The sequence below is a fragment of the Hydra vulgaris genome, chromosome 12 (assembly GCF_038396675.1).
Source record: "Hydra vulgaris chromosome 12, alternate assembly HydraT2T_AEP".
NCBI lineage: Eukaryota > Metazoa > Cnidaria > Hydrozoa > Anthoathecata > Hydridae > Hydra > Hydra vulgaris.
The window spans coordinates 67,808,066-68,096,423 of record NC_088931.1 but is presented as its reverse complement, the minus strand read 5'-3'; the positions used below and the strand labels follow the sequence as shown (position 1 = coordinate 68,096,423).

At 27.0% G+C, this 288,358-nt stretch overlaps 4 protein-coding genes and 2 long non-coding RNA genes across 8 annotated transcripts in view; 4 read left to right on the top strand and 2 right to left on the bottom strand.

The window, feature by feature from the left end:
- The window catches only part of LOC136088950 (uncharacterized), a 110,091-nt gene extending 54,370 nt beyond the window's left edge, over nt 1–55,721 (bottom strand). Inside the window, exons 1-9 of the mRNA XM_065814234.1 lie at nt 55,651–55,721; nt 53,407–53,474; nt 45,977–46,146; nt 42,103–42,234; nt 35,425–35,569; nt 23,519–23,808; nt 14,202–14,352; nt 6,227–6,483; nt 1,717–1,864 (exon numbers count right to left, since the gene is read on the bottom strand). Coding sequence (XP_065670306.1) covers nt 1,717–1,864; nt 6,227–6,483; nt 14,202–14,352; nt 23,519–23,808; nt 35,425–35,569; nt 42,103–42,234; nt 45,977–46,146; nt 53,407–53,470 — 1,357 coding nt within the window. The 5' untranslated portion in view covers nt 53,471–53,474; nt 55,651–55,721. The remainder of the gene's footprint in view (nt 1–1,716; nt 1,865–6,226; nt 6,484–14,201; nt 14,353–23,518; nt 23,809–35,424; nt 35,570–42,102; nt 42,235–45,976; nt 46,147–53,406; nt 53,475–55,650) is intronic.
- Nucleotides 55,722–56,104: 383 nt separating this feature from the next.
- LOC136088948 (uncharacterized) lies at nt 56,105–63,975 on the top strand. Its single transcript, XR_010642662.1, has 4 exons — nt 56,105–56,520; nt 60,517–60,686; nt 63,338–63,510; nt 63,592–63,975. It is a non-coding gene; the product is annotated as an uncharacterized LOC136088948 (long non-coding RNA).
- Nucleotides 63,976–64,414: 439 nt separating this feature from the next.
- Nucleotides 64,415–64,978, top strand: LOC136088290 (uncharacterized). Its single transcript, XM_065811980.1, has one exon. The coding sequence runs from the start codon at nt 64,415–64,417 to the stop codon at nt 64,976–64,978; it is 564 nt and encodes a 187-aa protein (XP_065668052.1).
- Nucleotides 64,979–103,394: 38,416 nt separating this feature from the next.
- On the top strand, nt 103,395–106,676 carry LOC136088467 (uncharacterized). Its single transcript, XR_010642190.1, has 3 exons — nt 103,395–103,548; nt 103,689–103,818; nt 106,455–106,676. It is a non-coding gene; the product is annotated as an uncharacterized LOC136088467 (long non-coding RNA).
- Nucleotides 106,677–115,132: 8,456 nt separating this feature from the next.
- On the top strand, nt 115,133–280,617 carry LOC136088947 (receptor-type tyrosine-protein phosphatase alpha-like). Of its 3 annotated transcripts, none has more exons than XM_065814232.1 (25): nt 115,133–115,208; nt 118,164–118,231; nt 140,214–140,383; nt 144,142–144,273; nt 162,914–163,058; nt 187,614–187,903; nt 208,660–208,810; nt 216,850–217,106; nt 220,909–221,056; nt 230,963–231,063; nt 231,188–231,377; nt 231,489–231,591; nt 231,771–232,020; nt 232,193–232,247; nt 232,349–232,436; nt 232,507–232,673; nt 239,379–239,491; nt 254,050–254,089; nt 261,748–261,865; nt 263,900–263,985; nt 264,200–265,288; nt 270,721–271,031; nt 279,044–279,186; nt 280,235–280,370; nt 280,476–280,617. In XM_065814232.1, exons 2-25 carry the CDS (start codon nt 118,168–118,170, stop codon nt 280,548–280,550), a joined length of 4,422 nt encoding a protein of 1,473 aa, XP_065670304.1. In that variant the 5' UTR covers nt 115,133–115,208; nt 118,164–118,167; the 3' UTR covers nt 280,551–280,617. The 3 variants fall into 3 exon arrangements, with proteins under 3 accessions (XP_065670304.1, XP_065670303.1, XP_065670305.1); XM_065814231.1 differs by having other exon boundaries at nt 115,171–115,265; XM_065814233.1 differs by lacking the exons at nt 115,133–115,208; nt 118,164–118,231; nt 140,214–140,383; nt 144,142–144,273; nt 162,914–163,058 and adding an exon at nt 181,390–181,529.
- A 2,645-nt stretch (nt 280,618–283,262) lies between these two features.
- LOC136088464 (uncharacterized) lies at nt 283,263–284,752 on the bottom strand. The gene is made up of 2 exons (XM_065812207.1): nt 283,719–284,752; nt 283,263–283,637 (listed from the first exon to the last, which is right to left on the bottom strand). Exons 1-2 carry the CDS (start codon nt 284,158–284,160, stop codon nt 283,303–283,305), a joined length of 777 nt encoding a protein of 258 aa, XP_065668279.1. The 5' UTR covers nt 284,161–284,752; the 3' UTR covers nt 283,263–283,302.
- Between the last annotated feature and the right edge of the window lie 3,606 nt (nt 284,753–288,358).

Below are 288,358 nucleotides of genomic sequence, written 5' to 3'. Positions count from 1 at the left end.
ATCACCTAAACTTTTATACAACTTGTGGTATGGACAAGAGTCATGTCATGGTTTTGAGAGAAATTCTTTATAATAAGCAACATAAGAGATCTTTATGTTGCGTATCTTGGAAAAGTACCAAATTATTCCTTTTCAAATTGCAGTATTAAAAAACTCATTTTAAATCTTACCTTTCAAGTTTCTTTTTTAAATTTTTTGTTATTAGTTTAAAAAAAAAATTGGTGTTTTTTACAAAAACTTTTTATTTTTTTAATTTACTATTTTTACTTTTACATATTTTTTTTTTTTTAATTAAGATTTTTAACTTATTACCTTTGAAGAGATGTACACAATTTTACCCTTAGTAATGCCTTTAACAACAAAGTTCTTTGGTTGTTTTTTATTTTTTAATTAGAACGATTCTATTCAATTTGTTTTATTTTAAACTTATTTTATGTTATCAACATTGAAAACTGTATAAAACAGCGCCCCGAAGTTGTTTTAGATTAACAAAACTTGTGTTAATCTAAACAATTTAAAAAGCTTGAAAAAAAACTCTATCTAGATCTATTTTTACTTTATTATTACTTACTATTTTTACTTTATTATTACTTACTATTTTTACTTTATTATTACTTACTATTTTTACTTTATTACTTTGGGCCAAAATTTTTATTGAAAAAAAAACAAAAAAACAACAACTGGCAATGTTTAACTTATCAAGACGGTGCTAGGGAATTATTGATAAAAAAAAAAACTGCAAAGGAGTAGAAAGTTGTTCTAAATGACTATTTTAAAAATATTTTTATTGTTTATAATTTTTCAAACTTAAAACACACATGATTCAGTATCTATTAATAATTTTTGAATGAAATTTTCAGGAATCCAATAAGTAATTTAAGTATTTAAGAAAGTATGGGATGATTTTGTATAACTTTTATCACTTAAATTTTCTAAATGTGCGGAGCTGTCGTTGTGAATCTAAAAATAGTTTCAAGTTTTTACAAGTTCAGATACTAATTTTATATATATCTTGTATGTATACCAAAGTTAATCTGAAACAAATGTACAAATAACTCAAGCACTTTGTTTTAAAAAAGCGATGTTTTAAGCATATGTTTGCTGATTCAGCAATAAAAATGTTGTTTTTTCAATATAAATATAATTTTTTTATGTAACCGATGCAACAATTTATTTGTCTATTTGCTCTATTTGTTGTTTATACTATTATGTATTTATGCCCTAATAAAAAGTTGCCATTTTTTATCAATTAGATTTTTTATCAATTAGAATTATTTTTTATCAATTTTTAACAATTACCACATTGTGTGGTAATCATGCAATTATGCATGACTTGAAAAAACCATTAAAAACACATTCTTGTAACAAGTTCACATTGAGGTTGTTTTTCTTGCTACCTTAAAGTTTTAGAAGTAGTTTATTCATTTACATCATAAAGATTTTAACTAATATATTTTTTTGGAATTTAAGCTCGGTAAGCAATAAAAAAAAAAAAAATACTTATTCACTATTTCTTATCTTATTTAGTTTGTTATTTATCTTAAATTTATAATAACTTCATTTTAGTCATTTTAAAGTAAGACTGACTTGGTAATAGTGAGTACTTGTTTCATTATCACTCAATACTTTTAAAAAAACTCACAATTATTGTTGTTAAATTTCAGTGTTGATAAATACTTTTCTTTACACATGCATACTCAAAGAAACATAACTTACATTTTGTGCATCCTCTAACATGAATACGCATACAACAATTGTTGTTGCAAGATTTAGGCATTACTTTTATATACTTTGCTAGGTACAAATTTGGAAACCAGTTCATAGTATAAGGAAATATGCGCCCTTTACTTCCAATATATAAATTCTAGAAAAAAAATTAATTAATATTAAGTAATTAAATTTTTCTGACCATTTTCACAAAATAAAGCACATTAACTCTTAAACTATTATCAAAAAAATTTAAATTTAGAAATGCAGCAGGTTTTAACCTGGAATCATGTTCACTTTCAATATCAATTACTTGCATTACAGAATAATTTAACATATTTAGAAACATTAGAATCAACAAGTATGCTAATATTGATTTTAATATATATTAATTTAATTATAAAATTTAAATATATATTTTAAATTATTGTATAAAAACATAAATAAAAAATTTAAATTATTGTATAAAAACTAAAAAACTTGAAAAAAGAAATTAAATTGCAAATGATGCAAAAGCAGGTTCAAATAAACTTGTAAACAAATGAATTCAAAATTTGATTATCAAATAGTAAAAGCAAGATATTGAAATAATAGAAATTAAAGTTATTATATTGTTATTAAATTAATTATTAAGGGTAATAAGATATTAATAAAGATAATAATAATAAGATAATAATTATTAAAGTATTAGGAACTTTTTGAAAAATTAAATTTTCACTTAGCAATAACAGACCCAATTTTTTACAAAACTTGTAATTCATCTGGTAACGAAAATATCTAAAAATCTAAGTGTGCTACAAACATGGCACAACATATTTTATAATTAATCATGTCTAAACATCTCTAGAAAAAATTGAGTTTTTATATCTATTGCATCTCCTTGCACTAAACTTTTTCAAATTTCAAACAAAAAAAATCAAATGCAATTTTTTAACCACAAAAAATGCAGATTATAATACAAAGTAATCACACTGTCATAAAAACCTACACTTGTTATGTTATTATTGATTGAATCACACAAGTCAAACTGTTTTTTTAAATATACTTTTATACATGTTTTCATATATATGTGTGTGTGTGTGTGTATATATATACCTTTTTTTTGTCTCTGTTAATTTTAATTTTTCAGACCAGTTAATAACAAATTAAAAAATGTTTTTTTTAGAAATAAAAAATTAAAAAACTGTAAAAATTCTTTTAGTATACTAAATTACAAAAACATATGAAAGCAAAGAAAGTGATAGAAAAGAAAGCTTTTTAAATGGTAACTTTTCCACAACATATATATGATATGTGGTAATTAATTATGGTAATAATGGTAATAATAATTAATATTAATGGAAATAATTGTAGAGCCCCCGAATTGTTGAAGAGAAGTTCTGAGTTCAAGATGTTCTTAGTAGTGCTGTATTTTTTTGAAGAAAAAAACAATTTGTGTTTTAATTCAGAGAAAAAATAACCAGTGTTTTGTATTTCAACTTTATAAATTTCAGTTTCAACTTTATAAACTTCGTGAACATTCCATGAGAACATTTACAGCAACTACTTAATGATTGGCATTTAAATCAGATATTTCATATTTGAAAATTAATAGTTTCTTGTGAACTAAAAAATAATTCTTTAATCTATAAGTATTAGCACAGTTATGTTTGATGGACATAAAAATCACCGATCTTTATTTAGGAGTTTAAATTGTATTTTGTGATATATGCACATTGTCAAACAATCAATATATGGGTGTTGAAAGAATTAAAAATGGTTTTGTAATCAACCACAACATTATTACTAAAATTAAAATTTAAAAATAAATCAGTTCAATAGTTAAGTTCAATAAGTTTTAACAATACTTAAGGAGAAATAATACATTTATGGTAGCTTATATTAAGTAAAGAAGAAAGTGGTTTGGGTAACTTTTATAAGTCAACTTTAAAAGGCAACAATAAAATCATTCGAAGAAAATATTTTCCTTGAATAGCAAACTTTTAAAGTAATTAAGTTCTTTGTTTTTCCAAAAAATGATTTGAATATTTTGCAGCCAAGTTTTTTTTTCGCTGTTCTTTAAAAGTAATGAAGTGAAGTCTGCAAAACAGCTGCTTGACTCACTGTGCACCTTCACTTACAAACTAAATTCCATCTAAATTTCTGAGTAAAAATCTAGGTTTTGATATTTTTGAGCATAATTAACATCAAATCCTAATCTCCCATGTGCTGTATAGAAAGTTTACACCAAAAAAGAAGTTTATTCTTGTCTATGAATAAGAGATTGTTGAGCATATGGAGTTGCCAATATCAATCAATAGCAAAATGATCAAAACGGAAAAGAGCATTGATATTGCAGATTTTATTAATAATATGAATTAACAAGCTATGGATTTTGAGGCTCTATGGTTCAAGAACAAGGCTCTCAATAACTTGAAAACCAAACGTTTGGGATAATTTTGTTCATCAGCTTCTAACATTGTGATTGTTTGTAAAACAATCTCATTTGACATAGGTATGAACATGCTTAAGTTAGGAGTTTTTAATAAAGGTAAAATTTGTTTTTTCGAAAACTTTTTATCAATTATACAAATTTAATGAAATTTTTGCCAAATCATTTTAATTTCATAAAGATTCAAGCTAAGTATCATCTTTCAGACCCTCTACAAAAATGAAAATTTGGTTGAAGTTCAGGTTAACTGTAAAAAAAATGCAAATCTTTTTAGATTTTTCTTATCTTTCTTAAAGTTTAAAAAGATGGAGGAATTTTTTAATGAGTTTTAAACCCATTTAAATTAAAAAAATTAAATCTTTAACTTATTATTATGATTAATATCAAACTATAATGATGAGAAATGGTGATATAAATACCGTTTATAGTAGTTGTACTGACAATAAAGTTGTACCGTTTTAACAGTTTACTGGTATATTTTGTTTTCTGGTTAGAGACTTTGGTTGCTTTGTGCTGTGGTCAAATTTTTATTCAATTGAACTTGAATAAAAGTTTATTTTATTTACTCCATACTTAATTTTGAATTGTTGTACTTGGTTTCTTCTTACTTGTCTTCTAGTGTTGTCAGATCAAGGCAGAGGATCCTTTCCTTGTATGTTTGTATGTTACAACTCACTTCTCATACTAATTTAGTTGGCCTTTTCTAGACTGCCTCAAATGCTATGATATTTTTTATTCTATTTGGATTCCATATGGATGCACAATACTCCAGATATGGTCTCACTTTTACAATGACGTGAACAGCATTGTAAAAGTGGTAATGATTAGGTATTAAAATGAGTTTTTAGGCTAACCCAATATGCGATTCGACATTTGCTGTTACAAAGTTGATTTGCCGGTCTTATTTTAAGTCAGAGCTAAAAATCACTAACAAGTCTTTGTCAAATTCTATTTTTGATAATCACTACCAAGTCCATGGTTGCCACATAAAATTTTTATAAGAAAAAGAGGATATTAGAGGATTTTAGAGGAGATTTTGCATTTAATTTAGAGGATTTTTTTGTAAAACTACAAAATTTTGAATAATACTAGAGGATCTTTGAGTGTTTTTTTTAATTAACATCCATGTTTCCACATAACTGGGGTTTGGACAAGGGCCAACAATGTCATTTTTTGTTAGATGACATGGATTTGCTTAATTTATTTTTTACAAGCCAATCCTCATTTCAGGCATTAACTAGTTTTGCAGACCATGAATTTTGAACATTATACTATAATCAAGTAATAAAAATAAAAAAAAGGAGTTAAAGAGATTTGATCATATTTTAAACTTTTTAAAGCATAATATAGGATTTTAGAGGAGGTTTTTGAAAAAAAAAGGATTTTAAAGGAGCTGTGGTCACCCTTAAGTCTTCGTCAAGTTCTACTTTCGATAATTGATGCCCATTTAAACGTTAAAGTTAAACTTAATTTTATTTAACAATGTGAATTACTTTAGATTTGCTCTCACTTAAAGATATTTACCATGTTTCACACCATTTTGATATAAAGTTGATATCATTTTGTAAATTGATCATACCATTTTTGTCTTTGATGATTCCAATCATTTTTTGTATCATCTGCAAAAAGTTTTGGATTATATTTGATTTGTGTTGCCAAGTCGTTCATAAAAATTACAAACAGTAATGGCCTGTGAACCAAGACCTGAGGAACCCCACTAAGCACGTGAAGGCAGTCTGATTGGTGTCTTCTAGTAAAACATGCTGTTTTCAACATTTTTAGTGGCTTATTATACAGTTGAGGATCTTATTTACTATTCTGTATGCTATTAATTTTCTTAAACAAAGTACACTGTGTACTTGATTAATGCTTTGCAATGAATCAAGTACAAACAGGACTTTGTTTAAGAAAATCATTAAAATTGTGTAGTAGCATTCTTATAAAACAGTATAGTAGCAAGTCTTTAAAATTAAATTTACTGGAATTTTTATCAAAATTGTTAACATATAAATTTATAAATGTTAAAAAATGAAATAAAAAATAAAATAACTTTATTAAGGTAAAAAAATGAAAAATAAATGAACAAACCGTATCATTTTTCATTTTATACTTGACTATGCCATATGAAATTTGATATTCTGTTACCCATGAATCACTGTTAGAATCGCCTTGCACATTAATACCTGATACTGCAAAAACTTGATTCAACTCAATTATTATATATGGTTTACTATCATTAAATAAGGCACACCATGTAAATGGGCTATCAATATATGCATCCATTATTGTAAAGTTAACTTTTGAAGACATTTCAGCTAAAGCTGGGATAAATGCATCACCACAACCTTAAAAAAAGACTAAATTTATAAATACATATAATTAATAATTAATTTAGTATAATAGTTACAGTTAGTTAAAGTTTTTATTAAAAAAAAAAAAAAAAAAAAAAAACATTCATTACACCGTGTCATATGTTGACAATAAAGTTGTAATTCATTCAAAAAAAAAACCTAAAAATCTATCACTTAGATACTTGTTTAAAAATTAAAAACTAAAAATTTATAAAGTTCTAGGATGCATTTTTAGAAAAGGGAAAGGGGGTAAAAATCAGGCAGTACAAATTTTAACTAAGTATAAGTTTTTATTATGCTTTGTTTGTATAGGTTTTTTTTAAAACAACTTTTGGTATTTAATGCTTTAAAATTTAAATGTTTTTTAACTTAATATTGAACTAAAATACTAATAACATCTCATTGAAGTCCAAGATAGCATTAAAAATTGGTACAGACATATGCATACTCTGGGTACATAAAAGAAATTGAAGCATATCCTTTTTTAATATGTGGAAATTGCAAAACCTATATGAACATGCTTAAAGCCTTTTAGGAGAGGCATGCGGTTGCATGCCTTATATGACACAAATAATTTTTTTTGACAACTTAGTCATGGTTTATATTGCATATTGTTTCAGTTTATGGTTTGTTTATTTTAATTTTACATTAGTTTATTCAACACATTTTTAAAACGCTCTAATTATCAAAACTTGCAAAGAGCCATGGCCAAGTTCTCAAAAAAAAAAATTAAATGTGTGGTCATGCGACTGCAAAGCTTTCCTAAGAAGGCTTGATTCTTACAAAAAGAAAAAAAAATAACCAGATGTAGACAGAAGATAGAAAAGTTTAGTTGAAAGTTAAATACACCTGTTAGAATATAACATTAAAACATCTGCTAAAATATAAAGATGTATATCAAATGTCAATTCTGTATAATTAATGCTTAGATTGATTGGAGTTGGACCAATCAGCACAAGTCTGATTTTAATATAAATGAGATTGATCAGAGCTCTTTTATCTTTTAAGAAAACTTGATAATAGGTAATATAAACAGTTGTGTTGTTACGACTATTGAATAATTAGACTGTCGACTAAATTAACTAATATATTTTCTAAAGCCAACTAAAATTGACTATTACATTTTTAAAATATGAACTAAAAGTTGATTTAGTCGAAGTATAGGAACAATTTTTTCTTTAAAATAAATTGTAATAAAAATAATAAACTAATTTATACCATATCATTTAAATAATAACGGAGCAAAACAATATGAGAAAAGGGCTGCTCCAACAATGGGCCAATCAATCTGAAAGTCAAATAAAAAGAAATGATTTTGAAATATTTACTCAACTAAATCGACTTTTAGTTGAATAGTAGGAAGTCCCTTGTCGATTAAATTGACTATTCGATTGATCAAAGTGGACTCTGATGATAAGAGTTTATCGTCTTGAAAACAACGGAGAAAAAGAAAAAATCCAGTAAATCTCTTTTAAAACATTCAAGCAACTTCTAATATATCTTGGCCTTTCAGACAGAGTATCTAAAAAACTGGATACACTGTAACAGATACTGTATAAACTTTGAGACCAAGTGGTTCAAAATGATTGTTGACAGTTAATATCTTAAATGTTTTAAGGATTTATAGTTTATTAATAGAGTTTACAAAAGTTTATAACTACACCTTACCCATAACATGGAAGGTCCACATCACATTAGCCCACATTGTTTCCTTTAGAGAAAAAAATTAATGGGGCGGAGCCAGATTTGCAGAACGAACTGGATAAGTCATTTACTCTAAGTTTAGACAAATTTGGGTGAGATATAAAAGAGATGTATATCACATGGACCATGAAGAGAGAGAACTTGCATAAGGCAATTTCAGACTCAAGAAAAAGAGAACTGTATCTTGAAAACAATACTAATTAACTTTACAAATATTATGTAATAATGATAGCATAATTTAGTTTAAATATAGAACCGTAAAAATATTTAGCTTTATAGAATTTGTCATAAAATTTTAGATATTCTAAAAATAATTACTGCCAAAAAATGCAGCCTTAAATTTCGAGAAGATCAAATTTTAAATTTGGAAATATCGATATAATGGCATTTTATTTTAGTTGGTTAAATTATGACTTGTGGATTGATTTATGAGTAATTAAAATGTGATTTGTTGTACAATGGTTTTCATAAGTCAAATCTAGGTCATTTAGGTTGAAAAGTTGATTACTTCGAAAATCTTATGACAAAATGTTTAGGTATAATATACAAACAAAATTATAAAAAGAACAAACTATTTGGTGTACATAACTATGAGAAAATCATTTAAAAACGGGCTGTATTGTATTGTATCATAAAATAAAACAGAATCTGTAACATTGTATAAAACAACATCATTTGTAGATATATAGATATATGTATATAATAGTATTATTATATATACCATAATAATACTATATAATATAATCTGTAATACTAAATGGTATAATATAATGTACAAGGCAATGATTAAATTATAGTAAATTATATGTATAAATTATAAGCAAAGAACATCAAAACTTGATGACTTAAGTACTTCACTTTTCTGAGAAATTTTCTGTTGTTAAATCAGAACTCGGAAGTTTTTTTTTTTTTTTTTAAACATATTCGCTTCCAATAAGGCTGCAAGCAACCACTAATTAGAGTTGAAAGTTACTGGATGAAAAAAGATAAAAATTAAAGAGCAAGGTAACGATTGACAGACGACTTAAAGGATTGCAAATTATATGAATCAGGAAAACAAGATGAAGGAAGCGAATTCCAAAGAACTGATGTTTGAGGAAAAAAACTAGACAAATAAGAGTTTTTGGAGCACTTAGGAAAAGTCACAGAAAAAGGATGAGACTTAATTGAATAACGAGTAACTCGAGAATGAATTTTAGTAGATGGCACAAGAGATGCTAGCTCTTTAGAGCAGTGCCCATTATAGTATTTGTAGGTAAGAGAAAGAGAAGCAACACTGCGACAATGTGATAATCGTTGGAGGTTGGCTGCAAGAGCAGGTCCAACTATGTTTACAATGTATTTTTGCACCTTGTCTAAAAGTGAAAGGGCATGATTAGAATATCCACCCTAGATATGGCAACAGTATTCCATACAAAGCCGGATTTGAGATTTATAGACTTAGAGAATAGAATCCGAAGTAAGAAAGTGACGAGCTCGATAAAAAGATGCAACCTTAGCAGATGCTAATTTTGCAATCGATATGATATATGGTTTCCATCGGAAACCATATATCATATCGATCGGAAGTAATCCTAGAAGGTGAAGGGGCGATGACTCATGGAGTACATTACCGTTCATAAATATAGGAAAATCTAAATTAGTGCGATAACGATTGGCTGAATAAAAATTGAGTTTTATCTGAATTAAAGTTCACCAGCCACTGTGAGCCCCATGCTTTAGTAGAAGTGAGATCCTTTTCAAGCTTAAATGCCCCCTCCAAGCAATCAGAGAGTGTTGGCTTCTTATCATGACAAGAATAAATGGTAGTACCATCAGCAAACAATGCCACATTAGATGTGAGAATAACTGGAAGATCGTTAATAGAGTATAGGGCCGAGAATTGAACCTTGAGGAACCTCTGAAGTTACAGAATAAGAAAAAGAGTGCTGTCCATCGAGGACAAATTTTATACTACATTTGGAAAGGAAAGATTTAATATTCTTAAAGATGTTACCAGCTTAGAGTTTTCAGCATATTATTATAAATGGATTCAGAACATTGCTCAGAAAATACTTTAAATGGTGGTTTTGTTCTATTTAAGAACATGACAAGATGATGTTCAATTATATGACCTTTCCATCCAATAGAAATATTGTGATTTAATACTGTCTTCATATAATTTTGAGTTTCCTAAATTAAATTTAAAATCCAACACTTGACATACACAAAGACTATAACGTTATTTTAAATATAAGCATTGTTTCTGTATTTGCTTAACTGATACTTTTAACTTCCTTGTTGCTAAAGCATCAGCATAATCTTTATGGAGTCTCATTCCTAAGCACTTGTTTACTACTAAATGTGAATTTAGTGATATTTGTTTGAAATTATTTTAAGTTTCATAAATATTTCATTTTAATTATACTTAAATAGTTAGTAAAAAATATAAATATAACTTATTTACACTGCGACCATTTTCTATAGGCGCATGTGGATTTTGTCTTAAAAACATACTTAACTTTATTTTTATAGTGTATTTCAATAAATTATAAATAAAGTATCAAAAAATAATGAAAGTTATCAAAAAATAATATCAAATTTGAAAAGAGGTCAATCATAAATGATTTAAGTTCAAAAGATAGCTGACTATTTTCTATAGACGCAGTTCACATTTTTTAACAAAACTATCCAAAAAAAATGTTTTTATCACATTTTTAGTACTCGATTTGCCCTCCTTTGCGCTCAATTACTTGATAAACTCGTTTTGGCATACTTTCCACCAAGTTTTCCAGCACTTTTGGCTCCATATCCTCCCAGCATTCTGATACCGCTACTTTTAGCTCTGCCACAGAGTTATATTGCTTCTGGTTAGCATAGATACATCTTACAATGATTCCCCAAATGTTTTCAACAGGATTCAAATCTGGACTGCAAGCAGGCCACCACATTTGCTCGATTTTTTTAGCTTCAAACCAAGCTTTAATCTCGTTACTAGTGTGAATGCTGGCGTTGTCTTGTTGAAAAACAAACTTTTTGCATCGATTTTTGTTTTTAAATGGAATCAAACATAATTTTTGGAAATCAATGTATTCAGAACTTTTCATTTTGCAAGATATAAATCCTAAATTTAACTATCCTGTTGCACAAAGCCCAAGCCAAGCCATCAAAGATCCACCACCGAAATTCCTTGTCAAAAAATATTTGGGTTCTTTCCTCAAATCATGCCAGTAGCCACTAAAACCATCAGGCCCATCAAGATTAAACTTTTTCTTGTCCAAAAAAATCACCTGGTATTGAAAACAAAAATATTCAGCTATTTAGACATCTTACATATTCATGAGAATTTAATCTAAAATTTCTTACTTCCCAATACGTGTCATATTTTTGTGGGCGAATTCCATCCATTTCTGTTTGTAAACGAGCTTCAAATTTGATGCATTATTCATTTTTGATCATACAATGTGTGGGATGTCTTTAAGAACTTTCCTTATTGTCTCTTTGCAAACATTTAAACCCAAATCTGACTTAATTGTTTTCAAACTTTTTGATGAATTTGATGCGAGTCAAACAATTCTGCGTTTTTCACGGTCTGAAACCCTAGATTTCTTTGGTTTCCTCTTGATTGTTGCATAATCTGTTGGATTTTTCAAGAAATTACGGATAACGTGATCAGATCTCTTCAATCTTCTAGCAATTTCTTGATTTGGAACATTTTCTCAATGATAAGCCAATATTTGACCTTTTTCAATATCGGTAAGGACCTTTCCTTTTGGCATTTGGTTAAGTTCAACTTAATTTCGACTCACAAAATAAAAAATACTACAGAATATAAGAAATTTGCGAAAACTCGTAAAAACTTTAGTGCGTCTATAGAAAATTGCCACACGAATACTAAAAATTTAATTATTTTAATACAATCAAGACAATTAATAAACAGATGCATAATGGATCATTGTTTTCTTACAGACACTTATTCAAAAGTACCATTAGAACAATTTTATTACCACTGTAACACTGTAAATCCGTTAAATTCTACATGCGTCTATAGAAAATGGTCGCAGTGTACCTGCAGAAAATGATTTTAACAGCTCATCAATTAGATGAAAAACAAGAAAAACTATCCAATATAAAATCCTCCAAATTAGGTAGCAGCTTCAGAATTATGTTAGCATTTCTGTCATTTAGTCTACCTCCATTATACCTATGCTAAATAATTCCATATTTTTCTTAGCCAAACAGCAATATCAGGCTCTTTATACAAAAATCTCTGTTATAATCTTTATTAATAAAGTTATTAGTAAAAAGTTCTAAAAGATTAACTACATCAAGTGCATACATTTTACCAATCTCAACCAGAATACATAAATGTATAATATTCTTGTAAAGTTACATGGAATATTTTTTGGAAACATTTTAAGCAAGGTTTTTATACAAGTTTAATATATATTAAAGCTTCTCAGTTCTTCAAGATTATCTTTTTATCATAATTGCAAAATAAACAGGAATATTTTACCCCATCTCCTGAAAAACCTACAATTATGTTAAGTAATTTAAAATTTGTTACAAGATAGAACTTTAAACCATTGATTTTTGTTTTCTTTATTAAAATTTGAAGATTGTTTTGGTTTTAGCTAACATTTTTGGCAAAAACTGATATCAGAACTTTGTTAACAGCAGTATTCTCTGTGTTTAATTGTCAAAATTGGCCACTATCTATTCTCACACAGATAATAACTTTATCAATTTTTGTTGCCTATTAGTGCAAACATGATCAACTAGATATTTAAAATATACTTGATCTTTAATTATAGTTTAAATAGTTTTATTTGTTCTAACTTTTTTCTTTGACTACTTTTTCTACTATATAGTTGTTATCTAGAGCTTGTGACAAAATCTTACTTTTCCGAAAGAACTAGATTCCACTCCTAATCTATCCTAATGTTTTATACATTTCATTGCTACATTCCAACAGTACAATGTTGGAATGTAGCAATGTCATGCTTACTTTTAATATTATAGAATATCTCGCTTATAACAGTTTTCAGGATTGACTGTTTTCCAAAATGTTTTCTAATCTGTATACTCAAAGAAGTGAAAAAAAAATTAAGGGACAAGGGATATAGCAAAACCTGCCCCAAACCATTAAAAAATCAATTTTTTCATTGGAACTTACACTTAATATTGGGTTCTTTTTAAAATTTTGTTTGTATGTTAGCCCGAAACATTTCGTCATTAAAAATTTTTAAGTAATCAACTTTTTTTGTATACAACCTAAACAATCTAGATTTGACTAGTGTCTGAATATCAAACTGCTATTTTATAAATAATAGTGGACCTTTTAAAAAAAATCTTTATACAAATTTATAAGAACAAACTTATGTTATTTTTATTTTTAATTTGCATATTAAAAACTCATTTACAGCCAAAGATACACAAAATATCTTTTAGATCTAAGATATTAATCGATATATTACTAACTGCTGTTATCAAAAATTATAAATAAAAATAAAAAATCAAACAAAGAAAAACATAAAAATGTCTAAATCTGCTCATTAAATCTAAAAAATCTATTCTATTTGTCAACAAATTAAAAAAAAAAATTATTAATAATATATTCTTTATATTCTGAATAATATATTCAGCACCCTTTAATCATTAATTACTCAAAAATTGCTTAACAAATTTTTAAATTTTTCTACACACGAAAACTTATGCTTTGTTGTTTGGTAATAAATATTGGTAACAAAAAAAGATAATAAATATTGGTTATCATTGTTATCAGATTAAATGAGTAAACAAATATTTATTCAAAAAGTACTTAAAAGATTTAATTATTTTTCTCTAGGGTAAATATTACAAATTTACAAATTGCAATAAAAAAGCTTTATCAGTTTTTTATTTTTTTTTAAAAAATTTAATTTACTTTAAATTATTTAAAACACAAATCAAATTCAAATTAAAGGACTAACAATTTCTTTTAATAAAAAAAATAAAAAAATATTGATTAAATAATGACAAATTGTTACTTGAACGCTTTCCATAAACTTCAACAGCCATATAGCTAGTATCAGTATTAGATTTAGCTTTTCTAACAATTTTAATCCGACTGCCAACTTTTGTAGTATTTAGAAACGATAATACAGGAGAGTGGCCTAACTCATAGCTACCAGGATACTCCTAAAAAATAAATTATTAAAACATAACTAGTTTACAAAAACAAAACTTCCACATTTGTACAAGATAAAATATTTTGCTAAGTAATAATAAAATATCCACTAATCTACATAAAAAGTGTATTCAACAAACACTGAAATTAAAAGTATGGTTATTGTCACATTAGTTCTCTTTTCTCAGAGAAATAACTCTTTATAGATGAAACAAAGTGTAATATATTATTTATTATATAAATATCTATTATATATATATATATATATATATATATATATATATATATATATATATATATATATATATATATATATATATATATATATATATATATATATATACATATATAAACTTGGACAGAAATGGCGCGCAATCAAATGCTAGTTCTGACCACGCTAATGATTTATTTTTTTGACAACTTGACCACAACTTTTGAGATATTTTGTTGATTTAAACATTTCAGAAATGTGCTGAAAAAAGAAACACTATGGTAAACTTAAACTAGGAAGAAAATTAAAAAAAAAAACTAAAGAAAAAAGAAAACAAAATCTATCAAAATAGAATATTAATAAGCACTAAAATCAAATTCAAAAAACCCAAAGTCAAAGCAAAACATACTTTTTTTTATTAAACTTTTAATTGCGTTTAAAATAAATTACTTTGAAACTTATCTTTTTAAATGTTTTATTAAAGTTATGGCAAATGCTTTTACATTAAGCAACAAATAACTTCTAATGATTGTTTACGAAATGAACAAATTTAATTTAAATTATTAAAAAGTGTTATATACAATATTTTTAAATTGTATGAACACTTATCTTTTCTAAAAAGTTTTTCAAAAAATAATTGTTTAAAAAAATAACGTAGCCATTTAAAAATAGAAATGAAATTAATTAAAAAATAATTAAAATAGTTGTAAGTTATTCATGTCATAATAAGAAGTAAAAAAAAAATTTTTTAAAGATTTTTTTTTACTTTTTATTATGACATGAATAAGTTGTAAGAAAATTTAATAAAAGTTAAATAAAAAAACACATGTTTAAAAGATTTAAAGAAATTATAGATAAAGCACTAGCAACCACTGTTAGAGTTGGAAGTTACTGGATTAGAAAAGATGAAGTTTATAGAGCAAGATAACAATTGACAGACGACTTAAAATATTGCAAATTATATGAATAAGGAAAGTAAGATAAAGGAAGCCAATTCCAAAGAACTGATACTTGAGGAGAAAAACTGGTCAAATGAGAATTTTTAGAACACTTAGGAACAGTCACAGTAAAAGGATAAGACTTAATTAAATGATGAGTAACATAAGAATGATCTTTAGTAGATAGCATAAGAGGTGCTAGCTCTTTAGAGCAGCACCCATTAACATACTTTTAATTAAAGAGAAAGAGAAGAGAAAGAGAAGAGAAAGAGAAGAGAAAGAGAAGAGAAAGAGAAGAGAAAGAGAAGAGAAAGAGAAGAGAAAGAGAAGAGAAAGAGAAGAGAAAGAGAAGAGAAAGAGAAGAGAAAGAGAAGAGAAAGAGAAGAGAAAGAGAAGAGAAAGAGAAGAGAAAGAGAAGAGAAAGAGAAGAGAAAGAGAAGAGAAAGAGAAGAGAAAGAGAAGAGAAAGAGAAGAGAAAGAGAAGAGAAAGAGAAGAGAAAGAGAAGAGAAAGAGAAGAGAAAGAGAAGAGAAAGAGAAGAGAAAGAGAAGAGAAAGAGAAGAGAAAGAGGAGCAACATTACAATGATGTGATAATGGTTGGAGGTTGGCTGCAAGAACAGGTCCAACTATGTTTACAATGTGTTTTTGCACCTTGTTTAAAAGAGAAAGTGCAACATTCGAAGATTAGCTCCAGGTATGGCAACAGTATTCCATACAAGGACAGATTTGAGATTTATAGAGATAAAGAATAAAATCAAGGTAAGAAAGTGGCGATCATGATAAAGAGATGCACCCTTAGCAGATACTAATTCTGCAATCAATTTGATATATGGTTTTCAAGAAAGATCGAAATTAAGAGTTATCAAGACAAAAATAAATGGTAGTAACATCAGCAAACAATGTCACCTTAGATATGAGAAATTCTGGGAGATCGTTAATGTTATTTTAAAAAGTATAAGGCCAAGAATAAAACCTTGAGGAACCTCTAAAGTTACAGATTATGAAAAAAAGTGCTGTCCATCAAAGACAACTTTAGTACTACAATTGGTAAGGAATGATTCAATAATCTCTTAACGAAGTTATCTTATTCACTGTAAGAGGAGCACTTTTGAAGAAGACCAGTATGCCAAACTTTATAAAAGGCTTTAGAAATGTTGAGAGCAATTACCTTAGCCTCCACATCTATCTGATGCACAATAAAACCAATCAGTTATTACCGTTAACAACCCAGCAGTAGAGCGAGAAGATTGAAATCCATATTGATGATCAGAAAGTAAGGTATTAGAATCATCATGAGAGTGAATAAAAATTAAAAACTCAAAAACCTAGCTAATGATAGTTGGAAGATTAATGGGATAGTAGTTAGACAAGTCAGATTGCACTCCAGAATTTTTGAAAAAAAAAGGATAATAGATGCCGTCTTCCAGCAGGCTGGAAAAACAGCTCAGCCTTGTCTTTAGGTGCGGTGACAAAATCTGAACCATACAAGAGGTTGAATAACAGATTTGCCCTTATTATTGATACTGTTAAAGATTCTCTGCTATTCTCAGATTGACCTGAGAATAGCAGGCTTTGGCATTAGACAAAACTTTTTTACAAGAATAAAGAGAAAGGGCTTGGTCAATTTGATCTGAAATAACTTCAAAAGAGTGCAGTCTTAAGATAAAGGAGAGTGATATACAACAAAGGGAATAGCAATAGAGTGAAGTAGTGCTAAACAAAATCACATAAAAGAATAGTCTGGATTCAGACCAAGTTTCACAATAAATGGGTAAATTCTTACAGATGTAAATGCCCAGGTCAAGAAATTAACCATCAACACTATGATCACAAAATAAGATAGCTGAACTCAAATTAATCTCAGAAAGAGCAAATAGGTCTGGTGAAGTTTGCAATAGATGAGACTTAACAGAAGAAAAATTACTTTGAAGACCACAAATATTAGTGAATTATAGGTTTAGAGAACTAGGTGATGATGGTTTTTTGTGTTTTATAGTTTTTGATAGTTCAGTCATTTCTTAAATTGGGTAAAGAACTTGACTCAAAGAACAGATAGCACAATATTTAATTGTCTAGGCATTCATTACTATTATTAAACCCTAAGCTGTAACACAGGGCTCTAAATGTGGCCTTAACAATGCTTAGTAGTTAGTACTCTGATATTTTGCAGTTGTTGATGGAATCAGCCTCTCTGAGAGCTAACACAGAGTTCGGGAAACCTGACTACCAGTTGGCCACAGAACCATAAAAATGAGTTTTATGGTTCTGAGCTGTACCCTCATTAGGAAGTAATAGAATGAGATACCTTGTCATAAAAACAGAGACCCAAGCAAAAATCGTGCAATAAGTTCAAAAAATAATTCTTTAAAAGATTATTAAAAAGACATGGAAAAATATTTACAAATGTTTAAATTTATCATAAAAAATACATTCCCTCATAAAAAAATTGTATACATAACTTTATTTTTTGATTTACACAAAATGTGTTTATTTTGAACAATCATTATAATTAATTTTTTACCTTATTTAAAGCCTTTGCCTAAAATAAAATCTTTAAAAAAGATCAATGATTAAAAGTTATTCATAATGCATATACACGAAATAAATGTAAACACATCATTTTTTTTCATTAATATATTTTTAATTGTGTTTGTATTTTGTTGGCAAGATATAAAATTTTAAAAAACTGTTTTAGCTTTCCCATTTAACTTGAAATAAGTTTTAAAAATAACAAAGAAGACGTTAGAAAAAATATCTTGCACAAATATTTGAAAAATCTTATAAGAAGCTACAATTCGATAGCAGAAAAGTTGCAAATAATTTTATTGTTTTTCCTAAACAAAATCGATTAAATGTAAATCTGGTAATGGTGGAAAAGAGATTTTTCAAGAATAATCCAAGCCTCTCACTAAGGGAACGCGCAAAATGATAAGAATTTTCTCATAGTTTGGTTGTAAAAGTTCAAAATAAACATGTTTTTCAAGCTTTTAAATCACAAAAGTGCCTAACCGTTCTGAAATTCAAAATAAAAGTGCAAGAACCTGCTGAAGAAAGTTTTATGACAAGTATATTGGTAAAAATTTCTAAATTATTCAATATGATATAACTAATATGAAGTACAATCATCAAGAAATTTCTGGTGCTATCTATTATAATGTAAAAATATAGGGGAAAGCAGATAAGTTAAATACACAAAACATGATAAGTTTTGTGTATTTAACTTATCTGCTTATCTATAACTAAAATTGCTTTGATTTGGCAAGCTATTTGCAGATATGACAAAAAATCAACACCTTGCATTTCTGAATATACATTTTGTGGTAAAATACACATTAAAGAGTGTTTACAAAAACGACTTTTACCTCTTACTAAATCATATAATAGTGGATATGTGCTCTCACCTTATTTTATAAAAAAGCTATGCAGAAACATTAAAGATTTAAAAATGCCATTTAAAAAGTATCAAATATTTTTTATTGTTCTTCTGTGCGCAGGAAACAACAATCAAAAATATGGTACCACCAAAATAAAATTTCAGAAATTTATTAGACGCCCACTGAAACAAACTAATTTCTTTGAAATATTTTGTCTGCTTTCATTATTCTATTAAAATTAATACTTAGTTCTAAATGAAAGTTGACGAGTACATCGATTTAGTTGTTTTTCTACTTTCACACTCATTTCGTGTACATGCTTTAGCGTAACAATTATTTTATTGCATTTAAATTGTTTAAACATCAAAACAGCCTTGTCAAATGGTAAAGAAAAAAAACTATAAGCATGGTCAGTAACAGAGTGCGATCACACATTATTCCTGTCCAAGACAAGAAATTTAAAAATCTTTTAGTTTTGTCTATGGAAAAATATTTAATTTGAATGTTCAAATTGAGTGAATTTTTGAATTCTTAGTGCGCCAGTAAAGACACCTGTAGAACCATTCTATATATACATTCCTTAAATATTCTTTGTATAATGGGCCGGGTGAATAAAAAAAAGCAATTGCTTTTACTCAGCATTTATGGAGTAATTGCTCAGCTTTACATTAACAAAAATTTGAGCAAAATCGCTCAAATTTTAATTCAGGTAAAGCTGAGCAATTTACTCCAAAAACGCAGAGTAATTGTTCAGCTTTATGTTAATTAAAATTTGAGCAAAATTGCTCAAATTTTTATTTATGTAAAGCTGAACAATTACTGAGTAAAAGAAATTGCTTATTTTTATTCATCTAGTCTTATATGTCTTTTACCATAGCTGGTGAATAGAAGTGTTTTTAATATAAAATACAAGTAGCACAATAAATTATTGTAAATACAAAATGAAAGATGTTAAAAAATTTAAATATCTAGTCTTCTTTTTCTTTCTAGTTTTTTCGCTTACATAAAAGTCAATATAGCTGTTTATTCTGTTTATATTGACATCAAACCTAATGTTGTCGATAATTGTATATCCTATAATTGAGTTGATGGTGTTCAGTAAAAATAGGTTACTAAATTCTTTTGGTGCTAATTTGATTTTGTTATTGCAATGCTTATTAATTATATTGCTAAAAAAAGACTTAAATAACTGTTCATCATGTTTGTTGGACACTTTGAAGCTTAAAAAGTTTCTATTTCTAGTATTGTACTTAATGTTATCAAGGTTAATAAAATCAAATTGTTTGAATGAGTTCATTGGTTTATTGTAAAAAATTATTTTATTGTATAGTTTTTGTGCTCAGCATAAAAATCGACAATGAAAACTTTGTAGGTTGTATATTTTAAGTTGTTGATTGATTTGAAATATATCTTTGTTTTGATTATTAATTTTGAGTAGTAAAAATATAATCGTATAGTATGCATTGCAAAGGCTTTGTATTTCTTTTTACTTTTTGTGTAGTAAATTAAAAGACTTTAGCAGTAATAAAAGTTAGGTAGAATGAATGTTTTGAAGAACTCTAAACGAACTTTGAAGGCTTTGAAGACCATTATATTTGAAGGCTTTGAAGACCATTATATTAGTTATTGAGAAGAATTTTTTATATGCTTTTGCTTTTATCTTTTTTAGATGTTAGGTAAAATGTAATTTACTGTTTATAAAGCACCAAGCAAAGAAAATTTATGAACTATTTAAATTTTGAACTTATCATTTAATATGATTGTCAGCAATATTATTTTAGATGTATGCTTATTTGTTAAAATCATTGCTTTAGTTTCCAATTGATGTCAAGTTTATTAGCATAGCACCACTCAATATAATTATTAAATGCTGACTGAGTCTTTGTTAATAGATGGTCTATATTGGTATCACTTGTCATAAGTGTTGTGTATTCTGCAAATAATGTTGATTTGAATAATGTCAGATATTCAAGTAGATCATTGATGATCAAATCAAAAAAAAAAAGAGGTCCTAAAATGGAACTCTATCGTACAAAGATATTAACTTGTACTTTATCAAATTTTTCTAATATAAAAATAATTGCTTATTAAGTTCAAAGCATCAGTTAAAATACCATAATGTTTTAGCTTCAAAATTACTAGTTTGGAATCTACTAAGTCAAAAGCTTTTCTGAAATCGATAAGTATTAATAATGTAAAGAGTTTTTTAGAGTTACTTAGCTTTACTTTAGAGCTAAGAACACGTTGTTTCACATGAATGATTGCATCTAAAACCGTGTTGGTCATCGTTGTATAAATCATTTTGTTCAAAGTATGCAGTTACTCTTTTAGCAATTATTCTTCCAAACACTTTTGTTATTGGAGATATTATAGCAATACTTTGATAAGTATTGATGTCATGAATTTCCCCTATTTGTTTTTAAAGTGGCATAATACTATCTATAGAAAATTCATTTGGAATACTACCTGTTTCTAAACATTTGTTGAATACAGTCATTAATGGGTCAGTAACTGAATCATACAACTTTTTAATAACTTTTGTTGGAATATCTAAGTAAACACAGCTGCTTTTTTCTTTTAAGTTTTTAATCTCATCAACAATTTTATACTTATTAATAGAAAGAAATGAGAACTTAAATTTTTTCTAATCTTATTAGATTATTATTGAAAAAATTGTTAACAAAGTTATAAGAATCATGAGGTACAAAATCGGAATTAGATTTGAATGTACAAAAGAATTTGCTGAAAACTAATGACTTTTCAAAGTTTGAGTAAGCCTTCTTGTTGTAAAGTATATAATCAGGAAAGGAACTATCTTCAAAGTTTGATTTAATTTTGATGAAAAATGAGCAGAAAATGAGTCTTTTGAGTTATTAAAATTTTTCGGTTCTTTTTTTTTTAAAATAACTTGTTAATTTTTTGTTTCTTAATTTAATAAAACCTCTTCTTGTTTTTTTAAAAATTTGAGAAATTGATAAATTGTTTATTTTTAGGAAATCAAAATGATAATAGTTGTGCAAATTTTTCAACTCTTGACCAAACCATTTGTTGTTGTCATTCTTGATGTGTATTTTTGTCATCTTTTTTAGTGAAATGGCATTTTAGATACTTATAATGTTGAGTTTGAAGTAATTCCACATGATGGTTGAGTTTTCATTTATTTTGAACTGTATGTTAGTGTTATTGACTGCGTTGGATATGATTGTTGTCTTTTTATTACTTAGTTGTCTGCTTTTGATTGTTTTTGAATAATTGACTACTTTAGTGATACCATCAATCGCTGCAAAAACTGCACAGTGATCACTAAACAAAGTTTCTAAGATAAATGTTTTTTTTTTAAATTGTTTTTTTGTTAATTCACCTCCCCAAGGCCGATAAGGCCACTACAGATGAGGCTACTGTGGTTTTAACCCTCTCTCAACTCTATAATTCCGAAACACGCGGTACTACCAGGGATGTGGTGGGGATCGAACTCGGAACCTCTCGCTTATAAAACGAGCACTCTACCATGACACCACTACCACATTTTTGCTGAACTTATACTTAATAAAACATCAATCATAGTTTTAGATGCTTTGTATTTATTGCCTTTATATATTTATTGAAAAATGTTGTATACTGTTGGAAATGCAACTCTCGCCTGTTTTAAAAGTGATCAATATATATACATATTTTTAAATCAAACTATATTAAAATAATTTGAATGAAAACATACAATTTTATAATAGAACTTAAGTTAAACTTAAAACCATAATAAAAAATACAAGTTAAGCCTTGCAATGGATCTGACGTCAAATATATGTGATCCGATATTTGCTAATTGCTGGAATCAAAGTAAAATAATTCAAAGTAAAAAAAAATTTCTATGCAGTTATTAATCAGAAACCAATTAACTTTTTTATTAAGTAGTGATCCACTATTAAAAGTCATAATAAAATATTTTTCAGGAATAATAAATATAATTAAAAGTATGAAATACTTTTAATTATATTTATTATTGAATATAAAACAAAGAATATTAAAAATGTTAGGTTCATATATGAATAGGTCGCTGAATAAGCAAAAAGTTTAAGTTTACTTTTATTTGTATTACCCCAAGCAAGGTTAAACTATTTTTAAAGGTTAATTAAAGGTTACTATCTTTTGTAGATGGGTTATAAGATTGGCATCTTTTATTTATGTTCCACTTAATTATAGACAAGTCTATAATTAGCCTATATATATATATATATATATATATATATATATATATATATATATATATATATATATATATATATATATATATATATATATATATATATATATATATATATATATATATATATATATATATATATATATATATGTACACACTTTAATATAACCTATTTTTTTTTAATTTTAAAAGTTAAAATTTTAAAAATTTTAAGCCATTTAAATGTATTTGTAAATATAGATTTTTATATATACATTTTTATACAGGTCATATTTAATCAAAATAAACAAAACCATTTTGTAAAGAATCAATTTTCACTTTTTTATAAAAATGTAGTTTTATAGTTCTAGTTTTCAAATGTTAAAAACGTTTTAATAAAGAATTGCTCAAACACCAGATTGTGACATAACATTATGACATTAAAAAATCAATGTGTTTAAAAAATAAACAACTTACACCAACGAATTCTTTATCTAAATTATCTTGTGTACCAAGAAAAACCAAATAACTTAAAACAACATTTTTACTATTCTTCCTTGTATCAGAACCTTTTATTGCCACACCACTAATACTCATCACATGTTTCATGTCAATTTGTATATACAGTTCTTTGTCACGATAGGCATAAAAATCACCAGACCCACTATACATGCGTGTTTGTGATACACCACCATCTGAATTCGCACTTAAAAAAATCTGCGAGTCTAAAATTATTTGACTTTCCATACCAATTTCTTCTAAAGGATCTGCATAAAATATAATACAAAAAACTTAAGAAACACGCTTATATTATTAAAACAAAAAAGCAATAAGTTAATAAAAAAAAACTATAAATAAAATTAGAACCTATTATAATAATCTATAATAGAGTCAAATATATCTCTAGCCCATTTTTTTAACTATGTACTTAAAGAACATCTTGTGTAAAAAAGTATAACTGTTAATACCATTTAATATTTAATAATAGTTTGGCTTCTTCTAGCTCCACTCATGAAACTATTATTTTATAAATTACAATTTTAAATTTTACATATGGCAAATAAATAAAATAATCATGTCTCAATAATATTAAGAGGCTGCTTGAGTCTGTTGCTAAACCACAGGGACTTAAAAAAAAAAAAACCATGATACCTAAAATCAAATCTTGATAAAGTCTACAAAAAAAAAGGAAAAACATTTCAGTTTGCAATTTCTTTTACCCAGACTATAAATACAAAGATCATATCTAATGAACAATTTTATAATTGTTGTTTACATTAATTTTGAGACAGGTGCCCAGTGAGTCAAAATCGAAAAAAAAAAGTGGCATTACAAAATAATTGCAAACAGCTAACAAATCAAATTATAACGTAACTAATAATAAAAGACAAATATTGTTTTTTGATTAACTTTTAAAGATTAACCAATTTTTGTACCTTATTATTCTTAAAGTCTTAAATTAAAAAAAGACCTTTTACTTTCTTCTTTTTTATTAGAAATATTACGCACAAAATGGTTGCTTTAGTGTCACACTTTGAAAGTTGATTTAAGGTTAAATCAACTTTCAAAGTTTGTGTCACAATTGTGTCATAACTGGGCTACAAAATAAATTTGTAGCCCAAATATGACACAAATAAAAATAAAAAAATTTTTAATATCAAATGTAAAATTTTTTACTAATTGTTTTTATAAATTTTTTGCACTACATTAACTATATGAAGGTAATTTGTCCTAACTCAAACACAAATATTCAAAACATCATGCTTAAAGCAATCATGCTAATTATCAAACCGAAATAATCAAAACACAGCCTACTGTCTAAATTAAACACTTATAACTAAATGTTGCATACAAAACTATGAAAAACTTACATCATCATGAAATGAATACATTTAGTTTTTATAATTTAAGAGTTAGGAACCATGATAACATTTTTGAGACTCTTTTACCTGAGTTTAATAGATTAGAGGTTTATCTATCAATATTAAAATGTAAATTAAAATCTAAAAAACTTTTAGATTTTAATTTACATTTAGGTACATTTTTTTTCATTTTTAATGAAACATTTAGGGACTTTTTTAAGACTTCTGGAACATGAGCAAACTTGATTGGATGAAGAAATAACAGCTTACTGAAAAAATCTTGCTGCAGGTTTAAGTAGAAAGAACAAGGACAGTGAAGATCTAAGTAAGAGAAGCAGAAGCAAAAGATTTAAGCTAGTTCTAAATTATTTGAGTTCAAACCAAACCAAATTTTACTTAAATAATAAATATTATCTTGTTTAAGGTTACCAAGATATGTGGTAGTTACTACTAATAGCCGTACTAATAGCTCTAATAATTTGTTTCTAAGGTCGGCTATTAGTATAGATAGGTGGTAAGTTATGATACCAAAAATAGTTTAAGGTGGTAAATAAATTGTCAAACACGAGAAATTGAATGCTAAGACTTAATGAGAACATTCACTGAAAGCAGAAAAAAGTTTGAAGATGTACTTAACTTCAAAGTTTGATAGTGCCTCTAGTCAAAGTGCAATTAAACAAAATATACTGATACAAATATGGGCAAGACCCAAATATTAAATTTATTCCTGCTCTGAGAAGTCACAAGAAGCTCTAAATAAAGAAAAAAATCTAGATTAACCTAAAATAAAATTTTTTTCTTTGTTTGGTTTGGGTATAGAATAGTTAGAAAAGAAAATACGGTATTTTGTTTTTTGAATCAAAACTTTTTAATTTAATTAGTATATGTGCATGTTTAGGTTTCAGGAACACAATTTTTTAATTTAAATTAGTTTTGTAAAATATGTAAAGTTTTGTTATTGTAAATATTAAAATATGTAAAGTTAGTCTATGTAAAATCTTCCAACATGCATGCACATGTGTAGAAGGTGGTATTACACAAAAAGATTATAAAAAAAATCCTTTAACTCTTTTAAAGCATCAAATTTATATCAAAAAATGGCATTATGAAAACTTGTCTAAACCTGTGACAACACCGACATTAAAATAATTAAAAAACAAAACACTTAAATTTTAAAAACATATAACAAGGCTGTAAATAAGCAATATTTAAATTGGGAATTACTAGAAAGTAGAGAATAGAATGTGCAAAAAAACATTCAAAGAAGAAGTGCAAGAAAATGGTTGGCAGATTATTTATTTATTCTTTATAAAATTCTAAAAAAAATAACTACATATTAAAATACATTTATAATTTTGCTATATACTTATATACTGTTGATTTATTTATTATAACCTCTTATAAAAAATAAATTACTTTAATTTTCCATTACAATAACACATTACTTAGACATTATACTAGTATATAAAAAGTGAACATATATGCAAAATATTTATTAAAAAAATCTAAAATTGTAAATTAAAAATTCAATTCATAAATACAAAAGTATTAAGAAGACTCAAAAAACTTGCTTATTGCCAATAAAATGTAAAGACAGGAAAGAATTTTCAAGCATTAATGTTTACATAAAAAGACAAACAAACAGTTTTTTGAGCATGAAGAAGCAAATACAGTAAAAAGATTTAGCAATAAAAAATTAGCAAATTTGCTAAGCTACAAAATTACATTGAGAAAAAAATTATAATTAAAAAAATCTTCTTAAATTCCCTTTTTTTAGTTTTGAGTTAAAAAAAAATTTTTTCACTAAAATCTAAAATAATAATAATGTTTGAATAAGGTGATACAGATTTTAGAACAAACCAGGGAAAAGTGGGGGTTTTGTTTACTTTTTAAGACCAAACAAAGCTGGATAGGGCGGTTGCGTTTTAGTATATTTTGTTTTTGAGGGAGGATTTGTGGCTGTTTTGGATACAGACAATTTTTTCATCTATTCAAACACCTAGCCCTATTGTTTATTGACATTTAACATGTACCCTCTTCCTGGGTTTGTGTTAGGATTGTGTTGTGTTTCAAAGTAACTTTTCTATTGATAAGTCTTAACTCTTACAAAGTTTACAAGTTCAACTTGCTTTTTGTGAGACTTATTTAAGTTCAGCAGCTTCATCTTTTGATCTTAGCGTTCATGGCTATCTTACTTTATTTTTAAAAAACAGCAATAATCACATGCTTACCCCAGTTTCTCCACATTCACCTATAGGTGCTTCTGATCACAGTTTGATCTCCATCAGAATCCCCCTATTCATTTCTCAGCAGGAAGAATAAGACTTCTTATGTAATTTCTTGGATTCAGGCTTGCAGGAAATCTTTTGTTCCCTCTTGAAAATTCTGATTCAACCCTCACTCTTCTCCATGGTTTTTCTCTCATTGTGCTGCTGCAATTTCCAATCGTAACCATTACTTTCATATGTACCACCAAAACAATTCTCTAAAAACTAATTGACTGCATGGTTCAGATTTTGTTACCTCACCTAAAGACAAAGCTGAATTGTTTGCTAAGAATTTTTTATCAATATCATCTTTCGATTCCATTAAACACATCCTACCTGACATAGTCAACAAACAGGTTGATCCATTGCTTGATATAACTCCAACTTCAGTATCTGAAGTGATTTCCTGTTTAAACTCTTATACAGCTTGTGGTCTGGACAATATACCTGTTATAGTCTTGCAGAGGTGTTGTCTATACTTTCAAAACAATTTAACAAGTGCTTATCAGAGTATCGTTTTCCAGCCTGCTGGAAAGCAGCATCTATTATCCCTATTTTCAAAAACACTGGAGAGCAATCTGACTTATCTAACTACCATCCCATTAGCCTTTTTCCTATCATAAGCAAGGTTTTTGAGTCTTTAATTAACAAACATTAAAACTCTCTTCTTAAATCCAATAACTTACTTTTTGGTCATCAATATGGATTTCGATCTTCTCATTCTACAGCTGATGTGCTAACAGTAATAACTGATAGGTTTTATCAGGCATTAGATAGATGTGGAGAGGTTAAGGCCATCACTCTCTACATTTCTAAAGCTTTTTATAAAGTTTGGCATGCTGGTCTTCTCAATAAACCTTCTTATTATGGTGTATAAGGTAACATCTTTAGGATTATTGAATCCTTCCTTACCATTTGTACTATAAAAGTTGTCATCGGTGGACAGCACTCTTCTTCATTTCCTGTAACTTCAGTGATTCCTAAATGTTCTATTCTTGACACTTTTATATTCTCTTTTACTTTTTTTAATTTACATTAATACTCTCCCAGAAATTACTCACATCACATAGGTTGTATGGTTTGCTGATGATACTACTATTTAATCTTGTTTTAATAAGAAGCCAACTTTCTCTAATTGCTTGGAGGGGGCATTTGAGCTTGAAAAAGATCTCACTTCTGCTACAGCACAATGCTCTCAGTGGCTGGTGAAGTTTAACTCAGATAAAACTCAATTTTTTTCAGCTAATTGTTATCGCAATAATGCAGGCATTATTGCGATAACAATCTTCTGCTTCTTATGAAGGCTAATGTACTTGGCAAGTCATCCACACTTTGTCTTCTATAATTTTTTAATTTTCATTAACAATCTTCCAGAAATTCTCACACCTAAGGTGGCATTGTTCGCTGATGATACTACCAATTACTCTTGTCTTGATAAGAAGCCAACACTCTCTGATTGCTTGGAGGGGGCATTTGAGCTTGAAAAGGATCTTACTTCTGTTACAGCACAGGGCTCTCAGTGGCTGGTGAAGTATAACTCAGATAAAATTCAATTTTTTTCAGCTAATTGTTATCAAAATAGTGTTGATCTTCCTTTATTTATAAATGGTAATATATTTGACGAGTCATCTAATCTTTGTCTTCTATACTTTTATTAATTTACATTAACGACCTAGGATTTTTATAGGATATTTAAGATAATTAACAATTCTAGGATTAACTCTTACTTCCAATCTTTCTAGGGAACCATATATCAAATCCATTGCAAAATTAGCACCTACTTAGGTTGCATCTCTTTATCGTGCATGTTACTTTTTTACTCTGAATTCGATACCAGGGCTCGAAATAAGTGCCTGGACAAAGAAATATGTTTCATGAATACCATCTGCTGCAGCAAGATGGTATTCCTGAAACATTTGATTCAATATATCAAGCTCAATCTGTGGCAGATTTTATTTAAGCTTTGATTTGGCCACTCTACAAATTATACACTGGCAAGCACCAGAATATCATGTAGATGGCTTAATGATAATCAAATTGAAATTGTACAAGTCTTGTATCTGTCCAATAATACTAACAGTATCAAATCGTTGTAGTTTGCTTCTACATGAACTGCAAATGCTAGTTGAAATTTTCTCATTATTGAAATTAATACTACACTTAAAAATCCTGACTCTTTCAATCAAAAAATCAGTTAATATGCCATCACTTTTCTTCAAACACAAAAAGCAAACAGATTTTCAGCTATCACCATGAGTTTTTGCTAAATTAGGCATTTTTTGACAAAGAAAAATTAATTTTTAACCTAAGGGTCAATTTATTTGTTTGCATTATTTCAGCGGCAAAAATTTGGCGCCAACATATTTCAATTTTATTGCCTTTTAGTTAAAGAACATATTTCAATTTTATTGCCTTTTAGTTAAATTTTTATTAAAGAAGGAAAAAAAAGTTGAACAATAGGTTAATACACTGTTGTTTAAAGATATTTGCAACATTTAAGATAAACTTGAATGCATTTTTCTCCTGCAGACATAACTAAAAGATTTTAATTTTTGTTTTAAAGTGATTACCATGACCTATAGAATCAACCCTCCAAGGGATTTTTTGAGTCATTTCTGAAAAGGTTAAGACCCCCTTTTAAATAACTGTGCCCCATGATCATATGACACATATAAACTGTAACTTCTAATTCTACAACTTGCCTAATGATTTTAGTTACTCATTTTAAAATATTATTTATAAATGTTTTTTATTTAACAATTTCAAAAAAAAAAAAAAACAGAAATGAAATTTTTTCAATTTGTTATTGTAATTAAAATTTTCTACTTATTTAGATATATAGTTAAAAAAATGATTTTTAAATTACTATGATTTCCATAACTACATGAAAATTATGTAAAAAAAATTCAAACTATTAAATAATGATAACGATAATTTTTTTGAAACAGGAAGCCAAAAAATATTATAATTGTATTTTTTTTTTTAATATTAAATTCACCTCCTTAAATTCAAGCTTCAAGTTCATTGCATTTTATTCACAATGTGGTTTATTAAATTTTATGACTAGGTTCCAACTACTTCCTCTCCTATTAAACCAAATAGAATTGATAAAATGTGCTCAGACTATGTAAAAAAATTGAATAATTTTCTAACCAAGGCTCAAGTCATTAAAGCCATGTTGATATTATAAAGGGTATGCCCATAAAGGATCAAAACAAAAAAGTTTTCTTCTTTATTCAATATATATCTTTATTTACATTTTACATTTTTTTTTTTAATTAAAAAAAACATCTTTATTTCCAACAAGGCTGCAAGCAACCATTATTAGTGTTGATAGTTACTGAAACAGAAAAGATAAAGTTTATAAAGGAAGATAACGATTAACAAATGGCCTTAAAGATTCCAAATTATACGAATCAGGAAAACAAGAATTCTAAAAGACTGATGTTTTCCATTTTCAACGAATTCCAAAGGACTGATGTTTGAGGAAAATAACTAGACAAAAAGAATTTTTGGAGCACTTAGGAACAGTCACAGTAAAAGTATTAGACTTAATTGAATGATGAGTGACACGAAAATGAATTTTAGTAGATAATGGCACTAGCTCTTTAGAGCAGTGCCCATTATAATACTTATAGAAAAGAAGAAGAGAATCAATATTATAACGATGTGACAATGGTTGAAGTTTAGCTGCAAAAGCAGGTCTAACTATGTTAATAATGCCTTTTTGCACCTTTACTAAAAGTAAAAAAGCATGGTTCCAAGATCCACTGCAAATATGGCAACAGTATAGCAGGGCTCGAAATAACGAACTTTGTTCTGGGCAATTTGCCCGATAAATACTCAAGTTTGACGGACATATCCAATAAAAATTAAAGAAATGCGATCGAATGCCATTCCTGACCACACATAAAAAATTTTGTTTTTACAACTTGACCATGCAATTTGTTTTGACAACTCTAGGCATTTCAAAATGCGCTGAAAATAAAAAGAAAATTTGAAAGATAAATTATCTAACAAAGAAAATCTTAAAGAAAAATAAAAAATCTAAGCTCAAAAAACTAAAATTTGAAAGGGAAAATATATTTATATTATGTTTTTTAAAAATTACTATACTATGCAAAATACTTTGTAAATTATTAAATACATAAATCATTATGTAAATATATTAAATAAATAAATTATGTAATTATTAAATACATAATTAAATATATAATAAGAACGTTTAATAAAAATACAAAAGTATTAAATTCATAAATTACTACGTAAATATATTAAATACATATATTGTTAAGTTTATTTATTGCTTTATTAAATAAAGTAACAAATTAATTATGTTTACAATAAACCCATTTTATTTAAATTATTAAAAAATGTGTAATTAAAACCCCTTTTAAAATTTTATAAAATAAATTTAAAAGTGGCTTTAAAAGCTAAAATATTTGTTTGAAATTTATAAAAAGCATTTTGGAACAACTAAAATGATTAATAAATCCCATAAAATATGACCAATAAATGTTGCTTTTTATCTTTCAAGAGCCAGACAATGTTCATTGTCCAGGCACTTATTTCGAGCCCTGGTATCGAATTCAGAGTAAAAAAGTAACATGCACGATAAAGAGATGCAACCTAAGTAGGTGCTAATTTTGCAATGGATTTGATATATGGTTCCCAAGAAAGATTGGAAGTAAGAGTTAATCCTAGAATTATTAATTATCTTAAATATCCTATAAAAATCCTAGGTCGTTAATGTAAATTAAAAAAACTCTCAGGAGAAAAACCTCAGTCAGAGTATATTTTCATGTGTGTAATTACTTATTTTTGTCAGAAGATCTGCAGTCTTGATATAAAAAAAAATATCTACAGTCTCAAATTTGTATTGGTTTAAGCTACTTTATAAATCAGTGATTATATATTTAGAAATATATGCACATCTTTTTGATTTTTTATCCTACTAAAAAATATTGTATATTGATATGCTAGTATTGGAATGTATATACAAATATTCTTTATTAAAACCTAATTTTGAATCTTAGGAATATTAGTGTAAAATTTAATATTTTTGTAAAATTTAAAGCAAAAAAAAGTGTTTTTTTGAACTTTTGGCTGTGCAAACACTTTTTGAAAATAAAGGTGTATTTAGGTATATTTAGGCAGACACTTTAAATTCAATTTTCTCCTGCAGACCTAATCAGAAGATTTTAATTCTTTCTTAAAAGCTATCCCTTTTACCTATAAAATCAACTCTCCAAGGGATTTTTCAGGTCATTTCTGATGAGGTAAGGACCTGTTTTTGGATAACTGTGGGGGTGGAAACTATTTAAAGCAAAGAATTTTTTTATTATTAATTTTTTTCTCAAATAATTGTAACTACCAAGATATTTGATAAAGCCATTTATTTTGCAAAAACTACATATTTCCATAACAGACAAGCAACCTAGAGTTGTAAATAGAATTGTTTTGATGTAATGATTAGTTGGCACAGAGAATTATGAACTAGTAGGAATCCGCATAAACAACAAACAATTTTCCACAAATTTCCACAATAATTACAAAAACACTATATAGAGCTATACTATGATGACAGTTTGTTAATAAAATTGTTAGTGAAATAGGTAGCTAATTTTATCAATTTCATTTATGTCAGCATTTGGCATTAGGCAACTGTAAGTCAATGGGCTTTAAAAAATGATAGTTACAGTGAAGTTGTGAACACTTACTCAGATTAAGATGTCTAAAAAAGAGCTGCCACAATTGTTAAAAGATATCTTTAATATCTGTCTGAAACAAATATGGGATGGGCTTTTGGATGAATCTAGTAAAGAATAAAATAAAGTAATTATTATTCAAAACTTGGAAACTAATCCTGCGAGAAAAAAGAAAATGAATTGATTAGAGAATTAGAAAAGTATAGACTTAAAAGATATTAGATATTTTGTTGTCAAACAAACAAAAACACTTATTGAATTGCTTGTGCTTCGTAACATAACAGAATACCTCAGTGATTGTCTAAAAATTATTGTGAATGCTCTTAAGGAGGTCAATTATACTAATTTAAAAAATCGGTCAATAAAAACAATTCTTGCTGAGGGTAGTCAAATGATTCAGAAGCACTAATAAACAAACATTCTCTAGGTTAAGGAAGCAGATTTGAAAAGTTTGGTTTTTAGTATGTTTTAAAATGATTCTAATGATGATGAATTACATTTTTAACAATGATGAATCATCATTAAATACATGATTTAAATTAAGTATATTTACCAAGATTGTTCCAAGTCCGCAGTGTAGTTTTACTAAAAAATTTATGCTAAGTGATGTTGCTTGATGAGATGAGAGTTGGCAACTGTCTGTCATGCTTATATTAAGATGCAAGGTTTGAATTTGAAATAGATTAAATAGATATGCAGGAGATTTAGTGAATCATGATGTATATTATGTAAATTGCTCTTTGACGTATCACCAACCAGTGGTGTGATTGAAGCAAATTTTTCGTTTATGAAAGAGAGAGACATACAATATGAGCTAAATTATTTTGAATACCTCGGAGTTTGTTAAGATTTTTCTGAGAAGTTCCAGATGAAATCTGCTGCAGTAGTCAAGTTGAGAGTTTACAATTCCTCAGGCGAATATATTCACAACATCTTTGGGAAGACATGGCTAAATTAGTGATGTGCGCTAATATAATAGCAAGATTTTACAAGAATTTTTATGTACTAATCTATAGAGAGTGTTGAATCTTAGGTGATACAAAGAATTTTCACTAAATTTGATGCGCTAGAGTTGCACTTATGAATGCAAATGGGGTTTTATTTTTAAACTTGGGGTTTGTTTACTAGACCCAAATAAGATCTAGCTTCAGTTTAATTTAGATTAGGCAGTAATCTATTTTCTAGAAACCTTCTGGTTACAGCATTGGCACATTGAGATATACTGTCTATGTGGTCTTTACCTGGTCTGATTGCAGTGAACAGAGTGCCATTAGCATATTGATGATGGTGAGCTCCATGTTTTGCTATGATGCATATTACAAAGTTTACAAACAGAATAATGAAATTAGCATATATCACTACCCTATGGTAATTCTGTTGAAAATTAGATTTCGTTGTTTCAATAGAAACAATATATTATAATTAATATATATGTAAATATATATATACATATATATATATATATATATATATATATATATATATATATATATATATATATATATATATATATATATATACATATATATACATATACATAATCATATATGTATATATATATATATATATATATATATATATATATATATATATATATATATATATATATATATATATATATATATATATATATATATATATATATATATATATATATATATATATATATATATATATATATATGAATATTTTTATAATTATATACAATTTGAAATTATCAATGAACTTTTGCAACAAACATCTTTATCTTTTTTTTTTTTTAATGTTTTTTTAAAAGTCTATACCAAATCTACATGGATGGAAAAGTGTAGATATTGGACATGTTGATGGTATATTCTTAGAAAAACAAATTGCAAGTGGACAATTTCTTTGAAAGAAAGATTTATAAAACAATTTTTTTTAAAAAAGATTTATAAAACAATTTAAAGTAAATTGCTTAACACTATAAAATTTCAAGTACATAAATGTATATATATACATAAACCTTTATAAATAAAACCTTAATAAAAAAAAGTATATAAATATATATAAAGAATATAAACCTTCTTTATTATTAAGACCAGAAAAACTATTAAACGCAATAGCTTCTTATATATTTATATATATGAAATGATCATATTTGCTATGTCATCGCTGAATTGATTTTCATGTGCATTTCTGCTAACCCTGATAGGTTAGCGTTAATATTGCTAGTTGATTTCGGCAACTCAAAATAGTACAATACGGGACAAAACAGTAAAAAAATATTGTTTCAAAACTGATATTAAACAGAATTTGTCTTTTTAATTTTTAAAAAATGGTACAAAACAATAGTAAATATTTGGTAAAGTTATCGTCAAATAAAATTTTCGCAAAGATTTAAGAAAATGGAGGCAGGATTACAGTAAGAATATTTTAATACTATTGTTTTTTTATATAAATTTTTTAACAGAGTAACTATGCTAGTTTACCATAAAAAGATTTTTTAAGCCTTACGTAAGCTTTATTTGAAATCCTAATTGAATTGCATGACAACATGAAATCAATTAAAATATTTAAATACTAACTTGTTAAACAACCAAATAACTCAATTCTAAGACATCCATGATCAACCCCAAGAACAAGAGGAAAGATTCTAATCCGTAGAGCATTTATAGGGTATAAAAACCATCTGTACACTACTTCTTTGTGATTATTTACACCATCAAATATCTATAAAAACAGAGTAAATAAATAAAAAAAACTCTCTCTCTGTCTCTCTCTTTCTGTGTGTGTGTGTGTGTGTTTAAATATATATATATATAAATATATATATATATATATATATATATATATATATATATATATATATATATATATATATATATATATTATATAAGAGTTTTGCTTGATGGGTTTTTGTTAGTATCTTTCCAATATATATTTGTATATATATATATATATATATATATATATATATATATATATATATATATATATACATATATATATATACATATATATATATATACATATATATATATACATATACATATATATATATATATATATATATATATATATATATATATATATATATATATATATATATATATATTTATATATATATATATATATATATATATATATATATATATATATATATATATATATATATATATGTATGTATATTTATATGCATATATATATATGCATATATATATATGTAAATTCAACTTGGGATAAGTTCCTACTATATCACTCCCAGCATCCAGGTCCTCTTTCACAGAGGGCCTTCTATCACTGGTGTTGATTTGAGGAAGTTCATCTATCCTTTAGATGGAGGGATGATTGATAAAGTTAATGTTAGTCTCAAAAAGCCTAGGTTTTCATACAACTATATTTTATGTAGCACGTTCCAGAAACAATTTATATGATAATTTGTTTTATAAATTTAATAAATATGCATTACAAGGTATGTCATTGGACGAATATTACACAAATGTTGGACTTTTAAATGTTATAATTGTAATAGTTTTTGATAAGTATTATTATGTGTCATATGATGTGGTAATATGTGTTATTTATTATATGTTAATATATGTTAGGTTATATGGATTTGTATTTTGTAAATGTTTATGTAGGGGAAAGTTAAGGAAAGTTGGGGGAAAAGTTAGGGGAAAGGTAGCCCTGGACACTTAAGGAAAAAATAGATTGTACACATGTACTAACAGAAAACAAAATGTCAAAAGACTTTTTTTAAAATATAAACATTTATCTATCAAATTAGAAACTAAAAAATAATTATTGTGTACCTTAATAATGTATAAAACATAAAAAAAATAATGTTAGAAAAAAGGCATGTTTCAAAACTGGAGGGTAGCCCGTATATACTAGAGAGTAGCTTTTTACTAATGAAAATAAACATCTTAAAAACGCTTTTGTCAAATATTAGGTCTTTTTATTGGAATTAAATTAATTACTATTGTGGGTTTGTGTATTAATATTTTAAAAGTATTCCCTCCAAACATGCGGCCGATACCACCTGACCATAATTCATAAAAAGATGATGATCAATATGTAAAAACGCAATTCTGGATGCCATATTTTTTATACCTATGTAATATTAAAGAAGCCCAATTAAAGAGAACCTTAAAGAAGTCATTAAAAAGTGACGTTACCATTAGTTTGTAATTTAATTTAATTAAAAATTTGTAATTAAAGCTGAAGATGCTAGTATCAATAACTTAAAATGCTTAAACCACAAAAAAACAGTAATTTAAATTATAAACAGAGGGAAGCATTAAAAGAAATAAAAGAGGACAAAAACATTGATATATACTCTTTTGATAAAGGAGCAGGCTTTGTGAGAATAGAACACAACAAAGCCATTGACAAAATTCGTCAAGAGATTGGCAAAACAAAGATAATTAAGGAGAACCCTACCATTACATTTGCTACTAAAATTAGAACTTACCTATCAAAATTGAATAAAAAAGGGCAATTTACCAAAAAAGAATATGAAAGTCTTTACCCAAGCGACCCAGTAACGCCACGTATGTATGGTGTAATTAAAGCACACAAACCGGAAAAGTCATACCCTATGCGATAAGTGGTTTTAACCATCGGGACACCAAGTTATGGAATATCACAATATCATTATCCAATATTGAGTCAAGTGGATCAGTTAACAGAGTGATTTCAGGTCAAGAGTACAAAAGATGAGTACATACTTACAAGATTTTGTTTAAAACATTAGTGCACATTCAGTTTTTAAATTTTGTTGTTCCTCAATCGACCATGATTAAGATATAAATTGGATGCATGCATGGCTTTTCCATATGAAAATTTTTTTAGTTATGTAAAAAGCTACTATAAGCTACTAACATACTAGCCATTGTAAACTTTATCAAAAGTATAAGGATATTGAATTGGAACACAAAAAGTGTAACTGTTTCATTTTGGTTAAAGAAATGATTCAACTCATTCTGATTTTTTGGTTAGGGTAACACGTACAAATGATTGGAGACTCTAAACAGAGATATGATCTCTTGCTCTATGTTGCTTTATGGTTGTTTTCATATAATAACATTAGTTATCAATGTTATTTGTCAGCTTGAAATGATTTCTTTTGAGAAAATAAATCCTCATACTTTTACAATTCTTTTATAACTTATTTGTGTATTTATCTTTTTTTATGCGCATAAAAAAAGACAAATACAAAAATCTGCATTATGAAGAGGTCTATTAACCATACATTTCTGATTAAATCATACAAGAACCAAGGATATTTACAAATAGTTAATTAAATAATGTTAAGTAAACATTCAATAATGTTAGTAATATAAAATAAGGATAATAATAATTATAATATTTACAATATAAATTCAAAAAGCTAACAATATATAACAATATTAATATTAAACATCAATGCATCGTATTTCTTTAAGAAAAAGGTGAAATTTACAAGATTCATAATGAACTATAATAAGTTAAATTAAGTTGTTGACCTTTAATTTAAATTTATAAATTAAAAAATATTAAATTTATTAATTAAAAAAAAAATATTAACCTTAAAATTATTGATTGATAAATTTTTTGATTTATGTTTTATTAAATGTTTTTCATAACGATTATTTAAAAGCTGAGGGAGTCACTTCTTTTGTAATCTGATTCAGCATTCTTTTGTAAACTGCATCTTTATGAGAAACTCCAAACGAAGAAACTAACAGTATACTATTTAAAATTATGTTTATATGGGTAAAAAGAAATATTTTTCAGGACAGTGAAAACCCTGATTTGTATTGTGCTTTAAGACAACGGCAATAAGTAACAAAAAACTTATTTAAACCGATAGCTTTCAGATAAGCAACTTGCTTGGCTCACCAATTTTATACGAATAGAATGTTAGTCAAAAGAATAGTCTCAAATCCTTTATATGTGTTACTATAACACTAAACTAATGAAATTAACTTTTAAAAAATTATTTTCAGGATTTTTGATCAATACATCGATGTCAACCTACATGAGAGTAAAGGTAAGAAAACCTATTAAACCAGCCAAATTAGGATTTTTTGGTTCCTATCTAGCTAAATGTTCAATGCAAAATACAAGTATATAGTAGATTACTATACTAGAGTACTAGTAGATAGTAGAAAATAGAGATATAGTAGGTTCTACTCAAGATGATGTGACAATCAACAAAATCAGATCAGTTTTGCTTCAATCATGCAATTCATCTTGGTGTATACCACATGTAAAAATTTATTGGAAACGAACAGCGACTCAGAAGAGGATGAAGATGGAAATCATGATGATAATTTCAGTTTTGAAAAGCGATAAGATTAATGTGGACTATCCTGAAATTTTAATGAATGCACGAAAAGTAGTAAAATTCATCAAACATTATCAGTTCGCAATCAGATTTTTTAGAAGAAAGTTATTGAGAAATTTGGTAAAGAAATAGAACTGCATCTAGATGTTCGTTGTTGTCGGAGTTCAATTTTTTAATGACTGAGCCTTTGTTAAAAACAAAGAAATGTTTATTCCAGACATTAATTTAATTGACTGTTCTTGATGTGACCAACAAACTAGATTTTGAGTCATTAGACTAGAACTAGATTTTGAGTCATTCCATGTCACAGAGGCAGCAAAACTGGCAGTGGAATTTCTCAGCAGAGAAGATGCAATGTTATTGCCAGCAGATACTGTTCTTGAACTCATGCATGCATAACTATTTAAACAATACAAAAAGATGCTTAGTGCCTCGATAAACTTGTTGTTCTTAACTAAATCTTGTTGATGAGTTGAAAGCGTATTATTTTTATTTAAGAAATTAAATCTCTTAAAACTTCTTCTAGAATCTTACTGGATATAATGGTTACTAAAATTAGTAGAATTTCAAAAGGAGATATTTAACTTCTTTATTCAATTGATATCTGTAATTGGCAAAATTTCAATGAATAAACAGTTCACTAAGCTCAAGAGAAGCTGCGTATATATGTGTAAGAAGTAATGCTATTCAATGCTGTCCAATTTTAAGATTAAAACCTTTAACAAGATATGATGCACATTACATCTATTTAAATGTTTATTAGTCTCTAAATGATAAACTTTTATGAAAGATTGTACCAAAATCCAATTTATTGCTTTAAAAGACAATGTTGGCAAAATAACATCATTTTCTTAAACAAAAACATCTTATTATAATAATTTACTATTCGACTAAGTCAGTTTTCACTGTGAAATGTTTCAATTAAATTAAAAAACCATCCGTTGTTTCATTTGACTTTTTCAATTTTTCTTAAATCATTTAAAGAATGCTGCAAGTAACTTAATAACTAATAGTTATTTAAAAACCTCAATGATGCATGCATTAATATTTTTTAAACTTTTATTAATGATTTGTGTGATTGCCTTTAAAATGCTTAAAAGAATAGATAGTCAAAACCAATCCAGGGGTTTTTAAAAATTTAACTACTAGAGAAAATTCATGGCCACCATAATTTAAAAAAAAAATGCTAAAATATTATAAAAAAGTTCAAAATCAAAAAATACTAATCAATCTTCTTAACTACTCTAATCGCTATTCGGCCATTATAAGCACATTTCTTGTAACAAAGCATAAGCATATAGATTTTTTTAAAAATAAAATTAGAGCGCTTTAATAAACTTGCCAAAAAAAAAATGCAAGTCTTATGAAGCATTATGCTTTCTGAATTTTACATACAAAACTTGAGTACAAAATTCTGGTACAAAGATCTTGTAATCATTCAAAAAAATTATCAAGAGCTATACACAAATGCACCATTATTTTAGCAATAGATGGTTTTTGTTTTTCTGTTTTGTGTATAACTAAAGTTGCTAATACTAAATTTTGTCTTGTGTGTAACTAAAGTTACTAATTTCATACTAAAAAAATAACAACAAAATTACATGCCATTTAATAACATTAACTTTGTATTGTTGCCACTACTTGGACTGCTGAAGATAAGTTAATGAAATACAATAGTACATAACATTATCTTTTAAAGTGTTGGTAATAGATATTGAAAACTATATTTGATAAAAAAAACATAAAACTCTGACGTTAAAAAAGAATTATGAATAATTAAATACATATCATCTAATGATTTTATAATTAAAATCATAAAACAATTAGATGATCTAACTAATAACAAAAAGTAATAAGTAAATTTTTTACCAACTTCTTACTGCTCTGTTCATTAAAAACATTGAGCACTTTTTTCATAAAAGTCACTAACATATTTGAAATATATACATTTTTTAATTTGCTTTGTATGGCTTTTGTGAGGGTCACTATTTTCAAAGGAGGCTACTCAAGTTTTTTTTTGTTGTTGTTGCAACTCACAACCCTAAACTCCTAAACAATTGCTGAAGAATACCGAAGAAGTGTAAAAAAGGGCAAAGAAGTGAAGAAGTGCATAGAAAAAAGGTTGAACTTTAACTTACAATAAACAAATAACTTACAGAGAAACAAGTTAAACTTTAACTTACAATAAATAATTAACTTACAGAGAAACAACTTGAACTTACAACCCATATATTAATAGGTGTATAGAGAATTGTCATACTGTAAAGTTTAAATTAAAACTAACTGTATCAAAAAGAATACAATTAAAACTTATCAAAGTTAAGTATCAAATTAATTTAGAAGACTTTTAGTTTCAAGACATTATCAAGAGCTTAATAAATCAACAAATTCTAAAAAACAAGGTTAATGTGAAATAGAGTAATTCAATGGAAATGATTTTTTACAATATCTTGATAGAGATATAATATTAAAAAAAGTTATAGAAATAAGTTTTTAACAAGAAGCTCAAGTTTCAAAAAGATGAAATACTTTTAATTTGTATTTATTGGACTATTAAATGTGTTATTTTACAAACTGTATGGTTTTGCTTAGATAATTGTACTTTTAATCCGCTGCCATTGTTTTATTGTAAAGCACCCATGAAAGACTGATGAAAGTAAGAAATCATTTAATATAATTTAGTAAATTTTACATTTTTAATTATTAAAATTTTAGAAGACTATAAAAATATACATTTTAGCTTCATATAGAAATATATCTTTCATTAGCATTATAATTAAAACTAAACTTTATTTTTGTGTTGATCTCCTTTTAAAAATGTTTGAGAAAAAGGGAATTTTTTACAAAAACAAAGTATTTTTAAAATGAAATATTTTATAAATTTATATTAATTATATGAACAAAATTTTTTAAATCAAAAATGTATCAAAACCTGGCCATCAACAAAGTCGCCATTTTCTGTGAGAGAATAATTTAAAGAAAACTTTTTTATGTAGTTCTTCGGAGTGTTTCCATCACCTTGAAGTGCAATACCATTAACAGTTGTTACTTTTTCAAATTGAACCTAAGCATAAAAAAACAAGTTTAAACAAAACAAGTAATTATAATAACAGTATGCTATATAAGTCTAATAATAGTGAATGATATAGTTAAAATAATATTTCTTTTTCATTTTGTTTCTTTTTATTATTTTATGTTTAACTTTTACAATTTTTAATTTATAGTTTATAATTACTTAATGTTTGGCATATAAGTGACTATTGCTTAAAATGTATTTCAATAAATAATATTTTTACTAAACTTTACCTTCTCAGTCCGTTTAATCGATATCACACTTTACTTTGTAACTTATTTAAATATATTTATATTTTTTCATAAATAAATTGATTGTAAATATATTTATTTTTACATATTTAACAAAATAGGCTTTAAAACATAAGTTATAAAAGTTAAAATATAAGAAGAAATATTACCCAGAAAAGGTCTTAATATATCAAATGATTGCAAACAATCACCATTAGAGTTGGAAGTTACTGGAAGACAAAAGATGAAGTTTATAATGCAAGATAACAGACAACTTAAAAGATTACTAATTATATAAATCAGGAAAACAAGATGAAGGGAACGAATTCCAAAGAACTGATGTTCGAGGAAAAAGACTAGACAATTAAGAACTTTTGGAGTACTTAGGAACAATCACAATAAAAGAATGAATTTTTGTAGATGGCACTAAAATTCATTCTTTGCTGCTATATAGAGCTAGTGTCAAGAGACACTAGCTCTTTAGAGCAGCGCCTTTTATAGTATATTTAGAAAAAAGAGAAGCAACATTACCACAATGTGATAATGGTTGAAAATTGGTTGCACGAGTAGGTCCAACTATGTTTACAATATGATTTTGCATCTTGTCTAAAAAAGAAAGCATAGTTTGAAGATATATTCCAGATATGAATCAGTGTTTTTTAAGAAGGCTGATTTGACATTTTTTTTGAAATTCGCTTTTTGTGTGTTTTGTATTCTTCTATGATAGCTTCATCAGTTTATGTTAAAAATGTGTTTAAATTTTATCTTCTTATGCAAATGAAGCCACCTGAAAGTTTTTGATTTTTATTAAAAAGGTGAATTTGTTTCAAATACGCCCTTTTTAAAAAAATTATGATTTTTTATCCAGATAGATAACATCACTGAACAGATAATCTTGTTATACAGATAGATAACAAACACTGAATAGATAAATCTTGTTATAGTAAGCCTAGGCCTATATAGTTCTTGAGAGTATAACATAGGCACTAAAAAGTCAAAAACTCTTAAAATGATTTGGTCTATTTCACTAAAACCTTTGCAGCAATGTTGCTCTGTGTTTAAGATTATAGAAATGCTGTGTATTTTATTAAAAAATGTTTTCTAGCTTGTATTAATTGTACATTAATTTTTCTGATTTCTTTTTAAAGGTGCAATAAAAAGTGTTTAGACAACTTTGGAGAGGCTACTGTACGGATTTTTTCCAAATGTTATGATATAAAAAGCAAAGACAAACAAGATTTTTATATTCAAGGATTAACAGATGTCACTAGAGTTAAAAAAAAGGTGCCACATCAAAAGGATCTTAAAAAACCAAAGCAGCCAAATAGCTTTTCCTATCATGTGGTTCTAGGCAATGTATGCATAGAGATAAGTTGCAGTGCATTTTTATCTGTCCTAAGTATTAGTGAAAACGATTACGGAAAATAAGAAACCTTAAGGTTATTGGAATAACCCCTAAAGATAAAAGAGGAAAAGGTATTACTAATTATCTTTCTCAGAATGTTTATGACATTGTTAGTAATCACATAAGATCATTTCCACTCATGGAATCACATTATTCAGGCCAAAAAGTATATTTCCTCAATGTAAGTTTAAATATAAAGACAATGTGATAAATTTCTGATTTAAAAGTGAGCAAGTCTTTTTACTGGAACCATTTTAAAATAAATTTTAACTTTTGGATTTGGCGCCCACAAGCGGACACTTGTTGCAAGTGCAAAGAATCAAATCTTAAATTGAAATCACCAAATCTCAATAATGTAGCTAAAAGAGCAGCACAGGCTGATTAAAAAACTGCAGGAGTAAAAACATGAAACATCAGAAGATGGCTCAAAAGAGGAGCATGTTCTATTATTGTAATTTGACAAAATAAAGACGATAAGCATACCTGTTCAAAAACTTAACTACATGAGACATCTATCATTCAATGTTTTTTTTATTCATAACATTAAAGAAGAAAAAAATCATGTATACATGTATCATGAAAGTCAAGGAAGAAAAGGGCCTAATGAGGTTATGACTTTTTTAAATGATTTTTTGATCTCAGTTCCACCAAAGTATAATATATTATGTTTGTTTTGTGACAACTGTAGTGGACAAAATAAAAATCAAACCCTATACAGTTTCCTCGCTTGCGATAGGAATCTTGCATTTCTTCAAAAATTTCTTCAGAAAACCAAGGGTAAAAATAACCCAAAAGAAAGGAATATTCACTTTTCTATTAATAACCTGTTTCGTTTTGCACATAAGAATGATAAAAAAGGCAACATTAAGTCATTCACCAATATTCATGATTTGGTCTGTCATAATTTTTTTATGTCCAAACATACAGGTACTCGACCACAGGTGGATAGTTTAGCTTATCTAAGTGGCAAAGTTACACTGAAAAAAATAAAGGTGGAAGACAGTAAAAAATTAAAAAAATTCATTCCTGATGAATTTAACAAATTTTATAACGAGCGGTACTCCTGGCCAACTAATGAAAGTGATAATCTCCCTGACACTGACTTTGAGGAAAATCTAGAATAAAATGCTAAGACTTGATGCTTACTAATAGGTATTTTAGTTATTAATTCATATATATGTATTATATTTATTACTGACGCATTAAAACATTGTTTTAAAGTACATAATAGTTCTTAAGGAGTTTTAATTATTTTTCCTACCTGAAATACTTGATTTTTTTTAAAAAGCCAATTTTTCAAAATTCGATACGTTAATTATTAACAAACGAAATGTTATAATAATTATCAAATTGTAGATTATCTAAGATATTACTCTTGCATACATATTTTGAAAATGTATTACACAATTTCTATATAACTAATTATTAAAGATAAAAAGAGTTTTTTTTAGTTTTCTCAGAAACGAGTTTTGAGCGAATCAGCCCTTTTAAAAAACACTGACTCATATGGCAACAGTATTGCATACAGGACGGACTTGAGACTTTTAGAGATAAAGAATAAAATCTGCAGTATGAAAGTGGTAAGCATGATGCAACCACTATGGTTGCATCATGCTTAAAGTAGCAACAGATGCAACCATAGCAGATGCTAATTTTGCAATGGATTTGATATATGGTTTCTAAACCAGTTTTCATAGTCACACAGATGTTTTAAATTGGAGATACAGCTTCTAGTTGATGTTTTTTATTTTTTTCGAAAGGTTTTACAAAGAGGGTATCACTAAAATATATCTAACCTTTTAAATATAAAAAATAATTTTGAAAAAGATTGACAGCACTAATAAAATTAATAAAATCAACTTTTGAGATTAACAAAATAATTCAATTCTCCCTCGAGTTCCCAATAAATGCACTGATTTTTTGATTTCAAAATGTTTTCGAAAGCTTTAGATATGTCAAAAACATTAGACTTTGCTTTGCCGCCTCCTTCTACATCATGCACATTAGAATCTTTCAGCAACAGCTGTTTGCATGTCAGCCATAGTACAAGAAGGTCAAAAACCTAATTGAAAAATTTATAATTAACTTTAGGTTTTACCTGATACCATGATGACAATCCGTATTCATTTGGACACCAACACTCTTTATTATTTAGCCTCGCCAGATTAGGGTTGTATGTTTCCAGATTACTAATTACTGATGAAGCAGTAAGTTGATTAGCTTTTATGAATCCATTTCTCATTCCAAGTGGTGTTCGATTAGTACAATCTAAAGATATAAATATGATAGACTATTGTTTAAATAAAAAAAATTTTTTTCCTAATTGAAATTTCTGAAAACTATGCAGGAAACTCTTAAGTATCAGAAATATTGCCTGTGCAATGTTACATTCAAATTTTAATAGAATAGAGAATAGTACCAAAGATATGGCTGGGAGAAAATGCATGTTTAACTGTATAAAAACAACTTTTATAATAACTATAATAATATAGAGCACTTATAATAACATATAATATTTATATGACTTAATATATGACTTATAACATATAATACTTATAATAAACTTAACTATAACTTTAACAATATACTATAATAATAACAAACTAAAATAATCATCACTTAGAATCTAACTCATCAAATGTCAAAAAAATCTTGTATTATAAACTTTTTAAAACCTATGGATTTCTTGACCTACACAGCATTACATAAGCTTTCTCTTAATGTCTTTTTTCTTGAAACTGCCAAAGTAATTTACAAATTTTCTTACTAAGGGTTACTAATAAACTTTGAGTTATATGTGAGTATTGGCTTAAATTCATCATATTCATGATCATGATGATTATTATTATGATTGTCATTATGATGATGATGGTGATGATGATCATGATCATGATCATGATATTGATCATAATCATGATCATGATGAAAACCATGATGATGATGATGAATATCATAATGATAATTATGAAGATCATGATGATGATGATGATGACAATGATGATGATGATGATGAGCATGAATATGGCAATAACCATGATGATGATAATAAAGTTGATCATGATGATCAAAAAAATGATCATTTTGATCATCAATGATCATGATTATCATCATAATCATAATCATGATGATGGTCATAATGATCATCATAACAATCTTGATCATGATCATGATTAAAATCATAAAGATAATAATGATCATAATCATGATCATGATGAATGATTTATGCCCTAGCTTTATAGGTAATACAGTACAATCTCTCTAATTCGAATCTCCTTAATTCGAAAACCTCCATAATTCGATTAAATGCAAAGTCACCATGAAATGTGTTTAAGAAAAATCAACTTTCTATAATTCGAAAATCTCTCTAATTGGAACTTTTATTTTTCCCCATAAAATTCGAATTAGAGAGATTTTACTGTATATATTCTTACACTTGATCAATTTCATCTTCGTTGTTCTTGTTGTCTATTTATTTCAAAAGTCTTTACATACATTTTCCTGCATTGGTTTCAGTTGCAGCTATCAATAACCAAACAAAGGTGTTGCAGGAATCTAATAGTATGTAATTTTTATGATTTCAATTTATGAATAATTGTGATGATCATGCTGGTAGTTTTTACGTTTTTTTTTTAATTGTAAATTATGTTGTATAGGTGAGCTCATTAGAATCAGAAAAGAGACTAAATGTCTTTTATGGTCAATTTAACAGCTACAGCGAGAAACTGTAAATCTGCTCAATAACGAAGGCTCACCCAATCAAGCAACTGAGAGTGATGTAAGTAGATCAACTGTAGTGCCAATCTTTTTGCCTGAAATTAAATTTTGTTGTCTTTTTGGCAATTTCAGCAAAATGGTTTTATAACTATTTTTAAATACTTATAGGATGCATTTGTTGATGTAGATAGGCAAAGCAGATGTTTAGACACTTTAAACAGGTCCAACGCAAATTCATTTGCAATTGATTACAACAAATGCAAATTTGAACACAATTATATGACAAGTCATATCTTTGAGGCCCATGGAATTGCTGAGAGTTAATTTTTTATTAGGGCATGCTTATGTAGGTAGTGTTATAGGGCAGCAGCTTTAAGGCTCACTTATTTTTTATAGGTGTAAGATCAAACAAGAATCCTATATGATTAGTTGCACAATATACAGCTTATGGTAAAGTTGATGAGTTGCAGAATATACAGCTTATGGCTTAGATATACAGTTTGTGGTAAAAAACAGTTCTTCACTTGTCTAAGGTTATTAGACTGACAAAATTAAGGTTAGATTATAACAAACATTATTAATTTAATTAAGGAAACTACTTAAATTTAATGTTTTTTTTAAACACCAGAAAAATGCAAATTAAAAGACCACAATGTTTTTTGAAACATTCTGAATGTTTTTATTTTATTTTTTTAAAATAAAAACATTCTGAATATTTTTAATTTTGTTTTTTTATTGTAAAACATTTGCGGAGTAATGCCACATCGACTATCTTATAGCCTAACTTGCAATGGAGTGTTGCTACATCAACTATCTTATAGCCTGACTAGCAACAGAGTGCTGCTACATTGACTGAGGGTTTAGTTGGGGTAAGCAGTCTACCAAATAATAGAAAAATAAAAAAAAATAAAAAGTTTTTCCGGTAAATACATTTTATAATATTCCGGCAAATATAATTTAAAATTAATTTTTTTTAAAAAAAACCTAAAACTGACATTATATGGTAAAAACTTAAAGAGGACCATGCAACAGTATATGTATATGTATATATATATATATATATATATATATATATATATATATATATATATATATATATATATATATATATTTATATTTATATTTATATATATATATATATATATATATATATATATATATATATATATATATATATATATATAGAGAGAGAGAGAGAGAGAGAGAGAGAGAGAGAGAGAGAGAGAGAGAGAGAGAGAAAGAGAGAGAGAGAGAGAGAGAGAGAGAGAGAGAGAGAGATTGTTTAATTTGGGAGTACGGAAGGAAAAAAACGATTCTTATGCCAACAAATATGTCACTTTCAATTACTTTTGACTTTCGTCCAACATTTGGGTGTTGTCAGAAAGTAAAAACCATTAATTTAATTACAAATTAATCCTTTTTTAAAAAAACCGCAAAAAACGCAAATTTAATTGACCAAAATGTTTTTAAAAACATTCAGAATGTTTTTAAAACATTTAGCTATATATATATATATATATATATATTTATATATATATATATATATATATATATATATATATATATATATATATATATATATTATATATATATATATATATATATATATTTAGTTGACAAAATATATACTATATATATAAATTCATATATACTATATACATGTATTTAGTTGATAAAAAGTAAAAATTATAATGCAAGACCGGAATTTTTTATTAATTGATAGACTGCCTGCCCCAACCAAACTCTCAGTCGATGTAGCAGCACTCCGTTGCGAGTCAGGTTATTTGTCAGTCGATGTAGCAGCACTTTGTTGCGAGTCAGGCTATAAGATAGTCGATGTAGCAACACTCCGCACATGATTTACAGTAAAAAAAATAAAAATAAAAACATATTTTAAGAATCATTTTTTTCCTTCCATACTCCCAAATGCAACTATATATATATATATATATATATATATATATATATATATATATATATATATATATATATATATATATATATATATATATATATATATATATATATATATATATATATATATATATATATATATATATATATATATTTAGTTGACAAAATATATACTATATATATAAATACATATATACTATATATGTATGTATTTAGTTGACAAAAAGTAAAAATTATAATGCAAGACCCGAATTATTTTTTTTATTAATTGATAGACTGCCTGCCCCAACCAAACCCCCAGTCGATGTAGCAGCTCTTCCTTGCAAGTCAGGCTAAAAGATAGTAGATGTAGCAGCACTCCGTTGCGAGTCAGGCTATTTGTCCATAAGTACCGTAAGTTATTTTAACTTTTAAATGTACATTTTTTTTTTAAGGTAAATACAACTTTTAAAGCTCTAAAAGTTGTATTTACCTTTAAGAAGTCTTTTTTAAAAACTAACCCACAACCATGGGTTAATTTTTTTTTTAATTTTTTAATTACAATAGTTTTAAATACCATTATTGCATTTTCATTAATCAAATACATAAATAATCAAATATATAAATTATATTGTTAATATAACAATTTTGTTAAATAACTAAAAATTAATTGTTGTGTAACTCATGAGTTACAGTTTTTAACAATGCATTTGTCGAGAAATTAATAACTAAAAAATATATTTTTTAAAACTGCTAATTATCATTATTTATTATATTGTAAAATAGATTCGTCTTAATTAGTTACGTATTTTAACCATGTCTCATATCTAGATTTTGTTGCGTTACATTATGGTTTGTTTTTTTTTTTCAATAATACTAGCAAAATACTTCACAAGTTTTTATAAACCCGCAAGCAAATGGATATAAAATGTCAACCTTTCTAATGATATAAGTCAATGTATTATATACATGATTAGCTTTAGCCAATTATGTATATAGTGAGCACTTTCTGTGCAATAACTGACTACACTCTCTAATCTATCTCTCTGACTTCACTCTATTAGTAAATCATAGTTTTCTTTTACATCTCTCCTTCTATCTCTCTCTATATATAGCTCTCTCTCTCTCTCTCCATATAAATAAATGTACACATGAATTAACAAAAAAAAATTAAATAGAAAGATACCATAGGTAACAATGTTATGTGTCATTAGGTCAAAATGTTACATGTTGTTACATAACATTTTGTGCGTAGTGTTATGTTACAGTGCTACGTATTGTTACGTAAAATCTTACATCTCGGTTACGTTAAAAATAGATAGATATATTTATACATATGTGTATATATATATATATAATATATATATATATATATATATATATATATATATATATATATATATATATATATATATATATATATATACATATATATGAAACCTATTCTGAATGCACACAACCAACAATTTATGAACAACAAAAAAATTCAACTAAAAACCAACTGCAAGTGCCTTTAATAAAATTAGCTGCCCTTTATCAAACCAATGCTTAACAAAAAATATTGTATACCAAGCTGATATAAGTTCCAACAGCCCTACTAACATTCCTGTCAACAAAATCTACATCAGTATAAGTGAAACACCATTGAAAATTAGAACCATATAATATCATTTAAATATATATATATATATATATATATATATATATATATATATATATATATATATATATATATATATATATATATATATATATATACATATATATGAAACCTATTCTGAATGCACACAACCAACAATTTATGAACAACAAAAAAATTCCACTAAAAACCAACTGCAAGTGCCTTTAATAAAATTAGCTGCCCTTTATCAAACCAATGCTTAACAAAAAATATTGTATACCAAGCTGATATAAGTTCCAACAGCCCTACTAACATTCCTGTCAACAAAATCTACATCAGTATAAGTGAAACACCATTGAAAATTAGAACCATATAATATCATTTAAAATTCTCAAATACAAAAATGGCACTGAACTATCAAAAGAATTTTGGAAATTAAAAGATGCAAATTTAAACCCAGTTGTTAAATGGAAAATAATTAAGCAGTGCAATGCTTACAACCCAAACATAAAGTCCTGCACTATGCATAAACTATGCATAAACGAAAAATATGAAATTCTATTTTCCAAAAATCAAAATCTCCTAACCAAAAGAGTGAAATGGTATCCAAGTGCAGGCATCAAAACAAGTTTCTTCTCACTCTTTTTAAAATGGGTGATTAAGCGATTTCCTAATTAAAAAATTGTTTGTTTTGATGACAGTAATCATTCTATTACTTTGTCATTGTTTTCTTCCGTTAATTTTTGTATTTTCTATTTTTCAATGGTTTTTTAACGGTTTTTTCTTGATTTAAATAATAAAATGATGCCAAATAATTGCCAAAGAGCATGAAACTTTAAGTTCCATCACAAAGTTGTATTTTTTCCAAATAATCAAACTCTCTCTATCTCAAAGAACTGTATTTTTTTGGTTTCAGTAAGCTAGTAAATAATATTAGTCACACTAAAACCTAAAAATAAACAGGTTAAACTTATCTTTAACTATGTAATGCTTAGGCATTACATAGTTAAATATAAGAAATGTATTTTATATACAGGCTAGCTTATATAAAGCATACATACTTTTAATGAACATCTGTCAAATGATAAAATCAATCACTATATAAAAATAAAACAACAATATTTTTAAGAGTCAATCATGATCATCATCATTATCATGATTATTACGATCATGAAAATGATGATCATCATCATGATTATCATCATGTTGATAATGAACATCATCATCATAATGATTATTATGATAGTGATCACTATCACGATAATCATTATGATTATCATGATCACTATCATGATAACCATAATGATTATCATGATAGTGATCGCTATCATGATAATCATTATAATTATCATGATGACTATCATAATAATTATAATGATAGTGATCATGATCAATGTCATAATCATTATAATCATCATCATGATCATGATCATCATCATTAGCACCATAATATGATCATCATCACCATAACCATGATCATGATAAACAGCATGATAAACATCATAATCATGACCATCAATATAATCATCATCATGATCATCATCATCAAAAACATCATGATCATCATCATACTAATAATTATGATCATCATAATCATGATCATGATTATCATCATCATTATCATCATGATCATGATCAGAATCATGATCATCATCAAAACCATGATCATCATCATGATCATTATCAACATGATCATATGATAATAATTATATTCATCATCATCACGATCATAAAAAAGATCATAATCAATGATGATCATTATCAATATCATAATGGTCATCATGATAATGATCATCATTATAACCATGAATATTATCACCATTATCATGATTTTCATCATGACCATGATCATCATCATCATAATCTTCATCATGATCATAATCATGACTATGATCATCATCATCACCATGACAATGAAGATAATCACAATCATGATCACAATGCGATAATGAAAGTGATAATGTTGATAATGATCATGGTGACGATAATAACTAGTATTATTAGCAATGATACTGATTGTGTTGATGATGATATCATCATCACCGTAATCATTACCATTATCACCATGATTATCATCTTGATCATCATTATCATCACCACGATGATGACAACCAACACCATGATCATCATCATTACTATGTGATCGTGATCATGATTGAGATAATGTTAATAATGATCATGGTGATGACCATAATGACAAGTAATTTATAAAAAGTATAAAATCAAGGATGATCATGATGACCAGTATTATTTAAAAAGTATAAAAGATCTTCTAATTCAAGAAGCATAAGAAAACATACTTTCAGATACTATTTCCGTAGCAATATGCATAAGAATAAGAATAAATACTTTCGTCATCTGCATATGTCTAAAACAAAAAAAACCATTGATTTATATTTATAGCAATACTAATATTTCAATATAAATATGAAATGACATAAGCAATTAAAATTATCTTCAAGATATTTGTTATAAATATAGTAGAATTTTAGGTAGAGACCACAGTATGGATTTTTCAATTTATGTCTTATAAAGACTTGGTAAAAATAGAATACGAGTGTTTTGTTATAATCATGAATGTCAAAAAACAAATTCTATAATTGATGTTTTTTTAGGCTCTGGTAAAATGAGACTAGAATAATTTCATCAATGTGACATTAATTTGAAAGACTTAAGCAAAAGATCATCAGTGTCATTCATATGATTCCTGTTTACACCTGTAATTGGAGGAATATATCTTGCACTTGGATTGAGGCATAAACTTTGATATAAAATGTATGGCTCAATCCAAGTGTATAAAAGCTGGCATTCCAAATAATAAAAAAAGCTTAGTGAAATGTCATTGTCATCAATTACAAAACAACAATAAATCACATAGTACGCCTTGAGAATTCATCAACATTTGTTAATTAATTTGTGTTAATTAGCCTATAATGACAAATAGATCTCCAGAAGAGAATTGTTTATTAAAAAGAATGACTTATTGAGTTAAATAAGACATTCTTTGAATTTACAAAGTTAAACATTTTTTTATTTCTTATTATTATATAGTTTATCCACTATATGTATAAACTTTCTTGATTGGATGCGAAAAGAAGCTTTCAAGAGTTTCTTCAAAATAATTATTTAGCACCAAAAGCTTAATAATAAATGCAAAGTAGTATACTGCCATTAAGTCTATTGCTTCTATAAACTACTTTAAAATAATTGATATTGCATGTGATTATGGATAATTAGGATATGGTCAATCCCAACTGGTACAAAGAAATAGATGATTTTTGAGACTGTGTCTGCAATTAAATAATAAAAAATAATGTAAAAATAATAAAGTCTAGATTCAAAAACATATTTTTAACACCTGAATACTTACTATAGTGATTAAAGATTTCAATGTGCTCCTTGTAACAAGATAATAGATTTGAATTTTTTTATATATATTAAAATTATGACATAGAGCTGCATAATACAAACAAGGGTAGCAGAAGGTCTTAAAAAACTGTGTTTTTACCCAAACTGAAGATCTCTTTATTTGTCTAACAAGAACATTTGTATGAGCATATAAACATTTAACCTCTCTATTTGTATCTGTATCATCCATTAGATTATCTTTGATTGTGTCTCAGATAATTAACTTTGTCAATAAAAACTAAATCACAAACTCCTAAAGTAAATAATGGTCAGTTGTCTGAAACAATCTTACATTTTACTTGTTATGGATTAAACACTATGCACAATGTTTTCTTTGCATAATATTTGGCTTCAACATTTACTGCACTTAATAATTTTTTAAAGCATATCAAGACAGTGCAAATAGGACCATAGCATCATCAGCATATGACAAGAGATTCATAAAAATGTCACCTATGTTATATCAAATATGCAGATTTGTGATATTAGTGATCATTTTATGTATGTAGAAACAGAATAAGAATGGTGAATGAATTTTTCCTAGCTGTATATCATTGCTTATATAAAACTAATATAATGATATAATATATATATATAATACAATGATATAACATATATATGAATATGATATTTACAAAATTAATATTTACTGCCACCATAAAAATATTGTTTGATCCTTATACCAAAACCCAAGTAAACAGGTTGTTGCCTGTTTACTTGGGTTTTACTGTTGCCTGTTTACTTTTGGTTTTTTTACTGTTAACATTCTTAGCTATTTAATTAATTTGAAAAAAAATAGATTTTAATAGTGTTAACTGTCAATAGTTAACACTATTAAAATCTTTATTTGTGTTTCATCTTTCAAAGACAAATATTAAGATTTCTTATATATTAATAGTAATAACAATAATCATAACATTAATTGTTGTAATAACAATAATAATATCAAATCTGGCGATAAAAATGATAATGAACTTTATATTTATATTAATTTCTAAATATCATATTTATATCCTAATTAATTTATTTATATAACTCATTTAAGTTTACATTATAAATAATTATTTAGTTAGTTCAACCTATATGGCATTTAAAAAACAATTTGTCTATCCAAATTAAATCGGTAAATTAAAAACCTTTTACTATTTTCAATTTTTTTAAACAAATCACTGCTGATCACGCAATCTGAAAACGTCACAAACTTAGAGAGACTTCAGACGTCAGCGTTAGAAAAATATCAATTTCGGGGGCGACTGAATAACGCTGATAATAAACGCTGAATAATCTCAAAATATAACTATATTTTCAGATCAGTGCTGAATAAGTTATGAAAAAATAGTTATATTTTGAAATAAAATAGTTATATTTTGAGATCAGTGCTGAATAAGTGCGAACTGAAATTAGTGAGAATTTCATAAGTGCAAAATGGCATAAGTGCGAATGGCATAAGTTTGAACTGGGATTTGCATAAGTCCAAACTGACATTAATGCGAAGTAGTTGCAAAATCTGGGATAAGTGCGAACTGGCATAAGTGCACCAAAAGAATTTGCAAATATTAAGGACTTTCACAGCGTGCGGTTTTAGTATATGACTTTTTAATAGGGGATAAATGAACAAAATGGCGGTTATGTTTTATTAATTATAAGACGTTTTATAAATTTCGTCGTTTTATCTTTTGTAAACAACTTTCATAGACGAATATTGGATATTTTTTGTTGAAATAACTAGTATTACAAAGATATTAACACTATAAAGTGGTTTTGTTCTTCATATTTATGTTACAACAACGTTAATACAAAAAAAGGGAGATAGGACTTTTAAAAAGTAATATAAAATAATACTTTGTTTTGGTCAAATCTTCTTAATTTCTATATATTGGACGAACGGATACATTTTTAATGAAAATTGGAGCTCAGAAAAAGTTAACACTTCAACTCATTAACTTATGTTAGCCCACAGTCTCAGTAATTCAGTAAAGTATTTATAAAAGTTAATGCAAAAAGTGGTAAGTTAGATTTAAACAGAATAAATAACCAACAACTTTTGATAGATAAAAAAGAAAATAATATAAAACAACACTGCATATTGTTAACAATCTAAATTGTCAAAAAAAAACACCTCTTATTTTTTTATATCATCTTAAAAGTTTAAAAAAAAAAAAGAATAATTTCAAAATATGTTATCCTAATATAATAGATAAAAATATGTTGTTCATTCAATTTATTTATTAATTTATGTTATTTTCTTCATTATAAAACAATAAACAATTAAATAAAAGACTTGAAAAAGCTAATGCAGAAATACAATAGAAATATAAATATAATTCTACATATAAAAGTAAAAGTTCTCAAAACTTGAAAATCAATTATTATTTCAAAGTTACCAAAACCTAATACACTAAACAATTATAAAATAATCTTTCATAATTAAAATACCTTTTATCTATTGGAATGTGCAATGTATTATTTGATATTACAAGTCCATATTTACTATTGTGTATTAAAATTGTAAAGGCACTGGTAATTGAGTTTTAAATAAAATAACTAAATAATTTTTTTTTAAATAATTTTCTTCATGCATTGGTAGTTATGGTCCATATTTTACTAGTTTCCAAAAGCACATATAATATTTTTTTTACATGAATAGCATTTTTAGTGACACTTTTTGAAAAATCTGACCTTTATCGAGATTATCCTATTTATTAAAAAAGATTTCCCAAAATATTTTTCAAGAATGGACATCCTCAAACTGATATGCATATAGACTGTACACAATTTAAAGATATAGATATAGATAAAGATATAGACTGTACGCAATTTAAGGTTCAATCTGCAATTTTTAATTTCAGCACTCTTGATTTTTCTCATTGCAAAAATACAAACAGGAAAACATTATGTTATTTTATACCTAATGGTATTTAAGCGTATGGAAGTTGTCTTTTTTTCAGCAATATTTCTATTTAATATCAGATAATGAAAAATGGTGTGTTACGTTATACTTTCAAACTTTTTCCTGCAAACAACAAAAAAAATCAACAGTTATTTTAATTTCTTTTGTTTAGCCATATATCTAAATTTTGGTAAATTTTTTTATAATCTGTATATTCAATAAGATCAGCAGCATATATTTTCTCAATGTTAACATTTATTTCTGTTAAATCTTTTGTATATGTTAATAATTACTGTAAATAGATTGTAAAGATAAAAAATTGTTTTCTTTGCTTCAACGCGCTCCTCGTAATTATTTATATAATAATTTTAAAATAATAATATTTTTAACACATTTTGTTGCAATTAATTTTCTTTTTGGAAGTATATATTATGTTATTTTTAGGAACAGTATAAATTTTTCTTTCCATTGCGCAAATAATATTACTTGTTGCGGTAAAGTTTTTGTGATCTGAAGAAGTTAGTATTGTAGATTTGGTTTTCTTTAACGATATAATGATGCATTAAGCAAAAAAAATGCATTTTTGTAAAGGGATAGTTGAGATAGTGATGAAAATTTTATATGTGAAAACAAAACATTGCACAAATGTGATTTGAAAGTTTGTTTCCTTTTATTTTAGATTTTTTTTTTTTCTACATTTTTTTAAAAGCAAGGCGTACTGAAATAAGTTTAGTCTGGCAAGACATAGAAATTTAGTCTTTTTTACTTTGAGAATGTCATTATTGAAGTTATGATATTTTTTCCTTTGCTTCATGGAAGTCCTTTATAAATAATAACAATGAAAGGAAATATCAACAGTTTTTTAAAACCATTATTTCAAAAGTAATATTCTTGAAACCAACATTTCAAAATAAAATATATGTGAAATCATTTTTAAGCAAAGCTGCAGCAAGACAAATTTGTTCTCCATAAGCTTTTCTAGTTAAAGAGGTAGTTGAAGGCGAGATACTTGTAGAATCCAAGAAAATTTTGAGTAGAAAAACGTCTTTCTGCCTTTCATTTTAGTTTTTAAACAAGAAAAGGGTACTGTTTAAATTTATTTATTCTGATCCATAACTCATGTAAAGTGCAGCTTGTAGATAAGCAATGGTCTATTAATCATTTTATACAATTGTTTTCTATCTAAAAAATTAATCATTGTATTTTATTAATTAAGAAGAAAGGCAAAAACATTCTGGTATCAATTGAGATCGACATTGTTTTCGTTGATTTATCCCCTATAGCCTAGAGGTTAGCCCTCTATGCTATAACCAAACTGAGTTTTGAACTTTTTAATAAAACGCAGACCTGGAAAGACTTTTTCGTGTCAATGCCAATGCGTTTTTTATTTAAAAAATCATCACCTTGTTTTAACATTATACGTTAAATTATTACTTAGCTTGAGGTGAAATGAACGAAGAAAGTTACTTGAGAACTTTCACATTGTTTGTAGGCAAATCTCACAGATCCATTCCATGGCTTCAATATCAGTCCCATCTGGAATTTCTGTGCATTTAATAGATGCAAAAAAAAATGAGGTGATTCCATCCAGCCCTTCAAACTTGTTGTATAGGCAGCTCCAACAGGGCCACCCTGAACCCACTCACAATGCAGATTTTTTCATGCAATGCAAAAATTTCTTTCAATTTTTGCAGAGCATGCACAATTTACAGTTATTTGCTCGCGTCCTGAGCCACCAATGCTCTGGGTCACTCTAGCAGCACCTTTTTCTGCTAACACAACTTGGGTCTTTGGGTCAGTGACAAAACCTGTTTCATCGCAGTTGAATATTTGACTTGGTAGGCCGCTAACTCCAGCATCTTGTAGAGTTTTCTGGACCAGCTGAAACCATTTCTTAATGACCTCAGGATCTTCAGCCTTGGCTCTCGCATTGCTGAGGTGTTCTGTTTTTGTTTGGACTACTTTCGGATGGCGTTGCAAAAAGCCACACAACCACTCCCTACTTGGTCGACCATCGATGAAAAGAGTTTCAATACCATTTTCTTTCACAAATTCATGTATTATGTCTTTTACCTCCTCTTTACTAAAACCCCAACCCCACTCAGCTAACACAATAAGGCAGTCTGCCAGTTCTTCTTCTTGTTTAGATGTTAAAACAGTTTGCTTCCCTGGATGAGAATTTACTTGTATTTCCCCTCACACTCTCCTTAAAAGAGCCTTTTTATCAACTCCATAATGCATTGAAGCATTGTTGGCAGGCATCTGCTTACATATGACAGAGTTGTAGGCATCTATCATTGCCTGGCTATGATAGACATTCATCTAACTGCCATTTTACTTTGCTAAAATTGCTACCTTAATTTGCTCTAGAAATATTAGTATTTTAACTCATTGATTACATACACAGATAGCTATAAGTTATATAGTTTATAAGTAATTATAATTATGCCCCATGGGGCTTAATGCCCCATTTTACCCTATTATACTTTATAATAAAGTATAGTCTATACGTTATTATAAAGTATAGCATTATATAATTATACTATACTTTATAATAACGTATAGACTACTTTATTATAAAGTATAGTATAAAAGTTTATATGTATTACTAATAGTAAAGAATATAAACTTTATATACTATACTTTATAATAAAGTATAGTCTAATAAAAGTATAGTATAATAATTATAGTATAGTATAGTATGATTTTATTTCTTATTTAAACTTATATTTTTATCTAAACTTTACTGTACATGAATTCTTATCGAAATTTATATTAATATATATTATTATATGTGATATAAATATAGTTGTTATCATTGCTATTATTGTTACTATTATCATTATTTGAGGTATTATAACTGTCCTCGTTATAATTGTTGTAATAATATTATAATATGATTGCTATTATTATACAATTGGTGAATATCCATGAAATCCAATAACCCTTTTCAGAATATATTGTTATTGTTGTTAATAAAGTTTAATTTCCAATATTTGTCACAGTTCTTTATATATGTGTTGCTTTAGTATTTGTAATTGTCAACTATTTGTTAAAATCTTTAACCTGATTTTGTACTTATTTTTATTTTCAATTTCTTTTCACTAAATAGATGCTGACCTAATAACATCAACGGAAGTTGCTAATCCGAATGTAGTCTTAGAAACATATAATATTTTTGCGACATATGTGGATGTTTGTGCAAAAAAAAAGATCATGAAATGTTGCACACCACGCATTATGTTGTCGTTTACAAAAAAAGCATGGAAAAAGACTTTAAAGGTTTACATTTTATTACTTACATTGTTTATAGGGTGAAGATCTCTCTCTCTCTCTCTCTCTCTCTCTCTCTATATATATATATATATATATATATATATATATATATATATATATATATATATATATATATATATATATATATATATATATATATATATATATATATATATAAATTAGTAAAAACACTTATCTATCTTTTATCTTCAACATAATGTTTCACCATCAGTAGGTTCATCAGAAAGAATGTCTAAACATAAAAAAATTCAAGTTATAGAAAAATTATTTCAAAGGAAGTTGGGAGTTGTTATAATTAATTATTTAATAACTGTAGTGTTTTGCAACCAGCAAATTGCATCAACTACATTAGATAATTAAAAAATCATGAAAAGAATTCTTTAGAATTAGGATAATTTTTAGACTGATTATTTGTTTTTGACTGATAAATTTTAGACTGATCAACTTATTTTCATGTCTGCATTTAGAAATTAATTCAGATTTTTTATTCAATAAATTTTCTTGATCTAAATGAGTATTAATTTCAAATTTTTTTTGTAAACATAGTATACATTTTTTGTAAATTATTGGCAGGCGCAGTTTTTAGGATAGACCAGTTTAATTTAAAATTGATATTTTTTTCTTTTAGTTGCCAAATATATTTAGACAGCAGTCTCTTTTGAGTATTTTTTAAGTTTAAAAGATTGTTTGTGGTTGGCATATTGTTTTTTCCATTTGCCCTCGGTTAAGCCAAGATATTGTTCATCAGGGTTGTTTTGTGAGGAAACAATGCATTTGTAAATAATATTCTTAGATAAGCATTTGCTATTCATAGGGCAGTCAAGTTTTTGCCTGCAGTTACAGTTTTCAGTATTTTTTTCTTTGAGAAATTCATTTTTATTAATCAATGCGAAATTATGGCCTTTTATAATTCTTTCAATATTTTTTGTACAGCTATAGCTAACCTTAATAGTGTTTCTGTTAAAAATTTTGTGCAATTTATTAGAGGGAGGAAAATGTTTGTCAACTAATTTTAAAAACGGTTTTCCAATGTTTGTTGAAACATTTTTGCTGTACGGAGGGTTAAACCAAATTATATTTCTATTTCTGTTTCGCTTTTTGCAATTTTTGTTTCAAGTTTTAGCTCGAAATTTTTAATTTCGTTATTTTTAAGAGCATCTTCATACACGCGTTTGGAAGAGTTGAAAATATTTTCATTAGAAGAGTTTTGATTTAGTCTATTGTTAATTGAAATAGGAATTTGTTTTAAGATTTTAGGGGGATGATTTGAATTTATACTAATATATGATAATTCATCATTAGGTTTTATATAAGGCCTATAAGAATTTTCCTAGAGGTTAAATGTAACATCAAGAAAATTCACAATTTTTAAATTAATGTTTATTTCAATTTGAAAGCCAATGTTTTTGAAAATTTCTATAATATTTTTTCTGACTTTGTCAAGTTGTGGCCCTGATTTTTTTTGCATTATTATTAAGCCATCATCGCGGTACAGGCCTAATTGATACAAATTTGCAAATTTCTGCTCCGTCGTAACTTCCATGTTTCGTTATTAAAATATTTCGTTATTAAAATTTTTTCTTCCATGTTTCGTTATTAAAATAGAGTAAAGTTTTTCTGCAATGTTTAATAAGACGAATAGTGTCGTCTGTAATTTCAGTGTGGGTTTTTCCAAATTCTATTATTTTATCTAAAATTTCTGCTGTAATTGAGGGGTAAAAATCATTAATATCAAATTCTATAAATGTGCATTCATTTTTATTACTAATTTTAGAAAACCAATTTATAACATCAGTGGTGTTTTTCCACTGTTGCAAATTTAATTTTTTCCGAATAATATTATTTATTTCATCTAATTTAATTTTACTAACGTGCCTTAGTTCACTTTTTGAAGGTACTAGTAGCCTACAAGGGAGTTTATTTTCAAAATTTGGTTTATGATCTTTTAGTGTGATAAACACTTGCGCTGGTGCGTCTCATTCAATTCTAGCTTCTAAATTAAATGTTTTAGCAATTTGCAACAGTGGAAAAACACCACTGATGTTATAAATTAAGAGAGAGAGAGAGAAGGGGGAGAGAGAGAAAATAATAATTTTATTATTGTTTTTTTAAAGATTTTTTGAAAACTCATAAGATCTATTTCGAGACAAAAGAAATTCCATATACAGGATTACCTTTTGTTTTTTCATCATGCAGTATTCGTGACTGTCAACATGGGACAGATAAAGCCTTTGCTAAGCAAAATAGCTTAAATAATAAGCCAAAAGCTAAATACAAAAGCATAAATTATAGTGGAGCTGTATATGTCAATGACACTGTGTTATTGTGATTTTAATTTGTGATGTTTAAAATGATTCCAGCAACTGACCAGACCTAAGTTTTCTTAAAGTCTTCTTTTTTCTTTTCTAAATGGGAAGAAATAAATATATTTTAGAATATTTTATTTTTGTATATAATTCAATTTTCTGAAATACACAGAGTACTGATCATTCTTGCAAAAAAAAAAGAGTTATTCTGCAGGATTCAAAGAAGTTTAATTGTCCTGCTGTAATTTCAATAAAAGAAATAATTGAATATCCTGATTTTAAGGTATTACAATAGCAACTTCCAATATAATTTTTTTTTTATTTCATTAGCTTAACATTGTACAATTGCATTTTTTATTGAAAACGATTCGGTTTGATTGAGAAGAAATTCGTCAGCAAAACTTCGTACAGCTCTGGCTACTCGAAATGTCAATATAATGCGCAGAAAATATCTTTTAATCTTACCAGACATTTCTATGCATAGAAATCACCAAGTTGGTAATGTAAGTAGCACAATATGACATGTTTAATAAGTTTTGTTTTCAGTTTTTTTGTGTTGATTTTGATTTAATATTTATTTCTAGGAAGCAAGTATTAGTCAAGCATTACCCAAGAATATCATTAATGAAATTGCTGAACTAGTCAAACAAGGTGTCAATACAGTTCCAGATATGAGACGTCATCTGGATGCCTTTGTTCAGATGGAATTTATTTCAAGTAGTGTTCCGAAAACTAACAAGCGTTTTTATCCACGTCATAACGGGTGATGCGGAAGTTATAGGACAAATCGTAATTTCATTATTTGATCATAATAATTAGTTTTTGTGGTTTTATGCGTAGGCATAAACGTTCTATAAAATATAAACTTTATTATTTGAAACACAATTATTTAAAATGAGGTTAAATGCAGCTGAACGAGAATCTTTTCGAAAGCGACTAAAAATGTTTTGTGTAAATAAACCTAATATAAAAAAAAAAAAAAAATCGTAAATCATTTTGAAAAGGAAGGATTTGCTCGATTTGCTCGTACAATATATGATAACCTAAAAAGACTTGAAACTGTTCAATCGTTTTCTGATAGAAAGCACCCTGGTCGTCCGACATCCTGGACTAGAGAAAAGAAAGCCGAATTAACGAGACTTGTCAACAATCGAAAAGGGGTCAGTCAGAGAAAAATAGGTATTAAATTCGGTGTAAATCAATCGACAATTGGTCGTCAGTTAAAAAAAATGAATATTAAATATAGAAAACGTGAAATGACTCCAAAATACACTATAGAACAACAAATAAAGGCAAAGAAAAGAAGCAGGAAACTAGTTAACCAACTCTATTACACAAAATCGCTTCTAGCGATTGCGATGTAGCGATAGCGATGACGAAAAATGCTTTTGTTTTGCAGGGGACAACATGCCTGGAAATTCTGGATACTACACAAACAACAAAAAGACATGCCCAGAAAGTGTTCGTTTTATAGGAAAAGAGAAATTTCCAAAAAAATTATTAATGTGGATAGCCTTATCTGACCGTGGTATGTCCGAGTCATTGTTTCGCATTTCCAAGGCTGTAGCGATCAATTCATCAATCTATACTAATGAATGTTTAGAAAAACGACTTCTTCCATTTATTCACAAGTATCATGGAGACTTTAACTATTTATTTTGGCCAGATTTAGCAAGTTCTCATTATTCTAAAGATTCTCTAAATTGGATTGACCAATATGTCTATTACGTTGATAAAGAATCCGATCCCCCAAATATGCCTCAAGCACGACCAATTGAAAATTTTTGGGGACATTTGGCACAGAAGGTTTACGAGGGAGATTGGCAAGCTTCAACAGAACAAGTTTTGATTGATCGCATTAAACTAAAACTACAAGAAATTGATTTAAACTTTTTACAGTCGCATATGAAAGGCATCAGAGCAAAATTGAGATCAATTGCAGATGGTGGTGTTTTTTCATATAAAAAATAATATATTTTTATTAAAAGATAAATGCTTTATTTAAAAAAAATATAATAGTAGTTTGTTTTTTTATTTATAAATAAGTTATTGACGTTTTCATTTTGTCCGATAACTTCCGCATCACCCGTTAAAACCATTGCAAATCATATGGAAAAGGCTAGGCGAAACCTTTGCAGATCTTTAATAGATCAGGAATGCTTGTTGGATAAAATTAACGAATGGAAAATATACTTTCCAGAAGCATGTACATATTTTTGACCTAAAGTAGGGAATTCAGAAAACAGTTGTAGTGCTCTAAATGATTCATTGTTGTTTGTCTATCAGGATGTATGGCAAAAAAGACTGCTCCTAAGATATGGAAATGAGCTTTCCTTTATTGATGCTACATACCGTACAACTAGATATGCCCTACCTCTATTCTTTCTTGTTGTTAAAACAAATGTTGATTTCCAAATTGTTGCCATTTTTGTATATGACCATGAAACCACAGAAGCGATCACAGAAGCTCTAATGTGTATTAAAAGATGGAATCCTTTATTCCAACCTAAGTGTTTTTTAACTGATCATTGTAATGAAGAAATAAATATGGCTATGGCTTGTGTGGATAATACAAATAGTCTTGCTTACAATAAAATTTATAGTCAATCTATACATCACAAACCTGCAGCATGCCGTGAACTCTTCACTGAAATAATAAAAATGACTCCTTTGGGTGATTCGCAACCAGCAACAGATATATTGTTTGAAGGGCTTTGTACACGTATTATTCTGCGTCAAGAACCTATATATCTAAACCAGACATTTGGAACAAATCTTTTACAAATTCCCCAAAACTTGGTCATCTTCCACTTCCACGCAAAAGGAAAAAAGCTAAAAGAATTGGTATTAAACGACATTGCTAAAGCAGCTTCAAAGATAAGTGTAGCATTAAAAGATGACGAGGAAGTTTCTTTTTCTGAGGTAATTACAAACCATGTGATTGATGAAGATTGTGAAACGTTTACAATACTCTACGCAACATCGAAATTGAAAAAACCAGTGACATTCAGAATCTCTTTGAATCCACCGAAGTAAATGATGATGCCCAGCTGCAAAGCATAGTTCAACGTATTCAATATCTGAAATGCTCATTGATTAGAATTTCAGAACGTAATGATATTGAAATTGGGCAAATGCTTAATGACAATGTCATTCACTTTTGTCAACAAATGATAACAATTCAATTAAAAATCAATGATGGGCTACAAGATCCCATTAAAGGAAAAGTACTATCTTATAATGTCCATACAAGTACTCCGTTTGTTCAAGTCCTTCATGATGGCTATCTCCATTGGGTTTGTATTAGCACGTATGGTTGTGCTCCAGGGTAAATATTTCTTTTTGACAGTCTATTTAATGGCACAGTTAGCTTTGACACAAAACAACAGATATGCTCAATTTTACATTTTGGACAAAAGTATCTTGTTATAAAAGTGTTGCCTGTTCAACAGCAAACTAATTCGGTGGACTGTGGACTGCATGCCATCGCTTGGGCGCGACGTATCCTAGAAACAAAGGGAGTGCCATCAACTACTCTAATGTTTGACCAAAGTCAAATGCGAAATCACCTTCTACATAGTATGTTGAACAACAGATTGGATGTTTTCCCATCCTCAGTAAAATCCGCATTTAAAAAATGTACAGCAAATGTACAGTATATGTATATAGCTCGATTGGATAGGGCGTCGAGCTAGTAAACTTGTAGTTTGTGGCTCAATGCCTGGTAGAGATATACAGTAGAATCCCTTTAGTTCGGACCCTTGGATAAGTCGGACTTTTCTAAGTTGGACAGAATTTTAATTCCCTTTGAACTTTCTATACATACCTCGAGCTTCGCAAAGTCGAACTCGAGGTATGTATAGAAAGTTCAAGTATATGCATAATTTTTGCCAGTAAAATATGTCTGACAGACACAGACTGGCATAAGTCCGAATCTGCATAAATGTGAATTGTCATCAGTGCGCCAATAAAATTCGCAAATACTGGCGTAAGTGCGAAGATTCCAATTTTATTAAAAAGTAAAATACATACAATGACTGAAATCTATAGATAATTGCAGCAAAATGTACATAATCTACTGTTGGGTTTTGAATTGGGAAGGAAGTACTTCCATTTTTTTTTTTCTTTTTTAGTTATTATTTAAAAAAGAAAAAAAATGGCAGTACTTTCTTTACGTTTAATGCATAATATCATAAATAGATTAGTGTATATATATATATATATATATATATATATATATATATATATATATATATATATATATATATATATATATATATATATATATCTGATCTATTTTTTAAAGAAAACATATAATAAACTAAATCAAAATCTGTGTTTCAACAAATTGAAAACACTGTTTTCAATCTGTGTTAAAGTGATGTAAAAATTATTTTTCCTCGGAAACAATGTTTGGGAATCTGATTCTGAATAGAAAAAGAATTCTGTTTTGAATGAGATATTGGTATAACAAAGTGGTTTGCGGAAAATCTTGAAGCATATTTATGATATTTAAAATAAGTTTTAAAAATTTTGGGGGACAGTCCTTATTTTGTTTCATACATGAACTGCAAAACAAGATGGATATTAAGTTTGAAAATATAAACTTTTTAAAGACTTAAAATTTAAAAGTGGTTTAACTCTAAGTTCTTGCTAATGTTTTTTTGAGATTTTGTTTTTTATAGAGTTTATATGTAGTTTCCAAAATAAATTTTCATCAAAGTTCACACCTAAAAAATTTACAGATGTTTGCTTTTTGATGTTAGTTTTATTCATTAAGATTCTGCCCCAATCATGCAGAATAAGTGGTATTTCTTTTGTTTTGTTTGGTTTGTGGAAAAGAGAAAATTTTTTTGAACATTCAAAGATAATTTGTTGCATATAAACCATTCATTTACTTTGTTTAGTTCATCATTTACTACTGTAAAAAGTGCTTCAATATTTTCATGAGAATAAAAAATATTCGAGTCATCTGCGAATAAAATAAAATTTAATAGGTTTGATGTTGAAGATAAATCGTTTATTTATAATAAGAAAAGTAAAGATCTTAGTATAGAACCCTGTGGGTCTCCGCAAGTTATAGTATTTTTGGTTGGTTGGTCTAAATTTTCAAATTGTACGTATTGTTTTCTGTTCGAAAGGTAATTTTCAAACCAGAGTAAGTTTGTCTCCTTTATTTTAGTTGTTCAATGCATCGAACACGATTATTTGACGCATCGTTAAACAATACATCGCCGCTCCCTATAAAACGGCAATTTACTGAAAACTTAATGTAGCCAACTGTGTTTGTCATGTTTGTCATGTAGGCCCAATTTGTTTTTCTTTAAATAAAGCGCGCATTTTTTTAATACAAATAAGCACGCGCTCCGTTTTTTTGAAAAAATTTTCCAGGTCTGCGTTTTATTAAAAAGTTCATAACTCAGCTTGAGTTATAGCGTGGCTCCCCCTATAAAGATGGCTCCGAAATCTCATACGCCAAAACCACTCCTTATGAAAGGGTTTGGTGTCTTAAAAGCGAAACTTTTAAGAGCGAAAATTTTAAAAGCGAAGGTCGGGAAAGCGAAAAAGTTAAAAGCGAATGGGATGGGTTAAGCGTAAAAAAAAAATTTAATAACATTAGTAACATTATTTTTATATAAATGAGTTAATATTTAAAAAGGAAAACGCAATTGACTATTTATATTAAAGTTGCTAATTTTCAAAGGTCATATATTCTAGACAAGAATAAGTGGACAGAAGACTAGGTATTTTTTATAGAATTAGAGAAATCAATTAAAAACATCGAACTCTCCATGGGGTTTTGACTAATTTAAATTTTAGCATCATTTAGGAGAGGAATAATTATTAATAAATACCAAAACTACTAGTTTTATGTGTATTTACAATCTTGGGAAAGAACACTAAGTTTAAAACTATTTAATTGTAAAACCTTTGTTGTTTTTGAAACAGATTTTTAATTTCTATTTTTTTACTGAACAGATAAATATTATAATGTTTATACAATTAGTTTAAAAAGCAATTATCTATTTATTGAGAAGAAAACAGGTAATTAAAATTATAGGGGTTTTTGGCTTTTTAGAAAAATACAAATTCTTATTCTATTAGAGACAGGCACAAATGATGATATTTTTTAAGTTGAATTAAATTTTAGAATTTCCGAGACCAGCTTATCGTCCATGAATTTTCCCAAATAACAATATTTTTCTTAAGCCTTCTTTTTTAAAAGACTTGAGCAAATGGCCACAGTAACGTGGCGCCAAGAGGCCATGCCCCCTCCCCTAAATTTTTTAATGACTTTTTTCGTTTGCTCAAATAGAGTAGTTTTAAGTATTACTTTTTTTAGTAGTCTTTGGTATGTTTTATTGGTCCTTTGCCTCCCCTTCTCTACGAAAATGTCACATACATGTTGTTGTTTTTTTTTTTTTATACATGTTTATTTTACAACTACAAAGTATTTACAAGTAATCAATCACAGATTGGCGGTAAAGATATAGAAATATAAATATCATAAATATAAAGTTCGAAATATACGACGTAAATAAGAATTTAGTTGCATACAACTCCGAGACATGATTAAAATAAATAACAATTACAACAATATAATAACGTGTACGTAAAAGTAATCCGAGAAATATAATTCTATATTATTCCAATTAAAATAAAAAATTCAAATAAAAATAAATCTGCTGATTTTTCGGAGGAGTGTTTAGATGTTTCATTATAAGTTTATTTACCACATTTCAAAATAACGTTTAGTGTATAAATATGGTAAAAACGAAATTTGTGTAAGATTGATAAAAAGAATTACTTATTTATAGTTATTGGAAGCTCGCAGAAGACTTAAGTCAGTCTTGTCATCGAGTACTTTTTTCAGAGACGTGTAATACACATAAAAAATTAGTTGCATGCGTGGTATATATGCATGTGTTACATATATACCTTGTTATTAATATTATTATTATTTTTTTATCAATTTGTATTAAAAGTTAAGTTACATTTATTTATTATTTTATTAAGATTTAAAAAAATTCCTTATAGTTGTTTAATTTGATTATTGTAGTTTTTAGCTTTATTTTCAGAGAGTGTTCGTTGTTTAAGTTTAATAGTGATTCGTTTCTAGAAACTTATTTGTTAAATAAATTGGGACCACGATATGTAGTTGAGAATTCTGAGAGTCTTGTTGTATCAACAGGTATCTTAAAGTTGCCTGTTGCTCTTGTATTGTATTTATATTTCTTTTAAAAAAGTGTGCTGTAAAATGTTCTGGAATCAGACTTAATTTATATTTAAACAAGAAGAGTATATTTTGAGTAATTGTAATGAAATATATTTAGTGTATTCATTTGTTCCAGTAAGGGTTGAGCATGAGTAAATTTGTTTTTGTTGAATACTAGTCTTGAAGCGTGTTTTTGACTTAAGTAAAGTGATTCTAATTTAGATTTGTGGGTACTGCCCCATGCTATATTGGCATACATGAGATGTATGAATGAAAAGTAGATAAGTTTTAGACATGTATTAGAAATGTGAAACTTTATTTCACCTGCAAGAAAAAACAAACCAAAAGTACTAAAAAAGATTTCCTTTTAAAATGAATGCACTTCAAGGGCGGATCCAGATCATACAGAAATGGAGGGGGCAATTTTTTAAATTTCGTGGATCCAGACTTGCCGAAGTGACGCTAGTCTTCGCATCCTGATATTTTTGCTTAAATAAACCGATTGCTGGTAGCAAAACTATTGTTACAATTATACTCTTATACAAATCTAAAGTAAAGTTTATAATATTGAACATTATTTTTGTTGGCACACAAAATGTATCTGTATTTTACTTTCTTCGTATCGTAAAATTTTACAAAATCCAAAACTGTAAATTCAAAGTTTAGAATAAAGATAGCAGCTAAACAAAAATGCAAAATAAAACTGCATTAGAATCTCTTTAAGTTGGACTCTTAAAGGTGATAGATATATAGTCCGACGTAAAGAATGTCCCAGTTAAGTGAAGCTCTTGGTATAATAATTGACTTAAAAAGTATAAACAGGATATTAACAATAATATCCACGAAATAAGGGACTTACCAATAATCAAAAAAGCCCATGAAAATCTTTAGTTTGATGAACTATATTTGATGCAATACTTATTTAATTATCAAACGTTCTAAGTTTTGAATTTTATTTAATGTTTTTGACTTTCTTAAAATTTTATTATTGTATTGTGAGCACTTATATGCAGTTCAAAATATAAGTCCTAGTTAAGCGAAGTTTTTTGCCAAAGGGACCTAAAAAAACATACAATTTAGCAAACGGTCCGAATTAACCAGGGTACGACTTAAGCGGATGATTTTATACTAAGGGGTCGTCCACAAGAAACGTGCGCTCATGGGGAAGGGGGGGGAAGGGGAGGTCTTTAAAAAGCGTACGAAAGCGTATGGGGAGGGGGAGAGGGGAGGGTTCAATTTAAAAGTACATACTTCGATTTTCTAATTTATCACAATTAATCAGCTATTCAATAGAAAAGTTAAAATTCTGACTAAAGATCCTAGTTTTCTAACGGAAAAAGATGTGTGGTCTAGGGAGTAGAGGGTATAGTTTCACTTTATGCACACACATGCATGGAGACCCGCATGATTTTTTTTTAATTTAATTTAATTTAAAAACTTTATTTCTAGTTGATTTTTACAAGATAGTTTTAGTTAACACTAAAACTAATTAAGATCAACACATTTAACTTTATAGACAGTACACACACACATAAAAATGTCATGAAAAATATTACAACTGTTTCTTAAAAAAAAAAAAAAAAAAATGAAAATTTGCAATTGATTCAATTTAAAAAACTAAAACTAATTAAGATCAACACATTTAACTTTATAGACAGTACACACACACATAAAAATGTCATGAAAAATATTACAACTATTTATTAAAAAAAAAAAAAAAAAAAAATGAAAATTTACAATGGATTCAATTTAAAAAGTATATATATATATATATATATATATATATATATATATATATATATATATATATATATATATATATATATATATATATATATATATATATATATATATATATATATATATTTTAGTAATACAATCTTAACTAAAGATATAAGTCAGTATAAAATAAAATAAATTTTAAAAACGACAAATTTTACAAACGCAGTTATTACCATATCAATTCTTGATATGTTTTTTGAACACCTCAAGACTTTTTGCGGACATGGTCTCATTTTTTAGAGTGTTCCAGAGCGAGGTGGCTCTATATAACGTACAGCATGAATCATTATATATGGAGCCTTTAGGAGGTAGAATGAGTTTTTTGCTACAACGGAGTTTATACGTAAGGTTTTTTATAGTAAAAAGGTTTCTCATAAATATTTAGACAATTTTTAGATTTAGACAATTAGACAGATTTAGACAATTGATAGATTTAAAAGTTTCGATCATAAGAAATCTCAAATTTCTTAGATGGATTCTTGGACTATTATCAAAATTTAATAATTCATCCAGGGACAAATCAAATCTTTTATAGATAATCAAATCAAATCAAATCAAAAATCAAATCTTTTATAGATAAAAGATTTGATTTGTCCCTGGACAAAATAAATTTATCACGGGATAAAAAATTTCTTATACGTGAATAAGCAAAACATATACCATTAGCTTTACTGCATAACTGTTTAATGTGTTCCCCAAACTTTAGATCTTTATCAATTGTTATACCAAGTAGTTTTACCTTATCGGAGGCAAAAACTCTTATATTACCTATTTTTAGCGATAGATTTTTCGTGTTTTTTAAGCCAACTAAAAAAAATTGGAACTTATCTGGATTAGCAACCATCGAGTTTAACTGAAACCAATTAATGGTATTAGTTACTTCTTTTTGCAAACAAAAAATAATATTCTCAAAGCTAAAATCACTAGCATAAATAGTGTTATCATCAGCAAAATTACAATGTTCCGTATCTTTAATAAATAAAAATAAATCATTTATAAAGATATTGAACAAAATAAGTCTAAGGATTGACCCTTGGGGCACTCCAGATAATATATCCACCCAATTTGAGGCCGAAGAATCTACTTTTACCCTCTGTTTACGGTCACAAACATAGGATAGCAAGAGATTAAGACTTTCATTCGAAAAACCATAGGCGTTTAATATAGCTATTAGTAAATTATTCGGGATATAGTCGTACGCTTTTGAGAGGTCTATTAATATCGATCCAACAACACCTCCATTATTAATACAATCATGCCACATATTAAGTAACAAAAAAAGGGCATGCTGAGTACTATAACTCTTTCGGAAACCACACAAAAGTTTATCAAATCTAAGCTCAATAAAAATCAAGATTTGTTCATTTAAAATAGTTTCAAAAATTTTAGAAAGGGCTGGTAAGATACTAATTGGACGATAATTCGACTTATCAGTTGGATCATTCTTCTTAAAATATGGTATAAAATCAGCCATTTTTTGAAAAGACGGGAATTTAGCATCATGGTTACTATTATTTATGCAATCTGTAAGGCTATCCCTGAAGTGAACATAAAAGTTTGGATATCACCACTAGTCTTTTTCTTATTATTCATAGACCTTATAATTTTTGTAATATCATCAGGTGTGATTTGACGGAACAGAAAACTATATGTACACGTACTAATTTTTTCTTTATGTTTATTATACTGGGATGATTAGTATACTTTTTGATAGCTGCATCAACTGGGTCTTTAGAGCTAGAGAATAAAGACGCATGTATGGGGTCTGTACTACCAGATGGCACTGCAACGTTTATGAAATAGTTATTAAAAATATTAGTCAATAAAGCGTTTTCAGAGATGATGGTACCGTTTTCAACTAAAGTGATACATTCAATTAATTATAAATATATAATTCAAAAAAAAAATTACTAATAAAAAAAGAGTAATCTTTTGGTTAATAATTGTTTAATATGATTGTCGTTAATTGACTGTTACAAATGAAGTTTGAAAGAGTTGATTTATCGACGTCTTACTTAAGAATAGCTTTTTTCCTTTTTCAGAGATATTGTCAAAAGGTATCCTTGATAAAAGTTTTTATTTTTTCTATTTCTTAGTTAAAAAAGATTGTGGAGTGTAATCCTAATGCAGATTTCCTTTTTGCTTGTTAACAGTCTTGATTACACCATTCAATCAGCCAACTACACCAGAGAAAATATATTTCAATAAGGCTCACCTTCAGGTAGATAGTGATGTGGAGCAATCCTTTGATTTTCTCAAAAACATTTGGAGGTCACAAGAGAGGTGGAGCACCTCAGTGCTCCTAACATATGCTCACCCAAAGTATATATTGCAAAATATATATTGTGTGTAATTTGCTGAAAAACCTTTACAATGACTTAGGGTTAGAAATTCCAGATGACATAAACTTTGAGGACAGTGATGAAGATGATGTACACTATGTTCAGGCTGAATTAACAAAGGTCAACCCTTTCGACTTGGCATTGAACAAAGTACTCTAGTTAAAACTTTGTTTTTAAATCGAAGGCAATAATATATTTTTGAATGTTACATGGATTTTTTGTGAATTTTTATTTATGACTTGTCTAAGCATTTTGCAAACTCCAAACTTATGCTCATGCTAATGCCAAATTAGTATACGAATTTTTAATTACTTGTATTTTAAAAAAATACTATTTACTTGATATTTAGGATTTAAAAAAAATGAAAGTTTGTTTAGTTTTTATTAATTGTACATTAAACAATTGTCAAAATTTATCTGCCTCTTTGTAGAATAATCAGTTCTAAACCCCTCTATCTCTTTTCTACATAAAATTATTTTCCTAGCTTTTGTAGTAATATTTTTTACTAAATAAATATTCAATAAAAAGTATTTAGTTTTTATAGCAGAGTCTTATAAAAATATTATTGTCATTTTATTAGATTGTAAAAAATACTAATTAGTAATAATCCCTAATTTAAATTAGAAATTTATGAATTCAATATTAGAAAAGTTTGTTTTATATAATTATGAAAACTTGGTTCATTCAAAAAAAAATCAACTTGGTTGTTTTTTTGCGTAAGTTTTTGCTTAAGTTCAGCGCAACTCATGCGCAACCCTAACTTTATGGAAATGCTGCGAAACATTGGTGAATACCAAAAAAAACATGAACTAACGGTTTCCGTAACCTTAGTTGAGCTGCGCAAAAGTTACGAAAGTTTGGTGAATACGCACTAGGGTGGAGCGATTTTCATAGCAAAAAAAAAAAGAGTTTAAAAACCAATATTACTGAGACACGAATCAATGTCTATTAATTATAAGATAAAAGTAAAAAAATATTTTTTGATTTTGATGAGATCTTGGGGGTCCTCTTTGGAATTTAAATTCTTGACAGGTCCAAATATTTTTGAATTTTTTTTTTTCTAAACCATATCAACCTTGGACTCAAAAAAAGCAGAAAAAAATGCTTGTTTTATAAATAATAATTTTATTAAAAAAATTTTTTAGTGAAAAAAATACTTGCAAAAATATACCTTAAAACCCCTGTTTTGTTAAGGACGGGGGTTTTTAATTAAAAAAACAACTCTACTTTTTTAATTTTAATTTTTTAATAAAAACAAATATTATTTTCAAAATCAGCATATTATTTTGCTTCTTTTAAGTATCAAGTTGATATAGTTTAGAAAAAAAAAATTTAAACAATATTAGGACCCATCAAAAATTTAGAATCCAAAGAAGAACCTCAAGAACTCATCTAAACTAAAAAAAAAAAGAGTAAGGTTCTTTTTTCACCAAAAGATATTGATTCGCTGCTCAGGCAAATCAAATTTCAAAAATTTTCAAAATCGCTCCACCCTAATACGCACCCAGAGACTTGGCATGAAACAGATAGTCCGATTGAATCAAACTCTAATTATAGATTGCCAAATTACAAAGTAATTAGCCAACCACGAGGAAATCATAAAAAAGGTGGAGGACTAGGATTTTACATACTTGAAAAATATATATTTTAGATAAAAAAAACAATTATGCTTAGTAAAAGAAAACTATGAAAGTCTTTTTATTGAAACAATTAATAACAAAAATAAAAATACTATAATTGAATGTGTTTACCGGCCACCATGTGGAGAAACCAGATTGTTTCAAAATTTTATTGAAATTTGTGTTTTGAAAATAAATAAAGAAAAAAAACAATTATGCATAACCGGTGATATAAATTTAAACGCTCTGAATTACCACAACTTTCCAAAAACGAAATCGTTTTTTGAAATGTTGCTTAGATACAATGTCTTGCCAGTAATCAATAAACCTACTCGAGTGAATAATACCTCAAAAACAGCAATTGATAATGTACTAATTAACAATTACTTAGAAACGTCATTTCAGTCAGGAATTTTTAAAACAGATATAAGAGATCATTTTCCGATCTACATTACTATTTAAAAAAAAAATTATGGATACTCAGCAAAAGTTTTCAAAGATAAAAAAACGTAACTTAACTATCAATAATACAAATAAACTATGGAATAAATTAAATTTAGAAAATTGGAATGATGTCTATAATTGTCATAATACAAACGAAGCTTTTAGTATTTTTTTAGCAAAATTTTTAGCGATATTCGTCGAAGCTTGTCCATATGAAAAAATACAAATTAAAACAAAAGCACTTAATAACCCTTGGATAAATAAAACACACTTAAAGCGTTCTAAAAAAAAAAAAAACTATACAACAAATTCTTAAAAAATAAAAGTACAGAGAATGAGAAAATATACAAAAATTATAAGTGTTTTTATGAACATCTTTTTAAAAAGCAAAAAAAATGTATTAAAGTAAACAAATTAGCAATTCCAAGTTTGATGTTAAAAAAACATGGTCATTAATTAATGACATAATGGGCCGAAGTCAAATAAAAAGTTCAGTATTACCTCAAAGAATTAATATTAATAAATCAGATATATTTTGCCCTTATAAAATATCTAACGAGTTTAATAAATACTTTACAAATGTTGGGATTAGTCTCGCAAACAAAATTATACCAACTTCCACGTCATTTAAGACATATCTAAAAAAATCAACAGATGAAACAATGTATGATAACGCTTTAACTTTTCTTGAATTTGACGCAGCTTATTTTTCATTAAAAAAAATAAATCTCCAGGATTTGATGAAATTCCCAGTAATATCCTTATATCTAACAAAAAAAGTATTACAAAATCTTTGTTCCACATAGTCAACCCTATCTTTAGGTCAAGGAGTATTTCCTGATATACTTAAGCTTGTAAGAGTATACCCAATTTATAAAAATAATGATCGCGCCGACGTATCAAACTATAGACCCATATCGGTACTTTCTGCTTTCTCAAAAATCTTCGAACGTGTACTTTATAATAGAATATTTGATTATTTTACAAAAAATAATCTTTTCCATCCAAAACAATTCGGATTTCAAAAAAAAACATTCACCAGAACATGCCATTATTGAATTAGTCGACCAAATAACTGATGGTTTTGAAAACGATAAGTTTACTCTCGGAGTATTCATAGATTTATCCAATGCTTTCGACACCGTTGATCACTTTATTCTGTTTGAAAAACTAAAATGGTACGGGGTATGCAATAAACTATATCATTGGATAAAAAGTTATTTATCTAATATAAACAATATGTTCAAAACAAGAAATCCGGAATACTGAATATTCTGTGTGGAGTGTCTCAAGGATCGATCCTAGGACCGCTCTTTTTATTAATTTATGTTAATGATTTTAATAATGCATCAGTAAAACTAAATGCTATCATGTTTGTAGACAAAACAAATCTATTTTTATCTAACTGCAATATTAATCAACTTTATGCTGACATGAACATTGAATTAGAAAAAGTAAATGATTGGTTCAGGTCAAATAAACTTTCTCTTAACGTTGAAAAAACACAATATATCTTGTTTCATAAAAAAACACAAGAAGGAAACCTTCCTCAAAAACTGCCAAAACCTATTATAAATTATAAACAAATTAAAAAACAAGATACTATATAGTTTTTCGGAGTTATTGTGGATGATCATTTATCATGGCTCCCACATATAAAATATATTCAGTCAAAATTTGTAGAACCATTAGTATTATGTATCGAACTCACCCATACGTAAATTCACATAATCTAAAGCTCATATACTTCAGCTTAATCCATTGTTACATTACTTATGCAAATATTACGTGGGCAAGTTGTCAACCAACAAAACTTAAAAAAATTCTTTCCTTAAAAAAACATGCTTATAGAATTATATACAACAAAAAAAGGGGTCCACACTAATCCTTTAATGATGGATATGAAAATGATGAACATATATTAGATAAATATTTACCAACACCTAATCTTTATGTATAAATATACCAATAATCTAACTCCTGAAATCTTTAAAAGTAAATTTAATAAAAATCTAAATGAGAAGTATTTCTTAAGAATAAATCAAAGTAACACATATAAATTACCTAAAAAAGTAAACAAACACACAGAATATAGTATAACTTATAGAGGTCCTAAGCTATGAAACTCTTTTCTGAAAGGCAATTTAAAAATGGCAAAGTCTTTAAATTCGTTTCAGTGTCAAACAAGTCTTACGGATTAATTTTTATTTTTGTTTACAAAAAATGTTTTTTAAGCATTATATCTGATTATTTAACTGTTTGTATTTTTAAATATTAAATGTAATCTTTATATATTATATGTTGAATATGATATCATATATTTAATTGGAAATTTGTATTTAAATATCTTCTTTTTATAACCTTTTGTGACTATTAGTATCAATTAATATTATATCTTCTTCTTAACTATTTGTATCAATATATATATATATATATATATATATATATATATATATATATATATATATATATATATATATATATATATATATATATATACATATATATATATATATTAAATAAATTTTTTTTTGTTTTTTCAATATCATATCTTCTTTTTTGACTAATTGAGGGTGTTTTTACTTTTAATTGATACATCTTCTTTTTTCTCTATTTTTATTCTTAAATATTATATCTTCTTTTTACTATTTCTTTTTTTTCTCCTAAAATTTCTCCCTGATTTATTAACCATATATTACTATTATTGTTATGATCTGTAGGGGCTCTATGAAAAGATTAGGTTGGTATCTTGCCATCCATATCTTCTTTGAGGGGTCAGACAGGGGTCTGTTTATTATTTATACATTAGTAATTATATTTTATTCTATTGTGAAAGGGAATTGTAATTTATATAAACAGCAAAATAAAATAAAATAAAATAAAAATAAAAAAAAAGAATCCTAATAACAAACTCAATCTAGAAAAATCTTACAAAACGTATAAAAACTTACTTGTTATTCTCTCCCGTCGTAGTAAAAAAAAACAATACTCTAAGTTCTTCTCTGATAATGCCAAAAATATAAAATCTACATGAAATACGGTTGATCACAACCTTCTAATAAAAAAATTTAACTACTACGGAGTACGTGGTATTGCTAATCATTTGTTTTATTCATATATTAGGGATCGCACTCAGTTTGTTTCAATTAATGGATTTGAATCCACACATGGATTAAATATGGTGTTCCACAAGGTTCCGTTCTTGGACCGTTATTGTTTTTATTATATATATAAATGATTTATCTTGTTTATTATAAAATTCAAAGGTACATTATTATGCTGATGATACCAATCTTTTATATATCTACAAATCACTTACAACTCTTTGTAAAAAAGTTAATCAAGATCTACCTCAAAAAACTATTGATAATATTAAAATTAAAATTAACGGAAAAACTTTTCCGTCAATATTTATAAAGTATCTTGGAGTATATCTTGATGAAAACTTGGTATAGTCAACTGTATCATCTTAAAAAAAAACTTACACGAGCTAACAGTCTGCTTTCTCTAATTCGTTACTATGTTCCTATTCAAACTCTTCGAATGATTTATTCTTCTTTATTCTCTTCTCACCTTTGCTATTGTTGTATTGTTTAGGGTCAAAAAAGTAACTTTTTACTTAATGACATTGCTAATTTACGGCGCACATCTATTAGAATAAAGACATTTTCACCAATGAGATCTAATATCCAAAAAAATTTTCTGAACTAAAAATCCTAAAACTCCATGATCTTGTAAAGTTTTACAATTGTCTTTTTGTGTTTGACTTTCTCCAAAATAAACTACCCAACTCTTTTTTTTATTATTAAAACAAATGAAATTTACAATCTTCACACCAGAAATACAAAAAATAGTAAGCTATACTTTTCATTTTTCAACACAATTAAATATGGTAATTTTTCCATACAACAACAACGTATTTCCCTTTGGAACCAGATTATTCCTGCATTAATAAAAAAGTTTTAAAAATAATATCCCCTTGTTACGGATTATTTACTGCTAAACAGAATTCAATTTAAAAATATATTGTTGGAGTATATTTCTTTATAATTTCTCTCTGTACCTAAGTTGCCTTTAATATATAACTTCTTTAACGAACAAGTGGTTTGATTTTTGCTTTATTTATTATTTATCTATATTATATTTATTTATTATTGTGTTAATATTGCTACATTTTTTTTAGGTGTCACCCCAGTAGGCACAGAGACGTGACAAAAACGTGAATTTCACGTTATTTTGGCACGTGACAATTAGGTGACTTTTTGGTCCCCATGAAATGACCAATTCACGTGATTTATGGACGTGTTTTTCACGTTACTTTTGGCACGTGATATTTAGGTGACTTTTTGGTCCCCATAAACAGTCCAAAAGACGTGCTTTTTACATTAATTTTGGCACGTAATATTTAAGCAATAATTATGCTTTATAATTACAATTATAAGTGTTTGGATTCGTGTAAAGAAAAAAAACTCATCGTCGAGGAAATATTTAATACGTATTAAATTACATGGTTTTATTAGTCAGTATATTAGTTCTTGACATAAAAATTTTTAATTTGTAATAAAAGCTGCACTTTTGTTAAAATATCCTCCTTATATCCAATAAGTAATAAGTACAAAGTCGTAGATCTGCAACTTACGAAGAGCACGCTTCAATCCACAAAGAGCACACTTCAAACTTATATATCTATTCTCCCATAAAAGCACGCTTCAAACATAATCTAACGAATCAGTCGATATTTTCTTCTATAAGAGCACGCATCAAACTTTATCTAATGAATCAGATTTAGCTGAAAAGAAACGAATAAAATCTTAAATAATAATATGATTATTTAATAATTATCTTTAATCACAAACTTTTAAAACAAATCTTACTTTGAGAGTTGCTAACTACTTTTGGCAACAAGATTTTCTAGTATGTTATTTGTTTTCTTTTATCTAAATCATTAAATAATTTTAAGAAAACAATACTACATACAGTGTAAAAAAATTAAAGTCATTTGCCTTCTAATTTTATACTCTGATTGCTAAAAAAGTAAATAAGTATTTAATAAAAAAGATGTAACAAAAAAGTCGACAGATGATTAAAAAAAAGAAGTACAAAATAAAAAATACAAGTTTAAAATTTTTTTTTATCTATAATATATCTATATCTAATATCTATCTATAGATTTATCTATATCTATATATAAAGTTAATAACTGATGGGCGTGATTAGAAAAAGACCTGTACTCACCTTATGTAATAACATCTGTGTACTATGTGACAACATGATAATTTGTTTTCTTTGATTTTCATCTTCTTATCAGCGGCAGTTTTAAGCACAGGCAAAGCAGGCATTTGCCGGTGGCCTCGCATTTTTTTTTCTTAGTACAATAAATATAAACAATGAAACTCATTTATTAAAATTCAATATAATGTATGCGTACAGTATTTTTATAAACAGTATTTTTATAAAATATTCAACTTTACATATACATCTATTATTATGAATGTAGCAAATTTTTTTTGCGTTATACATAATGCCTGGCAACCATATGAAAGAGTATGCGGTTTCTAGTCTCATATACATTGACAATGACTGTGACAAATATATCTTTGCCCATATACACCTACACGTCTCAAAGGCTTTTTCTGTTTTTCCATCCTCCTAACTGAATGACTTTTTGTTTGTTTGTTTATTTATTTTATATAATATTGTCTTTACATTTTTACTGTTGCACAAGACATAATCTGAGCAGTGATGGGATGTTATGCTGGTTCCGGGTATTTGTTGTAGCGGTTTCTCTTTGAGCCATAGATCAGTGTTTATTCCATGTATAGGTGCTTTATCCATTGTGGATTCGATGAAGTATGGCTACATTTGCTAACAGTTATTGACAATAGTCCCATAAGCGGGGCTGCCCCCTCCCTGGGAATATCCTTGGTGAGTTGGTGAAGTCTAAAGTTAGAGACTCTCCTTACATTGCTGTTAAAGCCATCTTGGGTTCTTTGATTTACGACTGGCACTTCCCTTATTATTGTTGTGGCTTTTATATTCACTCCTTACGCTGGCTTTTGATTAGACTCGACGTTACAGAACTTACAACAAAGACTGATTTTTCTTTTACTAATTTATCACATTTCATACTATTTTTATTATTTTACATTAATGTTTTCATGAGGACGCTTGTTCCTTCCTTCTGACTTTGAGTCTTTATGCATTTTATGAGTTGAGTTCTTTATGTACATTTTAATATACGAAATCCTGGTACGTTTTTGGTTTTATATTGAAAAGATTTGTGGTTTCTGTAGTATTATATTTGTTTGACGTCGCTATGCCATTTTTGTTTTTGTGAGCACTTTAATGTCTTCATTAACGATCTTTTTATTTTTCCTGACAACAATTTTGTTTTTAGTTTCTCGTTTGTTATAGTTTGTTATATTGCTATAGCTATAGTATGATTGTTGTTGGTATAAAAAATGTTGTGTTATGATTGTGTGCGAGTTACAATTTTTTGGTATAATGTAAGTAATGAATGATGTAAAAATAGAGATTATTTGTTTTCCATTTCACTTCTAAATTATAATTCTTATAGTTCAGACGTTCTTTTTTGGTGTTCTTAGTAATTTATGCGATTTTAATATTGACGATTTTTGCTTTTCTCCTGGTTATTCTTCTGATTATACATTTTATATTGACAACTTCTGCTCTTTCCTTGGCTATTCTTCTGATTATTCGCTTTTATATTAATATTATATAAATTATATTATATATATATAAATAAATATCAAACTTTAGAAAAAGTTTAAATTTATATTCATCGTTATTTAACTATGAATCCTCATCGTGATCGAGACACTGGAAGAAAATGGGCTTCGGGTGCCGAAAAAAAAAAAGAAATAAGAAAAAACATACAGATATGTTAAAGAAAATTAAAGTGACAAGTTTTTTTAATATATCATCAGGTACTAACACAACTTTTGATGCAAGTGCTAGTACTTCGCAAGATGTTTCAGAAAAATTGGTAGATATTTTATCAGACCAGTCTGAAACATCTTTAGCGTCTTTATCTTTTGATGTTTCAAATTCTGAAGTTTCTGCTGTCCTATTACCGGACACCCATGAAAAAGATTTTGAAATGAATTTGTTTCAAGAGTCTTCGTTAGCCTCTAATGATTTTGTTTTAGCTTCGAATCCTCAATTGCATGAAGCACAACAAGACATAACTGATGTGGTTATTGTTTCCGACGACCTGGCGTTATGGCCTATTTCGTTTAATGAACGAGAAAGAGTCGATATTGTTAAAAAAGGACCGACTCAGGTTAAACAAATAAATTTTAAAGCCGATAAATCGGGTCGCAGATTTAATACTAGTTTCTACACGAGAGTTCTTGCTAACGGTGAAGAAGTTTCTAGAAGCTGGCTAGTGTATTCTATACAAAATAATTTGGTATTTTGCTTTTGTTGCAAAATTTTTCCTACCCGAAAAATATGTTTATCGTTGACTGAAGGTTATTCAGATTGGAAAAATATAGGTTCTAGCTTAAAACAACATGATAAATCTCAGGATCACATTAGCTGTATGCAAAAATGGATGAATATGTCAGTTAATTTAAAATCAAATGCAACAATTGATCAAAATTTGCAGAGAATGATAGAAAATGAGAAGAAACATTGGCGCTTGGTACTTGAACGTCTTTTTGCTATAGTGCATATAGTCTTTTTGCTATAGTGCTATAGTAATGTTAGCTGAAAGATCATTACCTTTTCGTGGACACCGTGAGCAACTTTATCAGCCTAATAATGGAAACTTCTTGGCACAAGTAGAACTTATTGCAAAATTTGATCCAGTTATGTTAGAGCATCTCAAACGAATAAAAAATAAAGAATGCTTTGACACTTATCTTGGAAAAGATGTGCAGAATGAAATAATTGGACTTATATCGAGAAGAATACTGAAAACTATTGTATCTTCTGTACAGTCATCAAAATATTTTTCTGTTATCATGGATTGCACTCCTGATGTAAGTCATAAGGAACAGCTTTCAATTCTTTTGAGATGCGTTAAAATTAACCAGGAAGAAGTACAAATTGAAGAATTTTTTTGTGGTTTTTTTCACATAACTGATAGCACTGTTTCAGATTTAGTTGAAACTTTTTTAAATTTATTAGCTGAGTATAATTTGAATCTAATGAATGGTCGCGGGCAATCGTATGATAATGTTGCTAACATGCGAGGGCAATACAAAGGGGTTCAAGCTTTAATCAAAGAAAAAAATCCCAGAGCTCTTTACGTTCCATGTGCTAACCACACATTTAATCTAATGGTATGTGATGCTGCGAAATCAGTATCAATTGCAATTAACTTTTTTGGTACTGTTCAACGAATTTTTACATTTTTTGCTGCATCAACCGTTCGATGGGACATGATTTATTGTTTAAAATTAACAAAGTAAGTAAAGTTATGCAGAATCCCTCGGCAGATATTTCTATTATGATAAAATTGGTGGAAACTACGAAAATTTTTTTAGAATCATTCAGAAGTGATGAATCATTTGAAGCGATTAATAAAAAATCTGAAGAAATAGCTATAAAATTAGGTACTGAGCCAGTATTCCCTCAAGTGCGGCTTAGCCGAAAACGACGTTTTTTTGAATATGAAGGAACTGACACACCTCTAAATGGAAAGTCTAAATATAAAGTAGATTTTTTTAATGCAATAATTGATGTTGCATTAGTAAGCTTAAATGAAAGATTCAAAATGCTTGATTCATACAACAAAATATTAGGTTTTTTAACCCGTACCGAAAAAATGCGAAGTTTAGATGCAAATGAATTGTTAAATGATTGTAAAAATTTAGAAATATCACTGAGAAATCCTAGTACAGAAGAATCGGACGTGAACCATGAAGAGTTATACTCGGAAATAAATACATTTTTAAGAATGGAAGCTTTGGCGGAATCGAAAGATGCACTGGAAATTTTGAAGTATATTACGGCAAATTCTTTAATCGAAATTTTTCCAAATTTATTTATTGCCCTACGAATTTTACTAACTTTCCCTATTTCAGTGGCAAGCGCAGAGAGGTCATTTTCCAAATTAAAACTCATAAAAAACTATTTACGTTCCACTATGGGTCAAGACTGCTTATCTGCATTAGCTTTAATTTCCATTGAAAATAAAATAAGTCGGTCCTTGGACTGTTCTGATTTAATTGATGAGTTTGCGTCTTTAAAAGTCAGAAAGGTTAAGTTTTAAGTCAATGTAATCAATCCTCCTAAAATCTGCGAAAAAAATAAATGGTATCGCATTTTGAGTAGTCTTATTAGTGCATCTTCATCCAAAATAAAAAAAATACTTAATGTACATTTAAAACCTATGTGCGTTTTTTGCTTCGTTACGTTCTAATAAATATCCAAAACACAATAGAACACAAGAATTAAAAACTCAACTAATATAATAGAAAACTTGCCTATGGCCTCGCATATGGTAAATCTACCACTGCTTCTTATATTTGCATCTGTTTCTGCATTAACTTGTTCATACATTAACTCACTAGATGCAAAGCTGACAGCCCACAAAGTTGCTTTAAATGAGTAATCTACAAAGTTTTGAACAGCATTAAATGTCATTTTAGAATGCACACAAAAATTAAAACAATTTATAAAAATGTAATAGTTATCACATAACCACACAGCATTATAGTGGGGATTTTATATCATGATTTTCCTTACCCATGGTGAGATTTTCACCTTGAGGCTCCTTTTGCTGTGGAAACATTCACCACAGCTAAGGAGCCTCATCTACCCCTAATTATATATAATATATTAAGTATAAAACTAAAAATATGTATAATAAAGTATTGTCAAATTAGGTCACCAATAAATACAGAGTGCTGAAAATTCAACTCAGAATCAAGTTGCATTCTCCAACAAAATATGAATTAAATCAAATTCTTACTACAGAGTGCGATCACAAAAGAAGACAAAGAGAGGGAAAAGTGAAATTTCTAAAACTTTAAAAGTTAAAAGGTTATTGGGTCTCACTACAGAATGATATTCCTGGGCAATAACATAACAATACCATTGGGTCTTCCTAGTCAATAATATTTTATGCAGAACTTATCATTTGTCATGTAGCTTAATAAATTTAATATTAAATAAGTTATAATAACTTATTTATTATCAAATTAATTGCATCGAAAAATTTGACTGTCTAAAATAATATACAATATGGTAGAAAAAAAAGTATACCTTGTAGTAGGGTTTGATCTTTTGCGTGTTGCAATATGAGAATTATCTGCCATAACGTTACACAATTTTGAACTAAGCTTTATAATATATTTATTAAACCTAAATTAATAAAACTTAGTTATAAGATAATATAATATGTTTGGATAAAAATTATGTGACATTTTATTTTTGTCAAAAATGCATTGCGACGTTATAAGATATCTTACGCCCTACTTTTTTAATTAATTATTATAAAATTACAATGCAAAATAATTACACTATTATAAAAGTAAAATAAAAAGTAATTACAATAATGAATATATAAACTACATATTTCATGTAATCATTATATTTAAAATATCCGGAAATTTGTTCACAGAAAAATATCCTGAAAAAATTCAGAATATTTTTCCCCTCATTTTTCCCTTAATTTTGCATTCAGCCAAGTTGTTTCTCAATTTTTTAAAAAATTTTCTTAATTTTTGTATGAATGATGATTAAAACAACATAAAAACAAATAGATGAATAATATATACTTGTTATATGTTGTAATATAAGTTGTATGCATGGAACTTGTAACATAAGTTGTATGTATGGAAAACTTTTCGGATATTTGGAAAAAGATAAATTTCAGAAAAATATCTGGTATTCCGGGAATATCCCGAATAAGATAATCCCTGAAACTAAATTATAAAAAAATAGTAAATAAAATAAAGAATATCTTTCCAAGTTTCTAATCACAGGTTTTTATTATGAATAAAAAAAGTTCCAAAATACACAATATTTTGGCAACATAACTTTCATGTTTTAATCAAGTAAAATTGTCACCTGGACAAGGTCACCTAAAATATACATGATTGAAACGTGAAGAAGGAAACGGGGTAAGAGCACGCATCAAACTTTATCTAATGAATAAGTTGATATTTTCTCCAATGATAGCTCACAACACTAAATTTAGCTAAAAAGAAACAAATAAAAACTTAAATAATAATATGATTATTAAATAATCATCTTAAATCACAAATTTTTAACACAAATCTTACATGGTGAGTCACCAACTGTTTTGGCAACAAGATTTTCTGGTGTTGCTATTTCTTTGATCTAAATCATTAAACAATTTTTAAAAAAGCAATGCTATACTTGAGAGAAACTTGCTTTACATGTTGGAAGGTCGTCAACATTGAAAGATAAGTATAATGCAGTTTCAAATACAATAGCATCATTATCATCTTTTTGTGGGGAAAACATCGAACAAATCTGTCATATATTATAAAAAGATAAAGTATTTAATAATAATATATACATATATCAATAATAAATAACATAACACATTTATTTATTGATATTATCTTGGATAAATTCTTTAACCTTGTTGATAAAAACCAAATAAAAAAAGAAAATCTATTTTGGGTTTTTATCTAAACAACTCTTGAGTAATAATGTATGCAGAAGTTCTAGAGACATTATTGCTCAAGAATCAAGAATAAGTTTTGCTAGAACTTATAATTTGTCCATGTAGCTTACTTAATTTAATATTAAATTCGTTATAACAACTTATTTCGTATTAATTAAGCAAAATGGACAAATTCGTCAGTCTAAAATATTATATCATAAAGTAGAAAAAAAGCATACCTTGTATTTGAGTTTAATCTTATTTGTGTGGCAAATAGGGACGCTTGGTACTAATTTATTTAACTTAATTTGATATAATTTGGATATTAGATATTACAACTTAAAATATATTGTTGTTTTTAGTTCTGTTTTAAATGCATTGCGTAATAAGATATTATATAGACCAATTTTTTTTTTTTTTTAACTATGATAATACTACAATAAAAATTAATTATATTATCATAGCAGTAAATAATTATAACTAATATAATGAATACAAAAACTATACTATAAAAAAATAATTAATATAATAAAAAATATTAGTTCACATTTCTTATGCCAGGTTTTTTTGAGAATAAAAAAAGTTCCGAAAGACGAGATATTTTGTCACGTAACTTTCACGTGACTTTCATGTAAAATAGCAAGGGTGTACGACTCGCGGACTTTAGTGTACAACGGGAATTATGGGATGCCTAGTACAGCCAAATTTATAAACAAATATACTTTTACAAAGACAACTTCAGGTTTAATTTACTTTAAAAGCAAATGCTTTGTTTCAACAGCGCTGATGGAGCTGAAATATAATAAATAATTTAAGCATAGTAGTATATTAATAGTTTTTTATACTATTACGTTTGTTATTTATTTGAATAAAAAAAGTGGCATTATATTTAACGTTGGTAAAAGTAAGTAATAATTATGTTTTTTCTATTTATTTTAAAAAGAAATACGCAACTGTCATAAGTTTTATTGAATTATGCATTACTGTTTCTGATATGCACATTTCAATTCTTAACTGCCCTCTACAGTATACAAGTAGGTTTGCAACATAACTGTATGATAGTAACAAATAATTTCAATTAAGTTTCTTTCAACTAAGTATATAATCTACTTATGAATAACACGAGCCATTTTCTTAGGACATTTTTTTTTACGTGGAGCTATGTTGTGATTGTAAAACTTGACATAATAATAAATCCGCATATCAACAAAATTGTGGATCAGTTTTTTTTCCAAATGCAATGCATGTTCAGGATGAAGATTATAAATGAAAGTAAATTTGCAGTCTTTCTTAATTGCTTCAATAATAGTTCCTGCTAGGTATTTGCATGCAAATATTTTCTTAATGTGCATAAGAAAAATGGCTTCCATAGTTTGTACAGCTTTATACAAGAAAGAATTTGGTTGTAAATAATTAATTCTTCCATTACAATTCTTGATACTGATAAACTCTTCATAAGGATTACCAGAGATTTCAGAAGGTGGCTGAGACAAAATATTTCTGCATAATTGACATAAAGAAACTTTTTGGATTAGCCAACCAGCAAGATAACACAGAATCGGTTCTACAGTTTCAGAATAAATTTGTAAAACTGAACCCTGAATTTGCATTGGAGGATTTACATTACATTTGTGTGCTAATTTTGTTTCATTGAATAGTGAATTATTCACTATATTACTTTTTTCATTAATTAGATTAACACATGTTTCTAAAGTTATTGCTACTGTGAAATCTGATTCTGAAACACAATTTGTGTTTGACTTAGTTTGCTCAGTAGATAAAAGAACCAAAGCATTTTGATATGCAGATTTAAACTGTTTTGACGTTGGTCTGTCATTCCAACCGCCTTTACTTCGTATTATTGAGAAAAAATTTTCAATGCAGTCTTGATTAAAACGGGATGTGCAAATAAATGGAAAACCTTCTGCAAGAAACTCTCTGGATAATAATATAATGTTGTTTATTGTTGTTATTAGTCCCCAATGGCTGGAAATACCAGTCTGGCTCCTAGCTTTTTCAAAATACCATGTTGAAATCCAATTTTTGATTTCTTCCAAGTTTTTTATAGTCTCTCCTTCAGTTAATGCACATCTAGCTGGTTTGTCGGCAAATAACTTTCTAGAATTCATCATATCAAAAAGAGTGTCAATTTTTTTAAAGAACTCACATGTTGCCAAAACATCTGATGGTAAAAGCTTTGCAATTATATACAGGGACATAGCTGCTGAAACTTGATGGCTGAAAACTTGTGTTGCCAATTTTACAATTTTACAAAGAGTGTAAGTATTTCCATGACACAGTTTTTCCATTTGTAGTTATATCATGCCGAATCAAATTATTTCGTAGATTTTTTATCAAGTGTGGAGGGTCAAAGATTATGTACACTTTTGCTTGAGCTGTAGGATGAGATATATATGGAGTTGTTTTACTGAATCCTAGTAACTTTAAAGCTGAAATATTGGTTGTATGTTGGTCACACACTAAAGCTCGTACAATTAATCCAGTTGAGTGCAGTTTATCGATGGCTTCCAATATTATTTTTGATAGTTTTTCTGAACGAACACAACTGTTGCTATAAAAATATGCAACAGGCTGCTTCCACTTTGTGGCAATACCGCGAATCATTAAAACTAAAGCTTGATTTAATGGCTTTCCATCTTCTTGAATGCCTATAATATGATCAAGATCCCTTTCATAATCTATATGTTGCTTGATTGACATCTCATCAAATACAAGACAACAATTGCGATCACAGACATTCATATAATCAACTCGCATTTTGAGTAATGCAAAAACTTTTGCAGAAAATCCAGGCTGTAATTTTCCAAATGCTTTTGACAAGAAAACAAGAAGTGTTGTCTTACTTGGCAAAGTAAAAAATTCTCTCAAGCAGCGAAATGCCTGTGGACTATGATACATAATCCGTAGCGAAAGCAGTTTATCATGAATTGTCCATCTCTTTCCTTGTTTTGTTCGTTTGTTCATTCTGAGTTGACTCTCAAAAAATTTAACTTGATCTTTGGACAGGTATCTCTTTGCAAGTTCACTAATATGCTCAATTGATCCATTGCATTTTTTATTATGCGCTTTTAAAAACAATATTTTTTTTTTTAACCGATAAATTTTCACACGGTTTAAGTGTAAGGCTTTTTGAAGCTTTCTTAATTTTTTGTAGTTTTTTCCTTATCATCAGATTCTTCTGAATGTGCAGTGTCTGCACTATGAAAAATTGTTAACTCTTCAGACTGATTACTTGTGGTTTTTTTACTTTTTTTTCTTGGCTGAACTAGGTGCTTTTCTTTTGACAGAGATTTTTTTAGGAGGATTTGGTACATTGAAGATGGTTGGGATTGCTGATAAAATAGTCCTTTTGCCTCCAATATTTATTGTGTAATACTGGGTTGGCTCAAAATGTTCACTGCACAGAGCATATGATTTATCCAGTTCTACTGAAGTTTTGTTGTCAAGATCTTGACGGCGGCAATTGATAACCCACTTTTTACATCTGAAATTAAAAGAATTATACATACATACATAACATACATACATAACATACATACATACATATATATATATATATATCTATCTAATATATATATCAATTAATTTCAATACTAGAAGGAACGTCTGAGTTGTTTTGCACTTGCAGAGCTCAGTTAACAATCCATACAACAGTTGTACAATTTTGGGCCAAAAATGGCTCAAAAGTTGTCTACCATACAGTTATGTTATAAACCTTCTAGCATACTGCAGAGGGTAGTTAAGGATTGAAACGTGCATACCAGAAACAGTTAACGGTATAAATCATGCAGTTTTTATAATACTCCCTGAAAATCTCTTAACTAACAAAAGAAACTTTAAAAAGTCGTTAGAATCAACCTATTTTTGTCTTTTGGAAATCGAAAAAACGACACATTTTTATCGACGTTTTTCCCTCGTTTATGCTGACAATTAACAGCTGCACAAAATCCAGCAGACATGATTAGGTAATCTTTAATATATTTAGTTAATTAAAAAGTAAAACCAAAGAAAAATCAATTAAAAATGACTTTATCAACCAATCACACAATTTAAGTTAAACGATTATAGGTATTCTGTGGCTTTTGTTTACAATCTGGCTGTACTACACATCCCAGAAGCCTTTGCGTCACCGATAACGCAAATTTAATGGATATTTTGCGGAGTCGTACACCCTTGTAAAATAGTAACCTGGACGAAGTCGCCTAAAATACACGTGATTGAAACGTGAATAAAACGTTGCGTGCCTACTGGGACTCCATTGATTAGTTTGTAACTATATGAGTGACACCTAACCAAATTCTATTAATTTTCGATGAGCATTTGGAAATTTTTATTGATATGGTTGAATTAAAAAAAAAAAAAATCGAATAGGTCGCTTTCAAATGATTCGAATGCTTTTATTTTCATTTCTTATCAGATAAAACGCCATTTGTTTTTACAAATAAGAACTTTCGAGGTTTAAACAAAATTTACGATATTATTAGATTTAAAACACTTATATTTATCCTTTATTCATTTCGATCTTAAATACGCTAACATAGCATGGTACCAATAAAAATAATCCAAAGAAACTCTTTAATACTCGTAATTCTCTCCGACTATAGTATTGCAAATAGTAAAAACGGAAAAGTGTCGCAAATAATAAAAAAGGAATAGTGTCGAAAAAAGTAAAAAAGAAATAATTATTGTTTACTTTATTGTTTTATCAGAAATAGTAATATTGATAAAAAATAAAAGAGGGAATAATGTCACAATTAAATTTATTTTCAAAGAACAATTTGATATGTTAAATGCTGGTACATGTAAATATAAAAGTTTTATGATTTAAAAAAAGAGTATAAGATTTTTTTTATTTTATTGCAAAAACAGTTTTCACTGAAAAATCTTATTAAAGTATTGACCAATTAAAAGAAAAAAAAATCGAGTTAAGGGTTAGCCAAATTGAGAAGTTGACCAATTGCCCTGATGTACTGCTGAATGATTTCACGACAAATTGGACAATGAGGTAGCTTATTCGAAAAAATCTGAGCTGCACAATCCAGGCTAGTTTCAAAATGTCCACATGGAACCATTACAGCATTAACAATATTTTCACGATTCAAGCAGACAAGACAGCCTGGTCACTGACTGGACATTTGATTGTCATTAACATTCTCAATTTCATCTTCTGACTCGTCAGACTCTTCATTATCAGATTCTCTTTTAATTAAAACTGTTGTAAAATGTGAACCATAACGAAAACATCACTCGGCAGACCATTCCCCGCTTAAGACTTTTGATTCGCATTGTTTAATTTTTTCTATCAGTGTATCAGGCTTTCGTTTTCTTTTTGGTCGCCGATTAGCCAAAAGACATTTATTATCATCTTCAGTGTACTCAATAATATGCCTTTGGAATAATGAGAGAAATTTCCAAAATCCTGGATGAGCTGACTTGAAATTTTTCTTCAGTATTGAATGTAATTGCTCTGCATTATTGTTAGTTTTGTGGTCAAGGCTAAAGACACTGAATGTCTCAGTTCCAACTTTTCCATCCCCACAAAGAATCTATGTACTTTTTAAACTTCAGAAGGCTTTTCTTTGTCTGTCCGGAAAATTGATTTAGGCAACATGCACAGTTCTAGTGATTTTTTTAGCCATCCTCTAACATCCGAGTTGTCCCTGTATTCATTTTCCAAATAAAGTTTCCTTATTTTTTTGATGATTGCTTATCCAAAATAGAATCAACAGCGACGAACTTTTGATTGTGGCTAAGTTGCGCGTAATGCATTTTGAAGGCCATGTTCGAAATCACTAATTAAATCGTCAGGTTTGAATTCGAAAATTTGTTCAATGAACTGCTTTAGTTTCTGAAATACATCCAGATAAAGCGATTAGCTTTTTGATGTCATCAGGGCCCCAAGCACTGGCAAAGACACTCCATGTCACTCAACTTGAAAAAATAACAGTTGATAGAACCCCATACTTGGAACAATCCCAAATGTTGCATCAACAAATTCAAACTTTGCTTTTGCCGAAATTTTGAAATGCTAAGGATCAGCTAAGAGGATGGCGAATTCTTTCAATCGTTCTTAAATAAAAATAAAAAGAATTATTCTGAATAAAACCACAACCAACACACTTAAAAACTGAATGTCTTGCATATCTGCATCTGAGAATTGTTTTTGGTCGTAAGATTTTTCATTTGTGTAGGCTCTGTTGGCGGCCCAATACCATTCCCTGTTATTCCGTGCACCTTCAGTAATTGTAAAGTTCTTTTTTTTTTGAAACCTTTTGTTGAAAAACTCTCTTGCGTGAAACTAAAAAAATTTAATGACAAACTTAAAAGAACATTTCAATTTATTAATATGCAAACATTAACGACAAACTTGTGGTTTATTGGCAGGCCTGACATGGGTATTTCTGATGGCGATAAAGAGGTTTCAATGATTGAAACTATAGCCAAAATTAATAAAAATTTACTTTTGAGTTAATATTAATGCCAACCTTCAGGCATAATTGAGTAATTTAATTATTTTTCTAATACGGATAATTTTATAAGAAAAAGTTTCCAAGAAAAAAAAACTAAATTTCTTAATTGGTGAAACGAACTTAGATTGTTTTGAATATCACACAAATATGAACATTATTAAATTTTATAATGACTTGTTTGAAAATGGAGCGATTCTTTTATTAACCCAAAACTCATTGATAAACAACATTATAACAACTGCTATATCTAATAAATTACTAAAAAAAAAAGAATAATTAAAAGTGAGACATCGGATCATTTTCCAATTTTTTTCTTTATAAATGTGAGACTCAGCGAAAAGTAGTTTGATCTACAGTTACCTTATTTTTGGTAAACGGGAAAAGACTTTAAAGGGGTAGTAGTAACAGTATCGAATAACATTGAAGTTGTAAAAAAAAGGAATGGTATCGAAAATCCTAAAAGCAGAATATTATTACTCATTATTATTTATTTGCAATTTACTTACAGTTGACATGTTTACATACAAGTTAAGTAGCTCTATATTTGGCTAATTAATAAAAACTCAAACAATTATAAAAAATCCAAGAAAAATACTTAATAAATCAATAGTAAAAATCAAAAATAACAAGTATTTAAAGCTGGCATAAATTAATCATGCGGCTTTATAAATCCAATATCTTTAACATAGGTCATGCATAATTTGCAGGAACATTGTTGCGGAACCCAATTTTTGATTTTTAATTTAAATTCTTTTAGAGCTAATGCTGATTTGCTACTCATTGGTACCGAATTCTAAATTGGTGATCCCAAATGCGAAAGGGACTCTAGACCGTATTTCATAGTTTGCATATTGTTATATGCAAATTTATCCCCTCTTAGAAAAGTATTGCGAAAACGAAAAATCTCTTTTGAAATCTTGAAAGTTTCCGTAACCAATACCGTAACCAATACCGTAACCAATTCCGTAACCAATTCCGAAACCAATTCCGTAACCAATGTAAATTCTTGTGGTGTATAGTCTTCGAAATATTTTTAATAAGTAGTTCTTCTAAAGGAGATTGATAGTCTTGATATACAATTCTAAGGGCTTTCTCGTCTATTCTGTTAATACGATTGTTAAGTTTTCTGCTATGAAACAATCAAACTAATGGATAATAAGAAAAATGAGATGTAACAAAAGCGTTAAGTATAAGTTTTCTTTGATTCAGAGGCATAAAAGAAGCGAAAACAAATGTCTAGAGCCTAGAGAGCGAGTTAACTTTTTGAATTGGTGATTTACATAAATTGTTAACATGGTGATCTGAACATTTTCAAGTAACTAAAAATATATTATTAGACAATTATTCAGACGCAGATGCAATGCAAATTTTTCATAGAAATAATGGGATTATGTTAAATAATAGCCTTTATTATAACTCAGATACTTCAACTCTTACTGATGACCTAGATCTTGGTGAATTTTCAATTCTACATTTGAATATTAGGAGTATTCGAAAAAATTTTGAGAAATTAAAACAATTTTTATTTAGCACCAAACTTAATTTTCTGATTATTTGCCTTACAGAAACATGGTGTCGGGATAAGGAAGTTGAAAATGACTCTAATTTTCAACTCGATAATTTTAAGGTTGTCCATCAAGGTAGAGGTTCTGAAAGACCAGGCGGAGGAGTGTGCGTATTTGTGCATAATTCGTTAAATTTTAAATTACGCATGGACCTTTGTTTGGTGACTAATGATTGTGAATCTTTAACGATCGAGGTTATAAATAAAATCTACAAAAATGTAATTCTGAATGTTATTTATAGACCACCTTCTGGCGATATAAAAATGTTTCTTAAACAATTTAAAAGTTTAATTACAAAAAAAGACATTTGTGGGAAATGCACATACTTTGTGGGAGATTTTAATTTGAACGTACTGGAATATGACGCAAATAAAAACGTTAGAAGTTTCTACAATATTGTATATCAAAGTAGTTTTATTCCAACTATTAATAAAAATACTAGAATTACAAAAGATAGCTCCACTTCAATAGATCAAATTATAACTAACAATTTCTCTAACATAAAAATTAAAACTGGAATACTTGTAACAGACATTTCAGACCATTTTCCGGTTTTTATAATATCATCAAAACAAAAAATCAATCAAATTTCCGAAAAAGTAAAATTTACTAAACGAATAATTAATGACGCTTTCATTGTTCATTTTAAAAGCCTTTTATCTTCCACAGATATGGGACCGGTCCACAGTGGGACAAAATCGAGTTTTTTGTGCCAAAATTATTTTCGTAGTTTTTTTTATTAGAATAGCAATATTTATATATAAAATGCATAAATAAAGTAATAAATATGTAATTATATAATATAAAAAAAATATTAAAAAAATTAATTATTTTGGTGAAAAATACGAAATATTTTTAATGGACAACTTTTATCAGTGTAAACATTAAAAATATTACTTTTCGATGCATGTATTTGTCATAAAATAACTTTTTTAGATTTATATTTACAAAACTTATAAATTATAAAAGCAATAAAAGATTTTGTAGGTATTCTTTGTGTGCAAAACATCTTTTTTACATGTTCAGTATTTCTCATCAACTGACCATTAACCGAAGACCAATCTTTTGTTATAACTTTTTTTATTGCAAAAAGTTGCAAAATATTTATTTTGCATGGCTATTTACATTTATTTAGCATGAGATTTACATAGTCAAATGTTTGGAGGATATTGGAGGATAGTTTATCTGATACCTAATAGTAAAAGTTAGTAGCAAAAAGAATATCGAAAACTGTCTGTTTTCGATGCACAAAAACTAATGATTACATTTACGTTAAATTATTTTTAAAAGTCTGAGCGAAAAAAACATTCTTAATTAAAATAATACAGTTTAAAATGAAAGTCAATAAAGTTAATTTAAAACAATAGTAGAGTAAGAACGTTGATAAATAAAAAAATGCAAAATAGCGTTTTGGAACACATATCAAATTAACGTGAAAATATAACCGCATAAAATTATGCTAAATTAATATTTAATGTTTTTTCAACTATATATTTACTCTAATGAACATGTCTACACCATTAAGACAAATTTTCACCGTGCAATGCTGATATTGATTTTTTGGTATTTTGGCACACTCTGTCCCACTGTGCGGTCCTGAAAACTACAAATGTTAACATTGCTTATAACAGTTTCAATCAGATATTTCAAAACAACTATAATGAAGCATTTCCAAAAATTATAAAACTTATTAAAAAAAAAAACATTTCAAAATCCGTGGATCACACCGGGTATCATAAAATCATCAAAAAAAACAAAGCCTCTATGAAAAATTTATTAAAAAAAGAACCTTTGAAAATGAGTCGAATTATAAAAACTACAAACGACTTTTTGAATCAATTATAAAGTCCTCAAAAAAACTGTACTATACTAACTAGCAACCAGACAATCTCTAATGGCCTTATTATAAAAGGACAAAAATAGACTTCGACAAAGCACTAATTGCAACAATTTTAATTACAACTATCAAAAATGAATTGTCTATAAAAAATGTTTGTCTTTCTAGACAATCATTTTAAAAATGGACACTAAATGAACAATCTCGATTTTTTAATGAGGTATAGAAGATCTATTTAATATATAATTTAGACTTATAACGAGTAATTAAATTTTCACTGCACCATCGTTTCAAAAACTGAAAACGAGCACAAAATTAAAAATACAATTTTTCTAACAGAAGTTCATTTTTTAATTTTTTGTCCAGCGTGTGCTGTTGTTTAAAAAGTTAATGTCTATTTAAAAACCTCAAAATGGACTATTTTGTGCTCAATTGAAGTTCATTAATTACTCAGTTCAGTTGTTTTTCAATTCTCAGTGAATGTGCGTAAAAATTTATTTTTAAAATGCCCTCTCCAGTTTGGGATTACTTCAAAAAAGTTGAAGGTAAGTTTATCATTTAAAAAATTATTTTATGCCCCCGTGAATCTATAATCTTTAAAATTCTCTCTAGACACCTGTCTAACTTTGCGTAAGTCTATTACTTATCATATGTTTTAGTCTTTGTTTCCTTTTTTCCCTTAGGCTACAGGTCCAGCTTGCATATCGAGTAATTAGACTTTGGTACTATATTCAGGTAATGAAACAAGCCCTTGGCAGGCCTGCAGGAAAAGAATCTAATCAATCCTGATTTTCTTGACATTCTATCCTCAGACTGTGAATCTGACTATGATTGGATCTAAATTTTGGAAAATCAACTATTTGTGTAAACATTATTGTCATATTCTGTTTTTTTTATTTTTAAATATGTCACCATAAAAGTCATTTTTACCATGAAATAAAATTCAAATATAATGTATCGCATTTTTTCTTTTTTGTTTCTAAGGGATTTTTTGGGTAATTTAGATTTTATTGGCAAAAATCAATATTTCTGGTTTTATGAAATCAAGTAAATTTAGACAAAATCATAGACACCAAATAGACAAAAAATTATGCTTTGTAGACTTATGAAGTGAAAATTATTTTTTAACTGAGCAATCTTAGGACACCATCAAAAATTTGATAGACACAACAAGGACAAAAAATTAAACATTTGTTGTGTCCATTACAACATACACAATTGTCTATGTCTGTGTTGTAAGTCTATCCATAGACTAGTCTGGTTACTAATACTAACCAGTTAATAAAATTTAAAAGCAATTCACAAAAAACATGGCGTTTAATAAATGACGTCATTGGTAAAAAAAGTATAAATTGTAACAGTCTTCCGAAAAAACTCATTATAAATAACTGCGAAATTGTTAATGAATCTTTAATTGCTCAATCGTTTAATCATGCATTTGTTAATTCAGGCGTAAATGTAGCATCAAAAATTAAACTTAATAAATCTGATTTTAAATCATACCTAACCGCTAATAATACCATAATGGAAAATAATAAATTAACTGAAAAAGAATAATTAAATGCTGCCTCTAATTTAAAACCAAACAAAGGTCTAGGCGTTGACGATGTTTTTCATCTTTTTTTATTTTATTGCAAGTTTTACTTTGTGCAAATTTATATTAATCTTTTTATACTTATTTATTTAATATTTATTTTTAAGAATTTGTTATTTTACTTTTTATTGATTATTTTATTACTTTAAAAGAAATTTTTGTTAAATTTTTAATGACCCTGTAACTTTTTGTTTTTGTTTTATCTATTTAAAAATAAAGTCTTATTTTATATATATATTGGTAACATTTATATACTCTATACGAAATTATTTATTTTTTACGGAATCAATCTCGGGGCTTGGCGATAAGACAAATTGTGTCTTCTTCTTACCCCGGCCACCTGTATATTGGAAATATTGGTTATATTTATATTTTTATACGGCAAAAAATGGAGAAAAAAAAAAAAAAAAAGGAAAGTTTGTTATTAAACATTAGCTTTCATACCATTATTTTCAAATCATGAAGAAAATTGATATGTGACGTTTTGCAGGTCACTCACAACAGAATTCAAGTCATTTTTTGCACTCATCTTGTGGAATGTCAAACAAAATATTAGAATAAGAGGTGTATCGATCATTTGTTTTTACTCCCTGTTTTCTAATACTAAGGTATGATTGAATGAGCTTTAATACGTTTCTGCTGAAACCATATGCATTCAATTTAGCAATAAGCAAAGCATGCGGAATGCAATCAAAAGCTTTTGAAAGGTCTGTAAGCAAAACCCCAAAATGTCCTTTTTTATCTAGGTATTTTCTCCATTTCTCAGTCATCGTTTATAGAATAAGATCGAAATAGCTCAAAAGAGCTATTTCGATCTTATTCTTTAATCTCGACTTTCCAGAATAATATCGAAATAGAAAATAAACCGAAGTTGTGAAAAAATGGAATATCATCGAAAATGCCAAAAGCAGAATATGCTATAGGTACAGGCTTGCGTTTTCTTTAACATATTGATTCCCAATACTCAAATCTGCAGCAAATCTTGCGGGTTGGTACTGATAAACCTAACCAACGTCGGTAATTATCAACTTTGCAGACTTTGAAAAAGTTATGCCAATTGTTATTGCTTCAGTTCCTTCTTTTATAAAAATTTATGTTTCATAAAAATTTTACTATATACTCCAAATATTTAAAAGTAAATACTGGTCAGGGTTAATTGTTTTCTAAAAGTTTTCAAAGTGAAGTTTTCAAAGTGACGAACTAAAAGTTTTCAAAGTGATGATACAATAGTTGGTTGCGATTCATACGATAACTGGTTTCATCTTAAATAATTATCTTTGCCCAGCAATAATGTCAGCGTTGAATCAACGTTGAAAACCGGTCGCAGCGTAGAAAAAGCGTTGCAGTCACAAAAACAACGCGCTTTCAACGTTGAATCAATGTTTGTTTTTGTATACTAAATCGCGGTAAATTTAAACGTTGAATAAGCGTTAAAATTGTAACGTAATTTAGCTTCTCAAAAAAAGACGTTTATTCAACGTGGAATCAACTTACGCAAAAAGCCACTTTAAAGACGATTCAAAATCTATGCTTCATCAACGTTAAAAAAAACCCGCTTTTTAAACATCACATTTTCAGCGTTGAATATGCGTATAAATATCAACTTATATTATCTTCTCAAAAAATCGCGTTTATTCAACGTTGAATAAAAGTACGCAAATAATCACTGTAAAAATGTCGCAAAGTTGAAGGTTTATCAACGTTAGACATTAGCTGCTTTTTCAACGTATTTAAGCTATTTATGAAACAACGCTTATTCAACGTTACATATACCAACGTTGAAAATGTGGTAGTTAAAAAACGTTGAAAAAGTGTTATTTTGCCAACGTTAATTAAACGTTGTTTTGACAACGTTGAGGAAGTGACACATTGAAAATTATTGTCTCATTAACTAGCCATTACAAAAATAACTTGCCGTGAAGAAAAGGCAATGAAAACTTAATAGAATGCATGCAGATGGTATAAAAAAATATTTTAATAAAGTTATGTTTTATAACTTCTTTTTATTGCGGCTAATTTAAAACTTTTAGATTTTGCATCAAATTGTTTATAATATACATAAATCTCAGAGTATATTCGGTTTATTCAGGTTATTTTTGTTGATGATTTATTTATTTTAAAATGACCATTTTAATAAATTGCAAAGTTGTATTAAATATGTTATTTCTAAGTTAGAAATAGCACTTAGTTTTGATAAGATTCAGATGTTTTAAGTAATATCAAAATTAATAAAACATTATAAGTCAGACTAAATTTAGTCTGTTAACAGACTCAATTTTTTATTTATTTGAAAAACTTTAAACACCTTACCCTAAAAATCAAGCAAATACTTCAGTATAAAGTCTTCGACCAATAATGAAAGTATGCATTATTATGTTTTTTTTTGTATAAAAACACGTTTGGATAAGAAAATTTATTTCCATTTTTTTGAAAAACCTCAAATTTTAATAGGAAAAGTATTAATTATAGAGTTGGTTTTGTATATTTAATTCTAACATTTATTCTTTATCATATATTTTTATTTATTTTAATAATATGTATTTATGCATATATATGGGTAAATTTATGAGTATATATAAAAGAAATATATACATTTTATATATGTATATAAAATGTTTATATTTCTAGTCCTATTTTTAGAATTGGTGTTGTATATTTAATTCTAACATTTATTCTTTATCATATATTTTTATTTATTTTAATAATATGTATTTATGCATATATATGGGTAAATTTATGAATATATATAAAAGAAATATATACATTTTATACATGTATATAAAATGTTTATATTTCTAGTCCTATTTTTAGAATTGGTGTATATATGTATATATATATATATATATATATATATATATATATATATATATATATATATATATATATATATATATATATATACATATATATATATATATATATATAAAAATATATATGTATATATACATATATATATATATATATATATATACATATAAGCATATATATTTGTTTATAAATGCATATATATATATGTATATACATATATATACATACATTATATATATATGTATATATAAGTGTGTATATGTATATATATATATATATATATATATATATATATATATATATATATATATATATATATATATATATATATATATATATATATATATATACATATATATTTGTTTATATTATAAATGTTTATATTATAAATGTTGTTTTTATTATAATTTGTTGTTTATGTATAAATGTTGTTTATATAATAAATTGTTTATATTATAAATGTTTATATTATTTATATTATAAATGTATATATATATATATATATATATATATATATATATATATATATATATATATATATATATATATATATATATATATACATATATATATATATACATATATATAAAATATAAACATATATGTATATATAAATATATATATATAAATATATATATATATATATATATATATATATATATATATATATATATATATATATATATATAAATATATATATATATATATATATATATATATATATATATATATAATATATATATATATATATATATATATATATATAATTATATATATATTAGCTGCCTATAATAGTTTTCCAATTGATTATTCATGGAACAAGTTTAGAGTTAAAAGAATTAAAGTTACTGGAGGTCATTAAATTTTACAGTACTCATTGCTTTTTTAATTGTTTTATATGAATAAAAAAACTGTTATAGTTTTATATTAATGGTGAAGTACTATATCAAATAAACTTCTATAATTAATGGTGAAGTACAATATCAAATAAACATCTAATAAATCTTATTTTTATTTTGGGATAAGTAAAATTTTGAATCTGTTTATTGTATTATGATTGCCTAGATATATATCATAATCTGTTTGCACTGGGTCTACATTTTAGTTTTTGCATTTTTGTTTATATTTGTTTTACTAAATAATTACTTATAAGTATCTATTATTAGATAAAGAAGTAGGCGAAGGATTTAATTTTACTACTACAGAGGACTCCGAAAAAGAATGAAAGTAATTATGTTAGTGAATGATTGTGTTTCTCTTTGCATTTAACTTTTTATATGGTGAAGAATAAATAAAACTTAATATTAACTATTAGTCATATCTAATTTTAATAATACTGTTTAAATTTTTTTGACATGTGATAATTTGATTTTAGGTGTAAGTTTATTTAGTAAAGTTCTGGTGGATCAAAGATAGAGGAATGATATGGTTTTAACTGGTTTCCATCTTATGAATGAAGTACATTATATGATTTAAATTTATGCTTTATAGTTACAACTATTCAAGTAAGTTTAATTTAGTTAATTTATGTATGGAATTATGACTATTTTTAATTGTAAAATTTGACTTCCATAAAATGTATATATCTATATATATATACATACATATACATATATATATAAATATATATATATATATATATATATATATATATATATATATATATATATATATATATATATATATATATATATATATATATATATATATATATATATATATATATATGTATATACGTATATATATATATGTATACATAGATATATATATATATATATATATATATGTATAGCATTAACATTGTTGATAAATTCAGAACTCTAACAATAAAAACAAAATTATTTACGTTGGAATCTATATAACTTCAAAAATTTTTATGTTTTTTTAAAATATGATTGTAAACAAGAAAAAAATATTTATAATTTTTTTTAAATCATTGTAAAAGTAACTCTATTAAATGAAATGAGCTATCTTACAATTATTTAGATTTCAAAATTGCCCATATATTTTCAACTGGGTTTAGGTCTGGTCTTTGTGGCGGCCATTTAAGGATGTTAGCTTTACTTTTATTTGAGGAACTGTTGTGTCGCTTTGCATGTGTGTTTAGGGTCGTTGTCATGGTGAAAAAAAAATTTGCGATCATTTCTTAAACGGATTGACATAAATTTTTTGAAAGCCAATCAACATACAACATCCCTGTCATTATACATTCAACATTCACCAGTCGTCCCACACTATTTGAATCAAAACATCCCCGAGCCATAGGCGAGCCACCTCCATGCTAGACTGTTTTTGTAAGATTTCTATCTAAGAGTGCATCACAAGGTCTGCACCAAACTCTTTGTCGTTTTTTAAGCCAAGTATTTGACATTTATTCTTATCAGACCATAACATCAAGTTCCAAAATGCCCCACACTTGTTAATATGCAGTTTTGCAAATGCTAAAAGTTTTTCTTTGTTTATACAACTAATGAGGGGTTTACTTATGTGGAGAAGGTTTATTTAAACCACCTAAATTATTAAACCACTTAAATTAAGTCTTCTCTGTACAGTTTGATAGGAAACATTTAATGTAAGATTTTCAACAATCTGCCTTTAGGTTATTGTTGAATTTTTTTTTTTATCAGTGCAATTAGGATATCGGTTATTGTTGAAGTCTTAATGGGGCGACCAAGTCTTTTCTGATTTTCAGCAGAATCAGTTGCTTCATACTTTATACACATCTTCCTAACACCACTTACTGATATTTGATATTTTTCATCACATTGCTTGTAGGTTAGGCCCTTTTTTCGATCAAAAGTGACCCGAAATCTGATGTCCAATGAATAATTTTGATGATAAACCATTATTATTATTTTAACTTTTTCTAAAAATAAATTCCAAAAAATATAGTTTAAAATGCTTATTGTTAATAACTTTAACAAAATATTTTTGATGTTAATACTTTTAAGTAAATAGTTATTGACAAAGCATTATATTTCATAATAAAAAAGTTGATGTTTTTTACTTTTGTCACTTTTATTTTAGACAGAAAAACTGTAAGTTAGCAAAGTTCATTTAATAGAGTTACTTTTGCATTGAGTTAAAAAGAGTTATGTTTTTTTTTTCTCTTTGGAATCAAATTTAAAAAAAAACATAAAACTTTTATGTTATATGATTATAGATTCTGACGTAAATAATTATATATATATATATATATATGTATATATATATATATATATATATATATATATATAAATATATATATATATATTTATATATATATATATTTATATATATATATTTATATATATATATATTATATATATATATTTTATATATATATATATATTTATATATATATATTTATATATTTATATATATATATTTATATATATATTTATATATATATATATATTTATATATATATAAATATATATATTTATATATATATATATATATACAGTAAACTCCCGGTTATTCGAACCTCCAAGGGGTATAAGAATTTATTTCGAATAACCCAACACTCGAATAAGTGAAAATGCTCTTTAAAATGACCTACATTAAGTTTCTTTCAAATTTTAATAAAAGTAGAAAGTAAAAAAGAAAAAGACCCTTGGAATTTGGTGCTGCTTCAGTTTTATCCTTGTAAAATAATAAATATTTTACAATTCATTGAAAATATAGTCCTTTTTTTTTTTTTTTTTTTTTGGTTAATTGTGTTTTTTTATCTTCAAGGGGAGCAAAAATTGTTTCGAATAACCGAAATTTCGAACAACTGCAGGTTCGAATAACTGCATTTCTGCATAACAGCATTTGCATGAGTTTGTTAAAGAAAATTGACAGGAAATGAAAATTGCTTCGAATAAGCAGAAAATTTTAATAAGTGCCATTTCGAATAACCGGGAGTTTACTGTATAATAAATAAATAAATATGTGTATATATATATATATATATATATATATATATATATATATATATATATATATATACACACATATTTATTTATTTGTATAATAAATAAATAAATATGTGTATATATATATATATTTATTTATTTTTACTTTTTAAATTTAATAATAATTATACTAATTTAATAACATTTTTTTTTTACATTTGCTTTCAGACTACTGATGGTACAAGTTTTGTTTTTTGATTTAGATTCTGTATCTCAATGATATCCTGGCCTATCGATACGATATCCTGTTAATTGTATTTTTATATATTGCATAAATATATATTCAAACACTCACACACATAAATTTTAAAGAAAATATTTATATTTTTATATATATATCTATAAATTGTATATTTTAAGCTTTTTTATATTTATCATTGTATATTACTGTTTGTATTAAAAATTGATTTTGGAAATATTGCGAGGGCAGAGTTCAAATTACAATTTAGTTTTATTTGCCAATTCAATATATATTATAGCCACGTTTAATTACGTTTAATAATATTTTGCGATATTTTATATAGCGCATTTAAGCGTTGATTCAACGTTATATTTCAACCTTTACTCGACGTCTTTGAGTGACGTTAAATCGACGTTTTACTAACAACGTTACAAATCCTTGCAAAATAGACTGCTTTAACAGCGTTTATGCAACGCTTTTTAAGTAACGTTTTTTCAACGTTAAGTTGCGACGTTTATACAACGCTTTTTATGTAACGCTTTTATAACGTTTAGTTGCGACGCTTTTGTAACGTCATTTAGTAATGTTTTTTCAACGTTACGCAATGACGTTTAATCAACGTCTATTAAGCAACGTTACATATCTTTGCAAAATCGATTATTTTGTCAACGTTTCCGCAACATCTTTTGCGACCGGTTTTCAACGTTGATTCAACGTTGTCATGTTTGCTGGGTGAAATCAGCACCTAAATCTACTGTATGGTATTGCATTGACTGCAAATACAAAAAAGAGTTTCTAGACACAAAAAAAGTATTTTATGTACTTTTAATTTTCAAATAGAATTATTAGTTTTTTAAATTATGCATTACATTATGAAATTTTTTTTTAGCCTTTTATACAATAATGGTGTACAGTTGAGAAATCAAGCAAACATTGGCTTGGTCAATTAAAAGAATATGTATCATCTTAATGAGTTAAAGAAACGGCCAATTACCCAGCCCCATATTATTTAAAACATATTAAAGCATAGGCTTTAAACTAATAAAGTCATAAATAAAGTACTAATAGACATTTAAGTTGTTTTGCCCTTTATATGAAAACCCTTGTCTATCAAAAAGGGGAAATTCTTCGATTAAGGCATTAATTAGGCATTGACTTCGAAAGCCATAAAAACCTTGGATTAGACAAGGTTGTAGCATACACGCCTGGCACTTTTAGGTGCTTATTAAAAGGGTGAGTGGGATTTTTCCTAAAGACCTAAGAAACAATAGCGAGAGAGTGGTTTTTAATATGAACTCTCGATTTCTTGTTTTGAGGTTTTTGTTTTTTTAAACAGTACACTAAATGGTGTTAATTTTATCAGTGCCTTGATAATTTTTTTACTTTTAAGGCCTGATTATACCAAATATATATATATATATATATATATATATATATGTATATATATATATATATATATATATATATATATATATATATATATATATATATATATATATTATCTAATGCATAACCTTTTTAAAATAAAACTTAAATGATAAAATATCAAAGCTCATGTTGTGTCTAAACTTTACTTAGCAGAATACTATTTGATCTGCCAAATCCAATCTTTTAAGTATACTTTCATCAGTTTTCTGCACAAGAAATACAGCAGCTTTTCTAATACAGTTAGACTAAAAACCTGTAACCATAGTGCATTTATTAGGTTGCGATCGAATTTTATTTATTTCTAGATTGCAATTATTAAATTTTAAGGACATAAACTTTGACATGAATAAATCTCTTTCTAGGCAAAGATTATTTATTTCATGGTAGAGTTATTGTCTCTCAGATCTAGTTACAGGTCTTACGCCATCAATATCTGCATACAAATTAAAAAGACTTTCAGAGGAATTTTGCTTCAAGTGGCAATCGGTGTCAATAGGAACACCTGTGTTCATAGTGACACCGATTGCCACTAGAAGCAAAATTCCATAATTTTATTTATAAATAAATAGAAGAAAAAAGTATTTGTACTTACTTTTACAAATATTTTATAAAGGACAAAGATATAATTGAAGCTAAGATAAATAATTTTTCCGTAACTATCATTAGAATCTTCAGCACTTAAAGGAATAGGAAATTCTGGAAAAATTAAAAACATTGTATTTATAAAGAATTTCCAAAAAAAACAAAAAATATTTGGTCAATATAAGAATATAAGAACTTTTTTTATGTTTTTTACGGGTGACTAAATGGAGATGATTTATTTTATGTATATTGGATGTGTCTAGGCTTCACCAACAATTTAATGTCTAACTTAGTTTAGGCCAAACATGGACATGAGGTGTTTCTCAAAAGACTGATTCATATATATTAAAAAAAAGAGTAATCAATACTTTGTCTAAAAATATCACTAGAGCATTGTTCTAAATTACCTTCATTAGGTGTAGAAAACCAAAGTTCTTACAGGAAAAATCAAACTTTTTTAATATGTAAGTGTATATATATTTGAATATAATAATGAATCCTTGTTTAAAACCTTTGCTAAAACATTATTGGAATACTAAGTTCTGGAAAATATTAACAAAAAATGTGTTTGTTAATGAGTTTACAATTGTGCAAAATAAAAAACATAAGTATTTTTAAAAAAAGTTTTTAACTTTTTAAATGATCTATAACCTTCAGAGCATTAATTAAAGTATTTTCATTATTCATTGGAAAATAAATTCTTGAGAAGGATTTTATATTAATTTACAATAAACATTACCAATGGCATTGGTAATGTTTTTTGTAAATAATATAAAATCCTTCTTGCATTGGTATGCATAATACAAAAAATAATTAGTTTTTTATTTAATAGTAATTATATACTCTATTCATATCTATTCTAAAACTATTGCTAAAGCATTGTTTTATAATAACTCTATAAGGTATAGAAACACTAGAAAGGTATAGAAAATCTGGGAAAGAAAAACCAAAATTTTAAGGAAAATAAAAGAATATATACATTTGAATACAACAATTAATACCTCTAAAACTTTTGCTAGAGCATTTTTTTAAAAGATCTTCGTTACATGTAGAATTACTGAAACTTTTGCTGGAACATTGTTCTTACTGCTCCTTATTTGATGCAGAATAACAAAATTCTAGAAAATGTTTTAAAAAATCATTATTGTTTACCATGTTTTTTTTTTACATGAAGTTAAAATTAAAATCAAAACTTTGTTTCTTCAAAATTAAAAACAATACCTTGTTTCTCAAAACTCTTGCTAGAACATTGTTCTAAAAAACTTTCTGTGGATGCAGAATCACTGATTCCTAAAAAATTAAATAAAATTTTTTCAGAGTATTTTTTTATTCATTTACATTACATATTCCTGAGTAATCAAATCAAAGGCTGCTCTTTTCGCTGACGATACCAAAATTTTCTGTTCTATTGAAAATACTCAATCTGCGCAAGAATTACAAAATGACATCGACGCTCTTGTTACATGGTTTCAAAAATGGGGAATGAAATTTAACATTGATAAATATTCTGTAATGCACGTTGGACATAAAAACAAATCCCATACTTAAAATATGCATGATCCAGAAAAAAATATAAAAGTAAAAATTAAACCCACAAATTGCGAACGAGATTTAGGTGTTCACATATTATTTTCACTTTATTATGTTCACTTATTATTTTCCAAACACACTACTATTCAAGGCAAAAAAGCCACGAAAATAATAGGAATAATAAAAAGAACATTTACATCATATCCACATTTATTATCCTTCAAAAAAATATTTTCAGCTCTAGTCCGCCCTCACTTAGAATAATGTGGATCAATCAGAATAGTGTGGATCAAAAAAAAAAAGTTTATGCATAAATTTAATACAATTAAATTTACGTATGAACTTTTTTCTCTAAGAATATTAAATATATGAAACTCTCTTCCTAATGACATTGTATCAGCGTTATCTCTAAAAACGTTTAAGCTGCTTCTAGACAATCATCTAAAAAAACGAATGGCTTCTCTACGACTAATCCACATTTTATTTTCTATTAGTTATACAAACTCTGTAATTGTCAAGTATTATATAACTAGGTTGACAGGCAATTTATGCCTGCACAGTTTATTGTAAAACCGTAATGTAAAAATGAAAATTAAAGGTACAACGCATTGTCATTCATTTATAATATCAATAAAATTAACTAATTTACTACATTATTAAATATTAATGACCTTTATTACATAAGCTCTTTTTTTCAATTACCAAATCAACTTCTTCTCTGTTAGATTTTTCAAAAAGTTTTAGTTTCTTATATGAAGGAACAACCAAATCTGTTTAAAAAGTAAAAACTCATCAAAAACAAAACTAAAACATTTCATAATACGAAATCAGAATTATTTAAGATGCAAAGTAAAAGTAACCCACAAGTAATAAAATGTGCTGAACAAACATAAGCATTAGAAGACTTAGGAGACCATTGCTTACTACATGCACTATTATCTGCAGCACTTTTTATTGCATTTAGCAACTTTCTTCGAAGTACTTCATCTTGAGAAAGACTATAAAACTTGAGTTTTTGTTTTTTTTAAAATATTGTTATACAACCAATGACACTACAACTTTTTGGCATTTTTTAAAAAAAGTACTCAACAAACCGCGGCACTGTTTCACTTGGCTTCCCCTTTCATTTTATGAAAGATTTCGAAAGAGAATTACATACTGATTAAAAATCGTAAAAAAACATTAAAATGAAAATTTGAGGAAAGCACTTTAATTTGATGGTAAAGTTTCAAAAATTTCACTGAAAACGTTAATAATCGCCATTAGGGTGACAACTTTTTTTCAATTTTTTCAATTTTTTTTGAATTTGAAATACCACTATGTGAAAAGCTTTTCTATCTCACCTTAGAAGTTCACCAAAAAATTCAGCTCAAAAGTCTAAGAGGAAGTGCTTTATGTAGAATTTGGGTTTTATGTGAATAACTCATTTTTAACAGTTTTTGTGGTATAATTAAAAAAAAATGGCATGTAAAATTAAAACAACTATAGAAAACATTTTTCTTATATTTTAGTATATATTTATTAAAGATAACTTAATTCTTTCTGAGAAATATTTGTAGATATTAATTTGCGATGTTGTCTGACTACTAATAGGATACTTTGTCGTTATTCTTCAATTTGAGATGAGCTGAATTATTTGAAATTGCTAAATTATTCCAATATTTCTTTCCGCACAATCGTTTGTGACACTTAAGTTTTTAATAAAAAAAACAAAGTTGTTGTAAGATTCAAGATCTTCTAAGTTGCCTTTAGTATGAATGGTATATAACCAAACCTTAATCTTACTAACTAAATCCAGTTTAATTGAGTGTTATCATTAAGATAGTTAATTACTGGTAATGAAATTTCAAGTACCAATTGATATATGGAATCTGCCATAAAACGAGCTGTATGACAGGCACCAGGCTGATAAATGTTAAGAATTTTTTACTTATCAGAGTTGATGTTAAAATAAAAGCAAGATATTTAACAAGATGCTTGTAATCATCCCTTGGAAAAGTAAAGTTATTTAGAGAAAATTCTATAAAACTCTTTGCTTCAAAGTATAAATTGTATATGCCTGAACCGAAAGTGAGTGAATTCTCAGAAAACCTTTTAAATTTATATTTAGCATCAGGAGCAGAAATTAATGGCAAAAATTCCTCCCATTGCAGTTGGAATAAAGTGTATTATTTGGGCCTTTGCTTTTAATCCCAGTAATTGCTTTGTGCACATGAGTAATTTGCAATTCGTAAATATGACGTCGACACATTAACCAAAGCAGTAGTTTCTTTAAAATTCTTGCTAAAATCTTAATTGTTCGTTACAATCTGCCTGTATTTGTAGCAGTAGTGTCAGTACAAACTGCAAAAACCTGGTCGGGTACTTCAAAATAGTCCTACAGATTTTGTATAACTTAAACCTGATCAAGTGCTTTTCCAGTCTTACTTTGTACAACTCCAAGAAGAAGATTATCTTTATGCCTAAATTCTGGGTTTGTAACAGAAACAGCAATTCATCACGGTTAATTTTCTCCTTCAAATTTTTCTTTAATATGGCTAACTACTTTACCATCAAAACGGAAAACAAGTTTTTTTACCTCTTAATTCATCTCTATAAATTTCTCGTATTTCAATACCTTTGTGTGCTATAGTTTCATAGCGTATCTGCCTCACAGTCTTTTTACTTAATTTTAAATCTTTCATTTCCACACCTAAGTAGTTCATTACACAAGGAAAAAACATAGTTTGATCTCTGTAACTTGTCCCTTTTCTTACACTTAAAGGTGTTGTCGCTGCTATAAAACCATCTCTGGTAATAATATTATGATCAATAATGGTAGTTGCATGTGCTTGTTTTTCTTTATTCATTTTAGATATTTGGATTTCATTGGAATTGTCTTCTTTCTGCTTCGAACTCATATCTTTAGAATCTGGATAAAATATAAACTATAAAGGAGTTTTTTTACAAAGGCTTGATAAGGACATAAACAATTTAATAAAATAAATAAATACCTGATTCTAAACATATCATTCCTTTATTGCAATTTGGTTCCACTTGCAGACCATAATCAGCTGAAAGACACTAATTGACTTCAAGGCATACTGCAGTATCTTCTTCAATTTCCATTATGGGTTCAAAAGAGCCATCTGTCAACATTTTCTTTCTGTATTTTTCATACATTACATATCTCTCCATTCTTCTTTCAACTCTTGCCTTTAATTCCTTATCTCTAATGTGACTAATGAACTGAACTCTTTCATTCCTCTGATTTTCAATGAATGAAAGATCTTCCATTATACTTTCTTTATTTCTAGGCATATCGATACTCTGACGGATTAGTTCTTCTATGTTTTCTTTTCCAATATCAAAAAGACCTTCCATTATACCCTAAAAAAAATTACTTATAGTTATATTCTCGCTTACATGTAGGGTTTTCTTTGCATACCATATGAAATTTTTGCAAGTTGCACATGCAAAGTTTGATTTTAAGCTTTAAAACCGATTTTGCCTAGAACTAATAAGATATTGGTAACATCTTAAAACTGTTCCATTGATAGGGAGTTGATAAGGTGGTAATTCAGAAATAGGTGATTTAAGTAGATACAATGGTCTTCTGACATTTGTATTTAAGATATATGAAGAATTGTTTTTTATTTTTTTTGCTTTTCCCATTCTCCTTTGTAAATGCAATATTTAATTAGTTTTCTAAAATCATAAATGTGCAGGAAATATTCATTTCATTAGTTCATAACAAAGAATAATTGAGCTCAATGTTAACAAAAAGTAAAAAAAACTTGAAAAAATGACAAATATCAAAAATATCAATTTTTGCATATAGCGCTTAGAGTGGTCAAAAACAACTTTCTCAGACCTTTTTAAATTCGTAATGAGACGGAGAACAGCTTTAAGCGTAATGGTAAATTTTGAAAAAAAAATGAAAAAGTTGTCACCCTAATCGCTATTTTCTTCATACTCGAATTTGATTAGATTTTTTTTCTAAATTTAAAAACAGCCCGGTTTTTATTAACACATTAATTTAAAGAAAAACTATTTAAAGCAAAACCCATCAGTTTCTAATTGATTCTGACCCAAACCCTGACCCTGACCCATGTGCATATATATGCGCCAATCCGTATTTGTCAGTCGATGTATGTACAATTATTTGCGCCAATCCCTATTTGTCAGTCGATGTATATACATCTGAAAAACCTGTCGCAAAGATTTTTTATTTAAAAAAAATATGTACTCATTAATAAATTTAACTGAATATAAATAGATTTCAATAATGATGACAATAAAAACCGGGTTGCCTAATTAAAAAAAAAAAGATTTTCTAAACGATTGATTTCTAAACGAAAACCGATTAATAGACGTTTTTAAAAAAAGAGCGATTTTAGAGTTTTAAGTATAATTTTTTAAACTTCAACATCAAATTACTTTACTCAAATTTTCAGGTCTATGTTTTTATACGATTCTTAAGCAACATAAAATTATTTATCATAACCAAGTGGGGTAAATATCAAGTGGGTATATATCATAAATAAGTGGGGTAGGAAACTAAAGCAGTGCCCAAACCGCTATGGGTATTTTAGTTTGATTTTCCCTAAATAAAGATGGTTAATTAAAAAAAAACTTTTCAAAACAGTGTGACGACACTCCGACTGGATGGATTATGCCGCTTCACATATGGTAGTTTTTGGAACTGCTTCCCACTTATGCCAGTTCTTTTTATAAAATTCGCACTTAATCAGCCTCCCGCTTTGCACTTATGACAACTTGCATTTATGCCAGTTTGCACTTATGCCAGTTTTTGCAACTGCTTTGCACTTATTCTAATTCGTACTTACGCCAATGTTTGTAAGTTATTTTGGTGTACTTATGCCAGTTCGCACTTATCCCAGTTTTTGCAACTACTTCGTATTTATGCCAGTTTGGACTTATGCAAATCCCAGTTCAAACTTATGCCATTCGCACTTATACCATTTTGCACTTATGAAATTCTCACTAATTTCAGTTCGCACTTATTCAGCACTGATCTCAAAATATAACTATTTTATTACAAAATATAACTATTTTATCATAACTTATTCAGCACTGATCTGAAAATATAGTTATATTTTGAGATCAGCGTTATTCAGTCGTCCCCGAAATTGATATTTTTTAACGCTGACGTCTGAAGTCTCTCTAAGTTTGTGACGTCTTCAGATTGCGTGATCAGCAGTGATTTGTTTAAAAAAATTGAAAATAGTAAAAGGTTTTTAATTTACCGGTTTAATTTGGATAGACAAATTGTTTTTTAAATGCCATATAGGTCGAACTAACTAAAAAATTATTTATAATGTAAACTTAAATGAGTTATATAAATAAATCAATTAGGATATAAATATGATATTTAGAAATTAATATAAATATAGATTTTGATCGCCAGATTTGATATTATTATTATTGTTATTACAACAATTAATGTTATGATTATTGTTATTACTATTAATATATAAGAAATCTTAATATTTGTCTTTTGTCTTTGAAAGATGAAACACAAATAAAGATTTTAATAGTGTTAACTATTGACAGTTAACACTATTAAAATCTATTTTTTTTCAAATTAATTAAATAGCTAAGAATGTTAACAGTAAAAAAACCCAAAGTAAACAGGCAACAGTAAAACCCAAGTAAACAGGCACCAACCTGTTTACTTGGGTTTTGTTATAAGGATCAAACAATATTTTTAAGGTGGCAGTAAATATTAATTTTGTAAATATTATATTCATATATATGTTATATCATTGTATTATATATGTATATTATATCATTATATTAGTTTTATATAAGCAATGATATACAGCTAGGAAAAATTCATTCACCATTCTTATTCTGTTTCTACATATATAAAATGATCACTAATATCACAAATCTGCATATTTGATATAACATAGGTGACATTTTTATGAATCTCTTGTCATATGCTGATGATGCTATGGTCCTATTTGCACTGTCTTGATATGCTTTAAAAAATTATTAAGTGCAGTAAATGTTGAAGCCAAATATTATGCAAAGAAAATATTGTGCATAAAGAGATCTTCAGTTTGGGTAAAAACACAGTTTTTTAAGACCTTCTACTACCCTTGTTTGTATTATGCAGCTCTATGTCATAATTTTAATATATGTAAAAAAATTCAAATCTATTATCTTGTTACAAGGAGCACATTAAAATCTTTATTCACTATAGTCAGTATTCAGGTGTTAAAAATATGTTTTTGAATCAAGACTTTATTATTTTTACATTATTTTTTATTATTTAACTGCAGACACAGTCTCAAAAATCATCATTTCTTTGTACCAGTACCATCATTTCTTTGTACCAAAAATCATCATTTCTTTGTACCAGTTGGGATTGACCATATCCTAATTATCCATAATCACATGCAATATCAATTATTTTAAAGTAGTTTATAGAAGCAATAGACTTAATGGCAGTATACTACTTTGCATTTATTATTAAGCTTTTGGTGCTAAATAATTACTTTGAAGAAACTCTTGAAAGCTTCTTTTCGCATCCAATCAAGAAAGTTTATACATTTAGTGGATAAACTATATAATAATAAGAAATAAAAAAATGTTTAACTTTGTAAATTCAAAGAATGTCTTATTTAATTCAATAAGTCATTCTTTTTAATAAACAATTCTCTTCTGGAGATCTATTTGTCATTATAGGCTAATTAACACAAATTAATTAAAAAATATTGATGAATTCTCAAGGCGTACTATGTGATTTATTGTTGTTTTGTAATTGATGACAATGACATTTCACTAAGCTTTTTTTATTATTTGGAATGCCAGCTTTTATACACTTGGATTGAGCCATACATTTTATATCAAAGTTTATGCCTCAATCCAAGTGCAAGATATATTCCTCCAATTACAGGTGTAAACAGGAATCGTATGAATGACACTGATGATCTTTTGCTTAAGTCTTTCAAATTAATGTCACATTGATGAAACTATTCTAGTCTCATTTTACCAGAGCCTAAAAAAACATCAATTATAGAATTTGTTTTTTGACATTCATGATTATAACAAAACACTCGTATTCTATTTTTACCAAGTCTTTATAAGACATAAATTGAAAAATCCATACTGTGGTCTCTACCTAAAATTCTACTATATTTATAACAAATATCTTGAAGATAATTTTGCAATGTCACTTTGCAATGACATCGCAAAAGGAGGAATCATTTTCTTAACGATGACAAGATGAAAAATAGATTAAAGAGCAAAAGAAAAACAAATATAAAATTGTTTAGAATAGAAAATTTGAAAAATAAAATAGAAAAAATAAGTGAAAACAATTAAAAGATTAAAGATTAAAAATTGAAGAAAAACAAATAAACAGAAAAACTAAACGCAAAGATAAAAGAATAAAAATATTTGTGATAAATTCGAAAATAAAAAAGTTTTTAAAAGATACAAAAATAATATTTTTTAAGTTTTATTAATTTATGTTGTATGGATTGTTTATACTGTCATGTATTTTTGTGTATTGTTTATATTGTTGTGCATTTTTTTGTATTTTTTATATTGTCGTGTATTTCTATGTTTTGTTTATACTGTTGAGTAATTTTGTGCATCGTTTATATTGGCGTTTACACTTGTATATTGTTTATGTCGATGTGTATTTTTTTTGTGGTCTTGTTGCAAATTATTTTTATTGTTGCTTTTTATGTTGCTTATATTCAAGTTATTTCTTTTTTTTTTGTCTCATCATGTTTAAAAATATCATTTTTTTTTAATTTCTTCATTATTTTTATCATCCTTCTGATCGTCAAACGTTGTGTTATCTCATTTGTTTGTTATCTATCATGTCAGTTTATTTACTTTTGCCCTTTTTTGTGTTATTTGTCTTGCTTTTATAAATATTTTTTTTATTTTTTTAATTTTGTTTAATTTTATTTTGGTTACTATATTACTTTTTTTTGCTTTATTTGTTTATTTTATTAAGGTGCACTCCAATGACTAGTTTTTAACTATATGAGTGACACCAAACCTAATTTTGTGAAATTATAGATCACTTTGTAATCATTTTAATTTTATGGTTAAATAAATGGATAAAAAAAAAAAGAAGATAATTTTAGATGCTTATGTCATTTCATATTTTTATTGAAATATTAGTATTGCTTTAAATATATATCAATGGTTTTTCTTGTTTTAGACAAATGCAAATGGTGAAAGTATTGATTCTTATTCTTTTGCATATTACTGCGGAAATAGTTTCTGAAAGTATATTTTCTTATGTTTCTTGAATTAGAAGATCTTTTATAATTTTTAAATAATACTGGTCATCATGATCATCCTTGTTTTTATACTTTTAAAAAAATACTTGTCATCATGGTCATCACCATGATCATTATTAACATTATCTCAATCATGATCACGATCACATGGTAATGATTGTCATCATTGTGTTGATGATAATTATGATCAAGATGATAATCATGGTGATAATGATTATGGTGATGATGGTATCACCATCAACACAATCATTATCATTGCTAATAATACTAGTTATTATTGTCACCATGATCATTATCAACATTATCACTTTCATTATCGCATTGTGATCATGATTGTGATTATCTTCATGATCATAGTGATGATGATGATCATAGTCATGATTATGATTATAATGAAGATTATGATGATGATGATCATGGTCATGATGAAAATCATGGTAATGGTGATAATATTCATGGTTATAATGATGATCATAATCATAATGACCATTATGATATTGATAATGATCATCATTGATTATGATCATTTTTATGATCATGATGATGATGAATATAATTATTATCATATGATCATGTTGATAATGATCATGATGATGATCATGGTTTTGATGATGATCATGATTCTGATCATGATCATGATGATAATGATGATGATAATCATGATCATGATTATGATGATCATAATTATTAGTATGATGATGATCATGATGTTTATGATGATGATGATCATGATGATGATTATAATGATGGTCATGATTATGATGATTATCATGCTGTTTATCATGATCATGTTTATGGTGATGATGATCATATTATGATGCTAATGATGATGATGATGATCATGATGATTATAATGATTATGATAATGATCATGATCACTATCATGATAATCATTATAATTATTATGATAGTCATCATGATAATTATAATGATTATCATGATAGCGATCACTATCATGATAATCATTATGGTTATCATGATAGTGATCATGATAATCATAATGATTATCGTGATAGTGATCACTATCATGATAATCATTATGATGATGATGTTCATTATCAACATGATGATAATCATGATGATGATCATCATTTCCATGATCATAATAATCGTGATAATGATCATGATCATGATTGACTCTTAAAAATATTGTTGTTTTATTTTTATATAGTGATTGATTTTATCATTTGACAGATGTTCATTAAAAGTACATATGCTTTATATAAGCTAGCCTGTATATAAAATACATTTCTTATATTTAACTATGTAATGCCTAAGCATTACATAGTTAAATATAAGTTTAACCTGTTTATTTTTAGGTTTTAGTGTGACTAATATTATTTACTAGCTTACTGAAACCAAAAAAATACAGTTCTTTGAGATAGAGAGAGAGTTTGATTATTTGGAAAAAATACAACTTTGTGATGAAACTTAAAGTTTCATGCTCTTTGGCAATTATTTGGCATCATTTTATTCTTTAAATCAAGAAAAAACCGTTAAAAAACCATTGAAAAATAGAAAATACAGAAATTAACAGAAGAAAACAATAACAAAGCAATAAAATGATTACTGTCATCAAAACAAACAATTTTTTAATTAGGAAATCGCTCAATCACCCATTTTAAAAAGATTGAGAAGAATCTTGTTTTGATGCCTGCACTTGGATACCACTTCACTCTTTTGGTTAGCAGATTTTGATTTTTGGAAAATAGAATTTTATATTTTTCGTTTATGCATAGTTTATGCATAGTGCAGGACTTCAGGTTTGGGTTGTAAGCATTGCACTGCTTAATTATTTTCCATTTAACAACTGGGTTTAAATTTGCATCTTTTAATTTCCAAAATTCTTTTAATAGTTCAGTGCCATTTTTGTATTTGAGAATTTTAAATGATATTTTATGGTTCTAATTTTCAATGGTGTTTCACTTATACTGATGTAGATTTTGTTGACAGGAATGTTAGTAGGACTGTTGGAACTTATATCAGCTTGGTATACAATTTTTTTTGTTAAGCATTGGTTTGATAAAGGGCAGCTAGTTTTATTAACGGCGCTTGCAGTTGGTTTTTAGTGGAATTTTTTTGTTGTTCATAATTTGTTGATTGTGTGCATTCAGAATAGGTTATATATATATATATATATATATATATATATATATATATATATATATATATATATATATATATATATATATATATATATATATATATACACACACAGATGTATAAATATATCTATCTATTTTTAAGTAAAACTATATGTTAGTTTTTTCGTAACAATACGTAGCACTGGTACATAACGCTAAGCACAAAAATGTTATGTAACCACATGTAACATTTTGACCTAATGACCCATAACATTGTAACCTATGGTATCTTTCTATTTAATTTTTTTTTTGTTAATTTATGTGTACATTTATTTATTTGGATAGAGAGAGCTTTATATAGAGAGAGATAGAAGGAGAGATGTAAAAGAAAACTATGATTTACTAATAGAGTGAAGTCAGAGAGATAGATTAGAGAGTGTAGTCAGTTATTGCACAGAAAGTGCTCACTATATACATAATTGGCTAAAGCTAATCATGTATATAATACATTGAATTATATCATTAGAAAGGTTGACATTTTATATCCATTTGCTTGCGGGTTTATAAAAACTTGTGAAGTATTTTGCTAGTATTATTGACAAAAAAAAACAAACCATAATGCAACGTAACAAAATCTAGATATGAGACATGGTAAAATACGTAACTAATTAAGACGAATCTATTTTACAATAAAATAAATAATGATAATTAGCAGTTTTAAAAAATATATTTTTTAGTTAATAATTTCTCGACAAACGCATTGTTAAATACTGTAACTCATGAGTTACACAACAATTAATTTTTAGTTATTTAACAAAATTGTTATATTAACAATATAATTTATATATTTGATTATTTATGTATTTGATTATTGAAAATGCAATAATGGTTTTTAAAACTATTGTAATTAAAAAAAAAAGAAAAAAAAATTAACCCATGGTTGTGGGTTAGTTTTTAAAAAAGACTTCTTAAAGGTAAATACAACTTTTAGAGCTTTAAAAGTTGTATTTACCTTTAAAAAAAAATGTACATTTAAAAGTTAAAATAACTTACGGTACTTTAGAAACCTAATTAGATTGCTTAAGTACGTAAGTTATTTTGTCTTATAAGCTACTTATTACCTTTAAAAGTATAACTAATCAAGACATAACTTAACATAAAACATGTAAGAATTAAAATATTATTAAAATGCGTCACAAATACAAACTTTTTTTGTTACACTACCCTTTTTTTTTTTAAAGGGTATCTAATTGATATATAACGTTTTTTTATAAAAATAATATAAAAATTTTATATAAATTTTTTTTTCGTAACCAATTGAGACAAAGCTATTTAAAAAAAAAATAAAATAAAAGATAGTATTTAGCCATACGGCAATGATGAACAATTACTGCATTTTCAAGATTAATTACTTAATATTTAATTAATAATTAGAGAATGTAACCTTGTTACCAATTGTAACCAATTGAGACATAACGTAACTTTAAAATATTATATGGGTATGTATATATATACATATATATATATATATATATATATATATATATATATATATATATATATATATATATATATATATATATATATATACAGGCCTTGTTAAGAAGCGTTACACAGCTTGCATTTTGCTTGCGAAAAGGCAATTTGCCTACGCGTTCAGCAGTTTTGCGCTACGCAAAAACTTTTATCTTTTAGAAAATTTAAATTATCTTTTGATTGTCGTTAACGCGACGTTTATTCAGAAGAAATAAAGTCGTAAGTAAAAGCATTTAACCGCAATTGTAAACTAATAGATTTTTTGTTGAAGAAACAGTTTGTTTCATAATTTTTGTTGTTGTTGTTAAAAATTAGTTAAAAAAAATTAAGTGTTTTAAGTTTTATCTTAAGGAATTAAATATGTAAGTTCCTTTTAAATATAAAATTTATTTTTAGTTATAATAGTTTAAAAAATGCACGATTTATTTTGATGTAAATGTTTTATTAATAAGATATTTTGTTTATTGTTAATTCAATAACGTAAAGTTTTAATAACGTTTGTTTAATTTATGAAAATAAATTAAACCATAGTCATAAGAAATAGATAGTCTGGCCACTTGCGGTATTCCTTTGATCAACTCTTTGTTAGCAATTTTTTAGTGTCCAGTCCGCCGCAGAGTGCACAAAATTTATTTTCGTCGATTGTTTTTCTACGAACTGCTTGTTCAAATTCCATCTTCTTCATCCAATTCTTTAAATGCCTGGTGCTAATTGTTCTATTTATGGATGTAGTACTTCTAGGAGGCATAAGGGAGTTTAAAAATTTAAAATTCCTGCATCTAATGATAGTTTTAATACTTCTTGGAGGAAAAATCTAATTGCCATTATTCTTAAAGATCGTATTCAAGATATGAATTTGAAGGCTCAATTAGAAAGTAAGAATCTGTTTATTTGTGAAAAAGCATTATCTTCCAGAAATGATACTTCATAACGATAGCAGAAAGTCACTAAAACCTGGATCATTACCGACTATTTGTGTACCAAAAGAAAGTTTTATATCATCAATACCTATACAAAGGGAATCTGCATCTTCAATCGTTGCTAAAAGAGATGCTTCTATGATTTCAAATAGTATTATTACTTTTAAACCCATATATAAATCATACGAAGAGTTCCTTAATCGTATTAGCAAGTTAAAGATTTGTGACTGGACAGTGAGTGTGAGTCCTGTTGTGGCAGAATTTAAACTTTATGACACAATCCACTAATGTCCTCTATATGAAATATATGTTGATGATAGTCTTGCTTTTACCATTCGTGTATATTCTTGGCTTATTCCAGATGATCATTTAATATATAGAAAATATAAAAGGTCAATGCAACATATTTCAGCTTCAAATCTTATTTCTGTTGTTACTTCATTTAGCCTGTGTTCTGGAATAACTGATATATTCACATTAAAGTCAAATCTGTATATTAAACATTGTATTTCAAAAAAGTTTGATTTATTTTCATCTAGGAATGAGTTTCCCTTAAATCAGACAGAGTATTTTCGATCTCAGTCATGTATTATGCTGATTGAGTTAGTGTTATGCTGTTCTCAATGCAAAAGCATTGAAAAAAAAGAAATCATAAGTTTGAAAAAAAATGTTGCCAATGCTTGTATCCCTTCTAAATTAAATGCACCAATTAAATTTACATCTCCAAATCGTCTGAAGCTTACATTACAGAGTGTTCGTCTGGAAAATAAAGAATTAAAAAAGGAATTAGCTTTGATGAAGCAGGAGATTGAAAATTCATCACTAGCTATAAGTAAAAGTACTGAAAGTGATTTAGTTCAAATAATAGCAGGAGCTGATAAAAGCAAAATTTCTCCATTTATGAGCCTGTTTTGGGAAGAGCAGCAAAAATATTTAAAAAGCTCAAAACAAGGGATTCGCTATCATCCAGCAATAATACGTTACTGTTTGGGATTAGCTGCAAAATCACCAGCTGCTTATGAAGCAGTACGATTAAATGAGAAAAATAATTCTGGTTTCTTAGTTTTACCAAGTCGTAGGCGATTGCGTGACTATAAAAGTTATGCGAAGCCAAAGTTAGGATTTAATAAAAATATAATCAAAGAATTAAAAGATAAAGTCGAACATTTTTCAGCTCAAGAAAAGTTTATTGTCCTAGTTCTTGATGAAATGAAAATTCAAGAAAATCTTGTTTGGGACAAACATTCTGGAGAATTAATTGGTTATGTTGATTTAGGCGATCCTATTGTTAATTTTGCAACATTACAACAGGCAGACAAACTTGCTTCTCATGTATTAGTTTTCTTAATAAGAAGTATTGTAAATCCTTTCAAATACAGCTTTGCAAACTTTGCTACTATAAATATTACATCAGTGCAATTATTTTCTCTATTTTGGAAAGCTGTTGGCACTTTAGAAATCTCAGTTGGTTTAAAAGTAGTAGCAGTTACTTGTGATGGAGCATCATCGAATAGAAAATTTTTTAAAATGCATTTTAATCTGACTGAGAAAGAAGATAATAATGGTGATGTTGATGTGACTTACCGCACTGATAATTTATTTGCTGATGATGGCGATAAAAGGTTTATATAATTTATTTGTGATGTCCCTCATTTAATTAAAACAGTAAGGAACAGCCTTTCTCATTCTGGAGCTGGTAAAAGCAATCGTTACATGTGGAATCAGGGTCAACATGTTTTATGGTCTCATATAACTGATTTGTTTTATGAAGATTTAAAATGTCAATTGCATGCATGTCCAAAGCTAACCGTTGAGCACATCAAAATAACTCCATTTTCAGCTATGAATGTTCGTTTAGCTGCACAAGTTTTAAGTAATTCATGTAGTACTGCATTAGAAATCTATGCACCATCTGATACTGCTGGAACTGCACAGTTTTGCAAATATTTTAATGATTTTTTTGATTGCTTAAATGTTCGTAATACAAATGATTATATGTTAAAACGCAACTCATTTTTGAAACCATTTTCTGATACTAATGATGTTCGATTTACATGGCTAAAAGAAAATTTTTTTAAATACCTTTCTGATCGGCTTTTTTCTATTGAATCAAGACCCGGAAATTTTTCAAAAAGTGATAGAAGTAATATGTTTATTACTTGCCAAACCCATGATGGTATAAAGATCACAGTTAATTCTGTTATTGAACTTGTCAAATTTTTAATTAATAACAAATTAAGTTATGTATTAACTGAAAGGTTTTGTCAAGATCCTTTAGAAAATTACTTTGGACAACAACGGTCAATTGGTAGAAGAAAAGATAATCCTTCCTTGTTTGATTTTGGATTCAATGATAATACTATTCGAAATCAACATATATTTCACCCAATTGCAGGTAACTGTCTGAATGAATCAAACAAAATGTCAATGGAGGAGAGTATGACACGTATACCACGCAGAAAATGGACTTACTCTGAAAAATCTGTTGATAAAAAAAGTTAACTTTTTAAGTGATTTTATAAAAAAAAAACTCTTATGTCTCCTTGTACTGCTGAAAACAAATAAATGAATTTGCATAAAAACGGCTATTTTCATAGCCACAAATCTTTTTAAAAACATTAAATGGCATAAAATATTGATCAGTTAATTGAGAAATTCGTTGTTATAATAATAAATAGAAAATTTTATTTTGCAGACTTGTTTTTTTGTTTGTTTTACTTTTGTTACAATGTAAACAAGCACCAATGATGCTTTTTATAGAACCTTTAAGGATATTATTTAAATATTAGGATTTTTATAGAGCCTCTGATAACAATAAAATTGTATTTGGGACCTAGCGTGTAATCAGGGGTGATACTGGGTGATTTTCTTAAAGCTCATCTATTTTTCATAGGTTATATACCACTGGATATATAAAAAAATGTATTTTTCCCAAAAACTGTCATTAGGACACTATAATTTTAAAAAACATTTGATTACCTTATGTACCTAATGTATTAGATTATTAGTTCATCAAATTTGGTTTTTTCGGACCTCTAAAAATTGAAAAAAACTCCCTAAATTTGTTGTCCCTTCCTCTTATTGGGTGCATGGGGGAGCCTTTATATGTGTAGTGGTTAGATCGTTTGCATTAGAAGCAATAGATCAGTGGTTTAATGTCTGCTCTTAGCATATTTACATCATCTTTAAAGTAAGAAATCTTAACAAAAACCTTTATTTGACACCTATTTACTTGGGTGTATGGTGTCGTAATTTAAGCTTGACTTGATTAAGCTCAGAGCGTTGCTATATATATATATATATATATATATATATATATATATATATATATATATATATATATATATATATATATGTCAAATAGCTAATACAAGAGAGGACTAGAATTTTTTGTCATCTATACAATATTTTTTAATATAAATTCTAAATTTTTGGAATGTTTGTTTTCTGGTTTTGATATTTTTAGTATAATTTCATTTAAAGTTTTAAATTTCACGAGTTTGAGTATGGTAACATTGTATTATATATATATATATATATATATATATATATATATATATATATATATATATATATATATATATATATATATATATATATATATATATATATATATATATATATATATATATATATATATATATATATATATATATATATATATATACATATTTATATATATATATATATATATATATATATATATATATATAGAACCCTTAGATGTTGTCCGAATGTTTTTTTCCATATTTTGTTGACAAAAAGTAAAAATTAAAATGCAAGACCGGAATTTTTTTTTTATTAATGATAGACTGACTGCCCTATCCAAACCCTCAGTCGATGTAGCAGCTCTTCCTTGCCGGTCAGGGTCTTTGTCAGTCGATGTAGCAGAACTTCCTAGGCTCGTCAGGCAATTTGTAAGTTGATGTAGCAGCATTCCCTTGCGACTCAGGCAATTGTAAGTCGATGTAGCAGCACTCTCTTGCGAGTCAGGCTATAAGATAGTCGATGTAGCAACACTCCGCGCATGAATAACAGTAAAAAAAATAACTATAAAAACATTTTTTTTTTTTTAAATTAAAAATAAAAACACTTTATTAAAAAAAATAAAAATAAAAACATTGTTTATATTGTTAAAAACATTCAAAATGTTATAAAAACATTCAGAATGTTTTTAAAAACAAAACAGTTTTTTTTTTCTCACCATAACAAAAGTTACAAATAAAATCTAAGTTCTTAATTTAAAAAATCATTTTTATTATTTTTTCCAAATATGAACTAAATTTTATTTTGAAAAAAATATTTTTTTCATGATACGTAAGATAATGTTTGTTTATTTTCTTATGACTTTACAGTTGGTTTTTGGTTATTTTATTAACTGTTAATGAATTTTTTCTTATTTAATTTGTAAACTCTTTTTAATAATGTTTTTAAACAATAAAGAGTTTTTTTTTGTTATTTATCAGTTACCGATAACATAATTGTGATTTTAATAACGTTCGTTTAATTTATTTTCATAAATTAAACGAACGTTATTAAAACTTGACGTTAATGAATTAACAATAAACAAAATATCTTATTAATAAAATATTTACATAAAAATAAATAGTGCATTTTTTTAACTATTATGACTAAAAATAATTTTTATATTTAAAAGGAATTTATATATTTAATTCCTTAAGATAAAACTTAAAACTCTTAATTTTTTTTAACTAATTTTTAACAACAACAACAAAAATTTTTAAACAAACTGTTTCTTTAACAAAAAATCTATTAGTTTACAATTGCGGTTAAATGCTTTTACTTACGACTTTATTTCTTCTGAATAAACGTCACATTAATGACCATCAAAAGATAATTTAAATATTCTAAAAGATAAAAGTTTTTGCATAGCGCAAAACTGCTAAACGCATAAGCAAATCGCCTTTTTCGCAAGCAAAATGCGAGCTGCGTAACGCTTTTTAACAAGGCCTGCTATCTATCTATATGTGTGTGTGTATATATATATATATATATATATATATATATATATATATATATATATAATATATATTTTTATATATGTATATATATATATAATATATATATATATATATATATATATATATATATATATATATATATATATATACACATATAGTTAGATATATACGTATATATATATATACATATATATCTATCTATATGTGTATATATATATATATATATAATATATATGAGTAAAAATATATGAAATCATCCAAAAAAAATAATTTTCGACACCCTTATGTCTCAGAAGTTTTTTATTTTTACACCACTTGCAGTCTATATCAAAAAAATAATAACTGCGAAAATTTTAGTTACAAATACCAATGGGTTCCAGAGATATCGTCACTTGAAATAATGCTGACTCAGCATTTTAGTGATTTTCTGAAGCGACTACAAAGCAATTTTGACATACAGTATCTTCATAATGGCTAGGGGAAGTTTCCTAAAATTTGGTACTCTAATAGATTTTAACTTGAGTAATCCAAAAAAAGCACCCTCAAGACTCGATTATCTCAAGAAATGCCTCATTTGTCCAATTTTGTTCAAAATTATTGACTTGTAAATTAGTGATTTTTGGAGGTAAAATAAAGACTGTGGCCCAAAATCCCGAGTAAAAAGTTTAATTGTATATCATTATTTCATCTTAGGTCTACTGAAAAAAATTAGATTCATCAATTGTCTCTCTAATACGTGATCAAAATTTGCATTTAAAAATGGTGTCTTTTTAGAAAAATTTAAATTTTGTAACAAAAGCAATTAAAATATTTTGTAAAACATTTATTTGAATAAAACATCAAATAGTGTTATTTATTGACTAGTTTAGGACATTTATAGTCATGGGCTAAGGAAGACGCCCTCCCCTCCCACGGGAGGCCCTTACGCCGCCCCCCATCTCCCTAGATTTTTTTTTTTTTTTTTTTTACATAAAATGAATAAATAATAGTTGATTGTTGAAATACATTTTAAAAACATATTTTTTCAGTTTAAGTTTGAGAAACAGTTTATTTGCGTTACTTCAAATCGATAAATACTTACCTCTTATTTCAAAGATCTTTTTACGATTTTAAGTCATAAATTTTAAAACCAAAGATATTAAAACGTTTTTAAAACCTTTTGACAATCAATATCTTTATATAGTTTTAGACTAATATAGTCATTGACATAATAAGATGGGAGTGATTTGTGATTTATTTAAACCCCCACCCCTCCTTCTCAGCCTACAATTCAAGAATTTGAAAAAAATAAAAGACATTTTAAATGCAAAATAGGTAAATAAAATAAAAACAAAATTATTTTAAACATAATTAATTTTTTTTTGTAACCAACAGTTTATATTCTTCAAATCTAAATCAGATATGTTGTATGTATGACCTGATATTGTTCGCGGTGTAGAAATTAGGCATATAACTTCAGAATTGAGCACCCTACACTTATCAGTTCTCATTGGCCAAAAGAAGTTTTTACCTGGTCCATGTGGATGCATAAATCTGACTTTTATATCAAGCTCACTTACATCGTCAGCAATCCCTACCCACCAAAATCCATCATAAAAACATGCAATATAATCCATTTTTTTAATATTTAATGAAATATCTACATAATGTTTGCTTTTTGGAATGATATCAAATATTTCAGTGCATGCATCAGTACTTATTTTTTTATAACTTACAGTGTTTGGAGCAATTGGAATAAAATGATGATACATCCTTGTACCAGGAACTGTTCTTCCACCTAAATATCTTTTTTCTAATTGTGCTCGTGTTTGATCAATTTCTTCTTTTGAAAATAACTTAAAATAAATTCCATTTATCTTGGCTTTACAAAAGGAGTACATTAAATTAACATCTAAAATCTGCCCAGTAGTTATTTGTTTTAGACTTTCTTGACATACTACTCTTTTAACAGTCCCACCAATACCATCACAGGGGGATTTACCATGACTGGTAGCAAAAAATACCCATTCAGCATTTAAATCAAAGTCTTTACTGTGATGACAAAGATTGATAAAATTTTTAAAATTTTTAAATTGTGCTGCACAACCATCGGAAAAGTATTTCACACTTGATACATCAGGTAGATTTTCTTTGATATATCTAGTTATATCTTCCTGAGTCTTGTAAATAAATCCTGTGTCATGATCAACATCTTCTGAAAGGTAACAAAAAGATTTATGTTTGAGAAGTTTGTTCTCTATAAAATAAAGTACAATTGTATAAAGTGAGCATTGACTTTTGCTCCAGTGATAACTTTGAACCTCATCCTGAACAACTTATTGATAGTTTTCAGCAAAATCTCCTAAAACGAAGCATTCGTTTTGGTTAAGATTTTCTTTACAGTTTTTTAAGTATCTACTTTGTGTTTTTGCAATATATGAATGAGTGGTAAGGTTGTCAATGCTGTCACATAATAAATCATTAAATTCATCTAGTGGCAATGACTGTGAAAGTAGTGTTGTACGATCGGTACTCTGCCATTGCTTAAATACTACATCTTGTTCATGCTCATGGTCCATAAACTCCTGCACTAAAAAACTTTTTAACACTTCAATACCAGGGCATTGGTTACATCGATGCAACATACATTCTGCATTTTCAAGAGAGCAAACAATGAATGCCATGAAATCTTTATAACTTTTATTCCACCTAATGGCATCAATGAGAAATTTTGTATTTTGGTGATGTATGCAAACACATACATTGTGGGTACCTGACGCATTAGTTGTAATACACCATTTAGGTTTAAGAGTACAAAATTTTGACAAACTGACTTTGACGTTAGGGTAGTCTTTTTTAAATGCAACATGTAATTCATTAAGATTGAGTAGCAATAATCTTTTTTGAACATGTTGGTTTTTCTTAATACTTACATAATCTTTTTTTCCTGGCATCATTCTTGAAAATTCATCACTTTGATAAAAGTTAATCACTAAATTAACTGTTTCTGGTGAAAGTGGGTTTCCAGTTTTTTTTCCGGGTAATGATAGAATTCCATTCTCATTTTTAACTTTTCTTGCTGTTCGAACAAGATACTCAGACACTTCAAAGTAGCTTGATATCTTTTTACGTGTCCATGATTTTGGTGCGAGTGTTAACATTTGCACCTTATGGCAATAAGAGTCAGTCTCTGAAATTTTATTTTTTATTTCATACATTAAAATGTCTAGATCATGGTCATTGTTAATGTTGTTGTTTAAAATGGGGCTTTTTATTTCTGTTGTTAAAAAAGTTTCTTTAATATTATATGCTAATGAGACCATTTTTGCAACTCTGTCAATAGTGTTCTCAAACTTTTGTTTTGCTACAGGCAATTTGCTGTGTTTTGAAAGACTTTTTAGTTTGACTGGTGAAATTCCAAGCAATTCTATAGTGGTATCTAACTTAATTTTTTTCTCACTTTTGGATTCCCATTCCTCCTGTGAATTTAAATCTTCATCAGTTTCTATTGCTTTTTTGTAACATTTACTGCATAATTTCCAACCTGGGGTTACATAAACATTATTTTTTTGCAAATAGTTTGCCATGTCTATGGAAATCTTTATATTACCTAAAAAACAAATTTAGTTTTACGTGGTTAAAATAACTGAAATTATCAAACATTTTATAAATAATAAATTGTTTTCTTTTAATTTCCATATCAATTCTGTTGTAAATAAGGTAAGATTACCTTTTATAGCAATTTTTTTACTTTCCTTGTGTGTTCCAAAAGGATTGCAACACTTTGTAATTTTTCTCTCAAAATATTTTCCATAGAATTGCTCATGATAACAACATATAATTCTTATTGAACTATATTTTTCCTTTAAATTTGCTCGCCATATTATTTCTTCTTGTTTTTCACAAGGAAGATCTTTAAATTGAACAAAACCTTGTTTTCTTGAAAATCCAGTTTTGTGGCAATGAATTTTAGGACTTTTTTTAATGTCACATTTCTCCATATTAATTATTTTTATTATATTACCTAACAAAATAATATAAAAACTATAAAATTAAAAGTAATTCTTTAAGAAAATACAAACAAGTAAATACCTTTAAAAAGAACAAAACAAAACTTATGTTTGTTTTTTATATAAAAGGAGGTTTTAAGTCACCAATTTGAAATAATAAAATTTTTTTTTTTTTCAAAATTAAAATTAAATTGTATGTTTTTGCATTATTTATTCATTTTATGCAAAAAAAAAAAAAAAAAAAAAAAAATCTAGGTAGATTAAGGTAGGGGCGTAGGGGCCTCCCGTGGGAGGGGAGGGTATCTCCCTTGGCCCATGACTATAAATGTCCTAAACTAGTCAATAAATGACACTATTGGATGTTTTATTCAAATAAATGTTTTACAAAATATTTTAATTGCTTTTGTTACAAAATTTAAATTTTTCTAAAAAGACACCATTTTTAAATGCAAATTTTGATCACGTATTAGAGAGACAATTGATGAATCTAATTTTTTTCAGTAGACCTAAGATGAAATAATGATATACAATTAAACTTTTTACTCGGGATTTTGGGCCACAGTCTTTATTTTACCTCCAAAAATCACTAATTTACAAGTCAATAATTTTGAACAAAATTGGACAAATGAGGCATTTCTTGAGATAATCGAGTCTTGAGGGTGCTTTTTTTGGATTACTCAAGTTAAAATCTATTAGAGTACCAAATTTTAGGAAACTTCCCCTAGCCATTATGAAGATACTGTATGTCAAAATTGCTTTGTAGTCGCTTCAGAAAATCACTAAAATGCTGAGTCAGCATTATTTCAAGTGACGATATCTCTGGAACCCATTGGTATTTGTAACTAAAATTTTCGCAGTTATTATTTTTTTGATATGGACTGCAAGTGGTGTAAAAATAAACAAATTCTGAGACGTAAGGGTGTCATGGTCTCGATGATTTCATATATTTTTACCCATATATATATATATATATATATATATATATATATATATATATATATATATATATATATATATATATATATATATATATATATATATATATATATATATATATATATGTATAATTTATATATATATATATATATATATTTATTTATATATCTATATCTATCTATACATATATATATATAGAACTATAGTTTGTTGCATTTTGGAGTATGGAAGGAAAAAAATGATTCTTATACCAACAAATACGTCACTTTTAATTACTTTTGACTTTCATCCAACATTTGCATGTTGTCAGAAAGTCAAAACCATTAATTTAATTACAAATTAATTGTTTTTTAAAAAAACCGCAAAAAGGCAAATTTAATTGACCAGAATGTTTTTAAAAACATTGTGAATTTTTTTAAAACATTCTAAATGTTTTTAACAATATAAACAATGTTTTTATTTTTATTTTTTTTAATAAAATGTTTTATTTTTTTATTTTATTTTAATTTTTATTTTTTTTACTGTAAATCATGCGCGGAGTGTTGCTACATCGACTATCTTATAGCCTGACTCACAACAGAGTGCTGCTACATCTACTATCTTTTAGCCTGACTCGCAAGGGAGAGCCGCTACATCGACTGAGGGTTGGGGTAGGCAGTCTATCAATTAATAAAAAAAAAATTTCTGGTTTTGCATTATAATTTTTACTTTTTGTAAACTAAATACATATATATGTAGTATGTATGTATTTATATATATATAGTATATATTTTGTCAACTAAATATATATATATATATATATATATATATATATATATATATATATATATATATATATATATATACATATATATATATATAGTATATATTTTGTCAACTAAATATATATATATTTATATATATATATATATATATATATATATATATATATATATATATATATATATATATATGTATATATAGTTGCATTTGGGAGTATGGAAGGAAAAAAATGATTCTTAAAATATGTTTTCATTTTAATTTTTTTTACTGTAAATCATGTGCGGAGTGTTGCTACATCAACATCTTATAGCCTGACTCGCAACAAGGTGCTGCTACATCGACTAACAAATAGCCTGACTCGCAACGGAGTGCTGCTACATCGACTAAGGGTTTGGTTTGGGCAGGCAGTCTATCAATTAATAAAAAATTCCGATCTTGCATTATAATTTTTACTTTTTGTAAACTAAATACATATATATATATATGTAGTATGTATGTATTTATATATATATAGTATATATTTTGTCAACTAAATATATATATATATATATATATATATGTATATATATATATATATATATATATATATATATATATATACATATATATATATATATATATATATATAGTATATATTTTGTCAACTAAATATATATATATTTATATATCGACTAAGGGTTTGGTTTGGGCAGGCAGTCTATCAATTAATAAAAAATTCCGATCTTGCATTATAATTTTTACTTTTTGTAAACTAAATACATATATATATATGTAGTATGTATGTATTTATATATATATAGTATATATTTTGTCAACTAAATATATATATATATATATATATATATATATAATATATATATATATATATATATATATATATATATGTATGTATATATAGTTGCATTTGGGAGTATGGAAGGAAAAAAATGATTCTTAAAATATGTTTTCATTTTAATTTTTTTTACTGTAAATCATGTGCGGAGTGTTGCTACATCAACATCTTATAGCCTGACTCGCAACAAGGTGCTGCTACATCGACTAACAAATAGCCTGACTCGCAACGGAGTGCTGCTACATCGACTAAGGGTTTGGTTTGGGCAGGCAGTCTATCAATTAATAAAAAATTCCGATCTTGTATTATAATTTTTACTTTTTGTCGACTAAATACATATATATATAGTATATATGTATTTATATATATAGTAAATATTTTGTCAAATATATATATATATATATATATATATATATATATATATATATATATATATATATATATATATAGTTGCATTTGGGAGTACGGAAGGAAAAAAATGATTCTTATGCCAACAAGTATGTCACTTTTAATTACTTTTGACTTTCGTCCAACATTTGCGTGTTGTCAAAATGTTAAAACCATTAAATTAATTGCAATCTAATCGTTTTTAAAAAAAAACGCAAAAATGCAAATTTAATTGACCAGAATGTTTTTAAAAACATTTTGAATGTTTTTAAAACATTCTGAAAGTTTTTAATAATATAAACAATGTTTTTATTCTTTATTTTTTTTTAATAAAATGTTTTTATTTAAATTTTTTTTATTGTAAATCATACACAGAGTGTTGCTACATCGACTATGTTATAGCCTGACTCGTAACAAAGCTTCATCGACTGACAAATAGCCTGACTCGCAACGGAGTGTTGCTACATCAACTATCTTATAGCCTGACTCGCAAGGGAGTGCTGCTACATCAACTGAGACAGGCAGTCTATCAAGTAACAAAAAAAAAATTCCAGTCTTGCATTTTAATTTTTACTTTTTGTCAACAAAACTTTCTGACAAACAGTTAGGAGTTATATATATATATATATATATATATATATATATATATATATATATATATATATATATATATATATATATATATATATATATATATATATATATATATGTACATATGTATATATATATATATGTATATATATAAATTATGTTAGTGTATTTTACAAACAAAGTGCTCAATGTTCTTAAAGAACAGAGCAAAATTAAATTTGTAAAAACACTAATCTAATTTTCCTTTCTTCTACACAGTGTTTCTTCATCAGTAGGTTTATCAGAAAGCATATGTATATATATATATTTTTTTCAACATCTTTGTTTCCAACAAGGCTGCAAGCAACCACTATTAGAGTTAGAAGTTACTGGAAGAGAAAATATAAAGTTTATAGAGCAAGATAATGATTGACAGATGATTTAAAAGATTGGAAGTTATATGAATCGGGAAAGCAAGATTAAGGAAGTGAATTCCAAACAACTGATATTTAAGGAAAAAAAGTAGATGAATAGGAATTTTTGGAGCACTTAAGAAAAGTCATACTAAAATTATGAGACTTTATTAAAAGAGGAGTAACAGGAGAATGAGTTTTGGTAGATAGCACAAAAGACTCCAGTGATTTAGATCAGTGCCTATTATAGTATTAATAGAAAAGAGAAAGAGAAGCAAATTTATGACAATGAAATAATGTTTGGAACTTGGCTGCAAGAGCAGCTCCAAATATGTTTGCAATGTGTTTTCGCACCTTGTCTTTAAGAGAAAGGGCATTATTGGAAGATCTGCCCCAGATATGGTAACAGTCTTTCATACAAGGACAGATTTAAGATTTATAGATTTAAAGAATAAAATCCGGAGTTAGAAAGTGTTGAGCACAATAAAGAGATGCAGCCTTAGCAGATGTTAATTTTGCAATGGATTTGGTATATGGTTTCCAAGAAAGATTGCAAGTAAGAGTTAATCCAAGAAGATGAAGGGTAGATAACTTATCAAGTATGTTACCGTTCACAAATAAAGGCAGATCTAAATTATTACTGGATATGAAGAAGAATGTTGTCCATTAAGGACAACTTGTACTACGATTTTATCAATTTGTTGTTTTCATGTTTGGGGCAGGGGAGGCTAAAATTTTAGGGGCTTTTTTGTTTCCAGGCTCCAATCATCGCAATATTTTGTGAAGCAATCTTATTTTTTATGTATATATATTATATATCGATATATATATATATACATATTTATATATATATATATATATATATATATATATATATATATATATATAAATATATATAAATATATATAAATATATATATATATATATATATATATATATATATATATATATATATATATATATATATATATAAATATATATATATATATATATATACATATACATATACATATACACTTGCATGTTCCTCTTTAAGTTTTTACCATATAATGTCAGTTTTAGGTTTTTTTAAAAAAAAATTAATTTTAAAATATATTTGCCGAAATAATTTAAAATTTATTTACCGGAAAAACTTTTTATTTTCTTTTATTTTTCTATTATTTGGTAGACTGCTTACCCCAACTAAACCCTCAGTCAATGTAGCAGCACTCTGTTGCTAGTCAGACTATAAGATAGTTGATGTGGCATTACTCCGCGTATGTTTTACAATAAAAAAACAAAATTTAAAACATTCAGAATATTTTATTTTAAAAAAATAAAATAAAAACCTTCAGAATGTTTTAAAAAACATTGTGGTCTTTTAATTTGCGTTTTTCTGGTGTTTAAAGAAAACATTAAATTTAATTAGTTTCCTTAATTAAATTAATGCGATTTTTTATAATCTTACCTTAGTTTTGTCAGTCTAATAACCTTAGACAAGTGAAGAACTGTTTTTTACCACAAACTGTATATCTAAGCCATAAGCTGTATATTGTGCAACTCATCAACTTTACCATAAGCTGTATATTGTGCAACTCATGATAAAGGATTCTTGTCGGATCTTACAGATCCTACAAGAATCCTATATGATGAGTTGCACATGTCCCCACAGGACTTACAAGAATCTTTCTGAAGGATCTTGTAGGATTTTGAGGAATACTTATAGGATAAGGTAAGATCTACAAATAAAATTTTAAAAGATCTTGCAGGACTAACATATGATTCTGATAGAATGCTGTATGCAAACTTTGATTCATAGAAGAACCATAATATTTAGTATTATAAAAATTAATATCATAAATCTAATAACCAAACTAATAATATAAGGAATTATTTCTTTATATTGAATGGAAGGAAAATGTTATTTTGTCTTTTTAATTAATGATAATAGGTAAATTAAAGTTTGAATTAACATTTCTTATTAAAATAAAATTTCCTTTTGTATAAAAATAAATATGTCACATATTAAAAACTAAATAAATAGTATAGCAGATATTATTTATTTTAGTCTTTTGAAAGACAAATATAGATATATATACCAGAGAATAGACACATAGATACCTGACATAAAGATATATATATTTATATATATATATATATATATATATATATATATATATATATATATATATATATATGCATATATATATATATATATATATATATATATATATATATATATATATATATATATATATATATATATATATATATATAAAACAGACACAGAATACAATATAAAACTGTATACAACATGTAATGAACAATCAGATAACACTGAAGATGCACCTAAATGTGATAGTTTGTAGAAAATAATATACCATTTTGTTTACAGAAAAGTTGCATCATAACAGTATAATAATTAATAGTCACAAAATCACAATTGCATGGCTGATGTCTTTTGTTTTTTATTGTCAATTGTCTCTCTACTTTATAGATTGCTTAAATTGTGTTTATAGTTTGTATAGATTGTGTAGATTGTGGTGGGGGGTGGGGGTGGGGGTGGGGTTACACCCCCTAGGATATCATTCTTTCAGTCCTTGGATATCCAAGGGGTGAACGTATAATATCCTAGGGGCTGTACCCTCCCACCCACTCCAGCCTGTACCAACAGCCTATAAAAAATAGGTGAGCCTTAAAGCTACTGCCCTATAACACTACCTACATAAGCATGCCCTAATAAAAAATTAACTCTCAGCAATTCCATGGGCCTCAAAGATATGACTTGTCATATAATTGTGTCCAAATTTGCATTTGGCGTAATCAATTGCAAATGAATTTGCGTTGAACCTGTTTAAAGTGTCTAAACATCTTTGCCTATCTACATCAACAAATGCATACTATAAGTATTGAAAAATAATTATAAAACCATTTTGCTGAAATTGCCAAAAAGACAACAAAATTTAATTTCAGGCAAAAAGATTGGCACTACAGTTGATCTACTTACATCACTCTCAGTTGCTTGATTGGGTGAGCCTTCGTTATTGAGCAGATTTACAGTTTCTCGCTGTAGCTGTTAAATTGACCATAAAAGACATTTAGTCTCTTTTCTGATTCTAATGAGCTCACCTATACAATATAATTTACAATTAAAAAAAAAACATAAAAACTACCAGCATGATCATCACAATTATTCATAAATTGAAATCATAAAAATTACATACTATTAGATTCCTGCAACACCTTTGTTTGGTTATTGATAGCTGCAACTGAAACCAATGCAGGAAAATGTATGTAAAGACTTTTGAAATAAATAGACAACAAGAACAACGAAGATGAAATTGATCAAGTGTAAGAATATATACAGTAAAATCTCTCTAATTCGAATTTTATGGGGAAAAATAAAAGTTCGAATTAGAGAGATTTTCGAATTATAGAAAGTTGATTTTTCTTAAACGCATTTCATGGTGACTTTGCATTTAATCGAATTATGGAGGTTTTCGAATTAAGGAGATTCGAATTAGAGAGATTGTACTGTATTACCTATAAAGCTAGGGCATAAATCATTCATCATGATCATAATTATGATCATTATTATCTTTATGATTTCGATCATGATCAAGATTGTCATGATCATCATTATGACCATCATCATGATTATGATTATGATGATAATCATGATCATTGATGATCAAAATGATCATTTTTTTGATCATCATGATGAACTTTATTGTCATCATCATGGTCATTGCCATATTCATGCTCATCATCATCATCATCATCATCATCATCACCATCATCATCATCATCATCATCATCATCATCATCATCATCATCATCATCATCATCATCATCATCATCATCATCATCGTGATCTTCATAATTATCATTATGATATTCATCATCATCATCATCATCATGGTTTTCATCATGATCATGATTATGATCAATATCATGATCATGATCATCATCACCATTATCATCATAATGACAATCATAATAATAATCATCATGATCATGAATATGATGAATTCAAGCCATTACTCCCATATAACTCAAAGTTTATTAGTAACCCTTAGTAAGAAAATTTGTCAATTACTTTGGCAGTTTTAAGAAAAAAGACATTAAGAGAAAGCTTATGTGATGCTGTTTAGGTCTAGAAATCCATAGGTTTTAAACAAGTTTATAATACAAGATTTTTTTGACATTTGATGAGTTAGATTCTAAGTGATGGTTATTTTAGTTTGTTATTATTATAGTATATTGTTACAGTTATAGTTAAGTTTATTATAAGTATTATATGTTATAAGTCATATATTAAGTCATATAAATATTATATGTCATTATAAGTGCTCTATATTATTATTGTTATAATAAAAGTTGTTTTTATACAGTTAAACATGCATTTTCTCCCAGCCATATCTTTGGTACTATTCTCAATTCTAATAAAATTTGAATGTATTATTGCATAGGCAATATTTCTGATACTTAAGGGTTTCCTGCTTAGTTTTCAGAAATTTCAGGTAGGAAAAATTTTTTTTTAATTTAAACAATAGTCTATCATATTTATATCTTTAGATTGTACTAATCGAACACCACTTGGAATGAGAAATGGATTCATAAAAGCTAATCAACTTACTGCTTCATCAATATGGAGTAATCTGAAAACATACAACCCTAATCTGGCGAGGCTAAATAATAAAGAGTGTTGGTGTCCAAATGAATACGGATTGTCATCATGGTATCAGGTAAAACTTAAAGTTAATTATAAATTTTTCAATTAGGTTTTTGACCTTCTTGTACTATGGCTGACATGCAAACAGCTGTTGCTGAAAGATTCTATTGTGCATGATGGAGACGGAGGCGGCAAAGCAAAGGCTAATGTTTTTGACATATCTAAAGCTTTCGAAAAGATTTTGAAATCAAAAAATCAGTGCATTTATTGGGAACTCGAGGGAGAATTGAATTATTTTGTTAATCTCAAAAGTTGATTTTATTAATTTTATTAGTGCTGTCAATCTTTTTTCAAAATTATTTTTTATATTTAAAAGGTTACATGTAGTTTAGTGATACCCTCTTTGTAAAACCTTTCAAAAAAAATAAAAAAAAACAACTAGAAGCTGTATCTCCAATTTAAAACATCTGTGTGACTATGAAAACTGGTTTGGAAACCATATATCAAATCCATTGCAAAATTAGCATCTGCTATGGTTGCATCTGTTGCTACTTTAAGCATGATGCAACCATAGTGGTTGCATCATGCTTACCACTTTCATACTGCAGATTTTATTCTTTATCTCTAAAAGTCTCAAGTCCGTCCTGTATGCAATACTGTTGCCATATGAGTCAGTGTTTTTTAAAAGGGCTGATTCGCTCAAAACTCGTTTCTGAGAAAACTAAAAAAAACTCTTTTTATCTTTTAAAATTAGTTATATAGAAATTGTGTAATACATTTTCAAAATATGTATGCAAGAGTAATATCTTAAGTAATCTACAATTTGATAGTTATTATAACATTTTGTTTGTTAATAATTAACATATCGAATTTAAAAAAATTAGCTTTTTAAAAAAAATCAAGTATTTCAGGTAGGAAAAATAATTAAAACTCCTTAAGAACTACAACTATGTACTTTAAAACAATGTTTTAATGTGTCAGTAATAAATATAATTCATACTTTAAAACAATGTTTTAATATGTCAGTAATAAATATAATACATATGTATGAATTAATATCATTTTATTCTTGATTTTCCTCAAAGTCCCTGTCAGGGAGATTATCACTTTCATTAGTTGGCCAGGAGTACCGCTCGTTATAAAATTTGTTGAATTCATCAGGAATGAATTCTTTTAATTTTTTACTGTCTTCCACCTTCATTTTTTTCAGTGTAACTTTGCCACTTAGATAAGCTAAACTATCCACCTGTGGTCGAGTACCTGTATGTTTGGACATAAAAAAATTATGACAGACCAAATCATGAATATTGGTGAATGACTTAATGTTGCCTTTTTTATCATTCTTATGTGCAAAACGAAACAGGTTATTAATAGAAAAGTGAATATTCTTTTCTTTTGGGTTATTTTTACCCTTGGTTTTCTGAAGAAATTTTTGAAGAAATGCAAGATTCCTATCGCAAGCGAGGAAACTGTATAGGGTTTGATTTTTATTTTGTCCACTACAGTTGTCACAAAACAAACATAATATATTATACTTTGGTGGAACTGAGATCAAAAAATCATTTAAAAAAGTCATAACCTCATTAGGCCCTTTTCTTCCTTGACTTTCATGATACATGTATACATGATTTTTTTCTTCTTTAATGTTATGAATAAAAAAAACATTGAATGATAGATGTCTCATGTAGTTAAGTTTTTGAACAGGTATGCTTATCGTCTTTATTTTGTCAAATTACAATAATAGAACATGCTCCTCTTTTGAGCCATCTTCTGATGTTTCATGTTTTTACTCCTGCAGTTTTTTAATCAGCCTGTGCTGCTCTTTTAGCTACATTATTGAGATTTGGTGATTTCAATTTAAGATTTGATTCTTTGCACTTGCAACAAGTGTCCGCTTGTGGGCGCCAAATCCAAAAGTTAAAATTTATTTTAAAATGGTTCCAGTAAAAAGACTTGCTCACTTTTAAATCAGAAATTTATCACATTGTCTTTATATTTAAACTTACATTGAGGAAATATACTTTTTGGCCTGAATAATGTGATTCCATGAGTGGAAATGATCTTATGTGATTACTAACAATGTCATAAACATTCTGAGAAAGATAATTAGTAATACCTTTTCCTCTTTTATCTTTAGGGGTTATTCCAATAACCTTAAGGTTTCTTATTTTCCGTAATCGTTTTCACTAATACTTAGGACAGATAAAAATGCACTGCAACTTATCTCTATGCATACATTGCCTAGAACCACATGATAGGAAAAGCTATTTGGCTGCTTTGGTTTTTTAAGATCCTTTTGATGTGGCACCTTTTTTTTAACTCTAGTGACATCTGTTAATCCTTGAATATAAAAATCTTGTTTGTCTTTGCTTTTTATATCATAACATTTGGAAAAAATCCGTACAGTAGCCTCTCCAAAGTTGTCTAAACACTTTTTATTGCACCTTTAAAAAGAAATCAGAAAAATTAATGTACAATTAATACAAGCTAGAAAACATTTTTTAATAAAATACACAGCATTTCTATAATCTTAAACACAGAGCAACATTGCTGCAAAGGTTTTAGTGAAATAGACCAAATCATTTTAAGAGTTTTTGACTTTTTAGTGCCTATGTTATACTCTCAAGAACTATATAGGCCTAGGCTTACTATAACAAGATTTATCTATTCAGTGTTTGTTATCTATCTGTATAACAAGATTATCTGTTCAGTGATGTTATCTATCTGGATAAAAAATCATAATTTTTTTAAAAAGGGCGTATTTGAAACAAATTCACCTTTTTAATAAAAATCAAAAACTTTCAGGTGGCTTCATTTGCATAAGAAGATAAAATTTAAACACATTTTTAACATAAACTGATGAAGCTATCATAGAAGAATACAAAACACACAAAAAGCGAATTTCAAAAAAAATGTCAAATCAGCCTTCTTAAAAAACACTGATTCATATCTGGAATATATCTTCAAACTATGCTTTCTTTTTTAGACAAGATGCAAAATCATATTGTAAACATAGTTGGACCTACTCGTGCAACCAATTTTCAACCATTATCACATTGTGGTAATGTTGCTTCTCTTTTTTCTAAATATACTATAAAAGGCGCTGCTCTAAAGAGCTAGTGTCTCTTGACACTAGCTCTATATAGCAGCAAAGAATGAATTTTAGTGCCATCTACAAAAATTCATTCTTTTATTGTGATTGTTCCTAAGTACTCCAAAAGTTCTTAATTGTCTAGTCTTTTTCCTCGAACATCAGTTCTTTGGAATTCGTTCCCTTCATCTTGTTTTCCTGATTTATATAATTAGTAATCTTTTAAGTTGTCTGTTATCTTGCATTATAAACTTCATCTTTTGTCTTCCAGTAACTTCCAACTCTAATGGTGATTGTTTGCAATCATTTGATATATTAAGACCTTTTCTGGGTAATATTTCTTCTTATATTTTAACTTTTATAACTTATGTTTTAAAGCCTATTTTGTTAAATATGTAAAAATAAATATATTTACAATCAATTTATTTATGAAAAAATATAAATATATTTAAATAAGTTACAAAGTAAAGTGTGATATCGATTAAACGGACTGAGAAGGTAAAGTTTAGTAAAAATATTATTTATTGAAATACATTTTAAGCAATAGTCACTTATATGCCAAACATTAAGTAATTATAAACTATAAATTAAAAATTGTAAAAGTTAAACATAAAATAATAAAAAGAAACAAAATGAAAAAGAAATATTATTTTAACTATATCATTCACTATTATTAGACTTATATAGCATACTGTTATTATAATTACTTGTTTTGTTTAAACTTGTTTTTTTATGCTTAGGTTCAATTTGAAAAAGTAACAACTGTTAATGGTATTGCACTTCAAGGTGATGGAAACACTCCGAAGAACTACATAAAAAAGTTTTCTTTAAATTATTCTCTCACAGAAAATGGCGACTTTGTTGATGGCCAGGTTTTGATACATTTTTGATTTAAAAAATTTTGTTCATATAATTAATATAAATTTATAAAATATTTCATTTTAAAAATACTTTGTTTTTGTAAAAAATTCCCTTTTTCTCAAACATTTTTAAAAGGAGATCAACACAAAAATAAAGTTTAGTTTTAATTATAATGCTAATGAAAGATATATTTCTATATGAAGCTAAAATGTATATTTTTATAGTCTTCTAAAATTTTAATAATTAAAAATGTAAAATTTACTAAATTATATTAAATGATTTCTTACTTTCATCAGTCTTTCATGGGTGCTTTACAATAAAACAATGGCAGCGGATTAAAAGTACAATTATCTAAGCAAAACCATACAGTTTGTAAAATAACACATTTAATAGTCCAATAAATACAAATTAAAAGTATTTCATCTTTTTGAAACTTGAGCTTCTTGTTAAAAACTTATTTCTATAACTTTTTTTAATATTATATCTCTATCAAGATATTGTAAAAAATCATTTCCATTGAATTACTCTATTTCACATTAACCTTGTTTTTTAGAATTTGTTGATTTATTAAGCTCTTGATAATGTCTTGAAACTAAAAGTCTTCTAAATTAATTTGATACTTAACTTTGATAAGTTTTAATTGTATTCTTTTTGATACAGTTAGTTTTAATTTAAACTTTACAGTATGACAATTCTCTATACACCTATTAATATATGGGTTGTAAGTTCAAGTTGTTTCTCTGTAAGTTAATTATTTATTGTAAGTTAAAGTTTAACTTGTTTCTCTGTAAGTTATTTGTTTATTGTAAGTTAAAGTTCAACCTTTTTTCTATGCACTTCTTCACTTCTTTGCCCTTTTTTACACTTCTTCGGTATTCTTCAGCAATTGTTTAGGAGTTTAGGGTTGTGAGTTGCAACAACAACAAAAAAAAACTTGAGTAGCCTCCTTTGAAAATAGTGACCCTCACAAAAGCCATACAAAGCAAATTAAAAAATGTATATATTTCAAATATGTTAGTGACTTTTATGAAAAAAGTGCTCAATGTTTTTAATGAACAGAGCAGTAAGAAGTTGGTAAAAAATTTACTTATTACTTTTTGTTATTAGTTAGATCATCTAATTGTTTTATGATTTTAATTATAAAATCATTAGATGATATGTATTTAATTATTCATAATTCTTTTTTAACGTCAGAGTTTTATGTTTTTTTTATCAAATATAGTTTTCAATATCTATTACCAACACTTTAAAAGATAATGTTATGTACTATTGTATTTCATTAACTTATCTTCAGCAGTCCAAGTAGTGGCAACAATACAAAGTTAATGTTATTAAATGGCATGTAATTTTGTTGTTATTTTTTTAGTATGAAATTAGTAACTTTAGTTACACACAAGACAAAATTTAGTATTAGCAACTTTAGTTATACACAAAACAGAAAAACAAAAACCATCTATTGCTAAAATAATGGTGCATTTGTGTATAGCTCTTGATAATTTTTTTGAATGATTACAAGATCTTTGTACCAGAATTTTGTACTCAAGTTTTGTATGTAAAATTCAGAAAGCATAATGCTTCATAAGACTTGCATTTTTTTTTTGGCAAGTTTATTAAAGCGCTCTAATTTTATTTTTAAAAAAATCTATATGCTTATGCTTTGTTACAAGAAATGTGCTTATAATGGCCGAATAGCGATTAGAGTAGTTAAGAAGATTGATTAGTATTTTTTGATTTTGAACTTTTTTATAATATTTTAGCATTTTTTTTTTAAATTATGGTGGCCATGAATTTTCTCTAGTAGTTAAATTTTTAAAAACCCCTGGATTGGTTTTGACTATCTATTCTTTTAAGCATTTTAAAGGCAATCACACAAATCATTAATAAAAGTTTAAAAAATATTAATGCATGCATCATTGAGGTTTTTAAATAACTATTAGTTATTAAGTTACTTGCAGCATTCTTTAAATGATTTAAGAAAAATTGAAAAAGTCAAATGAAACAACGGATGGTTTTTTAATTTAATTGAAACATTTCACAGTGAAAACTGACTTAGTCGAATAGTAAATTATTATAATAAGATGTTTTTGTTTAAGAAAATGATGTTATTTTGCCAACATTGTCTTTTAAAGCAATAAATTGGATTTTGGTACAATCTTTCATAAAAGTTTATCATTTAGAGACTAATAAACATTTAAATAGATGTAATGTGCATCATATCTTGTTAAAGGTTTTAATCTTAAAATTGGACAGCATTGAATAGCATTACTTCTTACACATATATACGCAGCTTCTCTTGAGCTTAGTGAACTGTTTATTCATTGAAATTTTGCCAATTACAGATATCAATTGAATAAAGAAGTTAAATATCTCCTTTTGAAATTCTACTAATTTTAGTAACCATTATATCCAGTAAGATTCTAGAAGAAGTTTTAAGAGATTTAATTTCTTAAATAAAAATAATACGCTTTCAACTCATCAACAAGATTTAGTTAAGAACAACAAGTTTATCGAGGCACTAAGCATCTTTTTGTATTGTTTAAATAGTTATGCATGCATGAGTTCAAGAACAGTATCTGCTGGCAATAACATTGCATCTTCTCTGCTGAGAAATTCCACTGCCAGTTTTGCTGCCTCTGTGACATGGAATGACTCAAAATCTAGTTCTAGTCTAATGACTCAAAATCTAGTTTGTTGGTCACATCAAGAACAGTCAATTAAATTAATGTCTGGAATAAACATTTCTTTGTTTTTAACAAAGGCTCAGTCATTAAAAAATTGAACTCCGACAACAACGAACATCTAGATGCAGTTCTATTTCTTTACCAAATTTCTCAATAACTTTCTTCTAAAAAATCTGATTGCGAACTGATAATGTTTGATGAATTTTACTACTTTTCGTGCATTCATTAAAATTTCAGGATAGTCCACATTAATCTTATCGCTTTTCAAAACTGAAATTATCATCATGATTTCCATCTTCATCCTCTTCTGAGTCGCTGTTCGTTTCCAATAAATTTTTACATGTGGTATACACCAAGATGAATTGCATGATTGAAGCAAAACTGATCTGATTTTGTTGATTGTCACATCATCTTGAGTAGAACCTACTATATCTCTATTTTCTACTATCTACTAGTACTCTAGTATAGTAATCTACTATATACTTGTATTTTGCATTGAACATTTAGCTAGATAGGAACCAAAAAATCCTAATTTGGCTGGTTTAATAGGTTTTCTTACCTTTACTCTCATGTAGGTTGACATCGATGTATTGATCAAAAATCCTGAAAATAATTTTTTAAAAGTTAATTTCATTAGTTTAGTGTTATAGTAACACATATAAAGGATTTGAGACTATTCTTTTGACTAACATTCTATTCGTATAAAATTGGTGAGCCAAGCAAGTTGCTTATCTGAAAGCTATCGGTTTAAATAAGTTTTTTGTTACTTATTGCCGTTGTCTTAAAGCACAATACAAATCAGGGTTTTCACTGTCCTGAAAAATATTTCTTTTTACCCATATAAACATAATTTTAAATAGTATACTGTTAGTTTCTTCGTTTGGAGTTTCTCATAAAGATGCAGTTTACAAAAGAATGCTGAATCAGATTACAAAAGAAGTGACTCCCTCAGCTTTTAAATAATCGTTATGAAAAACATTTAATAAAACATAAATCAAAAAATTTATCAATCAATAATTTTAAGGTTAATATTTTTTTTTTAATTAATAAATTTAATATTTTTTAATTTATAAATTTAAATTAAAGGTCAACAACTTAATTTAACTTATTATAGTTCATTATGAATCTTGTAAATTTCACCTTTTTCTTAAAGAAATACGATGCATTGATGTTTAATATTAATATTGTTATATATTGTTAGCTTTTTGAATTTATATTGTAAATATTATAATTATTATTATCCTTATTTTATATTACTAACATTATTGAATGTTTACTTAACATTATTTAATTAACTATTTGTAAATATCCTTGGTTCTTGTATGATTTAATCAGAAATGTATGGTTAATAGACCTCTTCATAATGCAGATTTTTGTATTTGTCTTTTTTTATGCGCATAAAAAAAGATAAATACACAAATAAGTTATAAAAGAATTGTAAAAGTATGAGGATTTATTTTCTCAAAAGAAATCATTTCAAGCTGACAAATAACATTGATAACTAATGTTATTATATGAAAACAACCATAAAGCAACATAGAGCAAGAGATCATATCTCTGTTTAGAGTCTCCAATCATTTGTACGTGTTACCCTAACCAAAAAATCAGAATGAGTTGAATCATTTCTTTAACCAAAATGAAACAGTTACACTTTTTGTGTTCCAATTCAATATCCTTATACTTTTGATAAAGTTTACAATGGCTAGTATGTTAGTAGCTTATAGTAGCTTTTTACATAACTAAAAAAATTTTCATATGGAAAAGCCATGCATGCATCCAATTTATATCTTAATCATGGTCGATTGAGGAACAACAAAATTTAAAAACTGAATGTGCACTAATGTTTTAAACAAAATGTTGTATGTACACATCTTTTGTACTTTAGAACTATATACTTTTACATCTTTTTTTATTTAGACCTAAAAGCACTCTGTTATTTGATCCACTTGACTCAATATTGGATAACACCAGAATTTGCTAAAATCAAAAAAATAAATGCTGTTTTGCATTTTTCAAACTTAACTACAACTCATGTTGTAGTTAAGTTTGAAAAATGTCTATGTTATATCATTTACTGTAACTTGTTTCTCCGCGCAGCGGCCTTGTTCGTCAAGGTTCGTGTTTCGGAGTTAGAGAGTGGAGAGAGGGTTATAACCACTATTAATTAGCCTCCTCATCTGAAGTGGCCTTCTTGGCCTTGAGGAGGTGAATAACAAAAAAAAAAAAAAAAAAAAAAAAAAAATTAAGTTACAGTAAATGATATAACATAAACATAGAACCAATTTGATACACCAAAGAATTTTCTGTGTCATGTAAAACTAAATAAACTATTAATTAACTTATTTTTAATCCAGAATTTTTGAATTTTTTGCCAATAATGATACAGAAAGTTATAGTAGTGTAAAATTTTACAAGTCAAACAATAGTTCTATTTTTGTAATCTTCACTCTTCCACCTAATTGATGTATCTTTGAATAAATACTTTTATCAAATACCATAGTTATATTCTGAAGGTTTAGTTTATCTGCAATAACAATGCCTCAGCTTAAAACTTCATTTGTTGCGCTAAGTTCAGTTATTGGATTACCAATAACAGGAAGATAAGTTATCTTAGAAAGGATAGGTACTGTGACTTATTTACAAAATTTGTGAATTTTGTAAATAAGTCACAGTAGTGTGAAATTCTTTAAGTCAAACAGTAATTCTATTTTTGCATTCTCCTCTCTCCCACGTAATTGGCGTATCTTAGAATAAATACTTTCATCTATTGTTATATACTAAAGGTTTAGTTTATTTGCAATAAAAATGCCTCAATTAGTCTCTAACCATCCTATGATTAGTCTTCACCCTATTATTAGTTTTTTATATAAAGGTTTTGAGAATAATAAATCATTTCTTTCTAACTGCAATATTAAGGTTATTCTCAAAGGCCTATACTCTTCTTCATTTTGAGTAACTTTAAAGGTATGGCAAGGTTCTATTATGTTTCTTCTCTATCTTCTTCTTTTCACTTTTCTATTTCTGTTCTATCATATCTATGTTCTATCCTGTTTCTTATCTACAATTACAATCTTTGTGGATCAATTGACAGAGAGGTTTCAGGTGGAAAGTATATAAGATGTGTACGTACTTACAATATTTTGTTTGAGGCATTAGAGCACATTTTTCAGATTTTTAGTTTTGTTGTTCCTCAATTGACTATGATCAAGATATAATTTGGATGCATGCATTGCTAAATCTTTTCCATGTGAAGATTTTTTCAATGTACTCTAAGCATTTTTTTGATTTTTTTTTGTGTTAATTCACCTCCCCAAGGTCGAGAAGGCCACTACAGATGATGAGGCTACCTAATTGTGGTTATAACCCTCTCTCAAGTCTATAACTCCGAAACACGAACCTAGACAAACAAGGCCGCTGCACAGAGAAATAAGTTGAGCGTGGTACTACCAGGGACGTGGTGGGGATCGAACTCGGAACCTCTTGCTTATAATGCAAGCGCTCTACCATGACACCACTACCGTATATGTAATTTGTTAATAAATTGAAAAAATTTAGTGAGATAAAGGTATTTTTGTAAAAAAAAAAAATTAAACTCTTCTACAGTTTGTGGTTCAGACAAAATGTATAATAAACAAATACACATACATATTGACAAACAGACATATTGAACAAATATAGAGTTAGAAATGTAAAATTAAATATAGAGTTTTATATAAAACTCTATATTTCCTTATTTTTAATCATATGTAGAGTTGCAAAAAAATCCGTTTTTTTTTAATTGTGTTTTTTTTGCAAAAAAAACGTTTTTTTTGTGTTTTTTTTGTTTTTTATAGTTTTTTTTGTTTTTTTAGATTAAAAAAAAATTATTTACTTTTATTTAATTTCTATTTTTATTATAAATGTAATACAATATATAATAGTAACATGATATATGATAAATATATAGTACATCACTTGAAAAATTTATTTTTAATTAACAAAAGACTCTGTATTCTGGCTTTCTTGTTCATTAAGGTCTTCTATTGTAAAGTCAAATCCGTATTCTTCAGAGTCACTTGATACCTCTGACTCTAAACTCTGTGAAGTACCATTGTACCATAACTTTCAAAAAGCATCATTTGTAGTTATATAAACACCAAAACGGTGTAATTTTACATCTTTTAATTAAGAGTGTAACATATTTTTTAATCATTCAAAACAAAACTTTACAAAAATACTAATGAATTTACTTTTTCAACAAAATAATTTTTTTTAAAGAGGTTACTTTGAAAATGTTAATAAATTAACAATAAAAACATTACCAAATCATAGTACTTTGAAAATAAGTACTTTAGCTATGCTTTATTACAGATGTTGTACTTGATGATAAATTAGAAGAATTTAATTGTTTTTTTTTAGATTAAAATTCAACTTATAAAAAGTTCATTACTAAACTACTATTCTTTATTACTAAACTATTACTCTGCTAAACTATGTTGTGAACATTTTCTTCGTTTTTTTTTAATTCATGTAAAGAACCTCTTTGTTTTTTTCAATTCTTTTCAAAATCCTTTCTAAAATAATTTTAATTGTAAATTGGTAACAAAAACAATAATACCAATTTAGTCCTGAATTTAATCTAAATCAACTAGAAGTTGTTCTTGGTGATTTGGTTGGTATTTCATCTAGATAATGTTGTTGAAGTTGTCCTTTATCTTCTTAGCTAATATAAGTATAGTTTTTAACTGACACTTCTTTGTGGCTGCCATTTAAGTTTCCTTAATTTAAAGTTTGAGTAAATTTGACAAGGTCCTCATTATTAATAACATTGTTAAAATGATTAAAAGAAGTTTTACAGTCTGCCATTTTTTTACGTTTTTATATATAAGTTTTACTTTTTTTTTAATGTAATACTTTGCATAATACCATTAAACTCCAGCTTTTTATAAAACTCTATTGGTAAATTTGTTCCCCAATTTCCATTCCACATTTCAAAATCTCAAAAAATAATTCTAATGATAAATCATAAACACAACACTTGTGAACAGAAGTTTAGAACGGAAAAATACTTATTTAAGCCAACTATGGTCTTTCATATTGTAAACATTTATGTTTTGGTTTTACTTAATGTTTGCACACAAGTTTACTTTTATAGAACATATACCCCAACTTTGAGCAGCGTGATGGAAGAAACAGATAGATCTGCGTACGGCCTAAATATTAAATGATTTAAAGTTAAATGAGGTGGGACTAAATGTAGCAACAATCACTCTTCAACGAAGTTTGCATGGGTCGAGTATTTAAAAGTAGTAGGCCTACAAAAAAGCCAAAATTAACTTATGCCTAGTGAATGAAACTCCTGCATTGGGCAAAGAAGTTTTGTTATTTCAAGTCTTTATAATACAATGATAGAAACTTTTCCTAATATTTTAGTCCTAATATACTGCAAAGCTGAGGACGCTAGGGGGGCACATGCCCCCCACTTATTTTCTAAAAGACTTTTTTTTTTTTTTATTGCAGAAAAATCTAAATATAAAGGACTTTTTTTTGAAATTGGCAGGTGTGCCTTTCCACTTTGAAACCTGTGTCATCAGCATTGTTCTTTGAACTTTTCTTTTGCTTTCTCAAGGTATGCATTAGTGATGAGTTTGTGATAGAAATTATGACTCAAAAGGCTCAATATGTCAAAAACACTATCAATGTTCATGAAGATTAAATAATTCAGACAATTAAGAATCCTCCTAAAGTCATGCTTTGGTTTATCAGTAAGAAAGGCCTCAGCCTTCTATAGATTGGTTGGAGAATATTGAAAAAGACTTTTACCTCAATTGAAGGAGTGTTTTTTAAATAAGCAGAAAAAAATATTTAGACAAGTTAGAGTCCCATGCAACACTGCAAAATCTAGTAAAAATTATTAGAAAAAATTCTACTCTAGGATAGGCCAAGGATTCTCCCGAGATTTAAATCCAACATAAAATGTATAGGAGTTATTAAAGAAAGAAATTTCCAACAAAAAGGTCACAAAAAAGACCCAATTAGTTGAAAATGTTATTTGACATTTGGCAACCATAGTGAACATTTAAATGAAATGGCTTTAAATTGTCTTTATAAGTTTTACTAAGTTAGGTTTTACTTACAGAATGACAAACAATACATAAAAGAGAAGCGCATGTACGCATGTACAATTTTTGTTTTTTTGACTTGACTTTTGAATAGTTTGATAATTTTTGCGCATTTCAAAAATGACGCTTTAAAACCAAAGTAAGCTAAATAAAAATAAAAACCATAACCTGAAAAAAAAATCTGAAGAAAAAATAAACAAAAGTAAAAAAGTAATTTTAAATTTAAAAGAATTTCGCTTAATAATAGACTTGCATAAAGATCAAAGTTAATTATTCCAAACTGATTTATAAACCAATTTTTTAACTAATTTTGTTACAGTAAGTGATAGGAGGAATGAATAGGCTTGTGTGGGGTTTATAGCACACCATTTTATGTAAAAATTCAATGCCATTTGATTTAAACCCCTTACTAAAAATTAAGATTTATCTCTTCTTTTTTTTTTACTAATTTTGTTTTCTTATTTTTAGGATGCCTGTTATTTCCATAAATGAAATTTGAAACAAGTGAGGGAACCAAAACAGATAAATTTTCTTTTTTGCTAAATTCTTCTTCTTGTTCATTTGAATCCGATGATTCATAATCTGATGATATTAACAATAATAATTAAAGTTAAATTATTTGGCTGCATCTAATTCAGCAAAACAAAAATTGTACATGCTTGGTCATATAAAGACATGCATTTCTAACACTGAATATATGTATATATATATATATATATATATATATATATATATATATATATATATACTAAAACTAAATAAAAATTCATTTCAAGGAAATTCACCAAACTAAGGTACCTGATCCCCCCCTATCTCATGATATCCCCCCCCCCTCTCCCCATCTTTCTACACACCCCACATCTCTGATCATGATATTTATCTGCCTAAAATAATGAAATTTTAGAACTATACTTTTTAATTATGACAAAAAAGATTTATCATTCAATTTTTTTTTATGACAAACAAGCAAATAAATTGTTATAAATAGAAAATATTTATGGTAACTGGAATTAAGTACAAAGAAATTTAAAATTTAAAAGTCATTTTTTTTAAAATTATGACAACAAAGTAAAAATAATTGAAAGGTATTAGTAATATAAACTAAAACATTTTTTTAAAATTTCCTAAATTTAGTTTTTGAATTGCTTGTTTATTTATCTGTGGAAGAATTTTTCGGTAGTGTTTTACTCCACATAAAAGAAATTCTTTCTGCTCTTCATATTTGGTTATAGATTTTGCATAGTATTGAATTAGTTTGACAGCTCCTTCTGCTCTATCATTTACAGATTTCAATGATTTAATATGCTCAAACATGTGTTGAATATTTGTGTTAGCTTTCCCAAAACTTTGGGGATTGGGCTAACCTCATTGGGATCAACCATCTACATCATTGTCAATTTTTTTATAAAGAAGCATTTCTTTGTAGAATTCCAAGTCATTAAATGATGCATCAGTTGTGTTTGTACATATAAGCCGCATTTTCGCATAAAATAGCATTGTAAATTTACAAAAGGGTTATAATTTCTCTATATAACTTTCTTCATAGTCTGCCAATTCATCAAAAGCAAACATTTTTGATGTATACAAAATTGTTCACATCCATTTAGCATGATGGAAAGCCCCAGGTTTTTGCAACTGTACATTTGTTTTGCATTCAGTAATTGCAAAGCAAGTTGGCAACATTCTTGATAATAATTTCATAATATTTTTCGAGACTTCCGGTTAAGTAAACCAGACAAAAAACTTTCACTTCTGCATGTTTGATCTTTAATATTGGTTCCTCAATTGTAATTTTTTTAAAAGTGGTGTCTGAACTTAATGAAAGTGACTTTTTATTGAATTGTTCTACGATTAACATTGAAGATATATATATATATATATATATATATATATATATATATATATATATATATATATATATATATATATATATATATATATATATATATATATATATATATATATATATATATATATATATATGTATATGAATATATATATATATAGAACTCTTATATGCTGTCAGAAAGTTTTTTCCGTATTTTGTTGACAAAAAGTAAAAATTAAAATGCAAGGCCGGAATTTTTTTTTTTAATTATTGATAGATTGCCTGCCCCGACCAAACCCTCAGTCGATGTAGCAGCACTCCCTTGCGGGTCAGGCTAAAAGATAGTAGATGTAGCAGCACTCCGTTGCGAGTCAGGCTATTTGTCAGTCGATGTAGCAGCACTTTGTTGCGAGTCAGGCTATAAGATAGTCGATGTAGCAACACTCTGCGCATGATTTACAGCAAAAGAAACAATTATAAAAACATTTTATTAAAAAAAATAAAAATAAAAACATTGTTTATATTGTTAAAAACATTCAGAATGTTTTTAAAAACATACTGGTCAATTAAATTTGCGTTTTTGCGGTTTTTTTGAAAAACAATTAATTTGTAATTAAATTAATGGTTTTAACTTTCTGACAGCACGCAAATGTTGGACAAAAGTCAAAAGTAATTAAAAGTGACCTATGTGTTGGCGTAAGAATCATTTTTTTCTTCCGTACTTCCCAAATGCAACAATCTATAAAACTATATGCATATATATATATATATATATATATATATATATATATATATATATATATATATATATATATACACATACATATATTGTTGCCATCCTAATAAATATATATTAGGGTGGTTTTAAATTTATGAGTTTTGAAAACATAATGGGAACCAGTCTTAAATTGTTCCAGTATGAAATATTGTTGATCTTGAATAACATTAAGGGTAGCTCATTATTCTATAACTAGCTATCATGACCCGTAAAATATGGGTCTTGGTACATCTATTCCACACCAACCTTTTCTATACTTAATCCATACTTCAATATTTTTTAGTAAAAGGTAATAAATATATACATATAAAAATACTAATTGTTTACTTTTTAAAGGTATAAAAATTTTTTTTATTTTAGTCAACTTCAAAAAACTTTTAATGCTTTGGTAGGCGTTGCTTTTTATCAAAGGATTGAATATGAGTACCAGTCTAAATGATATTTAGAATACCCACCTAATTATATGTTAAATAATTATTGTTGGTATAAAAATTTTCAAAAAACATGATGAGAATTTTTTGCTTTTCCATTCCAGCATATTAGAAAAGAAAAAAAAAAAATTAAGTGCGTAAACAATAGGATTTGAACCCACACAAAGCACATCAACCACTTTGGCATGCTATAATATCTTTTAACACTGTTTAATAAACAAAAGACTTACACAAATGCTATAAATCAAAATTAAGGAGATATTGCCGCCATGAAATTTAGGACCACCCATATATTATGTGCGCAAAAATCTCCAGATTTGGAAACCCCCTCCCCCTGTTGCACCTCATACGTTTTTATGCTACTCCTCCTCCATGCCTAAGTACGCTTGGTGGTCTTACTCCCCTCCCCTCCTTTCCCGCATTGATCTCACCTCCCTCCATATAAGTTTCATATGCTTGGTGGTCTAACCCTCTTCCCCCAATTCAATTTATGCACGCCAACATGATTACTTTTTTTTTGCGCTGTTTAACCTTTATAACCTTTACAGGCCATAAACGTTTGAGGCGTTCTCCTTTTATTAATGTCTTTTAATAAATATGAACTGGTATCTCAATTTTTTGCATTTGTGTATATACATTTGTTTGACCCTCCCCCCTCACCATATGCACACCATATGCACTCATACGCAAATTACTTAACTTGGGACACCCCCTACTCCCCCTCGGTGCATTTGTAATATATGAATGTCCCCTAAAAGTAAATCTGAAAAATTTAATATAATTTTTAATAGTTTACATAACTTGAAGTTTAAATGCATCAGGGTGTCTGCCTATATTTTAAGGTGGATTTTCCCAATTTTTTCCTGATCCACTACCTGTTTTCCCTAATTCAATTAAAAGTTACTAAAACTCAACTTCAGAAAAACCAGACTTGGATTATTTTGGAAAAAACCTCTTTAATAGCAAAAACGTAAACAATTATACAGCTATTCACGAAAGTTTAAACGACTGCAGAATTTTTATCAAGTATGTTTGGTTTTTGTTTAATAAAAAAAACTGTAAAATAATGTCGAATTAATTTTTGTTTATTTATTAAAGAAAAATATATGCATATTGAATTTGAATATGAGCATATTCATATTCAATATGCATATTAAATATTAAAAAATTTAATATTTAGTTAAAAAAAGACAATTACAAAAAATCATATAGGAAAAATAAGAAGCACAAAAGTTTAAACGAATTGCAACATTCAAACAAAAAATGAAAAGCAAAATTGATATTTAAAGTGTCCTCCTTTGTTTTTACAGCAAAGATAAACTTATTTATACATTGATTCAACTAATTTCATGCACATCACGCGAGGTACCTTCAGCCAGTACTCATTCAAAAGTTGCTTCAAATGCTGAGTTGATTGAATTTCATGGTATGTCAGTTGATTCTTGATCCAAGATTAAATATTTTCAATTGGGTTGAGTTGAAAATTAGCTTCATCACTCCAAATAACTTTTGCCCACTGTTCTACAGACCAGTCCAGCCTTTCTTTGGAATACACTTGTTGTTTATGTTTATCCGTGATTAAAAGAATAGGTTTTCTAGCAGCTATGTACGTTCTAATACCTTTGTCCAACAATGTTCGTATCATGAGCTCTCTGCTAACTTTTGGATTATTTTATGACTCGTTGAAGTATTGTGCTAGCTTTTTGTAGCTGAGTCTGGTCTGGGGTTTTCTCTGCTCATTATGAGTATACTACTTTTGTCATGGTTGCTGAGTTTGGATGGTCTCCCAGTATGCGACATGTCAGAGACGTCCTTGGTAAGTTCCCAGGTTTTGATAGTTTTGCGAGCGCAATATTCAGAAACATGAAGTATTTTGCCTATTTGAACGTTTGTGTGATTTTTTGTCCTCGCCATACCAATAACTTGCCACTTGATCTCACTAGAAACTGATTTTCGACCCATTTGCACGCAATTAAAATTAATTTGAAATTTACAATATTTGAAGTTGATTTTTAATGAATTAAAAGCTGCCTGATGATGTTGTGATGAATTTTTTGATTGTAATCTACCCATTTTAACTTTATTTAAATATAAAAAAAAATTTTTGCACCGGATTTATCAATTAATTAGGAAATAATTGATCCTAAATAAAGTTGTTTAAACTTTTGTGACACCTCTTAATTTGTATCACCTACCTTTTAATGAAATTTCTGAGTAAAAAGTGATGAGTCGAAACCTACTTTTTTTTATTCTATTAACAAATAACCTATTTACCAAATTGGAAAAAAAAATTATTTTGATATTTATTTCCGTCAGATTTTTATTCAAGAAAAACCGAAGATTAGATCTTAAAATTCTGTAATCGTTTAAACTTACATGAATAGCTGTACAATCTGCATTTGAAGTATTAAGATAAGTTTATAAAACGTGTGCAGTATAAAACTTACTTAAATTATGCAGGTTTGATGAAGGGCCATTTTCCCTGATGTCTCCAAACTTTAACCTAATTTCTCTGATTATTCCCTGATTTGTTTTGCAGATTTCTGAATTTCCTGATCTGGTAGACACCATGTGTTAGATATTTGCATAGACTTTTGTTCACATAGATAAAATACGATTCATTACAGATTGCGGTTTCAAAAAATAATTTTATTATACAAAGCCTAATAGCTTTGTAAAATTAAAAATGGTTTTTATTTGTATGTCTATATTGAACAAACACATCATCTGATTAATCTAAAAAAAGTAACCAAAGTAAAAAAAAGAAAAAATACACCACATTTATTAACTGGAAATCAATTTATTTATACATAATAATAAACGAAATATATAAAGAAAAGTATATATTTACAAAAAAAAATTCAACTAAATTTGCATTATCAATTAACAATTGGTAGATTAACCTACTACAAAAATACTAGTTATAGATTCAGCATTTGTTTTCCCCACCACTCTCTTCTCATACTTTACTTTCTACAGGATCCACACTCTATATTAAAAAAAAAGAAAAGGGGAGGGGGCACCTTTTGACCTAAATTTAAACACACTATATATATATATATATATATATATATATATATATATATATATATATATATATATATATATATATATATATATATATATACATATATATATATATATATATATATATATATATATATATACATATATATATATATATATATATATATATATATATATATATATATATATATATGTATATATATATATATATATATATATATATATATATATATATATATATATATATATATATATATATATATTGAGATGTGGGCCCTCTATTTGTTCTGCTGAAAAAGCTTTGCAAGATAAGTCTTAAATGAAAAAAAAAGATATGACATGATAAAAGAAGTAAAAGCACTAAAGATTAACACTACAAACAAATTTACCTTTTGCTGATATTTTTTCTAGAGCATTCTTAAAAATAGTCAAAATCTGAAACAAAAGACATTTATTGCAAAGACAATTAGCTATTACAAAAACTAAAAATAATAGCTATCGGTGCAAACAAATTTTGCAATTTGACCTGAAAATAAAATTATTCTTACCTTGATTGCAACGAACTTATTACTTTTTCAACTATCAGCTAATGATCAACACAGTAAATTTAAAATAATTAAAGTTTACTAAGTTTAAACCATATTTAAACAGTAGACAAAGTAAACTTATGATAGTTGGTAGAGCATCAAAGTAGAACTAAAGAAATAAAATAGCAACTAAATTTAAATTATGAATTTGTTTATGAATGCCCAATGAATACCTAATTCAGTGATAACTCTTAATTGTTATGAAAATTATTAACTGTAATTTAAAGTACTCACAAAATCTAAAATGACAATATAATATTATTTTGACACAGAGAGTCATAAACACTATCACAGCAGCTCTCAAATCATTCTAATATTTTGCATGTTCTGCTGACTTAAATTTTGATTGCGTTTAGTATAAAAATAAAATGTATAACTTTTCAACAAAATTATTTTATAAACATAACTTAATATTAGTTTATATTAATATTAAAAGAAGAAAAAATTGTATTTTTCAACTAATTTATTTATTTACAAACAAAATTTAAAAAATAGATAAAAAAAAATATACATATTAAACTAAAAACATTCAAAAACCTCTTTTATTTTTAGATATAGCTAAATATTTTCCACTGCCCACTCTAACACCTTTAGAGCTTTTTCCACTGACCACTCTAACTCCTTTAGAGATTTTTCCACTGTCCCCTCTAACTCCTTTAGAGATATAGAGATTTAAAGATATTTCAAAGATTTATGAAAGTTAAATAAGAAATTCAAATGCTTTCCGCGTGCGCATCTACAATGCCTCATAATTATAAGTTATTGTGTCCGAGTAAACTCTTCCAATACTATATGCAGTATAGTATAATAACTGGCTGTGGAGCGTCCAAATCTTTAATGAGTAAATCACTTTAGTCATCCATCTTGCTCTGTGCATAGCTCCAGGGCCTAAAAATGGATTCCTTTTGACTGAATATCACCAAGTTAAATTATTGAAATCTCTAGAAGCTCTCTATATTTGTCTCTAAGTTGCTTTTGGTTTTTAAGTGCACTATGAGCCCAGTCCAAGATATCAGCTTTCTGATCTCCTAAAAGTTGGAACACTTCATTATCTACTCCTGTCTGAAACTGGGACTTGAGAATGCTCTCCGATTGGGCCTGGAATCTTTTGAATTGCAATATATCTGGGCCTTGCTTGTTGCCATTAGAACTGAAAATATTACCACCTCCAAGATGTGATGATGACATTCAAAATTTAATCCAAGTGCTCTTGATGTTTCTGTGTTTCTGTTAACACAAACACTGCATTTCTGTGGAAAACTTAAGACCTATCTAAGGCCATTGCAAGTGCAGCAGTGATTATGTTTTTTGTTGCCCTTCTTGGCTTCTTTGGATTTGGAAATATAGAATCCTCTCATATTTCCTCACTACTAATACTGTCAGATGTTTCTAACATGACGAAGGCAGAGGATGTGGATTCCTTATCTTAATTTTTCTGCCTGTGCCTTTGTTCCAAGATTTTTCTTAGTTCAAGGCGTGTTTCTCTATCTGCAAGGATTTTATCAATTGATCCCATTACTTCTATTCTTCCATGCTCCCTTTGTGCAATGAAAAAATTACGGTTTTCTTTATTTCTAATTTCAGTAAGAGCATTTGAACTTGCAACATCAAACAGATTTTTCAGATCTTCTTTGAAAGCTTTTTCTTTCACAGTTTGGGGTTTAGATTGTCTAAATCAATTTTTCTTGAGGAGAGCATATTGCTGGTAAAATTTCTCAAATTTCTCAATGATCTTGTTCTCATGACCCATAGCATGACTCTATCCCGAAATCGGGCAATTTTTTCAATCACTGCAGTTGATTATTCTCTAATTGTCAAATTTTTCTCTTTGTGAAGATGTAGAAAGTAGCTGAGAACATTCCCTTTTGATAGTAATTTAGTACCTTTTATGTCATCCTTATGTCCTTAAATTACAATAGCACTTATATTTATTATTGTTGCCTTGAAGAAATATATTCAAGTATTATCTTCAATCATAATGTCCTATAAGAAAAGTGTAATTCCCGAGCAATACTAGCTCTTTGGCATTTATACTTCTACCAGATAGATGAGACTCACTACTCGATATTCATAGATTTATCTTTTACAGATAGGTGGACAATTGGTTTACTGACCAAATTTACAATGCAGATGATTATCAGAAGCGATGCAGCAGCTTGCATGGACACAAAAAAGTGTTAAACTCAGAAACCATCAAGACTGGAAATTCCCTGAATAAATCAGTGTGCAGAGCGAGCAATCAAGTGTCTTCAAGATCTATTCGATCTGTAAAATGAAAGAAAATCTCCAGCTTAGATTGATTTTGTCTTACAAGGCATAAGAATTGTATAATATGCTTTAATTAAGCTGAGTACTACACAACATTTTTTTGGTATATATATTAGTTTTTTGTACTTGTAGAACTTTTATTTAAGTTTTTAGTTTAAAATTTAATTGTGATTTTATATTTATTTGTAATTAAGAGTGTTATAATGTTACAATAAACTGTGAAATGCCTTAACTTAAAACTACAAAAAAACTATCCATTCCAAAAAAATTGGTATTAAAAAATAACAATCTTAAAGTTGTTTGAAATTTTATCCATATGCATTTATAATAATTTTGAATTTTTGGTTTGTGGATTACCTTTTTAAACAAAAAAATGAAGTAATGTTTTTTACATTACTTTTGTACAAATATTCATCAATTTATGACCCAGAAAAATGGGTTCACAAAAAAGTCATAACCCTAAGGTATATATATATATATATATATATATATATATATATATATATATATATATATATATATATATATATATATATATATATATATATATATATATATATATATATATATATATATATATATATATATATATATATATATGTATATATATATATATATATATATATATATATATATATATATATATATATATGTATATATATATATATATATATATATATATATATATATGTATATATATATATATATATATATATATATATATATATATATATATATATATGTTCTTTTAAGAACATTGAGCACTCTATTGTGTAGAATACTTTTTAAAGTTGTTTAAATATATATATATATATATATATATATATATATATATATATATATATATATATATATATATATATATATATATATATATTTAAACACACACACACAGAGAAAGAGAGAGACAGAGAGAGAGTTTTTTTTATTTATTTACTCTTTATTTATAGATATTTGATGGTGTAAATAATCACAAAGAAGTAGTGTACAGATGGTTTTTATACCCTATTAATGCTCTACGGATTAGAATCTTTCCTCTTGTTCTTGGAGTTGATCACGCATGTCTTCGTATAGAGTTATTTGGTTGTTTAACAAGTCAGTATTTAAATATTTTAATTGACTTCATGTTGTCATGCAATTCAATTAGGATTTCAAACGAAGGCTTAAAAAATCTTTTTATGGTAAACAAGCAGTGTAACTCTGTTAAAAAATTTATATAAAAAAACAATAGTATTAAAATATTCTTACTCTAATCCTGGCTCTATTTTCTGAAATCTTTGCAAAAATTTTATTTGACAATAACTTCACCTAATATTTACTATTATTTTGTACCATATTTTAAAAATAAAAAAGACAAATCCTGTTTAATATCAGTTTTGAAACAATATTTTTTTACTATTTTGTCCTGTATTGTACTATTTTAAGTTTAGCGTTGTCTACTAGTAATATTAACGCTAACCTATCAGGGTCAGCAGAAATGAACATGAAAATCAATTTAGTGGTGGTATAGCAATTATGGTCATTTCATATATATAAATATATAAGAAGCTTTTGTGTTTTATTATCTAAATAATGAAGAAGGTTTATGTCTTTATTTATATTTAAATACTTTTATTTATAAAGGTTTATGTATTTATATACATTTATATACTTGAAATTTTATAGTGTGAAGCAGTTTACTTTAAATTGTTTTATAAATCTTTTTTTTTTTATTGTTTTATAAATCTTTTTTTTTTTTATATTGTTTTATAAATCTTTTTAAAAAACAAATTGTTAACTTGCAATCTGTTTTCTAAGAATATACCATCTACATATCCAATACCTGCACTTTTCCATCCATGTAGATTTGGTACAAATCTACATGGATGGAAAAGTGCAGGTATTGGACTTGTAGATGATTTTAAACATAAAAAAAATCGATAGAGATTTTTGTTTACATATATGTATAGATTCTTATGTATATATATTTATATATATGTATATACATATATGTATATATACTTAAGGGGTAAACAGAATCCATCTGTTGACCAGCTTCGCACCCCTTCATCTATTAGGTTGGTGCAGATGTATTTTTAATACATTGTTTCCAGTTTAGGATGTTGAATGCTGGATCTTCTCGACTCAACGCATGGGTTTTGCTTGTGTCTCTGTTTTTATGACTAGGCAACTCATTCTATTATCTCCTAATAAGGGTACAGCTCTAAAACTCAGTTTTATGGATCTGAGGCCGGCTGGTAGTCAGGTTTCCTGAAATCTGTGGTAGCTCTCAGAATGGCTGATTCCATCAACAGCTGAAAAATATCAAAGTATTAACAGTGCCATATTGCGCATGGATGGTGTCCCTGTTTGTACTTTTGGTGTACATTTGGAGGCCACATTTGGAGGCCTTTGTTACGGCTTAGGGTTTATTAGTAGTGATAAGGCAATTGCTTGGGTTATTAAACAGTGTTTTGAGTACTATCTATGCTTTGCGTCAAGTTCTTCAACAAATTTAAAAATGAATAAAGTACCAAAAACTATAAAACACAAAAAACCATCATCGCCACCAAGTTCTTTAAACCTATCATTCACTAATATTTGTGGTCTTCGAAGTAACTTTTCTTCTGTTGAGTCTTATCTCTTGCAAAGTTCACCAGACCTACTTGCTCTTTGTGAGACTAATTTGAGATCAGCTGTCTCATCTTGCGATCTTAATGTTGATGGTCATCTTCCTTTAATTCGTAAAGACTCCAATAGTCACATGCTTGGCCTGGGCATTTACATTCGTAAGAAGTCACCCATTTGTCATGAAACTAGGTTTGAATCCACAGACTATTCTTTTATGTGCTTTCGTTTAGCACCACTTCACTCTATTGCCTTTCTCTTTGTTCTATATCGCTCTCCTTCATCTCAAGACTGCACACTTTTTGACATTATTTCTGATCATATTGACCAAGCCCTCTCTCTTTATCCATCAGCTAATATAGTTGTTGTCGGTGACTTTAATGCTCACCACTCTAAATGGCTTGGCTCTAGTGTCAGTGATTTGGCAGGCATTAAAGCCCACAACTTTTGCTTTTCTCAATCCCTAACTCTAATAGTCAACTTTCCAACCCGCTTTCCAGACAACCCGAATCATTTACCTTCTCTACTCAACTTATGTCTTGTTTCTGATTCTAGTCAGTGCTCAGTTTCTCCACATTCACCCTTAGGTTCTTCTGATCACAGTTTGATCTCTCTAAAACTAATATCTCATTCTTCTTCATCACCTGAATCCCCCTATTATCGAACCTCTTACAACTACAGTAAAGCTGACTGGGATTCTTTCCGTGATTTTCTTCGTGATGGCCCTTGGGTAGAAATCTTTTGTCTTCCTGTTGACAAATGCGCATCTTACATAACTTCGTGGATTCAGGCTGGCATAGAATCTTTTGTTCCCTCTTGATGATTCCAGGTCAAGTCTCACTCTCCTCCATGGTTTTCCTCACACTGTACTGCTGCGATTGCCAATAGAAACCATTACTTTCATATTTATCAGCAAAACAATTCTCCAGAAAACAGACAGTTTGTTTTCTACTGCTAGAAACCATTGTAAAAAGGTTTTGTCTAAGGCCGAATCCCGCTATTCTCAGGTCATGAAATGTTATATCTCATCTCAAAAATGAGGCTCTCGAGACTTCTGGAAAATCTTTAATAGTATCAATAATAAGGGCAAATCTTTAATTCCACCTCTCTTGTATGGTTCAGACTTTGTCACCTCACCTAAAGACAAAACCGAATTGTTTGCTAAATACTTTTCATCAATATCATCTCTTGATTCCACTAGTTGCGTTCTACCTGATATTGCCAACAAACAGGTTGATTTATTGCTTGACACTCGTATCACTCCATCATCAGTATCTAAAGTGATTTCCGGCCTAGACTCTTCTGCAGCTTGTGGCCCGAACAACATACCTGTTATTGTCTTGCAGAAGTGTTCTCCGGAGCTGTCGTCTATACTCTCAAAACTATTCAACAAGTGCTTATTAGAGTCTTGTTTTCCAGCCTGCTGGAAAGCGGCATCCATTATCCCTATCTTCAAAAATTCTGGAGAGCTATCCGATTTGTCTAACTACCATCCCATTAGTCTTCTTCCTATCATAAGCAAGGTTTTTGAATCTTTAATTAACAAACACTTAACTTCTCATCTTGAATCTAATAATTTACTTTCTGACCATCAATATGGATTTTGATCTTCTTGTTCTACAGCTAATTTGCTAACAGTAATAACTGATAAGTTTTATCGTGCATTAGGTAAAGATGGAGAGGTTAAGGCCATCGCTCTTGACATTTTAAAAGCTTTTGATAAAGTTTGGCATGCTGGTCTTCATTATAAGCTTTCTTCTTATGGTGTATCTGGCAACATCTTTAAGATCATTGAATCCTTCCTTTCCAATCGTAGCATAAAAGTTGTCCTTGATGGACAGGACTCTTCTTCTTATTCTGTAACTTCAGGGGTTCCTCAAGGTTTTATCCTTGGCTCTATACTCTTTTTAATTTACATCAGCGATCTTCCAGATATTCTCACTTCTAAGGTGGCATTATTTGCTGATTATACTACCTTTTATTCTTGTCGTGATAAGAAACCAACACTCTCTGATTGCTTGGAGGTGGTATTTGAACTTGAAAAGGATCTCACTTCTGCTACAGCATGGGGCTCAGAGTGGCTAGTGAACTTCAATACAGATAAAACTCAAGTTTTTTCAGCCAATTTTTATCGCAATAATTTAGATCTTCCTATATTTATGAACGGTGATATATTTGGTGAGTCATCTACTCTTCATCTTCTAGGATTAACTCTTACTTCCAATCTTTCTTGGAAACCATATATCAAATCAGTTGCAAAATTAGCATCTGCTAAGGTTGCATCTCTTTATCAAGCTCGTCACTTTCTTACTTCGGATTCTATTCTCTATCTCTATAAATCTCAAATCCGGCCTTGTATGGAATATTGTTGCCATATCTGGGGCGGTTCTTCTAATGCTGCTCTTTCTCTTTTTGACAAGGTGCAATAACGCATTGTAAACATAGTTGTACCTGCTCTTGCAGCCAACCTCTAACCATTGTCACATCATTGTAATGTTGCTTCACTTTCTCTTTTCTACAATTACTATAATGGGCACTGCTCTAAAGAGCTAGTGTCTCTTGTGCCATCTACTAAAGTTCATTCTCATTTTACTCGTCATTCAATTAAGTGTCATCCTTCTTCTGTGACTGTTCCTAAGTGCTCCAAAAACGCTTATTTGTCTTGTTTTTTTCCTCGAACATCAGCTCTTTGGAATTCGCTTCCTTTATCTTGTTTTCCTAATTCATATAATTTGCAATCTTTTAAGTCGTCCGTCAATTGTTTTCTTGCTCTACAATCTTCATCTTTTCTCTTTCAGTAACTTCCAACTTTAATTAGTGGCTTCTTGCTGCCTTGTTGGAAGCGAAGATAATTAGAAAAATAAAAATAAAAAAAAGATATATATATCTTTATATATATATATATATATATATATATATATATATATATATATATATATATATATATACATATATGTATATATATATATATATATATATATATATATATATATATATATATATATATATATATATATATCTTTATATAAAAAAAGTTATAAAATATATCTTTTTTTATATGTAGAAAAGATCTATATACAAAAAAAGGTATAAAAATATATCTTTTTTTGTATATAGTTCTTATTTGGATCTAGTAAACAAACCTTTAAGTTTAAAATAAAACCCCATTTGCATTCTTAAGTGCAGCTCTAGCTGCATCAAATATGTTAAAAATTCTTTGTATCACTCAAGATTCAACACTCTCTTTAGATCAACGTATGAAAATTTTTGTAAAATCTTGCTACTATCTTATTAGGACACATCACTAATATGGCCATGTCTTCCCAAAGTTGTTGTGAATATATTTGCCTGTGGCATTGTAAACTTTCGACTTGACTATACCTGCAGACTTCATCTGGAACTTCTCAGAAAAATCTTAACTAACTCCAAGATATTCAAAATATTTCATCTCATATTGTATGTCTCTCTTCCTTTCATTCATAAACATGAAATTTGCTTCAATCACACCACTGGTTGGTGATACGTCAAAGAGCAATTTACATGATATCCTTCATGATTCACTAAATCTCCTGCATATCTATTTAATCTATTTAAAATTCAAACCTTGCATCTTAATATAAGCTTGATAGACAGTTGCCAACTCTCATGTCATCGAGCAACTTCACTTGGCATAAAATTTTTTTGTAAAACTACACTGCGGACTTGGAACAATCTTAGAAAATATGTTTGATTCGAATCATGTATTTAATGATGATTCATCATTGCTAAATGGGTCATTCCATGCCAAGTGGTGCAAAGGTGCCTTATGGACCATCTCAGATTTTATTGAAATTTTTTGATTTTGTACATATATATGTTAAAAGCATGTTTTGAAAATTTTAGATCAATATCTAATATGGTTCTTGAGAAAACGCTATTCAAGTAGTGGGCTATTTTGTATAAAATTTCACTCTACAAGAAAAAAGGGTTTTTTCATCATTTTTAACAGCCAATAACTTTTGAACAAGTTAGTTTTATACTTCAATTATTATAAGATAGCAAGTGTGCTGTGGATACTTTGAAAAAAGAAAAAAATATTATTTCTGGCATCTTAACTTTTTCCATAATGGTGGGCTAAAGTTGATTTTTTTGTTTTAAGAATAAGTTTTTTTGTGATTTTAAAGACCTTAATCTTAAAAACTAGTTACAAAGTTAATACAAATCAAATTGCCTGCTGATCTACATGTGGTGGATCAACATTTTTAAAAAAATCAGTTGATTAAAGAGCTGCATTCAAAAGTTATAGGTCTCCAAAATGAGTCAGATCGAGATTTTCATAAAATTGATCTGTGATGCAAAGCATCTGTTACCTAAGATGGCACTTTTTTTTTTTTTATAAAATTTTTTATACGCATCAATTAAAGACTGTTAATTAATAAAAACCAAAAAAATTAATGGGCGCTTATTTATAACCCCCAAAAGGTAGTCTCTAAAAGTCAGGTAAATTTTCCATAAAATTCTGAAATTGACATAATAAATAAATGCATTGAATTATATAATGTTATTTATTATGAAATATCAATTAAAAAATATCAATGCTTAAAGCCTTTCAATCCCTTTAGATAAAGAACTTTTAAATCCCAATAGATAAAGTCCCCTCCCCTCTGTCCTCTCCCCTCTTTATAATACAATAATTTTTTTAATGAAAAACAAACAAAATATTTTTAAGAAAATAAACAAAAATAATAAAATTTACAAAAAGTTAAATTTCTCAAATAATAAAATAATCTCATTGATTTCTTTTAAGTCAATACTATAAAATCTTCCACTGTTTGACTGGACTTTAAGAGATTGCACTTTGCATAAAATATGCATTAGAGGTACCCAACAAAGATCATCTCTGCATGGCCACGTAAACTTGTTACATAAAGACTTTTTCATGAATTTCATATTAAGATCTTGATGCTCTTCTGAAATACTAAGAATATTTCCTAAATACCATTGAGCATCGTAAACGCAGGCCACATATTCTCCTGGTGAGTAACTGGAAATTTTATTAATATAAATTCTGCTAGTAGAAAAATCCACATTAGTGCAAATAATATCAAATGAGACTCTTCTTATTTTTATTGAGGTAAGTGACATTGGGATAAAACTGTGGTGGTTTCGTGTCCCAGGTATTGTCGAACAAGAACGATATCTCTCTTCCAAATTGAAGTTTGTAGTATGTGTTTCTATTGAAACTTTGTCAACAAAAAAAAAAAGATATTCCTTTGACGTGTTGAACACACCAGCTGTACATTTTGCTTGGTGTGTCAATAGGATCGTTTAGTGATTGTAGACTGGCTCGTGCAACAAGACGTTTCACTGTTCCACCAACACCATCACAAGGGCTTTTACCATGCGATGTTGCAAAAAAGTGCCACTCTGCAGTCATGTCAAAATCGTGTTTATGGTAGCATAAGTTGATAAGATTTTTGTAATTTTTATATTGTGATGCAGCTCCATCACTAAAATAGATAATGTGTTCAAATGTTTGTAATTGTTTAAGTTTATCAATAACATTACCGATAAAGCAATGAACAGCATCTGTTCCATGTTTCAGATGATCTGATATAACACAATAACTTTGACTATCAAGTTTTCCATCTTTTATAAAATACGCAACAAAGGGGTGCACAGTTGCTTGGCTGTTATTCCAGTGAAAACCTTGCACTGCATCCTGTATTAGAAAACTATAGTTTTCTGCAAAGTCAAGAAGAACCAAAGCTTGATTTTCTTTTAAATTAGTTTTCAAATGTTGGTAGTAGGTGGCTTGACTTTTTGATATAAAATGATGCACTCGTAAACTATCTAACTGTTCATAAACCATTTCAATAAATTCATCTAAAGGTACAGTTGCTGGTACTAAAGTACATTGGTAATTTGATTTTTGCCATTGATAAAAGTTAACTTCACTAATTTCTTTTTCTGTAAACAAAGTGTCAATGTAGTCTAACAAAACCTTTTTAGCAGGACATTTATCGCAGCTATGCAGCATACAATCTCTATTTTCAATGCTACAAACCATTAATTTTAATAAGATTTTGTAATCAGAAATTCCAGGAATTTTCTGTACAAGGAGCTTTACATTTTGATGGTACTGGCAAACACAAACTGCATGCAGACCAGAAGCACCACCCACAGGAATGCACCACTTGGGCCTTAGCTCACAAAATTTTGAAAATCCAACTTTAAGATAATTATATTTCTTTTTAAACTCAATATGTAGCTCTTTCATATTGACTAGTAGAAGGCGCTTTTGGATATGTTGCTTTTTACTATCTACTTTAACTGAAACAAACTCTTTTTTTCCTGGACAAACCCTTGAATATTCATCGCATTCGTAGAAATGAACAACCTCTGTAATTACATCTTCGCTTAGTTTTCTACCCGATTTTGGAGAAGGTTTTGATAGTATTCCACTTTTTTTACTTAATTTTCTGGCTTGTACTACAGATCTTTTTGAAGTAAAAAAAAACTTCTGAGTTTTCTCTATTGACCAACTGTCTGGAGTGAGTGTAAGAAGTGTGATTTTTTCAGAATTTGACAATGTTTTTTCAAATTTTGACTTAATTTGAGTCATAATATTGTCTAAATCTGTGTTTGTTTTTTCAAACATTTTTTTGAGGGTGATTCAATTCCACAAAGTGCAGCTATTTTTAAACCTAGCACATTGGCAACAGCCTTTTGTGTATGAGCTCTTACGCTATCAATTTTACGCTTTCCATATGCAACTCTATCTTTTTTTGAAACAAGTTTTAGAGGTGAGCATCCAAAACTTGCAATACTTGAATTAAGATCTTCTTTTAATGTATGGTTGTCAACATAAATTTCTTTTTCTTGGAGTTCATTTTCTTTTGTATTATGTTTGCAATTCAGAACTTTTCTGCAACTAGTGCAAATTTTTTGACCAGGTATTAAACCAAAATCTTTGGCATATGAAAGACTGATAACTCTAAGAGAATCTAAAAAATAACAGAAATAATTATTAAATATTTTTTTATTTATTTATTTAGTCTTATTAAGGTATTTTTATTAAATTAAGATATTAAATATTGAAACTTACTTTTCACATTTTTTGCGTGCTTGTTCAACGGATTACAACAATACCTGCGATGTTCATTTTCATACCTCGACAAGTAAACTTTCTCGTGATAGCTACAAATAAAATCTATGGGATATTTTGCTTTTCAAAGAAATAAGCTCTTGGTTTAGTTTAGACAGTTCTTGGTAGCGTTTACTTTTATTAGATAGATAGCACTGTTCATTTAATGCTTTACCAATACAGCAAGTAGAAAGCTCAGGCATATTACTTATTATTAATTAGTTCTAAAATACAACAATTTATTTGGTTTTATTAGTACTTTTTAGATTGACATACTAGTAATATAGAATTAAATGAAACAATAACTAAACTTTTAAAAAGTAATAATTGTTTATGGAAAATTTACCTGACTTTTAGAGACTACCTTTTGGGGGTTATAAATAAGCGCCCATTAATTTTTTTGGTTTTTATTAATTAACAGTCTTTAATTGATGCGTATAAAAAATTTTATAAAAAAAAAAAAAGTGCCATCTTAGGTAACAGATGCTTTGCATCACAGATCAATTTTATGAAAATCTCGATCTGACTCATTTTGGAGACCTATAACTTTTGAATGCAGCTCTTTAATCAACTGATTTTTTTAAAAATGTTGATCCACCACATGTAGATCAGCAGGCAATTTGATTTGTATTAACTTTGTAACTAGTTTTTAAGATTAAGGTCTTTAAAATCACAAAAAAACTTATTCTTAAAACAAAAAAATCAACTTTAGCCCACCATTATGGAAAAAGTTAAGATGCCAGAAATAATATTTTTTTCTTTTTTCAAAGTATCCACAGCACACTTGCTATCTTATAATAATTGAAGTATAAAACTAACTTGTTCAAAAGTTATTGGCTGTTAAAAATGATGAAAAAACCCTTTTTTCTTGTAGAGTGAAATTTTATACAAAATAGCCCACTACTTGAATAGCGTTTTCTCAAGAACCATATTAGATATTGATCTAAAATTTTCAAAACATGCTTTTAACATATATATGTACAAAATCAAAAAATTTCAATAAAATCTGAGATGGTCCATGAGGGACCTCATTAAAATTTGCACCACTTGGCATGGGATGACCCAAATATGTAATTCATCATCATTAGAAACATTTTAAAAAAATACTAAAGACCAAACTTTTCAAATCTGCTTCTTTAACCTAGAAAATGGTTTTTCATTAGTGCTTCTGAATCATTTGACTACCCTCAGCAAGATTTTTTTTTATTGTTTGTCTCTGACCAATTTTTTAAATTAGTATAATTGACATCCTTAAGAGCATTCTTAATAATTTTTAGATAATCACTGCAGTATTCTGTTATGTCATAGAGCGCAAATAATTCAATAAATGTTTTTGTTTGGCATCAAAATAGCTAATATCTTTAAAGTCTAAACTTTTCTAATTCTCTAATCAGTTTAGTTTCTTTTTTTCTCGCAGGTTTGGTTTCCAAATTTTGAATAATAATTACTTTATTTTTTTCTGTACTAATTTCATCCAAAAGCTCATCCCATATTTGTTTCAGACAGATATTAATGGTATCTTTTAACAACTGTGGCAGCTCTTTTTTTGACATCTACATCTGAGTAAGTGCTCACAAGCTGTAGCCATCAATTTTCAAAGCTAATTGACTTACAGTTGCCTAATGCCAAAAGCTGACATAAATGAGATTGACAAAATTAGCTACCTATTTCACTAACAATTCTATTAACAAACTGTCATTACAGTATAGCTCTATATAGTATTTTTGTGATTATTGCAGAAAATTGTTAGTTGTGTGTTCGAACTCCTACTAGTTCATAAATCTCTGCGCCAACTAATCATTACATCAAAACAATCTATTTACAACTTTAGCTTGAGTTAGGTCTGTTATAGAAATATGTAGTTTTTGCAACTTAGGTCTGTTATAGAAATATGTAATTTTTGCAAAAGAATTGGCTTTATCAAATATCTTGGTAGTTACAAGTATTTGAAAAAAAAATTAATAATAAAAAAATTCTTTGCTTCAAATGGTTTTCACCACTGCAGTTGTCCGAAAACCGGTCTTAACCTCTTCAGAAATGACCCGGAAAACCCCTTGGAGGGGTAATTTTATAGGCAAAAGGGATAACTTTTAAGAAAAAATTAAAATTTTTTGATTACATCTACAGGAGAAAATTGCATTTAAAGTTTCCGTCTAAATACACCAGTAACCTTTATTCTTAAAAAGTGTTTGCACAGACAAAAGTTCTAGAAAAACGCTTTTTTTTGCCTTAAATTTTACAAATATCTCTAATATTCCTAAGATTCAAAATTAGGTTTTGATAAAGAATATACTTATATACATTCCAATACTAGCATATAAATATACAATATAGTATATTAAATTTCTTTTGACTTTTTAGTAGGATAAAAAATCAAAAAGATGTGTGTATTTCTAAATGTAAATACACTGATCAGTGTTTTTCTAAATGTAAATACACTGATTTATAAGTTAGCTTAAACCAATACAAATTTGAGACATATGATATTCTTTTTATATCAAGACTGTAGATCTTCTGGCAAAAAGAAGTAATTACACACATGAAAATATACTCTGACTGAGATTTTTCTCCTGAGAAAAGTTTTTAATCCACAACAATTTTATTTCAAATGTGTTTGTTGTTTAGATCAATAACACAACTCAGAAGTGTGTCCCCAAATTCAGGATGTGAAGGTTGCATTTTAAACCTTTGCTAGACCTTGAATTTGGCATTCATCAATTCAGTGGTTTGCTCACTGAAAACTCCTAGCCCAGTTTCAATTTTTTCAGCAAATTCATAAATGTGATGAAAAATTGCATGTGCTTTGGGAGTAACTGAAATTTCAAGATCTAAGTAAGAATGTTTGAATTCTGAAATATTTTGGCATTTAAAATCTTTCCAAAAGCAAGCTTTTTAAACAGCTTTCTAAAGCAATTAACAAAAGACGTTGCTTGCAATGCACAGTGCTTATGGGCAAGACCCTGAAAAATGTCAACATTCTTCAACAGTTTGTTTCATTCATTTCCATTGAACTGTCCCCCATGCTATGCTTGCATTTAAAGTTGCAAGAGATTCAACCATTCTTGTGCTTGATCCCATATTTCAAAGCGTTGCTTGAAAATATGGTTGAAGATTCCAAGAAAAAGATGGAGTTCCATCAGAGAAATTACATCAAGAATAAGCTCATATTGTCTTTTGGTGGTTAATTAATTGAGAATTGACAACATTTAAATAATTCTTAGCCGATTGAAGTTTTAAGAGAAGAATCCAGCATAACTGTTGCATAAAAAACTAAATGTTCTTGATTGGCCAGAGTTTGAAAGGTTGTCAGACTCGAAATCACACCAGCAACTTGGGTTTTTGCTAGAGTGAAACTGGATACCACATAAAATGTTGGCTACTTTCATGTCACATGAAATTATGTTAGACACATCTTTAATTTGCATGAGGCTTAATATTGTCCTAAGATTTTCATATGTTTCAGGAACATTGAAACATATGAAAATCTTTAATTTGCATCAGGCTTAATATTGTCCTAAGATTTTCATATGTTTCAGGAACACCATCTGCTGCAGCAACAATTAGCTGCTTTTTTACACCACCATCTTGGGCAGAGGAACTTGATTGGAGACATGATGATCCTTAAGTATAACTTTGCTTGGAATATTTATCAATTACGCTGAGGGTAATTTTCAAGAATGAACCTCCTCCATCGATTTCCAAGTTTAACTAAATGATGTGATGTAAGTAACTCTTACTGAGAGAATTGATTGATTAAGGCATTCAAGTTCTTGCAGTGATCAACTTTTTGAATTAGGTTTTTTATTTCTTTGTGCAGAATAACAACATTTGGCATCATGAAAAAATCTGCTATTTTTTTCCAGAGGTTTTTAATTCACGTTTGGCTCTACAGCTCTTTTTTCCATTCAGTTGATTAGAGCTGATGCAAGTCTTTTCACTCCAACATTGGACCAATTGTTTTGAACTTTGACCAATGTTTCAGCAGTAAATAGCTGCTGCTTGTACTTTGCTGAATGTCCTGGCAGAACTTTTAAAGATTTACCTCTATTTGCTTGACTAAGTTTGACAGTACCTCCTGGAGTGGGATCTTTTTTAGAGATTAAATCAGTTGCTATTTATTCAGCACACTTACTGTCCTCTACGGCAAGTTTCTGTACATTTTTCGCCTTGTACCTATAGTACTAAAGTGAGGATGTTCTTTCGCAAGTACTGACAAACAAATACTGCATCTTTTTTCAGCTGTGATAATGAAGGTTTGGAACTGAAAGCTTTAATACAGTCAGTTTCAGGGTAGACTTATTTTTTCGATTCAATATGTCAAGCTCAATCTGTGGCAGATTTTCTTTGAGCTTTGATTTGGCCACCCTACAAATTATACACTGGTCAGAATATTATGTAGGTGACTTAATGATAATCGAATTGAAATTGTACAAGTCTGGTATCTGTCCAATAATACTAACAGTATCAAGTTGTTGTAGTTTGCTTCTACATGAATTACAATTACACTTAAAAATATTTTTGACTCTTTCAATCAAAAAATCAGTTAATATGCCATCACAAAAAGCAAACAGATTTTCTGCAATCAACACGAGTTTTTGCTGAATTAAGCATTTTTTGACAAAGACAAATTAATTTTTAACCGAATTTATTTGTCAATTTATTTGTTTACATTGTTTTAGCGGCAAAAATTTGCCACTAACACATATAAACTGTACACATATAAACTGTAACTTCTAATTTTACACATATAAACTGGAACTTCAGACAGACACATATAAACAGGTATAAACTGTATAAACACATATAACACATATAAACACATAACTGTATAAACACATATAACAGATATAAACAGATATAAACACATATAAACTGTAACTTCAGACAGACACATATAAACTGTAACTTCTAATTTTACTACTTGCCTATTGAATTTGGTTACTCATTTTAAAATATTATTTTTAAATGTTTTTTATTTAACATTTTCAAAAAAAAACAGCAACAGAAATGAAATTTTTTCAAATTTTTATTAGTAATTAAAATTTTCTACTTATTTAGATATATAGTTGAAAAAATAATTTTTAAATAACTATAATTTCCATGACTACATGAAAATTATGTAAAAAAAAATTTAAACTGTTAAATAATGATATTTTTTTTTTTGAAACAGGAATTTTTTTTGAAACAAGAAGCCAAAAATTCCTGTATTATTAAATATTGTAGTTGTATTTTTTTAAATATTAAATTCACCTCCTTAAATTCAAGTTCCAAGTTCATTGCATTTTATTCACAATTTGATTTATTAAATTTTATAATTAGGTTCCAACTACTTCCTCTCCTATTAAACCAAATAGAACTGGTGAAAAAAATAATATTAAACAACCACTATTAGTGTTGGTAGTTACTGAAACAATAAAGATAAAATTTAACAATTAACAAACGAATCAGGAAAACAAGAATTCTAAAAGACTGATGTTTTCCATTTTCAATGAATTTCAAAGGACTGATGTTTGAGGAAAAGAACTAGACAAAAATAGAGTTTTCTGAGCACTTAGGCACAGTCACTGTAAAAAGATTAGACTTAATTGAATGATGAGTGACACGAAAATGAATTTTAGTAGATAACACAAAAGACACTAGCTCTTTAGAGCAGTGCCCATTTTAATATTTATAGAAAAGAGAAAGAAAAGCAATATTATAACGATGTGGCAATGGTTGAAGTTTAGCTGCAAGAGCAGGTCAAACAATGTTAACAAAACATTTTTGCACCTTTTCAAAAAATAAAAAGGCATGGTTCCAAAAGGAACTTTTAAGTTCTGAGCAATTTGTCTGATAAATACTCAAGTTTGATGGACATGTCCAATAAGAATTAAAGAGGTGTGATCGAATGTCATTCCTGACCACGCATAAAAAATTTTGTTTTACAACTTGACCATGCAATTTGTTTTGACAACTCAAAATTTTGACAACTCTAGGCATTTCAAAATGTGCTGAAAATAAAAAGAAAGTTTGTAAGATAAATTATCAAACAAAGAAAATCTTAAAGAAAAATAAAAAATCTAAGCTCAAAAAACTAAAATTTGAAAAGGAAAATATATTTATATTAGGTTTTTTTAAAATTCATATACTATGCAAAATGCTTTGTAAATTATTAAATACACAAATTATTATGAAAATATATTAAATACATAAATTATATAATTATTAAATACATAATTAAATATATAATAAGAATGTATAATAAAAATACAAAGTTATTAAATACATAAATTACTACGTAAATATATTAAATACATAAAGTTTACTTATTACTTTATTAAATAAAGTAACAAATTAATTATGTTTACAATAAACTCATTTTATTTAAATTATTAAAGAGTATTATGTGTAATTACATTTATATAAATATGTATTTTTTTTATAAATCTTTTTCAAACTTTTTCTAGAATTAAATTTATTAACACTTTTAATAGCGAAATTTTTTAGCGCAAAAACAAATGCGCAAAAACAACTCAAATTTAATAGTGTAATAAAAAGTACTGGTTTCTTAAGCATTAAAATAAGTATTACTTTGAAAATTTTTATAAAATAAATTTAAAAGGAGTTTTAAAAGCTAAAATATTTGTTTGAAATTTATAAAAAGCATTGGACAAAAAATAAAATAAATACGATAAATTTGAACTAATAACTAAATGAACCGTTTTAATATAAATGATAAAAACCAGGCTACTTAATTCAAAAAAATGTAGTGCTTTAGCATCATTTAAAATATGAACTAACTAATATGACATATTTATTAATGTAGTTGTGTGTTTAACTTCAGTTTTTGCTTTGTATAATAAATAAAAAGTTTAAAAAATAAAGTTTATATACAATACTGAATTTATTATTAATTTTGGAACAACCAAAAAACCTATTTTTATAAGTTTAGTTTTTTATTGTTTTCAATAGATATTTTTACTCTAGTGATTCTCAAAAAATCTTAAAAGATGACAGTTTAAAAAGCACACAGAGTGGTCTCTGTGTGCTTTTTAAACTGTCATCTTTTAAGATTTTTGAGCAGACTATCAACATTTCCATGGACTTTTTTTATGCTTTGATATAAAAATTCATGGAAATATAAAGGATTTCGATAACCAATTAAGATTGAAGAATAGTTTTGATTGCATTGTTTTCTCTTACCTCATTTTGCTCAATTTGCAAAGTTTCTTTTTGTCTTTTTTCTAGGCATTTAAACAAGTTTTTTTTTGAAAACAGCAAAGAAAATATATCTTCTATTTTACCAAATTTTTTTAATTCTATTTCAGTATATTTTTATAAATTTGTTTCATTTAACAGATAAAGTCTATATTGTTCTTTAGGGAGCATGTCTGTCTAAATGTATTTAAAAAACTTATCATCGATTTATTTATATCATCGTCTTTTTTTTGTGCCTCCCAGTTCATACTATATATATCTTGTTTAAAGGTGTCAGTATCAATGTTTTTGAAGCATCTTCTAGAGATTTTTATATTATTTTTTTTGGGGGTAATTCTAGGAATACAGAGAAACTGAGCCATGTGGTCTGAAATAGAAATTGTTAGTTTGCCAGAGATTGTTTCAGGGGAATAGGAGTTTATAAAAATATTATCAATGAGAATCATGAAGTTATACGTGTTAGAAGAATAATGGTTGGGAGAAGCAAGCAAGAGCATAATGTTTGGAGATAATTAAAAACGATAGGAGTTTCTTTATAACTAATTAAGTCCATGTTGAAATCACCTATTAATAAAATGTTTTATTTTTTATATCTTAATTTTATTAAGTAAAGGAGTTAAATGATTTGCAATGAATTCTTTTGGATTTAATGTTGGGTAGCGATGTATACAGCCAATTAAAGTATTGGTTTTATGAGGGTTGATAGCTTCAACAAAAACTGATTTGAGAAATTTTGAGGCATATATTGTAAGATCATCACGAACTACATAGTTAAGATCAGAGCTTAGATACAGAAGAGCCCCACCTTTTTTTGACTCAATAGGACAATGTTCAGCTTTAAATCAATTTATGGTAATATCAGTTATATTTGAGTCTTTTATATATAAATTTGATTCAGTAATTCCTATCACCATAGGGAAAGTGTTAAGAGTACCAATAAGGCTACAGAGATTGTCGATATGTTGTGGTGAGGAAGCAGTATTAAGATAAAGATATATATCAGTATCAGGATTTAAAGAATTATTGAATTCAGTAACATCAAGACATTTACAATTAATAGTTGGATTATATACATTATTCATATCTTTATATAGACTTATAGATTTTAATAACTTTAGTGAAAGGTTCTTGCATGAAAGTGTAAGCGTAAGTTCTTGATCGTAAAGGCTACTAAATGGTATATTTTTGGAAAAACAGTCAGAGAAATACCATTCTAAACAGTCATTGGAGATAATGTTATGTGTATGCTTATTAATTAGTTGCACTATGTGTGAATCCAAAAAGAGCAGCAGTCACATTAGATGACTCTATGGTTTTTGGATACATTTTTTTTTGTGCATAGTTTGCAGGATTGTTTTAATACCACATTTTATAAATTAATATTTATGATTTACATATAAGTCTATTAGAAGTTTCTAAGGATATAGAGATAATGCAAACAAAATGATAAAGCGATAAATTGAAATGATAAAGCAAAACTGAAATGATAAAGCATAGGATTTAATGGAATAGGTTTGTAGTTGTAAATCAATTTATTTGTTTAATTTTTTTTTTGTGTATATAGTATATATATATATACTATCTTTTTATAATAATATTTTAAACAAAGTTAAAAAGAGAAACTTTATTTTATAGTCATAACTGAAAATATAAGTTCAGAAAACTAAGTAATATTTTGTTTTTAAGTTTATAGGGGTAATTAAGCAATATAACAATAAAATATAAATTAATAATAAGAAATATAATTTTATGATATTGGTAAATACACTAATATTATTTAGTAATAATAAGTATTTGTATACTTTAAGTATAAGACTATATAAGTATAAAACTATATAAGTACACAAACTTATAATATAGATGGAATATAAATTTATTAGAATAAAGCATAAAGCAACTATATAAATCATTATAGAATTTACACTAATAAATCAATATAGAATATAACAAACACAATATATACACTATACACATGTGCATATATACATATACACACATACATATCTACACATATACACATATATCAGTTACTCTCTCTCTCTCTCTCTCTCTCTCTCTCTCTCTCTCTCTCTCTCTCTTTATATGTATATATATATATATATATATATATATATATATATATATATATATCCATTTTTATATACACAAATCCATACACACATACGCTCAATTATATTTAAAAAAGATTGTGCTTAGTGTTAATTAACAATATGCAATAGAAATTGTGTGAATAGTAAAGATCAGCAACAAATTTAACTTTTGTTTTACTTTTATATTGTTAATAAAATTTAGTATAGTCTTACATAAGTTTTGAACATAGACCAGGTGTACCAGGATATCAAAGTTTTGTGTAAAACAATAATTAATGCAGTTACTCTTCTGTTGATAATAACAATAAAAAAAATTTGATAGTCTTGTTAGTATTTAATAATCTTGCTAATGTGAACCTAGGCTAGTTGAATTAGAAGATTGAAAACCTTTGTATGTTTAAATTAGATTCAATAACGCCAGTTCAAACAATGTGAAGCACACTGTAGTCAATGTGTAATGGCAATTCAAACAATGTGAAGCACGCTGTAGTCTTATTTCAATAAATTCCAATTATAACGATGTCTGCTATAGCATTTATTAAAAAGGTGATCCAAATAATTACTAGTTATTAAATTCCAAAATAAGTAGATGCCATTTTTAATCAAGAAAACACGTCTGTTAGTATCCCAATTTGTTATTAGTATAAATGTAAGCACTAAAATAAAAATAAAAAATAAAAACTTAAACTCGAAGCGAAACCTTTTGTTACATTTTTAATTGCGTTTGAAATTTATGTTATTAAAACTTATCTTTTTAAATGTTTAATTAAACGTTAATAAAAAATGTTTAACAAAACATCAATAAAAGTTACGCAAAACACATTTAAATTAAGTAACAAATTACTACTAATTGTTTTGTTTATTAAATGAACAAATTTTATCAAATTTATTAAAAAGTGTTTTATATATTATTTTTAACTTAATATAAACTTTGTATTGTATTTTATTTTTTCAAAAAAGTTGCAAAAATAAAAAAATTGTTAAAAAAATAACTTTTTAGATCTTTTAAATAGTAAATTTTAACAATTTCATGCTCTAATTTATAAATTAAAAGATCAACAGGTAAAAGTTATTCATAACGCAACACTTTTTTTATCGCATTTAAGTTGTCAAAACATCAAAATAACTGTGGTCAAGTTGTAAAGAAAAAAAACTATTATTGTAGTCAGTTACAGAGTGTGATAGCATGCCATTTCTGTCCAAGCCTGGCTTTTGTAATTAAAACTTAAATGAGCGAGTTTGCTACTTTAAATAACGCTTTTATTTTTAATTGAAATTAATATATAATTTGAATTATCTAACAGCGTGTGTCAAAGTTATGATTAAGTCATATTTTGTTTATATACCTATTGAAGTAAAAAACTCAAGCACTGTAAAATATTCCGTATAAAATAGTATTTTAAAAATATTTTATTTTTCAAAGTTTGAAAAAACTAAATTTTTTATTTTGATTTTAAAATGTTTTTTATTTGAAAATATAAATCTAGAAATTTAAAATATGATAATGCTAGTATTATTAATATTTTACATTTCTTAGTTGTTTTTTTTTTTACAAATTTATTACTTTAGTTTGTGTCTGAATGACTCCCCTTTTTTATACTCGTGTTATTTTACAGTGTTATGGAAAAGGTATGGCCCACAATAAGCGAGTGCATCTACAATAAGTCGTCTTTTCACAACCATCTTTTCTCATATATATTTTTAAAAACAAGATAGAATTGATCGTGAGGTAAAGAGATAGATCATCAGTCTGAGAGTTGTTTGGACATAGTTGCTAACCATTTTTGTTTTATTACTTTATTACAGTGTCCAGCGGTTGCAGACAATGAATGCTGTGTACAGTGGTGGCATAAAGTCTTTGCCACACTGTTGGATTTTACACAACTTGTACTTAGGTTGCCTTGGTATATTACTTTTTAAAGCTTTTTCTTCAGGAATTTGTCTAAATCTCTAATTGGACATCTCCCGCGTTATTAGCAACGGTTTTCATATAGTTTAACTTGTTAATTTAATTGCTATTGTTGGTTGATTGAGACACCTGCCACTATCTTTAATACAATCTGTATTATACTGGTAAGTAAAATATAGTTTTTGGATGTTTTTGCGCATATTTGTTGAAATTTATAAATTTATAATGTTATCACTCTATAATTTTTACTACAATTTTGATTGGTTTAACACCATACTAATTATCAATTAATTACTAATTATAATTAGTAGTTATAATTAGTCTAATTAACTACAATTACACATATATCATTACTTCACACCAAATCTCTAATTTATTTTTTATTCTTGTCAACTAAGCTTAACGTGAACAATTATTTTCTACATAATTTTTTGAGTTATTAGAAAAAAATGTGCTTTTTTGTATAGGATTGTTATCGATATGGCCATCCCATTATCTCTTGAATGATGTCTACAAATAGTGGTAATGGCAAAACAAGGAATTTCCTACAGGGACATTGCTAAAGCATTAAAGGTTAGCTTGAGGACTGTCACCAACACCATCAAAAGAGAGAGAGACTGGGACAGTAAAAGACAAAAGGCGTTCTGGCAGACCACGCAAAACGACCATTCAGGAAGATCGGCTTTTGGTTCGGACAAGTCTGGCTAATCGCTTCGACACAGCATCTGATGTAGCCAGTTACATGAAAAAACGCACAGCATCAATCTGCCAGCAAGGACCGTATAGAAACGCCTTCAGCAAGCTGGGTTGAATGGCAGAATTGCTGCCAAGAAGCCATTATTGTGGTCTGACAATGTTGTGAAGCGACGAGCATTTGCAAGGAAACACAAGAACTGGACTGTTGAACAGTGCAATAAAGTGTTGTGGAGTGATGAGAGTTGTTTTACTGTATTCTGTGGAGCAAAACAAGCGTATGTTAGAAGGAAAGTTAGTGAGAGATTTAGTTCTCAATGTTTTGAGAACTAAATCAATGACAATGTTCCCTGCCACAAAGCCAATAAAGTTACTGATTACTTTCCAACCGCATGCATCAATGTGATTGAATGGCCACCACAAAGTCCCGACTTAAACTCGATTGAAAATTTGTGGGAGAAACTGTTCCGAATGGTGCAGAAAAGCAAGCCCAGTAATTTGGATGAATTGTGGCAACAGTTGGAGTCTGCTTGGCATGCAATCCCAATTACCACAGTCCAAAATCTGGTACAGTCAATGCCAAGGCGCATACAGGCAGTTATTTATGCGCATGGTGGACACACAAAATATTACCATTTTTTTATATTTGTGTTGTTTTTTTACAAGTGCTATGCATTTATATCATTTGAGTCATGTTTGGTGCTGTTTGGTGGTGCTTTAACTTTTGCATAATAAAAATAAATGGCTTTTTTCTTGTTTATCCTGAGTGAAGCAAAGACTTAATGCCACTACTGTAAGTGTATATACTAATTCAATGTTATTAAAGATACAGAACTTGACAGCTTTCAAAAAAATATGACTTTTATGTTCAATTAAATAGAATAAACATTTTTCCAAATCAATCTTTTGTAAATGTTTATTGAAATGCTTTAATCAATAAAATACAATCAATAAAAATATCTTGTTCAATGTAATCTGATTTACTATATTTTAAAGAGATTCTAATTTTCCTATGTGATTTTTTACTAATATATATATATATATATATATATATATATATATATATATATATATATATATATATATATATATATATATTACTATTTTTGAAAATGCCTGCTGACACCACTTAAATGTGTTCCTAATGTGTACCTAATTAAATGTGTACCTAATTAAAAAATAGTGGATATAGAAAAAAATTTTTATCAAATAAAGCGAAATTATTTAAAAATTTTAAAAATATGAATCATTTTATAAATAATTTATTATTTTAGATTTTAGTGAAAAAAAAGAAGACATTTTTTAACTAAAAACTAAAAAAAGGGAATTTAACAAGATTTTTTTAATTATAATTTTTATTCTCATTGTAATTTTGTATCTTATCAAATTTGCTAATTTTTTTTTTTGCTAAATCTTTTTATTGTACTTGCTTCTTCATGCTCAAAAAACTGTTTGTTTGTCTTATTTTTTATGCAAACATCAATTCTTAAAAACCCTCTCCAGTCTTTACATTTTATTGGCTATAAGCAAGTTTTTTGAGTCTTCCTTATATTTTTGTATTAATGGGTTTTAAATTTTTAATTTACAATTTTAGATTTTTTTTTTAAATATTTTGCATATATGTTCACTTTTTATATACTAATATAATGTCTAAGTAATGTGTTACTGTAATGGAAAATTAAAAATATATATTTTTTATTAGAGGTTATAATAAATAGATCAACAGTATATAAGTATATAGCAAAATTATAAATGTTATTTAATATGTAGTTATTTGTTTTCAATAACCTCATTACATAAATACATTAAAAAGAATAAATAAATAATCTGTCAACCATTTTCTTGCACATTCTATTCTCTAATTTCTAGTAACTCCCAACTTAAATTATTTATGCTTATTTGCAGCCGTGTTAAAAGTTTTTAAAATTTTAGTGTTTAGTTTTTTATTTATTTTAATGTTGTCACAGGTTTAGACAGGTTTTCATAATGTCATGTATTTTCTTATCTAACTATTCTAAAACCAAACCAAACAGAGAAAAAAAATTTTTTGTAACAAGAATAGCTTTATTTCATTATTATGTCGTTAACTAAAACAAAATTTTCAGGTTTAAGTAGGTAACCTAGATTTTTTTTCTTTATTCAGAGTTACTTGTGACTTCTCAGCGCAAAAACAAATTTAATTTTTGGGCCTTACCCATATTTGTATCAGTATATTTTGTTTAATTACACTTTGACTAGAGGCACTATCAAACTTTGAAGTAAAGTACATCTTCAGACTTTTTTCCGCTTTTAGTGAATGTTCTCATTAAGTCTTAGCATTCAATTTCTCGTGTTTGACAATTTATTTACCACCTTTAACTATTTTTGGTCGGCATCAAATTAGCATAAAATTTTTAACAAAAAACAACTTCACCATAACAACATAGAAACAAGAATGGCAAAAAAATTGCTTTAGACACTTTTACATTGGTAGTTAAGAGGATATGAGCAGGATGTTCAGTAGCATCTTGGTAACCTTAAACAAGATAATATTTATTATTTAAGTGAGTAAAATTTGGTTTGGTTTGAACTCAAATAATTTAGAACTAACTTATATCTTTTGCTTCTGCTTCTCTTACTTAGATCTTCACTGTCCTTTTTCTTTCTACTTAAACCTGCTGCAAGATTTTTTCAGTAAGCTGTTATTTCTTCATCCAATCAAGTTTGCTCATGTTCCAGAAGTCTTAAAAATGTCCCTAAATGTTTCATTAAAAATAAAAAAAAATGTACCTAAATGTAAATTAAAATCTAAAAGTTTTTTAGATTTTAATTTACATTTTAATATTGATAGATAAACCTCTAATCTATTAAACTCAAGAAAGAGCCTCAAAAATATTATCATGATTTCTAACTCTTAAATTATAAAAACTAAGAGTATTCATTTCATCATGATGTAAGTTTTTCATAGTTTTGAATGTAACATTTAGCTATAAGTGTTTAATTTAGACAGTAGGCTGTGTTTTGATTATTTCGGTTTGATAATTAGAGTGATTGCTTGAAACATGATGTTTTGAATATTTGTGTTTGAGTTAAAACAAATTACCTTCATATAGTTAATGTAGTGCAAAAAATTTATAAAAACAATTAGTACAAAATTTTACATTTTATATTAAAAAAATTTTTTTTTTTAATTGTGTCATATTTGGGCTACAAATTTATTTTGTAGCCCAGTTATGATACAATCGTGACACAAACTTTGAAAGTTGATTTAACCTTAAATCAACTTTCAAAGTGTGACACAAAAGTAACCGTGCGTAATATTCCTAATAAAAAAGAAGAAAGTAAAGGGTCTTTTTTTAATTTAAGACTTTAGGAATAATAAGGTACAAAATGGTTAATCTTTTAAATTTAATCAAAAAACAATATTTGTTTTTTATTATTAGTTACATTATAATTCGATTTGTTAGCTGTTTGCAATTATTTTGTAATGCCACTTTTTTTTTTAGATTTTGACTCACTGGGCACCTGTCTCAAAATTAATGTAAACAACAATTATAAAATTGTTCATTAGATATGATCTTTGTGTTTATAGTCTGGGTAAAAGAAATTGCAAACTGAAATATTTTTCCTTTTTTGTTTGTAGACTTTATCAAGATTTGATTTAGGTATCATGGTTTTTTTTTTCTAAGTCCCTGTGGTTTAGCAACAGACTCAAGCAACCTCTTAATTTTATTGAGACATGATTATTGTATTTATTTGCCATATGTAAAATTTAAAATTGTAATTTATAAAATAATAGTTACATGAGTGGAGCTAGAAGAAGCCAAACTATTATTAAATATTAAATGGTATTAACAGTTATACTTTTTTACACAAGATGTACTTTAAGTACATAGTTAAAAAAATGGGCTAAAGATTTATTTGACTCTATTATAAATTATTATATAGATTATAAATTTATTTATAGTTTTTTTTTTATTAACTTATTGTTTTTTTGTTTTAATAATATAAGCGTGTTTCTTAAGTTTTTTGTATTTTATTTTATGCAGATCCTTTAGAAGAAATTGGAATGGAAAGTCAAATAATTTTAGACTCACAGATTTTTTTAAGTGCGAATTCAGATGGTGGTGTATCACAAGCACGCATGTATAGTGGGTCCGGTGATTTTTATTCCAATCATGACAAAGAACTATATATACAAATTGATATGAAACATATGATGAGTATTAGTGGTGTGGCAATAAAAGGTTCTGATACAGAGAAGAATAATAAAAATATTGTTTTAAGTTATTTGGTTTTTCTTGGTACACGAGATAATTTAGATAAAGAATTAGTTGGTGTAAGTTGTTTATTTTTTAAACACATTGATTTTTTAATGTCATAATGTTATGTCAAAATCTGGTGTTTGAGCAACTCTTTATTAAAACATTTTTAACATTTGAAAACTAGAACTATAAAACTACATTTTTATAAAAAAGTGAAAATTGATTCTTTACAAATGATTTTGTTTATTTTGAATAATTATGTCCTGTATAAAAATGTATATATAAAAATATATACTTACAAATACATTTAAATGGCTTAAAATTTTAAAACTTAAACTTTTAAAATTAAAAAAAATAGGTTATATATATATATATATATATATATATATATATATATATATATATATATATATATATATATATATATATATATATATATATATATATATATATATATATATATATATGTATATATATATATATATATATATATATATATATATATATATATATATATATATATATATATATATATATATATATATATATATATATATATATATATATATGTATGTATGTATATAGTAGATGTGCTGAAATAACACAGAATTTAGCTTCTCTTTTTTTTTGACAATATGTTGTATGCAGTTATATGTTTTTCATTGATATGATACTGGCATGAAATAGATAAAATTGGATAAAGAAAGACAGCAGGAACTACTTTGTTAATATTTCCTGTGTTGCTCTATGAGAAGTCTTTATGGAGATAACCAGAGTAAAAAACCAGAGTATTTGTTTTGCATGTAATCCACTAAGTTTTATAGCTAAGTTTAAAATTTGCTTAATTTTTCTACTTCTAAAAAAGATTGTTTTTTTTTTGTTTGTTTTTTTAATTAGCTTTGGGTTAAATGTAACTAATCTATGTAATAAATTTCAATATAGTTTACATTACTAATTAGTTCTGATAATTAGTTTATTTATTAGCAGACAATAGCTATATTTATTATTGATTAACTCCAATAAAGAATGTCAAGCCTTATACTAAATAAAAAAAGCTCAACACTTTAGCGTAATGGAATTTTGACATAAAATTATTTTTGTTTGCTTTTCATATTTATTGAAATAAGCGTTTTTGCTACTACAATTAATTAAATTATCTCAAAGCGGCATGCAACAATGTAGAAAAATTTTTTTGTAATAATATAATCATGTTTATTTAAATTCAGGTTTTTTAATTTATAAAAAATTTTTATACTGTATATTTATATATATAAATATATATATATATATATATATATATATATATATATATATATATATATATATATATATATATATATATATATATATATATATATGATATATATATATATATATATATATATATATATATATATATATATATATATATATATATATATATATATATATATATGTATTCTCTTCCTGATGATCCAGGAATGGTGAAACTTCAAGTCGAAGATAAAAGTTAGATAAGTGTTTTTTACTAATTTATTATTGCTCTGTTCTTTAAGAACATTGAGCACTCTATTTGTAAAATACACTAACATAATTTACATATAAATATATATATATATATATATATATATATATATATATATATATATATATATATATATATATATATATATATATATATATAGTTTTTTATATTTAATAAAAATACAAAGAATATTCGTATTTTAAAAGCTATAATTGAGTTAATGTAATTGAGAAAAATGTTTTTTATTTACTATCTTAAAAGCGTTATATAATTATAAGCGTTATATTTATTCATTTATTTATACTCTGGATTCTATTGTTTATTTCTATTAATCTCTAATCCATCCTTGTAGAGAATACTGTTGCCGTATCTGGAGCAGTTCTTTGAATGATGCCCTTTCTTTTTTAGACAAAGTACTAAAACATTTTAAACCTAGTTGGATCTGCTCTTGCAGCCAACCTTAAACCATTGTCACATTGTTGTAATTTTGCTTCTCTTTCTCTTTTCTATAAATACTATAATGTGCGCTGCTCTAAAGAGCTAGCATCTCTTGTGTAATCTACTAAAATTCATTCTTGTGTTACTGGTCATTCAATTAAGTCTTATCCTTTTAATTTGACTGTTCCTAAGTGCTTAAAAATTCTTTTTGTAATAATGAAAGAGAAATTTGCAATCTTTTAAATTTTTTGTTAGTCGATATCTTGATTTATAAACTTGATCATTTCTCTTTCAATAACTTAATAGTATTTGCTTTGCAGTCTTGTTGAAAGTGAAGATGTTTTTAAAAAAAAAAAAGTTATGTCACAGGGTGTACATTCTACACAAATGAAATTTTTTCTACAAAAACAGAAAATGGAAGAGAGAAGTAATCGCGTTAGCATGCTTAGTATAAATTTTCATTTTTCTAAAGAATATACATGCTCACATGATTTTTTTCCTTTACCTTGTTCCTGTAGAAAAAATGGACAAGAAGAAAAAAGGGACAATTGGAAACTGACCTTAACAAAATGTCAATGATTGTTTACCAAAAGTTTGTTTTATATATATATTAAGTTAAATGATTTTTTATAATGTATTTCATAAGTTTAGTTAATATGATTAGTAAAGAAAAACATCAAATTTTTTATTTTGAAACAGTATCAAACATAACTTTAGTGAAACTTTCAGCTATCATATCTGTATCAACATGCAAATAGGTTGACTATTAAAATGCCAAATGATTTGTTCACCAACACTTATAATTTTCACAATTCAGTCAGAAAGCAACTGCTTTATTGATCCAAGATTTGTCCTCTGTAACATAAGGTCAATAATATTTAATTAGTTTGGTTAATAAAAAGATTTAAAAAGTTTTTTTTTTGTAAAGGGTAATTCCATATGAAATCATCCAGACCGTGCCACCCTTATGTCTGAGAATTGCTTTATTTCTACATCATTTGCAGTCTATATTAAATAAATAACAACTGTGAAAATTTTATTTAAAAATATGCAGCGGTTGTTGAGATATCATCAATTGGAATAATGCTAGTTCAGCATTTTTCTGTTTATCTGAAGAGATAACAAAGTAACTTTGACATGTAATCTCTTGATAATGGTTCAGAGGATTTTCCTAAAATTTTGAACCCTAATAAATTTTTGCTCGAGGAATTCAAAAAAAACTCTTAGGACTTGATAGTCTGATGAAATGTCTTTTTGTTTATCCAATTTTTTTCAAAGCTATTGTCTCATAAATTACTATTAAATAATGAAAAAAAATTTGATTTTATATCATTACTTTATCAAATATTAGAGATACAATACAATACATAAATCTATTTTTTTTTCTACTGAAAAAAAAATAGATTAATGTATTGTATCTCTAATATTTGATTAAAGTAAGCACTCAAAAATAATGTCTTTTCAGAATTTGGAAAAGATTTTTAATTGAAACTTCAATACAGTGTTATTTAATAACTAGTACAGGACATATTCATAGCCATGGACATATGAAGGGGGAATAGGGTAGGGGTCTCATCTCATCTCCCCAGATTATTTTATTACATAAAAATGAATTAATAGTAATAAAGTATTTATATAAAAAGATTTTAGAAACATTATAAAAAAAATGTTTTTGAGTTTTCAAATAATTTTGCTTGTATTTCAAAGTTAATAAAAAGTTTTGTGGCATTTGAGTCCATTTTCATTATTTATTTCAAATTGTTAAAGGCCTAACACTTTAGAATATTTTTGGAATAAACACTATGATGTTTTGAAAGATTGAGTTTATATTCTCTTTAAAAATCATAGTATAAGCAAAATTTTATTGTTTAGTTGTTCTTTTAGCTAGTGATATCAAAAACAATACATAAAATAAATTTGGAGAAATTTGACATTGGAAAAACTCTCAACATTCATTGCCACAAAGCTAGATTTTCTAGAAAACAAGGTTTTATTCAACTCGACAATCTTTCATGTGAATAGCTAGAAATAATGTGGCGAGCAAATTTAAAAGAAAAATTTAGTTCAATCAAAAGTGCTGTTATCATGAATGATTCTATGAAATTATTTTGAGCGTAAAATTATGAAGATAACATTTATTATACCTTATATGTTAATTAAAATGTTTTTAATTGAGGTTCATAACTAATTTAAAACTAATTTAAAGTTTTAGGCAGCGTAAAGATTTCTGTGTGATTAATGTGTTTTTAGGCAATGTAAAGATTTCTTTAGACTTGGCAAAGGGTTAACAAAAAAATGTTTTATTGACATTAAACATTTAATTAAAGGTTGAAAATTCTGCAACAAATTGCTGCAAAAGCAGTAGAAACTGATAAAGATTTTAGTTTACAGGAGGAATGGAATGGTTCACAGGAGGAATCAAGAAGTAAGAAAAAGATTACGTTAGATACCTCTATAGAAGCGCTTGAGGTTTCACCATTCAAATTGAAAAGTGTTTCAAAACACTGCAAAATGTAAAATTTTGGCAACACTACTGACAGAGTTGCAAAAATAGTTTCATTAGCATATAATATTGATGAAGCTTCATTAACAGCAAAAATATACAGCACCATTTCTAACAATATTTTAAAGAAAGATCATGAGCTAGATATTTTAGTGTATGAAATCAAAAAAAAAATTCTGTAACTGACTCTAATTGCCATAAAGTGCAAATGTTAACACTTGCACCAGAGTCATAGAATCATGAACACGTAAAAAGATATAAAAAATATATATATATATATATTTTATATATATATATATATATATGTATATATATATATATATATATATATATATATATATATATATACATACATATATATATATATATACATATATATATATATATATATATATATATATATATATATATATATATATATATATATATATATATATATATATATATATATATATATATATATATGATATATATATATATATATATATATATATATATATATATATATATATATATATGTATATATATATATAAATATGTGTGTGTAAATTATGTTAGTGTATTTTACAAATGGAGTGCTCAATGATCTTAAAGAACAGAGCAATAAATCAGTAAAAATCACTTATCTAACTTTCTTCTACTTGAAGTTTCACCATTGCTGGATCATCAGGAAGAATTCTTCCTAATGATCCAGCATAATAGTAAAGTATACCTATTACAGTAAAACTTCCAGATAGTCCAACTTGTGCATCATCAGAGTTTAATGTCACTACTAATCTTTTACTGTTAGTAACGCTGGACATGGAATCATTTTTACCAAAATTTCCATAAAAAGAGATATTAGTTGTAGAATTAATTTTTTGTTTTGATTGATGCAATAGTCCAGATGATCTATTATTAAATGAGGTAATATGAGAGCTATTCCACGAAGAAAGATAAAAATCTTCTAAACCAGATGAACAGTATGTACATCTGCTATTATTGTCATACTCAGAAAATATTGTATAACTACTATAGTTATAGGGTTTCCAAGGTTGAATAACTGAGTTATTGTTTACAGGAAGATTGATTGCGTCATACATGCGTACTCTTGATTCCCAGCAACTTCCAGATCTACCCATAATATGCATTCTAATATATTTTAAATAAACACCATTTCTATTACCTGCAGTGTTCAATAATATATATTCACTACCATAAGTTGTGTTCAAATATCTAAATGTGGATGAGTATAGTTTAAGATCTGAAATACTACTGTGATCAAAAAGTAAGGTGAGTTTTTAATTTAAACTTCCCGCCTTATTCGAATCGTCCAATCTTTTTTATTTTTAAGTTGGTAGGAATGTCATTAACATTTGCGCCAAATTACATGTCAAACTCATAATTATTTTTTTTTGTTTACGCTTGTTTCTGAAGTACCAAAAGTGCATTCGGCAATTTTCACGATGTCTAATTTTGTTGAGCAAAGAAATGCTATTAAATTTTGTTTGCGGAATGATATTTCTGCTGCTGAAACGTATCGAATGTTGCAAAAGGCTTTCGGTGAAGAGACTATGTCTCAAAAAAATGTTTACAAGTGGTACAAAGACTTCAAAGAAGGCCGAGAACGTGTTGATGACTTGGAACGCTCCGGACGACCATCGACTTCGATTGATGATCGCCACATCAACAAAATCAAAGAATTGGTGCTTGCAAATCGTCGATTAACCATTCGAGACCTTGTTGACATGGTTAGAATATCATTTGGGTCGGTGCAAGCGATTTTGAAGGATCATTTGGGCCTCAGAAGACTCAAATCACGTTTGGTGCCGAAATTTCTCAATTTCTTTGAAAAAGAGCGTCGCGTTAAAACGTGTGAAGCAATGCTTTCTGACTATCAAGACGTCTACAAACAAATTATTACTGGCGATTAGACTTGAGTCTATGCATACGACCCTGAAACAACCGACCAATCGAGTGAATACCGTGAAAAAGACGAGCCGAGACCGAAGCAACCACGTCAAAGTCGCTCAAAAATCAAGGTCATGTTGACTGTTTTCTTTGATTATTGTGGTGTCGTGCACTACGAATTCCTTCCAACTGGCCAAACTGTCAACAAGGAATATTATTTAAGCGTTATGCGACGTTTGCGTGAAGCTATTCACTAAAAGAGACTGGAATTATGGGCCAATAACTCTTGGATTTTGCACCACGATAATGCGCCTTCGCACACAGCACTGGTTCTTCGTGAGTTTTTCGCCAAAAACTCTACCCATGTTGCTCCACAACCACCGTATTCGCCCGACTTAGCACCGTGTGACTTCTGGCTGTTCCCAAAGCTTAAGAGACCACTCCGGGGAAATCGTTTTGAGTCCATTGAAGAGATCCAACGTGAATTGGCACGCGCATTGAAGGCTATCCCTACCGAGGACTTTTCGGCATGCTTCGAAGACTGGAAAAAACGTTGGCAAAAGTGCATTGGGGCCGGGGGGGGATTATTTTGAGAGGGACGATACAGATTTGGAAGAATAAATAAAGATTTTTCATTTTATAAAAAAATTCATCTTACTTTTTGATCACAGTAGTAAATGGGGTATTAATGAAATAATATTTGCTTGTTGTGTTGAACTTAGTGTAACAAAAGGTTGCAGCCAACATGTAAGTGGATTTCCAGTTTTATTGTATAATTCAATTAATAGATTAGTTCTAAATGGTAAATCAAGTGTAAAGTATCCTCCTAATTCGATATTAGAATGCAAATTACAACCTTGTAAAGAGTTAGTATAAAATGGTCCACCAAGTGGAGCAAATAATAAATCACAAGCTAAACCTATAGTATTTATTCCAACACTTCCTATGCAAAGTTTATTATCTGCGTATATTCTAATAAATACGTTACCTGGTACACTTCCATTAGGATTTGTTCCTTTAAATGCTAATCATTGTTTTCTGAGAATACCAGGACCACTATTTTGAATAAAATTTGCTATTCTATTAGTACCTGTATTTGGTTCAAGAGTCTGTGATTTTACTCCCATGCATGTTAAACTTGAATTTGGTACTATTTCTAAACTGCTAGGATTAGGTATTATTGTGTCAACATAATAATTTGTAGCAGCATCATTTGGATTTGTAGGTTCTGCTACATTTATTAATTTATATGTATTCATATCAATACCACTAGTTGCATTATTTTACCCATCTCTTCTAATAAACAAACTATTAGCTTGAGATGCTGTTAAGCCATTTGAAACTACTCGACTTGTAGTTGAAATAAGTTTATGATAATTGTTATTTTCCATTTTTACTTATAAATTGTTTTTTAAAGAAAAAAAATAATTTGACCTATAAATTATTTTCTTTTAGTTTGTAGTGTCCATATGCTAATGTGTGTATATCATCTTTTAAAATAACTCTTTCATCAACTTCCGCGCTTAGTCCTACTTTATTGACCTTTTCTGTGTAAATTTCATGTAAATGGGATCTTATGACATTCATTTTCCTTACATGACACTTTTTATTTAATAAACAATCTTTGTAATCTTCATGTGTTATATACTTTTTAACAAGATTTTTCTTTACTCCTTTACATTTTTTCGTCTCTTTCCTGTGTACTTTGTAAGAATACAACTTTGATCTGAGTCCTACAAATTCTTCAATTTTTGCTCCTTTTGATTCACCTTTAAACATTCTAAATACTTTATTATTAGCTCCAACTTTAAAACCTACTTTATTAATTGCAGGATGATCTTTATCAAAATCACTTGTATCAAATTTGCTTTCATTATCTTAAGCAATATCTGCATAAATGTCTTCTGTTTTAATTTCGTATGCCAAAGAATCCGTATCAGTGAATAATAGTTTTGCTTGATCAAAATATTTTTCTTTATGTAACTATAATGAAATTCGAACATTAGTGTTTTGCTCAAATCTAATATGCACATTCCTAAGTAAATTGGTTTAGCATATGTTATTTTTGTTCTTTTCATATGTATTGCTATTAAGTTTTCATCAAGTATTGTTTTACTTTCAAAGTTAGGTTTTGATGCTAATTTCAAGCTTCTGTCTGTTACTAATCTAATATCAACTCTATTTTCAATATTCTCCATCGTTTTTCCAAATACTTGATTATTCATGAGTTTAAAAAAGTCGGTTTCAAACTTATTAGTTGCTTTAGCGCCAAGTTTTGTATTTAGTTCAATGTATTCACTTAACCAATTTCTTTCTTGAAACTTTATACCTCTATGAATTTTAGTAATCTTTAACCCTAATCTTTCATACAATTTAAGATTTTCATAATGAATGACATAATTTTTGTTATTATTTAAGTTAGGTACTAATTTTTCAACACTATTAATCGTTATTCTTAAAGATGCAAGCAGATAATCATGATGTTCATCATGTAGATGTTCAGGATAATCTAAATCGACTTCTAGTATACATGGAATTGATTTCCAGTTAGTTAACTCATTTTCATCCATCCATTTAAAACCATGTGTTAGAAGTGGTTTACTCATTGCCCATCCATATAAATTATTAGCATCTAGATACTGTATATAGGTTGATGGTTCGTTTTGATCATACGCATCACCCATGTATTTATTATTTGCTTTTCCGTATTATTTGATATCATACTAATACCTACTCGTATTCCTTTCTTTATCATCAGTATTATATCATAATCACTCAGTAATTCTAATTCTATTTTGGTTATCTTTAATGCTGCATTCCAAGCTAATCCTGGTGATGTGTAATACCAAGCTGGATCTAAATAATAAATATTAATGCAAAGATCTCAAATACATCAGTGAGTAACAACACATCTGAAACATTGTACAAATCATGATAATCTATAAATTTTTTTAAATAAACTATTTCCACATATTTTGTGCATGTGAGTAATCATCATCACTTATATCTTTAGAGTTTAATCTCGAAAAGAATGATTCCTTTAGTGGTAATTGTGTTTCAGAAAATTAATAATAGAATCAACCTAATATATGGGTATACACCTTTTTTTAGTAACAAATCTAATTTTTTACCTGAATAAAACTTTCTAATATTTTTACATTTATCTTTTGCTAAATTCTTTGATAAAGCATCTAAGCTATCAGGCATAAATCTATAACTATCTAAGAAACAAAGTTCACGCTTAATTTCAACTTTCTTTCCATCTTTTATAAACTCATCCACTTTAACTTCTCCAGAAAACCTAATATACTTTTCTTCATTGTTTGGTATACAACTCAACTTTCCTCCTGATAATTTCCTCTTGATAAATTGTGAAATAGTACTGGAAAGAATTTTGGAATTTTATATTTTAAATTACAATTTTGATGAGCAGCACCTCTATATTTTCCAATAATATGACAGTGGTCATGTACTTTATCTTTATTTAGTTTTTCTCCACAAATGTGACATGGTATTGCTGAATTAAAATCATGCTTGTTTTCATCAGTAAATATTATCCTTTTTGGAAATTTAATCTTGTTATAAATTTTTATGATATCTTCTTGTAAACTATCAAAAAAAAATTGTGCAACATCATCTGTTTCATTACTTGCAGTAAATGTGACTGGACTGCTTTGATAAAAACTTTCATCAAAACATTTAATATAATAACGGAGTGACATTGGAATATGTTTTTGATATTGCTTAGTATAAGATTTATTCGGAGTCGGTTCACAAGTGTCAATTGGTTTGATAAAACTTTCAAAGTCTGCATATACTACAAACGGAACTCTCATTGACTTATTGTGATTAGTAAATTGCATTGTTGAATTTGTTGGTGGAAGTTCAATACGTACTGAATCATGTGTTTCACAATATGGTTTATGATTAGATAAAGATTCTTCAGAATTAAATCCTAATAAGCAATTCCTACAATAATACACTTTATTTTGATTTCTAGATGTTTGTGAAGAAAGTAATCTGTTTAAATTTTTTATTAAACGATTAGTTTATTAAATGATTAGTTTCACCATTTGAGATTAGTAGTAAATCTATTAAATGTTTGCAATCATTATCCTTTGATACATGCAATATATGAACTTCTGAGTTATCATAACCATATACATTGACACTGATAACTGTATTGTTCTTCTCAAATTGTGTAATTTGATTTAATGATACTGGAAATTCTATTTTATCCCAGTTTATATTTTCAGCTTGATTTTTAAGCTCTTTATCTACTCTTTGAGGATGATTATCTTTTGGATTTAATGCTCTTGCAACACACCACTTAAAACATTGATTATCTTCATTCTTTATATTAATTATGGCATTTTTATTTGCTAATTTTATATGAGATATTGCTGTATTAGTTGCAATAAAAGGTGTAGGAGTTAAAATTGAAGATGTTATGTCTGGAATTGGTTCATCCAGTATATTTCTCTGTTCTACTGATGGAGTTTGTATTGTGTGCACTAACGCATCTAATAATTCACTTTTTTGCATTCTATAATAATATTTAATCTTTCGCTCTTTTGCAATTTGTTTTAATTCTTTTACCGTTTTGTTTTCCATTTTAAATAGTAAGATTTTTTTTAAGTCATTTTCAAAAAAAAATTTTTTGATTAAAATATTTACAAAAAAAAGTAAATATTTTATATTTTTTTAAAATTTATTATTTCTATTTTAAAGCCGTTATCTACTTTTCCATTTTGAAATTCTAAATATCTAAACATCCATGCTTAGTTTCACGTATTGCACTATATAATGATTTATATATTGTAATTTCTCCTGTTTCCATGTTTGTTAATTTAACTGTGACTGGTTTTTTCTTAATTGTTTTTAATCTTTCATATTTCGGATCTAATACTTTTTTGCTTGGTTCTTTTACTGGAAGTATTCTAGGTCTACCAACTGGTTTTTTATCAGTTGCTTCTATTGCTTTTGACATGATTGATTCTTTATCTATCAACCTATTATCTACAGCAGTCATCGACAAAGTACTGAAAATGTTAGATGTTTTTGTGATATTATTTTCTTTAAATAGATTTTGTAAATATTTCTTTGTATAATTCATTTTTATTATATAAAGAAAATTGTTTAACTCAATTGAAAAAAAATTAATAAACAATGTTCATTTTATTTCTGTCTGATTGAAAGTGTAAAAATTTATCAGATATTACAACAGCAAACGCTTCAGTATCTGCTGGAACAGCTGCATTAAATGTTGCTTTAAATTGTATATCTACTACTGATAATTTTAATCTTTCTGATTGTTTACTAACATCAAAAACCATAGGAGGGTATAAATCTTTATAGTCTGAAGGAGTTATGTTACTTTGTGTTATCAAATCGTTCATTCCATAAAATTTTTCACTAAATACAGAAGCATCTCTATATGCTCTTGAAAATTGATGATTTGGAAATGATAAATTGTAGTCAACAGCTGGGCATCTTTCTTGATTAAGCATAATGTACATATTTTTCAAATCACAATGATCAAAAATCGAAGAATTAACTTCTTGATTTCCATCCTTATTTGTTTGGAATCCAACAATGATGTATCTTGGTTTTTCAGGAGATGTCTTTACGCTAAGTCTTCAAGAAAACGTTGTAGATTGTGGAACATGTATCACACTGCCTTGCGCAAAAAGTTACTGGAAGTGTCACTTTTGATTCAATACTTTTGTAAAGATTAACACTCTCTACATCTGATGGAATCACATATGATATAAACAATGAAATTTTATCAAGATTAATTTTTCCTGCAGCTGCAGCAGCATTTCTTCGGTATCACCTTTTCTAAAAAGAGTTAGTTAAATTGCTTCGGTATCACTTTTTCTAAAAAGAGTTAGTGTATGTTTAAATCCGTAAATAACTTTGTTGTAATCGTCACAGAATCCAAAAATGTGCTTTAAAGGTATACAAAATTAAAATGTTCCCTTTGTAGTGGGTTTCTGAATTATATATGTTTGTCTTACTGTAAACCCTGGGTTATCAACTGTTGTTGTTGAACAATCTTTATACCACAATTGATTTAATCCTTGTGCTAATTAAAAGTCATTTGGGTATTTAAACATTCCTAACATTGTTGTTGCTTGACCTGGATAATAAACTGACTCTACTTCTTGGTTTGATAATTGATATGATATTTAACTAAATAAGTGCATAATACCATTATTTGTAAGTGTCATTACATCTGCATTAACATATGATATCCCATCAAGTTAAAGAAGTCTTCCTTCAAACAATAGATAAGCCTCAGATGGAAGTGTGAACAAATCTTGTTGCTCAATGTTGATTCTTATTTCTCCAGCGCTATTTAAATTTGTGCGAGCTACTGGTTCATATTCATGGAATTCAAATCTTTCAATTCCCTCATCCACTGTTGGGATTTCTGTAAAATTTAATACATCAGAAGTTGCCATTTTTTATATACATAAAAAAATTTTTTTAATAGAAATAATTATGCAAGTCTGAGACTTTTTTTTACTAAATCTTCTATTCTTATAGCTGTTGATTTTATTGCAGAGCCCATCATCATTTTATTTATATTTGTTGTTATATGCATTATTTTTTTTAAATCTTTCAGATCCATTATTATTATATTCATTATTAATCAGATCTTTAGATCCAATCAAATTTGAAATTATTTCTTCAATTTTTTTATTAGTAGCAGGTTGTTAAACTATTTTTGAAGATGCTTTATCAATTATTTGTTTTCTTTTTTCAACTGCAGCATTTCTAGCAGCTTCTATCACTGATGTTGAAAGTTCTTTTCCTGCTAATTTAGCTGCAGTTATTGCAGTTTTTCCTAAATCACTAGCAGCCAACTTCCTCAACATAGCTGATGAAACTTTTGTTGCATTTGATGTTTTTATTTGTTTAAACAAATCTCTAATACTTTCGAATATACCACTTCCTCCAATAACATGTTTCTTTACATATCTCTTATTATGAACAATTAACATTTTTTATGTACTATTTTTTTTTTTTATATGCACTGATATATAATTATAAATTATTTTGTATTGCTTTATACTGTGGAATATCTATTATACCTTGTTGTAATGATTCATCACAAATTGCAACAGCTTCATTTCTTGCTCCAGTGCTACTTGCTTTTCATCCAGCTATACGTAGTTTAAGCATTTCACTTAATGCATAAGGATTGCTAGGAAGAATTATAGTTTGTATTTTTGTTCCTATTCCTGTTCCTTTTGATTCACTCTTCTTATTTTCTTTTATATCTTTCCAAATGGATGCTATTTTTTCTCTGTATTTTCCACTCCTAGATGTCTTTGGTTTGTATGGGTTTTCAGAAGTAATTGCATCTGTTTGTATTAATATCTCGATATTTTTTAAAGGTCATCTTCACTATATATTTCTTTATTAGGATTAAACTTTGTTATCAACTCCCAAAGTCCATGAGTACCATAATATGTTTCATCATCAATAATTATATCATCATCATTAATATGTATTGGTTTTTTTCCAATATATAATATATCATCTTTAGAATGTATTCCAAATGTAGTATCTGTAGATTTTTTACAATTAATATACATTCTTAGATAATCTGTTGCAATTTTTCCTAGCCTCATACCTTTATTTTCTTCATGAGAGGGTAATAGTTCTTTAGTTTCAGTTATCATTATCTTTTTATTTGCTTCATGATAAGAATTTGAAAAAGTGAGTGCAAATTTATTAGCTTGATCTTGCAATTTAGATATTTCTTCCTTTATTCCAGATTGACTATCAATTTATGGTTTGTACAATTTTATCAAGTCTATCTGTAAATTAGAATCACCAATTCTTTCGTTAAAATCATTCTGTTGTATTATTTTTATTACTGTCCAAGTATTCTTTTACAATTTGATCTCTTTTTTCAGGATCTGTAATTTTTAAAAATGACATTTTTGTTTTTATATAATAAAAGATTAAAAAAACACAACATAAACTTTGTTTGTTTTGTGTTTTACAATACATTTTGGAAAATTTTTAAAAATAATCAATTTCAAATGTTCCACATATATTCTTAATTTCAAAGTCTTTATAAATGATATCATTTGTTTCTAATAATCTTGGAAAATTTTTAAAAATAATCAATTTCAAATGTTCCACATATATTCTTAATTTCAAAGTCTTTATAAATGATATCATTTGTTTCTAATAATCTTAGTATAAATGCAGTTGATAAAATACTTTTTATTAATTTTTTTTCTTTGAAATCACACTCTAATTGAAGTACATATTTATCTATAATTTTTAATTTATCCTTTTTCTTAACATTATTCCATTGTTTAATCGATTCTTTAATCTCCCTTTCTACACTATAAAAATCACTATCTTCATTCCAGATAAGTTTATTAAGTTTATTTCTCTCATCATCACTATAAGTCGTCGGTATCTGAAAGTTTCCATAATCTGTGATAGATATAGAGTGACCTCCTGAATTAGTAATAATGCCTCCTTTTCCGAATCCAAGAAGTTCCAAATAATTTTTTTTATTCAAATCTGTTTCACATGTACTACATTCTAAGAAGCACAGATATAAATGTTGCATATCTTATTACTTGTCAATAAAAATGTTAAGTGACTATTTTTTTATTAAACCTACTTTGAATTACTTTAATAGCCTCTTCTCTTCTTGGTCAATTAATAACAACTTGGTTTGTTCATCAATTTCATTTTTAACTTTTGCTCTAACTTGTTTCATCATTGTCTGAAATTTTTCGAGTTCACCAAGTATTAACTCGAATTCCTTGTCATCTATATGTCCATCTACTAAAGCTTTAGAAATATAATTGCTTATTGTATTTAGTTTTGAATCAGCAAGCTCTTTAATCTTTTCATGCTTTTTGGCTTTTAAATTCATTTTTTTATTAATTTGTCCTCCTATTATTGATAACACACCTGCTCCTAATGCTGCACCTTCGCATGCAATAACTACTGGTGCTGCAATTATTGTTGATAAAAAAACAGTTCCAATAGTTCCAAGGGCCATAGTGCTTGCTAGTAATGCATTATCAATTGCAGAAATTATTTTTACAGCTCTATGATCTTTTTACTTAGCGTTATTCTCTTCTCTATTCTCAAGCTCTATTTCTTTTTGAATCTTCCTAATTTTTTGTAAGCGATATGATTGATCTTGGTTTTTAATATTAGATTTTTCTTCAGGTGCATTTGGAAGAGTTGATTAAATGTTACTGTACATTTTATTATTGTATTCCATTTTAAAATAAAAAAATCAACACAATAGATTAACAGAACAAAAGCAATCTCCTTTTTTATTAACACATCAGAATAAGAATTATTTACAATTGTTACTATAATATCATCAACAGACTCTGCTATTATACAATCTTGTAAACTTAACATTTTTTATCTAAGTTCATGTTTTAATGAAACGAATGCCACACCTTTTCTTACAAATAAGCCAAACTTTAAAACAATATTTTGCTGTGATACAAAATTTTATATTTGTCTGAAAATATGATGTCTTGTTGCGCAAATACATTATATTTTCCATTTATTAATATTGCAGGATGCTGTAAATCTTTATGTGGTTTAAAAACTATAGAAGATGGTTCGGGTTTTTTATATTTGTTTATAAATTTATGAACTGGCATGCTATTTGACATTTTATTATATACAATTTTTATTATATACAATTTTTATTATATATAATTTTTATATTGAGTTTTTTACAAGAAAAATCAAAAAATCATATTCAAAAATGGAATATTAGCAAATGGAGTATTTGGTCCTAATAATAAACCTGAACCTGTTGATGTATAACCGTATCCAGCACATAGGTGCAAACCATTACCTAAAGAACCTCTTTTACTACATGGTCTCAAATAAAAACCAGATCCTGCAGATGTTAATTTAACTACTTGTCCATTCTTTTTCATGTACACAATACCATTTACAGCAATTTTATTAGTCATAGTTGATCCAGCTGCTGAACCTCCTCCTGAAAGCAGTCCTGTTGCAAGTGATGGTATAACACTTGGTGCTAAAAATCTTCCAGCTGTACTAAGTAAAGGTAAAAGTGTACCAATAAATCCACCCTCTATTTTAGAATTGTGTACTAGTTGTGCTTTACTTAAATTATTACACCTGTACCATTTTCATATGCTTTTGCAATTTTATTCTATTGTCTTTTTGTTACTGCTAACACATGCTTACCATTAAGATCTGAATGCGATAATAATACTAGCTCCATAACCATCTTCATCAATTGCTTTTTTAATTTTTCCCAATTGCCTTTGTGAAATATTTACTTTAATATTAGTATATTTACTCATTTTGTTATAGTAAGATTTTTTTTTTTTCCTCTTATTTCTTTTCTCTTTTATGAAATCAAATTTTTCTCCTCGTAAATTCATCAGATTCCCATCGTGATCAACCAATTTAGTTTCCATTTTTAAAATTGTTTTTAGTGTTTGGTAAGTAAATTAAGTTTAACGGTTCTTGGATAATTTTGTATCCAGGACCTGCACTTGGGAAAAATGAATATATAACGATTTCTGTTGGTCGATTTACATATGATGATTCTATTATATCATTTGTTACATTTATACTATTAATACTTAATATGTTTATGATATTATCTGATTCATGAGATCCCGTTGAATATACTTGACTGTTAAAACCAAGAATAAGTCTAATTGAATTATTAGGTGTAAAATCAACTTTATAACCAGCTTCAATATTTAAAGTTGTTTTCAACGTGTTATCTGCGGAAGATATAATACTAGTTTCAACTCCATTAATAATTTTACTATTTTCAGTAATTTTTTCCACAATATATTTATTTATATCATCAATCTCATAACTACCTTTTGGAATGTTATATCTATCCAAGTTGCTCCATTATCTGAACTATATCTAAAATTGTTATTTGAAGAATCAACATTTGGAAAACTGTAGAATGTTTCAAAAACCAACTAATGGCATTTCATTATCTTTATCTTAATTTTTTTCACTTAGTTGTATAATAGGAGCAAAATTAATTTTATATATGACTACTTTTCTCATTTAATATTACATTTTTTTTATATACAAGAAAAAAATTATTTTTTAGAAAATTCACATGGAGTATAAAAATTATTTAAACCACTTCTATATTTTCTATAATCTTTTTTAGAAATAGATCTATAATAACAAATCCATGAGGCTCTGACCAAGCTTTCTTACAAATATTTTTAAATTCATCTTTTGGCATATCATGAGAAACATGATCATTATAAATATGATTTAATTTCTTTGAATCTTGTGGAAATAAACAAATAAAATTTGTATTTTCTTGTATAGTTTGCCAAGGTAACATAAAATAGTTTTTTGTGCAAGATAGAAACAATCTACATTACTATGTCTTCCTCTTATATAATTTTTTTCACACTTACTTGGTTTTGTTAATTGTAAATCATCAAATATCATCAAATTATTCTTATGAATATCAAGATCTTCAGGATCTGGCACATCTTCAGCTGTTTCAAAAAACTTGCACTCCATATCTGTTTTCTCATTTAAATTTTTTGAAATGTCTTTAATTATAAGCTCAGGGTTTGCATTTAATTTTTTTATTTTGTATTGTAACTTGAATAGTTCAAGAATAATTTCTTTTGGTAATTTTTTTTCAAAAGATTGTTTTAATATTTTGTATTCTAATTGAAAAAGAGATTTTCCAAAAACTTGTAAATTATTATAGTCTAACCAACCAGGTCTCAAAAGTAAATTCAATAATAAAGTAGTCTTTCCACAATCCGACTTTCCAACAATAATTCCTCTTAAACTCTTAGGAAACAACTTATTATTATTTCTCTTATTGTTATTTGCATTCCATGACAAATCTATAATATCCATTTTTATATAATCAAGATTTTCATTTTTATATCTAAAAATGCTATACATTTTTTTCTATATATAAAAATGTACTGCGATAAATGTAGAAACAAAACAAATACACTAAACTTGCAAAATGTTGTGAGTAAAAACAATAGAAATATGCAACGTGGAACTTGCACTATTTGCGGAAAAACAAAAACTCAATTTGTATCATCAAAAACAGGAGGAGATTTAGTGAGTTCGATTAACTCAGCAACAAGTAAAATAAAACTACCATGGTCAAAGTTTCCAGGTGAAATGCATTTACCAGGAATGAACTTTGCAGGTCCTGGTACTAATTTAGATGAACAAATAACTTCTACTGACACATAAAAAGAATGGAGTAAACCTATAGATAGAGTTGATAATGCAATCATTGTACTTCTTACAACTATCTTAAAGCTGACTGGGTCAGTTGTAAGTACTCTCCTTGGGTAGAAATATTTTGTCCTGTTGACAAATGTGCTTCTTATGTAACTTCTGGAATAGAGTTTTTTATATCCTTTTTCCAAGTCAAACCTCACTCTTTTCCATGATTTTCCAATTGTGCTTCAATTTCCTATCGTAACCATTACTTTCATATCTATCAGCAAAACAGCTATCCAGAAATCAGACATCTGTTTACTTTTGCTAGAAACCATTGTAAAATATTTTTTGTCTAACGCCAAAGCCTGCTATTTTCAGGTCAATCTGAGAATAGCGGAGAATCTTTAACAGTATTAATAATAAGGCAAAATCTGTTATTCCACCTCTCTTGTATGGATCAGATTTTGTCACCGCACCTTGTATGGATCAGATTTTGTCAGGCTGGAAAAACAATTCAGCCTTGTCAAAGACATGGCTGAATTGTTTTTCCAGCCTGCTTGAAGGCAGCATCTGTTATCCCTATTTTCAAAAATTCTAGAGAGCGATCTGACTTGTCTAACTACCATCCTATTAATCTTCCAAATATCATAAGCTAGGTTTTTGAGTTTTTAATTAACATTTACTTAATCTCTTATCTTGATTCTAATAACTTACTTTCTGATCATCAATATGGATTTCGATCTTCTTGCTCTACTGGTTGGTTGTTAACGGTAATAACTGATCGGTTTTATTGTGTATTAGATAGATGTGGAGGCTAAGTTATTTACTCTCAACATTTCTTAAGCCTTTGATAAAGTTTGGCATCCTGGTCTTCTTCAAAAGCTCTCCTCTTACAGTGTATAAGATAACTTCTTTAAGAGATTATTGAATCCTTCCTTACCAATCGTAGTACTAAAGTTGTCTTTGATGGACAGTACTCTTCTTCATATTCTGTAACTTTAGAGGTTCCTCAAGGTTCTTGGCCTTATACTTTTTTTAATTTACATTAACGATCTCCCAGAACTTCTCATACCTGAGGTGACATTGTTTGCTGCTGATACTACCATTTATTTTTGTCTTGATAACTCTTACTTTCGATCTTTCTTGAAAACCATATATCAAATTGATTGCAAAATTAGCATCTGCTAAGGTTGCATCTCTTTATCATGCTCGCTGCTTTCTTATCTTGGATTTTATTTGTTATCTCTATAAATCTCAAATCTATCTTTGTATGGAATACTGTTGCCATATCTGAAGCAAATCTTCGAATGTTGCCCTCTCTCTTTTAGACAAGGTGCAAAAACACATTGTAAACATAGTTGGACCTGCTCTTGCAACCAACCTCCAACATTATTACATTGTCATAATGTTGCTTCTCTTCTCTTTCTCTTTAATTAAAAGTATGTTAATGGGTGCTGCTCTAAAGAGCTAGCGTCTCTTGTGCTATCTACTAAAGATCGTTCTCATGATCTTTAGTAGATAGCACAATTCTTATCCTTTTACTGTAACTGTTCCTAAGTGTTCTAAAAATTCTCATTTGATCAGTTTTTTCCCTCAAACATCAGTTCTTTAGAATTCTCTTCCTTCATCTTGCTTTCCTGATTCATATAATTTGCAATATTTTAAGTCGTCTGTCAATTGTTATCTTACTCTATAAACTTCATCTTTTCTCTTTCAGTAACTTTCAAATCTAATAGTGGTTGCTTGCAGCGTTGTAGTGGTTGCTTGTAGCCTTGTAGAGGCTTGTAGCCTCTATAATTTTTTTAAACCTTTTAAACAAATGTTTTTTATTTAACTTTTATTAAATTTTGTTTAATCTTTAAAAGATTTTTTCTTTACTTTTTATTACGACATGAATAAGTTACAACTATTTTAATTATTTTTTAACTAATTTCATTTCTATTTTAAAATGACTACATTACAATTTAAAAATATTGTATATAACACTTAATCAATTAATTAAAATTTGTTCATATTGTTAATATGTATATATATATATATAGTTAATATATAAATAATATATATATATGTATATAATTAATATATAGAAAAACTAATGTAACTATAACCATATTTTTAACTTCGGTGTTTGTTGAATACGTTTTTTAAGTAGATTAGTGCATATTTTATTATTACTTAACAAAATATTTTATCTTGTACAAATGTGGAAATTTTTATTTTGTAAACTAGTTATGTTTTAATAATTTATTTTTTAGGAGTATCCTGGTAGCTCTAAGTTAGGTTATTCTCCTGTATTATCGATTTTAAATACTACAAAAGTTGGCAGTCAGATTAAAATTGTTAGAAAAGCTAAATCTAATACTGACACTAGCTATATGGCTGTTGAAGTTTATGGAAAGCGTTTAAGTAAGAATTTGTTTTTATTTAATCAATATCTTTTTATTTTTTTATCAAAAGAAATCATTATTCCTTTAATTTGAATTTGATTTGTGTTTTAAATGATAATTTAAAGTAAATTAAGTTTTTTTTAACAAATAAAAAAACTCATAAAGCTTTAATATTGCAATGTAAATTTGAAATATGTATCCCAGAGAAAAATAATTAAATTTATTAAGTACTTAATAAAATGTGTTTGTAAAATCTATTTAGTTACTCGCTCTCTAGGAACTTATTTATGTTAGTTAGTTTTGCTCATAAATTAGTAGTAATACTTGGATTTATAGTCTGCACTTAATCAGAATAATGAGTTTAATTCAGAACTTAGCAAAAATAATCAACTTTTTTATTCAGCTCTTAGTCAGATTAGCAAGTTTTAGTCAGAAAACTGCTTTTAATCAATATACTTCATATATTTTATTTTATTTAATAATTTTGTATATTTTTATTTAGATCTTAATTAAAATTAATTACTACCCAATTTAGCTTAATCAAAAATAATTAGCTAAAGGATTTTAAAGAATTTTTTATGAAATAAATGTGAAAATAAAAATAAAAAAGCTTTAGTTGGTAATAACTAGATAATTTTACTAGTGGTATATAATTATTAGATTAATAAATTATTAGATTTTTTGCAAATTGAAATGTCCTCAAAGCATATCACATCTTTTCCTATTTTTTATTAGACCATATCTTTTTGTATGATGAAGTCATACAAAAAGATATGGTCAAAATATTTTATATAAAATATATTATATGTTAAAATATTTTATCTAAATGAAATTTAAAATTTTTAAAAAAGTTCAGCATAAGCACAAGATATTCAAATAAAAACTATTTTGAGCTAAAACTTATTATAAAGCCACCAGGTTTTTTATTACCATTTGAGGTTATTTATGAACGGTATGAATTTATGAACAAATTTATGAATGATTTGAAGATATTTGGGATTGTTACTATATTAATTTTGGACATAAGGCATTAGATATTTATTTGATAGGCAATCAGAAATTTTAGATTATTAAACATTTATTGTGAATGTGAGAGATAGTGTGATATTATTCTAATTGTAGATTATTTTAAGTATTTTAGATATTACTCTAGTTTTGAAATTTTTTCAAATTTATTTATGTTGATGCTGCACTAAGAATTGTTAGCATAATTGAAATAACAATGGAGAAATGTATGTGTTTCAAGTCAAATAAGTTAATGAAAGATTTCTATATAAATATTTTCAGAAATTTTGTTTTCAATCAAGTTAATAGTATTTTAAAATAAATTTTAACATATAAAACATTCATTTTGATATTAGGGAAAATATTGACTTAAATACAAACAACTTCAAATCTTTCTTAAACAACAAACAGCGGTTTAAAGTATTTCAATAAAACACTGGGAAAAAAAAAGTTTAAATTATGAGTACATTTTTTTAAAAATTTTCGGTATTATGATATTTTTTGATATTTTTTATAAAACAAATTATTGTAATTATAATTATTATACATAGAATAATTTCAATCGAATTGGTATAATAATTCAAATTGTAGAAATAAATGTTATTTTAATACTAATAGGTTTTGTGAATTTTGAACTTGTAGAAAAAAAATTAAAGCAATGATATAAATAGATCTAAAATAATTGAGTCTACAACTCCAGCAAGTATAATCATCTTTAGAAGCAGATATTCTAATAAGCTACAGTGCTTTGTTTTTTTCTTTAATAAGCTACAGTGCTTTGTTATTTTTTTTCTTTAACAAGCTACAGTGCTTTGTTATTTTCTTTCTTTAATGAGCTACCGTGCTTTGTTATTTTCTTTCTTAAGACTATTATAAAAGTTAGTATATGTATTTATTTTTATTTATTTTTCACTCCAATTTCTAATTTTTATAAAATATTTATTATGATTACAAATTGTTTTAAGAATCAAGATTTTATATTATGGTATAAAGGGTGGCAAAGTAATGAATGGAGCTCTTTTTCATTTGCAATTACTACCTTTGGAACATTTTAACTTTAAATAAATTTTTGTTGTTATACTTAATACACTTTTTTTGTTTAATTTATTGTTTTGTTTTAAATTTACTTCTTACTTACTAGTTTATTGTTTGTTTAATTTAATGGTGTTATGCTTAGCTTAGCTCACTTAGCATATTATAAATTAATAAAATCTTAAATCAGTTTATCAGTTAAAAACAATAAAATGCACCCTTTAATTGTGATTACTTGACAACTACTTAACAGGTTTTTGTATTTTTTTGACACAATGAAACTAATTGAATTAGTAATAATGTTTAAAGATTTTTAAAATATTTTTAATTGGATTCTTAGATAGAAATTGAATGTTTTTGCTAGTACTTGACATCATCTGCTGGATCTTGTTTACTCTTTTTTTCAAAGTTTTTGTAGCTGCTATTCATTTTTTCTTAGAATCTTTTATTATCTGAAGTTCTATTTCTTGCTTTTTAATAAGATTCCTTTTATATTTGTCTAATAACTTTCAATAACTTGGTGCGTAGAACAATTAGTAGAATTTGCTTTCTTAACCACATATTTAATGCCATTTTATTCATACCTTCTTGGCTGTATTGTAGCCAAATCAGGCCAAAATATTGTAGGAGTATCATGCTTTTTAATAAATGTTAAAAGGTGTTTCTTTAAGTATTTTTTTGTATGCAAGTTTTAAAGTTTTTAAATTTCTTTTGCTTATTTTTTTCATCAATGGTTCGCTTTGGAGTTTGTTTTTTTTTATGATATGCTTTATGTTTTTGAGATCTAAGTACTTTTTTTCATCAAAGCTTGGCTGCATTTAAATTTTCTTGTATTACCTTTCTGCAATTAACATGGAATATAAATATTTAAATCTTTTTTCGATTAAGTATTTGTTTACTCATTTAATCAGATAACAATGATAACCAATATTTATTACCTTTACAATCAAATAACAAAGCAGAAGTTTCTGTGTGCAAAAAAATTTTAAAATTTGTTAAGTAATTTTTGAGTAATTAATGATTAAATGGTGCTGATAAGAATATATCATTAATAATTTTTTTTTTTTAATTTGTTGACAAATAGAATAGATTTTTTAGATTTAATGAGAAGACTAGACATTTTTATATTTTCGTTATTTGTTTGATTTTTTATTCGTATTTATAAATGTTGATAACAGCAGTTAATAATATATCAATTAATATCTCAGATCAAAAAGATATTTTGTGTATTTTGGCTGCAAATGAGTTTTTAATATGTAAATCAAAAAATAAAAATAACATAAGTTTGTTTTTTCAAATTTTGTATAAAGATCTTTTTTAAAGGGTCCATATTATTTATAAAATAGAAGTATTGATATTCAGACACTAGTCAAATCTAGGTTGTTTAGGTTGTACACAAAAAAAAGTTTATTACTTAAAAAATTTTAATTTTTTCAGTTCTTTGAGTCTACAGATTAGAAAACAGCCAGAAAACTGTTATAATCTAGGTATTCTATAATATTAAAAAAAAGCATGACATTTCTACATTCCAACATTGTACTGTTGGAATCTAGCAACTAAATGTGTAAACATTTGGATAGATTATGAGTGGAATCTAGTTCTTTCGAAAAGTTAAGATTTTTTCACAAGCTCTAGTTATCTTGACTATACATTGGAAAAAATAGTCAAAGAAAAAAGTTTGTGCAAATAAAACTATTTAAACTATAATTAAAGTATATGTTAAATATCTCTAGCTGATCATGTTTGCACTACTAGGCGACAAAAATTGATAAAGTTATTATCTGTGTGGGAATAGATAGTAGCCAAGGCAGGCCTTGTTAAGAGATTTCGCTGCGTAACGAAAATGCATTTCAAAGTAACTCAACTCAGCAAATATATTTTGTATTGTAAGTTTTATTGCGTCACTCGCGTCTTTTCAAGTACTGCATTGTAATTAAAGTTTTTTTATTAATGCGTTCAAAATCATACAGACAGTTTTTTTTTCTCACTATAACAAAAGTTACAAATAAAATCCAAGTTCCTATTAAAAAATCATTTTTGTAATTTTTTTTCAAAAAGAAACTAAACTTTGTTTTGAAATAAATGTTTTTTTCATAAAACGTAACATAATGTTTGTTTATTTTCTATATTGTTACTTTTACAGTTAATTTTTGGTTAACATATTCATGATTTATTTTCATAAATTAAATGAACGTCATTAAAACTTTACGTTATTGAATTGACAATAAACAAAATATCTTATTTTAAAATATTTACATCAAATAAATCGTGCATTTTTTAAACTATTATGACAAAAAATAATTTATATATTTAAAAGGAATTTATATATTTAATTCCTTAAAATAAAACTTAAAACACTTTATTTTCTTCAACTAATTTTTAACAACAACAAAAAAATTATTAAACAAACTGTTTCTTTAACAAAAAAATCTATTAGTTTACAATTGCGGTTAAATGCTTTTACTTACAACTTTATTTCTTCTGAATAAACATCACATAAATGATATCAAAAGATAATTTAAATATTCTAAAAGAAAAAGTTCTTGCGTTATGCAAAACTGCTTAATGCGTTGGCAAATCGCCTTTTTGCAGGTAAAATACGAGCTGCGTAACTCTTCTTAACTAGGCCTGCCAAGGATCATAATGAATGTTTTTAATTGAGAAGTTAATTTTACATTAAAAAAGCAGAGACTGCTGCTGTTATTAACAAAGTTCTGTTATCGGTTTTTGCCAAAAATGTTAGCTAAAACCAAAACAATCTTCAAATTTTTTATGGAGAAAACAAATTTGAACGATTTAAAGTTCTATCTTGTAGCAAATTTTAAATAACTTAACATAATTGTGGGTTTTTCAGGAGATGGGGTAAATTATTCCTGTTTATTTTGCAATGGCAATAAAAAATAATCTTAAAGAACTGAGACCCTTAAATATACAAGTTTAATATATATTAAACTTGTATAAAAACCTGGCTGAAAATGTTTCCAAAAAATGTTCCATGTAACTTTACAAGAATATTATACATTTATGTATTCCGGTTAAGATTGGTAAAATGTACAAACTTGATATAATTCCTCTAAAAGAGGAATTACATCATAATTTACATTATGTGATTTAACCACAGAAAAACTTCTCAGAAAAGCAGTAGTGGAGTACTCAAGTCATCAAGTTTTGATTTTATTTACTTGTAATTTATACATATAGTTTACTATAATTTTTACATTGTCTTGTACATTATATTATACCATTTAGAATTACAGATTATATCATATAGTATTAATATAGTGTATATATTATACATATATCTATATATCTACAGATGATGTTGTTTTATACAATATACAGATTCTGTTTTATTTTACGATACAATATAATATGACCTTCTTTTAAATGATTTTCTCATAGTTATGTACACCAAACAATTTGTGCTTTTTATAATTTTGTTTGTATATTACTTCTAAACATTTTGTCATAAGATTTTCCAAGTAATCAACTTTTCATCCTAAATGACCAAAATGACTTATGAAGACCATTGTACAACAAATCACATTTTAATTACTCATAAATCGATCCACTAGACATAATTTAACCAACTAAAAAAAATGCCATCATATAGGTATTTCCAAATTTAAAATTTGACCTTTTCAAAATCTTAGGGTGCTTTTTTTGGCTAGAAAATATTTTTTCTTTTTTTTCTAATATTTACTTAGGAAATCCTAATAAGTAAAGATATGCATCCAATGCTTTCATTAGGTGTGCATCCAATCCAATGTTGATTTCTTAGTAATTTGTGGACAGAAAAAAAAATTTTTCGACAAATTCTATAAAGCTAAATACTTTTACAGATCTATATTTAAACTAAATTTTGATATCATTATTACACAATATTTGTAAAGTTAATTAGTATTGTTTTCAAAATACAGTTCTTTTTTTCTTGATTAAAAGTCTAAAACTGCCTTATGCAAGTTCTTTTCATGGTCCATGTGATATACATCTCTTTTATATCTCACCCAAGTGTCTAAACTTAGAGTAAATGACTTATCCAGTTTGTTCTGCAAATGTGGCTTAGCTCCATTAATTTTTTTCTCTAAAGGGAACATGTGGGCTAACATGATATGGACCTTCCATGTTTTGGGTAAGGTGTAGTTATAAACTTTTTTAAACTCTATTAATAAACTATAAATCTATAAAACATGTAAGATATTAACAATCATTTTGAACCACTAGGTCTCTAAGATTATGCAATATCTGTTTCAGTGTATCCAGTTGTTTAGATACTCTGTCTTAAAGGTCAAGATTTATTAGAAGTTGCTTGAATATATATTTATTCTTTGTCTTCGTTGTTTTCAGAACGACAAACTCTTATCATCAGAGTCCACAGGTGACTAAATAAAATCAGTCGACTGAATTTATTTGTTCTATAATCATTTTTTTTTGAACAAAGTATAAATCTCTGTTTATTAGTATTAACTTCTACTGAATCGACTAAAAATTGACTAGTTGAATGTTAAAATTAGTCCACTTTGATCAATTGAATAGTCAATTTAATTGGCAATGGACATCCTAATATTCAACTAAAAGTTGATTTAGTTAAGTAAAAATCTTAAAATCATTATATCTTTTCATTCGTTTTAAATTTTCAATCTCTAATTTTTTGTTTGCTCAATTAATAACAATTGTATTATAACTATTACCTAGTTTTTTTAGTTTACACTTTTAAAAGTTTAATCTTATTCATAGCATGTTAGCATTATTTATGCCTAATTACACTCTCTACTATGTATTTCAGATTGATTGTCCTGTTGTTGGAGCAGCCCTTCTCTCATTGTTTTGCTCCTTTATTATTTAAATGATATGGTATAAATTAGTTTATTATTTTTATTACAATTTATTTCAAAAAAAAGGTTATTCCTTTTATTAAAAGTTATACTTTGACTAAATCAACTTTTAGTTTTAGCTCTGATCAATCTCATTTGTATCAAAATTAGAATTGGTCCAACTCCAATCAATCTAAGCATTAATTATTCAGAATTGACATTTGATATACATCTTTATATTTTAGCAGATGTTTTAATGTTATATTCTTACAGGTGTATTTAAATTTCAACTAATCTTTTCTATCTTTTGTCTCTATCTGGTTATTCATTTTGTTTTTGTAAAAATCAAGCCTTCTTAGGAAAGGTTTGTGGTCGCATGCCTTATATGATCACACATTTAATATTTTGTTTTGACAACTTGGCCATGGCTCTTTGCATGTTTTGATAATTAGAGCGTTTAAAAAATATGTTGAATAAACAAATGTAAAATTAAAATAAATAAACCATAAACTGAAAAAATATGCAAAAAAAATCATGGCCAAGTTGTTAAAAAAATTGTTTGTGCTATTTAAGTCTTGAAACCGTACGCCTCTCCTAAAAAGGCTTTAAGCATGTACAAATAAGTTTTGCATTATAATTTATTATCACTATATGTACATTACTATCTATTATCACTATCAGTACATTATTATCTATTATCACTATTAGTACATTATAATTTATTATTTCCACATATTAAAGAAGGATATGCTTTAATTTCTTTCATGTACCCAGAGTATGCATATGTCTGTACCAATTTTTCAATATTATCTTGGACTGCAATGAGATGTTATTAGTATTTTAATTCATTATTAAGTTAAAAAATATTTGAATTTTAAAACATTAAATGCCAAAAGTTGTTTTAAAAATAACCTATTCAAGCAAAACATAATACATAGTTAAAATTTGTACTGCCTAATTTTAACCCCCTTCTCTGTTTCTAAAAATGCATCCTAGAACTTTATAAATTTTTAAGTTTTAAATAAATATCTAGGTGATGGCATTTTTTAAGTACAACTTTATTGTCGACATATGACACAATGTAATTATTGTTTTTGTTTTTTTAAATAAAAACTTTAATTAACTGTAACTATTATAATAAATTAGTTATTAATTACATACATATACATATAATTACTTATATTTAAAAATTTAGTCTTTTTTTAAGGTTGTGGTGATGTATTTATTCCTGCTTTAGCTGAAATGTCTTCAAAAGTTAACTTTACAATAATGGATGCATATATTGATAGCCCATTTACATGGTGTGCCTTATCTAATGATAGTAAACCATATATAATAATTGAGTTAAATCAAGTTTTTGCAGTATCAGGTATTAATGTGCAAGGCGATTCTAACAGTGATTCATGGGTAACAGAATATCAAGTTTCGTATGGCATAGTTAAGTATAAAATGAAAAATGATACGGTTCGTTCATTTATATTTCATTTTTTTACCTTAATAAAGTTATTTTATTTTTTATATCATTTTTTAACATTTATAAATTTATATGTTAACAATTTTGATAAAAATTCCAGTAAATTTAATTTTAAAGACTACTATACTGTTTTATAAGAATGCTACAACACAATTTTAATGATTTTCTTAAACAAAGTCCTGTTTGTACTTGATTCATTGCAAAGCATTAAATCAAATACACACAGGACTTTGTTGAAGAAAATTGATAGCATAAAGTATAGTAAATAAGATGCTCAACTGTATAATAAACCACTTAAAAGGATGAAAACACTGGTTTCACGTGCTTAGTGGGGTTCCTCAGGGCTCAGTTCACAGACCATTACTGTTTGTATATTTTATAAACAACTTGGTATCACAAATCAAATATAATTCAAAACTTTTTGTAGATGATACAAAATTGATTGGAATCATCAAAGACAAAAATGGTATGATCAATTTGCAAAATGATATCAACTTTATATCAAAATGGTGTGAAATGTCTTTAAATGAGAGCAAATCTAAAGTAATTCACATTGGCAAATAAAATTAAGTTTAACTATCAGGTAAATGGGCATCAATTATCGAAAGTAAAACTTGACAAAAGTTTCAGGGTGGCCACAACTCCTCTAAAATTCTCTTTTTTCAAAAAGTTCCTCTAAAATCCTCTATTATACTCTAAAAAGTTAAAAATATGATCAAATCTCCTCTTTAACTCCTCTTTTTTTTATCATTTAATTGTTGTATAATGTTCAAAATTCTGCAAAACTAGTAAATGTCTGAAATGAGGATTGGATTGTAAAAAATAAATTTAGCAAATCCATCTAACAAAAAATGACATTGTTCACCCTTGTCCAAACCTTAGTTATGTGGAAACATGGGCGTTAAACCTATAAAAAAAAACTTCAAAAATCCGCTATTATTATTCAAAATTTTGTAGTTTTACAAAAAAAATCCTCTAAATTAAACGCAAAATCTCCTCTAATATCCTCTTTTTCTTATAAAAATTTTATGTGGTCACCTTGGACTTGGTAGTGATTATCAAAAATAGAATTTGACAAGGAATTGGTAGTGATTTTCAGCTCTGACTTAAAATAGAACCGCCAAATCAACTCTTTAATAGCAAATGTTGAGTCGCTTATTGGGTCAGCTTAAAAACTCATTCCAATATTTTATCATCACCACTTTTACAATGCTCTTCACATCAATGGTGAGACCACATCTGGAGTATTGTACTTCCATATGGAATCCAAATAGAATAAAAAAATATCAAAGCATTTGGGGCAGTCTAGAAAAGGCCAATTAAACTAGTATGAGAAGTGAGTTGTAACATACAAACATACAAGGAAAGGAAGACAACACTGGAAGACAAGTAAGAAGAAACCAAATACAACAATTTAAAATTAAATATGGACTAATTAAAATAAACTTTTATTCAAAATCATTCAAAGAAAAATTTGTCCATAGCACAAGGCAACCAAACTCTCTAACCAGAAAACAAAACAAGTCTGATGTCTGGTACAACTTCTTCACAAACAGGATAATCAAATACACCAGTAAACTGTTAAAACTCACAAACAAACTTTTTTTAAAACAATTATAACAAATTTACAACTACTATAAACGGCCTTTGTATCGCCATTTCTCATCATTTTAATTTGATATTAATTATAATAAAAAGTTAAAGATTTAATTTAATTTAAATGGATTTAAAACTTGTTAAAAAATTCCTGCATCTTTTTAAACTTAAAGAAAGATAAGAAAAATCTAAAATGAGTCTCATTTTTTTTACAGTTAACCTGAACCTGATCAACCCAATATTCATTTTTGTAGAGGGCTTAAATTTTTATAAAATGATTTGGCAAAAATTTCATTAAATTTATATAATTGATAAAAAGTTTTTTAAAAAACAAATTTTACCTTTATTTAAAACTTTGCAAAAAAAAATAAGCTCCAAACTTAAGCATGTTCATACCCATGTCAAATGAAATTGTTTTACAAACAATCACAATGTTAGAAGCTGATGAACAAAATTATCCCAAACATTTGGTTTTTAAGCTGTTGAGAGCCTTGTTCTTGAACCATATAGCCTCAAAATCCATAACTTATTAATTCATATTATTGATAAAATTCATCTGCTCAACAATCTTTTGTTCATAGACAAGAATAAGCTTTTTTTTTGGTGTAAACTTTCTATACAGCACATGGGAGATTTTGATTTGATGTTCATTATGCTCAAAAATATCTTTAAGAATTATTTAGCGCATCGGTCTGAACCTCTGAAATGTTGTATGATATTAAAAAGGTTATAATTTATATTTTTTGTGATATATTTTATGGCTCTAACCCATAGTTGTTTTTCCTACTTTTTCAATAGTATTGGGGTAATCCATTTAAACCTATGTTTTTAAATACTTGTATGTTTGTGTTTGCTGCCTTGTGAGACTCAGACCAATCAAAAACATCAGCTTTCACAGTGTGTGTGTGTGTGTATATATATATATATATATATATATATATATATATATATATATATATATATATATATATATATATATATATATATATATATATATATATATATTGACACACACACACACACACATTTATGTATATAAAAACATATCTAAAAAAAAGTTTGAGTTGTGTATTTCAATCAATATTAACAAAACAAATATAGGTTTCTATGACAGTTGGATTACTTTTTAGTATAATCTGCATTTTTTTGTGGTTAATTACCCTTGATTTTTTTTGTTTGAAATTTAAAAATGTATAGTGCAAGGAGATGCAATAGAGATAGAAACTCATTTTTTTCTAGATGTTGTGTAGACATGGTTAACTTTAAAATATGTTGTATTCATGTTTGTAGCACACTTAGGTTTTTAGAAATTTCATGACTAGAAGAATTACAAACTTAGTAAAAAATTGGACCTGTTAATGCAAAGTGAAAATTTAATTTTTTTCAAAAAATTAAATATATACTTTTTGTTACCCAACTTTTTAGTCAGCACACAATTTAATAAAAGAATTTTGTTAAAAAACTAACACCTCTAATGTATGTTGTTTATTAAATTTTCCATTATTTACCTTTTATTAATGTGTGTTTAGTTTTTTTTCAATATATTTTATATTGTTTGTTTTAAAGATTTGTTTAGTTTTTTGAATTGAAACTTCGGATTAACAAAAGTAAAATTTTAAGTTGCTATCTTGTTTACCACATAATATCTTGTCATCTTGATATCTTTGATACTTTGATACTTTTCCTAATATCTTTAATAATTAGTATCTTTAATAATTATTATTACTTTATTTTCTATTATTATAATATCTTGCTTTACCACTTAAAACTATTTGATAATTAAAATTTGAATTTAATTGTTTACTAGTTTATTTGAACCTGCTTTCACATCATTTTTAATTAATTTTTTTTTTCAAGTTTTTTTGTTTTTTTATTTGCTTATGTTTTTATACAATAGTTTAAATATGTATTGAAGTCAGTTATATTCAATTTTATTCTTGTTAAATTTAAATTTTATAATTAAATTAATATATAATAAAATCTACATTTTGCACCAATATTAACGTACTTGCTGATTCTAATGTTTCTAAATACGTTAAATTATTCTGTAATGGAAGTGATTGATTTCAAAAGTAAACATGATTCACAGGGCAACACCTGTTGCATTTTTAAATAAAAAATTTTTGGATAAAAGTTCAAGAGTAAAAAATTTTAAAGGAAAATTTAACTACTTATTATTAATAATTTTTTTTTTAGAATTTATATATTGGAAGTAAAGGGCGCATATTTCCTTATACTATTAACTGGTTTCCAAGTTTGTACCTAGCAAAGTATATAAAAGTAATGCCTAAATCTTGGAACAACAATTGTTGTATGCGTATTCATGTTAGAGGATGCACAAAATGTAAGTTATATTTCTTTGAGTATGCATGTGTAAAGAAAAGCATTTATCAACACTGAAATTTAACAACAATAATTGTGAGTTTTTTTAAAGTATTGAGTGATAATGAAACAAGTACTCACTATTACCAAGTCAGTCTCACTTTAAAATGACTAAAATGAAGTTATTATAAATTTAAGATAAATAATAAACTAATTAAGATAAGAAATAGTTAATAAGTATTTTATTTTTTATTTTTTATTGCTTACCGAGCTTAAATTCCAAAAAAATATATTAGTTAAAATCTTTATGATGTAAATAAATAAACTACTGCTAAAACTTTAAGGTATTACCACACAATGTGGTATATAAAAATTTAACTTTATATACCACATTGTGTGGTAAATGCATTGACTCTATGGTTAAAAAAACCATATAGTCAATGCAAAGTTAACTTTGCTTTGACTATATAGTTTTTGTAAAAGGTCAGTTGTGTAAGATTATCTAAAAAGACAAAAAGTAGAGGGCTGTATTTGTTGCCATCATATTTTTTTATTTATACATCATATTTTTAATCATCATTATTGAAATATCAGCTGTATAATGTCAAGGGGTTGCAGTTATCAACTTAGTTTTGTTTTAGTTGAAATTCACCAGCCACTTTGAGCACCTAATTGTCACAGAAAAGAATCACATTTAAGATTGGCTGCCTGATCTAATTGATAAAAAAATGGCAACTTTTTATTAGGGCATATATGTATATATATATATATAATAGTATAAACAACAAATAGAGCAAATAGACAAATATATTGTTGCATAGGTTGCATTAAAAAATTATATTTATATTGAAAAAAACAACATTTTTATTGCTGAATCAGCAAACATTTGCTTAAAACATCGCTTTTTTAAAACAAAGTGCTTGAGTTATTTGTACATTTGTTTCACATTAACTTTGGTATAAATGGTATACAGGATATATATAAAATTAGTATCTGAACTTGTAAAAACTTGAAACTGTTTTTAGATTCACAACGACAACTCCGCACATTTAGAAAATTTAAGTGATAAAAGTTATAGAAAATCATCCCATACTTTCTTAAATACTTAAATTACTTATTGAATTCCTGAAAATTTAATTCAAAAATTATTAATATCCTGAATCATGTGTGTTTTAAGTTTGAAAAATTACAAACAATAAAAATATTTTTAAAATAGTCATTTAGAACAACTTTCTACTCCTTTGCTCCTTTTTATCAATAATTCCCTAGCACCTACTTGATAAGTTAAACATTGTCAGTTGATTTTTTTTTTTTCAACAAAAATTTTGGCCCAAAACAACCAAAGAACTTTGTTGTTAAAGGCATTACTAAGGGTAAAATTGTGTACATCTCTTCAAAGGTAATAAGTTAAAAATCTTAATTAAAAAAAAAAAACATGTAAAAGAAAAATAGTAAATTAAAAAAATAAAAAGTTTTTGTAAAAAACACCAATTTCTTTTTTAAACTAATAACAAAAAATTTAAAAAAGAAACTTGAAAGGTAAGATTTAAAATGAGTTTTTTAAAACTGCAATTTGAAAAGGAATAATTCAATACTTTTCCAAGATACACAACATAAAGACCTCTTATGTTGCTTATTATAAAGAATTTCTCTCAAAACCATGACAGGACTCTTGTCCATACCACAAGTTGTATAAAAGTTTAGGTGATAAATAATTTTAGCAACCGAAACCAGAGTGATTAGCATTAATAAAAATGTATTAACTTGTTTATTCAGAATATTAGAAAGTGTTATTAGATTCAAGTAATGAGTTAAAGAAAAATCAATAGAGTTTTGTTAATGACAAATTTACCAGAAACCTTTAAAACCTAGTTTTTAAGGTAAAATATAAAAATCAGCAAGCTGAATAATGGACATTTAGGACATTAAGATATAAGGACATTTATGGACATTATAGAATAATGGACATTTATGAGAATACCTTTTTTGCAGCAATTTTTCGCAATGATAAAAAGACCTCTGATTTAAAAAAAAAAAAATTTAGATAAATAAAACAGAAAAAATTATTGCAGTTAAAAAAAGAAGTTGCACAAGAAGGAACACCAAGAGGTAGAGTGAGGCTAAATTTAAATGCATTTAAACTTTTAATAATTAAAATTTTTTGGTCAGCTCTGAGTTTTAATTATATTACGTTATTATTTAATTATATTACGTTATGTTAAAAATAATACAAGTTCGTAAATTTATAAAGAAAAAATCCATTAAAAAACTTTTATCTCTTAAATTCCATTTTAATTTCATTAAAATTCCAATTAAAATTTATTAAAAAACATTTATCTCTTAATAACTTTGTTTTAAAGCTCTTATTATATGCGTACTTTAGAAAATAGCGCATGATGGACCAGCAGTAGTCAGGATGCATATTTTAATCACAAAAAGCATGATAGTACATAACATGCTAATTCTAATGGATACACTCACACTGGTTCTTTCTCATTTTTTATAAAATTTCAGGAATCCTGTCCAGGTGATTATGGAGAATATAGTTTTATGATCATATAGACAATTTAAGTAACTTCAAAGATCATCTTCATCGAAAATACAAAGAAAAAGAAAACACAAAGAAATAAAATGATAATGAGGTTTAATTAGGTGTATCAATCTGGAAGTAAATCGAATAATTAGAGAAATTATTCAATTAATGATGTACAGTAATTTGTTTTTGACATTAGCTGATGAAATTGAACAAATGTCTTCAATATAAAATGCACTCAAAGAATTCAAAATTGTTTTTGAATTCTTTGAGTGCATTTTCAATGGGGTTCAGTTCGAGTGACTGAGCAGACCACTCTATAGCTTTATCTTTTAACTTTACTAATGTTTTTATAATATTATGGTAAAATCTTTTAAATAAACTAACAACTTCTTATGATTGTTTAATAAATATGCACATTTAATTTAAGTTATAGTGTTTTTTTAGTAATTTAAAAATAGTAAGTTTTAAAACTAGTAAATTGTTATGTAATAAAAAAAAACAGTTGAACTTTTTTTTAAACCAATGAATGTTTTGTTTAAACATACATTTTTAAACATACATTTATTTGTAGAAATTAATAAATAATGATGGATAAATATTTTTAAAATGGTTTTATCATAAAAAATATGTAGTTATATTATTAAAAAAAACTATATATAATATTCATCAATACTATATATAATAAATTATAATCCGCTATTTGTTACTTTATTTAAAAGCATTTTAATAATATAAAAGTATTAGTAAAGATCAAAGTTATTTAATCATAACTTCGGTTTTAAAAAAAAAAAAAAAAATTTTAATTTTTTGTTTTTTTGAGTGTATTAACTTAAATGATTCCTATGTAAATTTTCTTTCAAGAGCTTATCATTATATAATATAAATTTTAATGAAAAGTACTCATGTCACAAAATCTTCAGATCTTATTCTTAACAACATGAAACAAAAAACAATTGACAATTAAGTTTGAATTATGAAAATCAAAAAGAAATATATTTAAGCTGCACAAACATTTATGAGATTTAAAAATGTCATAAACAATCCAAGAGGATTCTTCAAAACTATTTAAATGAACAAAATAAGTAGTCGGATAAATGTTTAAATAAATTTAATTACAAGAAAATAAATGCAAAATCATGCACTTTGGTAAAAATAATCAAAAACATGATTATAAACTAAATAATTTTACGATGATTAAATGATTAAAACACAATCAGAATTTGATCTTGATATATTACCACAACTAACGACTGATAAATCACATTGAAAATGTAATAAATAAAGAAAATATACAACATATGATCAAGCGCTCTTAAATATTTTTTATTAGTTAATATTATAATGTAAAGTAAAATATTTAAAATTGAAGATTTGAAAAAACCTAATTAGTAGCAAACAAGGAAACATTGAATATTATAATTAAAAATATTAAAGAATAAAAAAACATTAAAAAAACAAAGCAAGTAAAAGCAATGTTAAAAAAAACAATGTTCATAATAAAGTCAAAAGTGGAAAGCAATAAAAACCTTATTAATATTTAAAAATGGCTTAGATTTTTCTACCACCAAAAAATAAAGTTATTGAAAGAAAAGAAAAAGAACAGTTTTCAAGTTTTATTAGTTTATATTGTTTGTATTGTTGTGTATTTTAGTGTATTTTTATACTTTCATATAATTTTTTTTTTTTTAATGTGGTGTTGCTTCTTACTATTTTCGTTATTAATACTCAAGTATTTTCATATTTTTGTCTTATCTAAATATTTAAATATATCTTTATTTTCTATTTTATCATCCTTCTGATCATATCTCATTAAACGCTGCGTTATCTAATACATTATTTGCAATCTCATCAATTCATCTCATCCACTCATTCTATTTTTCAGCTATTAATCTTACTTATTTATGTATTATTGTTTTTCTTTTTATTGATTTTTGTTTAGTTTGTTATCTTTAATATTACTTTTATTGATTTTATTATTTTTGTTTGTTTGTTTGTTTTATTGTTTATCTTATTAAGGTGTCACTTCATGACTAGTTTTTAACGATATGAGTGACACTGAACTTAATTTTGTAAAATTATGAAAAAATTTGTTATTACTTCAATTTTATTGTTAAACAAATAGATTAAAAACAAAAAACAAAAATTTAAATGAATATTCAGTAAAAATTTCAAACAAAACATTAGTATGATCTCATCTTGAATATGGTGCAGTAATATGGAATCTTTTAAATAAAAATTGTAAAAAAAGGTAAAATTGATAAATGTTTAAAAAATTCAACATAAAGCCACGAAAATTGAGAAGCTAAAGAGTTTATTGTAGGTAAAAAGGATAGATGGAAACATTAGAAAATAGATGGAAAAGGTCAAAACATTAAAAACTTGAAGAAATGCAGGAATGTCAAGTCCTATTGATTTTTAGCGACTCCAGGATGCTGGATTCCAGGGTCACAAAATAGGGACTCCTTGGACTCTGAATTTTTTTTTTTTTAAATTACTATTTTGAGTCAATTAACCCAAATTTTTAGGAATGAAATAGTCCCTGAAATGCTAGGGCAGACTAAATAAAGTTTCAATTATGTTGTAAAAAAAGATAATTTATTACTGATTTCATTTCTTTATTCAAAAAAAAAATTCTCTTATATTGAAGGTATTTCTACTAATATACTTTACATAACAGGTTTATTAACTTTAAGTTTTTATGCGTTAGTGGTGTAGTGGTAGAGCCTTGTAAGCAAGAAGCCCACTGGGGTTTTTTGGGTAAGTTTGGGTTTTATTGGGTAAATTTATGTTTTATTTTTATTTCATATCTGGTAAATTTTTATTTTTTTGGTTAAATGATATTGAAAATTGGTATAATTTTCTACTTAAACTTTATTAAAAAAATATTTTTTATTGTGTTATTCAATTATTTATAACAAGAATTTTTCAAATTATTTTTTAAAAAGGTTAAACATAATTTTAAAATGTTATAGAAAAAAAATTTTCATGTTAAACCTAAATGTATTGATTTATTTTAGATTTAAAAGTAATATTTTAATAATTAAAAATGTCAATGAGAAATGGGAAAAAGAAGGCTGGAGAATGGGAGAAAGTAACTGAAGTTTCAATTGAACTTCAAATTTGAACTTTAAATTCAGATAAACGAACTTGTTTCTCTGCGCAGCCGTCATAAAGTTGTTCATAAAGTTTTGTGTTTTGGAGTTAAAGAGTTGAGAGAGGTATGTAACCGCAATAAAATAGCCTCTTTGACTGTAGTGATCTTCTCCGCCTTGGGAGGTGAATAACTTGGAATGTAGATAAAAAAGTAACAATCTCAATCTGTGTAAATATTTTAATGAAAATTGTGATAATGTGTTTCCAAATAATGATTGTAATAAATATATTAAATATTAAATAATATTATTAAATCAACTCTGATAGCTGTTATTGTTTGTTAATAAAATAGTTAATAATCATAGTTTAGTTGATAGTTATAGTTAATAATTTATTTAGTAAACAATATAATATTTGGTTATAACAGTTCATAAAATTGAAAAATATCTTTAAAAATGTTTTTATTCTAGCGGCATGCTCAGACATTTAGCAACACTAGAGAGTAGAATTTTTATTATTACTCTGCTTAGTAATAAAAAACCATAGCTTGTTAAAATGGCCAATTTCTAGCCAAAACTTGACAATAAATCAAAACAAAAAAAACTATGATTAAAAACCTAAATGATATACTTAAAATATACTTTAAAGTTTTTTTTGTATGTATTGACAAAAAAATAAAAATGGAATAGGTAATTAAAAATTTATTGTTATACACATACACTAATTTGCAAAGACATTTATTACAAAGTTATCACTAAAAAGTGAAAAAAAAGCACAAAATACTGGACTTTTTCAACAGAGCAATTGCATCTGTAGTCAGAATAGCTTTTTTTGAACTGTTTGTATTACCGTATTGAGCAATAAAAGTTTGACCCAAAAGGTGATGAAACACATCCAAAATAGTTTTTTTTTCTGTCACATTTTCTAGTGAAGAACTCCCTATTTTTTTTAAATACTTATTTGAGGCTTCCTGGGCTTTTTCGAACATTATGCCAAAAGGCAAGCTATAAAATTCTACCACTAGTTGTCCATGAACTAGAACTTTATGTAAAGTCTGTGATGTAGGATACCATATATATAACTGTGTATTATATATATGGTATAGTCTCAAAACAATATTTAAAAAATTTTTTAAGTTCATTATCAAATCCAGATGATATCACTGACAATACTGCATGCAGTCTTTTGATAAGAACAGGACTAAAACCAATTATTTCATCAGATTTTTCAGCTTGCTGAAATACACAACAGCCAGTGTTCCCATAATTTGAAGTAGCAGTACCCCCAGAGCATGGCTGGTCTACAACAAGACCCATCTCATTGCAGAATGCAACTTTTGTTTCCTTTTTTCTGGTGGCAACAATAGCTTTAATCTGCACCTCTGCATGTCATAGTAAACACTAAAAAACAGCCTAATCCAGGCATGAAGTGTTGAGATGCCACGCTGCTGTCTCTCATTTTTCACTTCTTTTTCTAAAACTATTGATGAAAGTTTGTGATTCCTCCAAACAAGCTGCTGCTTGGCAACTTTAAAAAAATATAAGTCTGATGGCACAAAGCATGTAATAAATAAAGATACTTTATTTGCTAAATTCCTGGCAGCCTCATTTGTATCTGCCTGCTTATACACTGACTAACCAGTTGCACCATCAAACCCTATTTTTGATCTAAGTGTTAACATATTTTAAGTGACTCTGAATTATCAGTCAACACTTCTATCAGAGATTTACAGTAACAGGAACCGGAACGGAAAATCACAAATATATACATTGTTTTTTAAAGTTAGTTTTAATTTAAATAAAATATTAAATTAATAAAAATAACTAATAACAGAATCCAACAACTGGAAGATTTTATCGACAAAAAAGAGGTTTTTCCTAATTTCCTGAATGTATTCTGTTTCTTTCATTTGAGAGAATATCTCCAGCTGTAGAAAACAGTCTTTCAACATCTGTAGATGTTGGAGTTGATGTGAGGTACTTTTTTGCCACCTTAGTCAATGCTAACTTGATTTTGGAATTTGCTTTTTTTTCATAGCTTTTCTTTTATTATTTTGGATTTTAATTATTTTAATTTTTGGATATTATATTTTACCTGCATTTGGTCCTATTTGGGTTTGAGATGCGCAATAATTTTTGACATTATATGAACAAACGATGTGTTGTTTTTATTGTTGCTAGATAGAATTTGAGTTGGGACATGACAACGTGTTTAGGATTTTGCACCTAAAAAAATACCATTTGTATTTTGGATTGAGTAGAGTAGCAACTGAATAATGTTCTGTTTTTGCAACTGCTGAAAAACGTTTTTCCATTGCATTTTTTATAGCAATTTTCAACTCCTGAACACTGATTTTGCTAGAGATTGTTTCCAAAGTTTTAATTATTGTTATCATAATTGGAATACAGGAACTGATGCAAGAGTCAACACCTGATAACATTTTTGTTGCCTCTTTAAAAACACTTAAAATGTTTGCCACTTTCACCAAGGCTCCAATCTTGGCCAGAAAATTCAATTCCCACTGAAGAAAATTTGATTAAGGTGGCAGCAATGGGTGGCTTTAGGTGTAAAGTTTGCTCAAACATATAATAAATAAAGTTCAATCTTGTAGCAACATTGCTATAAAGCAAGTCTGACTTTTGTATCCATTTGGATTTCTTGCTGTCTGTAAAGTTCAGTGTAGAAAGCAGTAGAATGAGTAAGAACAGAGTTTTCGACTCTTTGCAATCAGTCTGTCTATGATTGGATGTGAAAATAGTTCTTTTTTGATGACAAGTTAAAGGGAGTGGTTAAGGCATCCAGCTGACACATAATTACAGCTTGGTTCATTAAAGGCTGCCTTTATATTTGCTGCATTGTCTATTAAGCGAATTTCAATTTTTGAGGAAATCTCCTACTCCTCCGCTGTTGTTTTGATCTTGTTGAAAATGTTTTTTGCGGTATGCATTTCATCAAATTGAGAACAAGAGATGCAGAATTTGACACAGTTCCAATCTTTGGAAATAAAGTGAGCCATCATCACCAGGTAGCCATGATGAAATGATGACCATGCATCAAGACAGACTGACACACTTTCAGCTTCTGATTAAACCAACTATTCCTTGAGAGCAAATTTTATTTTTTCATAAGTTGGATCCAGTAAATTTCTGTAGTATTTTTCGCTAGCAATTTTGTAATTAGAAACATTTTCAAGGTCTTTTTTTAAATGTTTCTTTAAAACTTTTGTTCTAGCTAAGTTTTCTTGCAATTTCAAGCATCATTTAAAGTCTATCAGACTTTTTTTAGAATATTTCAAGTAATTTACTTTTTGAAATTTAACATGTATTATTAAATATTTTACTCCAACATCCTAATGCATATGCATTAATTGTGTTTACTTTACTTTGTGCTCCAATATTAAAATATTCCTAAAAAAGCCCCAAATTGTGCCCAAGTTTAGCTCTATTAGTTAAACTTGACAAATTGAATATAAAAGTTTTATTAGTGCTTATAATTTGAGTATTTGTACACGACTATAGGTGTTAGCTAAATATATTTGGAAAGAAGTCAATGGGACTTTTAAGAAAGTGAATATAGAAAATTACAACAGTTATTTGGAGCTTGTTAAATAGCTTTTGGTGAGCCATCTATATCCTTCTATTAAAATTTGAAAAACTGTTCATTGCACCAAATGTTATACTAAGCTGTTCACTATACCAGATTTTTAGAAAAGTCTCATTATGTTACATTTTCAGGAAAGTATTTTATCTAAAAATGAAAATTTTCTAATCTTCTTCAAATAACTTATAAATGTATTTATATTTATGAGCAAAATTAAAAGTTATTCAAATTTTTTTTTTTTTAATTTTAAATCACTTCCCTAAGGCCCTGAAAGCCTTACAGTCAAGGAGGCTATATTCGTTGTGGTTACAATCTCTCAACTCTATATCTCTGAAACACAAACCTTGGCGAACAATGCCGCTGTGCAGAGAAACAAGTTAAGTGCGTTACTACCAGAGACATGGTGGGGATCAAACTCAGAGCTTCTTGCTTATGAGGCAAGCACTCTACCATGACACCACTGTAGCATATGATTTACTACACCAATACCTATTTTTAATTGCAAGTAATGCATTTAAATAATTACAAATAAAGCAATTAAAGCTTATAATATGGATTTAATGCAATGTATTACATGCATCAATATATATTAGTATGACAGCATTATTTTAAAAAAATAAGTTATTTAAATAGAGTTCATTAAAGTTTGCTAATTAATAAAGACAATTTATAATTGTTAAATCAAATTTTTTGATTTAGCTTTAGATGCTCCTGCTCAATTAAATATAAGTGATGAAAGCAAAAAGTTAGTATTAATTTGGAAGAAACCAGATTCTCCAGTTCCAATTCTAAAATATAAAGTAACTTTTATTTTATTACTTCATTTAATAAAAAAATCAAATGTTTACATAATAATTATAGTATTCAATAAAACACCAAAAAGTTTCATTTTTTTAGTTATATTTATATTTTTTGTCAAATCAGATAAATCTCCAATCATTGAAGCCATACAACAGCTCATTCTTTTTTTTCAATACAACGGAAACAGTTAATACAAACATTATCATTGAAATTGACTTTCATGCAGTCATTTTTAACATATCTGTAGATGCTGTGTATGAGGAAGATTATTCTATTAAAGGAGAAAGTAAACAGCATTATTCCAAACCATTTTGTAAGTTTTTTTAATTTGTTAACCTTCATACATTTTAAATGTTTTAATTACTTGTAATATTATGTTGTTTTGTGAATTGTGACAGTGTTTTTATGATTATTTTTGTTCTAGCACCTCCAGCACCAACATATAATGTGTTAAAATACTTTGATAACTACACTGAAATATTTGAATGTCAGTTTTATAGTGTATCTGATATCAATGGACCTGTCAGGTTTTCCATTTTTGTTATATATTAGATATATAGAGTTTTTTCATATTTATTATATATTTGATATATTTTTGTTACCTTTTTTTATATAGAAACCATAATTTCTATATATAAAAAAATAACCTAGAAGTTGTAAAAAGTTTGTTACTATAAATGATAATGAATTTTTTTAATATTTATAGCTTTTATGAGATATTTATTGCATATGAGAACATATCTTCACTGAATATGGACACATTGATTTTAAAAGATCAATCTACTGCTGATTCATTAAATCTTTCCTATTTTTTGGCTGCAAAATTTTCTTCAAATAACTTTACTTCTAGCTCTTTAAAATTTTATGAAGGTTCAGAAACAGTGAATAGTTTAAATGCTAGGCTGTCTACACTTAGGAAATTGTTTCTTTATATTCGTGCTGTCATTAACATGAAGGTTTTTGTTGGATTTTGTTTTTGTATTAAATCAAACTCAATTGTTCAATTTTATATGTTGTGTAGAATTTTGAATTTGAGTTTTTTGAGTTTTGTTTGTTTGTGATTTTTGACTTGTTTTGTTTGAAAATATATATTTTTTTAAGTTTAATTTTTTATATGATTACTTTTAGGATAATTTGTTTAGCAACTTAACATATTACGGTAACGCATCAATGTTGACTATAGGTAACGCATCAATGTTGACTATTTTTTCAACTAATAGTTTATAATATAATATTCAATATAAATTTTAACAATACTTTTTTTATTTCACTGATATTCTTTAGATCGCAAAACACTACCCAAAAATATTTTAAAATGGGATAAACGTCATGGTCATATCATTACTTTAGTCGAAGGACCTTCAAATACAAAGTAAACATTGTTTTTTAAGTTTTATTAAAAAAAATTTCATATATATTAGTTATTTAACATTCAATTTAAGGATTTATGAAGTTGTTGTAATGAAAATTAACATGAGTACAATCATTAAAAATGCTACATCTACTTATAAAGACTTTAAAGTTTATGAAACTGCAGATTATAATGAACCTTACATTGCTGCTTCATTTAATGCTTCCATGTATGAAAAATACAGTAATTTTGTTTTAGGTAAGTCTTTTTTTATATATATATATAAAAAAGAAAACTTATTAGGTTAATAAATTTGGGTTAAAAAAACATTTTTGTCAGCTTTTTTTTAACTTTTTTTTTATTATTATTTTAATTGTTTCTGTTCACTTAAAAGATTTGAAATGTGTGAAAGATTTTCTGATATTCCATTTGTTTTAAAAAATCTTTGAAATAATGTTTGTTTGGCTGTGAAAAGATCAAATGTAAGAAACTTTTGAGAAAACATAAACAAAACATATGATTATTAGATGTATGCTAAATGTAAATTGTAATAGTTTACACGATTCATTATTTATTGAATCAAAGAATGATTTATTATATCAATGATATACCATATTACCTGGCCTTGTTATGAGTATTTATTGTGTAACGAAAACACGTAACACCAATAAATGTAACTTTAACTCAGCTTTGATATTTACATTGTTAAAAGTTAAATTGTGTCATTAGCGTTTTTTAAAGTACCATGATGTAATTAAATTTAATTTTAAACTGCGTTAAAATTCATTTAAATGAATATAACAAAAACTACTGATGAAATCTAAATTTGGTATTTGATGAAGATTATATTTTCCTATAATTTATTTCTTAAAACAATCTTATTCTTAACATAATCTTTTTTTATTATAACTTATTTGTTATTTTTTTTTTTTATTCACCGTAATATTTTTAATTTATTATAAACAATTTGTAGAAAGATTTAGTTATCAAAAAAATATTCATAAACAAAATTTACAATCATAAATAAATTACATCAAAACTTTACACGATATAGAATTAATAAGGAACAAAGAACTTAAAATACATTTGTAAAAAGAGTTCTTTTAAAGTAAAACACTTCTCCTTTTTTAAAAGAGAAAAATAAAGTTTTTTAATTGCTTTCATTTATTTTAATCTACAATGAAAAGTTACAAAATCTACAATAATTTATGTTTGTAAAAAATTATTTTTTAATAAATATTGCAAAACTATTTTACACTTGTTGAAACTATGTTTTACATTTTACTTTTTGCTATTTATTTTACATTCCTTTAAAACTAAATATAAATTTTTAAAATCATATTCAACTCAAAGTCTTTTTTAAAAAAAAATTGTTTAAAATATCCACAGTTGCAGTTAAATGCTTTTTTTTTCAATCTAGTATTTTCTGAATAAATGTCACACACATAATATTAAAAGATAATTTATATATTCCAAAATTAAAAAGTTTTTGGTTAATGTAAAACTGTTGTACACGTACGCTAATTGTCATTTCGCAAAACACGTACGCAAATTGCTATTTCATATGTAAAATGAGAGTTGAGTAACGTTTCTTAACAAGGCCTGAAGCCATAGATCAGTGAATGAATAAATTTACTTCTGAAAATGTTTTTAACATTTAGGTAACATTTAAAAGTTTTTAAAAAAGTAAAGTAACAAAATTACCAGTGAGACTTTTTTTTGCCATAAAAGTTATAACATACATTCATATGAATGTATGTTATAACTTTTATGGCAAAAAAAATGCAAACTAAAATACAAAGCAGTATGCAAAGACTTAAAAAGTAAAGTACTACAAGCAAAACGCTTATTTGAAAAGAATCTTGTAAGAAAATCAACCCACAATCCAAAACTACTATTTAAATATGTTAACAGCAAACATAATTTTAAAAATACTATCAGTCTTTAACATTTAATAATAAACTAATTAAAGAACCTAACCAAATAGTTAACATTATGATCACTTCAAATTAGTTTTTACTAGGGAGGATACCAATAGTTTACTGATTCTAAAAAATTACTTTTTATTTTACCCATGTGACACAAAAATAGATAATATAATAACTGTGAAGTTAATAAAAGAAAAACTTTTTCAGTTAAATGAATATAAATCTCCAAGACCAGATATGGTAAAATCATTATTATTAAAACAATGTGCATCTTCCTTTGCTTTACTGCTTGCTATAATTTTTGAAAAATTGCTCAAAACTGGAAGAGTGCCAATTAAATTAAAATTGGCAGACATAACCAGTATTAAAAAAGAAAACATGCTAATTGCTAGCAACTATAGATAGAACAACTACAAGTGGTATTCCCACCAACTATGATTCCAAGAATCAGTAATTTCTCTATTCATTACATATATCAACGGTTTACCAGAGGTTTTAGAACACTGTAAGCTCTTTGCAGATGACACTAAGTTAATCAGGAAAGCAGCTATCTCTGAGAATGGTCAATTGCTTCAGAATTATTAATTAACCAAGCCCCCAGCTGGTCTGAGATCTGGCAATTACAATTTAATAGGGGACAATGTCATATTTTGCACTTTGGAAAGAATAACTTTCACTGTATAAACTTTATAAACTAGGTGACATTAATAGCAGTCTCTGATACTGAAAAAGATCTTGAATTACAATGTCATCAAATCTCAAATGGAAAAGTCCTGTTACCAATTGTACTTCAAAAGCTTATTCAATGCTTGGAATGCTGAAAAAAAAATTTAATTACATCAACAATAAAATGTTTAATATTCTATATGTAAGATATATAAGACCTCATCTAGAATTTACGATACAAACATGGTGCCCATACCTTAAAAGTGATATTTATGCACTTGAAAAAGTTCAATGTTACGCCTCTGAATGGATATCCTAGATTTGAAAACAAAGTTATGAAACAAAAATTAAAATACTCTGCTTAAGCACACTGGAAGAAAAAATAAAATAGGCTGCTTAATTCAAATGTACAAGCATTAAAAAAATAAATAATATAGAGCTAGATAGTAATATTTTAGCCTCGTATCATCCTAACACAAGGGGCCATAATTTCAAAATCAGAGGAGAAGTTGTTAAAAACTGTAATCAATTACTACCTGATTTTATCATCAAAAGTGAAAGCTTGAACTTATTCAAAACATTGATAAATAGAGCTATATGATTTGCAATCTTAAATTTAATTTATTTACCTAGCAAAACTAAATAATGTATGTGTATAAGTGAAATTAATTACTGTCAATTTCACTTGTAGTTTTCGAACTACTACAGCTTTCTGCTATATTATACTAACAGGAAGAAGTATATTATACTAAAAAGAAAGAAAATTGTTAGCAAAAAATAACTTTTAAAACTTATTTTTAAATAATTTAAATTGTAATAATTGGTTATTATATTATAGTCTAAAAACTGCAAATATAAAGATATCCTTAATCTTCTTGTTATATAAAACTGTAAAATCAAGTTCTCAATTGTACCTTCATCTGAACATTGGTTCACACTTTTATAAAGATGATCTTTGCAGTCTCATAAGATTACTTATCATTCTCCTTATATAGTGTTTAGAGTTTCAGAATCTAAATAATACATTAATGATTTCAATATAACTGATATAAATATAAATGGCTATATTATCAAACAATGCTCTACTGAGCTAAAAAAGCTGATGCTCTTATATGCTTGCATTCTAACCTAAATTTAAATGTGTCATCAAAATATACTATAAAAAATATTATAGTATATTCTGATGACACCAACTTACTCATAATAAACAAATCATTGAAAACAATCAACAAACTTATTAGTTATGATTGATCCAAACTATTTTTTTTTATTAGATTGGATAAATCAAATTTAATATGTAACTTGCAGAAAGCAATCCGTAATACAGGTTATGGTTGGTCTGTTTCATAATTAATTTATAGTGGTTGTTTTCCACAATTTAAAGTTGCAAAACCTTAACTAATACCCTTTTAGAAAAACGCCTTCAAATTGAAAAAAATAAACCATCTGTAAAATTAACACAAAAAGTATGAGGTAAAATAATGTACCAATTATTTAACATTATTCGAGTAATTTACAACTGACATAGGTCATATCAGTTTAAGGCAAAACCATTTTTCTCGACATTCCTATGTTCAACACAATATGTTTTTAGTTACTGACACAAAATAATAACACTTCATCATGCTTTAAATTGACGAAAAAGTAAAGCTAAATTCTTGCTAAATTATTTATCAAATGAACTTTAATTAATTACTAAAATTAATATGAAGTGAACTTATATTATACAGGAGTTATTAATTTTTTCATATCCCCTTGATTCATTGTTCTTTAAAAAACAAAAATTTTTAAAAAAATGTTAAATGCACACAACTAAATAAATTTATTAAAAATAACTAAGCAATTGAGTACAAATACGTTTCAAACAAAAAAATTTAATTTACTATCAAATATGTGTATAACAAATTTAAAAAAATATGTAAACTTTGATCTTTTATATTGCATTAATGCGTCATATGACAAACCTAAAATAAAAATTGTAACAGATAAGTAAACATAAAGGAAAAAAAACTGGAAAACAATTGACCTGCTTTTCGGTAACCTGTTATCATATTTCAGTTGCTGTCATGATGCAGCTTGTCAATGTTGTTTAATAACGTTATTTTATGGCTTTTAGTAAACTTTAGTTTAATTTAAAAGACATCATAATGGATTTAAAATATTTTAATTAAAAAGCAAAATATAAAATGCTTCAAGGAGCCAAACTATAAACATAAAAAATAAAAAGATAAAAAATCAAATTGAGACGTAAATAAGTTGCATTTATATAGCTAAATACTGTCTTGGCTTATAGTAAATTTTAAAAGTAGTGAGTTCAATAAATTAAACTACCAATTAGTTATTTTTAACAATAGAATGTAGCATCATTATATTATGATAATTGGGTAATGAATCAATTTAACTATATTTAAGTTTAATTAGTGAAAAAACAATTAAAATTTTAATCAAAAATGACCAAAACAAATTATATATACAACATAATATATTATTAAAAAAAAAATTACAAATTAAAAAAAATAAATTATAAAACAAAAAAAAATAAAAATAAATCACTGATGAAAAAGCAGCAACAAAAAAGTTATGAATATCTTCACTGATAGAAGATATTTACAACCTTTTGGTTGCTGTTTTTTCTTCAGTGTCTCCCAACACCTCGGTATGGATGAGCCCTCCATTTAAAGGAGGGCTCATCCATACTGCCACTACTACACCACTTATTGAAGGACCTCTCCGAGAGAGACCCTAGGTGTTGGGAGTGATAATTTCTGTACTGCTCAAATGTTAACGAATCTAAAATCACAAAAGCTCTCAAATGTTAACAACTCTAAAATTTCAAATAGAAGGATATAATAAAAATTATAAATATTTGCAATTTTATTTAAACAAAATATAAAGCATAACCTCACCATTTTTACAGGATGAAGAAAATAATAAAAATACTAAAAAAAAAAAATGAGTAAATTAAAAAGGCTTAAACATGTGAAAAATTTTATTTTAATGAAAATATGAGTAAAATGCGAAGAGTTTAAAAATGTCATACTTATATTAAATAATTCTTTCACCTATTGCACATATTTCTCCATACAAAATATATAAAATTTAAAACAGCCCTACCAGTTATGCTTCTACCAGACACTAAAGACAAAAAATATACCTTTCAATAATCGATAAAAATTTTTTTACATATAAATAAATATAATTATAATTTTTTTATCTATTCCCCTCATTTCCTCCATAAAGTTGTCTAAAGTAAGAAAAAAGATAACTGAAACTAAAACTAACTAAAAGTAAACTAAAAATAACTATGAACTAAACCAAAACTATAAACTAAAATAAACTTTAAATCTTAATATCTGTACCTCAGAAGACAAAGGTCCATTGTCCAGTTGATGGCAAAACTACAACACGCCCTGGTCTAACATTATGATCATTTCCAAGGTTGTTTACATGTTTGTGTAAAACATCATACTGCTCACTTCTCAGTTTGTTTTGGTTATTTCTGGTGAAAGCAAGGCGCTGGTCTTCAATTTTAACATAAGCATCAACAGCATATTGCTGAAACAGTTTTTTTGAAATTTAAAACTTTGATATTTTTTAATGTCTACTTAGCAAAAAATAATCTGTTAAAAGAATTTAAACCAATATTCAACGCTGAACCAACAGTCGCAGCTTCAAAGATACAATTTTGATACATCTTATGTTCTACACTATTGTAACAATATCAAAGAAATTATTAACTTTAAACTATTAATTGAGACCCTTTTAAATTAAATCAATTTTTTAATTGAGACACTTCTAAATTAAATCAGTTACTAGGTTTGAGCAATTAATTTAGATGAAAAATGTTTTTTATTTTACTGGTTTATTATTTTTTAAGATTTTTTTGTCTTTTCATTTTATGGTTTATTTTCCCTTCAGCTTGGTTTTTTTAGCGCATTTTTAAAACACGCTAATTATCAAAACATGCCATGCTTTTGTTAAGTTGTCAAAACAAAATACAGTGTGCCTGGTCATATATACATATACATATACGTATATGTATGTGTATATATATATATTCCATCCATCATCCAACAATACTCAATATATATTAAAAAAGATTTTCTTAAATTTAGTTTCTATTCCTATTACCTACAAGCACTACCCAACTCATAACCTCTATATATCAGAAGTAATGTAATAATAATAAATTTTGTTATTGTTTTTATATATATATAATTTTGAGAAAAAACAGCAACTTAATTATGAAAGAATGTTGTTCTTATTTGTAATCATTTTAAATAATATTCAGTTGTTTTAATTTTAGAAAAAGTCTTGTATATAATATTTTTGAGAATTTTTGAGGTAAATAACATAATAATTTTTTTAGGCAACGATGAAGTATTTTCAACCAAAGAGTTTCAAGATAATCAAACATATGTAAATGGTAAACTGGTTGCTGGTCAAACATACACCCTGTTTCAAAGAATCATTCTTAATGATGTAATTTTTAATTGTTGTTATTATGGTATTTATTGATATTTAAATACTTTCAGCTAAAATATATTTAGTGCTTTCACATCAATCAATCAATCAATCAATAATTTATTTCTGAAATAAGATTTTACATTCAAGGATGTTTACAAATAGCAAAATTTACTAATATAAAGTAAACACCTGCTAATGTTAATAATATCTAATTCAAATAATTATAATGCTAATTTTCATAATATATAATAAAAATAATAAACTTTATAACATAAAAATAACGATGTTAATAACAACTTTATAACATAACAATAACGGTGTTAATAATACCACTAATAATAATAACAATAATAATATAATAATAATAATAATAACAATAATAACAACAACAATAATAACAAAAATAATAATAATAATAACAATATTAATATTAGTAGTAATAGTTAAAAGTAGTTAATAATAGTAATGTAAATATTTATAGAAATAACAATAAGCAATAGTAATGGCAACAAAATATATAATAGAAATTAAAAAAAAAAAAAAAATACTAAAGACAACAAAAATTGATTATAGAAATTATAAACACTAACTATATTTTTTTAATAAAAAATAGAATAATCTAGTTTTAAAGGTTGAGAATGAATTGAGAGCTTTTAGTTCATAAGGAAGGTTGTTCCAAGTTTTAATGCTTTGATATTTTATAGATTTATGTCCGTATTTATGAGAGCAGTGTTTAGAGACAGACAGGTTTAAATTACTATTGGAACGAAGGTGATAACGAGTGTTGGCACTTTTGGAAAAGAAATCGATGAAAGTTAAAGGTAGGTTATTGTGTTGGTGGTTCCAGACAAATTGGCAGTTTGAAAATTGAATATAGTCACATAGTTTTAATACTTTAGAAGTTAGATAGAGCACATTAGAATTAAATTTGATATTCTGAAAATAAATAATTTTTAAAGCCTTGTTTTGGAGGTGGGATAACCTAATAAGAGCTTGTTGATGGGACTGCCCCCATACTTGGCATGCATATATAAGATGTGAGCCGAAAATAGCATGGTATATGTTCAAAAGTGTTTCAAGATTAACATAATGGTGAACTTTGGCCAACATACCATTAGATCTACTTAGTTTCATTGCTAAGTCTTCACAGTGGGATAAAAAGGAAAGATTTGAATCAATTTTTATACCAAGATATTTAATTGAGTTAACAGGTTCAATTTTTTTGCCACTTAATCTAAAGTTCATATGTTTATAGATTTTTGTTTTATTTGATTTAAAGATAATAAGTTCAGTTTTATTAGAGTTTAGAAAAAGTTTGTTGGAGCGAAGCCACTGAACTAGATTGGCAAGATCATGGTTAATGTGTTTGTTAATTTTTTTTAAGGATTTATTAATTAGCATTAGGTTAGTGTCATCAGCAAAGTGGTAAACAGTAGCAAACTTAATGGACGTATGAAGATCATTAATATAAAGAAGGAAAAGCAGTGGTCCCAATACTGAACCCTCTTGAACACCATTAGAACATTTTACAAGGGTAGACTTTGAGTCATTAATAGAAACAAATTGTGTTCTATTGTTTAAGTACGAAGTAAACCATTTAAGGGGTACGCCTCTGATCCCATAATATTCTAATTTTTTTAACAAAATTGAATGATCTACTGTATCAAACGCTTTCTGTAAATCGACAAATACGCCGCATGCAAAATATTTATCATTGATTGCTTTTCTAATCAGTTCAGTCATTTCAATGAGAGCATGAGTTGTGGAGTGATTGGCACGAAATCCATACTGATGGGTGTAAAAACATTTAAATTTTCCAAGAAATGCATAGAGCCTAATATGCATTGCTTTCTCAAATAGTTTACCTATATTAGAAAGCAAGGAGATGGGTCGATAATTGGTGAAATCTAGTAAAGAGCCTTTTTTAAATATTGGAATAACTTTGGCAACTTTAAAAATATCTGGGAAAATACCACTTTTAAATGAGTTATTTATAACAGTACAGAGAGGCTTTGAAATAATGTGTGGGACTAGTTTAAGGAGGAATGTAGGTACGCTATTAGGACCAAGACTTTTTTCAGTTTTGAGCTTGTTTGTAATGAGAACAGATATTTCATTTTCAGTTACAGGATTAATAAAAAGCGATTTAGCATTTGGGATGTTAAGAAAGTCACTAAATACGCGTTTTGGGGTATGGCTTTGCTAAGTAGTTTGCTATGTATAGTGCTAAATAAATTGTTAAATATATTAGATATGGCAGTGTGATCAGTGATAAGATTTTCGTTCAATTTAAGTTTAAAAGATGTATTGTGTGTAGAAGGTCTAATATTAATGATTTCTTTTATTCCCTTCCAGGTGTTTTTAACACTATTCAGATTATTATTAAAATACGTAATATAGTATGTTTTTTTGCTAAATTTTAATAAATTGGAAATTTTGTTTCTATAAAATTTAAATTTTGTAAATAATTCATTTTTCTTATAAATATTTTTTGATTTTATAAACTTTTTATAAAGTTTGTTTTTAACTGAGATAGATTTAAGTATTCTATACGTTATCCAAGGTTTTGATTTTAGTTTAATTTGTTAGTTGGTTAGTATTTTGTTAGGAGCATGTCGGTCTAAAATTTTATCAAATGTTTTTAAAATAAAAATCATAGACTTGTTAACATCATCATCTTTTTTAATGGAGAGTTCCCAGTTGATATTAGAAATTTCTTCAATAAATAAACTTTTATTAAATTTTTTGAAGCATCGTCTGTAAGTTTTTACTTTTTTGGGGTGTTTGGGTATGTCAGGAATGCAAATAAATTGTGCCATGTGGTCTGAAATTGAAATCGTAAGGTTACCTGAGTATTGATCAGTTGAATGAAAGTTTGTGAATATGTTGTCAATCAGCGTTTTAGATGTAGCTGTTATGCGTGATGGTAAAATTATAGAAGGGCTTAGTGAGTAAGAAGTTAAAGAATCAAGATATATAGAAACAGGATTAGATTCATTGTGACTTAATAGATCCATATTAAAATCACCCATTAGAAAGATCTTTTTTTTTTTCGTTACTTAGCTTTTCAAGTAGAGGAGTTAAGTGGGAAGAAGTAAACTCATGTTGATTCATTGAGGGATGACGATAAATGCAGCCAATTATTATGTTTGATTCACTAAGTTTTTCGATTTCAACAAAAATAGGCTCTAAATATTTAGATGAGTAAATCATAAGATCATTACGAACTACGTAGTTTAAATTTGAGCTTAAGTATAAAAGTGCTCCTCCTTTTTTAGCCTCAGTAGGACAATGCTCAATATTAAACCCGTTTATGTATATATCAGTTATATTTGTATCGTTTATATATAAATTAGATTCTGTAATACCTATTGCTAAGGAAAAATTATTAAGAGAGCTGATAAGACTACAGAGTTCGTCAATGTGGAATGGTAGAGAGCGATGTTAAGATGAATAAATAGTTCCGAATTGGAAAGCATAGTTTTATTGAGATCAATAATGTCATAGTATTTGCAATTAACAGAACTGGGAAATTTATTTAGATCTTTAAAGATCTTTTTATGATTACTTGGAGTCTCAACAGAGTTTAATGAACTAGTAGGTATATTCTCGCATAATAATGTTGACTTAAGCTCGAAGTTGGAAATCGAGCTGAACGCCATACTCTTAGATAAACAACTATGACAATAAAAATCTGACGAGTCATTTGAAAGAAGATTATAAGAGTACGCATCAATATGGGTACACTTTGCATGAACCCATGAGTTACACAGATCACATTGGATGGCTCTTTGATTATCAGTTATATTTTTATGACATGTATTGCAGAGAGATTTAAATGCCATAATCTTTAGAAAAAATATTTGTATGTATATGCAGTATTAACTAATTAAAGTGACTAAAGTGTAAAATAGAGATTTAAAAAATAAATACAAAGTAAAAGACTAAATTTAATAATTTAAAACTTGGGTAACCGTTAGCGTGAGTAATCGAAAATAATTTTTAAAGCAATACAAAAAAAATAAGAACAATGATAGAAAAAAGGATTGACATTAAAGGTAATTAAAAGCTGACTTTTATAAAATTAAACAATCAAAATAAATTAAAATTAGACAAACCACGAACTAATGTTAAAAGTAACTATGACAACAATAAATATCGAATATAAAAAAACTAATACTATAATAATATCTACTATATTAATAATATAAACTAATAATAATATAACTACTGTTAACTGTTACTAATAATAATATTATCAACAAAGATACTAGAAGAATAACAAATAAAAGTAAGTCAATAATAAATAAGTTTATGAAAACATAATATAAAAATAAATGTAATATATTAAATAACTAGGTATCAAACGAGGACTAATAATAAATACAATTAACTATGAATAAATAAAATAATGTGAGAAAATAAATAATAATATAATGACTGAAAAATAATAACTAATGAATTATAATCATGATTACAAGTTATATCGTAAAGAAAAAAGAAAATTATTTAAAACAAAAAAAAAAGAAATAATAAAAAATAAAAATAAAAATCTCCCAACACTACTTTTTCTTCTTTCTTTTTTAATTGATTATTAAATTCTTCTTATCTTTTTCTTCTTTTTATTTGTTTACTTTACTTTTCGTTCTTTTGTTTACCTTTTTTTTTCCTTCTTTTTTTTTTTTTTTTTTTTTTTTTTCTTATTTAAGTTTATAAAGTGTTAAAAAATTCGAAGTTCTTTTTTATTTTTTTATATATATTTTTTCTTTTCCTTTTTAATGCTTTTTGGTGTGTGTTTGCTTCAAGTTAATTTATATGATCGTTGATAAGTTATTTGTGCTTATAAAATAAATAATTAATATTTATATATATAGATTTTTTTTTTTTTTTCCAATATTCTTTATATTTATCTTTAATTTTCTTTTTTGCCGTTATAAAAACGCATCTGCCATTTGCAAAGACCTTGCATATCCAATCAATTGCATATCACATCATAAAAGACTTTGCATATCACATCATAAAAGTACTGATACAGAATGAACAAAATGATAAATATATAAAAATGATATATATTATGTTATATTTATAAAAGAAATAACAGCATAAATGGTGTTATTTTGTATTGATATGATGTTATTATGTTGTTTTTTCTACATTTATGGCACTAAATTTATTTAATTAGTAGCAAAAATGCGGCAAATTGTTTTTAATGTCAATACCATTATTATATATACTGTTAGATCTAATAGATTTATATTGAAAATTTGACATTATATTGAAAATTAGGCCAACAAAATAATATATATATTTTTTAATTATAGCTTTTTAATTAGTTAAAATCTAAATGTTATTACACTAATTACAAATTAATAATGATTTTGTGGTGCAATTAAAGTTTATAATTAGTTTCATTTAAACATTGCAGTTATTACTAGTAATGTCTAAAACATTAAAAAAGTATAATCCATGAAATAAAATCTATAAAACATAATTGTAAAAAAAACAATATAAATATATATCTTGTAAAAATAGTTTCCAATTATAACCAATAATCTACTATCTAATAACTAAAGGAAACTGCAATGTTGGATTAAGGCTTAGGTTTCTTGTTTTATTAATGTGTGAATAATGTCACAAACACAAAACTCAAAAAAATTGTCGAACATATAATCCTAGACATACAAGCATAGTTAAAAATGAGGTTACAACTGATGAGCTCATTCTTAAGACATGAGAGAAGCAACAGCCATACAATAAGCATAGTTGAGAATGAGGTTACAATTGTGGCCTTGATGAGCTCATACTTTATACATAAGAGAAGCAACAGCCATACAATATATATATATATATATATATATATATATATATATATATATATATATATATATATATATATATATATATATATATATATATATATATACATATATATATATATATATATATATATATATATATATATATATATATATATATATATATATGTATATATATATATATATATATATATATATATATATATATATATATATTGTATATATATATATATTGTATATATATATATATAAATATATATATATATATATATATATATATATATATATTGTATATATATATATATAAATATATATATATGTATATATATATATATATATATATATATATATATATATATATATATATATATATATATATATATATATATATATATATATATATATATATATATATATATATTAGGGGGGTCATAATTTTTTTTCTTTAGAGTTGCTAACCTGGCTATGGTCTAAAAAGTTGCTCTAGGTGCTACTTATTGTAAAAAGGCCAAAAACATTTAAAACAACAGGTGCCTTGTACTTGCAACTTTACTGCAAAGATTTACCCTTTAAAGGCTTACAGCTAAAAATATAAGATGTTCATCAAGCACTTAATATGATACAAAGGCCATATCCATGGCTAGCGCAAAGAAGTATTTTTTTGAGGGTGTTATAAGCATTTTTTTGCTTACTACAAAAAAAACAAAAAAAAACATGCACCCCCTTAATTTCGGTCCTGTCAACGATAAGGGGGTGTTATCGACGTCGAAACATAAAATTTACTTAAATGGTAAAGTTCTAGATATTATTAGTTCAATGAAACAATATAATGAAATGTAATTTACAAAAAGTCTGATTTACAGCTAACACTAGGTAGTTCTGTTCTTGATGCAGTACACTGTAAAATCATTCCATGTCGCGATTCATGTCCAAAAACGGTTGAGCTTGCTGCAGAGATATCTTGGATAGCACGCTCAACTGCCTGAGAGTGACAGGGTATACCAAAAATGAAATCAAACTGACAGTGTTGAAGTTTTTCATTCTCAATAGCTGCTAGCAATGGTGGTGGTGTGAGGTTAGCTGTAGTTCAGTCAATCATATCAACGTAAGTCAAAGCAATGGCGTTTAGCTTGATACTTGACTTATCAAAAACACGCACAGAAGAACTACACGAATTAGTTCTCAAATTAATTATTTTTTCACAACAGAAATGTCGTACAGAATCATCATTGTCACAAACACCAGAAAGAAGAATGTTTTCGGAGTGGGCAAAGTAGTTGTTGTTCTGCAACACAGACTCTAATATTTTCCAATCTTCTGCTCCAAGCTCATGACACTGCTTCAGCAAGTAAAAAAAGTTCTTTGCGCCAGCAGCGCAAGAAGGATGACTCTTGATATTGAACCATGAAGGAGCGTAAACATTTACTATAAAGCATACAATTTTGTATAGTGATGGGAAACAGGCTTCTTTTGACATATACAATCTCAAAATTCTGTTTGCCTTTGTCAGCCACCTAGCATGGTTTAAATTTCCTGGCATTGTGTTCTGTAAAGACCTAATTTCATCACTATTTGTATAACCTTGCTGCACTGCTAAGCATGCTCTAAGAAGATATTTTTGATCTGTATTTAGGTTGTTCTTAACCTCGTCATTAATCTCAACCACTTTTCCTAACATAGCTTTAAGCTTTAAAATTGGTAAATCCTTGGGATCAAAGTCTAGCGCACTCATAATTACACCACTGGAACTACTAGGACCTCTTGTACATCCTCCATCAATAGCAGAAATGTGTTTCCGAAATGGTAGTTCATTAGCATGCAACAGGCAAACAAGCCTTTGCAGTGGTCTTGCAACGCCTTTCTCTAATTTTCAAATCACACCATTTTGTTTGCCTGTATTGGTTACTGTACTGTCACAAACAACTGCTTGTAGCATACTTGCTGAATTTGTATTTGCAATTATCGATAATATCTCATTTGCAACATCAGCTGCTTTACCTGTTTCTGGCATTACATGATCAATCTAGTTATTGTTTGGAAATGATGCAATAACATAATGTTCTTCCCTTATGCTTCTACGTATACCAGACTTCTCAACAAAAGTTAAGTCTTTCTTCCCATCGAATCCAATACAAATTAATTCTTGCATCTCTGCAGCATGCTTAAAAACTTGTTTCTGCCGCCAAAGACCTCTCTGACGTCTAAGTTTTGCAGGATCTACTGCAGTTTCTGCTGACAATAGCTTCATATCTTTTAGCACTGCATTCACTACAAGACAAGCATCTCTGTTACTAATCTTGCATCTGTCCAAAGCTTTGCACAACTCCGGATATTGTTTCATGTTTTTGAGTGCTGCAACACCATCATCAGATTCACCACTGAAAATTTCATGATCAAGAACTTCATCACCCATGTTTAGTTGAAGTTCTACGTCCTCACCACTATCATCATCAGCATCATCACTCATGTTGTTGTAGATATAATTTATTTTTGTCTCATATTTTATTTTCTGATTGCCCTCAAATTTTAAATGTTTGACTGCTCTCATTTTTTTCTTCTGCAACATACCTGTAGCTTTTATATCTATAGCACCTATGTACATTTTCCTTTCAGTTTTTTGGTCCAACCAGAAAGACAATTCTGTTGGAGGTATTTTATGCGACAGTGGACAATAACATTGCGAATTCTCTTGTATACCACTGTCAACACATTTACAAGTACATATATCAAATACAGTTTGTAATGATTTCAAACAGTCTTGGTAGTTGATAGATGTCTTCTTAGAACTGGAATATTTAGCAAGACCCTTAACTTTATCAATCAATTTCTTTATACAGTTGACTGCACTCTTTGCAACTGCTGGCTGGCCCAGAACTGAGTGTTTAGCCCAAAGTCTTGTGCTGATGGACCCCATTTATTAATACTCAATACAATGGAAACCAACTTGATTGATTATAAACAACTGATTAAAATAAACCCTGTTGTAGCAAGAATCAATAATCACTTTTTATAAGCAATCTAAAATATAAAACTGAACATGTTAAACACATATATTACCATAATACAGGGTTTGATGAGGGTAAATTTATGATATGCTAGTATTACTTTGGGTTGAGTTAAGGTTATGTATGATTAATTAATGGTTACTTAGACTTATCTAATATCATTTCATGTACCAGCGGATGTAATATAAACTAAACATAGTAAACATTAATAAGAATATGCCTTTATAAAATTGATATGCGTTTTCACATTATTTCCTCATTTTCAACTAAAAGTTGCAAGTACTTACTGAGCTTAAAATTTTAAAAATCTTATGGTCCCTAGATTTTGGACCAATAGAACAACTTTTAATGCTATAGCCAAAAAAAAAAAAAAGTATGACCCGTCCTAATATATATATATATATATATATATATATATATATATATATATATATATATATATATATATATATATATATAAATATATATATATATATATATATATATATATATATATATATAAATATATATAAATATAAATAAATAAATGTGTATATATTAACCTATCCTATTTTGACCCTTGTAAATAAATTTTAGTACACAGAGTGTAATAAAATATTCCTAAGGTATTGTTTTCCTAATGAAATTTTAAAATTTTTTATTTTGGATGATACTTGTGTTACTCTTTTAAAGTTAAACATTTTAAACATTTTTTGAGTTTTTAAAGGCATTTTCAAACAATCGGCGTGAATAGAAATTTAGTGCGCAAATTCTTTATGAAATAAAAAAAACGTGGTTTTAAAGCACAGTAGCATTCAGGCCCAATTTATGGCAGTTAGAAATTTGTCAGATGCTTTTGATCTCATGCAGTTTACCCACTTCAAGACTTGGCTATTTAAAAGAGGTTTGTACAAGATTAGCTAAGTTTCTTGGCCATTATTCTTGTTACCCTCCTGCCATCATGTTGGAGAGTTTTATATGGCCCTAGCTGTAAATAAAACTGTTAAGCCTGAGAATAAACTGTTTATATCATAAAACCATAAAAGTTCAAAAAATAGTAAGGTAAAGATAAAACTAATTCACTTTAAAATACCTTTTTGCAAAAACAAAATGTACAAGTTTCTAATTTTAGAATTATTTACATTTAGACTTTTGAGAAGTGCAGAGATTATTGTGAAATTGCGGGAAAAAATCAGACCATTAGATGAAAATTAACAAATATGGAGCTGTTTCACACGCCTTGAATTTCATGAAATTCAGTTGCATTTAGCTAAAAACAGGCAGGCTTCTGAGTTATAAATTACTCCAAAAGATCAATAGAATTGCTGACTACATTTCTCTCTCCAGGGCATCAGGGTTTTTGACCAGCGACTTTTCTGATTCTGCAATTTTTAAAGTAAAACTTAATTTCATAATTTTTTATATTTTAGTCTTATTATTTAAGAATAATTTATGTCATAAAGTAACAAGTTGTTTAAAAACAATGGTTTAAAACCAGATGTAAAACACAAAGAAAATAACTCTGAACCAATTTTTTTTCCAATGACAGACTTTTCTTAAAATCGCAGAAATATAATAAAAATGAAATCAAAAGAAATAGCACTTTGATTTTATCTTGTCAAAATTAAATGTAATAAGTTTTTAGCAGTGTCATTTTGTATCTTATTTTATCTACATTGCATTATTTTTAATTTAAACTTTTAAGATCAACAAGACTATTGTCAGATGTATATTGAGCTTGCTGCAGAGGTGAAATTCAAATCATTGTAAAACCATAGAGGTGTTTGGTGCTGGCGTTAGTATCTTTTTACCGAGATCACAATATAAAAATTGTAAAAAGTTCTGTTTCAAAAAAAAAGGGAGGTCTGAAAAATATGTGAAAGATGTAAAAATGAATAGAAAGAAAGCTAAAATCCTTCTGAAAGCAGTTTTTTGTTGATAAAGACCAGCCACTAAGTCTTGAGTTGTATATTTCACCAGACTACTGTTTAATTTTTGATATTCTAAGTCATAGTTTGAAAAAATGCCAATGGATGAGACTCCCTTAGATTTTTTTGATGCAATGAATTCCAAAACTTTTAAAATCTTTCAAAGTTGCTAACAACTCACAGCGATATTGAACTCACAGCAAAATTATAAATCTACTGACCATTGATTAAGCAATTTATTTCTCAAAACAAGAAATATGTTTCTTGTTTTTAAAAATAAATTGTAGATTAGGATATTTATTTTTTAAAACAAGAAACATACACAATAAAAATAAAAGATATATACAAAGATGATTGTGTTGACCTTTGAGTGGTCGACACAATCACCTGATCTTAATCCAATTGACAACCTTTGGTCTATATTAGATTCTAAACTAAAAGACAAAAAACCTTGTTACGAAGATGAATTATTTTTGACACTTTTAAAAGGTTGGAGTTCACTTGAAGTTAGCTTGTTAAGCTAGTTGAAAGCATGCCCCACAGATGCCAAGCGGTTATTGAGGCAAAAGGTTATGCAAGCAAGTATTAAAAATGAATATATTATACTTAAGACTGATTGAGTTTCTCTTTAGTTATATCAAGGGAAAATGTAATTGCATAAAGCATTTTATATTAAACAACATAGATGTAAAAAATTAGAAAACATACTCAATTTTACCTTTTTTTTAAAAAAAAAGTTGATTTTTCCTATTTTAGGCGATTTTTACTAAACTATTTTATTGACTTTTTTTTTATTTTTAATGACAAATATTGTGTAATAGAAGTTATTATTTGACATATTTTAAATAAAATTAAAAAATATTTGAGAAAAAATTAATTTTTTTTTTGCTTTTTTTAAAAAAATCATGCTGTCCCATTTTTTATTGAGGACACTGTATTTCTTGTTTTAAGAAAAATATTTCATATAAGAACTTTTCTGTGCTTACAGTAAATTTTATTCAAGATAATGTAGAGCATGTTATGAGCTGGGAGAAGCTTCAGAAGCTACTTCAAATAAAGAGTTCTTGTAAAAAACCATTAGAAAGAAAGAAGAGTGGATTCAAGGAGCTAGCTACGACTTCTGCTTTCTCATTTTCTCATTATTGATTGTTTCTAATAACCTGAATTTTGATCCGATACCTAACTGCGAACTCTGAACCTTTTTACATATTTTCTTGAGATATTTATCTTAAGCTGAAAATTTGTATGTATATTAATATTTATTGTACATTTGCAACATTTAAACACTGATTTCTGAAGCAAATTTGCTTCAGAAACAAGAGATCTGTGGCAGTGATGGATCCAACATTTTTTGGTGTTCAAGATAGCTAACATGGAGCAAAATCCAAACATATGCATGTTTATACTTATGTCAAATAATGATGTTTTATAAAAAGTTGCAATGATTGGAGACTGGGAACAAAAAAGCTCTAAAATTTTATCCCCCTGCCCCAAACCTGATAGCACAAGTTGATAAAATAATTTTTTTGCTTTTCCTAACTAAACTTATATTCATCGATAAATTGTAAGTATTGTTTCACAATCTCTAAGCATTCAAAAATTATGACCATATAAAATTTTTAACCCCCTTAAATTAAGGGGGGTTTAAACTTTATATGGTCATAGTTTATGAACGCTGAGAGATAATACTATGAAACTTAAAATTTATTGATGAATATAAACTTTGTTAAAGATAGCTAAAAATTATTTTACCTACTTGTTGCTCTCAAGTTTGGAGCAGGGAAGATGAAGTTTTAGGGCCCTTTTTTTGTTCCCAGCCTCCAATCATAGCTATATTGTGTAAAGCATCATTCTTTGATATAAGTATAAACATACAAATGTTTGGAATTTGCGCCATGTTTTCTAGCTATCTCAAACACTAAAAATGCTGGATCCTTCACTAATCTTTAGATCGATGGCTACTTTAGGCTTTTTTTCAACATGAAGCAAGCGTAAACTTTCAAGTTAAATGCTATTCTGTGATGCGACTATTAGGTCGCATCGCAGAATAGCATATCTGCGATAGAGCACCTAAAGCAGTATTTTTTAAAAAAAACATTATTTGATACAAAAATGAGATAAAAATCATAAAGTTTGTTGTATAACAAAAAATCACTTTACAATGGCCAAAGTGTTAATTTATCTATTGTAATCAATGAAAGATTGGTACAACATATTTTTTAAATTAATAAGCACAGCATTTTTTTTTGGTAGAGGAACACGTTAAGAAAATGTCGTTCAACAAATTAAATGTATTTGACACTAGAATCTATTTGCGCCAATGCTTGGAAATTGCTCTAAATTTAGTCAAAAATTGTAAAAAGTGTAATTTTGAACAATCCGCGCAAATACTTCTATCAAGAAAAAGTTAAAAAAATTTTACAATAAATATGACTGCTAGGCCACTCATTAGTCACTCCGCATAAAAATCGGTTGTCGAAAAAAAATTATGAGATTGGCTAATATATATATATATATACATATATACATATATATATATATATATATATATATATATATATATATATATATATATATATATGTATATATATATATACACACATATGTATATATATATATATATATATATATATATATATATATATATATATATATATATATATATATATATATATATATATATATATATATATATATATATATACATACATATATAAATTAGTAAAAAACACTTATCTAACTTTTTTCTTCAACTTGAAGTTTCACCATTGCTGGATCATCAGGAAGAGTTACTAAATTTCCAAAAAAATTCAATTTATAGAAAAAAATATTTTACAGGAAGTTATAAATTATTATAAAAAAAATTTAATTACTATATTTTTTTGGTTAACGGGAAGTTACAGAAAGTAATTATTAAATAAATTTCTTTGGAATGGGGATAGTTTAATTTGGTCATTTGTTTTTATAATTTTTTAAGAGGTATTTATTTTTGTGCCTACATTTAGAAATTAATTCAGATTTTTTATTTAATAAATTTTCCTGATTTAAATGAGTAATTATTTCAAATTTTTCTTGCAAACATAACACATTTTTTGGAAATGTTATTATATGCAGGGGCAGATTTTAGAATAGACCATTGTAAATTAAAATTTTTTTTTTTATTTTTTTATTTTTTTTTTTCTTTTTTCTTTTTATTTATTTATTTTTTTTCTATGATTTATTACACTTAATTAAAACTATAAAATTTCAAAACATAAATAATGAATTCCAAAAACAATTAAAACTAGACATTAATAATATAAAATTGAACCCTAATATTTTAGTTTTTGCTGACAAAACAAGCAACATATATATATATATAGATATATATATATATATATATATATATATATATATATATATATATATATATATATATATATATATATATATATATATATATATATATATATATATACATATGTATATATATATATATATATATATATATATATATATATATATATATATATATATATATATATATATATATATTATATATATATATAGAGAGAGAGAGACAAAGAGAGAAAAATTCATTTCTCTCCTTGTCCATATATATATATATATACACACACACACACACACACACACACACACACACACACACACACACACACACACACACACACACACACACACACACACACATATATATATCAAAAATTTTTTAAAAATAGTTATATGCCGCCTTTTTTATTGAAATCAACTGTGTGTGTAAGTTTTGTTAATAATGTTAATGAGTGTGTAAATTCAGAATTTTTATTTTTTTGTATATTAGCTATTCTTTATTAATTGTATTTTAGGATCAAATACACACTAGTCCATGGTTTCCTGAGTTTACTGGTAATTTTCAAAATATTTTTTTTTGGGGTTTAGCAGACAGCTGTATATCTTTACAATTTTTCTTTACGGTGATTAATACCAAATGTGTATTAAGTATAAATTTTTTGTTATTATTTTAGACTATATATGCATAGGATAAATATGATAACAGTTATTTTTACATGTTCATTAACTAATAAGAACTTTTCAAATGAGTTATGATTGCTAGTTATCTTAAAGTGTATTAATATTTAAAATATAGTAATTAAAATAAACAAAATTTAGACCATAATAATTAAACTTATAAAAAAGCTACTAAAAACTGAAAAAAAAAAAGTGATATAAAACACTAAAATTTAAAATAAAATTTACCAAAATAAAACAAATTTAAAACTAAAGCTGAAATTAGTTACACTATGTTGTTGTTGTTTTTTATTTAAATTTTTAAAAAATTTATAGGATTAAAATTAAATATGATCCTTACCTCACAAACTAGTTTAGCAAAAAAACATTGAAAAAATATATATATGAATTTTTTTGTTTTTCCTCAGAGATTAAAAATTTTCTTTAAATTAAAAGACCACTTTTAAAATAAGTTTGCAAATATTTTAAATTTTAACTTGCAAGGAATATAAACTGGCTATGCATTGACTTTATATTGATAGATTTATAATATGTTTGCTACTCTCCACAGTAAGTTTGATTAAACCAGAATTGTCAAACACATGGCACGCAGGCCATGAATTAGACTTGAAATCAAAGTATGAATATAATAAAGCATGTGCCTGAAATCTTATTTATGTTTTTATTTTGAATAGCAGCCATATATTGTGACTTCTGGAGAATCTTTAATAGTATCAATAATAAGGGCAAACTGTTATTCCACCTCTCTTGTATGGTTCAGACTTTGTCACCTCACCTAAAGACAAAGCTGAATTGTTTGCTAAGAACTTTTCATCAATATCATCTCTTATTTCCACCAGTTGCGTTCTACCTAATATTGCCAACAAATAGGTTGATCCATTGCTTGACATTCGTATCACTCCAGCTTCTGTATATAAAGTGATTTCCTGCATAGACTCTTCTACAGCTTGTGGTCCAAACAACATACCTGTTATCGTCTTGCAGAAGTGTTTACCAGAGCTATCGTCTATACTTTCAAAGCTATTCAACAAGAGCTTATCAGAGTCTTGTTTTCCAGCCTGCTGAAAGAGAGCATTTGTTATCCTATCATGAGCAAGGTTTTTCAATCTTTAATTAACAATTACTTAATCTCTCATCTTGAATCTAATAACTTACTTTCTGATCATCAATATGGATTTCGATCTTCTCGTTCTACAACTGAAATCCTAACAGTAATAACCGATAGATTTTATTGTTCATTAGATAAAGGTGGAGAAGTTAAGGCTATCTCTCTTGACATTTCTAAAGCTTTTGATAAAGTTTGGCATGCTGGTCTTCTCCAAAAGCTTTCTTCTTATGGTGTATCAGGTAACACCTTTAAGATTATTCAATCCTTCCTTTCCAATCGTAGTATAAAATTTGTTCTTGGTGAGCAGCACTCTTCTTCATATCCTGTAACTTCAGGGGTTCCTCAAGGTTCAATCCTTGGCGCTATACTCTTTAATTTACATTAACAATCTTCTAGATATTCTCACATCCATGGTGGCATTGTTCGCTGATGATACTACCATTTATTCTTTTCATGATAAGAAGCCAACACTCTTTGATTGCTTGGAGGGGGCATTTGAGCTTGAAAAGGATCTCACTTCTGCTACAGCATGGGGCTCACAGTGGCTGGTGAACTTTAATTCAGATAAAACTCAATTTTTTCAGCCAATCATTATTGCAAGAAACTAGATCTTCCTATATTTATGTAATTTAAAGCACTTGATGAGTCATCTACATGTTCTAGGAATAATTCTTACTTCTGATCTTTCTTGGAAACCATTTATCAAATCAGTTGCAAAATTTGCATCTGCTGAGGTTGCATCTCTCTATCGAGCTTGACACTTTCTTACTCCGGATTCTATTCTCTATTTTTATAAATCTCAAATCCGGCCCTATATGGAATACTGTTGCCATATCTGAGGAGGATCTTTTAGTGATATATGTATGTATGCATATATATATATATATATATATATATATATATATATATATATATATATATATATATATATATATATATATATATATATATGTATATATATATATGTATATATATATATATATATATATATATATATATATATATATATATATATATATATATATATATATATATATTATAGCGATTGTTTTTGACTAGCGGCTTTCAACGTGTTTAGTTGGTGGAAGTCTTTTCATTGTTGTTTTGTTATCGTCTCAAAATTACGTTTAATTCGGACCGTACAGATAGCTTTACTTTTTGGAAATATTGATTTAGATATGGTCTCCAAGTTAATTTAACTAGCGTAAAAGATTCATCTCCTAACTACACCAAGCCAGCCCAGTCATACTCTAGAAAACCATGATGGATTAAACACCTATGCATTAATTTATAACTGATTTATGACTAAAAAACTAGCCCATGCGTCTTCCAAAGACAAACAATTGAATAATATATTGAATAATGAACCATTATATAAACAATTGAATTATATAACGATTGATTGCTAAACTTAATCTTTTTATTTTTTTTCCAGCTGTTTTTTTAGTCTTCACTCCTTCAACAATGAGGGATTTTTTTTTTAGAAATGGAAAAGTAGTTGACAACATCTAAAAGTTTTGTAATGATGTCAACAGTAGGGTTGTTCACCAAAATAAAAAATTTACCAACCTTATCTACAGTATTTTAAATGCTACTACGGAATTTACATAGGCAAAAATTCACCTTCTCTAAGGCGCTATATAAAAAATAAAAAAGTTAAGTTCCATAATAACGACTTGCAAAAAGAAATTTGCAAAATGATTCATTTTAAACTCTGTTCTTTAAAAACATTAGGCACTCTATTTGTAGGTACTCTAACATAATTATTATATATATATATATATATATATATATATATATATATATATATATATATATATATATATATATATATATACAGTGGCTGCCGGTGACAATACACTTTGGTGGGGCCAGGAAATATTAACTGAACAATATCGCAACGACTTGCTGTCAGTGTAATTGATGCTTTGGTGTTTGTTAGGACACTAGCGTTTTTTGATTAGCTGAGAGAGTTAAGGGCTAGCATACTTTCAAAATAAAGTATTTAATGACATTGAATCTTTTAAACCTATGTAAAAACCAGCAAAAACTGCCCTAATAATTTTATTACTTTAAAAAGAGTTAGACACAAAAGTGTCTTAACTCTTTTTAAAGTAATAAAACACCGTTCAGCATCAGCTGTAGACACAGGCGTGACCAAAACAATCTCTATCAACTATGATACTTCAGAAAATGTTTCAACCAGGTTATTTTCATGCATAATAGGGATATGGAATTAATTGTGCTGATATCACTAAAAACAGTATTTTCAACCAAAACGGTTAATTCCGACATCATCTTAACTTCACTTAGTATTGGTCAGTTATTTTATTATTTTATATATGATTTCGAGGGGAATGTTGTATATTAAAATTGAAATTTTTTGAATCCAAAATTGGTTTTCGGATCCCAATGACAAGAAAGGCTTAGCCAATAATCTGTCAATTTTGTTCATATTAATTTATCTTATTAATAAACCTATATTTTTGATAAGATAACTTTAAACTATATGGTAACTATGACTTTGGCATGATTTAAAATCAAGCTTTATCAACAGTAGTTTAGTAAGAAGGGCTTCCTAATTACCAATCGATAAAATAATAAAGAATGTAACATTACATATACATTGAACTCTCTGATAGGTTCACATAAAGTTTTCTGAGAATGGCGAAAAGGTCAATAAAAACAAAAAAAATACTTTTACAACATTAAAAAAATTTTAAACATGTTTTTTAAATATTTTTTTCATAATACAACACATATTTCACTTAATTAAATCCATAATTCTTAAATACAATGTTTACAATGTGAGTCATAAATAATCGTAAACTTTACAAGATTATTTACATTGTCAAAGATGCTTTAACGATTTCATGTAATTAAAGATAAAAACTTAACTTCTGTTTGTAAGCATACATAACAGTACTTAAATGTTTATATAGTTTTAGTTATTTGGTTTCAGCTTTAACCCAAAAAAAAAATCAGTTCAATAAAATATTCTAATTATTTTATTTCTATGGTAAAATGTCAAACATTTTTAAATAATCTAAACTTTGTATATTTTTTTAATTAGTGCCTTTTTGGAAGTATCAATTATTGAATCTGTATTAAGAAATGTAACAGTACCACCAGTGGTACACTTTTTGTGATTGAATTTTCTTTATATCTTCTGTTGTTTGTACCTTTGTTGTATCAAACTAATAATAATATTGACTAATTTTAAAATATATCTTGAAAACCCAGTTTTTTTTGCTGATAAAAAATTCTTTAAAACTTGTGAATGATGCTTATCATCATGGTTGAAATTGGCTCTGGTTCAATGCCTATCTAATTGGCAACGTAAAAGGTAGAATAACTCAACTGCCACCAAACAATGTAAACAATTTTCAATAGCTGATTCATTATGCCACAGAATATAATACATAAGCTATTTGGAAAAAATAAACTTCAGCAATCCCTCATTGAGAATAGAACAAGAATTTCAAAAGTACAAACAGTTTGTAGCTCTTATTATATTTGTAGAAATGACTATGCTTTCTTGTGTCACAATATATAAACTTGCTAAACATTGCCATACACTTGCGATACATTTAGGGATTAATGCACATATCAAGATTCTTATTAATACGGCTGAGCCACTATTTTTACCCTGTAAAAAAAAAAAAAACGTTATAAATTTTTGAAAAAATAAATCAATATATGCCTGAAAATGTACTTCACTAACAAAAGTTATAAAATGTACAAGATTGTTGATTATAAAAGAAATGCGAAACTTTTTCATGATATTTTAAAATCAATTTTTTAAACTGTTCAATTTCCCTAGAATTTCTAAACTTATAATTTTATTTTTTTTACTATTATTATTCCTGTTATAATTATAGAATACAATGAGTTGTCCTAGAAAATCTAGTTTCTGAAAATTAATATAAATTAATTTTTTTTTACCTAACTGTATCTCTTTAAATGTTTATGTCAAACCAACATTTATACCAGTAATTTCTGTTACATTATTTTAAATATCATGTTTTTGTCATGTTCCTATTCCTATTAATTTATACTCCTAATAACTACATGGTAAATTTTATATCTACATATCCAGGTGAAGAAACCAATATTAACACTGTTAATATTTTAATATTAACACTTCAATATTGTAATATTAACACTGTTAATATTCACAGTAAAATTGCAATATTAACTAATTTATGATGTTTACAACATTATTTTTATAAATAAATGCTTACATTTAATGTTATAAAGTTTCCTAATATTACTGTACCTTATTGAGTCAACAAAACTTCTGACTTTTTGCAGCAGTAAAGAGTCTTCACTCTTTAAATCAAGAATTAAAAATGGTGGGTGAAATTTTACAGCTTAGTGATGTTTTTAAACTTCTTTTCTTCTTAGGCCAGTTTAATGAGGCCCTGCGGTGTGCTTTTTTGTCCCACCTGAAAGCACAATAAGTTCTGCGCATGCATCAAAAAGTATATTACTTACAAACAAATTAAATAGGGCCACTAAAAATAGGCCTAACTGCTATTGGCAATGAATTAAAACAACGCTACAGTACTTAAAATAAATTGTAAATAAACATATTACTTAAAAAATAAAATAATTTAAAATTAAAACTAACTTTTTTAAAATTAGAGCAATAATTTGAAATTCTTGTTCTATTTTCAATGAGGGATTGCTGAAGTTTATTTTTTGCAAATAGCTTATGTATTATTTTTATTTTTATAAAACCTGTCTGCAAATAGTTTAGGCTAATAGTTGCATATTTACATATATATAAATACATATTTACATTAACAAATACTTTATTTTAAATAAATCTAGGTGGGGCCAGGCCCCTATTGACGATATTGATATATATATATAGATATATAGATATATATATCTATATATATATCTATATATATATCTATATATATATATATATATATATATATATATATATATATATATATATATATATATATATATATATATATATATATATATATAAATATACGCAAATTAGCAATCATCAAATCAAAGGGGAATCTATGGGATGTGTTACATACCCTCACACACACACACATCTCTTCCTCAAAGAATTTGATTTTTAAGTTGTAGTTGGTTTCTTGAGGCTTATAGTTGGTTAATTGGGCATTTGCCACATTTCAATCTGGTGATTTTAAGTTTTAAAGAATTTTATTTTTTATTGAAAAATCAGTTGGTACTTTTTAAAGATTTGCTCCCTTTATTTTATTTCTAGATTTTCTAGATATTACAAATCATAAAAACATTACAACATAATATTATATGGATAGATTTTAAATGCCGAAGTTATGTTGCTTGTTGAATTGTTAGACTATTTTCTTTTCCACTTGCTACTTTCTTCAGGATATTTTTTTTGCAATGTTGACAGATTTCATACATCGGATTTAGTTGCTTTAAATTTTCTTTAATGATATTCATTTTATTTATGTTATTTAATTCTTGTTCGTTAAATGACTTTTTAGAAGTATAAATTATGAATACTGTTATATATTTATAAAAAATTTTAAATGCATTTGACTCTAATGAATATTAATAATTAATTAGCACTTAATTACTTGGTTAATTAGGCATTTTTGGTTCATAAAGCATAGTTAAATTAATCTATAATAACCTGTTTAAATTAATTTAATTAATTAAATTAATCTATAATAACCTGTTTTGTAAGTTTTTCTATGAAAGTGACTGTTCTGCAAGTTATTGTTGCAGAAGAATTTATAATGCACTTCAAGTTTTCATAATGGACTTCGAAACATTGTTTAGCAAAAATGCTCCTTTGCAAAACAAGCATGTGTTTTTTTCCGAAATTTTACAAAATCTTCTCGTTAACAACTCTAGTTTACAAGTAGTTTTTATTTATTAATTTAGTTACAAAGCAAAAATTTTAAGTTGTTTTATTAAATATTAACTTGAATAAACACTCACAAAAAAATTAAAGGAGGTGTATGTTTAAGTGCATGTAAAATTGAAAAACCAAGAAAAAATGTTGACTTTAGAAAATGTCAATTTTTTTTTTTAATTTTAGAAAATAATGTCAAAAAAAAATTAAATGAAAGTCAATTACGAAATAAATGCGAAAGAGTTTATTAGTGGAAAATGGTCAAAAACTTCAACAATGTGTGTTTCTTTAGTTAAGAAACACACACAGACTTGAAAAGCAAAACTATGCTTTTTTTTAAAAAAATAAAACATTTATATTATTTAAATTTAAAAAAATTGTTTAAAATTGCAATTATTTTTATGTTGGAAATATTATTCTACAACATTTATAGTAAGTTTATAAGCAATCTTTAAACTTCAAATTGAATTTAAGCATATTGTAAAAAAATATTTAGTTTTAAATAAAATATTGAAAAAAATTTGAGGTTGTAATTATGTTTTCTTATAGCTTCTACCATTGATTCGTCTTCCCTAGTTGAAAAAATGAAAGCTTCATATTACTCATATCTTTTTGCGTTGGTTGCCATACCGATTTTTGTAGTGATTCTGATAGCATTTTTGATTAAGTATTTTACTTTTTTTAATTAATTTGTTGTATTATTTAATAATTGACTACTAGGGTGGAGCGATTTTGAAAATTTTTGAAATTTGATTTGCCTGAGCAGCAAATCAATATCTTTTGGTGAAAAAAAGAACCTTACTCTTTTTTTTTTTAGTTTAGATGAGTTCTTGAGGTTCCTCTTTGGATTCTAAATTTTTGATGGGTCCTAATATTGTTTAAATTTTTATCAACTTGATACTTAAAAGAAGCAAAATAATATGCTGATTTTGAAAATAATATTTGTTTTTATTAAAAAATTAAAATTAAAAAAGTAGAGTTGTTTTTTCATTAAAAAACCCCGTCCTTAACAAAACAGGGGTTTTAAGGTATATTTTTGCAAGTATTTTTTTCACTAAAAAATATTTTTAATAAAAAAATTATTTATGAAACAAGCATTTTTTTCTGCTTTTTTTGAGTCTAAGGTTGATATGGTTTAGAAAAAAAAAAATTCAAAAATAATAGGACCTGTCAAGAATTTAAATTCCAAAGAGGACCCTCAAGATCTCATCAAAATCAAAAAATATTTTTTCACTTTTATCTTATAATTAATAGACATTGATTCGTGTCTCAGTAATATTGGTTTTTAAACTCTTTTTTTTTGCTATGAAAATCGCTCCACCCTATTGACTACATTATTAATATCAATTTTAGTATTTTTTTTATTAATTTTAGTATGATGCTATTAGTCATCAGTGACATTTAAAAACTTGAATAAATATTGTTATTATAGAATGTAATAAAATCAGGGTTATATATTGATGTATCAACAGAATTTATGAGGATTTTTAACTAAAGTGACAAAATAAGTTGTTTTTTTTCTATTATTGTTCTTATAAAGTGATATAAAAAATGATTTCTTTATTTGATACTTATAAAAATGATTTGTTAAACTTATCACTTTGATATATTATCATAATATAATTTTACTGTATTGAACTGAAAAAGAGAATATAGTTTTGCCCGGTGTGCATAAATTGAGAATCCTGATTAAAAAAGATGGATGTAGTATTACATCCATCAAAACATTATCATAGATTCAAATGTCAACATCAAAATACATTCAATACATCAATACAATATCATACATTTATAATATATCATGTTTGTTTTTTGTGGTATGAGTACCAGAAAAGAAAGGTATATGTTGCCCACATGTGGCCAAAGTGTGTATAAGTAAGAAAAAATATATATATATGTATATATATATATATATATATATATATATATATATATATATATATATATATATATATATATATATATATATATATATATACACACATATATATCAATGCTCAATAATGTTGACCAAATAATGTACTCAACATTATTACATTAATGAGATATGTGTGTAATGAGTTATGTTACATGTGGACTAAATAATATTGAAAAATTATGTTGGATAACAACTCTAAAAAATTAAATTTTTGAGAGTTGTTATCCAACATAAATTTTCCTAAAATTCATAAATATCAAAGTTTTATTTAAAGAAGAAAAAATATCTTAATGTATTTTGTTTGCTGCAAGAAAGCAATATTAAAAACCAGAAAAAGGTTCTAAAATAATTGGCAATGTAAGCAAACTTCCATTGTTATTAATTTTTTTTCTATTTTATTTTTACTTGGATTTCATATGAAACCTTTTTTAGCTACTGTTCCAAGGCATTGTAAAAATTCAAAGAAATTGAAGGCTATTATATAATAAAATAAGCATTATACCACATTATACCACATGCCTTACATGGACCACACTGATGTCATCACAAAAAGGAGAGTGGTATATATATGGTCAATGGGCAACTGCCATATATGGCCCATATTAAAATTTCTTGTCTGGTATAATCATAATTGTGAAAATTACCTGGTCAAAGTATAAATAAAAAGTAGTTGTTATAAATTTTTAACACAGTTTATGGTTGAATTTTTAGTTGAATATATTTATATCCAACTATATCTATTAACTATAAAAATATTTCACTATTAAAACATTATTGTTTTAGAAGAAGAAAAAAAGTTGATGAAGATAGTTTGGCGATGTCTAAAAAAATGGATAATATAAGTAATCAAAAATCATTTCAAAATCAAGGTAAGATTTATAATAAAGTAAAGCTTATATTGATAGTTTAGTTAAGATTTATATCTGTAGCATAGTTATGGTTTATATATGTAACATAGTTAACATTTATATCTGTAACTTAGCTAAGGTTTATATCTGTAACATAGTTATGGTTTATATATGTGACATAGTTAAGGTTTATTGCTTGGTCAACTTGTCTTTAGTTATTTTATTTGTTTATTAGATTTTGCTCCAAAGGAAACAGAATGTTATGGCAATTTAAATACTATTCAGAAATGGCCCCCGGTAACAGTGAAGGAGTTTATTAATTTTTACTTGGATGCCAAAACAAAAGATTGCACAGAACTTATTGCACAGTTTGAGAGTGTTCCTGCAAACAAAATATATACTCACATTGAGGCTTCAAAATACCCAAAAAAAAATAGATATGCAAACATTTTACCATATGATCACTCACTGGTCAAACTTGTTCCTGATTTTTCTAATAATGAAAACACCTATATTAATGCAAATTATATACACTCTTATTCTAAAAAATTTACATACATTGCAACCCAGGCTCCTAATAATGAGACTATTGTTGATTTCTGGCGAATGATATTTCATGAAAAACCTAAAGCTATTGTAATGCTTACTAATCTAGTTGAAAATGGTAAAACAAAATGTGCTCAATATTGGCCAGAAAGTAATGAGGAATATGGCGGTCTTAATGTTTGTGTAACAAAAACAGAAAACTTTGCTGATTATATTATTCGTTATATTTCATTAAATTTCAAAGAAGTAGATCATCATTTTATTCAAATGCAATTTACATCTTGGCCTGATAATGGTTGTCCCGAATACCCAACAATGTTACTAAACTTTTGCCATCGATTTCGATGTTTAGTGCCATATTCAGATAAATCTCTAACTGTTGTGCACTGCAGTGCTGGAGTCGGTCGCACAGGCACTTTTATTACTGTCGATGAAATGTTGCGATTAATCAATACAGTACAAAAAGTTGATATTTTCAATTACTTTGAAGCTATTCGTCAAAACAGAATGCAAATGATTCAAACAAAAGAGCAATACATATTTGTTTATGATGCAATTTATGAAGCAGTAACATGTGGTCAAACTGGTATTTCAATTTCAAATTTTCCAACTACTCTTAACAAACTACTCAAAAAAGATTCTTCCACAGGAAAAACACTTATTGAGGAAGAGTTAAAAATTCTTAAAAGTATTGCTCCAGTTCAAGAAAGTTGTTGTTTTAAAACAGCTTTGCTGAATGAAAATTTGAAAAAAAATAGATACCTTCAAATTTTACCAGGTAAGTTATGATGTTTGAACTTTTTTTTTTGTTTTTACTTTATTATCATTGACTTCTAGCTTTATAAATGCTTTTTTATAACCTTTTATACTATAAGACCTACTTGAAGTATGCAGTCTAATATTCTGCATTTTTTTCTATAAAAAAATACCAGGTTTTTATGTCATTTTAAATAAAAGTATAACAACTTTTCATACTATATAAAAAATATGTTCTATTAGTGAAAACAAAGAATGCCTAACAAATGTTCTGTTGCTAACTGTTATTTAAATTATTTGAGACTTAATGTGCCTGTTTTTTTGGTTTCCATTTAATGATAACTTTAAAAGCAAACGAAAAAAATTTGTAAATAAACAAAACTGGATGCCACCTAATAATTAATTTGTGAATAAGTAATCAAATGATACGGACTTCATCATTATCACTTGTCAAAGAATAACAAAGAAAATAGAGTTTTTATAAATGACTTTAGTCTATAATGACTTTTGTCTATTTCAGGTCAAGCTATCTTGCTACTGGTAACATGTAATCCAGTACAACCTGCTTCATGTTCTGCTGTCTTGTAGGATACGCTTTTTAGGTAAAGGTTAGGAGGAGTGACTGATTCTATCAACAGCTATAAAATATCAGAGTACTAACAGTGCCATGTTGCACATGGATGGTATCCCTGTTTGTACTTTTAGTGTGCAATGTTGAGGTCACACTTGGAGCCCTTTGTTACAGCTTAGGGTTTATTAGTAGTAATGAGACAATTGCTTGGGCTATTAAATAGTGTTCTGAGTACTATCTATGCTTTGAGTCAAGTTTTTCAATCTAATTTAAAAATGAATAAAGTACCAAAAACTATAAAACACAAAAAACCATCATCATCACCAAGTTCTCTAAACCTATCATTCACTAATATTCGTGGTCTTCGAAGTAACTTTTCTTCTGTTGAGTCTTATCTCTTGCACAGTTCACCAGGCGTAATGCTCTTTGTGAAACTAATTTGAGTTTGTCTGTCTCATCTTGTGATCTTAGTGTTAATGATTATCTTCCTTCCTAATTTGTAAAGACACTAATAGTGACATGCTTGGCCTGGGTATTCACATTCGTAAGAATTCACCAATTTGTTGGGAAACTAGGTTTGAATCCACAGACTATTCTTTTATGTGCTTCACTCTATTGTGTTTGATATCGATTTGATGTCTCTAAAACTATTTTCTCCTTCTTCTTCATCATCAGAATCTCCTTATTTTCGTATCTCTTACAACTACCTTTAAGCTGACTAGGACTCTTTCTGTGATTTTCTATATGATGGCCCTTAGGTAATCTTTCGCCTTGCAATCTTAGGAAATCTTTCGTCTTCCTGCTCACTAATGTACTTCTCACGTAACTTCTTAGATTCAGGCTGGCATTGAATCCTTTATTCCCTCTTGTCAATTTCATGTCAAGCCTCACTCTTCTCCATGGTTTTCCTCACAATGTGCTGCTGCAATTTCCAATCGAAACCATTATTTCCATATCTATCAGCAAAACAATTTTCCAGAAAACATTTACTATGTTTACTATTGCTAGAAACCATTGTAAAAAAGTCAAATGTCAAATGCCAAAACCTGTGACTTCTGGAGAATTTTTAACAGTATCTATAAAAAGGGCAAATCTGTATCTAAAGTGATTTCCTGCTAAGACTTTTCTACGGCTTGTGGTCTGGACAACATACCTGTTAAAATCTTGCAGAAATGTTCTCCGGAGCTGTTTCTATACTTTTAAAACTATTTAAAAAGTGCCTAAGTGCCTACAGTCTTGTTTTCCAGCTTGCTGGAAAGTGGCAGCTGTTATCCAAAATATTTTCAAAAACTCTGAAGAGTGTTTAGCTTGTCTAACTACTTTTTAAGAAAATATCTTATGTTTTAAAAATACTTTACTGATTTCTTTTCAATATGAATTATGGATAAAATTGTACTGTATAGAAATGTTTTTTACATTTTTGCATCCATCAAATAATTCTTTTAAATCATCTTTTTGGTTCTCAATATATGTAGGTTCAATAACTTCACTTTGAGTTCATTGCATGCACCCTGAAATTCTTTTGTGTTCTTCACAGATATTTGTCTATTAATGATTAAATTTTTTACTCAGCTTTTCGATGTGGCTCCAATACCACTCATTTCCAAACTTTTCCATGTTTTTTACTACTAAAAAGTTAAGTTCAATAAAATTTTGAAAATTTGATTTTCAGTTGAGCAATGAAATGACTAGAACTTGCTTTTGAAATGACTTGCTTTTGAATTGATTGCAAGCATTGTCACAGTAGAACGCTATATTGGTTACTAAATTACTAAGCAAGATTTAAAAAATTTAAAAAATTTTTTAAATCTTGCTTAGTAATTTAGCAAAAAAAGATTTCTGAAAACTTTCACATTTTATAGATATATTATACACGATTATCTCTATATAATGCCTGCAAACTCAACATATGCTAAAGATTAAACATCTTTACTTACAGGCGTTTGTACGTAACGTTATACAAATGGAGCTAAGAAGATCTTAGACCACTAAGTCATAAATAAAAAATTTATTCTTATGATTATAATTAAAAACTAAAGAATAATATCCTCAGCTATTAAACGCTAATCTAAAAGCTAACCCAAAAAATTTTTGCGCATCGACGTCAGTTTGTGGCAAATTAAACTTTTATGTGTCAAGTTTCTATTTGCATTTATCTTACACTTTTTGATTAATTTTAATTTTGTTGCATACAATTGCATAAAAATATATAAAACTGGTACAGATATATGATTTCACGGATAAGAGATTGTATTTTTCAATAGTAGTAAATAAATAGTTTTTGTCTTTATTAAAATATATCCCATAAAAATATTTTCCATATATCTTTAATAGAAATTTTAAAAAATTTAGATAAAATCTTATTTCTAGTTTGTTTTTCTAGTTTTTGGCCACAAAGTAATGTCGCATAGGCAAAAAAATTGTGGCTTCAATGATTTACAAAAAAGCCTCGTCTATCATTTTTAATGGACTAAGAAATAGATGATGTAATTTTAGCAATCAGAAACTATCAAGAGAGGGCAAATCTAAAATTGAAGTTTCAAATTTTTTACTTGGATGAGACAATATGTTTCAAGTTTTTTCAATCTTGCCAATTTTTTTAAATATAATAACATAAATACAAAAAATCAAAACAAAACAGCTTGAGCAAAGAAGATTTGTAATTATTAAAAAAGTTTACTTATATTACATACGATCCTGAATAAAAAGTTATATAAGTGGATTTTTTACAGTTATATACAATATACATTATTTGTTTATATATATTGTTTATATAGGGATGGTTAAGCACCAAACATGTCTATACTACAAAGTTTAAAAAAAATTAGTTTATATTAAAAAACGATTTATATGTTTCTTTGCAAACACTGATATACTATACTTAAAATTTTTAAGTGCACTGAACTGCAACTACTTTTAATTTTTTGGTTTAGTGGCTTTTGTTTAGAGCTTTTAAATTTTGTGTCTAATTATCTTATTTAAACTTTATTCATTGCATCATCTATACTGCAGCCATTTTACAAAATGCCTTAAGGTAAAAAAATTAATTTTAACTTTTTTACAAAATAAGCTTGTTTAGATGTCTACAAACGTTATTGAATACGTATTTTCATAGAGTTCTGAAAAAGTTCATAAAAATTATTAGTCTCAAAAAACCTTTTACAAAGAGTTTCTGCTATTAATTTTTTTTTTAATTGCATTTTTCTCGAAATATGTAATAAGCATATTAACCCTTTCGTGCCGAAGGCGTACATATGTTCGTCTTTGATATACCAAATAAAATACCTCTCTAAAAGTTACAGTTCAACCCTATTTAGTCTTAAATATTAACTTTTTGCGCATCTAGACATATAAATTGAACTTAGGAAATTTGGAACTTTTATTTCACAGATAGTTTTCATGTTTAAAACACTAAAGATAATTGACAAAAATATATGTAATTGTTAGACGTTTTCAGCACAGATGGCTTTGAGAAATAGCATTATAAATGATCCAAATAAAGCTCTTTAAATCCTTGATGAAACGGACGATGTGAGTGATTTGTCTTCTGAGTCTTCAGAGTCTGAAGACAACGAATTCCAAGAGAATAAAACTGATGTTTGCTTAACAACAGCTCCATTGACAATGGCATTGTCAGTAAGTCGGTCATCATTATCAGAAATAATTTCATCTTCAACATCTGAAGAATATGTGTGTTCTTCAGATGTTGAAGAATAGAAAAAATAGATGTGGACTTTTCTACTATTAATTCAGGAACTAATGATAATACTGGACTCTATACAATAGCATTTGCTGATAACAATGGTACTGTAAATAATAAAAGTAAAATCCGTAAATAACAAATAAGTAATCAACTTTATACCATTAAGGCTAAGAAGCCAAATATTAGTAAAGATGGAAAATAGAAAATGGAAAAATAGAAAATGGAAAATAGAAAATGGAAAAATATTAAAATTATTAGAACTATTATTCCATTTATGGCAACACCAGGACCAACATTTAGAAGATCTGCAATACCTAATTGTGATGAAAAGATCAAACCAATCCATCTCTTTGAATTGTTCTTTGATAATGCTTTAATACAAAAACTTGTCACTGGAACAAATAAATACCATTCAAGAAGGTTACAATCTTCTCCTATAAAGCATAGAGTGGTATGGGTTGATGTTACGTCAAATGATATCAAAGTATTTATACCAATCTGTTTAGCCATGGGAATAACAAAACTTCCTCATATCCAAGATTACTGGAGACAAAAACAATGGTTTTTTGCTATTTCATCTTTTAGTAAAGTGATCATGATCTCATGATCGATTTAGACAAAATTCTTTTTTGTTTGTTTGTTTGTTTGTGACTTTCATGTTTTTAGGTGTCATTGACATTAACTAGTTTGTTACAATATGAGTGATGTTTCTAATATTGTAATGATTTTTTAATCAACCATTATTAAATCCATTATTTTTATAATGATTTTTTATGTTTTTATTATTATTTTCTAATAGTATATATAATTTTAGAGATTATTAGTAATTTTTTTTTATTATTGTTATTATTATTTTAACATTGTTATTAATGTTTCTATTACCATTATTTTGTTAATTTTTTTTTACATATAACTTTTTTAAATTTATTTATTTTTGTTTTCTTTAATTAAATTTCGTTTTTCTTAAATAGTTTTCTACTAGTTTTTTTTCTTTTTCTTCTTTTTGTTTTTTTGTGCTTTTTTGTTTTTAGGTGTCACTTCATTGAATAGTTTGTAATTTTATAAGTGACACCTAACTATTTTCTGTAAATTTACAATGAATCAATAAGTTTTATCAATGTGGTTGTAATGTGAAAACTGACCACTAATATAAAGTTATAAAATATTATTTGTTTCATAGGAGAGGATGCATTGGTTTCTAGTGAACCATACCTGAATGCTGTGTTTGTTGATGGTTATAAAAGAAAGAAAGCTTTTATTGCAACTCAATGTCCACTTCAAACCACTGTCACAGAGTTTTGGGATGTTTTAAAGAAACTTAATGTTTCAACTATAGTGTACCTTACCTCTCACTGTGAACAAAAAGGAAAATCTTATTATAAATTTTATCCATCGGATTGTGATTTAAAACTTAATGGTATCACTGTAAAATTGACTGCTGAAGAGAAGTTAGAATCCATAATAAAAAGAAACTTGAGTGTTTCTACTGAGGTATAATTTTATACTTATAGATTGCTATTTGAATGTAGTTTTTTCAACTAAAAAATATTTGGCTTGCTTAGATACATTTCTTGAATTATTTTTCTGAAATTTTTTTCGGAATGCTTGGTTTTTTATCAAAATTGATCAATTAACATTTGTAAGTTTAAAGGACAAGTTTTTAATAATATGCTGGCAGGATGGTTTATTTCATTTTGTTAATAATATTCTGGTTGAATGCTTCCTTTTATTTCATTAATAATATTCTGGCTGAATACTTGATATCATTTCATTAAAAAACTTGATTTCTGATTTATTATTTAGTAAAAAACATAGTTGATTATTTTTATTTTTATTTTTCAAAAACTTTAGGTGTTATTATAAGTTTTGTTTTGAGGAAGAAAAAAAATCTATAAAAACATATTTTTTAATCATTAGGTTATTAAAAAAAATTAAAAAAATAATGAATTAAAGAAGAAAACTGTGATTGAATTATAAAGTTTAATAAAATTAAAAAATTTAAGAAGAAATGAAGTAAGAAATACTGTGTTTGAATCATAGAGCTTTTATTAAAAACTTTATAGTATTTAAATAAAGTTTTTTTTTTGCTTACTATTTTGGTAACTGATTTGCACAATGTTTCAGTGTAGTAACTTTAAAAAACTGCAAAAATTCTTTGTTCTAGAAAACTTTTCTTTTTTGAAAAAACTAAAGAAAAAACATAGTCATCATTATGTGAATAATTCCACATTATAATTCCCCCATTTTAAGAAAGTATTTATTTAATTAGAAAAAAGAAAGATTGCATTTTTTTTTTTAGTTAAATAAGTTGTAGCCTTGTTAAGAACTCAAACAAAAACAAAAAAAAAAAGATCACAAGTGGTTTGTTTTACTTTTTTTTAATCTAAAGTCATGACAACATGTTAATTGTAACATTGTTTTACATTGTGTATCAAACCACTATAAATTGATATATGTACTTTGCTGGTGACACTACACATTAGTATTTGTATGTATAAGAATTTACTAGTGTCTCTTACTTGTCTAAATTAAAATAATAAAAAGGTTTATATTTAACTGAAAAATAAATAAAATGTATTCTTTTTTATTTTCTGTTTATTTTCTTTGCACACTCCAGATAGTCACATTCCAGTATTTTTTACTTGCTCATTCTTGGCTTTACTATGCATAACAATGTCTTATTCATGTTAATCCTTATGCTTTCATTCTGCGGTTCCAACACCCTTATATTGATTTTTCTTTGATATTGATTTTTCATTCTATGGTTCCGACACTCTTAATATTGATTTTTCCTCAATCTCTGAAATCTGCAAACTAAAAAAAAGTGTCTTTTGGAATCAATATTGGTTCCAAAAGACAGCTGAAGAAGTTGGTCATGGTCATCATGATCATCACCATCATCATCATGATAATACAAATTTTAATAAATATAAAAAAATATATTAAATAATTATTATAATAATTCAAAACCAAAAACAATGCAATTTGATTTTGAGTTTAAAAAAAACCAAAACAATAAAACTTTAAACAATAGTAAATATGATAACTCTACATATGATAACATGTAGGTTATGCAACTCTACATATGGTAGTATGTGAGTCGTGCATACATGATCTTTAGATACATGTATGCACGACTTTACATGAACTAAAATGACGAAGATACATGACTTTAGCAGCAAACTAAAAATTAAAATAATTATTGAATTAAAAAAAGAAAAAAATTTTATGTAGAGTTGCCTTTCTTATATTCAACGAATTTAGTTTTAAAAGCTTTGACATTAACAGTATTGACCACACCCTGTAAAATTTATGATCAACTTAAGCTGAAAATAACAAAAAAAATCTTTTGTAAGCATTATATAAATCTTATGAATCTTAGGTGCTTTTAAAACTTTGTAATTTTACCTGAGATTTTTAGCATTTACACTAATTTTTAGCATTTATTTATTTAATTTTGAATTTATTTAGATTTGAGATGGCTAACTTCCAAGCATGGTGCTAACTCAAAACTTTAATATATTTATCATGGTTACACCACATCGAACTGGGCAATAAAAATACACCATTAGTTATGCACTTTTAACAAAGTTTTTTAACAAAATTCAAATTTTATCAAAAAATCTCTTGGTGTTTAGTATCAGCAACCATGTATTTTTTTACAACCCCCTTGATTTGAAGGGGCTACTCCCAATTTAAGGGTAATTGGAATAATATTAAATGTGATTTAAAAAAAAAAAGTTTACATATTTAAATGATATTATTATTGCAATTGCTCAAAAATTCATAATAAATGAGATCAATACCATGCAGACAAATAAGTTCTACATGGTATTTGCAACTCATGCCAAACTCTTTTACAAAAATAAGATGTTTGAGATGTAACATGTTCATTGTTACCTCTCTACATTTTCTTTATGGTTGTTAAGTCTTTAACATGAACATCATGTGATTGTCTTATCTGCTTAATTGTAAAATTTAAATTTAATGAAAAGTAGTTTAAAATGTGAATTGAAAAAACATTCAGCAGCTTACACTATATTTTATAGTATTACACAATCTGCACTGAGATCAATAAGTTGTTAAGCATGCAGTTGACATGGCTAACATGGTAATGAGAAAAAAACCTCTGAACTAACTAATATGTTAATGAGAAAACTTGCTTCAGTTCTCCACAAAGCAACAGGAGTTCAACTGTTGTAAAATATTTTAATATAAAATTTTAAAAATGCTGCTGGAAAAATATTGCATAATTAATGTCAACTTTCAGATGTCAACTTCGAAGAAAAAAAGTTATTCACAGGAGAAATTTGAAGGATATAACTAACAAACTGGTTTTGAACAGAGATTGTTGAACTATAATCATCCTGTCAAACTTGGAATTGATGACAGAGGATCAGAGCTTAACAGTAATTAAGGTACCCAACAATAGTGGTAAAATTTCTGTTACAACATTTTGTGCTATTTTCACAAAAATACCTAATATATTTTCCATCTTGACCTCTTGAAGATTTTTTGTAAAAAAATTACCACATTTTAAATTAGATCCAAATTTATTTAAAAAATTAATTTAATCCAAAAATTTTTTTGTGCTTAAGAGTAGTGACCACGTGATAAATTTAATCTTCTTAAACAGCAGGAGTTGCAAATTTTATAGTAAAGGATTTTAAACTCAAAGAGATTTTTCAATTAAATTAAAATTTAATCAAAGTGCTTTGGTCTACTTTAGGACTATGTAATAGTTTTTTCCAAAAATATTATTTTGCTTGATGGGGTCAAGTGGGCAAAAACATTAGTGTATTTTTAATCCCAAGTTGCTATGTTAGGAAGTTAGCCATCTCAAATCCAAGTAAATCCAACATCCACCTGTCAAAACGCAAAAAGCTGACTAGGATAAAATTAAAAGATTTTAAAAACACCTCTTAATATACTTGTAAGGTCTATATAATACTTCCATAGATTTTTTTGGTTCTTTCACGCGAGTTGATTTTGAATTTTACAGGATGTGTAACAATATCATTGGTTAGACTTCCATTTATTAATAATCCTGTTTGTAAAGAAATACATTCTTGCTTTTGAAATACAATTTTCAAAAGCAAGAATGTATTTTAAATAGTGATGTGCTATCGGCAAAGGCCGATTAAGGCTAATTATAGAGTTTAATGTATGTATACAAAGGTAATATCTTAATATTAGGTATGCAACTTGCATATATAAGGTGTGCCTATGCACCTGTTTAGTTTGGCTTAATAGTCAATACCAATGCAGCGACCAATGCCAATTAATCAACCAATGCCATCAGCCGATTAATCGGCCAATGGTTTAGCCGATTAATTGGTTGCTGGTTACCAATAGCATAGGCTAGTAGGTCGAATCACTTCTGATGAAAAGGAATATGTTAAATATGTAATTTAAATCCTTAATATTATTATAATACTAATATATGTAAATAAATACATTAAACCTATTATTAGCCACAATCGGCATTAGCCACAATTGGCATTAGCCGATGGCACATCACTAATTGAAAATCTCCAGTGTACTTTATTAGTATCTTTTTTTTTTTTATAATAATTAGTTATTTATTCCATTTTTCTTATTTTGTCAACTTAAATATTTATCACTCTTCATTAGGGTGTCTCAAATTTACACTTTTTTTTTTAATTTTTATGTGCACGCAATTTTTTCTCATTTTCTAGTGTCCCCTGATTGCAAATATGTATATAAAAACACTTTTGGACCACAGTTTCAGCAATATGTAAAATTCCATTTTTTGATAAAAATCGAAATTTTATACATTTTCCTAATAAAAATACAAAAATGTGTCAAAAATTATGTATTTCAGGAATAATAAGTTATACCTTTTTAAACTGGGAATTGAGAAGATCTTTTTTAAACTTCTTCTATTGTTCCTGGCCACCATCATTAAATTTTGTTGCATATTGTCAGATTTGTATCCACCTACAAAGTCCTGAATAAGACGTATGTTATCCTCTACACATCGTTGGCATAAGTCAAATTTTTAATAAATTTTTTTAATAAATCTAACAACTTTAGGGCTTTTTCCTTTATCCAGAGAATGTATAAGAATGTATAAAGCTCTACTTCACCATCAGGAATTTCTGCAATTTTCAACAGTAGTTTTCAAGTAGCCAACTTTCTGGACCTACCAGTTCCCAAAAGCTCTATAGACTCAGTGGTAGCTCAGATTTTCCAATCTTGAACTTTTCAGGAACATCATTTGAACTAATCTATTCAACACCTCTTTCTTCATCTCCTGTTCTACATCTTTATCAGCCAGAGATTGCAGCACCAACTGTTCAGTCAAGTACCAGTTATGTCTTTGCATACTAGCAACCAAAGCCGAACCAAGATTCAGATATTTATCTTTGATGCAAAAAATGTTCTTGAAAGCGTCAAGGTCATTTGAAGGTAAATTTGCAACCAAGAACGTCTTTAGGTAGGTAGGAAACCAATGTGCATACCAGACAGATGTGATGAAAGCTGCTGTCTCCATCTTTTTTTCCACTTTGCTCATAATCATGGTGATCTTATATGTTATTTCAGGGTAAGAATGTGTAAAGCATCAACCATAAACCTAAAGAGTAAGATTTTGTTACCATTAATATTTATTATATTTTTTTATTTATATGTTATTTATTATACTTACACTTTTTTTTTTCAATATACTGTACATAATTTTTTTCAATGTACATAATTTCATGGCAGGCTCCAGTTTGATGAAAACAAAATCTCAGTACTTCTCCTCCGAAACAGAAAACATAGTTAGCATAGTTTCCTGTTATCACTCCTCACAAAAGTTTTTGATGTAAGGGCCTCTTTTCCAAACTCCTGAGCTTTCTTAGCAATTTCATAAAGGGTTGACTCAACTTGAAGCTGACTCCAATCAAACCTAACTAGATCAATTATCTTATCAACCTCTTTCTTGAATAAACACCATTTTTTTGGAGTTTTACATTCAGCCCTTTTCTTGGGCTCTTCATCTTCTCTCCAGCCAAAGCCTCCATAAAGTGCGAGATAGGTATTTCTTGTATATGTTTTCTACAGAGAAACCATGTAAGTGGAACATTAGAAATGGAGCTAAGGATAACAACAACTCTAGAGATATTCCAGTATAAGATGCAGTAGTGTCACAGCAAACAGAGATTATTTGATCTACTATGTCAAAGTATTCTAGCAGATTCAAATTTGATTCAGCCTGGTCACTGTGTGGAACTTGTTGTCTAAACAACACTTAGCAGTATGTCATCTGCGTCATCCATATAAAGGGATGTAACACTGACCGCTATTCTTTATACAGAAACTGTTATTTTTAGATCTTCTTCAATCTGTTTATCCTCTTTCCATCAAAATGAATGTTTTTTTCTCTTCAAAGTAGTTATAATTTCTTGCCTGAGGTTATCTCCTAATGTGTCAATTTTCTTGAATCTCTTTCTATGGGCTGTACTTTTTGATAGATTAATATCTTCTAGATTTACACCAGCTTTGTTAAAAATGTAGCTATTAATGAAGTTTGTGAGCATATACCTATTCTGTATCGGGCAGAAACTACAGCAGTACCTTCAACCAGATCTTCAACAATTATTCTTATTATTATTTTAGATTTAGGAGAATGTCTGGATCTATTAGTAGAATGACTGAATCTATTAGTAGAATGACTGAATCTATTAGTAGAATGACTTAATCTATTAGTAGAATGACTGAATCTATTAGTAGAATGACTGAATCTATTAGTAAAATGACTGAATCTATTAGTAGAATGACTGAATCTATTAGGTAAATCTTCATCATCTGAAGAATTGAAACTGAGTTCCAATTCTAAATCATTTCCAGATGAACAAAAAAAATCCTCAAGTTCATTGGATTTTATCTTTTACCTGCTCCATCCTCTTGAGCCGAATATTTTTATTTTTAACTGAATTTTGTAATACTTCATCCAGTTTTCCTGTAATATACATGTTTCGCTCTCCTTTTTGATTTAAATAAAACTGAATATCCTTCTGGCGTCCTCACAACAAAAACGACCCTAATTGACTTTTTGTTCAAAATTTGCCAATGAAATATTGAAGTGTGCATTACTCTCCTCTAAAAACTCATTCTTTATCATAGATAAGTTGCTATCACTAAAGTTCCAGTTCAATGGTTTGAGATGATGCAGATTTATGTACTTATTATGGGGCTTCAATATCTTATCTCTGACACTGAATCCACTAATGATAAAATCTTGAAACTCTGTTTTCTTTCAAGTGTCTATTACATTTAGTAGATTATCAGATCCCTGTTCTCAAGTTTCTGAGAGCAGGCTTCTATCAATTTTGTAGATTGAAATCTTAGTGATCTAAAATAAAAACAGACAAGTATTTATCATAATGGTTTTTTTGTTCTTACATAAATTTTTGCCTCATTGCCTCTAATTTTAAACAGGTGGGGGGCGGATATTAGATTAAATATGTATTGTCTAAAGTAGACCATTTTTAAATTTTATCATTGTTTTATAGTATATTTATATATTAAAAAGTAATTATTTGTTCTACCGGGGAGATTTGAGAAACTGAATGTATCTTTGAATATTTCTGATGGTTGCTAGCTGGTTTATTGGAAGCTCATTGGTTGTGCACTATAGGAGAAACGCCATCCTCCTTGGATTAGTTGACATGTATTACTTTCTTTTCTCAGCCTTCTTTTTTTTGTTTTTTTGAGTACTACCCATTTCAGTTAATACTTTTTTTATTAGTTAAAGTTGAAAAAAAAAATTTTTAATTTAATTCTAGTTTTACCTTAAAAAAAATTATATATGTGTAATTTTTAAATTAAATATTTATTGAAGATATACATAACTGTTACATAATTGTATATAAAAAATCTACTTCATATATCATTAAAAAAACAGTATATAAAATTATTAGTTAAAAAAGAACTTGAATTAAAACAAAATAAATTAATTTTTTTTAATTCAAGTTCTTTTTTAACCAATTCTTGAAAATAAATCGGATTCTAAGAAACATTAGGTTTTTTAGTTTATAAAAACTCTATAATTTATAACTTACAGAAACTAATAACTGTAACCAATAAACTAAAAAAATTATGAATTACATATACTGAAGCTTTTAAATAAACTTTTTCATTAACTGTACTTTCTTCTTTTCCATATAATTTTCTTTTAATTTATTGGTCACGCTTTCTTAAATTCAATAAAACGATTTCCTTAAAAACCTTTAAACTTAATTTTATTTAAGAAAGATTTCAAGAAAGAAAGTATTATTAAGTTACACAAACATATACAAAAAAAGTAAGTTTGTACAAATAGATGTTTGATTTTTAATTTATAAATCAGTTACTGATGTGTAACCGAATTAAATTTCCATATTACTTTAAGTATATAAGTATTTATTTAAAATACCATCATTTTATGAAACTCTCAATCTCATTAATAAGAATTTTTACTTAACTTTTTTTATTCAAGACACGAAGTAATATTTTAGAGTGAAACCATCATGTGCATGCTTGAGTTTAGCTTTTGGTCGGAGAACTGTTTACCAAGTTTTGATCTTATTTTACAGTTGATTAGTGAAGTGACAAAATCACAACAATCTCTAGGAAATGATATCATTGCTGTTGTTTGCAAGTAATACTTTTGTGTGGGGTTTTTTTGCGCATATTTTTGTTATAACGGGTTAAAAATAAGTTTTTAGGCTGGAGTTAATGTTAAGTTATCTCTGCCTAGAAATGTACAAGGTTTGCATTCAAGCAAAATCAAAAATATATATATCTATTTAATAATTTTTAAACAATGGAAAAATATGAAAATATTATGAACGATTCATAAAAGTTTTGGGAAATAATCCAGATAAACAAAAAAAAAATTGCTTACCATTTCATAGCTCTCCCCTGCATGTAAATTTTGATTTTAAAGCCAAATATGAAAAAAAAATATTGGTTTGACTTTGTTTTTCCCCAAAAGGCGTATCAAAGCCATTTTTTATTCCTTCAGGAATGGTATTGAGCCAAACAGTCTACCTGGAAACCATAATTAAAAAGTATTTGGTACCTTAATAAATAAATTTTATAGTACAGGAGAGTGTGTATTTTGGCCAGACGTGGCATATGCTCATTATGCAAAAAGCGTGGTAAATTACCTAAATGAGCGTTGTAAATTACCTAAATAAGCAAAAAATCAATTTTTGTACCAAGTTAGATCAATCCTAACAAGATACCAATTTGTACCAAGATAGATCAATCCTACAAATGTCTCTAAATCACGGCCAATAGAAAACTTTTAGTGAAACTTAAAAAATAAAGTTTATGAAGGCGAAAAAATAAAGTTTATGAAGGCAAAGAATCTTAATGAGTTGAAATCTAGATTTATCTGTCTTGACAAAATGGATCTTGAATTTGTACAAAACCATATTTTAGGTGTTAGGAAAAACTTGACCATGTAAGAAGACATGGTGTCTCGTTTTTTTTTTTTTCTTTTCCTCTTTAAATACTTTAATAAGACTTTTTTTTATTATTATTTTTCAGTTTTGTGTTTTAAATAAAAAATTTTGTTCCAAAAATAAGGCCAGTTTAAAAACTTATCCATAACCCGTTATTTTCAACATTTGCGTTATTTTTTCAAGTATTTAAATAATTAGCGTTACTAAGTATTTTTTTGCCTAATTGAATTTCTATAGCAACGGTGTAAGTCGCTCCGGTACTTTTATTTCATGCATCAATGCAATAGAACAATCTCAAATAGAAGAACTCGTTGATGTATTTCAAGTTGTGCGAAGAGCTCAATTATCACAGCCTCAATTTGTTCAAAATTTGGTAAGTTTTTGTGCGAAGATACCTTAAAGTTATTTGGTATAACGGCTAATAAAATCTCTTGGGTATTAATTAAGTTCTTTTATAGTAACTTAAATTCTTTTTTAGCTTCAATATGAATTTGTTTATAAGTTGGTGAAGCATTATTTGGAGACTTTTTCCACATATTCAAATTTTAAATAAATTCAAATGGAAAAAGAATATTTTGTATCATGTTTTTTGTAATATAGAAGATATTGTTACATCTCTATTTTTATATTTATATATTTTGTTAAAAAAAACTATTGTCAAATGGTAAAATTATTATTATTATTATTATTTTTATAGAGATGGTAGAATCATTATATTTTTTATATATACTTTTATGTACTTAATATATACTTATATTGTGGTTATTATTTTGTTTTTGTTTTTTTTTGGTTTTTTTCTTTTTTTTTTAATAAAGAAAGTGTATTATATTTTAATATATACTTAATATATACTTGTATTGTGTTTTATGTTAATATTTTAATATTACTTTATTAAGTTTTTTAAATTTTAGAAAAAAATTTTTAATATATTTTTATATTAAATTTTTAAATTCATGTATTTTTTACTTATAACTTTTTATAGATGAGTTTTTTTACAAGAAAAAATTTTTAATGTAATATTACTTTTTCTTTTATAGTACGTAAATCATATATATATATATCATAAGTGAGTCAAAAATTTGTATATTATAAGTGAATCAAATATTCATCGCACAAGGTCTCATCTTTGTTTACATCAACAACATGACATATTCCCTGAATTCCGAATTACATCAATGTCGTAAAATCAATAAATCTTGAAAAGACATACTTAGAAATGTTTATGATATCATATTTTAGAAAATTAGAAAAGTTTAAGATATAATATTTCTTTTCTAGTAAGAATTTATTTTTTGTAATAGATAGAAAGTGTCATGTGATCCTATCATTTGTTTAGATTATCAATTCTTATGTTATAAAATGTCGATTTCGCTCCCTGTAATCTCTTGAGTCAACTTTATTTATTAGTAATACTTTCGACAATCAAAAATTTTGAAAAAACTTTTCCCATAAACCAGTTAACGCGAAATGCATTGTGGTAATTGTATTCGTTTTAATCAAAACTAATGATGAAGAATAAAAGATCGTGACTTTTCTTTCAACTTCAGTTTCTCTTTGTCACTTCAAATATTATCTACAATCAGTTTTTATCAAAACATCAGAGCTTAAGAAAAAGGTGATTTCTCTCAAAAAAATTTCATTTTGAAAATTTATACCAGAAAAAAAGAGGTTGATATCCTTGTGTTTCAAATTGTTTAAATATCTCTAGGCGTAACTTTTATTTTTATTTTATGTTATATTCAAGGAAAAAGCTTTAAGAAAGTTATGATTGGACAAAAAAGCTTTAAGAAAGTTATGATTGGACAATAAATTGTTCTAAAAACTGACAAATTTTTACTAAGAAAAATCAGAGAATTAAAGAGAAGAAGTGACTCCAGTTTTGACCATCGATGAGAAGTTAAAACAAGAATGTAAACTGCTCAAAGCTCATATAAGGGACATTATAAAAGTAAAACACTAACTAAAAAGAAGAAAATAATGTAAACTCTAAGAAGAAAACTTTCAACCACAATTTGCAGTTGAAAAGTTTAAGCTCAACAAAGAATGTTTTTAATTTTACACAGGTGTTAAAAATTATTTTTTAGATATTTAAAGTAGTCATAAAGTTTTTAAAACCTATATATTCCTACTATTATCGGGCTCAAATTATATAATTTCTGATGATTAGTAGAACTAATAATTTCTGATAAGTAGAACTTTTTTTATCTAAAACAAGAGAAAGGCCACGTATACTGAATGTTAACGAGTAATTTTAATGGTAATTCGACTCTGGTGCCCCTTTTTTATAGAAGATTTCGCTACACGGTTTAATACCTTATTGAGTTGCTGATGTTTATTGACTTTTTTTTTATCAAAGTCATTAGCACTGCTTCAATTTAGAGGTTTTAGGTTGACCTAAATGGTACTCAAGATGTTTCAAAAGATATCAATACTTTGGGTGGGCATGAGATATATTCCATTGAAAACAAAATAAAAAGCGTTCCTTTTTTGGATTTATACACTTTTTTAAATAATCGCTTTGCAAAAGAAATTTTAACTCAGTAGTGGATCATGCGTTTTTTGGTGTTTTAGATACCAAATTATAAACATAGAGTAAACTCCAAACATTTATATGTTTATACTAGTGTCAAAACAAGGAAGTTTTGTCAAAATATCAAAATATTTGGAGCCTGGGAACTAAAAAGCCCTTTAAATCTTGCCCCCTGCCCTAAAGTGGAGAGCAACAAGTTCATAATTTTTGTTATAAACTATTCTTAACTAAATTCATATTAATTTAAAAATTTCAAATTTTATGAAAAAATCTTTTATAGTTCAAGAATTATGTCAATCTTAAAATTGTAACCCTCTAAAATTGAGGGGGGTTAAAACTTTAAATGGCCATCATTTTTGAACGCTATAAAATTATTGCACAAAATTTAAAATTTTTTATAAATAATGACCTTAGTTAAGAATAGTAAAAAAAATTTTTTCTTACTCGTTGCTCCCACGTTTGGGGCAAGGGGGGCAAAAAATTAGGGTTGTTACTGTTCCCAGGCTCCAATCAACCCAATAATATGCAAAACATCCTTATTTGACATAAACATATAAATGTTTGGATTTTATCTTATGTTTGGAAGTTAGCTTTCTCAGACAAAACAAAAACACAGAATCCACCCTCTGTCTCAACTATCTATAAACTAAGAATATCACTAGAATGAAACAACACTGAGACAAATACAAAGTATTAATTCTTTCAAATATCTTTTATTCATGATTACTTCTTTATTTTACAATAATCCAATATTTAGTACTGTATATAAAATTATTCACATCCTCATACTAGAGTAGGTTACGGCCGTTTTACGAAGCTTTTCTCCATGGCATTTGCTCAGCTCCGAAGCTGCAAATCTTTTCATTGTCTTGTTAATGTTTTTGTGCACAGCTTCACAGCTTTGCTCACTGAAAATACCCAAGGGTTTGTTTTTTCTTTCAAGAAACATGACGAGGTGTGACTGTATGATGTGAAATTTCCAACCTAGACAGATCTTGTGTGTCGTGTGTTCTATCAGATACTTATGCAAGTTGCACATTTCAGAGACAAATTCCTGAATATCTCTGCTGAACTCAAGAGATAGCTTCATTCCAAAACATCCTTCTGTCACTAAAATGAACAAATTCTAAGGAATTATGTTTATAATTACTTATAAACTATAAGTGAAAAAGTAATTAACTGATTGCATACCGATTTTGAATTTCCTTAAAGTCTCAATACAAGGTATCATCAGAAGTGGAGCTATAGTTATGAGTTCATCCAAGCAAGAAAGTACTTTTTGACAGTTAAGTCCATCAAATCCTCCTCCATTGTAACCGTGCCTAATTACAGTTTTACCAATTAGGAATTTTTTAATTGACTCCTCAGCCATCAAAACATCTGTTATTTGTGTAACAATATGTTCAAACAAATGTAATTCAGGAGGAGGAACTTTATCAATAACAAGAGTTTCTCCAGATTCTTCAATTAGGCATAGTCGAACAACATTTTTATAGCTTTTCATATCCTTATTAAGTTCCTCATCCTCACTAAATTTCTGATACCAACTAGTCAAACTTTGAAAAGTCCTCAACTTTCCATTTTTGTCATTTTTTTTCACCTTCACAGTAACAGCAAGCATACTTTCCCCCATGTGCCTTTAAGTATTAGTATTAAAAAAGACTTTGAATAATAAGTTAAATGTTGATAAAGTAATAAAAAGCAATAACTTTTTATAAATTATTATGCAATTACACAAAATAATTAATGTTTAACTTACAGAAATGCCCAGTAAGCAATTAATAAGCTTTAAGTCAGCTGCTACTGTGTATTTTAGCTCATTTAGCTTAAGTAACTTAAGAAGCCTCTCCAAATTATAGTTACTTTCTTGTACTCCACGTACAAGACCCAAAATAAGAACTGTATTGACCCCTGTATTTTTCATGTTTCTTTTCTCTGATTGTAGCTCTTCTGGGTTGAAGATGTTCATTATGACTTTCAGTGAGCCTTGACCTCCATCAATACCAACTCTTATTAAGCAATTGTAGGGGTTAAGTTTTCTGTGTTCACAAATCTTTTTTATTAGTTCCCACGGTTCAGGAACAAATACAACATCTTTTTGAATTTTATCAACAACCTTGTTTTTTCCTTTGTTGTGTGTTTGTTGAAAGCTGCATAAAACGTTTTTATAAAATTCATTTAACTGGAAAGATTTGTCCTTAATAATTTTTGAGGCATTAGGTTCAATACCTAGCAAAAAATAAAAGAATAATTTATAAATATATAAGTAATATGAATATATGCAAAACAAAGTTCATGTGCATTACTGTTACCTCCGCGACCCAAATCTTTACGTATCTCAGTCATTATATAATCCATTGCTGACATGGGAAGATCCATTTTCTTTTTTATACTAAATAATGTATCTGAAGATATTTCTAAAATAGGTTTATGCACATCTCCAGAGTAGAGAGCAACATGAAGGGCTTTACCACCTACAAAAAAAATATATGAAAAACGTTCTATTCACTAATGTTTAACTTTAATATAAATGTATTTTATAAAATTATTAATAAATATAGATAGGTAAAGAAATATAAATACACATTTACCTGTTGCTATAGTTAATTCGTTATTTTCAGATGTTTTATGCATATCTTTTAGTACAGAGAAAATAACTTGTTGGGAGGTTTTTGAGTCTTGAGAAAGAATGAGCTTATGTAGATTTTGCACTATTTCAGATTTTGTGCAAGGGTGTCTGATACCTTTACCTACCTTTTGGCAGCAATCTGTGCAAAAAGATGTGTTATTTACATCTAAGGACTTATGCTTAAAACCAAAATCTTCAATAAATTCAGAAAGATTGATTTTTCTATGACTCCTTTTCTCTTTTGCAATACAGCAAATTGGGCATGTGCATAAACTAGTATCCTGTAACCTACCTAGTTTTCGTGATAATACTCTTCCAATCTTCCACATATCTTCTATGTTTTGAGAGACATACCCTTCATTCTAAAATTTTTTAATATAGTATTTCATATACGTTTATATATATATTTACATTTTCATATATCGTCAATACATTAGCATTAATGACAAACTTTTATTTAACCTTTTTTAAATGAAGACATTTTTTACAAGTTGAACAAACTCCAGATGGTAGAGAATTGATTTCCAAACAAAAGCCTGGATCCACATATAGAATAATGAGTTCTTGTAGAGCTGGGTTATTTTCTAATTTATAACATTTTACGTCTTTATTTAGACAGCAGAAACAAACTATATTCCTGTTTTCTTTATGAAACCTTTGTCTTGTTAAGCTCATTTCGACACAATAATGGGAGTTTTTTTAATGAATCTTTAGTATAATTTTTATATTAATATCTAAATGCAAAGTAAATTTTCAAACAGTTCTAATGCAGAGACCTTTTCAGGTGTAAAATAAAGCTAAAAATAACAACAAAGGCATTTTTATATAGTTGAGACAGAGGGTGGATTCTGTGTTTTTGTTTTGTCTGAGAAAGCTAACTTCCAAACATAAGATAAAATCCAAACATTTATATGTTTATGTTTATGTCAAATAAGGATGTTTTGCATATTATTGGGTTGATTGGAGCCTGGGAACAGTAACAACCCTAATTTTTTGCCCCCCTTGCCCCAAACGTAGGAGCAACGAGTAAGAAAAAAAAATTTTTACTATTCTTAACTAAGGTCATTATTTATAAAAAATTTTAAATTTTGTGCAATAATTTTATAGCGTTCAAAAATGATGGCCATTTAAAGTTTTAACCCCCCCTCAATTTGAGAGGGTTACAATTTTAAGATTGACATAATTCTTGAACTATAAAAGATTTTTTCATAAAATTTGAAATTTTTAAATTAATATGAATTTAGTTAAGAATAGTTTATAACAAAAATTATGAACTTGTTGCTCTCCACTTTAGGGCAGGGGGCAAGATTTAAAGGGCTTTTTAGTTCCCAGGCTCCAAATATTTTGATATTTTGACAAAACTTCCTTGTTTTGACACTAGTATAAACATATAAATGTTTGGAGTTTACTCTATGTTTATAATTTGGTATCTAAAACACCAAAAAACGCATGATCCGCTACTGAGTTAAAATTTCTTTTGCAAAGCGATTATTTAAAAAAGTGTATAAATCCAAAAAAGGAACGCTTTTTATTTTGTTTTCAATGGAATATATCTCATGCCCACCCAAAGTATTGATATCTTTTGAAACATCTTGAGTACCATTTAGGTCAACCTAAAACCTCTAAATTGAAGCAGTGTTAGGTTTGTCACGTTTAAGTTTACGGAAAATAAATTTTGATCCCAGAAAAAAAGCTCTGAAAAAAAGTTGCGCCACGTTTATTTTCTAGACTAGCATAAAAAGAACTTATGATATAATATTTACCAAATTTTATTCGGATTGTTTTGACTTTGATGAATACAACTACCACAATGCATAACGCGTTAGCCATTATACGAAAAAATTCTAATGATCTTTGATGTGAATTTGTAAATTGTTTTAAATTTAAGTTGTATTAAAAGTTGTAAATATTTATGCAATACATTTTTATCTTTTCTAACTAGCATTTTTCTAAAACGGGCCTGTTGCCAAAATTAATTTTTATCAACATTCGTATTCTTTTTTGAAAAAGGTACAAATCAAATTATGTTAATATGAATAAAAAATTGTTCATCGACTTTATATACGATTAAAAAATTATACCTAATAATATAGTATTACCTAATAATATAGTAATATAGTATTTATATATAGGCTATATATAGGTATTTATATAATATAAAGATTTAAAAAATACTTTGCTTGATAATTAGTTTTTTCATTTTTCTCAAAACAATAAAAATGTAATTTTTCCTTTTCAAAAAACATTCTTCATATTTAAACAAGAGATACAAATACAGCTGCAAAGTTTTTAAATCAATTCATTGTACTACTTAATGTAGAAACCATTCTCCTTTTTTCTCTCATTTATTCATTTTTACCAATAATAAAATATTTAACACTAACGTGCAGTTAGGTTATTATAAAACGTAAACCAAATTTAATAAAATTCAGGGTAAAAATCTAACTAAATATTTGAGTAACAACGATGTTCAACCCAAATCTTTATATGGTACTACCAGGTACTCATTAACTATAAAGGATACATTGTATGGAATAAGGAAATCATTATTGATATTAAAACAATTACAGTTACATTAATGATACTAAAAAAACTCTTGATAAGTTTGATAATCGAATCAGATAAATTAAAGTCACGGGAGAGAATTGCAAAGCTCTGATTTTTGCGAAAAATAAGTAAAAATAAAGAGTATAAATAAACGGTGACTGTGTATGAATGGACAGTACCAGGCATACGACTATACTTAAAAACAAATCATGGGTAATTGAATTTTAGTAAGAAGAACAAGAAATAGTTGTTGATTTAAACAGAGACATAGACAATGGTTGTAATTTTAAAAAGGAGAAAGACGCAGCCTTATAAATTATGTGTCATGGGCTGAAGCTTAGACACAAGAGCGGCCCTACTACACGTACAATGCACTTTTGCACATTGCTTAAAAAAATATTATTAGAAAACTTAGCTAAAATATATAATGTATTCCTAACTGTAATAGATACGAGCTTTATAAAAGTTGGACTGAAATCATGAGTAAAAAAAAATTACATGCGCAATAAAAAAATCTTGCACTTTCTGATTCTGAGGTTGGATATATGGTTATCAGTACTCAGATAATACACCAGCATCGGAGCAGTATCATCGGAACAATATCAACATAATATCTGCATTTAATCGGCTACGAATGTAACTTCAACGGTTGCTT

Bases quoted from the DNA above. Each gene is read 5' to 3' on its own strand.
- LOC136088947 (XM_065814231.1), top strand. The intron at 118,232-140,213 runs GTATATTTTCTT...TTATATCTTTAG, and splicing joins TGCGGAAATAGTTTCTGAAA to ATTGTACTAATCGAACACCA. The intron at 231,064-231,187 runs GTAACTTTTATT...TTGTCAAATCAG, and splicing joins TTCCAATTCTAAAATATAAA to ATAAATCTCCAATCATTGAA.
- LOC136088290 (XM_065811980.1), top strand. From the start codon at position 64,415: ATGCCTGGAAATTCTGGATACTACACAAACAACAAAAAGACATGCCCA.
- LOC136088464 (XM_065812207.1), bottom strand. From the start codon at position 284,160: ATGGGGGAAAGTATGCTTGCTGTTACTGTGAAGGTGAAAAAAAATGAC. The intron at 283,638-283,718 runs GTATGCAATCAG...TGTTCATTTTAG, and splicing joins TTTAAGGAAATTCAAAATCG to TGACAGAAGGATGTTTTGGA.